Raw genomic sequence first — 288358 nt, forward strand, 5'->3', positions numbered from 1 at the left:
GTTTATGCATTTGTAAATTTTATTTTTTTTTTATTTTGAAGATGAAAATTTCTCCAATTGCTTTCTTTATCTTTTCTAACAGAGTTCAAAAGTCAAGGAAGATTTGACTAAAACCTAACCCTCAGTTTTTCAGTCTGTAGCAAGCACTCTTCTGCCTATGTTGCTATATTATTGAAATCCAGAACTTTTTATATGTCATGTGATTAGAGTCTATTGGATCAAAGCAGCAGAAGCAACAACAATTTTGATTTGAACATCACTCTCCAAGTACTTGTGACAAGCACTTCAAAATATTTTCTTTTTTAATTCCCATAAGTACCTTTTGAAGAAGCTGTTGCTGTTTGTGTTTTATAAGTGAGTAAGCTGATGCTCAGAGAGGCTAAGGGACTTGCTTGTAGAAACATAGCAAAAAGATGATCGATCTTCGAATCAAACCCAAATATGTATGACTCCAAATTCTAAGCTCTAAAAACCTATTTTCTATTACTTTTCTACTCTGGCAGTGAGAGGGATACCCAGATCTGCCACATCATCCCAATCTCTATATCTCTTTGTCCTCAATATTTCCTGAAACTGACTTCATATATAAAAAAAGATGTTTTATTGTTTTCTAAATATTTGAGGTATTGTCTATGTAGTTGCTGACAAAGTGTTTTTTCTTAGAAATGTTATTTCTTAATACTTATGTCATAAAAACTCATTGTCAGTAATAAATGTATTTATAAGTTCATTTACAAAAAGGCATTCCTAGAATATTAGTTTAACATTCCTATACCTTTCTAATGTGTCTGGTTATCTCATTTGAACATTCACTATAACTTTGAAGCAGCAAACAAGAAGATGGCAGAGCATATTGATAGAGGCTAGAAGTGGTAGATGACCACCCCTTTATCCTACTTGAAATATAATTTTTTTTTTTTTTTTGGTTTCGAGATTGTCTTGACAAGTGAGGGGGGTGAAAGAAAAATAACAAAAGCTGATCTGAAAACTTAAATTCAAGATATGGGTAAATAGTTCCACTGACCTCAAGAAACCTTATAGTGTAATTATATTATAGGACATTATAATGGCTGATGTATATGTTGATGATTTTGAGCCATTACATCCCACACAAATACTCTCTTACAATGGTAAGAACACTTTAAATATATTTTAGAAAGCTTAATTATTATTTAGACTGAACCCTGCGTATACCATTTTTTTTTTCCTATACATACATACCTTTTCACTGAAAAGAAGCACCTTATGGCTTCTCTTTGGCATTTCTGAATTGTCAGCATCACTACGCTTGTGCTTTGGGGCCATTATTAAGTAAAATAAGGTGACTTGAACAGGAGCATTGCATTTGGTGACAATTGATCTGATAACTGAGAGAGCTACTCGTGACTAAGGGTTGGGGAGTGTATACAACTGGACGAAGGAATGAGTCACGTCTGGGTGGGCCAGAGCAGGACAGCTTGCAATTTCATCAAGCTTCTCAGAACGGCGCACAATTTAAAACTTACGAATTGTTTATTTTTGGAATTTTCCATTTGATATTTTCAGACCGTGGTTGACCACAGGTGACTGAAACCATGGAAACTGAAACCACGGATAAGGGGTGACTGCTGTATGTTCCTCTCTTCTTAAAGGTGCGAGTGTCTGGGGCTTGGAGTCAGTTCAGGTGAAAAAGAGTCCCAGCACTATGGCCTCAAGCAATATTTTCACCTTCCTTTATCAGAATGTGGTAGCTGCAGATTTATTTTATTTTAATTTAATTTTATTATTTATTTTTTTTCCAAACATGTTTTTCTTTTCCCACTTATTATGGTCAGTGAACACTTATTTTCTTTGGGAACCTTCTTCATGTGGTTAAGTTGAGTCTGACCACACTTTCTCACCACGAAGATGGGCACTTGACCCAGGTCTGCCCAGAGCACCCTGTTCCAGTAATTGATTCAGGTATGGGGCTAGAAACCAAGCCAAAAACCAGAGTCTTCCTCGGGACTTTTTTTCTAGAGTTGTCAGGAAAAAGGCAGTCTTTCTCCCTGTTGGGATTGCTAGATACAAGGATGATGTCAGCCTGGAACATTCATACGCATGAAGAGAGCCTATCGGAGAATAAAGCCAACACAGAGGGAAGCAGAGCTGAGAAACAAAGATGAAGTGTCAGAAATATGAAGATAAACTTTAAACCTCTGGACTCGGCCAGGTCTGAAGGCAACGCTGTAGACTTTCCAATTGTTTGAGCCAACTAAATTCTCTTTTACTTAAAACAGTTTGAGTTAGATTTCTGGCAGTATCACTCCCCAAATTCTTATTCATATATTCCCTAAACCTTGGTTTTCTAATCTGTATAATGGTGATGAGATTCACTACAATATAGAGTAAGATTTAAATTAAAATGATGTATGTCGACTACACAGCACACATTACATCCTCAATAAATGAACTCAGAATTCAACAGCAGACAAGCTCTCAGATTTCTTCCTCACCAGGACCTCTCACTGAGCTTCCTTTCGCCCTGGCTCCCAGCTGATAGCTGTTGTTCTCACCATCTCCTGTCTTCACTTGACTGTGGGGCTGCCCGTTCCCTAGCCGAGTTGGTCAAGAGCAGCCTCGTCTTGCTCTCGGCGAGCAGATGTTCTTGAGAAGAAAAGGTCTCGTCTTGCTGTGCACTGCAATTGTGAAAGAGCTCACCTAGAGAAGACAGCAACTCCCACAAGGATTCTCAAGAAGACCACATTGAAGGCACAGATGAGCCGATTTTGGTCCTGGTTCAGGAACATCTGGAGGAACAGCTGTGGATGACAAGAATGTGTTTATCTCTTTTGTAAAGAAAAGTAGTGAACAGGCAGGGAGTGCAGCACGACGAGAGATTGGTTCCCATCGCCCAAACCTGGGATGGAAAATAATAGAATAAAAACACAGCTTGTTTTTAAATCAAATAGCTTAAAGGGTAACGAGTTGAGCGGGTAGAAAAGAGAACTAAAGTCTTTAAGCCATTAGCCCTTGTGCCTCCCACCTGCTGCTAATATTAGTAGTAAGTATATCTGTATCTGATCTAGAAATTTCCTCCACGGGCAAAACCTCAACTTCTTCCGTATTATTGAAAGGTTAACTCCCTTGGGGTTTTATTTGGGAGATGGTATTATTGATGTCCTGAAAAATTCCCTAAAATTTACTATACTTTCACAAGTCAGTATTTTTTCTTTCTTTCTTTTGGCAAGATTGAAAAGACTGTACTATGATTTTTTTTTTTTTTTCACGAATGGCTTCAACCTTACAAATTTATGATTATGGCTTTGAAAAGAATTTTGTTTTTTGTTTTTTTTTTTAAAGTACCTGCCTCATACTTCCCAAAACTGGGAAAAAATAAAACTTAAGCATTTATGATACTTGGAAAAAAAGGAGACTCGTTGAACTTTTATGGTCTAAACTCTAACTATAATAACCACGTATTTTTTTTTTCTTGTAGCCAGGTTACTGAAGGTTTTTTTTTTTCTTTTTTTCCTCAGATGAAGCTTCAAGGAAATGAAGAATTAGAACCTGATAATAAACTATCTGTAGAGGCATGTTAGACTGGTTTTTATGACACTTTCTAATCCTTTGTTGGGAGATTTTATGAAAAATCAATTTTAGAATACTCATCAATGGTAGTAGGAAGGAAAAATTCAGATTTATTTTTCAGAGAGAGAAAAAGCCTTGCAAAACATATGGGTTTAACTTTATAGGAAACAATTTCTAGACAAACATAGATGAATGATTCAATAGCAGCAGGGCACCCATTTATGTAAATACTGAACTGTGGGACTCAAAAAAACAAATTCAAAGAAAAACATTATTTATCAGCTTGAGTTATTTTCCCCCTCTTAACATTCTAGAAGAACAAACAAATCAACATTAAGGAATGCTTTCAACAAGAAAAACAAGCAGAACCTGGTTTAGTGTTGCTCTTGATAAAAACTTTTTAGTTATTTAGAGATTTTCTCTTAGCTATTCTTCATTTTGATGCGTCCTGTATGTGAAAATAGTCAAACATCAAAATACTATAATGTCCTAATTGCTTTTCCTTTGCAGTATTGCTTGTTGAACTTCTGGTTGACCCAGCATATATGTTGCACCCCCTTATTAGGTGAAAGTAGGTACTAAGTATATACCTGATTTAGAGAATACCTTACCTATCAACATTTAAAGTACCTTAACTGAAAAGTGTCTTTTGTAGAAAGCCACAGTAAAGAAACTTAGCTTGGGATCTTATATTAACTGAATAAGCAAACTTAAGTGGAAATTCAAAATGCTTTTCTGAGTAATCTTGATCTGAAACATTTTCACCTAAAATAGTCAGGAAATGGACAGAGAATAATTTTTGTCTTTTGTTTTGTCACTGTAACTTTCTTCACTTAATACTTAGTGTAGCCAAAATCCATGCAAATGTAGCTGTTCTGAGAGAGTCACAGGACAGACTCCAGGCAACTGTTAGATAAATGTTCAGCCACCCACATCTTACCAAGCAGAGGACGGGGCCATTGGCTTCGTCCCTTTGTGGCCAATCCTTTTCAGACTCTTCCTCTTAAGGTACTTTTGCTTACATATGAAGAAGTTCATTGCAAGGTTGTGATGGGGGCAACTTTTACATATAGAAACAAAACTATCTACATATTCCTAAATAGCATCATTGACTGTCAGGCTAATGCATTTAGATTATTGGGTGGCTGAAGTTAATTTGAATTTATATTTGAATGCCCCTCTATACATGTCCATTAGGGCTAAAGATTTTATTTAAATGGAATTGTTATTTTTATTCTTGTAAGTAGTTATAAGTACATCTAAAAATTTCAGTGAATTGTAATAGTGAATTGTAATTATAATAATTTCTCAAAAACATTTAATGTGCATTGATAAGTAACCCATGTTGAAAACTATTTCTCAATAAAATTTACATTAAAATAATTTCTCAATAAAACTATCACTTTCAGTGTCTAGATAAGAGATCTAATAGATCAAATTTTTAGGTTAAAGGCTTATATAACTTAAAATTTCTCAAAAACAGATAATTGTGTATGTGTGTGTATGTGTACACCCAACTTTAGAAAAAATAAGTATTCGAATTGACTTAGTTTTATACTACTTTTATGATTATTTTTATAATAAACCTTTACAACATTTAATACGCAATCATTTATCTGCTATTAGGAATCCTAATAATAGACGTTGTAAGCTATTTGAAAATTCATTACAAATGGGGTTTTGTAAACCGTTAGAGTAACCTTTGGCAAGTGAGATTAGCTATCTATTTTTTACTTGTATGACAAAAATAATTAGCAACTTTCCACAAATAGCTAGTTTTAAAAAAGTATTTTAGTAGATATGATTATGTATACAGTTTAAAATATTGTGTAAACATTACAACAGTGAAAAAAAATTTTAAATCACTTTATTTACCTGAAATCCTTTTCCTCAATAAATCAAGCTATTTTCATATTATCTGAACTTTCTTCTAATCCTTATCTATGTGTTTGCAACATTTTCAATAATATAACATAACATTTGTAAGGTATATGATACACTGTTAGTCATACTTAAAATACTCTTATTGTTGCCTATACCACTGGCTGTTGTGTTTCAGCTTTGGTTGCTTTAATCTGTGCTTTTTGGATATCTGCATTTCTAACCATGGAAAAAATAAAGGTGGGTCTTGGAGTATTATAAAATTGAAAGATATTGAAACCACCTATTCTTTTTTGTAACTTAAACAGTGTGTTTTCTGTTTATAAAGATAAAATGTAGTATGGTAAACCGAAAGTTAGATGACAGCAAGAAATGTAATTTCTGTTCTTACGAGTGTCTGATAGTAATGAGTCTAACCCAGACGTGAAATTATGCTGATGTATTGTCGTCCTGGCTGCTCTGATACACGCTGAGGGATTTTATCATGTCAGTCGTCTGCCTTTTGACTTTTTGTTCCATAGGGAATTAAACAAAGAAGAGAACACTCAACAGATACATGCTCCGCTCCTAACTTTAGTATCCATGGAACTCAAACATATGCAATTATTAGCTCTTTCTTCATCTCACCTAATAACTCTTTTTTGAATGTAGTAAGCACTGTATCAAATACTTCCTATGTTTTTACCTTAAATTCTTACGAGCCTATAGTGTAAGCCTCATTTTGCGGGTGAAGAAACTGAGACTCCCAGAGGTTGAGAACTCATGCAAAGTCACCTCTTTGATGGAGCAATGCCATAGAGCCAGGATTTGAATCCAGGAAGATTCTACAGCAGGTACATGTAGCCACTAAAATGTCCTCAACCTAAGAATGAAAAATTTGAGAACCTCACAATTATTGCTCTCATTGTCCAGGGATTTAAATGTCAATATCAAGACCAATAGTCTGGTGAGAGCATTTCTGAGCCTGTCTTAGAGATATCTCATTTCTCTTAATGTTACAGTTTTGTGGATTTTAGAAACAATATACTGTGGAACCACCATGCATATAATGAATCATGACATGGTCCTTCAGCATCTGCTCGAAGGATTGGGTTCCTCTTTCTTGGGGTGCTTTGGATATGTTTTTGGGAAAATAGGTCCAAATATGGTTCCTTGTCCTCTATGTAGATGATTTAAAGATTTATGAGACAGAAAAGAAGACAGTTCAAATGCTACTTTCTTCATGTTACTGTCCAGCCACTATTTCAGCATATTTAGACTTTGCTACAAATGATGGAGCTGGCTCAATACAGCGAAGTTCCCAGAACCTGTGTTCTATGACATGTCTAGTACCAGGAGTCTGGAGTGGCAGGGAAGGACATGTAGATCATACCCCCCAGGGAGAATTGATAATGGTTAAATCATTATATGCAGCTTCTCTAGAGTCTAGAACCATTTAAGGAAACATTTTGGCTCAGCCTCTTGTAAAGTCAGTGAAGAAGAAAACAATTCATCTCTAACACTGAGAATGCTGGAGTATGACTATAACTATTCCTATGGAGAGACATACCACAAAAGAATTTACTCTCCATGGATAAAGTCCTCTTTAACTAAGGACTAGAATTGGCATGATGTATTAGCATTGCCTGGGCAATTTGTACTTCAAATTTTGTTATCTATATTGTATTCCTTCTTTGCAATATTAATCTGGTAAGTTCATCTTTTATGGCTGTAAAAGAGGTGTCATCCAATTCTGTTAAGGCTCTTGAACTCTCTGTAGACAACATAATCAACTGGAAAAGCTATCAAAATTATGAGTCAGCTGTCCTTCTCAAGTGGAAGTATTTCAAGAAATAACTAGTGAAAGCATGTTCAAGATGTGTTTGCTAGATAGAAATGGAATACAGTTAGCTAGAAATAAGAACACCAGTTTTTAAAAAATATCTTCATGATAGTCTGCATTTGTGTATTTTTCATTTCTACTTTGGTTAATCAGTCTACTTGGTTCTGTTAATGTAATTTTAAAATGCATCTAACTAAAGGGGTCATAATAGTTACACCAGAACTGTCTGCCCCTTCGTGTCTCTAGCAACAGAGAATGGCATGCTTTAACATTTTAAGTTATTTAATTGCTAACTAATGAGAAAGGTTTAGAAGTAATATAGATTTTATAGTACAATTTATAGTCCAAATTACACTGTACATAATTATGGTACATATTTTTCAATAACTTATAAAGAATGTGAACACCCTGTGTAAAAGAAAATAAGATAAAGGTACTAAATTAACCTCTTGTGGAGAAACTTCATTAGGAAAAAATCTGAAAATTTATTATATGATTCGTTAAAGATTTATTCAATATTTACTATGAATTGTCAATTTGATTTACTCTCTAGAGGGACATGACACTAGATTATGCAATAGAGGAGTAGGGGCTAGTAAAAATTAAGATTATAATAAATATTGTATTTCTCTTAAATAGCTTATCATTTTAGATCGGTGATTGAAATATCAGCTGTTTTATAAAAGCTGATATCACCAACTATAAGTGTGACACATGTTTCATAATAATCTTGCATTTAACTTGTCAACAATCTCTTCTCTAGTGTTTTTAATGACTGGTAGCAGAGGTGTGTGAAACTACATAGAAGGTAAGATAATATGTTCCTTCACTAATATGTTCAGCTTTAGACGGTTCTTGAACTGGGTTAGGTTGAGTAGGAAGCAAGCAAATATGAAAATAAATTGTTTAATTTCTTAGATACTCTGAAGCAAAGACTATATTTCTCTCTCTCTCTCTCTCTCTTTCTCTTTCTCTCTCTTCCCTGCTTCCCTCCCTCCCTCCCTCTCTCTCTCTCCTCTTCTCTTCCTCTCTTTCCTACTCTCTCTGGTTCTTACTTTTCCCTCTATCACTGTAATTGAGTAATCCATATTTTGTTATATGAAAAGGTATATAGTTATGTCTATATGGCTTCGAGGCAGACATGTTCACTGTTAACATTTCATTTCTCTTTATGTTCCTTCTAATTTAGACCTAAAGCTTTGACTTAGCTATAGGAAACTTTCATCTGTAAAAAAAGAAATAATTTTTTCTTCCCTCCATGTCCATGTTTGAAGATTAAAATAAATATATTGTGTACTGTAGGCAAAAATTAACAGAATGACTATGGGCAAATTGTTTAACCACTCTTGGTCTGAGTTTTGTTTGTTTGTTTGTTTAGTTGAAGCAGTTGTGTCAGGTGACTGACGCCCTTTCCCCTGCACTCACATTTCCACTCGTTTTCTTTTAGTTCTGTGGATAAATCAAGTTCTTTTCTGCTTCGGAGCCTTTGCACTTTTTCTTCTTTCTGCCTGGGTAATTTTCCTTCCATCATGTCTAAGACTGACTCCTTCTCATCCTCCCCGTCACACTTTGTCACCTCTTTAAGAGGCCTTCCTGGAGCATCCTATCTAATATAATTCCATTCCCTATTAGTATTTATAGCAGCCTTCATTATCCTTTTTTATTGCACTAATTATGACATAATTATTTTAATGATTTTATATTTTATTTTATTTTTTGTAGACCGTCTTTTATTTTATTTTTTGCGGACCGTCTTCCTGAGGCTGATACTATTAGATGCCACCTAATATCCATTACTACTTCTTTCTTATTAAGAAACTTGATATCCTTCAGAGCACCGTCAGTCCAGGTAAATAAAAATGCTCACTTCCCTAGGCTGTGATGTGATACATATCTGCTCAATGAGTCATAAGCTGATGGTTTCTGGGGAGGCTCTTGCTTACCTGATGCAGACATCCTCCTACTTCTAGAACTCCTCTATATTTCCTACATAAAATGTAGATATTATGTCTGGAGACTCAGCAGCAATTTTGTAATCATGAGTATGAGAGCCACTGACTAAAGCTGAGGGAAGAGCACGAGGAAAGAGTCTGGGTGCTTGACAACAGCTGCTCTAAAGGTTTCAGCGGTACCAAGCCTGGGCGAACTCACTCTAAATCATCTGCTAATCTTAAACCCCATATGCTTAAGCCATTAATTTCTAGTTTTCTATTATTTGACTGTTTAGCGCATTCCTCACGGTTTGATTTCCTTCTTGAATGCAACTGGACAAGGACAGCAAACATGTCCATCTTATAGCCCCAGCATCTTGTAAAGTGCCGGACATAGAATAAGCTCTTATTTTGCTATTTGTTAATTTAAATCTAGATGTGGAAGCACAAAAACATCTATACATCTATAAAAAAACCAAGCACACTGCAGGGAAGAATATTTTCAACATACCTGACAGAAATAATGTTAATGCCTTTAAAATATGAAGGTGTGTATAAATTGATAAGAAAACCATCATGACACCAACAGATAAATGGGACAAATATACAAAACGGCATTCACTTGAGGTAAGAAGATTAATAAACCATCTGTTGTCTCTATCATAATAGTTGTGTGATCAATTAGGAGGTAGCTATTCTCTAATTACATTCAAGCAAGTATTCTGGCATTTGCTTAGGTAGACACTACAAGCAGGAAATCTGGACAATTCAGAATTCAGTCCTGATTTCAAACCATTCTAACTCAAAAATCACTTACATTGCATCAGAAAATGTTTCCTACGGTGTTGATTGGCTTTGATGTAAACATACCTATGAAGTTGGAAAATATAGAAAGAGATGGGAGAAAGGAAAGTAGCTAAGTGGAATGACTGAATTGCTAATTCTGTGATGTATGATTGAAACAAATAATTATCCAAATGACTCTCTGTAGGATTCAATTTCGAAAGTAATCAGCTCAACTATTTCCTTCCTCTAAATAGTCTTTTCCTGTTTTGTGTGAGATCTGGTTGAGCTGAGACTGAGGTTTTATATTTTGTTTTGTTGTATTGTGTTGTGCTGAATTGTGTTCTCTGTATTGTATTGTATAGTACTGTATTTCATCACTTGAACTCCTGTTCTGTCTACACAGTCAAATTAAATGGCCTTGATAGAACTGATAAATCCTGTCTGTGGAACAATTGAATACAAATAGCTGTCATTTATTAAATGTCTATCAGGTACCCAACTTCTATTGTGGATCATCTCAGTTAATTCTCACAATAGTTTTGGAAGCTAAATATTATTTCACGTTATTATTTCACATATCATAGGTAAAGAGTCAAAGGTTTAAAGCGTTAAGCTCTGACCTGTGAAGAGGGACGCTGGCCTATTTGGTTCAAAAGACCATGCTGTTTGCATCACAAAAGCAGCTTTTTTTAAAAAAAATTTTTTTCTTCTTTTGAGACTTAGCTTGCCTGTACAGATGTGATTTTAGCTTCTTATTAAAGACAAGGGTAAAGGAGAGTTATTAACACATGTATGGCATTCGCAGATCTTAGAATCTCTGATTTAGGAAAGAATTGTAATGATGCCACTCAGTATTCCACCTACCTCTGGTAAAAGGAAGATTAGAAGATTGGAAAATTTGACATGACTTTGATGTGTTAAATGCTAAATAGTGCTGCACAGGATAAAAATTCTTTGGAAGAAGACCGTGAGTATAACTACTTTTGCAGGTGTTTTAGAGCAAAAATCTGTTCACTTAGTGGTTCCACATTTTTGAGAAGGACGTAACTAGGAAAAATTTTAGTGTTTTTTTTCCAAGGAAGGAACATGAAAATGCCAGAAATTTAGAGGTTATTATTTTGATCAAGCGTTTATGTTACTCATTGTGATGGCAAAATCAATTTATACTTTATAGAATCATTTGTCAAAAGCTTAGAAATATGGCACGTTGATAATTACAGCAAAAGCAATTACATTTGGTTTCTTGATTAAGAAGAGAGAAAATGAGTATTACCCATTAATTAACAAAGTTATGAAGAATCTCAATTCAAATATGCACTTATTTTCTTGATGAATACAAGGTGATTTGATATTTGTAAAATCTCATTAAAGTTTCGGTAAGGAAGTTCAAACTTTCTCAGTGTCAAAGGAAGAAAAAGTGAAGCATCATTGGTAACTCGTGCAGTGAAACGCATAGGTAAAAAATTCAGGTTTCCAAGAAGGAAAGTGTTGACCTATCAGGAAACGTGAAACTACTGGGAAACTACTGAGTTAGAATGGTTTGAAATCAGGTTAGAAATGGTTAGAAATGGTTAGAAATCTTTAACATAATTTTGGCATACAGCTTTGTACTTGGCTATAATCCAAATTAAAAATCTGTGTTTAACTAGTTGACCACTAAGGTCAAGGTATGAGTCATACGACAGCTTGATCCAGACCTTTTGTGAGGTCCTGCTAGCCTTTGAGAGTTCCCTTAGCATCTGAGTTGACACAGAGAAGAATTAAACATCCTGGGACTGAGTGGGGGAGAGAGTCCCCTCCAAAATAAGGCTCATTTCTTTTAAAATCAGATTACTTTCCATTAAGCATGAGCGTTCTTTTAGAAACTTTTTGTGTGGGCTGTAGTTCATTTTCATTACTGTGTTTCCCGCCCCTCTCACCGCCCCCACCCCCACCACTTGGGACAATTCATTAGAAAATCCACCAAATTTATTTGAAGTAACCAATTAATCCTTTGAGATGCAACAATGGATATGCAAATTGTATCACATTAAGAGTCTCAGGAGGAATGAATTAAATTGAAAATACACAGCCTTTCGGAAATTAAAAAGTATATTGTTTTACTGTCACAGATTATCAAAATCCGTGAGATTTTTCTTCTGTGGTTCATTTTATTATCTCCTTGCCTTGAAATACCAAAACAAATGACCGTGCCTGTCTTAAATGCATTACATCAGGATACTAATAGGATATTAAACATGATAGTTATATTGATGAAAGACCTGGTGTGGCAAATAACAGTCTACATAAAAATATGAATTCAGAACAGAATAATTACATCAAAAAGTAAATAATTATCATTGCCATTTCCTTCTTAGCAATGCTCACAGAGAAATAAAAGACTAAGAGATCATCTTGAAAACATGACCAAATGGGCAACATCTTTCCTCACGCATGCGTGTTCTGTGGTACAAGTAGGTTTTGCATGGTTTTTCTTGATGACTGGATAATGTTAGGGAGATATGAATATTGTCAATAAAATACCCTTAAAATAGTACTCGACACCCTGCTTTTGCTTTCTATATGTAACTTACTCTTCTCACGGCTTAGCATGTCACAGCAGCTCTGTGAAATAGAAACTGTCATAACTGTCTTACAGGAGAGGCACCAGAGAATCAAGGGACTGACCTGAGGCTGCCCAGAGCTGAGTCCAAAGATTTAATGCTGGAGACCACGTTTTTCATCACTGTGCCATCTCCGAGAAAGGTGATAGAAAATATCATTGGCGTTTTTCTGAGGTTACATGCTAAGTCGTTAGAAAATTAGAGAGATAATTATTGGTGTTTAGAAATTGTCGTCGTGTTTACTTCTTGCTGTTGTTATTCAAAATATGCAATAAGAAATATGCAATAAGAATGAATGCACTGGCACCTTGTGTTCCCATTGATCACAGGAAGCTTTAAATGTACTGTCTTATTATTTTAGCTTAAATTTTCTCAATATGAGATTGGAAGAAGCCGCATTTGTCCTTATAGTGTAAATGAACAATATTGAGATGGCTATGTAGATATTGGTAGTGGATATTTGTAAGAAAATTGAATTAATTATCAAAATTATTTTGGGAAACAGTTATTTTCTACAGAACTGCCCAGTACTAGATTCATTCTTTCTCTCTGTATACCTACCATTTTTATTCATTATTATCATTATCATCGTTATCATCATCACCCCTCTCTTTTTCTCAAAAGATTTGAGACTTTTCGGACTCTATGCTTCAGGTGAAGGCAATTTTGACCTAAAGTATTAATTAATACAACTAACAAGTGATTATTGAGAATGCATTCCACAATTATAATATATACAATTATATATACATATACACAATTATAAAGCATATACACAATTATAATCATATACAATTATATATGTGTATGTGTATATACACAATTATCATATATGCAACTACAATCCAAGGACTTCTGAGATAAGTCTTCTTAAAAGTACAAAATTATATAGACGTTCATAGACTACAATCCAAGGACTTCTGAGATAAGTCTTCTTAAAAGTACAAAATTATATAGACGTTCATAGGTTATTTCCATGTGGGACCTGGGGTTCTGTAGGAGAGGAATCTGAGGGTTAGCATTAAGAAAGGGGCTTTCGAATTGAGTTTTGCGAGGAGAATAAATTGTGTGTGTTCATGTTAATCTATGTTATGTAACAGCTTTGCCAAATTTTCTTTTAAAAATGGAATAGTTTTCTGTGAAAAATAATGTGCTAGACAGTCAGTATAGCATGGCTTAGACTGCAGCTTTGCCCCTTAGTCACTATGTGATCTTGGCCAAGTGACTATGCTTCTCTTTCCTCCCCTGTAAAATGGGGATGATGGTACTATTTGCCTCATAGGATTATTCTGAAGATTAAGTGAATTAATATGGGCAAAACAATCACAACCACACTTAGCACTATGTAGAAGTTAGCTACTAGGATTGTTATTTGACTGGGAATGGTAAATGCTAATCAGTGATATGCATTAGGATGTACAGTTATTAAGACAAGAAACATTTTGTATGCTTCAGAAATAGGAGGGAGGGCAAAAACCATGACATGAGCTGAAGATATGACAAAGGTACACATACAGAAAAACACAGGGCTTGTTTTAATGCAACGTTTCCATTGCATTTTGTTTGGAGGAAAGTGTGTTTTTAGTTTGGACTTTAAATAAGCGTTGTATCTTGTTTATCATAAGACATATTTACAGCTCAGATAAAAGAGATAAAGATTCTGAGGACTCATCCATTAAATGTTGAATTCTCCACTTTGCCTTAGTCTTACATTCCTGATAAGACTGTAAGAGCAAACATATTGTTCCCAATATTGCCTACACGAAGTACTAGAGATAAAACGGAGTAGAACCCATTGAAAATTAATTGGTCCTTCAAGAGGATTAAAAGTAATCATTTCCTTCTGCCCCATGTGTTCATGTAGCAAAGTGGCATTTTATCCTTGGTCTTTCCAGAGAATAAAAACTCGTATCGACAGTATATAACTGATTTCTGTAGGAAACTTCTCTTTAGCAGTTATCTATAACTGTGATCACTTAGCCCATCCAATCCTGTTAACCCAGTGAAGAGAAAGTCCCTCATTTCCAGTCTCGCATTCCCAAAGGCGGTTGATTTATTTTTGTAGGGCTGCTCATATTTTTATAGTAAAAAGCCGCATGAAAGTCTTGTCTAAATGCATTCAGGTGCATGCTAATTGATTTTCCTCCTTCTGTTGAAATTTGCACAACAAGGGAAACAGCTGGAGACAGTTTATTAACTAGTCAGAAATCCGAGTTTGGGAGATACTTGGAAAAGAACCGAAGGGGAAACTAGCATGATCTGAAAGAAGAGTGTTCTTCCTGACAATGAGATATGATGTTTACCCATTCGCCCATTGACCACCTCCTCTACAGAGCTTCAGAAGTAGACCGGAAATTAAATTAAATGTCTTTTGCACGATGCTCATGCTCCGGAATGGTAGATGTATGTTTCTTTTGGTATTTGATACTTGATGGCTGATATTGCTATAGTATATATTTCAGAACTCTCTGTTTCAAACAACAGTCACTCAACTCAAAATAGTTTAAGCAAAAAAGAGAATTTATTGACTCATTTAACTGAGAATTTCACAGATGGTTCTGACTTCAGGCAGGGCAGGAACTCAAGTCATGTTCTGGGTCTGTCTTGCTGCATCTCGTAATCCGCCCCCCTTGTGAGGTCTGGGTACACTTTCTCTCTGGCTTTTCCTATGTAACATGAAAGATGGCCCTCACATTTCCAAGCTCAAATCCTTAAGGCTTAAGATCTAAAAAAAGGCAGCCCCTCTCCCTAAAATACATATATCGATTCTGACGGAAGACCCTGATTGGGCTTGCTTATGTCAAGGATCCTCTCTTATATGATAAAAATCTTCTCAAACGTTAACATATTTACATATCATACATAGTACTTGATGAATTTGTTAAAATGCACTTTCTAATGAATTCACTTTTACATTTGTTATATGGATAACTTAACTCCCAGGGCCAGGAATTAATAAAATGTGATTTATACCAAGAAAGGAGAGAAGTAATAATGAGATAAGTGGAAATCAAGAATTGAAGGAAGCTGTTACTTAAAGAAAAGGTGCACAAAAATTAGGTAACCAATTTACCTGGGTAATAAATTTAAACTCAGATAAAACAGCAATGATGTTCATTCTATTTAGAATGAACCAAGAGGAAAACTGGGCATCTCAGATTCATTACTTAGTTTTATCCAAATGATAATTATAATAATTTACATTATGAAAGTGCACATGATAACATTACATTTTCATAACAATTCTGGCAGGGAACTTATTTGTAATTCTCTACTATCAAATGCATCTAGGTCTCTTCATTCTGAGCTAAGATTGTCAACTTGCTGGGCTTATCTCTGAGGACCAGTACTGTGGCAGGCTCAGGTCCTCAGCTTACTCCTGTCTAGTGAGAGAAGCCAGGTAACCGTGGCTGGTTTAAAACTGTGCTAAAATGGCTCTTTGATTCCCCAGGTCTGGCTTAGCTTTATCTTTTGATCTTTTTTACTGGCTATCGATTGCAGAGACTAGATATCTTGGTTCTGGTAATGGCCGTAAACCTGGGCCAGTGTCTTTTGCTATTGGTTTTACTGGATAAAGTTTCTATCCTATGAGTCTGTATCTGACAGTATCTGGAAAATAACTCCTTGAGTCAGCTTTGTCTCAGTTGCTTTTTCTGATTCCTTTTATTATTTTTTTAATTAAAAATTTTTTAATCTGTTAGTCCTGAGATTGGTCACACTTGTTTTGATTCCAGATTCAACACATCCTTGATTCATAATAATATTAATGATAATAATTATGATGAAAAGTAAGGTTTATTGAGTATTCTAGGCAGTATTATATGTACTGTATATACATAATCATAGTTAATTTTCCTAATAAATTTAAATATGCACTACGATTCTCCTCATTTTATAGATGGGAGCATCAAATCGCAAAGAAAAGAATTAATTTGTCCAAGTTCGCAGTGGTTGAAAGTAATAGAACCAGGACTTGGAGCCAGGTAGCTGGTTCTAGAGCTCTCTAATATTGAGAAAAATATGCTAGCTAGTATTTTAATATTAATGACAATAATGCTAATTGTTTATTATGTATCATACTACCTTTCCATAATAATAATGAAGATGATAAGCATAATATAGAACTTCCCGGTTTACAAAATAACTGCTTTATTTCCAGAATAGCAGCTCTCACTTGGAGTCTGGTTAAAATTTGGGGGTTGGCATGGTGGGCAGCAGAATCAAAGACATGTGTAGACTTGAGACCAGCTGATTAACAGGGTAATTATTTAGAGGAGACATTGAGTGCCCCGTGGGGGAAGATTAGAGAAGGAGGTAGAAGCTTTGTCTCTAAACTGTCAGACTATGCTCAGCAAAAGAAAACCGTTGAGTAAATACATCCTTTTTTTAGTGAACATTTGTTGTCATTCGAGTAACTCGTCAACATTTTTTTCAGTCGACAGGAATATTGCCACTGAGAGAAGTTCTGAGATGTGCAATTTTCTAATTTTTTGCATGTCCAGGGTGTTTCTGTACTCTGCATTGATTGGCATCCAGGGCCACTGTCCTGTTGAATCGCCTCTTCATCTAGTTCCATCCAGGCCATTCCCCAGGACTATTTGATTAGAATTCCCTATGGTTCCAGGCATAGGTATATTTCAAGGGCTGCCCAAATGATTCTGGTGGGAAGCTTTGGTTGAGAACCACCACAATAGAATCTTAGAACTGAAGGACTTTGGCAAAAACTCAGAGAGATGAAGTGACCTGTCATACACAGTCACTGGCAGAGTGGATGATAGAGCTCACTTCTTTTTTCACTGTTTTTGTCTCCTGTTTGATGCTATTGGTATTTCTAAGAACAAATCAGAGTAGCTCTCATTACTCCTCTGTTTGCCCTTTGCCTTGTTAAGTGGCTTGAAAATAGGAGAGCTGGCAACTGAACCCAACGTCCATGTGACCGTGAATGTCACTCCTTCCACTTCACTTCAGAAAAGATTCTGGTTCTTGGATATTGATCATCCTTCTGTGATCGTCCTGTTGCCCTCTCTGTGAGTTCTTCCTCTATTCTAGTTAACCTTCTCCGAATGTGATTCTTTTCCCCCATCATCTTTGTTAAATAACTCACTTTTTCAACATAAATTTAGAACCCAAGGTAGGAGGAAGTCTATTTAGAATATTTTTTCTCTGATTCTGATAACCACATGGCCTACTCAGAATCTGTATTGTCTGCACCATATTACGCGCAGTATTTTTCATTAGATGGATTTTTACAGTAAGTTTTTCTTTTACTTTCCATCTGAACACAAATTAAAAGGAAAGTGGAGACATGCCTTGTGAGATATTTTTTACTTCCACACACTAGGTATTGATAGAACATATTTGATCAGGAAGATCTGCCATGGGCCAAGAAAGAGAGAACACATGTCTTTGGGACATAGGATCCTTTTCAACTCTAAGACTTAGTTACTCTGGTCTCTGCCTTAATCCAAGGGAATGAAAAGCCAAAACCTTCCAAGACTCAGTTGGCTGCAGATCTAAAGGGGCAGGAAACCCCTAGAATTTATTAATATCAGGTGTACAGAGATGTCCATTAGTTGTGTTTACTCTGGTACACAATTGTCCATAAACTCTTGGAAGTGGATTATTACAACCCCGAAATCTGACATTTAAGTAACAAAGAAGAGATATCCTCCTTCCACGATTCAATATAGCATTGGAAATGAGTAAGAATAAAACGGGAATAAATAAAAATCTGATCATATACCTAAGATTTCATATTAAGGCATATAAATTAGCATATAGAATACTGAAGATATCTTTAAAGTCACATTTTAAAAAACATTAAAAGAAATGGACAAAATCATGGTTAAATTAGAACCCACCGAAACTATCTTTCAAGAATGAAAGCAAAATAAAGATAGTTCTAGTTAAACAAAATCCGGCAGAGTTTGCCTCAAGTAGATTCTCTTTAAAGGAAGTACTTTGAGCAAAAGAAAAATGTTCCTAAAGATTTAAAATGCAGGAAAGAATGGAGAGCAAAAAATTGGTAAACCGATTGGTCACTCTAAAAGAATATCGAAAGTATAATCCAGTAACAATAATGTTTAATTTCTTGGATTCAAAAAAGGATAATATTGAAGTTGAACAATGTGAAAATAATTCAAGGATTCTTAAAGCCAATATTTTGTTAAAATAAGTATGCAGATTAGGTTGTGGGGGTAATGCTAAAAGAATAGAAATATAGAGCATAACTTCTAAGCTACAGAGGGAAGAAAAGGAATATAAAAATCTCATTCAATTGAAAAAATGTCAAGAAGGAGGAGAGAAAATAGTTAAAAGGTAAGCACAAAATGATATTGTAGAAACAAATCTATACATGTCAGTCATTTTTAATATAAATGGACTAACTCTCCACTTAAGAAGTAAAAATTGTCAGCTCTACATAAAAAAATAAAATTCATTTCTTTGAAAGAGTTGCACCTAACTGTATGGATACAGGAAAGTTGAAACAGTAGAAAAAGATCCGCAGGTGAATATTAAGACTCTCTACAAAGCTATAGCAATCAATATAATCTGGTCACGGTGCAGCGCATGTCCAATAAGCATGTCACCCAAGCTCTTCCAGCGAGTGGCATTCATTCCAGTCTCGAATTCTGAAGCTAGTGACAAAAGGCAAAAGGGCCGTGGTGTCGGCGATGAAAGTGTTTGCAGTAACATCACGTTCAAGAGAAACAAGTATACTGCGTGGTAGTGACAGTGGTCATTTCCTCTTCAGACCAGTTCTTCAGTGTCATTTTAGATGTTTTTCCTGGAAGATTACCTGGAGCTAGGAATTCTGTGAGCAATCCTATATCCTTAAGCAAACAAATACCCACCCGCTATGATTTTTCACTAAGAGTTAGATTCTATTTCTTGCGACTGAGAATCCTGACTGATCCAAAATGTGCTTTTCTAAAAAGAGGAAGAAGAGAAAATATCAAGAGGCACTTGACCTAGGATTGCTAATTGGGACCCTGTTCTTCTGATCTTTCCTGAGAGACGGGGCCCAGTTTCTGAATTCTCCCACTTTGCAATGATTCCAACTCCATTTTCCCGGAAAATGAGAAAAAGCAGGATCTATGTTCAGATAGGTATCAAATTTAGAAATAAATAGAGGCAAGAAATAATTGTTTAATCTAAGGCGAACTTCCCTTTTCAGAAGTTCATGAAGATGATTCCAAAAGCAACCGCATCTAAGGAGGATTGGTAAATGAGATGGATTACTTTAGTATTTTAAAAGTGATATTCGGTTTGTTTAGAGAGTTTTTAAATTTCACCTTATTATTTTTTTCCCTGAAATTGAGTCCTGTTTTTGCACCTCCACCCAGTATTAGAATTTTAAAAATAGATATTTATGTAACTCTTTGTTCCTGCCTTCTGGGTGGACGGTAAGGATCAGGAAAGCATCGGGAAGTACTTGTCTCATTCACTCCCATATTCCCGGTGCTAGCACATTATAAGTCATTAATAAAAAATATTCTAAGTCAAATGAAAAAAAAAAGAATGAATGGGATATGGTAAATGCAATATATATATGTGTGATACACACACACACACACACACACACACAATTACTATACTGCTGACAACTTTCTTTCAATTTGTTTCCTTTTTCTCCTGAAATGGCAAAATTGGAGACCTGCTAGATCCTTTGACGGGGAGACATTTGTAGTATTAGTTCTGCTCAATACAAAAAATATCTGAAAAATCAGTTAGTAAAATGATAATTTTAGTCTGAGTGATTTTAAATGTAATGCCGCAAAAAGCACTCTAAAATTCAATGTGTTTGACATGATCGATTAGGAATGAAGAAGTACATATTCTATTTTTACATCTCCAAACCAACTAAATAACTTGATTTACAGACAAGATTAAAGGTTGCATTCAAATTAAATTGTTTCCACAATTAAATAAAATTGAATGGCCTTAAAACGTCTAGAGATTTTACATCTCAAATAGGCCCTCTCCTAGGATTTTCTTTCAGAAAGTCCATTAAATCTTCCATATTTGAACAGCAGATTAATCTCCAGAGGTTTTTTCTAGACATCTCACTGGCAGTATCTGCTCTAATGAACTTGCTTTTCCTTAGAAATCATTCTTTTTCAGTCTTTAAATAAAATGTCCACTTCCTTCCAGGACCTTCTTAATTAAACAGTTTATCTGCCCAGACAGTGCTTATTTCTTCCTCTTCTAGATTAATAGTTATTTGGAATTTTTACTCGAAAGCACTTCTTGGTATTTATGAGAAAATTGAAAATTAAATAAAATCTGCAGTGGACCTCCATGATTGACACCGTACTTTGCTGGCATTGAAAAAAAAATGTGTGTGGCGGTGGGGGGTGATGGTGACAGTGAGCGAGGTGGGTTAACCTCTGTTGAATATCCGTGTAGACGGGCTGTCTTTCACGTGGCCCCTCTAGGTTTGATCTCCTTATTCTGGGTTCCTTCTTCAAGGTTACAACCCACTTTTTTTCATACTTCCAGCCCCTACCTGAATGAATGGCTCTCAGCCCTCCCTGCAAGCCAGAGGCATCAGGGGGCTTCTCCGTTCTTCTCAACTCGTTATGATGACATAATAACGAAGTACTAGGTGGCATAACCAACAGAAATTAATTTTCTCACAATTCGGAGGCTAGAAATCTGAGTCTAGGTGTCAGCAGGGTTGATTTCTTTGGAGGTCTTTCTCCTTGGCTCGTACATAGCCGTCTTCTCCCTTTTTCTTCATGTCGTCTTTCCTCTGGCTTGTCTGTGTCCTAATCTCCTCTTCTTATAAGGACACCAGTCGTATTAGATTAAGGCTCACCTTAATACCATATCGAACTTTAATTACCTCCATAAAGACCCTGTCTCCAGATACAATCCCATTCTGAGGTACTGGGGGTTAGGACTTCAACTTATGAATTTGGGGGTGATACAACACAGTGCACAACTCTCTATATCTTGCGTCTTTAGATTTCAAGAGCCTATTTGTGAGTTGTAAACAATCAGAATCTTTGTTTCTCCTTCTCTCTTTTTATCCTAGAAAAATACTAATTTTCCTCAAGGAGATGATTGAATAATAAGATTATGTATAAAGAAAAGCACACAGATTACTATTTTAAGACAATATTTCACAGCATCTACACTTTGCCAGGAACTGTGCTGAGCACTTGCTAAAATCATTGTCATAGGCACCAGTGGTGTCAGTTTATGCCAGAGGAAGCAGACCCGCAGAGAGTTCAGGTCAGGTGCATGCGGATTAGTAGTGGCAACAGGACTGGAAGGCAAGAATGTCTTTGTCTCTAAAATCCAAGCTCTAATGGTAAAGGTGACTGTTTTCAATTTAAACTGAGCAAAACTATGCCAGTGGGTTTATATACTATCATTCATTCATACTTCTTATAGTTAACTGAAGAAGAATGTTGAAAGAGCGAAATAGTGGCCTGCTCTGGAATTGGCAGAGCCATACTGGAGTCAGTGGCGGGGTCCTCTTATTGCATAGGGTATGCAGTGAAGAGTTGGTGAACCTCATGTTTCTGCCCTGTGTTTCCAAGGCCTTCGGCAGGGCAGGGTAGGAGACAAAGTCTCTCTCCTATGCTGATTGGACCGGAGCCCAGGCTATCAGAGATCTAGGTGTTAGACTACTCTTGTGAGATGAGGGCCAGTCACTTCGCAACCCAAAGTCACTCTGTGCCACTTGTTTATAGTACTCCGTACAACACAATACCAATAAATGACAGAGCCAGTAGATGTATTAAGCTATTGGGATAGGAAAGAATTTCAATGGATGTAGAATTTTTTTCCACATTTAAGGGATATTTTCCTCTGCAGAAAGGAAAATAACCAGTCTAATAATTTTGATGATTATAATGATAATGACAATGAAATGGTGGAAATCATTACCGTGTGCGATGGTTTGGGCAGTGCATATAATTCTATTAGTGAGCAAAAAAAATGATCTTGACAAACCAATCGAAATGGAATAAATCACAAAATTAATTAAATCTATTTGTCATCATTTCTGGTGTATTTTATTTTTAGGTTTTATTTCTAATGAAATAAAAAAATAAGTTGATTTATAGCACAGTAAGCTAGTTAAGTGAACTCCAAGTCATATAAATTACTTTGACTTTTGGAATAATGCAGAAAATAACTGTTGCCACTTTATTATTATCTTATTAATAATTTTAACCAAGAGGTTGGGAAGAACATATTAATGCAATGATTATTTGCTAGACCAAAGGCTTCAGAGAGACGACTATAAAATGAGAGTAAAAAGAATCACGTAGGGTGAAATGGGGAGAATGTGGGAACAATCTGAGCCTGAGGGTTCTGACAGGAGCTTAAGGTTCAGGAACTATTAAGGAGATTGAAGATTTAGGCTTATGTAACAACAGGAAAGGAGAGGGGTGTATATGGAGGAATAAGACGTGTTCATCTCCAATATAGATGAATTAGATTGGCTTTAAATTGCAGGTTTTAAAGAATTTTTCCAACTTTAAAGTTGCAAAATCCAGATGAAGATTAATAAAAGAGGATCATTCATTAATTCATTTAACCAATGTTCGCTGAGTATCTCTTAGGTACATGGCAACTGTTTAGGCATTGGACATGCATCAGTAAATAAGACAGTCATTGGCCTCATTTATCTTATAATATTGTAGAAACTATATAATCTTCTTGCATATCCTAATGAATAGAAGAGAAGCCTTCAATTAGATGGTTACTTTTGAAATATGAGAGCTTAAATCTAGAAGGCAATTTGTCCTGTTTTCCAAGGTTTGCTGCTATTTTTGAAGTGTGGAAGAGGAGAACCGTCTTCTCTAATCCTCCCATCGACTGTGGGTAGCATTCCACTCCGCCAGGCTCAAAATTTCAGAAAGTATCTTTTTGTTTGTATTTATTTATTTATTGTATTTATTGTATTTATTTATCGTGTTTATTTTTTTTATTGTATTTACTTTTAATTAATTAATTAACTTTTTATGGTGACATTGGTTAACGAAATCCAATGTTTAAGTTGTACACTTTAACAGTAAGGCATATATATATTGACACTGTATGTTCACCTCTCATAGTTAGATTTCTTTCTGTCACCACATATTTGACCCCCTTTACCCTATGTACCTCCCTCTTCCTCACTACCTTCTGGTAACCACTAGTCTATAGTCCATGTCCATGAGTCTCTATTTGTTTGTCCTATTCATTTGCTGCTTTTAGGTTTATATCCCACATATAAGTGATATCATGTGATATCATGTGATTCTCAACTTTTTCTGTCTGGCTTATTTTGCTTAGCATGATTATCTCGAGGTCCATCCATGTTGTCGCAAATGGCAGAAAGTTTTTAAAAAGAGCTCACTTGGGTTACAGAACATCAGAGTTAGGACTAGTACCTTGCCTTGTGCGCTGGTTAGGTAGAATGTCCAGTTCTTATGCACCTGAGGCCCAGTGGGCTGGAGGGAAGGAGCAGAGGGCTGAGAAAGGAAAGAACAGAGAGGAACAGGTGTCCAAGTCCAGAGAGAGGGAAATGACCAAAGAAGAGAGGGCTGTGCTTAGGCACGTGGGCGGAGGGGGTGTGCTTTGCGAACAGATGAGTATTCGTTGTTAATTTGCCTGTGACGTTTGACGCTTGGCAAAATGATGATGCTCATTTTTAAGTGACTGTCCAAATTCCCAATTTTAAGGAGGTGTCTTTTGGCAAGATGTCCACCTAGAGTTTATCCAGCCATAGTTCTTGGGAGGCTGTGGTGCCTGTCTCTGCCTGAGCACTGATGTCCACGGCTGGGCCTTCTTAATGCTCACTTGTAGAGTGAATCTAACTCAGGTCCTACAACCAAGTCATTCTGCTCAGGGAGAATGAATCTGCCCTCACCTTGCTTTTTTACAATTAAACAAGTACCTTCTTTGTCTCTTGTGACCAAACCTCTACTTTTAACAGGGGTCTTGGTCCTAATACTTATCGAGTACCTCAATTCCTTTGATCTTAGCTTGCTCCTGAGACTCTGTTGTCCTCTCTTCTTAGAACCAGAGTTCCCATGACTGGCCATTAACACATCCCACTGGGTCCCCCTGATGCTCACTGCATCTCGGCCGTGGTTTGTTATCTGCTGGAAGCCCCTGACTTCCTCTGCTGTCTCACCGATAGACAGTGCTTTCCATATTTCTGCCCTTGTTTGGTAAAGAGGGATTTGGGGAATAATCCTGAACTCATCAGAGCCCTTCCCCCTTTTATATTCAATTTGTAAAGATGCTAATTGTGGTTCAGTGGGCTTATGGAGATATTTAACTATGATTAATGATTACTGTGTGTATAAACCATAAAGTTGGAAGCTATTTGTGTTGGTTGAATAATAGGTTTGCTAAGTTTATCTTATAGAACTGTATAAGATCATAGAAGAGAAAAATGCTAGTTGAAGATGTTGAGCATAAATTGGAAGATGATCAAGTATCTTTAATGGTTAGAACCACCTGTTCAAGGCAGATAGACTGAAAAGATGGGGGCAAGTGCGTACCTGATGCTCACCGTGGACACAGGGTCTGATTACGGTACCCACAGGCTGACCTATGGCTCTTAGAATAATGAGTAAATATTTTGAGAAAACCTCTTTCAGATGGAACAGCTCCAGTGTCTGTTCCCACTTGGATTTGTGTGAGGAGAAAGTCATTCCTTCCCTGTCTGCGTGGCTTGACACTCTGCTCTCCTGGGAAGTTCTGCCACCCTCAGAGGCCTCTAACCTTCCACAGTTTGAAAGAAAATAAACTTTATTTTGTGCTCCAGGTAATTTGAGGTGGAAGGAAGAAGACAAAGTTTTCAGCACTTCTTCCTTCTGCTCCCCTAAATAACCTTGAGACCAAACTCTCCTTTTGAAAGAAAAAAGAACTTTAATTAGAGTTTTGAACTGTAAATCGAACTCACTTTGCTTGCTGCAATACTGCCTTAATACCTGAGTTTCCTACCCCAACGCTATCCCAAGGCCTCTTGATGACAAATCTCATACTTGTGTTTTGGACTCTAATGTATCAGACTCACTATTGTATTTTATTCATTGATTAATTCAATTTAAAACAAAAACAATTATTAAACAACTACATTGATCACTGGGAATGAATTGTTAACTAAATAGAGTTCGGGATTTTAAAAAAGAAAATGAACGGATGAACCAGTAAGTGGCGTAAAGTGATATAAAGCTCATGAAAAAGAACGTTTAGGATAAAAAGGAGATAAATGGGAGAAGGATCAGATGCTATCGTTAAAATGAAAGTTCCCTAAATGAACTCAAATGCCCAGGTCTAGCAAGTCCAGGTCAGGCTTTCTCCCCATAAAAAAGTCCCTTGGCCTCTTGGATTAAGTGTTCTTGTCCACAAAATAGCAAAGAGACAGCACTCCCAAGTGTTTGGTTATTTTTAGCTCGAGGCTTTATTTAATCAGGTTTTTTTGCCGAGGCTTTAATTAATCAGGTTTTTTTGCCGATCTGTCATAATCTCAAGCAAGTGCCAGAAAAATGTCATGGTAGAATGGAAAGGCATTGTTGTTTTACTTTTTGCTCAGAATTCACAGAAGATTGAAAGCTGTAAAAAGGTAGCTTGGAACTTGCTTTGCTCTGTACTTAAGCTTCAGTTTGGAAATGGGGCTGCCTCACCGCTATTTAAAAGCAGAAACAAAAACCTCACCTGCTACCTGCATTTGAAAAAACTGGTGTTCGACATGTTTTGGGAATTGATCTATGGTTTCATTTTCAGCGTTTCAGCAGCTGTGCCGCTAAAGGTTGTCTGGAGATACAGTCAGTCATTGTGGTTTTATGGCTATAGTTTTTCAAGTATTGACTAAGCGTTATAAGACATATGATGTTATTGGTTATGGGGAAAAAAAATCATCAGACCCTGAGTTTGGGAAGGGGGCCATATTTTCAAACATCTAATGCATCTGGCCTCATCATTTCCCCTGAGTTTGGCAAAGCTTTTAGAAAGAGAAAACTAGGACATAGAGAAATAAACCCATGGCTGTCAGTGACCCAACAACAACAACAAAAAGGACCCAGGTTAAGAGTAAACTCATCTCGAATTTTTTTTCTCAGTGTTCCTCAATAGCTGAGTTTCCCAAAGGGAGACTCTCTTGGCTGATTTAGAGTAGTTTGATAGCAAAATTTATTACTCTTATTCAAATGCCATTGTCTCCTTTCACCCTCATGTGAACTATATGGTATAAGTTGTATTATCTCTGTTTAGTGAACGATGAATTCAAATGCAAATGAAATCAAGTGGCTTGTACAGTGTCAGGTGACATGGGGCAGAACTGAGACTTAAATACACCAAATCCACATGGTTTCCATTATACCACTTTACATTTGTTCAACAAGTATTGTAGGCACCTTGAAAACAAATGGTTATTTTTAGCATTTTTATTCCTAGTGGTACCAAATATCGCTCTAGGAGTGAGTGAAAGGTTTGATTTCTTCCATATACAGCACTATGCTTCATAGATGTGTAGGTAATGATATCAAACAAAAGGCAAAATATGAACCTATAAAAGCCCACATCTTATGGTTTAGAATAAAGTACTCTCAAGAACTGTGAAGGGTTGGATTTTACCCTGCTTATAAGTTATGAAGTTAGGCTGCCACAGCTTCATAGAGGCTGGCAGAAGACAGAGATTTCTCCAAGCGGGAGCAGCAGCCAGACAGCATCAGCTTTTTTGTGTCACTTCTCGAAGCCTCAGTTCCTACAGGACGATGCCGGGAGGACCAGATAACATTGCTGTATGTGGTAGGTAGCGTTATAGCGAGGAACCTTGAGCTTAGAAAACCCAAATCTTCTGTGATGAGTAGTAAGCATGGCTGCCTTTTATTCCAGAGGGGGGCGCTATTTCTGTCTTCCCAAACCCTTCACTATATAAACATCCTTAGAAATGTAGTCCGGAACAAAGGACAGGTAAGCAGCTTGCAAGATGGTGGATAAACAGGAGGTCCATGGAGAATTGTATCCCAATGCATATTCGACTTCTTTAAGAGGGTTCTGCACCCAATTCCAAAGTGTGGGGCAGGGAGTTCCCCAAACCATGCAACAGACAAGTCTCCAACACCAGCTGGGTGTCTTATAATTCAACTCAGTGCTTCACAGAACAGTTTGAGGAAGAAATACCCGAGATCGTGTTTACAAGAGCCCCTCCCTGGAGGCTGACACAAGAGTTTCTCCAAGAAGGTGAATTGATTTTGATTCTAAAATTATTCAGAAATAATTGAAGTTGAACTATAGGTCAAAGATTTTATCTGGCGAAAGGGGAAAATGTTAGCTTCTTCTACGTTGCAGTTAATGTACTTTCAGGAAATTGCTATTTTTTGTTATTGGCATTTTCTCATAATCTTAATGAACCCAAAACTATTGTTCCCAATCCTTACTAGGTAGAGGAATCTTTTTTTCTCCCATAGGAGTGGCGGGAATGGTGCTAAATGGAGAGAAGGTTCAGATTGTGATGAATGGGGGCTATCCAGGCCTGTTTGTGTCTTAGGGGTGGGGTGGGGGAGAGGCTGTCTTGGGAAGTGTGGAGCAGCCTGGAAGAAGGAGCAGTCCTTGACTTATGTCTTTGTTCCTCGATCCTGAGTGGCAGCCCTGCAGATCAGCACACTGTTCCATCTGCTCTCCCACACACACACAGAAACAGTTTGCTGCTGTCCCGGGGCCTGCCAAGACTGGGAGTCTCAACCTGCACATACACAAAGGAGTCCAGTTACAAGTTGACAGATGACAGCATCTTTAAAAACCCACTGCCTTCGAGTTTGATGGTGTAAGAGATCGGAGCGTTACACAGAGCGTCTTGAAGAGTGGAATTTGTTTGTGCTTTGATGTGTGGCCAGAGCCATTTGTGGGGCTTGGTGTGTGATAGTGGCCTGAAGCCTTTGCTGGACAAGTTCGGTTCCCAGTGACTCCTGCCATGCTGCTCAAGGTGGTTAGTGCCGTGCCCTGGTGTTCCGAAGCAGCTTGTCACAGCAGGGCCTCAGTGCACCTTTAAAGTCATGCTTCTTGCCTGCCACTGTTTGCTCATGCTGTTCAATTTTCCTGACAATCTCTTGTCAGGACTGTTCTGCTGGGAGGTGAGGTTCTTCATCTCCTGCCTGGAATTCTATTAAAGGCAAAAGTGGTTAAAAAACATCAAAGGAAATCTTAATCTACAGAATCTGGCACCAGCTATCAGGTGTGTAGTTAGTACCTTGGGCGGAAGTATCGCAAAAGGGTGTTTACCATTCACTGTGCCCCAATTTGACTAGCTTGTGGACTTGCTTGTGGAGGAGGTGGCTTCTCCAGAAGTCTGTCATCAATGTCAGGCACCCCTCAGAAGGGGTTTTGGGTTTCGGTCCCTACTGGTTTGGTTCAGATACTTTTAACGATCTGGATGTTCAGTCAAGACCAAGGCAGCTCTTTGAAAAGCTTATTCGAGGAGGAGAGAGGCTCTGCTTTGATGGCTATAACATTGGCCTTTTACGCCCCTCTCTCTGCCCCTCCTGGACAATTTATATTTCCCCTCTGTCAACCAGCTTTCCCTGCCCGATCAGCAGGTCTGTTTCCATACAGGATTATAAATTTTAACTGAGCATTTGAAACTTTTTTACAAGCTGATGTTGAGTCTAATTTAGCTACAAGTAAATCCTTCTCTGTTTCTCCTTCATGTTGTATCGATATTCCCCTCAAAGAGACAACTTGGAGTAAGGGGAAGACTGCAGGCTTTGGCATCTCACAGATCTGGTTTTGAGTCCAAGCAATGTGGACTTAGGCTTCATTAATTTTGCCAAATCTCAGTTTACTCATCTCAAAAATGGGGATAATATTTTTTATCTTATGGATTGTTTTGAGGATTAAAAATATGATTGGAAATCACTTGACATACCAAACACATTAAGTTTCCTTCTCTTCATTTTTATAATGATTGCCACAATTTTTCATCCTTAGGAAGGATTCTACCCCTGTTTTCTGCATGTGTCATGCCAAAGAAAATGGTGTTGAGTTATATGTAGAATGACTACAACTCAGGAGTCCTGTCTAGTTAAAAAGTGAACGGGACCTGTGAATTAACCAGAATTTCCTCATCCCTGTGCTTTTGCAGAATAAGATACGGGACAGAAATTAGGACACGATTGTCACATGAGCTGACATGAAAAGGGAATTTCATGGCATGCACTGAGGGCTTACGTGGAGAGTCATCCCAATTGCATATACACTATTGCTCTGGGGTCAACAACGAATGTTTTACATATTAACTCTCAGTGTACCTAGACCCTTAATTACTAAATATCTGTTATATTTATGATTAACTGTCATGTTTGAGTGGCCTAAAAGATTCTGATGATCAGAAGATTCCAAATTCATGAACGTCCAGTTGATCAAAATTTTGTTAAATAAATATCCAGACAGTGACAGTCACCACTGCTTCACTTAGCACACAGAGATTGGTTGTCAGAGTTATATCCTGACTCTTTTATAGTTAATTTCAAGATCACAATGGAAAACATTCAGAAGCTTCTAATCAGAAATTAATAGCTAATTACACCCAAGAACCCATAAGAAATTTTAGCCTCATTATACCTCAAACTGTATATCTTTCTGATTTAAATAAGAATGTTAAAGATTTGCTTATAACTTGCAGTAATTTATAGTTAAAATATAAGGGACAGAAAGGTGATTGATGACAAGATGTCTTGGTACATTATCATTTATGATTCAGAAGAGAGTCAACTTATAAGTTATAATCACAAGTCTCATATTTTCTTAGATGGCAGGATTTCATTGGGGTATGTCTTTGATGCCTTCCAATGGATTGGCAAATTCATTAATAAGCGATCAAGGTTCTGCCTCAAGATTTAGCATATTTGGTAGTAATTAGACTTTTATATGGAGTCTCACTGGAAAATATCCATTCCTAATACACTGTGATTCTTTTTCTAGGCTGGTTCTAAGAGATGATGCTTAATTATCTGTTCTGCCAGTTTTAGCTGGCTGATCTTGGTAAGGGTGATTCACTTAGAGTTCATTCTTGATCGTCCATAGCCAAGCATTGTAATACTAATTTTAGTAAATAAAATCTACAGGTGACATCATACCATATTTTGTTTGGTTGGCTGTCACTTATGGACTTTTTCTTTTTTTTTTTTTCTTTTTTCTCTTTTGGTGCTTTTTGAAGTGTCTTGTGCTACATCTAAGAAGAAGAAAAGCTGGCTCCAAGGTTTAAAGACCAGAGCTGGTAAAAAGGAATACTAATCTGTTGGCATAGAACTCAGAAATGTAGTAGAAATTCTATGAAGAGTGATTTCGTTTCCTGTTTTTCTACTTTTTATGTCTCACCTCCATCCTCTGGTAGAGACAATAATACCTATGTATCAGGCCAAGGGAATAAAGAGAGGAAGGAGAAAATGACAAGGTCTGTATGTTCATTGAAAAATCAATGTCAAAAGCGAAGGATTAACCAGCAATTATATACATCTTGGTTCCCCAAGTCAAATTTTGCCAGGAGATTCTACCAGCTTTTTACATAAAAATACTTCTGCCACCAACTCTCAAATACTATAAAAGCCATTTGGGTCTAGGGTTGATTTGGAAATGATTGGAGACAGAGAGCATGCCTTAATTAAGGAAACTGAAAACAATCTTGTGACTTGCCTATAGATTTATATAAAGGCAGGAATCTGAAAGTTGCAAGCTCACTGCTCTTGGTATTGAAATGAGCTCTAGTGAATTAGTTTAATCAAAAGTTTCAGAAGTCTAGTCCTTTCTGGCTCTTAAACACCAGCCAGAGTCTTATTTTTGTTAGGATGGCATCACAAATTCAGACAGGCAATGAGTAACCAGAAAAAAAATTCTTAATGAAAAAGCCGAATCTGAAGAGCTGCCATCTTGAATGGTAGCAAATTAAATCTGAGTCGAACAGCAGAAAGCAAAACATGTTCATGTTGAGTTAACTTTAATTAGAGAATCATAATGTCATGATTTTGGAAGCGAAGTATCCTTTCTGTGGGATTTTTAACAATGGGAAATTTTGAGCATCTTAGATAAATTGGAAAGAACTTGGACATGAGTAATGACAATGATGAAGGAACGGGAAGAACTGACTTATGGGGGAAGATGAAAAGAATTTACCATGGATCGCTTGGCTAAGTGAAGAACAGATCCTCTGATTAATAACTATGCATTCTTGAAGTGCATAAGCACTAAGAAAAAAATCAGTACGTTTTGGGTGTGGAAAACATGAATAATGGAATCAATTAAGCACAGGAAAATAGGCTGAATGTAAAATGTAGAATATCTATTTCTGGATTTTTCAGATGTGCCTCTCGAGGTACTTTCAATGTTAAATATTTTCTAGTAAAATGAATAAGTTCTTAATATTTTTGATCTTTTTAAAAAACAAACGAAGCAAAATCTCTCAAGGGTTTTGGAAGGATACGTTTTGTTCATAGGGGCATAGAGGTTAGATTTTTAACCATGGTTGGGAACCAAGCCAACCATGATCTTCAGGAACAAAGTCTCTTAAATCTAATGTCATTGGTCCTAAAGCCAAGAGGAGATTCTCATTTTTCTCTGGGAGGTTTGTCTCAGGCCTCTCAGGGAGGTAGAGGAAAATGGAGCTTTGACACCCATTGCTTCAGGACAGCCTCGATGTCTCCCTCTTACAAGGTATCTGATTCCAGTCAGAAGTTGGAAAAATCTGGAGTTAAAAATATTGATGGAATATATTGCCATGGTTATGCTAGGGGTTTGATTCTGGGAGAGTTGATGTAAGAGATTGACTACTGAGATGAATATGGTAGAGCCAAAGGCAATAAGAACTCAAGGCACAGCTGGCTTCTGCATGTGTTGCTTGTGTCTTGGTTCTCTGTGCTTCGGCTTGTACCTTCTGATAGTGCTAATGTTCCTCACTGGTATGAATACTTTCTGTCCTTATTATTTCATTTTCTTAGAACTCCTTGTACGTACGAGGGTTCTATTAACAGCTTTGATATTTTAAGTTTTTAACACCAAATGCTTTACAAGCACCCTCTAATCCAATCGCTAGTTCAATTTCTTTATTCTCTCTTCCTAAAATCTTTGTGATTCTACAGTCAGAATCAGAACAGGATCGACTACGTTAAAAGTCTATCCCCGCCCCAGGAAGGTGACTCTAACGATGGTGTCAGAAGCTGGGTTTCCGGGTATAGAACTTGGCTGAAATTTCCTGCTGGGTTAATTGTTGTAGGGCATGGCTCTGGGTTAGGAAGGCCTAGAAGAGGGGCAATTGGACACTAGAGCCTGAAATTGGAAATAAGGATCTTGGGTGAACCAGATATAGAACAAGAAAAGAGATCAGGAGCATGAGATGGGATCTGCTAGCCAGGCTCAATAGGATGCGTGGGCAAGGAATTCAGCGTGGTCAACAATTAAACACCAGAAACCTGAGTTGGATAAGAATATGTAATGAGGAAACTGAGGCCTAGAGAGCATAAGCTACATGTTCATGGCCACGTAACCGGCAGAGCTGGCTTCCAGTCTAGGTCTGTCTTACAGCTGCAGTCCTTGGCCTCTGTGTTATAAATTTCAGAGTTACTTTTACGTACAAATTTCAGAGTTACTTGTACTCGGGTGAACAAATTTCTTCATTTGTCTATAAAAATTTAATCTCCAGTCTCCGTTATTTCTGATGCAAACATTTTAATTTTAGTCCTTACGAGGGAAACTCAGTCATGTTGAAGTTTGTTGTCTGTCCTTTCAGGTTTGAGGTTATCTATATCTTTCTTTTCCCTGGAGTTAATGGTTTGCTCAGAAGGCTATGCAAATGGTGGAGACATGTTTATTTCATGACTTGGATTTGTCTTGGTGGCCTGCTGTTGTCCATGCATTTGACTCTCTGGCTTGTCTCCACCATAATGGTATCTGTTGCATGTTAATCACGTTCTCAGCTGAACCCCTACTGGACAGGCTACTTTGCACTCTGCATTAGCACCTCTGCTGTAATTTCTCTGTAACCCACAAGCACTTTGTCTTTTGGCCAACTGCTACACCCAGGCTGGGGGACCACAGCAGCCTCTGGGCTGAAGGACCCCTGTCTCTTTGTACTCTGGGGCATCCACACCACACTGGCACCACTGTTTTCCAAGGGCTTCACCTGAAAATTGAGGCCCATGTTCTCACACCTTTCAATCCAAAACTAAATTGGAGGGCCGAGTATTTTTGGCTCCCCATGGAGGCTGAGCTTGAAGAAGCCAGGGGTTAGGGCAGCCTCCCTCTGTGTCTCATTAATGGTTAACTTGCATGGTTTGTATTGACTCCGTCTCTAACATCTTTTCTTCCCCAGCCCACAGCATTCTCTATCTAGACAGGTGGGGGTGGTAAGAACTGAATCGGGAAGACAACATCTACTTCCCGATCCTTCCGTCTTGCTCGTGGATCTGAAATGTCTGAGCTTGCTTGTCCAGTTGTTCCTTTCGAAACTCATCCTTAGAGTAACCTGGCCTCTGGGCTCCCAGCCTGAGTCGGGGAGGGTCACTTCTGTGGGGGCTGAGATAGGATGACACTCCGGTTCCTGCTTGAATATCATTTTCCAACTTCAGCAAAAATAATGTTACCTTGTTAGAGGCATCCTTTTGGGGGGCGATTGCAAGGATTCGTAATTTTATTTTGTAGGAGTCACCGATGTTGAAAGGTTGGCGAACTACTTGGGACTTCATAAGTTTAGTACAAGTTACCTAATTTGCTACATAGCTATTACTTCAGGAACTTTGACATTTAAGACACATTAAAAGGAATTATTATGTAAGTTATAAAATTAACAAGTAGTGTGGCAGTTCATGAAATACCTGAGCCAAATCTATGTTAGTGAAGGTGTTGGGAATTCAAGGGTAAAAAAAAAATTGGCATTGACATGGGATGCTGGTTGCGTGGGCTTGCGCAACTTAACACTATCAATCATCCCTGTATGCACGAAAAAAAGCCCGCTACAACAGTCTTTGAGGAATTGCCCAGAATCTTTTGTTTGCATCAAAATGGTTTTATCCTGGACTCTTCTTTCGCCTCCACGTCCAAGCAGAAACCAAATTCTATCTCACAAATATTTGTCCTGGCTTCTCCATCCCCATTATTACTTCCTGACTTCAGACACTTACCATCTCTTGCCTAGAATATGATGACGGCCTCTAGACTTTTTCTGCTTCACTCAGTTCATACTCTGATTATAAAATACAGACCTGATTTTTTACTCCCTCCTTTGGAAGCTGTGACGCCTGCCTGCCTGCCGCTTACAGAACAAAATACCCATCCTTGAGCAAAATGTACAAGGCATTTGCCTGTCTGCCTCCAACCCACGTCAGTATGCATGCATTCATTCATTCATTCACTCATTCAGTAGATTTTCATTAATGCTTTATGGCATTACAGACAAATATAAATGGGTACAGTATCTGCCCAGGTAAGAGTGGCGGTGTGAGTGAGGAGTAGGTTGAAAGAAGAGAAACATGGAGAGAAGCCATTACCCAGACTGTAATGGGAATATACAAATGATACAGAGGAGGTGTTGGCCCAACTCATCTGGTAAAGTTCGAGAAGGCTCCTCTTCCACTACTACCTATTTTCTTTCTCCAACACACCTTTAATTCAGCTGTTCCACAAGCATGATCTTTCACCTCTGCTGGGTTATGAGTTTCTTGATAAACGTTTTCTTCTTTCTCATCGTTGACTTCCCAGAGTCATGCCTAACAAAGAAGTTAGTACATTGTGATATCCAGTAACCCACAGTTGAAATAAGTCATTGTACTTACTGTGTTTTGCCTGAAATAAGCTGAGGTTTGGAACTATATTTGCTGTTGAGGGATATTTATTTTAATGAAGATTATTTATAAAAAAAAAATTATTATTTCTCTGTAGTTCACCTTTAGATTTTTGCCTTAGTATCTTTTTTCTTTTTGAACCATAGGCGAAAGCCATGTATAATTTACTTATTCACACTTAACATCTAGACTCTGTACTTGGCATTTTCAAGAGTGGGATTCTGTTTTTCATAGAAGAGAAAGCTTCTTGCTTCTAAGAACAAACTTAAGATAATAGAGCAAACGCTGTGATTAAAGCACTGAGTGAAGAAGTCATACTGGTCATAGAAAGCTTCATGGAGAAGGTGAGCTTCTTGCCTAATTTTGAAAGAAAGGACAGGTGAAGGTGGATAAAAGCAAAGAGAAAGAATATTCCAGAGAAAAGCAGACTGTATGCGGGCAAGAACTATGTACAGGGCATAAGATAGGGTTTGGTTAGACTAGAGCGAAGAGAACAACATCAAGCATTAAAAAAGGTGCTTGGTGTGCTTGCTTATTTATTTATATTTTAATGATTTTATTTTGTGCTTACGAAGCACTTAGTCAAGTAATATCTTTGTTGCCCACATGAATAGCAGAAGGGTAAAAAAAAAAAAATACAAGAAGGAAAGTAGAAATCCAGAGAGAATCTGTTGGGCAGTATATTTATTTTAAATGCATAATATATATATATTTTTTTGAATCAGAGTTTTAGAATATGATGGTACAGTAGACCATTATTAATATCCACCCACCTGCCCTCCCTCCTTCTGGAATAGCATTCTCTTTCCTTTTGGAAATGTCTTCGATCTCTATGCAGAAGTTTTGCATCGTTGTAACCCACCTGTCTGGGGAGGGGACCCAAGCTGAACCAGTTCATTCCAGGGTATTTTCACATCTGACTAAGGGAAGAGGGGTAATCCCTTTGGGTGATAAGCGAAGCTGTGAGGTATGAAGTGAGGAGCAATAAGCGGTCGTGCTCTGACCCCCTAAACAAAGCCAGTTTGAAAGAAGGAAGTTGGAACTCAGGAGAGACTCTGACTTGAGAGATTGGAGAGCATCCTGGTAATATTCTAGGCCTCACCCCAGTTTTCTCGAAGTCCAACTCTAGCCTAGAGCTGTTGGCAGCCTGATTCCTTGGGCCCCAAATCCCCCCTTTTGCCATCCATGCATAGTTAAGTTGTTTTTATCATTTGCAGCAGAAGCTGATCTGGTGAGTTTAATGACTTGAGATTCACAGAATCCTAAAAGGGACTTTATGTTATTGTGAGGAAACTCTTACAAGGGCTTGCCCATTTTCACGTTTCACTATCATCAGTACTCTGAATCAAAAGACTACCCAACTACTTTTAAGGTAGTCTAGATTAGAACACTACTACATCAACTTCTAGGAAAGGAGGGTCGTTAAGATTCGTCTTCTCCCATCTGGGTCTGTGTATCATGGCTCCAGCTCTCTCAGTGTGGTTAAAAAGCCTTAGAGTATAGAAAAGAGATTCTGTGTCCTGGCAACTCAGAGTCCAGTGGGCTCTTGTTGCTTTAGGTGCATCTGACATTCTACTGGGGGACAAATGGGCCCCCGCAGTGGCCAGATTGTTTTCATGTCTTATTTGTTTTCTTTTGGAGAAGGTCGAGCTCTCTACTTCGTGTTGTGATGTCTAGGGGGACTGCGTTTATGTGGATTTTGGCAAGTTTGCTTGACCCCGGATTCTTCAAAGTGTCGTCCTCTGAGGCAGCAGAATGTGCACTGAAGATTCTTTTAAAACTACAAAAGGCTTTTTTGGGGGGTGGGGATCTTTGATTGATTAAAGTATAATTATTTGTCATAATAAATATACTATTACTGGAATATTTGGGGACAGAAACAAAACATTTTAAAAATTCAATAATAATTGCATGTAAGAAAACTAAGGTGTCTCTCCTGCTTTTGGTTCTTCAGGGCTGTCTCTTGACAGCACTGATCTTTCGTGTTGTCCTATCATCTTTCCATGTATAGGTCAGTCCAGCTCTGTGGTCTTCTCCCTTCTCACATCTCATAGATCTCTGCCTCCTGGGTGACTGCCCTGTTCAAGAGAGGAAAATACCTTCCACGCTCACTTGTCGCTTTGGTCTTTTGCCCGGGCTAAAAAGAAGCAGCACTCTGTGTGCTCTGTGTCTTACAGATCTCAATGAAGCTGCACTTTTGTTTATTTACTCTATAAACTCTAAGATACAGCTATTTTGGACAACATCTGCTGGAGTTATTGCGTAGGATGGTGTTGATGGGGCAGAGGACAATGGGAACAGCATACTTCAGGTGGTACTTAAAACTACCCCACCTCTCCCACACTGACCCACTGGGCTTGGATTAATCTTTGTCAACGATAAAGTACTTTCACAAGGTGCTTCTTTGCTTTTTAGGCATATAGCTCTTGTGCTTTCTCAACCTCAGTGTCCCATATGTATTTATTTGAAAAAATGTGTTGAGTACCTACTATGTGTCAGTTATTCTGCTAGGCTTGGGGATATAGTAGTTGATGAAACATTCCTGTTTCTGTCATCGTGCATCTTGGCAAGAAGGATTACAGCTTAAAACCGTCTGAATATTCAGTGGATAAACAGCTTATGTTGGCTTCTAACCCCTGCTGCAGAGCAGATGAACAACAGAAGGTTGCATTTGTTAAATGCCAAGGAAAGAAGCACCATAAGATTTCAGAGAAGCGATTGATTACGATGAGGGCTGAACTCAGCTCTGTGAACGAGAATGGCAATCGAGTTGAGATACCGAGGGAATGGGAGGACTAGGTGAATGGAAATGAACAGAAATAGCATTCTAGAAGGAATGCATCTAGTGGGTGCACGAAGAGAGAGGCAGTACAGATTTGCACATGTGCATGCTGGGAGGAAGGCTTGGGACAGTATGGAGTCCCGTTGACCTTGATGCAAATCATGGTTTGATCACTTAGTTAATGAACTTAGTTAGTTAATGAAATTCTCAATTTTCTAATCTGTGAAATGAGGATATCGAGACCCGCTTCATGAGTTTTTGTATGGATTATAAGAGCACAAAGTATGTAAATGTAGGTAAAGCACTAAGAATCCTGTCTGCAGGTAGTAAGTAACCAAAAACGGATAGGTCTTACCAGTTTGGTTGGAGCAGATGTGTATAGGGGGAAGGAAGTACTCACTTTGATATTTCTCTTTTGAAGTTTACCTATTATCACTGAGTGCGTGAAAATGACTGGGGAACATTCTCTGCTTTGTTACACGAGAGGAGAGAAAAAATCCGATGGAAAAGTTATCGAGGGAAATGAACTCTTTTCTGGTACTTCTCCCAGGCTCTTATCAGCCCCTGAATTGCTCAGCCGAGTCTTGTCTGTGCACAGGACACGTGCTGGACCTGCTGCGGGCTTGAGGAAGGACACTCCTGTTGTCCCATTGCTCTTTCCTCGCTGGGCAAAGCTGGGGGAAGACTCATAGGAGATGATCTGACCACATTACTGTCAGAACATCAAGTTGGGTTATTTGAATTTAAAAAGCTATTAATAAACAGGGCTCATATGTTTCTCCTTCCTTTCATAAAACACCAGCTCCTCAACACTTGGCTTTATTTGATCCAATTTTGTCTTGCCCTTTATTTGTGGCAAAATAAACTTCACTGACTGATTAAACTTGCTCAGTTCTACTGTTGGCTTCTAATCTGTTTCCTTTATAATCAGTTTAAACTCAGAATCAATTGTGGTGCCATATAAACTGCGGCATAAAAGTGAAGTTGCCATTTCACATTGAAAGGGCAAAATAGATCAACGCTCAGAGTTCTCTTTAATTTAGATCCCACATACACACAGCTTTAAACGAGTCCTTGTTGAAATCTCACCTGAGTTGCTGTTGCAGCCACAGTAAGGTAAAATTAGCAGAATCAGAAATAATATGTCTGGCTGTTTAGTTCTCAGTGTCTCTTTGCTAAAAGAATGCAAACTCATCTCAGAAAATCTAAGAAGGAAGAGCAGAGAATTAGTAGGAGTGGGACATTTGATAGTTTCAATAAAAACAACTTAAACCAAGAAGAAAGAGAGAGCATTTGCTAAACACAAAGGGATAAAATCAAGAAGTAAGAAAAAGAATTATTTGGCATAGGTCGACGGTTTGCAAATAAGACAAATTGCACAGAATTGTTGAACAAAGAATGGTACACAAATATCAGGTGGTGATTCAAACAGTTGTCTGGATTAAATGACATGGAAGCAATGGGGCCTAAAGGATTGATTACAGGGGACAGAATCAAATGGGATTATAGTTTTATTCCAGCGGATTTCTTTTATTTTGAATCATCAGCAGATTGAACAGCTCACATCATGATTTAATTCAGCAAGGCTTCCCTGAATTTGTATGCCCTGTCCTTTCTGTTCCTAATGGGGCTTCTCAGCCTGTCTTCTGGTATCGAACACCTGAACATTATTGTATTACAGTTAACTGACGAAGCCTCTCACTGCAACAGGCCAGTGAGAACCGCGAGAGCATGGAGCACATTATGTCTGTCACCGACAGACCGACAGACACCGTGCCTGGCCCGAGACTAGCACACACTAGGGTTTCCGTGAAAGTTGTGATATGAATAAACACATGCCCCTTTTGCTTATCCAATCAGGCTTTCAGCCCCTTTCTTTGATTATTTTTTAGACAGATTTTTTTCTTTTGCTTCCTCTGAAGCAATGTGTTACCTCTGACATCAAAGAAACATTCGGAAAAAAAAAAAAAGAAAAAGAAAAAGAAGAAAAAAAGAAAATACCAAGCCACAGGACTCTGATTCCCAAAAGGATTTCCCTGCTAACACTAAGTATTTCATGTGTGTGATGAAAGGACCCAATCAGTCTGGCACCGTCATGACAGTAACTGACAGGCTGACAAGCTGTGCTTGGCCTGAGAAGTCGCAGAGGGCCGGGTGTGTTTTTCATACCCTGCCAGCTTTAGGCTTCTGACAGATGTCTGTCAGGCCACAGCAAGAAGAACGAGGCTCCGGGAGGCCCAGCGCTGCTGCTGGCCGGTGCGGCTGGATGTGAGAACGGGCCTCACCTCCACTGATCTCTTCTCCGGGCCTAGAACATGAGACATTTTCATTATCTCAATTCCGGGAATTTGAGTCATTCAGTCACAGACACTCGATTGTCCTTATATCCCCAGCCCTTGGAGACAGCCTACTAAAAAGGGTATAGACTTGAGAATCAAAGAGACACTTTAAAGTGTTTGAAAGTGAGCAAATGTCAGTGAGTCTGTGATTCTTAATCAATAAGAAGTGGGTAGGATACTTGTTTTATAGAATTGTGAGAATGGAGATAATGTGCCTGGAGTTTATGACATGGGACCTTCTATAGATTGAATGTTTTTGTCCTCCCCAAATTCATATTGAAACTCAGTCCCCAGGGTGATGGCATTCGGTGGTGGAGCCTTTGGGGACTGATTAGGTCATGAGGGTGGAGCCCTCAGAATGGGATTAGCACTGTTTTAGACTTCAGAGAGCTTTCTCTGTCTTTTTTTTTCATTCTGTGAGCACACAGCAAAAAGATTGGCTAGCTGTGAACCAGGAAGTGGGCCCTCGCCAGACACCGAATCTGCTGGCACCTTGATCTTGGACTTCCCAGCCTCTGAAACTGTGAGAAATAAATGTTTGTTGTTTAGGCGGCCCAATCTATGGTATTTTTGCAACAGCAGCCCGAACAAAGCAATCATTCTTACCTGGAACAATTTCGTATTCATTTGTATTCCCCTCTCTCGTGGGGCATTTAGCTATGTCTAGAGACATTTTTGGTTGTCACAACTGGGGTGCTACTGGCATTTAGTGCTTTGAGGCCAGGGATGCTGCCCAACATCTCACAATGCACAGGACAGCCCCCACCCCCCGCTCCTGGAACACAACCAAGAATTATTCTGCTCAAAATATCAATAGCGCTGAGGCTGAGAAAACTCTGCTTGGAGAGCACGGATGCTCTAGCCCTGTGCAGAAGCTGATGGGTTTAATTTTCAGAAGTTTTGCCAACTCATTCTGCTTAAATAACTCTCCACTCAGAAACCCCCAGCTGACCCTTGCTCCCCATTTAAAAAGTATTTGGGCTTTATTAAAATTAGGTTAAACTAATATGTCCTGCAAACAACTATATTTTAGTGACTCAAAGAACCATCATATCCTTCAGACCTGAAACCTGTGTCATCCTCCCACAGTCTCACGAGGTCCAGAATATTCCCCTGTGCCACCTCTCATCTTTGGACACACTCCACGTGATGTCGTATAGAGTGTCTACTAATGTGTGGGATCTGCTTTCTGGCTCCCAGCTTGCTGTGATTTTAGTGTCACAGTGTTGGCAGAATTTGCTCATTACTCTCAATTGACTGGCTGTTATGGGCTGAATTCTGCCCCTTCCAAACCCCTGGGAATTTATTAGAAATGCAAATTTTCAGGCCCTACCCCAGACCCGCTGAATCAGAAACTCTAGGGCTGGGGCACAACTATCCATGTTTTTAACAAGCCCTCCAGGGGAGTCAACCTCAGGTTTGAGCCTCCAGTCACAGTGTCTTCTGTTCTCTGAGAAACCCCTTGTCCTCAGCACAGTCACTTTCGCCTACAAGGACTCTGGTCTCTAGTCTTGAAATCCCTCCTCAGATGACATACTATCCTTTCGTGTAAACACCCTCAACTGCTTTACTCTGAGGATGTTAGCAGCAGGTTCACATATTTTGTGATGGAAAATTCAATTCTCTAATTATTCTTTAGTTGGAATGAGAGCATTGGCTATTTCTTTCCCTGGAAATTATTTTTTCCTGACCAGGATTGTGACATTTTATCCCCAGTTGTGATGTTAAATGTCCTTTTGTGCCGTCATCAGCCTGTAAGTTTCTTATTCATGGAGTTGGAGAGGATGAGAGGAGGGGAGAGATCTCAGTATTTGTATAATAATGTATAATAATGTATAATAATGATGTTAATAACTTCAATTTGCAAAGTATTTTTCAAGCAACAAAGTTCTTTTTTTTTTTTTACATCCTGAAACATTAGTTTCCTCATCTGTAGGGTGGGGATAATTATACTTATAGGACTTTTAAAACAAGCCTATGAGTTTAGTTCCCCGCTTCCCAGGTGGGAAACTGAGATGCAGAGAAGTCACATGACAGAAATAGTCAGTCCGGCAAAGTGATAACTTGGGCCTGGTTCTAACTGATACTGTCATTGAAAACTAAGACAAAACCCATTTGTTCCCACAACATGGTTTTTAGTACGGAACAGGAATAGTCCAGCCATCCAGGTCCCAGCCCAGCTACACTGATATGTGCCTGGGAAACAAATTATGCTTCTTCTCTCTTCTGGCCCCTGACTCATGGCCTCGTGATAAATAACTAAAATGTACAGCCCGCAGGGCCCTTTTCAATCCTCTTCTGTAAATGCACAGAGGGGAGAAGACAGAATTCTTACTCCGATTAGTTAGGGCTAGATGATAAAACAAAACAAATGAGTTGTGACAAAGCAAACCATCAGTGGCACGGTGTCGTCTGCAGTGGGAGGACTTTGGAAGGCTGATGATACTTGGCTGCAGAATGCCCTGGAGGCGAAGGTGGCTCTTGCGTGGTTGCTGGATGCCTACACCAAGGGGCCTGAGGACCTTGGAGGAAAGACAGGCTCTGTCCATGAGTTGGACAACTTCTATATTTGAATGTTGAACATTACCTGGTGCCAAAACTCTGAGTGATGCTACAGGTCATTGACAAATAGTTAACAAAAAAGCACCAAAACGGATTCATGTAAAAGACTTTGTGGAATCTGGAAAACTCAGCTGAAACTTCGATGAAGCAGCAGAATGAGAAGCTGTGCTTGTGTGCGTGTTTATGCACGTGTGTGCGTGCTTATGTGTGTGCATGAGTCTATGTGTGTTTGTGGCTGTGTGTACATGTATGTGTGTGTGTTTAATATTTTTTTGTGTGTGTCCTTTAAATGTTTGGGGGGGGAGGATTTTGGATGATGTAGAAGCAAGTCTAGTTGTTTTTGAGAAAACAAATTTCTGGGAGCCATGGAAATTAAGATGGAATTTTCCTAGGTTCTTTTAAAAAAAATGAGTGCCAAGATTTAGGATACGATTAGGATTTGTTAAAGTATATTCTTGGCAGTCACCTACTTGAAAGGTATTTTATGTCTTTTTCCCCCTCCTTGTCAAGATGAGAGTTAAATGTGTGCCATCCCTTAGTGTGTCGGCATCATTGAGACACACGGTCTTGTTGTGACCTCTCAAAACTGCCACCTGGCCCTGTCGTTTTTGATTCTAAATGCCTTTTGTAGTATGATGATATAACTAAAACTCCAAATAAATCACAGTAATAATAAGAGTTAACTTTTATTGCTTACTGTGCACTGGACATTGTTCCAAGATTTGATAGGTAATATCGCATTTAACTCTTAGATTTTGAAGCAGATTGAACATCTGTACTTGTTTCCCTCCTTTTTTTGTGTGAGTTCATTATGAAAGTAGAGAAATAATTTTTCTTTAAAAAGGTATAAATCAGAGATTGAAAACTGTCAAACCAAGGGCTGAATCTTTCCAGTGATATATTTTTGATTAGTCTGCAGAGTGTTTAGAAAAATAGTTGTCAACATTTAAAAACTGGTTACTTTTTCATAAAAGTTTATGTGCCAGGCCACTTTTGAAAAATCAAAGATTTGCCAACACTTATATTTCCTTCTCAAAGGTCAACAATTGGCTGGGGGTAGATATGGTTGCCATTTTAAATGAATAATAAATATTGTACACTCTGCTTAGCAAAGTTATTTTATCTTCCCTGCCCTGGTTGTCATTTGATTTTGCAGTTCCTTATGAAAAACCTATAACAGCAAAGGGAGCAGGAGAAGGCATCGACGGATGTGAAATTTCAACACATTTCTAGAAGATTAGAAGTGAATAGAAGGTTTTGACTTGGAAGTCATAGCCTAAAATAGTCACAGCCTAAAATACTAATACCGAACTAGCAAACCCAGTGAGGCTACAGAATCTGGGCTGGTAGATAAATGGAGGGTGGAAGAGACAGACCTAAGGCTGAGAATGAAGAATGTGTTTGACAATCTGCTGTGGGGCTGTCGACCCCTCCCCCAGGCCATCACAGCATGTAGATGTCTTCAGTCTGGTTAAAAAAAAAAAAAAAGAGCTTTTTTCCTTTTTTTAGTTTATTTTCCTGTTTTTTTTTTCCAGCTTTATCGATGTATGATTGACAAATAAAATGGTAAGTGCACATGATGGTGATTCGATATATGTACACATGGTGAAAGGATTTTGATACAGGTATCCATTGTAAAACGATTCCCACCATCTAGTTAACAATTCCATCACCTCACATATTTATTTTTTGGTGAGAATATTTAAATTCTACTCTCAGCAAATTTCAGTTATATAATATAGTGTTATTAGCTATTGTCAATATGTTTTACATTAGATACTCAGGCTTTATTAATCTCATAGCTGAAAGTTTGTACCTTTTACCAACCTTTGCTTATTACCCCTACCCCCCAGCCCTGGCAACCAACCACTTCTCTACTCTTTGTGTCTATAAGTTTGACTAAAAAAAAAAAAAAAAGATTCTGCATATTAGTGACACCATGCAGTATTTGTGTTTTTTTAATTTGGTTTATCTCACTCAGTATAATCCCCTCCAGTTTCATCCATGTTGTCAGAAATGGCAGAATTTTCTTCTTTCTCATGACCAATTAATATTCGATTATATATATATATATAATCGAATTATATATATATATATATAATCTCACATGTTTTTTATCCTTTCATCCATTGATGGACATAGTCTGTTTCCATATCTTGGCTATTGTGAATAATGCTGCAATGAACATGGGAGTGTGGATATGTTTTTATTTTCTTTGGATATATACCCACAAGCAGGGTTGCTAGGTTATATGGTAGTTCTAGTTGTAATTTCTTGAGGAACCTTAGTATCTTATCTTTTCTTAGTGGCTGTACCAATTTATATTCCTACCAGAAGTATGCAAGGTTCTTTTTTTCTCTACATCCACATCGACGCTTATTATCTCTTTTCTTTTTAATCGTAGCAATTCTGACATGTGTGGCGATATCTCATTGTGGTTTTGATTTGCATTTTCCTAATGATTAGTGGCGTTGGACACCTCTTCATGTACCTTTTGGTCATTTCTATGTCTTCTTTGAAAAAATATCTAGTTGGTTTCTCTGTTTTTTAATCAAATTGTTTGTTTTGCTATTGAGTTGTAGTTCATTATGTATTTTGGATATTAATCCCTTGTTGGAAATATTATTTGTAAATATTTTCTCTCATTTAATAGTCTTTTCATTTTGTTGATGGTTTCCTTTGTTGTACAGAAGCTTTTTAGTTTAATGTTGTTCCACTTGTTTATTTTTGCTTTTTTGCCTTTGATGTTAAATCCAAAAAATCATTGCAAAGACCGATGTGAAGGAACTTACCTGCTATATTTCCTTATAGGAGTTTTGTGGTTACAGGTTTTTTTTTTCCCCTTAGGCAAAAGTAAAGCAACTGTTTTAGGGATAATTGGAGTATTTGCTGTGTGTGTTTGTGCTTTGAGCAAAGCTCTCCTCATTTTGGCACATGGAGCCTGAGTGTCCCAGCCTAAGAAACCAGCTCTGCCATCCTCCTGCCCCCCGTCACAGAACTTCAAGTCAGTGATGTTGTCTCATTCTTAAATATCAATCAACAACCAAAACTCATGACTCACTTTTGAAAAGCTTGCAAAAGGAAAAAGAGATACCGAGATACACATGTGTAAAACCTAGTCTTAGAGTAAACAGATAATTCATGGCACAAGAAAGAAAGTAAAAGAAAAGAAAATTGATATGTATCATTAAAGAAATCCAAGAATAGTACATTCATAAAATAAAAACAGGATGCTGTGGAAAAGGAAAATCCAAGAGCAAGAAAGACAACTTAAAAATCAAACATGTGACTTATGCAAAATACAAAATCACTGTTAGTAGACAGATTTTAAGAAATTCACCCAGAAAGTAAAAAGTATAGAGAATAGAAAATAGAGTTAAAATGAAGAAAGATATGAGGCATGGAGTTTCGGTATTGAGCGTTAATATCCAGTTCACAGGAATTCCAGAAAAACGGGAGAGAGAAAGATTAAGGGACAAAATTATCAAAGAAATATTAGAAGACAATTTCTCAAGGCTCGAGAGTTACATGAGTTTTTAAATTGAAAGGGGAACAATGAAGGCTGCGTGGAACTATAGGCGACACCGAGACACGTCAGCAAAAATAAAGAGAAAAACAAAAAAAAACAAAAAAAAAACAAAAAAAAAACAAAAAAAAAAACTCTCAGAAGTGAAAACAAAACATACATAAGACAACAACAAAAAAAATTGTCATATTTTCACCAGCAGCCACAGGGCACTAGATTCTGAAGAAAAAATTAAAATTTAGGATTTGATTACTTATAAAAAGGAGAAATAAGGCGTGACGCATTAATCATCAGGTGTCCTTTTCAGACATGTGAGAAAGTACTCAGAAAGTTTACCTTCTAGACGGACACACAGATAAATTAACTAAAGAAACTAAAAGTAGGAACGTGATTTAATGGAACTAACCCAGGGATCCAATGAAAATAAAGTATAACGCTATAATAACGAAACTGGAGATTAGCTCTAAGACCCTCCTAAGTACAGTCTGCTTATATATTTTCTCTTTAATGTGGGAAAGAGGAGAAGTTAAAAAGTCAATGCCTCTTGATCTTTAGGGATTTTCTCAATTCTGTGTTTACTCAATTTTATACCATGTAAATTGTACCATCTTAACTCCTGTTCATTTTGTGAAAGTATATACTAATGGATACTGTTTATTTTACATTTACCATGAAGTAACGTGGTCCTACGTTTTATGTGATTAAATTTTTTGACCTTAGTCATTGTGTTATGGTATGTTTTACTGCTCTCTCAGAAAAAAAATATGCAATATACCCAGGAAACAATTCAAATTAGTACAGAGCCTATTACTCCCTCCCCTGTGAAGATTTTTTACTTTGATTCAAGAGACCTATGCTCTTCTGGTTCTCCTCTGGGTTCATGGCCAGTCCTTCTCAGTCTCCTTTGCTGATTCCTTCTTTTCATTCCATGCTCTAAAATATTGGCCCACACAGGCTCAATCTCTAGATCACTTCTTTTCTCTATCTATACTGATCACTTCATACTCACTCTCTGGGCAATTTCATCTAATCTCATGGTTTTTAATACTATCTCACTATAGATTAATCCAAAATTAATATTTTCATTCCAGAAAACTCCACTTTTCAGTAAATGGCAGCTCCATTTAGCAAGGCTTTAACTTTTTAAAATTAAATTTATTGGGATGACATTGGTTAATAAAAGTATATAGGTTTCAAGTGCATGACTCAATAATATGTCATTTGTATTAAAAAATGGACAGAAGACATGAATAGACGCTTCTCCTAAGAAGACATACAAACGGCCAACATACATATGAAAAGGCTTTAGAATTTACAGTCATCCTTGACTCTCTTTCACGCCTCACATCTAATCCTTCAGCAAATCTTGTTGGCTCCACCTTCAAAAGAGCTCCAGGATCTGACTCTCTTAACATCTCAACTCTGCTATTATCCTCCAAGCCACTCTCATCTCCTGCCTGAACTATCACAATGGCCTCCTTAGGGTCCTCCTATTTCTGTCCTTGCGTCTTGTAGACTATACATAAGACAATAGGCAGAAGGATCCTTCTAAAATGCAAGCCAGATCATATCTTGCCTTTGCATAAAATCCACCACTGGCTTCCCAGTTCACACAGAAGAAAGGCTAAACTATCTCAATGGCCTAAAGACTTTACATACATGATTCTTTGCCCCAACCTTCCACATTGCCTCTCTGAACTCACCTACTCCTTACCTCTTCCCTTGCCCATGCCACTCCAGTGGACTTCTTTAAACACACTAGCTATACTCCAGTCTTGGAGTTTTTTTTTTCCTGTCTCAAAAACTCTACTCCCAGCTACCTCACTCCCTTACGTCCTCATGTTCTTGCTGAAATAATCACCTTCTTGATGAGGCCTTCCTTGACCACCCATAATAGTTTTCATTGCATCTCTGACCCCCCTTCCCTGCTTTATTTTTGACCTTTGTAAAAATGATCATCACCTGAATTCCTATAGGTGTTTATTCATTTTTTCATGAGTTCTTTCTCTTTGACTTGAAATGTATCTTTCCAAAGGCCAGAGTGTCTTGTTCATTGCTGTATTCCAAGTGCTACAGTGTGTCTGATACTTAGCCTGTAGTCAATAAATATGTAGAATAAACGAATGAATAAATAAATAGGCTCTAAGTAAAAGGTTTTCAAGATCAATAGAATAGAGTCAAAGGAATAGATAAAACAAGTAAAGAGAATAGATTTCTTCTCTCAAAATATAAATAACAATTATATCTACAGTATTTGTAATGAACATTCTTATAAATAGTGTTAATTGTGTGTGGAAAAACAGAATTGTGTTTAATGATGAATTTTTAAACATTGTTTTAAAAGTTAGTGAAAATTGGAGTTAATTTTACATGGATCAGGCTTTAGTTGATTTCAAAATTTGAAAACCAGGGGCTTAAAGAATCCCTTTGGCGAACAGGACATTCACTTTCTTGCACTAACTTAGGGGATTGGGTCTCCCAGGAAGAGCAGAGTCAGCATCACCTGGAACCTATAAGAGATGCAAATTCTCAGACCCCACCCCACCCCAATCCATTGAATCAGAAAGTCCTGGGGTGGAGCTCAGACATTTGTATTTTAACAAGTCCTCCAGTTAATTCTGATGCCTGCTAAGGTTTGAGAGCCATGGCTCTAATGAAAGCTGGCTCTCTCGAGGACCCTGCTGTCCTGCAGCCCCCCAAAGGGGAGGCTGTTTTCCACTTTCATTCCTTGGCCCACTGGCTCGGGGTGAGTGTGGGTGCTGTTCTCCTTATTCCTTCTTGTCTCTCATAGGTGAGTTTTTTCTCCCTCCTCTCACAACACACACACACACACACACACACACACACACACACCTCATCACCACCAAACTTGCTACTCATTATACTTTCCCGTTTGCCATTCTCCTTTGTGTTCTGTCTTGTAGAAACAAGATAATATTTTCCCCATTTAAAAACACAAAATAAAATTTCAACACTTTCTTGAATTCCCTTTTCCTTTTAGTCATTGCCCCCTTTCTCACCTTCCTTTTACAGTAGAACTCAAAATAATCGTCCACATTCTTTTTTTGTTTTGCTTTTGAACCCACTAAATTAAGCTTTTACTGATACGGCTCTACTAAAACTGCTCTCAAGGTCATTCTTAAATTCAACGAGCAATGTTTAGTCCTCCAGCAGCATCTGACAGTTTATCGCACCTGCCGTCTCAAAACACTTTGTTCACTTGACTTTGAGTCACCACCCTCTCTTGATTTTCTCTGGTCTCCTTTGCTAGTACCTTCTCATATGAGTACTAACCTCTATTCTACCTCTGCCCATTCCTACATGATTTTATCTAGTACCATGACTTTAAAAATCATTTATAAGTTGATGACTCCCAAATTTCTGTCTCTAGACCTAACTGGAATCCTGAATTCTAGAGTTCAAATCTGTATCCCAATGTCTACTCACCATATCCATTTTGTTGATTATTGGCATTTTAAAATTAACATATCCAGAACTGAGATCTATATGTATTCCCTCCCAGACCTTTCGTGTTTACCACTTCGGTTGTCTGTTGCTTTGCCCCAGCACCTAGAGCAGTGCCTGGCACGTGGCAAGCACATCGTTTATATTTATTGAACAATGAATGAATGAAAATTAGAGCTCTTAATTTCAAAAATGTATTTATACTTATCCACAGACCTGAGGGATAAAACTTATATTTTTAATGGGAGAAGAATCTACCTATTTTTGTCTTAATTTTGTTAAAGTCTGTCCCTCCCATTTGATAGTTATCAAATGGGTCTGTTTTGCTCACAGTTGTCCAAGGCCAGAATGAGGTGAGGTAAGTGAAGCACTTGCTTTGGGCAAAAAAATTTAATTGAGGTAGGGATGCACATCAGGTAATCAAGGTAAATCATCCTTTATCAGTAATTGAGGTAAATAATAGTTTAATGCAATATTTTTAAAAAGTCAACATTAATGCAAAAATCTGTGATGAGTAACATGTCAAGATTTTAAATAGAGATAGGATTAATGTTCCTGACTTCCTTTAGCCTCAGTTTCCAATATGGCTGCACTTGGTGTTGATTTTATCCTTTGGCACCTGAAAACCATTTGCTGAGTGAGTGAATAAATGACGGCCAGCACAGGTGTGCTAGAGTAAGAGAAACCTAGCTCTTGGGGACCTTTCTTTGTGCTTTGACTTTAATAACTAAAGCAACCAACACTTAACTGTGTGCCAGACACTGATCACAGTGCTTTATATGTACTACCTCATAACTTATTTAAGCCTTCCCCACACCTTCTAAATACTTATTATTGTTATCATTCCCATTTTACAGATGTGGAAATTAAGTTCCAGAGAGATGAATGGACTTGTGTGAGTTTGCACACTCGTAAGAGTTAGGCTTGCTAGTGGCTGTGTCAGATCTTCTGTGGATAGAAAATCTGATAGGTCTGCAAAGCACAAGAAGACATTCCAGGAAAAGGGAATCTAAGCAAATTCCTTTTACTATTATAGAGCAAGTTCACATGGACACCAAAATAAATCATGAAGACATAGGAAAAAACAGATGTCACGATCCAAACACTAGGCTAGGGAAACTAATGTGGAATTATTTTACGAAGCATGTCAAACATATGGAACAAGTTACAAAGCAGGGCCATTATAGATTTTTTAAAATACTGGCTTCAGGACCCATGGTGTATGATAAAAGAGAGGAAAATGAAGGAAAGAGAGACATATTCTTATTCTCTGTAGCAGCAGAGGAGTTGCTCTGATAGTTTTCTTATCATTATAAGCCTTTTTAAAATAATCTTTACCGGTGAGAAATTACTTATGGTATCCTTATAAGTATGCAAGCAACGCACTAAGCTCTAAATGCTGTTGTATAGAAATGGTGGGATCACAGGTGGAGATCACTTGCTAGAGAGATTTTCAAGTCTATTCATAGAAAATGCCATTGACCTCAGCCACATTAATTTGGAATTTATGCTGTAAGAGCTCTGTTGAGATTTATCCTTGGACAGAAGACTTGCCATTTAAAATGTGTAAACAAGTTTTCAGGGAATAACATCAACACATTTAATTGAATGTCATCCCTATACCCTTTATAGAAGCACGATCTCCCCTTGCTTTGTGTGGAAGAGTGAAGTTTTATTGCATTTTCGTGAATGTTCACCATAACATATGTAAAAGTCTTGGGAAATACAGTAAGGGTGAACAAATGTGAGAGAGACTTCCCATTGACAGTCTCTATCAAAAAAAAAAAAACGTGTAATACTTCGTAGTTACATAGCTTTGAACTCAAGGCCCTCAGACACCAGTTGAGGGTTTCCTTCTTCCCTTACCGAACTTTGTTTACAGAAGCAGATTCCACGTGGACCCTGAAGCTCCTCCCGCCCTCCCGACTCCCCAGCCAGGCTTTCCCTCCTCAGCCCCTAAGTTAGCCACCCTGGCTATTCTACCTATATATTTAAACTAGAAAAAATAAAATAAATGTACCCATTCTTAAGCTCTAAGTGGAAATGTATATTCTAATCTGACTTCTTTTAAGATGTGTCAAAATAAAATCAGATTTTCTTTCTCTACCTTTGAAGTCTCAGAGGGGACTGACAACCTGCTTAGTTGTTTTTACAAGACCTTGTGGGCGTTTGTCTATCTGTGCCAAGTTTTTTGTATGTTCCTGAGAAGTAAAAACAAAATACAAAACAACAAAAAAATACCAGCTCTAGTTGGTTTTTGGTTTATGCGAGGAATGACCCTTGTCCTAAATCACTAAAAGCACCAATGGAAATAACAGGTGTTTTAAAGTAGTTATTTCAAAAAGGGGCATAGGATCCAAGTGCCATTTTTAAATGTAAAGTGTAAACTAATTTGCTCTCTCGACAAGAAAATAAGAGTCAGGGAATGCTGAGACCAGACTTCGATACCTCTTCAGTCAAGCACGTGAGTCTGAGAGAAAACACTGGATTTACAATAGTGCTTCTGTTAGGCAATATCACAACCAGTTACAGTCAGAAGTTACATGAGGGCTGAGAGAATGTGCACAGCAAACTTGCTGAAATCACTCTGCTATCAATTAGCTGTGTGACCTTGGATGAGACACTTCACTTTTCTGGGCTTTGGGCTTTGTTTCTGTTTTTCTCTGTAATTCATTTCTTCCATATATACAAGATGAAATTAACTAGTTTGCACATACAATTTCATTCATTCATTCTTTTACTGAACAAATGAATGGATCATTTGCTTTTGTGTCGGGCCCCACCCCCTTCCCAGATGTTGATGATTCATCGCTAAACAAGACTAGACTTAATTGCTACTCTTGGAGTTTACAGTCTAATGGGAATATGTATACACACACACACACACACACACACACACACATATAATAAAAAATCATAAGAATAAGAGGAAAAGTATAAATGTAATAACTTTAAAGACGAGAAATGCTTTGAACAATGGCAAGCATTTGAAAGGGCGAACTGAACTAGTCCACTGTGGGTGTGATGTTTTGTGCAAGTGATAGTTTAGGAAAAATAAAAAGTTTGTGACCACATTTTTTTTCACTCAAAGATAGTTTTATTGAGTCTCACAGCAAAATTTTTATATCCTTATTTCATGATCTGCAGAAAAAAAATTTTAGTAGCTTATATGAGAACTTATAGGTTGAAACCCAGTTTTGTTAGGGGAAGCCAAGCTTCTAAGACCTAAGTATGAATGGATCTCTTGTGTGTGAGAGAGAAAATAAGACGCATTAGTGAACAGGCTTGAAGGCATAGGATAAAGAGAGAGAGGGTGTGGAGGGGAGTGGGCAAGATGACACTGCAAGGCAGTGTGAGATGTGCCCTTCTCATGATCCCTTAAGCCTTAAAGCTACTCAACTGATACAGGGCTTCAGTGGAAATTGGACTTTGCAACTCTAGGCTCAGGGCCAACAAACAAAGATGCTTAAAGACTGTAAACTATTAAGAATCTGCAGAAAGCAAGGCTGGGGGACCTGGCGCCCTTGCAAAGGTATGACGTTGGCTTTAAGGTTAAGCTTGGTAAGATAACTGTGAGACAGCTGGTCTAGCAAACATTGACATTAGACTACCATTTAAATTTTATGCTATATTAAATAGAGTAGTACCAAAGAGAAATTTGGCCCTGCTTTTTAGCTAATGAGATGGAGTCTGATGTCTCTGATGCTCATGTTCGAATCCTCTCAGCCTCCCCCGGATGTGGGGTTTAACTCGTCTCATGACGATAGCTTTGTCTCTTATGTGCACACTTCTTTTTATGGCCACTGGTCGATGTCTGCTTTCTTATTGAGCATTTGTTTGTACCTGGAAATGAGGTGCTTAATACCTCTGGGGGTATCCTTTATGAATGTGGAAACAGGTGAATAAATTCATCCCTACTTGGTCCTCACGTAGACAGTTCTAAGAAGCATGAATATACTTTTTTATAAATTCTCCTGCAAGACCAAACTCCAGTTGCCCGTAAAAGTAACTACAATATTAGTTTTCCCTCTTCCCTAACTCTTTCCATTCCACCTCTCCTGTTCCTTAGCATTATTCCTCAAATGGACTACCTATATACAAGTCCTTATCTTGGGATCTGCATTTGGGAGGAATCTCCAAAATAACAATTGGTAAAATCCGTGCTGATTTGAAAAGAAGCAATACAGATGCAGCCGTCTGTCTTTCTACTCCTGAATTTATTTAGTACTTTAGAATTCACAAAGTCATATCATTGTTACACTTCATCCTTGAAATTATCCTGAGAGTAAAAATTAATATATTCCCCACTCTACAGATGAAGAAACTGAGGCTCAAAGGGAAGACATGAAAAAGTAACTTGCACAAAGTCAGATGGAAGTTGCCCACATGGAACTGAAGTTGTTCTTCATTCGACCTTCATGAAGTTGCCTGTTGTGCGTCAGGCCCTGGGCCGGCCATGGGAGCAGGCCGTTCTTCCTTCCCCTAGGTCCTCTCTCCATGACGTGGGACCTCTAATCCAGGAGATGTGGGCACATTAGGCTGCAATGGCGCCAGCCACTGGGAAGACCGGTAGTGAGGATACTCCGGTCGCTTTCTTCTTGGAGTTGCTCTTGACCTGGGAGGGAAGAGACTGGAAATCTTTACCACCCCAGCTCAGTCTTCATTACGCTCTTCACCCTTGTGGCTCTCAGCTGTGTGGCCCGGGACCAATAATTCTAAAAAGACTCCACCCGAAAAGATGATCTTGCTGGCTTTTCTTCCCTAATCTCTCTGCTTGGTAAGTGCTGAAAGGTCTTGATTGAAATGAGATCGTGGGATTTATCTTAAGGCTGTATAGGCCGTAGGTCACCCCTTGCTATTTTGAAGTGTGTTGACACTTCTATAGGCTACAAGTGGATTTTAAATTATCCTTCACCCACAGGAAGTGATCAACCAAGTACAAATGGTCCGATTTCTGAAAACAATCCATAAATCTGACATAAAATTTCAGTAAATGATACTGATCTGGATCAATAATACTGGACTGTCAGCCCACAAATTAACATGCGTGCCTTTATTTAGATTTGAGCAATAAGAAAGATAAAAACAAAATCATCGAAAAGTCTACATTGTTTTGCTAACTATGCTATAAAGTATATTACAAATGGCACTAGAAGTTTACCTTATCATCTGCCCAGTATGACAAATTAGCACACGTGTAAAGAACTGACGAGCGGACATTTGTTTTAAAATATGCATCTGCTATTAGCAGAGCCACCACGGCGGAGCTTTTGGTTTCAGGCCCCACAATATTTAATAGAAAAAAGTTAACCTAAAAATATTATGAGAAAAATCTTCAAGGTACTCATCTCATTTATACGTAATTTTAAGAATCTGAAACCCTGCTTTCCTAAAGGATCAGTGTTCTTACTGATCAGTTTTCAAAGTTTATGGCTGTTATTTTACAGGGTTCATAGTTATTACTTTCTGTAAAGCATTTTTTTTTTCACTAGCAAAGAACAAACAAAACCATAAAAAAGAAAACAAAAACCCTAGGATTTATAAATTCTTTTTTTCTTTTCATTTATTTTTTAAATATTATTTTTATTTTTCCATTACAGTTGTCATATGATATTATACTAGTTTTAGGTGTACGACATAGTGGTTAGATATTTACATAATTTACAAAGTGATCCCCTCCAATAAGTAGTATTCATCTGACACCGTACATAGTTATTACAATATTATTTAACCCTATATTCCTTACGCTCTACTTTACATCCCCATAACTATTTTGTAACTACCAATTTGTAACTACCCACCCCTACACCCAAAACAGTTTGTTTCTGGTTTTTTTTTTTGTTCTTTAGATTCCACATGTAAGTAAAATCATACAGCATTTGTCTTTCTCTATCTGACTTTATAAATTTTATATATTAATATCTTATGTCATATTGTCACTATGCTTAAGTGCTAATGTTCTGGAGTAACTAGAATGAGGGAAAAGGGACGTGTGGCAGAGAACAATGGGAAGCAAATGCAAGATAATGTGTTACCATGCTAACCACGGCGTCACCAAGAGCTACAAAGAGACATCAGCTGCGCACCTGCTTCGCCACGTGTGGCATTGTTAGGACAGCCGGCATGGCAAAATCCTGCATCCAAACAGCACGTTTGAGTAAAGAAGCGAGATGACACTTATCTGACAGCTGCCTTCCATCTTCTGCTTCCTGCTGGTTAAAGTTCGCCTCATGGAAGTTGACTGTCCCCACACTTAAGAAGTTCTATCACCTGGTCCCTTTGGCAGCTTTGGGGAAGCCAGATCTCACTTCCATATGATGTGGGCTTCTGGAATCTATGTCTGCAAATGGTGGGAGGAAACAGGTCTCAGGCATGTTTCTGGTTTGGCTTCTATGTAATATCATGCACCAGACCCACAAGTAGGTCTCAGGGTCAGCGGCTGAGATGGAAGAAGTCGCTGAGGGTTTGGGAAACTGGTGAGGTCAAGAGAATACATATAGGAACATAAAATGTGTATAATGTAACCCAAATATATGTATCCAGATGCAACAGTAGTATCAGCATAATATAGAACATATTCTTAAATCTCTATTAAAGGAGGAAAAATGGATATATATAAGCTGTGTAGAATAGAATATAAAAATATGCTGAGCTTAGAAAGATGACAGATAGATTATAGATGACAGATAGATAGACAGACAGATGATAGAATACACTTGGCTTTGGAATGTTGTCTATATTTAGTGAGATCCAAGTAAAAGTCTGAAAACAGGGTAATGGAGATGTATTTAAGAGACCTGGTTTAGAAAGGAAATCATCGTTAGCCACCCCACCCTGCTTTATCGTTAGATTAACCACCTGCAGTAAAACAATGCTTTTCTGGAAATAGACAAAACAGACTCAAATTTTCCAAGAACCAGATACCTTGGAAAAAATATCTTCCCAGAGCACAAGAAATAGTTAGGTCTCTGGATTTCAAAGAACTTCCCACCATGCTGCCTATAGAGGACATAAGAAGGAATAAGAGGCCAACAATGCAAGATTGAAATCCAGCAAACTGCAGTGTGGATAATGGCCTTTCAGGGAAACGAGGCTGAGAATTTTAAGTGCTTAATTGTAAATATATGTTCTACATGTTATAGGAAGAAATCTGTGTAGTAAAAAGTACATTCTAGAAACCAACAATGCGAGGGATCAACATAAAAATTTCAGGTCACAGTGTAATATATATATATATACACACACACATATGCCTTACTGAAGCTTACTGGATTTTGTTAACCAATGTCACCATAATAAAAATTAAAAAATTAAAAAAAATCAGGCCAATATACAAATAAATAATAAGGTATTATGTCATAGAATGTGAAGAGTAAGTTGATTTTAAGAATCGAGGACAGTTAACTTTGGGGTGGAATTCTGGAAGTACCCATTAGACTTCCACAGAGAGAATGGGAGAATGCCAATTGTTAAAACTCAAAAACTTTTGGGAGATAAAAATGTCTCTAAGAGCCCTTTAACTGTGTGTTTGGTACTCTAGAATGATCTAATCATTTATGTGTTAATTATTTATATTTTAATGGCCAATTGTTTGTTCTAATTTGTTAATGTAGGCCTTACCTACATGAATTTGGAAAGCTTGTTTAAAATAGAAAGAGCCCATGGAAATGAAACTTCTATATCTGGAGTTGAAGACTAGTGGCCTGTGGGGTGAATTATGCCTGGAGATGTTGTTGTTCAAGGTATTTTAAAAACCAGGACATATCACATCGCATTTTAACATCTGGCCATAGTAGGTGCTCGTTCTATTGGCGAAGGCATGTAGCAAGTGCATCCTTGATACTGGTGCTCTCTTGTTATCTCACTCTCCCCACTTAATTACACCGGATCAGATCTGCTTTAATCATTCTCGTCTCTCAGGCAAGTGCATTTGTGACTGTGCTTCTATTCAAACAACCACCTTCAAAAAGATTACTTTGGAGAGATGTCACTCACGTGTTCATCTTTAACTTATTAGTCTTTGCTATCTTTGGTTTCACCATGCCTGGGGGTTTTATTTGGCTCTTATTATATGTTCCTCATTGCTGCCTATGGCCATACCTCCAACTCTGTTTCTGACACAGGTACCATTTGGTGACTTGTTTGTGCTTTCTTGGGACATTTTCCACCTACTCTAAACTCGGGGTTTGGCTTTCTTCTTCTGCTTTGGTACTGAAAGCTGACTCTAGTATCACAGATTGAGGTACCCGGATACTATTATAGGTCCATCCAAGTGACTGAATATGACTGGCTTCTCACCTTCAATATGCCTGTGGTAGACGGAGTGTGCGAATGGCTCCAATTTTCCATGCTTATCTGTATCTGCATCCTTCGGGTTGATGCCCACACTGACCCTGGGCTTGCCTTGGATCTTGCTTTGGCCAAAATGACCTTAATGGTTTGACCTCAACAGAGGCTTTCAAATGCACTCATACATTTCAATTTCCTCTTTTGCCTCTGATTGCCTTGAAAATATACTCGAGATGGCCTGAGCCAATGTCTGGGCTAACCTGTTAGAGGGATATGAAAGACAGGTACAAGTAAGGTTACAAGAAGAGCTCAGTTGTCACAGCTAGGTAATCTTATACTTGCCTGCAGGCGGATGACCCCAAAACATGTCAAAGAGTACAACCAAGATCAACAATCACCTGCCCAACATGCAGCTGATGCATGAATGAGCCCAGATGAGATCAGAATTGTCATGTTGACCATAAAATAGTCACCAATAATAAATGCCTATTGCTTTAAGCCACTGAGTTTTGGAGTAGGCATACTATATAGCAATGGCTAACTGATATAATGTCCCAGTTAGTGAGATTTTGGTCGAACTTACGATCTAGTCTTCTCATAGAAAGCCTATAGGAGGTATGAGTCTATAGGAAGAGCTTGAGCAGTTACGCCCTGAGCAAATATGCCAAGAAAATATATTTTGAAGTTGCTCAGAAGCAAAACAATAGAAAATAATTGAAGGGTTGCTTTGGGGTAGATTGTTTTTATTTGGGAGAATGTAAACATGCCTCATCTAAAAATTGAACATATTCTGGGGACATTCAAGCCCAATGTTTGTTTTATAATGGCATTCCAAACCCATTTCCACATAGGTAGGGGGATACTGGGCTGGCATAAAGAAAATATTTCCCAACAAACCATTGCATTCGCTGTTACTTTGAGGTCTCTATGCAGAAATGTGAGTGGAAATAAGTGCATTGGGGACCTCAGAAAGTTTGGCAGTGCATTTTAGATGCTTATCTGAGCCACACAAGTTAGGAATCTGGGATGGAAATCTCCTAAGAATAACCATTCTCACGAAATTTCCGATCCCTCTTGTTTTTGGCAGAATTCAAAATTCCGTGGAAATGGCTCATGTTGCAAGACTTCTGTGTGGTGCTGGCCAGCACCAGGAAGAAGAGAGGCCCAGGAAAGGAAAACCAAACCAATGCGGCTGCATGTTTTCACGCCTTTCAAAAGGTTTGGGTTTGGCTCAAACTAAGGAAGAGCACTTGGGGTTTTAAATTTGTGCTAGCTCCTTCAAATACCATTCACCTGACTCATGAAGCTTGGAATATCAGGAGGAAACAAAGGAGTGAATAAAATTTCAATATTCCTGATATTCAAGCATACATTGAATGAGACTCTTTCTTGCTGGGAAAAAGAGCAGAATACAGAATACCATTGGAGCAAGATGTACTCATTCAGTGTTTGCTTGAGGGTGGAGTGGCAGTGCAATTTAATAATCAGTCAAATTCACTGTGTACCAGGAATACAGGTGATAGTAAGGCGTACAAGACTTAGTTTCTCCCTGCGGATAGTTCACGTGGTTGAGTAAGGTGTACAAATCTGGACCAAATAATCTTGCCCTTTCCAAAATTTCACTAGAATTAAAAAAATCCAGTAATGCGTATTATTTGTTTTTGGGGGAAAAATTTCTCCATTTTGCTCATCTCACTATTGCATATACTGATTCCACAGCTTAGAATGTCCTACCACGTGTTGTTCGCTTGGCGAATTCCAATTTCTATCCCCAGTCCAGCTCAGATATCCACTTTAATCTTATCAAACACAATTAACCATTCTCTCATCTTTGCTACTTTTCTACCCTATACATACATTATATTATTTGCATTCGACATACACAACTGTGTTCTTAACACAGATGTTTGATAAATGGAAACGGATCGCCCAATGCACCACTATAAAAACTTGCCTTTCTGCAACATGTGAGCACTCAATCATCCTTAGCCTCATCTTTATCTCTCAAACCCATACTAATTAACCATTTGTCATTCTGAACATGACTTTTGTCTCAGCGGCTTCCACACACCTCTGTCTTCAGGTCACCCTATCAGCCTTCTCATATGCAAATATGAAAGGTCAATAAATGTTCATGGGTTCTTCTTTATCAACTGGTCTGATTCTATGGTGTTAATTTTTAAAAATGTTTTTATTAAAATATAGCTAACATATAATACTGTATTAGTTTCAACAATACACTATAGCTATTCAACATTTATATACCAAAAGAAGTGATCACCATGATAAGTCCAGCAACCATCCAACTGCGTAAAACGTTATTGCAATATTATTGAATATACCCCCTGTGCTGTACATCACATCCCCATGACCCATTTGTTTTATACCTGGAAATTTGAACCTCTTATTCCCCCACTTTTTTTTGATTTTTCAATTACAGTTGACATTCACAATTTTATATTAGTTTCATGTGTACAGCATAGTGATTAGACACTTATGTAATTTATGAAATGATCTTCCTGACTAGTACCCACTGGGCAGTACACATAGTTATTACCATATTATTGACTATATTCCCTATGCTGTACTTCACATCCCCGTGACTGTTTCGTAACTACCAGTTTGTACTTCCTAATCCCTTCACCTTGTTCATCTCGCCCTTAACTCTCCTCCCATCCAGCAACCATCATATTGTTTCCCTGCATCTATGAGTCTGTTTCTGCTTTGTTTGTTTGTTTTGTTCTTTAGATTCCACATATAAGTGAGATCATATGGTATTTGTCTTTCTCTGTCTGGCTTATTTCACTTAGCATAATACCTTCCAGGTCCATCCATGTTGGCGCAAGATTTCATTCTTTTTTTTTTTTTTATGGCCAAGTAATAGTCCACTGTGTATATGTATCACAATTCCTTTATCTAATCATCTGTTGATGGGCACTGAGGATGACTTCTATGGTACTAATTTAAAGATACCTTATCTTCTGGACTGTAGTGCCATTTACAGCCCTGAATTACATCGAATTATATGGTCGTATTTGGATTTGAAATACAGAAACTTTCCTACAAAGTTAAAACAGGATAGGGATAATCTGATTTAGTTTATTATTGAAGTTGCCAGTGACTGGGTACTTCATCAGATCATAGCATGAGATGGTATTAATGATGCAAAGGTCAGGAGCTCACATCTCTGTCTGGTCCAATTAGTATTATTCCTCTTCTCATTTTCCTTCCATTTTCATCAACCTCAGCCAAGTCTTCTACATAGCAGTGCGATTGTGCAAAGGGATGTCCAGAAGAGAGAGCACAGGAGGGGTTCAGTGAAAACCCACTTCTATTTTTGGAAAGACAACAGACAGTATATATGCTATTGCTGTGTGTGTACATGTGTGTTTGTGCCTAGGAGAGTCATTTTGGTATATGCACAAATATGAGTGTCTGTCTGTCTAATCTCTCTCTTTCTCTCTCTCATATGATTTGAAAAGCATGCATTGTTTTAGTCAGATGGAAGGATTATGTTACTCGAATACTGGTATTTAATGTACATTATCACATTTACTATCATATCAAAACCAGATGTTTAAAATTTGGGCTAGAAATTCTATAACACGGATTGTATTACCTCAGGGTCACCCTACCACCTAATGCTCACTGCTCAGCTGTATTTTGTTATGGCTTTAATAGAGCAATAATGTGTTTCCATAAGTCTTAGTCTGGTATTAGATGACATGTGAGCTAATTTTGGTGGGTCGAGCAGACTGGTAGGGAGTTATACAAACCAGAGCAATTTGCTTTCCCAACCATAAGAAAATATGCAAAGAATTATTGCTAATAGTCAAAGCATCTCTCGCTCTTCCTCTTTCTTCTTACTTCCTCTCTTCTCTCTCTCACTCTCTTTCATCCTTTATCTTTGTCTTCTTTATTTAAAATTTGTTGCCCTTTTTCTTGTCTCCAAATGTCCCTCAGACTTCGTCCAGAAACTGAATCAACCTCTCATTACTAACTTCCTTATCTCAGCAAAAGCTATTCGAAACCTGCCTCTTATTTGCCTTTCTTACATTGCTTCTTTACTTATACAATTAAAACAAGCAAACTCAGAAAACCGATAGCATTCTTGATTTAAAGAATTATAATCAATGCAATTTAGATAAGGTTAAAGAAAAGAAAGAAATAAAAGCCTATGTGGAACCAAGCCAGCGATTCATCTGTTTGCATTAATAGGTTCCAGCAATGGTACTACAGGCACGGAAAGCCTGTTCGCCACTGCACTTAGCAAGCACATGAGCTTAAAAATAAACTTTGACAATGTAGATCTCTTTGTCCTTTCAGGAATGGAAAGCATTATGTACTTCAAAGCATACTAAGCCCGATTTTAAAATATAGTTGGGATATTGTTACCGTGGCAATTGGGAGAGTCTTCAGGCTGCACACAGTACATGGATGCTTCGTGTGTAATAGTGCTTGACCCACAAGCTCGTGAGAATAAATGACGCTGGCAATTTTGATCTGGTCACTCATAGGGAAGAAACTTCTGTCTTTTAAGTTCTCTCGAACAACTGGGATATAATTCTTCATTTCAGTCAGGGAATTTCTTCCCGAACCAAACTGCAAAAACAGAGTACTTGAGTAGCATATTTCACTAGCATACAGCAACGTTTGTTCATTTTTGAGTGTTTTTGGACAGGAAATTGATCTACAGGGTAACGTTCACACAAAAAAGGAAACAGTATGGGACGATGGCTTGTTAGTACAAGTGACTCTGTTTTGGAGATTACGGACAAGAAACCTTGGAGGAAGAACGGCATTAAAGATCAAAAGCATGACGACTCCTGATGAAAACATCTCCAAATGATGAACCCACGAGCAAAAAGGAACTTCTACTGTAAGTATCTTAGCAATAGTAAAGTATCTAATTTGTTTTCAAAATTTCTAGAGTACGCGGAGTAGATTTCAAAGCAAGTACTTGATATAGGGAGTCTTCATTATAGACAAGTCTATAATTAAACTCATTGGGTGGTTCCAACAGAGGGTTAGTTACTGGAATTTTTTCCATGACCTTGCAACCCTAAAATAAATTGCATGTACATGTGGGCATGTTTTATACAATAGGCATATTATATCAGACTTTAATTGTGTGATGTATTACATCTGGCAATGCAAAATTGATCAACATAAGTAGCTATAAATTTTATTACATTTGGATTCTGGTTATTTAAACTATATTTAGTCTGGTGTCATGTTATAGTTAATCCTGTGATTTTTTTTTTTTTTCATATATAGATTGACATGCATTATTTGAATTTACTTAGAGGGAATATTAGCTATTTCCTCAGTGATTATTTTGTATAGTAGGGAAGAGATGGCTTAGAATCTTGGAAATAGGGAAGAAAAGGTGTGATGGTTTAAACTGAAACTTGGGAACTGAGACTTTTTTTATTTTTATATTTCCATATTTATTTGGTAAGTAGTTTTGTGTGAAAATTGTTCAAATGTCTCTATATAAGACTTCTCAGTCCACAGAAATATTGTTGTGGATTTGAAATGTGAATCAAGTTTATCAACAGCATAACCCCATGTAAATATTAAATACAGCTAAGTCCACCTTTATTTCCAGGCATAGAGTATGCACTTAACAGATAGTTTTTGTGTGTTGAGTATATGCTGGTGTTGGGTAATAGGACAAATATCCTGATTGTACAGTAATCTTTCATATCAGGATTTTACTTTATGAACTTATCCATGAGTATGATTGCATTCTGTTTAAAAAAGAACTGTGTAATAATGAGATTACATTGTATTGCTGTTTTTGATAAGAAATTTCTTTAAAAATCAAATTCTAATTGATTACTATTCTTAGTTGTTTTTCTTTGGAAATGCAAAAGAGTTTGTTCAACTTACTGTTTTGTTTGATGAGGTCATAAAGTTTTTGGAGCAATTCGGTATATAAAATATCAGCTTTTTTCCAAATAACATGTAATTTTCAGGGGCTATTTTGTGGCATCGGGACTTTGAATTAGCAATTTTGGAGCCCTCTCTGCTGAGGAGTGATGGGATGGGTAAGCCAAGACACTGGCCAAGCCCTCAAATGGGGGAGCTCATTTTTTTAGGTGTAAGGGGCATAAAAATAAACTAAGAGGTGAGTGTATGAAGAGACTCTTGGAGTCAAACTGAGTGTTTCTGGAGACAGGAGAGAAGCAGAAAAAATGGAGAAAGGCATTGAGTGGGAAAGAGCTGGAGAGGTAAGGTAAATTCATTAGAGATGCCATCTTTAGCTCCTATGGTGTCAGATACACTGTTCTAATACTCTAATTTTTTTTTAAGACTACTCGTTATAGAAACTTATTACACTGAATACATCTTTCTGCTACTACCAGCAGGAAATAAGAATGTTCTATATGTGGTTTTATTGAATCTTATTAGAAGGGTGGTGGGATCTTTTGAGTAGGAACTGACAGAAGCTGTGACTAAGCAACAATTATCATCAAGGTAAAATACTTTTGGATAATCAATTATATCTTGGATAAGCTTCAGTTATTAACAGTTCAGTTCAGTCTTTTACTTAGAGGTGTCATTTATAGGTAGTTGATCTAGATAGATCTAATTACCTAGTGTAAGATATTCTACAGGAATCGCTCAGAAGTTCTTTTCAGAATTAGAAGGTTGGTTGATATCATCTGCATGAACACTTTTTCAGGCTAAAATCATCTGGAGTTATTATGCAGAATTCTGGGACCTCAATCAAGAAATGATGCAACATTAGAGAAGTCCTAAGCCTTTCTTTTTAGGGACAGGAAAGGCATTTGATTACAACGTGAAAGCCAAAAAAGTGTTGTATGATAGAATGATTAAAATTTTGAGGATTATCTTCAAAGGGAAAATGTAGGCTTAGACCCCCTCCAGCAGGATCAGGATGTGGTTACTGATGACAAATGATAACATAAATTTTTATGGCACATTATAAATTTTTTCCTAGTTAGTTGTTTGACATCAGAAAGATCTGTCAGGACTGTCCAAAGATTTGCTGTGTCAAGAGGAATGAGCTTCCTACCACTGGTAGGTGAGGTGGTTCATGGAGGGAAAAGTAAGTATTTTGAGTCAGACAAATGTGAATTGGAATTCTATATCTCCAATTCACATATAAACTATGAGATCTTGAGCAAATTATGTAAGCTTTAATTGTCTGGTCCCCCATATATAAAACATGGTTAATAATGCTTCCCTTTTAGAATTACTGTAAAAATTAAATGAGATAATTTATATCAATGGCTTGACCTATAGTAAGTGTGCAATAAGATGGCTGAACTACGTGACCTTCCTGACTTTGTGCTTCTAGTAATTTAGCTGTTTAAAATAACCTAAATTCCTTCATTACGCCAAACACTTTCTAAAGATACAACTCGATAGAAATATCTATTCTTTACCTAATGGGCTCCAACATAAGTAAATGGTAAAGCAAAGCTAACATAAGTACAGTTAGAGAATGAGTAAGGTAATCAGAATGTGTGAATTGGAAATAATGAAGTTTTTTTTTTTTTTAAAGATGTTTTAGATGTGTCAGGTGATATCAGTTTGACTAACCCATGGTCCTTAATGATTAAAACAGTAGAGATACAGGGTTGGCTATTGATTAATTTCCCCTTGCATCCTGTGTCTAATCATTTTAGGAAACCAGCTGTAATCAGCAGAGTCATTCTCAGCACAAGTGACTTTTGGGGGTTTAAGGACTGAAAATATTCATCTTCAAAATATTTCCTATGACTTCTCTGGTGCCCACAAAAGCCAAAGTTTTATGTGGATGGTGTATCTTGATGGTTTAATTTATTGTGCCCATTTGTTAGAAGTGCAAAGCACTTGGCAGAATCATTATTCTTATACTGTTGCTTAAACTGGCTTAAGCAATGTTACGCATCACAGACAGGAAATAACAATGTAGCTGTTAGATTTACTCTATGGAAAGTTACTACGGACTTGGGAGCGTCAGGACTTGGGAGAGCATACTTGGGAGAGCGTCAGCAGTGACTATTAAAGAAAATATTATCTTGCATGTATACAGTGCCATTTCTTTTCAAAACGTTTCCACATACATTATATAATTTTTTTCTCACCTTTGAAGTATAGAGGGATGCTACCTTTACTTCTTTGCTGTGTTATGTGAATAATTAACCCAGCAATTAAGCAGAAATGTCTAAGGAGAAAGTCAAATATGAAGTAAGGAAGCTTTGTATCTAGTTAAATTTGTCTGATGGTTTTATGACCATCTCTGATTTTTATCCAGTAACATGATTCATCTGCTTTTCTCATGCTTTAATAAGAGGCTTAAACTCTTTGTATTGTGCCAACCACAAAGGCCTGACTGATTAAGCACAAAAAATCAATATAGTGCAGCTAGCTTCAGCTTCAGTCAGGTATGCAGAAAAACCTGAGTGTCAATATATCCCAGATACTTCGAGTAAAGGTGTTCATATTCATCTAGTTAAATTTTTTGTGTTTCAAAGGAGTCAAGGCCACAGTTGTGCTCTTGGCAACCTTCCTTGGCTGAAATGACATGGATCTGAACAATTGTATTTTATATATTTTATATTATTTATATATTTTATATATACACATCATATATAGACATTTATATTGTTATATCATATCATGTAATATTTTATATCAGTATGACAAATTAAGAAAGTGACAACATCAAGTAAAACTCTGCCCCATAGCTCCTCAAACGCTGATAAATTAGTTCTTATAGGCATAGACTCAGGGCATGGTTATATCTGTTGATTTCTGTTTAGTAATCAGAAGTCTTTCTTGGTATAAAGATTTAGCCAGCAGAAACCCCAATTTACAGGTGTCAGAGAAATACAGAAAACTATATAGCAAGTACCTCACACAAGTTACCCACTAGGTGATTCTGCAATGAAATATGTTGATTTCTTTTTCATATCAGTAGCTGTATCTGTGTAATATATTTTTAGCTCAGTTCCTAATTCTCTTGTCATTTGAAAGCTTAACACTGCCACATGTTCTGTACAATGCTCTTGGTTTATGGCATTTCATGAAAACGTAGGTTTAAAGAGGATATCATGCAATGGAGGGCTTAGATGCATTTCGATTTGAATAGAAGCTTAGAGGAGACCTTGAGCAAGAGGTTGCTCAGCTAGTCTTAGCTTATTCCTTCCTCCTGTCGGGGAAATAGCCTCTAAGGTTAGACTAAGCCAGCAGAGCTGATGGAGGTGTGATTGCAGGTTGTTAAGGAGTCTAATGCCAAAGTGATTTGTTTCCATTATGCTGTTTTTGTTCTTTTGAAAGCCGAAGTAAGAGTCGTGAATTGAACAGTGGAGAAGTAACTAGAAACTTTTCGCACTTTGAGATTTTAGAGTTTTGAGTAATGTGAGCCTGAAAACTGTTCTTCTTTCTTTTCCTTCATGTTTTTAAGATTCGTTTTAGTTTTGAAAAAGGCATAGGATTCTCACTACTTCAGGGTGAAGTGGTCTGCTCACAGAATGCAGATTTTTGTTTTGTATGTATATATTTTAAATTATTTTATTTATAATAATTTAATTTAAATTATTTAAAAATATATCAATAAATTCACTACTTTTTGTGTGCTTAGTTCTGTGAGTTTTGACAATGTTGACAGTCTTGTTACCACCACCACAATCAACGTACAGAACACCTCCTTCAGCCCCAAGATATTCTCTCATCCTGCCCCTTTGTAGTGAAAATCTCTCTCATTCCTAACCCCTGGGACCATTTATCTGTTTTCTGTCTTTATAGTTTTGCCTTTTCCAAAATGTCATATCGGTGAAATCATACAGTTTGCATCTTTTTGAGTCTGGTTTCTTTCACTTAGCAGAATGCATTTGTGATCCATCCATGCCTATCGGAGATTCGTTTCTTTTTATTGCCAGGCAGTATTTTATTGTACCAGAGTTTGTTGATTTACTCGTCAATGAAGAACATTCAGGCTGTTTCCAGTTTGGGATGATTATGAACAATGCTGGTGTAAACATAATATGCTCTATGTGGATCTAAGTTTTCATCTTTCCAGGGTTTATATGGATACCTACGAGTAGGGTGGCAGATCGTATGTTAAATATGCATTTAACTTTATAAGAAACTACCACACTCTTTTCCAGAATGACTTTACCATTTTGCATTCCTGCCAGCAGTGTATGAAAGTTCTAGTTACTCTGCCTCCTTGTCAGCACTTAGTATTGTCAGGTTTTTTCTTCTTAGCCATTCTAATAAGTGTGCAATGACATCTCATTGTGATTTTAAATGAATGCCCAATTGTTTCAGCACCATTTGTGGGAAAAATTATCTTTTATCCATAGAATTGCCTTTGCACTTATACTGAAAATTAGTTAACTATATTTTTGAGGTCTACTTCTGAATTCTCTATTTTGCCTCACTAATATCATAGTGTCTTGATTAGTTAGCTTTACCATAAGTCATGAAATCATGTAGTGTGAGTTCTTGAAATTCGTTTTTTTTTTTTTTAGTTGCTCTTTATGTTATTTGCCTTTCCACATAAATTTTTCAATTAGCTTGATCATTTCTACAAAAATCCTGCTGGGATTTTTATTGGGGTAAATAAAGAGTTAAATCTATAGAGCAATTTGGGGAGAGTTGACATCTTAATGATTTTCGAGCCTTCCAACCCACTTATTTAACTCTTCTTTGATTTCTTTCAGTAGTGTTTTGTAGTTTTTATCATACAGACTGCCCATTTTTTGTTAGATTCATATCTAGGTATTTCATTTTTGGAGCCATTATCAATGTTACTTTTAAAAGATTTCCATTTCCAATTTTCATTGCTAATATACAGATATATGTGAGATTGTTTTTGTATATTGCCATGTATCTTGAAAATTTGCTAAGCTCATGCCTTAGTTCTAGAAGCTTTTCCTGGAAATTATTTAGATTTTCTATGTAGATCATGTATTCTATGAATAGAGACAGTTTTACATCTTTCTTTCAAACACGTGTGCCTTTTATTTTTACGTTTACTTGCCTTATTGTGCTCACTAGGACTTTTAGTATTATGTTGGATAAGAGTGTGAAGAGCAATTATCTTTGACTCATTCCTGATTTTAGGAGAAAAGATTTAAGTTTTAGTATTAAATATGGTGTTAGCTATAGAGATTTTTGTAGATATACTTTATCAGGTTAAGGAAGTTTCCTTCTATTATAATTATTATAGTTACATAATTCAGTTTGCTGTGAGTTTTTATTATAGGTGAATTTTAATTTTTCAAATCCTTTTTCTGCATCTATTGATATAATCACGTGTTTTTTTTCTCATATGGTATGTAAATAACGTGGATCATATTGACTGAATTTTGAATGTTGAACTAGCTTTGCAGTTCCAGGATTAATCCTGCTTTGTTGCAAGGTATTCTTTTTGTTTATTTGTTTTGTATTTTGTTGGATTAAATTTGCCAATATTTAGTTGAGAATTTTTACATATATGTACATAAGCGGTATTGGTCTTTAGTTTCTTTTTCTAGTACTTGCTTTCGAATGTTTTGGTGTCAGGGTAGTGCTAGCCTCATGAAGTGTCAAAAATTCTCCTTTCTGACTCTCAGGATGTACAGATGTTATCACAGTGTTATTTTAACACAGAAATTAGTGATCATCTTTGCCATAATGCTGTTCCATCGAGAGGGTGGTTATCTAGAGCATGTATAGTAAAGAAAACAAGTGGAACACATAATTTATAAAATTCAGTGATTCTGTCTCAGAAAATTGTTTAACATGCTAATCTATATATGACGTAAGTTATGAAATCACATCCAGCCAGCACCACCTCTCATTCCTATCTTCCTGTCACAAGGTTATGTTTATACAAAGAGTCCATCTGGTAATTTTTCCATAAACTGATGGGAGTATGTTTAGTTTTTCCATGTCCATCCTGAACAGTATAATAGGTATGTTCCACAGAGAGATGAATTTTCCAGAGTTAGTGGAAACACATATTTATCTTCCTGTCCTCTTGATGGTACAATTGTAGGTTGCTTTGAGGGTATCGTGATGCTGGATATAAGAGTATTGGTTTAAGAAAGAGAGTGAACTCTGAAATTAAGAGCAAGTTAGACTAGTGTGGTAGATGTCAATCTTTTTAGTTCAGGCACAGTGTGAGAAGTCAGTATAATACAGTATAGTGATTATGAAAGCCAATTCTGCAGTTAGAATGCTTGGTTTGAACTTGCAAGCTAGGTGACCTTAGGTAAGTTACTAAACCTTATCGTCATTTTAAACATAACTAGTTTAAAGTTCCTTTCCAATTTCCCTCTTATCTCTGGTTTCCCAGGTGTGAATTCTCTGTTTTTTTGGAGTCTAAGTCTCTGAATATCTTCTGTATGTTAGACTCAGTAATGTTACATTCTCAAATTATTCACTTCACCAAGATTGTTTTCCTGCCGTAGTCCTTCGTGTGAACTCGGCTGAGGTTGCCCCTCTATGGAGTGATTTTTGGTGGCTTCAGATCACATCCTACAGAATTCACTGATCCCGAACCACTTTCCATATCAGCTTTTCAGCTTGAGATATCTGAGCCATATAGAATTCAGGCTTATACACGAACCATACAGATTCTGGACTCTGGTGGGCAACTCTGCATCCATTCATGACCAGGTATGGATAGTTCATTTCTGAATGAGTCCATTGTTAATAGGTGGAAATTTTCTCCTTTCTGTTAAAAATTCCAGTGATGGAGGTTTGTGCTCGCAACATAATTTTGCCCTGAGAAGCCACAAGACTGAGAGTCAGTAGAAACAATACACAGCAAATTAGACACTAAAGAACTCGAGGCAATGGATATAAAATTCTGTATGAAATGCTTAAAAATATAAAACAAAATAAAGTCAGAGAGCATTAAAAGTCTGTAAAAAAGGAACAGGCATATTTGTAAAAGAATCAAAACATATTTTAGGAATGAAAATTATAATAATTGGAACACAAAAGTCAATTAGTAAGTTAAACACTGAAAGATTAATGAATTGAACAGTAAGTCTAAAGACATTATTCAGAGCATGGGACGTAGGGGACAAAGATGTGAAAAAAAACCAAACTATGTAAGAGATATGGGTGATAAAAATATGTAAGAAGAGTTCAGTTGGAGTTTCACTTTGAGAGTATGAAGGAAAGTCACTATCCAAATAAATAATAGCTGAGAAATTTTCAAAATAATGAATGTCATGTAATGATAAATGTATAACACATCAAGCAGATTAATAAAAGGAAACCACACCTACATATATTATAATAAAACTATAAAACATCAAAGGCAAACAAAATATCTTAAAAACAGCCAGAGGAAGAAGATAGATTACCTACAAAGGAATGATAATTAGATTGATGGCTAAGTTCTATGTAAATAAATTTGTGAATTTCTATAAAAATGAGTGTTACATCTTTAAAACTATACAAAGGAAATAAAATCTAGATATTATAATTACCATCAAATAATATAAACTATTAAACTTTGGTTCTATAAGCAAATGCAACCAAAACCTTAAGGAAGATAAGCTATTCCAGTAAAATTTAAAATGTTCCAAACTTTTTTTATGAACTGAGATTACACTGATACCATAGTCAGCTGCACAAATTGAAAACAAAGAAACAAAAACATACAGGAAAATCTTACTTTCAAATACAGACTTAAAAATCATAAATAAACCAACAAAGAGAATATAGCAGTAAAGAAGAATAAGTGGATTATTTCAAGAATGCAAGGATTGTTCAATATTAGGCAAGGTATTTAATATAATTTTGCTGGCATTTTGACATGTCAAAAGAAAAAATAATATGGTTATATCAATAAATTGAAAAGGCATTTAATAACAATTATATCCATTCTTAGTTTATAAAATATAAACCTTTAATTAAGAGGGGATTGATATTTTCTGAGTATTTAAACATGTATCTTGAACCAGATGCCAATATCATACTTAATGAGAAACACTAGAAGCATTATCATTAATGTTAGAAATAAAACAAAGATGTCACAGACATCACTATAATTTGACATTGATCTGCATGTATCAGTGCATTCAATATTAGTCCGGCGTAGTAGATAATATAACTAGACAAAAGAAAAAAGTAAAGATGTAAAAATGGTAAGTAGGAAGTAAAATTATTCTTGAGTGTGATAGTGTTATATACATAGAAACTCTCAGAGAATAAACTAAATAACTGTACGAAAAACCCCACCAAAGCCACTGGATACAAAATTAATATATAATTGGTGGCCTTCAAATTATATTATATAACCCTAATTATATGCTATAGTGGAAGAAAAATCCCCTTTTATAATAGACATAAAAGGCATAAAATCTTTAGAAAAAAAGCATAACAATATCTGTATAAAATCCATATAAAGAAAAATGTACAGAATAACCAAGGGACATAAAAGAACAACTGAACAAATGAAAAAGCAAATCATTTTCTTGGGTAAATAACAGATCTAAGTCCATTTATGAATTTACCGCTCTCTCAATAAAAATGGTAACAAGATTTTTTAAATTAGAAATGTTGATTCCGAAGTTCTTAAAGAAAAACAAATAAGCACAAAAACTCACCAGGGAAATTATTTGTTTAAATACAAAAAGCAGACATATTAAAGCATATTATAAAGCTATAATTCAAACAAAAAGGGATAAATGTCTGAGTAGATAAGAAGTACAAACTGAAGGTTCAGAAATAGATATAAAAATATGTGAGAATCTATTAGATGACAAAAATGTCATTTCATTTCATCAATGAGAAAAAAAAGAGAATTAAATGTATTGTGTTGACTGAACAGCCACTTCAAAAAAAGAAAGAAAGTAGATTTCTTAACCCTATCCCATGTACCACATAAATGGAGATAACTACTAAACATTTAAATTAAAAAGATAAAACTCATGTTGGCAAGTTTTTCTAAGTATGAATTAAAAGCTACATACCAAAACAAAAGGACTGATAAATTTGATTACCTGAAAAAAAATCAGAAGATAATGAACACCATAAAAAGCCGAAAGTTATTTTCAAATTATATCATGAACAAAGAGATTTTACATATAATAATAATATATATATATGTATATATATATATATATATATATATATACACATCTTGAAATCCTACAAACCGACATAAACATGCCTAACAATCAAGTAGAAAAAAGGCAAATAAACACACACATACACAGGAAAGTAAGTATAAATATGAATGACTTAAACATAGATGAAGTTCAATTTCAGACCCAACAATTCTAGTTTATTATGCAGATATGTAGATAATGTCATATGTTTAAGGATATTTACTATAGTGTTTTTTAATAGCAAAATATTGGAAATAGTGTAAATGTCCATTATCATGTGAGCGGTGAAAGAAATTATTGTGCTTGCATTGCTGTGTAGCTGTGGCCAGAAGAATGAAGCAATTCAGTATGTATTCATTTGGAACATCTAGATGAACCATAGTTTAAGCTTTTCGTTGGAATGTGACCTTCATAGCTAAACTGAACTTTTTTTGCCTATTTAATTCACTGTTGTACCTAGAACAATCTTGGTACATGATAGAGCTCACTAAATGATAGAGAGACAGTGACAGAGAGAGAGAGAGTGAGTGACAGAGAGAGAGAGAGAGAGAGCGAGAGAGAGCGAGAGAGAAATTACTGCAAGTAAGAGAGGAATCTGGGTAGGTCTGAGAAGCGCTTGGGGAATGACATTCAATTTTGACATGAAAATAAGCATTCTAAGAAAGAGACCTTTTGCTCTCTAGAGTAACTTTATAATCTTCTATGTCTTAAGTATCTGATAAAATGAACTCATTTATTCTTATTCCACTGTTAGCAATAACTGGATAGAACCTAGATGCCACATGACTTTTATATTTATAATAAAAAATAAGGAGGCCCCTTTCTGTCTTGTAGAGTGATATCATATTGCTTTGAAAGTTTTCTGAACAGATCAAATTCCTTATATTTACAGTTTGTTTTTCTGAAGCAAAGTATAGACCTTCCAAAAAATGGGTTGCAATGAGAGACTTTGTGTTTCTTATTTTATATATGTATGTATGTATGCATATATATATGTGTGTGTATATATATATATATGTATGTGTATATGTGTATATATATTATATATAATGTGTATATACATATATATACACATACATACATACATATATGTGTGTGTGTATATATGTATATATATACATATATATACGTATATATATGTATATATATACGTATATATATATACATATATATACGTATATGTTGAAGTTGGCATATGAGTCCCACAAAAAAATAAGTGTTGTCACTAAGTTTTAACCAATTTACAAGCCATATATATACGTATATATATACATATATATACGTATATATATGTATATATATAAACTATTTCTGTAAAAAAGAGACATTTCTCCCCCTGAGAAACATCCACGAGCAGGGCTAATCCTCAGCTGAGATGCCCAGTATTGACAGTGTCAGATGTTAATGGCTAGTGCCCATTAGCTGCTGCCTCTGTTTTGATTGGTCAGTGCTGATGCACTAATGTTGGTTAAATATTAAAAACTTGCTCCCCTCATGAATATTAAAATGATATTTCTAGTTGTCATTTGAAGCACATTTTAATTAATTCACCTTCTATATGGTTTGGATTAGAGGTTGAGGATAGACAACTTTCACACATACCACAAACAATTCAAAAGAGGATCTATAGAGATGTTATAGATCATCTTTTCTTGTAGTCTTTATTTTTTAGGATGCTCAGTTATTCTCCATGAAGAACACTCCAACTGATTTGCCTCTCATGCTTTTCTTCCTTTCTTTGACACAATATTATTGTTCTGTTTTGTTTTTTAAAGGAGACCACAATTTCTTACCATGTTCTAATTAGAAAAGAAAGCCAGAAAGATTTTGTTCAATATGTGTTATTGAAAATTTATTGGTCAAAATTTATAGTATTAACTGCCCTTTTCTTCCTTGTCGGATGAGTGTATTTTCTATTCTTTCTGCTCTTCCTTTGGTAGTGCGTTGGGTGTCCCTTAGAAGTGTGATATTTTGGGTATTTTTGATGAGGACATTCTTTAAGGATGATTTTATGCTGTGAATACCATCCATAATGTGTGGGGCCAAATTTATTGAATAAGTGTACCAAGCTTTGAAATATTATTAATAATCAAAGATGAAGTCTCACTACAAAGACATTTAGACTTCTTTCCTGAATGGCTTGTAAATTGGTTAAAACTTAGTGACAACACTTATTTTTTTGTGGGACTCATATGCCAACTTCAAAAGAGGGATTCCAAAAATATTTACAACATCAACACCTTTAGATCTCAAGGGTTTTCCAGTGTGACTATTGCAGAATGATACTCATTTGGATGTGTGAATTCCAGAAAGTTTGCTTTATACTTTATTCTTTGTTCCTACCACATACACTCAACCAAATAATTGAGATTAAAGAATCTCCAATTAAAATGTCATACATAAGAGAATATTACCTCTTAATTTCATGTCTCCTAGTCTGCCTAACTCTAATCTTCTAGAATAATCAAACATGTTTCAATAGTGATGAGAAGATTTGAGTTAATCATTTCAGTAATTTTAAATGATCCAAAGTTAAAAAAAAATCACAGAATGTATATTTTCATTAATAGATGATAATTGGATATTGGCTATTAAGAACATGTTTTCTAAATTTAGATTAATCGTCATCTGTCTTTGGACAGCGAAAAAATTGTGCTTGAGGTGGTCGTATGAAGTGCTTATGATTCTCAGCCTATAAACCCGAATGTCTAAGAAATATAATTTGATTTTCCTATCAAGCGAATTTTTACTTCAAGTTCTCTGTTTTACCTGATAGAAGTTTATTCTTGATCAATTTAAGGTTTCTTTCATTGTTTCAGGGTCTTTTCAGACAACTTAAGGTCTTCCCAAATACCAGATTTGCTTCTAGGTTCTGGGCCTTTGCGAGGCCCTTGTCTTTGGAATGGATATTTTGATATTTGCCTTGGTAGCATTTGCTGTGTCATCTCTGCTCACCGAGTCCTCAAAGGTTATAGCTTCCTTGTCCTAAACTTCCTTGTGTTCTAGTCTGCTTGGCAATTTCTGAGCCCCTCCCAGGAGATACAAGAGATGTGTGGCTATTCCCTTGTGCCATTCTGGGTCCACTGGGGATTCTCGGATGCCGTCTCAGTCCCCTTTTGGCTGGAAACCTTATGCAGTCATTGCTACTCAAATGGTACCATGCCGAGCAGAGCATACTGCATTTTTTAAAATTGCTGCCTTACTGAGGTTTTCTGAAACAAGTTTCAAGTGACAGGCTCCTCTGGAATCCCCGAAGCTGCCTGGGGCCCTGCTAGACCTGGTCTCGGGTCAAGAGAGGGTACAGGACCCCTTTCACAGGGATTCGGGAGCATCTAATCTCCCTTCCTTTCTCTGATTTTTTTCTTCTTTTCCAGCCTAGATCATCTTTGTGTTCTGTCAAATAGAAAAAAAAAACCCTTAGATTTCACACATTACTACTTTTCCAGCTTTAATGCTTATATAAAATGCCAAAGACTTTGAAACTCAAAAATCAGTGATTTACTTCTTTGTTCTTCTTCTTTCCTTCCTGAGCCTGTACGTCTGGAAGTGAGTTTATCAATGGGGGTAGAGTCACATGAGTAAAATGAATTACTGGGAATGAAGAGCAAGAACTCAGTTATGCAAGATGCAAGTATGAATAGTATGGTTGTTTACACATGGCTTTCCACAACCTACAGATTTTAAACTGAAGGAAGTGACCCTAAAATGTGAGACTTCTATTTTTAATAGAGCTATCATGAAACAGCTGTGCAAACCCCTTTCAAATTACCAATCTGGCATTATGTGAACTTTCTCTAAGGCTCAGTTTGTTTTTTGATGTATTTTTTTTTCTGTAAAGTTAGATTAGAGAAAAAAGATATCTTTGCAACTACCTGGGCTCTTTGGGCTCCAGCCAGCCCTTTGTTACAAAGGCATCTTTCTGTGTACCCCTATTTGACAAAGAGAATCCTTGCTGTATTATCCAGCCGTGCGTAACTGAACATGTCAGTTCAGTGACTCCGTAATGAATACCTTTTAATATCTGCCCCCTGGCCATAAGTAGGTCACTTTAGTATTATTTTACAGTTTGAATTCAGTTACAATGAAGCATATTGAGAATGGAAAGACATGACAGTGTTTTATTTTAAATAACTCCACAACAATTATAGTCAATAGCTGAGTTCCCTAGTAAGTAAGCCTGGCCATGTTATAAATAGAATTAGCATCTAAGAATATATATTACAGCTAAAGTCCATCAACCAGCAAATATCTTTTAATAAGCACAAAATTCCTAGATTTGTTTTAACATTGTTTTCACTAAAGTAAGCAGTAAAAAAAAAATGATAATAAGTTTTAAAAAATAATTTTCAGTTTGTAAGGCACTCTGTTTTCCAGGTGAGAAAACTTGGATGAGAGAGATTGCTCCAAGTTAGGTTGATCTGTTGTGGTGGTTACACTTGGTCCCACACAGCTGACCCTCAATTTTTTATCGTGCTCTGTTTCGTTTATTTTGTCTCCCATCCACGACCTCCACTCCTGCTGCCTTTGTTGTTCTTGTCGTTGGGACACAGAAGAGGAGAGCCAGCTGTGTGCCAGCTCTGGGAGTTTCCTAGTCTGTGCCAGGAAAATCCACCTGGGGGCAGAAGTGAAGCTGCTGCTTAGAAGCCGCCAGAGAAAGGATGGGGGCATTTATTTGGCTTCTGGCAAAGTCACAATGGATGAGTTTCTGAGGCAGGTACAGGGACTTGATGGGAAGAATGCTTCTGCCAGGCACAGCCCTGCCCTGACACCCCGTGGACTCATTCTTTAGATCAGAAGGGACAAGCCACATGGACTAAAGCAATCCCTGGGTGGGGCCGGTCTTTGGTCCAGCACTTCCAAGCTGGAGCCAGGCTAGGACCATGTCAGGTATCTACACGTCATTCACGCCAGCTTCTCACAGTGTTAATTCAGTTAATAATTATAAGAAGCCCCGTGTTGCAGGTGCCCCGTCCACTTGCACAGAGAACAATGTGCTCTTAATCTTCACATTCAAGGCAGGATTCTCTGCCTTCCTCAAGTTTATTAACACTGCTTTCATACAAAAAATGCTTGTGCTAGGCCCGGATCCTGAAGCAATATATATTTTGAAGATGACTTACAGTTTTCTGCTTTAAGGTTTTTCTTATGGTATTCCTCTGACTTCTCAAAATCTCAACTATGCACCAAATACTACCTGCTCTATAAAGTTTTTCATGCCTGAAATTCCCACTGAAGAAATGTTACTTAGATATCAAAGAGTCCTAAATGAGAAAAAAACTCTCAGTGATTCATTTTTTTTAAGAGACTATCTTGATGCTTATGAGACATGTTTCACTGATATATGAAAGAGAAGCTAATTGTCTTACTGTCTTTATATCTGTCCTCACCTATGAGAACTAATAAATTAACAGTTTATAAACTAGGTTTCTACATCTTTTTGCTCAAACAAATATACATATCTATAGGAGTTTCTTTTGGGGGGAGGAATAAAATCATATTATACACATTATGTTGCAAGTACGTATTTAGCTTAACGGTATGTCCTGGACATGTATTGATTAGGAGCCAATATGTCTAGTGGTTAAGAGTCAAGGCTTCGGGGCCACACTGACTTGGGTTCAAACCCAAGCCCTGGAGCTAGACAGTCCTGTAGCTTCGAGAAGCTATTTAACCTATTAATTTTCTTATTTTTTAAATGAGGATAATAATAGATTGAACATCGTGGAGTTGTTGTTAAATAAGGTTAAATAGCTTAGTACATATAAGGTGCTTAGAAGAGCACACTCAATACAAATAGCTATACATTGCCTTTCTGGGTCAAAATGTGCATATACATACAAACTCATCTATTAATGTAAACGAAATGATCATAATGCTTTCACTTCCATATAACATGTCCTTTTTGTTTCTTCTTTCGGTCCCTACTCTCTTTCTCCTTCCTCCATATTTGCCTCTCTTGCTCCAAACAGTAATGTAAGCATTAGCAAATGTAAACCCCTTAACTCATGTAGTCGTATGTGTATTCTTCTGTAACATCCCTGATGATTGCTAAACCAGATCTCACGTATATACGTATATGTATAATATACACGTGTGCACATATATACACTTATGTGTGTGTGTTTGCCATTGTTTGCTCTACAAAACTAAAACCATATTATACATAATTTTTTTTGGAGGGGGGCATCTTAATTTTATAATTGCTTTTGGGAATCTCTCCAGGTTAGCAAATGTGAACAGCAATATTGTGTTCTGTAGATTACCTAAATTTTCTGCATTATCTGAAGAATATTGTGTTCCATGGATTACTGTAAAGTATCCCTTTGTGTCCATATTTTTGCCACTACAAAGACTGATGTAATAAACAACTGGGGCTCACATACCTTTACTTACTGAGGATTACATTCCTGTGGGATATATACCCATGAGAGAGATTGCTGGGTCAAAAGGTTTATGTATTTTTAATTTTAATAAATGTTGCCAGATTGCTTTATAAAGAAGCTGTATCCATTTACATTTCCGCCAGCAATGCAGAACATACTTCTTCCACATATCCCCACTGACAGTAGTATCACTATTTAAAATTATTGCCAGTCTGATAGGTTTAAGATGGTTTATCGTTAACAATTTCCATTTCCCTATTAGTAAATTAAAAAATATATTTGCTGGCTGTTTGGATCTGCTTGTCTATGAATCGCCTATTTATATCTGTTGCTCATTTTTCTCTTAAACTGTTGCCTGTTTCTTGTCAATCTTTAAAGCTTTCTTCATATAATTATAGCTTTTAAACCTTTATCTGTCATTTATATTACCAACATATTTTCTCAATCTATCATTTGTTTACTGTCTTTATTTATAGTATCTTCTGCCACACAGCACTTTTTTATTAACTTCTGTCTGGTTCTTCCCTAGAAGTCCTAATAAAATATTAAAATTATATATAAACATAAATATATATATTGCAGTTTATTTTTTAAATTACAATTAACATACATTATATTAGTTCCAGGTGTAAAACAGTGATTAGACATTTATATACTTTACAAAGTGATCACCCCAGTAAGTCTAGTACCCATCTGACACCGTATTCAGTTATTACAATATTATTGACAGTGTTCCCTATGCTGTAATTTACATCGCTATTACTGTTTTTATAACTGGCAATTTATACTTCTTAATCCTTTTCACCTTTAAAATTATATTTAAAACTTTAATCTACCTGTTTTTTGTATATGCATGGAATAGGATTATTACTTTAATTTTTTTCAAGATCAGTTTGGGGAGAAACTGTTTTAAACAGATTTTTTTTTCTTTCTCAAATTAAATTATACCCTGGTCAAATATTAATAGGATTAATAAGATTCATAGCCCTCATAGGTTCTATGACTTTCTTATTCATTTCAGTTTATATTGTTATTTTTAAAAGAATGTTTTCTCCTCTTTCTTTTTCTAAGGATATGTTACTAGAGAAGAGAAATCTAATGATTTTAATCTGCTTACCTGGTATCCAGCTGTTCCATAAATTCTCTTACCAATGCTCACAGTTTTTCTCTTTTTAAGTCTTTAGGATTTTCAAGTATACAGTCGTGTCATTGGCAAAATAGTTTTAGCTCTTCATTTGCAATAGTTATACCAAATTTTTAATTTTTTTATCGCATTGTTTTCACTAGACTTTTCAAACTAATATTGAACAAATATAGTGATACCAAGATCTCTGCTTAATTCATGAGTTTTATCGGATTCTTTCTCTTATATTGACATTAAGAATACTTTCGACTTTTGGTTTTATTAACTACTTTAATAGTTACCTTTTCTTATTGTACCCAAAGATTTTTATTGAGATTGGCTGTTGATATTAATAAATATCATTTCAATATCTATTAATGTGGTCCTTTGAGTTGTTTTCCTTCAATTTGCTGAAACACTAAATTATAATAATAGAGTTTTCTAATTTAAACCTCTCTTGCACACCTAGAATAAACCCTACTTAGTCAGTTTGGGGGTTTTGTTGATTTGTAGCTTGATTCCATTTGTTAATATTTTATTTAGAATATTTGCAGTTACTTTCCTGAGATTAATCTATTTCAATCAAGGTTTGATATTTAATTTATGCCAGCTTTATGTAAAATTGGGAAGCTTTCCATATTTTCTGTGGTCTGGAATAGTATATATTATATTCTTTAAAGATCTGATAGACCTCAGCTATGAAAATATCTGATGGATCTTGCCTTCCATTCACTTCCGTAGAAATTGGTCAATAAAAGCTTCTCTCCTTTTCTTTGGTTAATGTTAACAATTTTTGTATTTCATTGAAAATGATCCCTCCCCACTGGCTTTTTCAAATTGTCATAGATTTCTGTGTAATATGTTCTTATAACTCTTTCAATTCCTTCTGCTTTTGTGGTTTTTCATTTACTTAAGTTGTCTTTAATTTCTGTCAATAATATTTTCTAATATTTAGCGTTCAGACCTTGAGAGTATTTCATTAAATTTATCCCTTAATATTTCAGGTTGTTGTTGTTGTTGTTGTTGTTGTTGTTGTTATTGAATGGTTTTCTTAATTTCATTTTCCAGTTTTTTTGCAAATATATAAAAATTCAGCTGATTTTGTGTATTGACCTTATATCCTTCAACCTTAATAGACTCACCTATTTGTTCTAATGTTTACTTTGTAGATGCTTTAAGATTTACCAAGTGAATAACATGTCATCTGTGAATAGACATTTACTTCTTTCTTTTTCATTCCTTATGTGGTTTATTCTTTTCTTGACTTGCTGTATTTGAGAGAACTCCAGTTCAATATTAAATAGAAATGGTTAGAATGAATATCATTACCTTGTTCCTGATCTTAGGAACACAGTATTTGATGTTTCATCGTTAAATATGCTAGTGACTCTAGGGTTTTGGGTTTTTGTATCCAACTTATATCAGGTTGAAAAAGTTACCTTTAATTCTCAAGTTGCTGAGAGCTTTTTTTTTATTATTATGAATGGGTATAGAATTTTGTTAAATGATTTTTCCATACTTACTGCAATGATCATATTTTATTTTTTCTTTTAATATTTTTAATGTGATTTAATGCTGATTGAATTCCAGTATTAAACTAACCTCATGCTCCTAAGATAAACTTCAACTTCTTGTGTTGGATTGAGATTTTACATACTGACGGATTCGACATATTAGCTTTGTTAAAAATTTCCAGGTCTAAATTCATGAGGAATATTGGTTTGTAGGGTTTGGGGTTTTTTTTTGTGGTGTCCATGTTAAGTTTTGTTATGAGTTATATTGACATTGTGAAATGTCTTATAAAATCTTCTCTTCTCCACTATATTTGGAAAAAGTTGTGTAAGGTCATATTATTTCTTCTTTAAATGTTTGATAGACTTCACCAATGAAGTTACCCATGCCTAGAGTTTTTTGTGGGAAGTTTTAAAATTATGAATTCAGTTACTTAACAATTAATATTTAATATTTAGATAGTTATATTAATCTATTTTTTCTAAGTCAGTTTTGATCATTTGTATCATTCAGAATATTTGTTAATTTCATCTAAGTTATCAAGTTTATTGGCATTACATTTTAAAAAATATGTTCTTATTATTTTTTTAAGGTTTGTAGAATCTACTGATCTCGTTCATTTCTGACATTGATCATTTGTGTTCGCTCTCGCCCTTTTTTGAGAGAGACCCAGGTGGTAGAAGGTAGCTGTGTGTGTTCAGTGGTATAGCAACTGATAGGTTATTTATCCTCTTCCAAGATATGAGAGAGAAGCTTCTAGCTGCCCATTCTCTTGTATTCTCCTAACCTCAGAGATGGAGAAAATTCAATCCACTTGTTTATATCCTTTTCAAATCTTAGAGATCAGAGAGACTTTGCAGCTCACTAAGGATATCATAGATCCACCCACCCCCTCCAGTCACTGGTCCCTCAGGAGACAATGGTTGCTTAAGAGCTGAAAATAAATGGAGTTGGTATGTGTTAAGGTGATAACCCCTTCCATTTCAAGGTGTAAACTTTATTCTTTAAATTTAAATTTAAATTTGTCAACATTTTATAGAAGTCTCAATCTATATAGATTCACAAGTGTAAGTACTATAGACAAACTTCAGAATCACTTCCTATTTTTTTATCTTCATATATCTCATTTTAACTCCAAAGAATTTGCAAAGGGACACAGAAACTCAATTGATCAGTTGTACTCCTGGCATTCGTTGCTCAGTAAATTTCAGAGAAATGTTTGTTATTTACAATATGTAATCAAGAGACATCCTTGTCTGACATGCTTTCTCAATTTGACCTTTATTTAACATCACAAAAAACACTGAAAAATGTTTAATTTCAAGTACTTCTGCTTTCTGAATGCCACTTTGTTTGCTCCTGTTTCTCTTCTCTTCTGTTGTAATGTCATTTACATGAAAATAGTATCTTAAGATGACTTATCAATATGTTATGATTATTTTCACCTGCAGCAGAGAATACTGTCACATCTTTTACTGTTGCCATGGAAACAATTATGCTATCAAAGAAGGGAATTAAGATTTCAGCTAGGTTAGAAATTAGGTTGAACAGATAATGTATAAAAAATGAAAAGGTCCCTGCTATTTGTTCCTGAAGGAAAACAAAATATAAATTAGGTTATAAATTAGGTAGTAATTAGGCATTTTGTTTTAAGACATTCTGTAAGAATATAAAATCAAATCTGGAGTCATTTTTGTGAGTTTTGCCCAAGTAATAAAGCTAAAAAGAGTGTCATGCTGTGCCTTTAATCTTTGTCAACAACATCGGGCTACACACAAAAAATTACTCTAACCTTCTGTTTTTACAAGTTAACCCATAACTTAGATGGTGATTCTTCCAAAAAGGTGGGGACTATTTCATCTATTCATAAAACTTGTCACTTAAAAACAAGATTAACCTTGAAAGCTGAAGGGTAGATTGATCAGCTATTTATCAAAAAAGCCACTGAGTTATACAGTCATTTTTTTTGGAGTCTCTACATGGGAGACTTTTTTCTAGTTTTCCATTAAAACCCATTCATGGTTGTTATGTTTCCATTATCTTACAAACTAGAAATAAATAATTATCAAATAAGTGTTGGATATTAAAGAGAAGTAACTTGAAGGTAAGCTACTTTACAAATTGATAGAGGAGCTCGATTTAAATGCAGAGGTAAATTAGAAAATTTAACCTGGATTAGAGGCACGATAGGGAAAATTTATGACGTTAAGATATTTTAAAAATTATTGTGACAGACCAGACACAATCCTATTGAATGGACTATTCTGGAACTTTTCTCTTTAAGTTTTCTTTCTACAAGTGTTTTTCTTCTTTTAGGCTCTGGATACTTTAGTACTTGGATCATTGTCATCACATACGACTTGCTTTCTAATAATTTTTTATTTATCCTCTGGAGAGCTCATCTACTCTGAGCTTTCTGAGATTGGGGTGTTTTGGACAGAGGAGGGATGAACAAAGGCTTTTTCTATCATTGTTCATTGCCTCCCAGGAAAATTGATTTTCTGCAGCATGATGCAATTAACTAGGGGCTGAGTAATCTGGCTGTGCCACTTTGCAGAACATTATGGAATGTCATTCTTTGGATAAGCATCATATAATGGAAGGATCTCTGAGTTGAGTGGTGAATATATTCCAGTTCCTGTGCTAAGTACTTTACATCGTTTTACAGTATGTAGTGGTCACAGCCTTTTGAACCAAATACTCTAGGATTGAATGTGAACTCCTCATTTACTGTTATGGGATGTTAGGCAAGTTAATTAACCTATCTTTGCCATTTGCTCTCATCTGTCTGGAAAATAGCACTCTATCCACCTTAAAGGCTTGTTGTGGGGCACATAATCAATGCTACATAATATTTGTAATTATTTTTACTTCTTGAAATAAACCTATAAAGAAAGTACTATTATTACTTCCATCTTACACTTGACAAAACCGGTGGTTAGGTTACCTAGCTTGTCCAAGGTCACACTCCTAGTTCAATGGGAAGACTAGAATCTGAGCCTAGGTCCAGTAGACTTTAAAGACATTATTCTTTATTAGTATATCAGATGCAGCTCTGCTTCTAAGCAGAATGTGATACTGGGAAATATAGTTAACCCTTAAGAGCCTCCATTTTCATAACTGTATGACTAATTGGATCCTGGGCTTAATATAAGCAAAAGACTGATCCACTTAGTGGAAATTTCTACTTACGAAGTGAGAGTCACTGGAAGTGAACTGACATAATGTAGTAGGAAGCCTTTTGGGGTTTTAGGTACAGCGTGAATGTGGCTACTTCTAGACCTGAAGTCTTGGGCAAACCACTTTTCTCATGTCCAATTGGGATTCAGCCAGCTATCAACTTTCAGCACCCTCCAGCACTATGCCAGGTGATAATAATATCCATCAGATATGCCAACCCCTAAAGGCTGTTGGAGGATCAAATAAAACATTTGACATCAAATTGCTGATTGCATAGCATCTGTGCTCTGAAGACAAGGAGCGAATGTCTTCTGTGTGGACGACCCAGCAATCCCTCCTGACTCAGAGCCGGCCATGCAAAGCAGGTCTGAACGAGGCTGAGACCTCTGACCCCTGGCTTGTCTTCCTTTTAAACTTTTGCATTCTCGTATTTTACTTCTCCTCTCTTCGTCTATTGTCTCATTTCTGGCTGGACCAAGAAAAACTATTAGGCGTTCGGCATCAGTAGTCAATGTTTCAGAAACCTAATATTCAGAGGATTATCCCTCATTCCATTTTTCTATTTTGTCATATTTTTGGAGCTTACGTAAGCGGCTCTGCCACTTCTTAGGGATTTACTTTGAGTAAGTCATTTTCTTCACTAAGCCTCGGTTTTCTTATCTGTAAAGTATGAATAAGAAAAACTACTTCCAAAAGTTAAATATAATAGTAGAATTAAACATGGTAGAACATGTGTTTAACAGAATGCCTGGCTCATAGTACGTGCTAACTGATAGTTAGCTATGAGAATAGCTCAGAGATATGAAATGAGATGAAACTTGAACGTATAAATTTTGTTTCTTGTGAGTAACTCTGATCCAAGGTTATAGGAAAGGTCAACTATTTTTTCTTGCCAAAAATGGAATTTAGAAATTTTCTGTGGTTTTTGTTGTCTCTGTCTACCATTAATACGGACACTCAAGAAAATTATAGATAGTCACATTTTGATGTTGTTTTTTTTGCTGAAAATGTTGAGTTTTAAACTTAGATATTTTTCCTAAAACTGTGTGCTGAATTTTTTAGTTTCCGTGTGCTTGGGGAAATGCAGAGAATTACGACATCATTCCCACCTTTGATGATTTTCAGATGAATCAAGGCATTTAAAAGTCTATTCCACGGTATGTAACTTAATCAGGAAGAGGCACAGCCTGCTAACCATGGTTTTCTCTAGAGTATCACATTTGGGGTTTTTCAGAAGCATACTAAGAAAAAAATTTTTTTTTTTCTGTAGGAGTTAACAGTTTCACAAACAATATTTATGAAGAAAGTCATAGAGAAGACATAAAGACAAAGGAACAAGTACTAAAGAATTCATTTAACTGCATTCGTGGGCATGACTTGTTTATTGGAGGCACCGATTTAGGAAACAATGGCTAGAAAAAAGAAAGTTGAGAAGATTCCTGTACAAGCTAGACTCTTATAAGATGGCTCAGCGATGGGGTCAAAGGGGCCTCATAGTTTGTGGACACAAAGGAGAGCACATTCTTGTCCAAAATAGAACCTTGGTAAGGGACATGAGCAGAAGTAGAATGATGGACCAAGGGAATATTGAGCCTAATCTGCCTAAGAATAATAGCAGGGGAGTGGAAAGTACAATTACATTGGCTTTACATTAAATTTTAAAGTTTCTGTCGGTGGCGCTCTTGCTTGACAATTACCCAAGATGCTAAACTTAGAGTCACCTTTTACTTCTCTCTTGGGTTGAGTTTATTCTGTCATGAACACATGACTAGTCTTGCCATTTCCTAAATGGACTGACTTCCAGAAAGATTTTCCCGAAATAGATAGCTATTTTTCACCTCATTTACTTTCTCTAAATTCACAATGGCTTCCACTTAACCAATAGATAAAATACAAACTCATCTTTCCATTCTAGGCTTTCTCCTTGAAACTAACCCTGTTTCTTACTATACATGTTTCCTAAACATCCAGTATGTATCACATACTCTCTTAAATACCCATAATCATGTGGTAAACCAGCATGAGTATTCATGGGGGTAACACAATTAGTATTTGAATCACTCCTTAAAACATATGTCATTTCACACCCATTAAGGTGGCTATTATAAATAAACAAGAAAATAAGTGTTGGAGAGTATGTGATGAAATTAAAATCCTTGGGCTCTGTTGGTGAGAATGTAAAATGCAGCAGCTGCTGTGAAAAACAGCATGACAATTCCTCACAAAATTAAACAGAATTATCACATGATCCAGCAATTCCACTTCTAGATATATACCCCAAAGAATTGAAAGTGGGGATTCAAACAGGTATTTAAACATCCATGTTCATAGCAGCATTATTCATAATAGCCAAAAGGAAAGCAACCCAAGTGTCCATTGATAATGATAAACAAAATATAGTATATATACAATGGAATATTATTTACCCTTAAAAAAGGAAAGGAATTCTAACACATGCTACAACATGGATGAACCTTGAAAACATTGTACTAAGAGAAATATCCAGTCACTAAAGGACAAGTACTCTCCGATTCTACTTATATGAGGTATATAGAGTAGTCAGATTCACAGAGACATAAAGTGAAATGGTGGTTTCCAGGGGCTGTGGGGAGAAGGGAACGAGGAGTTAATGTTTAACTGATAGTTTCATTTTGGGAAGAAGAAAAAATTCTACAGATGAATGGTGGTGATGGTTGCACAACAATGTGAATATACTTAATGCCACAGAACTGTACACTTAAAAAGGATTAAAATGACAAATGTTATGTTATATATATTTCACCACATTAAAAATAAAATAAATATTGGATAATAAACAGCAAGTTAGAAACTCCCCCAAAATTGAGTTAGCAAGTTAGGTGACGAGCTCAAGAAATCTATAGATGAAGCCCAAACATATTAACATAATGAAAGAGATGAAAGAAAATATAGATGTATAATAAGAATTCCCAAAATATGTAGAGAATAAGAGGGTTAGACAAAGGTAATAATAGAAGAAAATTTTGCTGCGTTGAGAAACAGCACATTCACAAAATGTATATAGGCTCTTTAAGTATAATAAATTAATGACTGGAGAAAAACACATATGTTTTAGTGCAGCTTTTCCCAAAGTATATTCAAGAAAATACTAGTCCTACATGACAATCTGAATGGGGAGAAAGGTTGACTATATATTAATAAACTTTGGAGTGTTTTATAAACCTCATTAGCTCTGGGAAGTCCTATAGTGAAAGAAATGTTCATTTTTATTTAACCCAGCATTTCTCTGATTTATTTGAACAAAACACTTATTAATATCCTGAAACACACTTTGAAAAGAATGGTGTAATTGAATGTACATGAGGTTTTATAGTGGAGAGACCTACATTTGAATGAAAGTTTCTGAGTCTCAATTTTCTCAATTATAAAGTGAGCATGATATCTACTTCATAAGATTAAATACTAGAAGTTATGGTTGCTTGGCAAAGTAACCAACTAGTCAATTTAGTTAATTAATTAACCAATTGTCACCTACCGTCACACCCATACAGTAAAAAGTGGTATCCTGGAAGAGCAGGACTACAAAAGGATATAATTTGATGGGAAGGTATGAATACTGAGCCATAACTGGGGATCCTGATTGTCTATAATATGTTCTGTAACTTGATATCTGAGAATTAGCTAGTGCGTGTATGTGTGCTCATGATGAGTTGGCAAGAATTTATTAACAGATGAACAGATTTAAAGATAAATTTAGGATTAGCTAAACTATGATGCAATAAAATAACTACTACCAATAAAATAAACTTTGTGGCCTCATATAAAACCCAATACTGGCCTGAAGGTCTAATTTGTCTGGGTCTTTGTACCGTTAATTATGTCCCTGTGTAAACTGCTGGAGGGATCTAATCTCTTTTCTGAATTATGACAGTTTTCTTTTGCAAACTAAAATTCAGAGAGAATTGTAATCTCGCTGATTGTTGTTCATCAAAAGATGACCTTATGAGTAATATTTGAGATAAGAATTTTAAGATTATACATATCTTGGGTTTTTCCTAAATACATATAAAATAACTCAAAATGTGCATATAACCTTTGCTTAATTTGATAGACATCACCTGAAATTCTGTCCTTGAATTATCTGAAAGTGTTGTTCTTCAATCTATATGTAGTTTGGCCTTGAATAATTCTTAAACATTTAAAAAAAATTTATTGGGGTGCCATTGGTTAATAAAATTATATAGATTTCAAGTGTCCAATTCGGTAATACATCATCTTATATTGCATTGCGTGTTTGGCATAGTCAAATCTCCTACTATTGCCATATATTTGACCCCCTTCACCCTTATCTACCTCCCCCGTTTCCCTCTGGTAGCCACTAAACTGTTGTCTGTGTCTATGAGTTTTTGTTTGTCTGTCTTATTTGTTTGAATAAAAAAATGCCCTTGAATAGTTATCTACAGTGGTCTTTGTGTTCCCAGTAGGTTCTCCTGGGCTCTCACCTATAAATAAAATTTTCCATTCTGTTTTCCCGGTTTTGCTACACTAACAAATGCATGACTTCTATGAGTGTTGATGTGTGTTCTGTGAATATGTCCCTTGATGCTAATCATGGTACAGTCAATTTATAGTAATTACTTGTTGAAGGACTCAGCGTTCGCAAGACACATGCTTTTATTATATTATAAAAACAGCTCCAGAATATAACAAGTAGAATTCTACATAACTTTCTGCGTGATGAATTACACATATTAATAGTTCAAGTAATCATGGAAAATTCTCATATAGCAAGAATTGGTTAAAATACAGCAGTGATTCACAAATACTTAGATCTTAAACTATATATACTCAGACTTGTAAATTCTAGGTCATAGCCAGGAAAATAGAGCCTAATGGAATTGTTCCCTGGGGTGAAAAGAATTCTCTGTTAACTAATGGATTTGATTTGGAAAATACAGTTTGAGAAATAAAACAACAATACATTTTATAGAGATGGCCCTTGGCGTAAAATAAAGGATATATCTTAAAAAAATATTATCAGTTTAATATTTTCCAGGTGTCGTGGGTATGGCTGGGAACTATATTTGACAAAGGTCAAATTTTATCTTAATATATAAAAATATGTAATTTAGGGAAACTGCATTTTCTAACATAGAATATTTCGATGTTTGTGCTTTTAACTTTGAAAGATCACAGGCAAATAATTAATTACACATAGCATTGTTAGAAGAAAGCTGTCCTTAGAATAAATAGATACAGGTTTTGTTGAATTGATGCCATATTTGTAGGCTCAGATCAATTTTCTCAGCCTTTTTATTTTATTTTATTTTTAAAATTTTTTAAATTTTTATTATGGTGACATTGGTTAATGAAATCCAGTAAATTTCAGGTGTACAATTCAACAGTAAGGTTCTCAGCCTTTTTAAACCTGTACCCTTTAATAGAAATAAAATATTGTGTCCATTTATAGTATATAAAAATTTTAAATATATAAATAGCATGACTTAAAAATTAAGGTAATGGTAAAGTAAATTTTACATCAAAAGATATATTTCTTGACTTTACCACGTGATATAAATTTGAGCCTTGACTTCACTTGCTTGTCACAAGCTCTTCTATCCAAGGAAGCATTAAAGTTTGAGCGATAGTGTAGGTCGATTTCAGCATTATACTTGTAGCAAAAAAGAAACGAATAGCTATCTCTATAGGGATTTTCTAGCAGTTATGTAAGATGATCAAGTCAAACTTGATTTTAAAACGTCATACATAGAGCCTAGAAAAGATTGAAAATGATTAAGATTCAAAATGGGAAATTTCAGCATCATGACAGGAAAATATTCTTTGGGCTCAATTTATAGAAAAATTAAGTATAATTTAATGTTCGCCTTGAAAATATTTTTTTTACAGAATATAGACAGCTATATTCACATCAATTCCTATAATAATAATTGGTTTAGACAATATTAATAAAAATACCTTATTTAACACTGTGTGGCCATTGTGCCGAGCATTCTGCTTTAATTTTGAAAGATGCAGAACTGCGGTTTCCTTGGATTTTCTAATTTAATTCTCAAAAAACTCAATGAGGTAGTTGCAATTATTATGTTCATTTTAGAGATGAGGTTTAATGAGGTATAGGAACTGAGACAGAGAGATTAAGTAACTTGACCAAGATCACACATCCAGCAAATGACAGAATCTAGACTCCATCTTAGAGCTCTTTGATTCCTAGGACCCTGATCTTGACCATACATAGCTTCAAGATAGACATGATCAATACTATTAAGCAATAATATGGTGTTGGCTCCCTCTATTAATGCATTAAAACTTCAAATATCTCTGGAAAATTTGCCTAACTCTTCTGAAAATTATGTTTTACATTTTGGAGTAAACTTTTCTCTTTGCTTTAAAAATGCTGAAACTTTAACTTTTATGTCACATAAAAGCATGTTTTCCTTTAACAATCTCTACTCAGAGGTAAATATCTCAATGTAGATATATTCTTTATATCAACAGAAGAATTTTGCAAACAGGGGTCAGATCTGTTTTAAAAAAGGCAAATAAACCGATGTTTCACATACTGTGCAGGAGACCAATGTTTGCAGATGAAAATACAGAGAATTCTCCACATTAAGTTTTCTTCATTGAATTTTATCAAGAATATTGATCACGAATCCAGAATTTCAGCGAACATTCTAATAATATTTTTTCCAATTCAGTTTATTCACTTTGAATAATTTCAAGAAGCCTCTTAAGACACTGCTGGGCTTTTATAGCCCTCTCCCTGGCTTGAGAAAACAGTACTTCTTCCATACCAGGAACGAACAAATAGCTGAGCAAAATTATTCCTCAATAGCTACAGCGCTACTGGTTGCAAAAAGGAGAGATGCTTTTTTTCTTTTGTAAATTGTGAATATGGTATCAACTCTAAGTCATTGATTTAGCACTTAACCTAAAGTTGAAGAAGAAATATTCTGAAAAGTCTTTTGTTTCCTCTCCAAAGTGTGGATAGCGTGCACACCACAGCTTTCATGGGAATGTCCAGTGGCATGAGGTTGTTGTAGTTGTTGTTGTTGTTTATATGCTTAGTAATTAAAAGGGAAGTTTCATATAACATTTCCATAGCCTTTGTGGTTTCCTGAATATTTTTCTAACACTGGTTGATCTTATGTGCTGCAGAAAACCATGCTTTGCAACGAAACAAATAAGAAGAAATAATAAACCAAAAAGTCTCTCTCATTCTTGGCTTTGAGAGACTTGCACGATTTTAGATTCAAATTTTATTCAAGTCAAATGGGTCATGAGTGTTTTAGACAGATAATACCCAGAATAAATTGTATCCCCTTTTTTTTTTGCTAGTGCCGTGACTTACTACTGAGCACTCAGCCAAGGGGATGTGGGAGACTGAAATCCACCTTACTGGTTCACCAGCTCCCACGCCTTGGCCAAGCTGTCTCCACCCAGCTTGACCAAGACATAGAAGTGAATCCAAGTTTTGTGCATGTTGGTGATTTGTGCCTTTTTCCATCACATGAGGTTCCTCAGTTTAACCCATCAAGAGCACCTGGGTCATGTCCACTGTTTGGCTATTCTGAATAAAGCAACTATGAACATTAGGTATAGATTTTTTTATATGCATCTAAGCTTTCATTTCTCTGTTGCCAAAGAGCACAGATTGCTGGGTCATATGATAATTACATGTTTTTTTTTTTTTTTCATAAGAAACTGCCAAACTGTTTTCTAGAGTGGCTGCACCATTTTACATCCCCATCAGCAACATATGAGTGATCCAGTTTCTCTGCATCTTTGCCAGCATTTGATACTGTCTCTAAGTTTTCTTGTAGCTGTTCTGATAGGTGTATACTGACATCCCATTGGGTTACTGTGTTTTTAATTTGCATTTTCCTAATGGCTAACAAGATGATCAGATTTGCATGAGCTTATTTGCCACCTGTATATCCTCTTCTATGAAACATCTCTTCATGTCTTTTGCCTATTTTAGAATTGGGGTTTTCTTAAACTGTTGTTTTTAGAGATGCAAGTGTTAGGAAATCATGTTAGTGGTGGTCTAGATCATGTGAGGTCTTGCAGTTCATTGAAAGAGTTTTTGCTTTAACTCTGGGTGAAATTAAAAAAACTTTGGATTGCTTTGAGTAGGTTTAATAACGTAAAAATCACACATGTTTTAAAATAAAGAATATGCTCACCTTCAAACAGAAAACATTATTATTTATGATGTTTAGTTATTTACTCACTTAACAAATATTTATTAAGTACTTATTACATTCGAGGTGAGTGCTCTAGGCCATGACCTGTAAATAAGATGGGCAAAAGTACCTATTGTTATGGAGCTTAACTTGTAGTAGGTAAGACGAGTGAAAAATGAAAATAATATAATTTCGAATTGAAATGATTGATGTTACTACAGCAAAAATTAATGCAGGGTAATGGAATACAGTATTTGGAGGAGAGGGGAGTTATTTATATAGGATAGTCCAGGAAAAGCTTGCTGAGAAATGATATTTGAGTACATCTTGACTACCGCAAAAGAGTTAGCATTCCAAGGAGAGTATTTCTAAATGTCTTGAAGTGGGAAAAATGTTCGAAAAGCCAGTGAAACTAAAGAACCATGAGCAGGAGTGAGTGCCGGGGGTGAATGGTGAGCAGTTCTCAGTGTAGTGAGAAGCCAACGGAAGGTTTTAAGAAGAGAAATGACATAATCTGATTGAGTTTTTTTTTTTAAAGATCATGCTGATGATAGAGCAGAAAAAGGGCCGGAAGGGACACCGTGAAGGGCGACTGCAGTTGTGCAACTCAGCGGTGAGGGCTCAGATCTGGGTCAGAAGGTGGCTTTTGTGGGAGACATGTAGATTCAGGATAAAGTGCGGAATTTCAGGACTTGCTGGAAGATTCAGTGGTTCTCAACTGGGAGTGATTTTCGCCCCGCAGGGGATATTTGAAAATGTCTGTGGAGGTTTTAGGTTATCATGACTGGGAAGTGCTACCAGCATGCAGAGGCCAGGAATGCTGCTAAACTACTACAGGACGGCCCCTTTCCCTCCCCCAATAAGAATTATCTGGCCCAAAATGTCAGTGGTGACAAGGCTGAGAACCCGTGGATTAGATGTTCTGGGAGAGGAATCAGTGGTAATCTCTAGGTCTGGGGCATCAGCGATGAATGGGGTCATTAGCTATTAATTTTGTGATGAGTAGGAAGGGAAGAGGAATGGTTTTACATCACAACTATCACGTAGAATTAACTAGCATACTGTAGATGAAGATAATTATAGGTAATTCTCTGAGTTTCTGCCATGGTGCTAGATTCCTCTCTTTTCTGTAAATGGTAGTTATATTAAAGTCATCTGGGCTGATTCAGGAGATGAGCAATAGGTTATCTGTTTCCCTCGAACCCAGAGGGATGCAAGTTCCTCATGGTTTTGCTTGCAAGGTTTTCTGGTGTTTAGATATCTGGATTCAGCCATTTAATGATGACTCCTGTCTATGAAATGGAGGCAAGACAAACAAACTCATGGAGAGACATGAAAAACTAAGCTCCTCTCAGGCAGGAGGATGCTACCTGTTGTCTGAAAATTCTTGGATAATGGCGACAATGACATTTCTTTCCTAGTTATGCTTGGTGATAAGTAGGGAGGTATCAGAAGTCAAAGAATCAACTGACAAATGTTTGAGGCCTCAGTGTGTATGAGGACATGAGGCTAGATGCTGGAAATGTGTTGAGTGAGCAGTGAATAAATGAATAAGCAGACAATGAAGAAATGAATGGAAAATGAACAAACATAGGTGGGGAGAGGTAAAATGAGCAAAGCAAATTATAACAGCTTGTAGATGTTAAACATGTGATTTTTTAAAATAGAAAACTCAGCTGAAAAAGTAATGTCTCCATGCTTGAACTTGAATCGTAATTGTAACTAAGAAATTCTGGAAAATGGAAAATGGAAAAATAGACGAATACTTTCTCTCTTCTGTGTTGCGTTTCTAGCTTATTTGTGAGCTACGTACAGCCCTGGCTGTTAGGCTTTGATTTAATGTATCATGACTTTTCAAAGTTGTCTTTTCTGAGTAAATCAAAATGGCCCTCCACTTTAAATAAACGATAGCATAGACACCAGAAAGTCTGTCATTTTTGAGCTGCAACTATATTTCTGAGCTTCGCTGTTTCTGTTAGCATTAATTCCACGATTAAGGAACTCCATGGTCGCTGAGATGTCCCTTAATTCGGAGTTGTCAGTGTCACGTTCTTGGTGGAAAGGAATTGGATCGTTAGGAGACTGTTAAAGTGAGTTTCGAGGCCGTTTCCTCCAACTCGGAAAGGCTTACACAAACAGCTCCTTTTAAATATTAGCTCTGACTGCTGCAGCCCCTGGGCCAATTCGAAAATCTCTAGAGAGGTCTCAAAGGCTGCCTTGTTTTCTGCACCATCCCTCCACTAGGAACTCATACTTCATTACACGAGTGTAAAAGCTGCTATATTCTATTCGGTGTAACTTAGCTTCCCCAGGCATGTACCAAATGCACGTTCGAAATGGTTGATTCTCCTGTAGGCGGCCTTGCACACCCACCAGTATTCAGAGGTTAGCCAGGGACAAGAAGGCATTGTGAGTTACTGTGCAGGAGAAAAAATCTGCAAACTCTGTGTCAAGCTTGCTAGTGTATCTTTCTATAAATAGAAAGCGATATGCAAAGTGATAATGCAAAACACAAAAATATGTGGAGACAAGGAGATGTTTACCTCGCTTGGGACATTTTTTTGAGTTATAAGAGAGGGCTTTTTCACCTTTTCCCACACAAACTAATCAAGAATTGTCCAGAAAGTCTATGCTCAGTGCACATGTATGTTAAACCATTTTCCATTTTTTCTACTATGTTCTTCCTGCTAAGTTTGTTTTTGCTTGTATTTACCAAATACTATGAATGTTCATGAAACCATACCTTTAAATCTCTAATTTCAATGCCCCACACACAGATTTTTAGAGCTCTCATTTGAATAATAAACACAGAATTAAAATTCCGTAATTGAATTAGATTCAACTTTATTTAAGCATGTCACATAAATATCACGATTTATCATTAAATCTAAAATACATCAGAATTCTGAAAGTTTGGCCTTGAATAATTAGTTCGTACTATGTTAAGAAATGTCTATGTCACTTTGTGTCTTAAAGCGTATTATTATTCTTGAGTAAACAGCAGAGCAAGACTTAGGATTTATCGGTATCTGGGTACCTTTATGCCACCTTCAGACAAGTGTTCTATACTTCCAAATCACTGTGATTAGAAACCCTCACTGCATACTCGGAATGTCCTCCCATTTCAGAGAGAATAAGACACATATCAGTTCTTCAGGCTATGAAAGAGGAATAACGGATAAATATTGCACTGCTCGTCGGTTTTAAACAAGATACAATAAGGCATTCCCAAAGAACTGCTTTCGTACTTATAGGTGTATTCTCAGGAGTGTGGCCATGCTCTTCCAGTTACTGTCCGGAGAGCTTTGATTTTATTATGAGGAAGAAAAATCCTCCTTCCCTAACCCCCCGTCCACCCCCCGCCAATGCCCTTTGAAGTCTTTCCTGTCTTCTTGTGGATCTTCGTTTCCTCAACTCGAATACAAAGGAACAAGATTTCTAGCCTTTCTTCTCTCCATACTCTCCTCCCATACTCCATTCGTGCTCTTTGAACCCCTTCCCTTCTGGCTGGATTTCTGTATCTGACATGAATGTCTGAAGGGCTGATAGTACGAACTCTTGTCACCTGCTATCGATCTCCTGATCTACCTGAGAAATGGCTGCAACCAAGTCGCTGGAAGTCTAAATTCACCGATCACACTCTCCTTGAAGGATTCTTGTTTGGTGGCATAGCCAATTACCAGAAATTTCTCTTTTATATACTGTGGTTTATGGGTTGCCAATCCTAAAGCATACATTTAAGGCCTAAGGCCACCTCAAAAATAAATTGCTCTGTGTTTAATTTCTTAAGGACTGACTTATAAAATTACCAAAAATCATGGAAAACCGAGAGCATAAGGATATCTAGACTAGCTTGTTTCCTAGCAACTGTATTTATTACTAGTGTTTTTCAAAAGTGCTGACTAAAGATGAGGTTCTGACATAATGACTTTCTGAAAGTTTGTTTAGAAAAAGAGAAACAAGTTCAGACAACAATACCATAATTATCTAAATGTTTTATTATAAAATGTTTGAAAAAAAAAAGTAGTATTCACACTGTGTTTTTAAGGCAGGACGTGCCTTAAAAACTCACTCAGGCTGTGGAGACAACAGAACCACATCCAACACTTGGAAATGTTTTTACTATCCCAAAGACTCATCAGTAGAATAGGAATGATGTTAGCAATTATCTTAAAATATTTGTTGTAATAACTAAATGTATATAGCTTCACTTGTCTCGCTTAGAGTGATTAATACGTAAGTTTATTACTTATCTAAATCACCCCTTTTTAGATATATACACTGCACATTTCCTTACCTGCTTTTAGCCATTCTCCAGCTATTTTGATTATGCAGTTGAATTACCTAATAGTCAGATTAAGCCTGTGCTTGGGGCAACAGCAAACCAGAGGTACGGACTTTTTTGAGGGGAGAGGAGGGGGAATGAACTTGAGCTTTGCGTATGAATCATAGAATAATTTCTTGAACATTCTTGTTTCTACATTTTGGCTTAGTGTTATTTTCATTTTTGAATTATATATGGTGGGTGATATTAGGAGATGAAAAATACTCTTTTAAGTGCTTATAACTCTGGTTGGGTGTTTGACAAAGCTCCCCCAAGTGCAGAGGGACTGGACTGGAGGTCAGGGCAGAGAGAGTAGTCTCTACAAGCAGCACAGCTCTGGGCATGAGAGCTGAGGCAGGACCCACACAGGCGACAATGAAAAAAGATGGTTTTTGCCTCGATCTGTATTTATACGTTAGTAGCAGTGATTTTGTGGAGTAGAAGATACGCTGATCTATTTTTAAGTCTTGGCTCAGCCGCTGAAGTTCTTTCAGCTCTAATAGTCTATGATTTCTATTTTCCATTTGTAATAAGACTGAATTTCAGATTTCAATGAGAAGGTAGGAGAGAGAGACCAGACAAGGCAGCCTGACTAAAGTATAAGAAAGGAGACAGAAGAAAGGGAGACAGACAGTCCAGGGCATGGATAGGGGATGACAAGAGGAAGGGGAGAGAGAGGAGGGGAGGGCAGTGAGTGCCAAGGATGGAGAGGGGTCCCAGAGAGTAGTAGAGAACAGGCTGAGGACACAGGCTGCAGACTCAGACAAACCTGTTTTCCCACTTGGCTCACCTACTTCCCAGCCTGGTAACCTTAGGCAAGCTGCTTCATCTAGCCAAGACCAAGGGTACCTTTCAAAGGGACTAATGGTATCCCCGCCGCCCAGGGACGTTGCAAGAAGTAATTCAGATCATAAATGTGTGCTGGTTTAATGGTGGCAGTGATGATAATGATGGTGATGATTAGGGTATGATCATGATGATAAAAGACAAACTTAAGAAATTTAAACAGTAAAAAAATAAAGAGATAGAGAAGAAGCCTGGGGAATGAGAAAGAAGAATATGAGGAATAAAAAGGGAAAAAAAAGTGAACATGAAAGAGATTGACTTTTTTCAAATGCCAAGCAGACTTAATGGAAACTTTGCCCCCAACCCTCTTCAAGGACCACCACCTCTTTCTCTTCCCCTTGGCCATGCACTCCACCAGATACCTACTTTTCATCACCCATCCCCTGGCTGGCAGAGGTACTCACGCCTCACGTTTGTGACATTGGCCCCCTTCTTTTTTCTCTTTTAGGAGGGGCAGAATCACATCTAACATTTGTACCTTTTAGTACCAGGAGCTAAAACTTAATTGAAGACAGAGTCCAGTACCATTAGTTATACAGATTTGGAATGCATATATGCTTACTCTAACTCAATATATCTTTTCAGAAAAAGCCGAAAGCAAAGGAGTTATTCTTGATTCCTCTCTCCCTCACCCATCAATAATGTCTTTTAAATTTTACTTCCAAAAGATGCACTAAAATCCACTTTCTTTATACTATGACCTCACTAGCTCAAGCCACCACTGGCAATCACCAAGATTTCTGTAATAACTTTTGCTTCCACATTGCCTCCTTCGATCTTTCTCCAAAGATAAAATCATCCCCCCCAGCCGCCCCATTAACACTGTCCACTATAAAAATCCCAACCCGTTCTCTTTGTTCACAAAGCTGTGCATAATCCTCCTGCTGACCTTTCCAATTTCATTCTACTTTTCTCCTTGCCTTTTACCCTTAAGCCACACTAAAGATGTTTTTCTCCCTATTTCTTGAAGTTGCCAAGTTTTCTTTTTCCCCCTTAGGGGCTTTTGCATGGCTATTTCTTTTCTTTCTTATCTTCATATGCCAGACTCCTTGTCATTCTGACTGCAGCTTATAAGTCATTCTCTGAGCAGCTTTAGATTGCCACTCCATGTAAAAGTCATCCATCTCGGATCACATTGCACTATTTTATTTCTTCATGCAGGCACGTTTTCAGTTTTGTATTTCTGGTGTGTGTATGTGGCTGTATGTATGTATGTATGTATGTGTGGACATATACGAATGTCTTCTTGTCTCCAGAATGTCAGCCACAAGAGAGCAGAGGCCTTGCTTGTCTTGTTCACAAAATCTTTTCCTGGTGCCAAAAGCATGCCTAGTATATAATAGGAACTCAATAGGTAATCTGTTAAATTAATGATTCAGCCATGATATGTAAAATTCTTTATAAGTAATCAACATTTCATTCAAACCATTAATTCAGAATGTTAGTAATGAGTAAAATATGCTGATAAGTCAATAACGAGTAAAATATGCTGTCAGTAGTGATAAAAATAACAAAATATGAAAGAATAAATTTAAGAAGGCATTTAGCTATTTAAGCTAAATATTCAGTTTAAGAATATATGATTATGCAACTGGAAGACTGTGTTTACATATATATTTCTAAGTAGGTTTTCTGATTACAGAAGACATGAGCATTAGAAACATTTAGATGATACAACCATTTATTAATAGAAATAAATCTAATACAAAATTGCTAGCATGTTGTATATTCTTTTTTAATATTTTTTAAAGTTGATATTATAGTAGCTAATTTGTATATCATGCTATTTACTATGCTCAGTTTCTAAGCACTTTAAATATTCATTTAATCATATTGAGAACATTTCCCATGTCATTAGAATATCTTTAAAAACAGTTTTTAAAGTGTATGTAACATTCAATAATACATATGTATTATGATTTATTTGACCACAGAGCTATGATGAACAATAAGCTTATTAGAACATCTTTTCTTTTATACATATATTCTGTATATATATAAAATTTTGTGTATATTACCCATCAGTCAAGACATCAGTAACTTGTTAACTAGCTTATATGAGACTGAAAGTTTAGTATTAATGTATTCATGTGTTACCACCTATTATCAGCTTCAAATGAGATGGCATTTGCTTATTCCTAAATGTTTTTGAATCATCTACTTTAAGCTTCCATGTAAAAGAAATGAGATTTGGCAGACTTTAATATTTTGAAATTAGTTGGATATGTGAGACCTTCCAATATTTGTATTGTTTATTTTTCATGTTACATTTCAGCATTCTTGTTAAAAGTTCTTTTACATTTTTGTTTTCTTGATTCAGAAATATGACATTGCATGCTTCTATGTTTAAAAGTTGAAAAAAAAAAAACCCTCCAGAGAATGAGTTTTTTCAGTGTTTTGTTGGTACGAGATTTTTGTGATTCAAAAATTATTCATGCAGCTTTAAAAAAATTATGATTGTCAAATATGCAAATAGTCTTGAGGATTAAAATTAATTCACTAGCGCTAACGCTTGGGGGCTTTTTGTAAAAATATTTTAAGAGTTAACTTGGTTAATTAAGTGTATTTAAAAGAGAAGCGAATTTCTTTAAAAATATCCCAGAAGTACTATTTTTCTCTAATAAAAAATGTTGAATTTGTGATTAGTTTTAACTATTGAGATTAAATCTGATACACTGACTGGCTCAGGTTCTTTCCTTGGAAGAAATTTTTTAGGAAGTAGTCGAGGGTAGGTTGGATAAAGAAGGAATTATTAGTATTTGTTTTATTGTTAAAAAGAAATCATCTTGAAATTTTAGATTTAATTAAACACTGACTTTTAACTCTAAAAATTATTAATAAATTAACTTTTAACTCTAAAAATTATTAATAAATTAAAAGACAGTTTGAAGTAATTTTACAGTATAATAATAGATGCTAAAATTTTCAACAAAATATTATGATTTTGATGGTAACATTCTCTTTTTCTGTTCTAGCCAATACATGGCTTTCATTAAATACAGGTCTCTGACAGAGTTAATTATCTAAGCAAAGTACCACTTAAGACCAGTTTAAATCTCTTGGGATAAAAACATGACACGCGATCAGCTCATGAGGCAAACTTGTTGAATCATGTGGATAATACCTTAGCCATTCTACATCACTGGGTATTTACATGTAGGTGGAACACACTGGGAAAATGATTATAGTATTAAAATTCAAAATGGCAATTCTAAGGAGGAAGGTAGGACAAATGGAGAATCTACAAGCGCCCTGAGCCAGAAGGATATAATAAAATTGTTAAGCCAGTATTCGTGGTAATTAGATGTGGAATGGGCTGAAGTTTAATTTAGCACTATTAAGTAATAGTTGGTTAAGCAATTGTGCAGATAAGGTCACAGAAGCTTCTTTAAACCAAAGAACTTCTTTTAAAATCTTTTGGTATTTTTAAAACAAATTTTACTGATCCCAAATTCATTTATTCACTCTTCAAATACTTATTACATTTACATTTAAATATTTATTACATAAACATTTACTATGTGTTGGGCATTGGTCAGAAATTTTGGGATGCAGGAAGTGAAATATATAGACCCAGATTTCAAAAAAAGATGAGCGCACCTGAAAATCAATGAATACAATACAGTCAGATAGGAGTTTCAAAAGGTATGTCAACAAATTGGACAACGTAAAAGAAATGGATAAATTCTAGAAACATACAACCTACCAAGATGGCATCATGAAGAAATAAAAAAAAAAAAAAAACTGAACAGACTAATTACTGGTAGGAAGATTGTAGCAGTAATCACAAACCTCCTAACAAACAAAAGGATGAACTGGGTGCTAGAAGAAGTCCAGCACGGTTCCTGCGAGAGAAGAAAAGCAAGGGAAGATAATGCTAAACTTTGGAAGGAGTTCTGAGAGATGAGTGGAAGTTAACTGGATGAAAATGGGTGAAAGAGCAAATGGATCGAAGCCTCAGAGACCTCGGCCCGTTTGGAGGGACACAGCAGTAGTAAGGCTGGGGACCAGGGTCATGACATGTGGCAGCAAGGCAGAACATGAAACTGGAGAAACGTACAACTGAAGAGACTTCTCTTTCTTGCCAATGGCTTGAATATTATCCCGAAGGCTGTGGGAAGCCACTGGAAGCTTTTTCAGCAGGATTCCATTCTGACCACAACAGGGAGAAGAGATTAGAAAGAGATACAGTGAGGGCAAGGGCACCAACGGAGAGACTGCTGTAGTAATTCAGGTGAAAAATGATGAGGTAACATGTTCATCTTGCTTAACCAGTCTCCATCCACATGTCCATGCATGCCGGCATTTTGGATTTTCCATTTAACGTGTCCTGAGCATTTGAAAGCGACTTTTCCTATCTCCTCAGAGAGTAACTGTGCAAATATTAATAACTACTATCTCCTGAGCTCTTACCATATGCCAGACACAACTGTAAACCCTTCACCTGTTACAAATTATATAGTTCTCATGACAGCCCTGTGAGGAAAGTAGTAGTATTGTCTTCATTTCAGGAAAAAAAAAAAAAAAAAAAGGAAAGAACAAAGTGGTCATAAAGCAAATAAGTGACAGGAACTCGATTTAGTTTTTTTTGACCAATTTGCCACACTGTCTCTTTGCTCTCATTATTGTCCTCAATAACATGATTCTTTGGGTAATTTTTCTCCATTGTCCTAATTACTCTTCTCAGTTTCATTTTGTTTTTGTTTTGGCTTAATGAGCTTTCAGTCTCCCACACCCAGCAATGTTCCAGTTTCCGCCCCTGGGCTCAACCTGACAGGACCCTGGGGTGGTCCCTCAGGTGGAGTCACCTGCCTTCAGTTAAGTAGTGGAATGGAAAAGGAAGGGCGACTTTTAAAACTATGAGGTAGAATTTGTGGAATTTGTTGTCTAAATGCACATATTGAGTTAGGGAGAGAACAGGTACAGGGAGGTTATACCACAATTATTGGTTAAGTCAACAGACAATGTTTACATTATTATGATTAAAAAATATGGTTCAACGCGACCCATGTAGGAAATGTAACTATATTTCTTTTCTAGTGCTACTTGTCTTTTCTCTGGAATTAATAATTGCTTATTTTCTTTAATTGCTTAGTTTCCCATGTATCTATAACTGTTTTTTTCTCACGTCCCTGACAGAAGAATAAACCTTTTGTAAGTGCATCACCCATGAGGAAATCCGTCAAGTTCATTTTTTATTTGCTGATATTTCTCTGGCCTTTGGAACATTGGCTCTGCATCAGACCATTTGCTCTCCAACCCTGTCTGATGCCTGATGTCCTGGGGCTTTCCTTTACCATCTTTCTATGAATTGTTTTTGCCTCACTTCTATATCCTGTACACCACTTTTTTATTCTATTTCTTAGCTTTGTTGGAGCATATGCTGAGAAAGAGTTCATGGAATCTGGGTAGAGTCCACATTATGCCTACATATTAATAATGGACGTGCATTCTGATGTCGGTCTTCTGATTTGTTGGGAAGTACCATATCACGCCATGCTGGTTTCTAAATGTTTTGAATGTCACCTCAGCGTAGGAGATAGATATTTTGAGAACTTGCATGGCTGAAAGTAACTATTCTATAGTGGCATATGGTTAGTTTAGCTAGAAATGGAATTCTCATTTGAACATCATTTTCAGTCAGAAATTTGAAATTATTACTAAATTGTCTTTAAATTCTAAAGTTAATACTTAACAGTTCAATATCATTCTGCATCCTGATTTGTTGTATATGACCTATTTTTTCTCTTTTAAAGTTTCATGGGTCTTCTTTTTATTTCCATTGTTCTTAAAGTTTCTAGCTTTTTTCTTTTGTTGAGCTATATACTCTGACCTTTTTTCAGTTTGGTGAATTTTGGTCTTCATTTCTGGAAAATTTTCTTATATTATTTCTTTGAAAAATTTCTCTCTTAAAATTTTGTATATTCTCTTCCTAATAATACCTAGAACTAGTATTACTTTAACACTAGAACTCCTGAATTAATTCTCTATGTTATGTTTTCTGTCCTATTTTCTATTTTTCATGTATTTTGTTATACTTTATGGGGAATATCCTCCAATGTATCTGCTTAAACTTTTCTGTAATTTTTTATTTCTATTACCAAAATTTTGATTTTCAGGAGTTTCTTTTTGTTCTCTGAATGTTTCTTTTTTATAACCTCCTGTTCTTATTTTGTGAAAATCTACTTTTTTGTGTGTGTTAATTTATTTTATTGAGTTTTTACTTAAGATTTATTTCTCCCCCCCCCCAGCTTTATTAAAGTACAAATGACAAATAAAAATTACATGTATTCGAGGTATACAGAGTGATGATTTTATATGTGTATGTATTGTGAAATCACCACCATCAAACTAACCATCAACCACCTCACCTAGTTACTTCCCTTAGCACAGTTGCTCTGAAAATTTTATTTGGTCTCTGGATTGTCTATGTCTGAGATTTTCGGTTTTCTATTGTTTCAATCTTTTTTGTGTTAAAGGATTTCCTCTTATGTTTGACGGTCCCAGGTGGTCCATTTATATTTATGAGAATTAAAAGTAATGTGTGTGAATAGTGGGGAGACCTTGTGGAGTGGTTTCTGAATGGCAGCCTCACTGTAGGGATCAGATAGATAGCGAGCTACATACTTTTCTTCTTGTGCATCAGCTTCTCTACAGAAAAAAATCCCTAATCCTCACTCTAGGGAGGTGACTTAAGCCTGCTGTCGGCACTCTGGGAGCCAAGTAAAGGAATGGAGTGTTTCTTGAAACTATCTTAAAAGTAGATGGACTCTTTAATTTGAGCTGTATTTCTTTTAGTTTGTTAGTATTAGTGAGGCTTTTCTTCATGAACAATTACTAAACGTTTGAACCAGTTCTGTAAACTATAACTTGTCGCTATATGTTTCAAAATTTGAAAGGCTTTAAAAATCGTCCTTGCAGATGATTGTTACTTTATCAACTTGGAATAATGACTGAAATTTTTACCCTTAAATTCTGTTGAAAGCTTCCTTTTTAAAATAATATTTTATTTTTCAATTACAATTTACAGACAATATTATATTAGTTGCAGGTGTACAGCATAGTGACTAGACAATAATATAATTTACGAAGTGATCACCCTGATAAATTTAGCATCCATCTGACACTATACATAGTTATTACAATATCATTGACAATATTCCTTATGCTATACTTTACATCCCAATGACTATTTTGTTACTACCCATATGTACTTCTTAATCCTTCAACTTTTTTCACCCACCCTCTCCAATCCTCCTCCCATCTGGCAGCCATCAAAATGTTCTCTATATCTATGAGTTTGCTTCTGTTTTGTTTGGTTGTTTGTTTAGTTCTTTAGATTCCACATGTAAGTGAAATCATATGGCGTTCATCTTTCTCTGACTGACTTAGCACAGTACCCTCTAGGTCCATCCTCGTTGTTGCAGATGGTAAGATTTCATTCTTTTTTAAATTTTCTTTTTTTATGGCCGAGTGATATTCCATTGTATATATGTACCACCTCTTCTTTATCCATTCATCCACTGATAGACACCTCGGCCATCGTAAATAACGCTGCAATGAACATACGGATGCACTTGTCCCTTCGAAGTGATGTTTTAGGTTTCTTTGGATAAATACCCAAAAGTGAAATTACTGAGTCTTTCTCTGTTTCTTGCTATAGCCTTTCTTTTAAAGTTTATTTTGTCTGATGTAATTTTTGCTTCCCTGGCTTTCTTTTCATTTCCATTTTCCTGAAATATTTTTTTCTATCCCTTTACTTTCAGTCTGTGTGTGTCTTTCAATCTGAGATGAGTCTCTTACATGCAGCATATATTAAGGGTCTTGTTTTCTAATCCATTCAGCCACCCCATATCTTTTGATTGGCATATTTAATATATTTACAGTTAAAGTAATTGTTGATAGATATGTCATTATTGCCATTTTATTTACATTTTTGATCTTTTTTCCCCCTTCTTCTTAAAGAAGTGCCTTTAATATTTCCCATAATACTGGTTTAGTGATGAACTCCTTTAGCTTTTTCTTGTCTGGGAAGCTCTTTATCTGTCCTTTGATTCTAAATGATAGCTTTGCTGGGTAGAGTAATCCTGGTTGTAGGTGGTTGCTTCAAACCACTTTGAATATTTCATGCCAGTTCCCGCTGGCCTGCAAAATGAAAGCTTCCTTTTAATGCACCCATGTTACCTGAAAGAAGTACCCCTCATAAGTTAATATACCATGTTAACTAGTCATCTCTTACTCGAGATCCACTGAAAGAATGACATGCAGGCCAGGTCACTTGATTGGGAAGATATAATGCACGATACATCAGCCTTCACTTCCCTACTGGACTTATCATACCTGAGAGTCCTCAGATGCATTAGAAACCTGAGGGATAGAATGCCAAATGGAAATGGAGAAAGAACACAAAATAACAGAGCCCCTAGAAAAATTCTCCCTTTATAATATTTTCAAAGAAAAACCAAATTAGCAGCTGGCGAGATCTGTAAAGGTGAGAGCCTAAAAGTGACCAGAGTGGCAAGAGGCCCATAGAATGTATGTGGGAAGGACTGATGGAGGCATCTGCTTGAGTAGCATTCTAAAGTATGAAAAGTAACATGCTGTGGGGGTGACATGACTGGGAAAAAAATTGTTATCTATCTATCAGGTCATTAGCATTTTTTGTTATAATCTAAGTAAGCTATGTAGATTCACATGTGCTCATGCAAAGAAAATTAGAGAAATGAGTTTCTGTGTGAATCATTCAAATTGAAATACCACCTCTACCTGAAATATCTGAAATATTGGGATAAGTGAGACAAAAGTGAGTCAATTTTGCATTTTTAAAAAGCTTTTTGTGCTATGGATAATTGCCTTAGGGGTGTGTGTGTGTGTGTGTGTGTGTGTGTGTGTGTGTGTGTGTGTCTATTTAATATGAATGCAACCAAAGGAAATAAATAACTATTTCACATACTTTAGACTTCAGAAACTGCCCAAGTCCTAGACTCGAGATGTTTGGCTACATCACCTTGGGGATGAGGCGCAGAATCCAATGTCTAGAGCAGCATGTGCTTCCCTGGGTGATTCCAACAGGCTTGGACTTGCTCAGTATTTTCTTGGGAGCTCAAAGTGCACTGCTTGGACACCAAGCTGCTCTACAAAGGGACAAAGATTGCTGGGAAAGCCGGGGTTTGCTACAGGTACAGCTGGAAACTGGGTCAGGGAAGTAGAGGACAAAACTACCACTGAGAATAAGAAATTTATTCTCTTAAATATCAAGGCTAAGCTTCAGCTTCATTGAGGACTGGGTTGTTTAACATTCAAGTGTCCGAGCTGAAGTCCATCTCTGGTAATTGTATTACTCGTACTTAAATTCCTTCGCAGTTGCAAATAGTAAAGGTCTAACTTCCTCTTCCTGCTATGGCTTTCCCCCCATATGTCCTACTTATTTCTTATGCTTGTGCGTTGTGCAGTGCTGTGGTAGAGCGTTTAAATATTAGCTGTGTTTTATCATACAGATTGGGTTATTATTTGACTTGAAGGAACTTTGGAAATGAAAAGTGATAAGGGATTATAAATTTGCAGGTATTGCAATATGCCACTTATTTAAAGTAGTTTTAAATTGGGAAATTAGACATTATCTTATCAAGGCTTTGTTTTCTGACCTATAGAGACATCGAAATAGTTTAAGCAATTATTTAAAAAATTTTGTATAAACAGCCTTTGAAAATGGAAAAAGAGTTTTTGAGGTGCTCCTAATTTGAAGAAGCCCCAAGATAAACCTTCTAATGAAGCCAGGGCCTGCCGATATACACGCTGTATTTATTGAAACACTTAGGACCTCAAAACCAAAATTCTTTCCTTAGCAGTAGTTATCTGGCTACTGACTAGAGGTAACTGATAACTTAATGTTTCAGTTTAACATTAAATGAGAATTTAGGTACCCAGGAGCCAAATGATGAAAGGGACTTTCTTTAGGCAAATGCTTTTGGGAAACTTTACGTGTAATTAACTAGCAAGTGTCTTCTTCTAAGTCATTGCTTTGTTTTCACAAATACTTTACATTCTTATTTGATGAAAAAATTTGGATGACTTACATTAGAAACCCATGTACTGAGTTGGTCTGGCTATTAATAGGTTATATGTCTTTGGAAGAAAAGTTGAGAGGAAAGATGTCTCTTCTGAAATTTCAAAGGAGAAATTCCCACCTTCTTTCTTTGCCAATGCTCTAAACGGAGAGTGAACTTGACTGCTGGATTGTTCGGGGTGGGAATCTTTGGGTTAGTGCACACAGTTCAAGCCTTGCCTGTCATTTCTAAACCCTGGCTCTTTACTCAGGATTTATTGCCTTGATACGGTAGTTAGTAGAGAGGGCTGATTAAGGTAGTCTGACATGGTGAAAGGCATGAAAGAGACTCTTTGCTCTTCTCTCTTTGCCTCATTCATAGGACCTTCTTTCATTTTTATAATTTACGGTTTTAGATAATAAAGATTGTTTTATGCTAAATTTGATCGGGGAATATGAATTATTCTTAAAAAGCTTTGTGTATCTCAACATGGATAGATCTTGACAATATAATTTATGAATTAAAAAAAAGCCAGTTGTAAAGAATTCATGTGATAGCATTTGTATAAATTTTAAAATGTATTTTTATGTATTTACATTGGAAAGGTAACATTTACATTCACAAGAAAGGTGAACATGACCTCAAGAGAGTGGTTATTTTGAGGGCGGGAGAAAGAAGAAAGAAACGGGGTGGGCTGGGTGAATTGGGACTGCAGTTATAATGTTTTTCCTCAGAAATGGAGAAAAATATATCTGAAGTATATATGGCAAAATGTTAGTACTTTTAAAACCCAGGTTTGCTCGCTTCAGCAGCACATATATTAAAATCCAGGTTTATGCTACTTTCTGTTCTTTTGGAACATTTAATAATTAATAATTTATAAAATTTATATAAATTTTAAAAAGCCTCTGAGGTTGCTGAAAATACTTGAGTTCATTTCAACAAACCTTTATTAAGATTCTACTAGATTAGGCATTGGAGACACAAATATGAGGGTGACATGCTCCCTACCCTAAAGGACTCCAGCAAGAAGGAAAGAGAGATGTAACAAATATCCACAATAAAATGTGGCAATCAAAATCATGTTACGCATAATAGTTTCTAAGTAGAATGGTTGACTCTGTGATGACATCTTTACTAGACAAATGTTGAGGAAATCTAGACCAGATTAATGAGAAAAAAATCATCACGAACTGAACTAAAAAAAATTACTTTCATATTTAATATTTCATACAAACTGTTAACAATATGTTCTCAAAGAGAAGTCTTCAAAATATAAGTGGCAAATGCTCTCATGTAATTTATTTAAATAAATATTTATTATTTCCCTTCCACATCTGTCTTTATGATTCTTTTTTTTTTTTTTTTTCATGAAAATGTTGTCTTCCCAGGTAGGTAATCAAATCTGTATAGAGAGAGCTGTCTGGTTTTCATATTTTTATCACCCAATCTCTGGAGTTTTCAGTATAGTCTTAGATAAACAATAACAATGGTTCGATTTTTATTGAACATCTACTGTATGTTATGGGATCAAAGTAAAGTAGTACTTAATCCCAGACTCAGTATTTGGGGCCAAGGGCAGCAGAGAAGACACTTGGAGTTAAAATCTATACTGCTCAAAATATGCAGGTACAGTTTATGAACAGTATAATGCTATGGATGAAAATGATGTAAATGATGTCCATCATTTCAGGCAAGAGAAACACTATAGTTAATTACCAAGAAGGTTGGCAAGGCATTTTGGAATCTGAACAATACACTCGTTGGTTCCTCTTCTTGAGAAAATATTAATGGGAAACACTTAAGTCTTTTCCTACCCAATTTTCATCCAAAGAGAAACCACCACAAGACTTAGTCTTCCCCTGTTGGGGTAGTTATAAAAATGGAGGAAAAAAAAGGCAGTTTATGCTATTCATAACTGAACTTGGTCAGCAATAATTCTAACAGATTTCCATCAATAATTGTTAAAAATAGAACAGTAAATATTTGCCATCTCAGTTTTAATTAAAATGAGCATAGTGTGATACTGAGGTGATAGTAATAAGAGAGATCTTTGATAAATCTGCAAAGAGGGAACAATATCTGAGTTACAGTAGTAAATATGCATTAGACCTGTTGGCTCAATAGAAAACTCCATTCCTGGGCTCCCTTATTGTGTTTATATGTTATTTGCATACATTGGTCCCCTTAGCAACCAACTACTTGGGGTTACAAAAGTTTTACTTTGACTAAAACTCTTTTTGTGAAAAAGAAGAGTTTTATGGGTGTCCAGGGAATGATATTGATAACAATAGAAGGGGGAAAATCAAGCAAACTCAGAAGCATTTAAAGCAATCAGGGTTACTAAGGAGATAGAAAGTAAAGTCAACACAATTTAAGGGGCAGTTTTAGATAGCAACAGTCCAAAATGTTGGGGCCACAGCCAAGGGAGGTCTAAGTATGTGCAAGGTAGAGAAAGTGGCAACATCCCATATATAATGGTGAGAGCTGACCATTAGGTCTGTTTCTGGGCTCCCACTGTAGCCTTGCAAACCCAGCTGTCTCCTTTTCTGACCTAATTGGATCTCACTTATCCATCCTTTGTTGGCTGCATCCTGGGAAAGACTTCTACATCGCTGACTCTGGGAAAGGCTCCCTGCTCTAGAAAGAAGCTGCCTAACTTGCAGTTTGTTTGTTTTTTTCTTTTCTTTTCTTTTCTAAACTAGAAAGGCTGGAATTTGACTCCTTGTTTTGTAGCTTTGATGACCTAATTTCTTCCTGAATCCCAATTACTGATCTGGCTCCTGAAAACCAGTTTCCTTATTTGCTGGGCCAAGACCTAGAAGATAATAGGCTTCTTCCTTTTTGTTCTACTTCTCATGTTAGACTCATCTTCCTTCCCTCCATGATTCAGTGCTATCAATGGGAAAAAATAGCATTAATAGTGACTAATATTTATTGAGTTCTTACTAGATTTCAAACACTGTTATAAACAGTTTTCAAGTTATTAACTCGTTGAGGTCTCATTAACAAGGTGAGGTTGAGATGCTTTTCATCTGCATCTCACAGGCAAGGAAATGAGGCACAGCTAATAAGTGGCTAGGTTTAGATTTGAATCAATGCAGCTTGCAATCTTCACCAGTGGTCTATGCTGCATTTCATAGTCTGCATAGTCTGAGAATCTGTGTGATAATAGAATGACTTGGGTTAATAAAGGGGCTGGAAGAAATATGGTGACTTTCAATGTACCAAAAATATCTTGATGTGAATTAAATGTTTTTTGATGATAAATGTCACCGTTACCATGAAATCTTTCTTTGAAGGTCAGAAGAGCTGGTGATTTTGTGTGTGTTGTAATAGTGGTGATCTTTTATTCATATTAATTCAAAAAACACATTTGAATACCTACTAAGAAATCAAAAAGAATTTGGACAAAGTACCTGCCCTTAGAGAGCTGTTAGTCTGGTAGAGGAAGCCAGATGTATAGACAAATATTCCCAGGTGGAGAAGGTGCTATGAGTGGATATCAGGACACATGGTGATTGTGATCAAATTGATCAGAGGTAAAGGACAGGGAAAGTTTCGCAGAGGAGTATTGTCAGCATATATGATCCAGCTACTGTCTGATCAAATTACATTCATTATCTAATTATATTTTTTATCCTCTAAAGTATGAAGAAGCAGATTTCACAGGAACTGAGGGCCAAGCTGAACTTTCCTCATCTTATCTTGTTCTTATTCAAATTACAGTTTCGAGGATTATGTAGTGTTGAAGTTTCTATGCTGGTTCCATTTGTTTTCCCATTGGGTGCTCTGGCAGTTCATAGATATATTTGCATAATTGGCCGTTAGTCCTGGTGTGATATTGACATGTCTTGTGACTCTCAAGGTCCAAAAGAAGCTTATAGAGATTGTGACAATCCTGAGTTAACGATTTGCTCTCCGTCATTACCTAAACATGAACATTAATTATCTCATGGAGGGGTTTGTGGTGATGATGGATGAGAAAGTCTGTATTTTCAGAGGCTGCTTAGGCAAGGTTGAAAGTGCCTTCTGTAATATCTAGCTTTAAAATACCATAGATATGATTTCCAAGCTGAAAGCTGAACCAATATGAGAGCATTCCGTGGTAACTAACCTGCATCTGTTGGGCTCTAATAGCAAGTTATTGCAGGGTGGGAGCCAGATTCCCATCTGAAGCATCTAGCAGTGTGGTAGTGTGACAGAAGTAAACAGATATTAAGCTGAAGCCTGGGAAAAAGTATAATCAAGGTCATCAGAAGAGAATAGCACCGTCTTAGGGGACAAGAAGTGACTGTATCATAGATTCATTCTTTCAAAGGCGGGAGATGAACTGGAGAATCCACAGGAAGTGTAAGTTAATTCATCAAATTTGCTGTGCAATGCAAGTTTGGGCGTAGAATTTTGGATGGGTGAGGGGTTGCTTCTTCTGTACCTGGACCTCCAGGAAAGGGGAGCTGATGCAATAGAAGAGAGTCCCCATGCGTGACCTAGCAGGGAAGGTAGCTCGGTATTCATGAAATAAGGCAGCAGGGCTAGGAATAGGGTGAAGCGGATGAGGCTACGTCGTGCAAGTGCGGGGTTGGATTCTGTCTTGATCTCAAATTTTGAACTTTTTTTTTCATTGTGAATTTTTTGCATTAATATCGATTGTTTTAAATATTGCATTAAAATATTTACCTTGATTATCGTGTTTTTGACCTCCCTTTAAATTTTGTGCTTGAGAGAATTGCTTCACCCTCCTGGCGCTAGTGCTGGGGATGCATGACTGCATTGAAGTGAAATGTTTCCATACTTACTATAACCCAGAAAACAGAACCACTGCATTTAATTGTAGATGTGATATCACAGGGCTTCTGATGTTACCTTAACCCATAGTCTGTAATTATGGGGCTTTGGGACCGTGTTCAGCCTGCAGACATGTATTATTGCCATCAACATTGAGTTGCTCCCATTTTGAAATGGAAAGGTGTCTTCTAAAACAATTCGGATATCTGACATCTTGTGAAAAATCAGATTTATGTTCTTTCATGGCAGTAATAGACTAACGCTGATTAGAATATCTCCTCAAGTTCACTGGCCCCATTTCATGTGTGTATGTTACTGCCAGATGCTGTAGGCATTGAGATTCCAAGCCCTGATCAACTGCGGGATTCTTTCAATAATACCTCTTAAGATGGGCTTTCATTCATTTAATAAATATGGATTTTGTGCCTGCTATGTGTAAGATGTGGCTGAGGAACAAAATGACATGGTATCCTCCCTCTTGGAACTTGTTTTAATCTCTTAGGCCAGGGGTCTCCAACCCCTGGGGACGTGAACCCTTATGAGTCTATGGCCTCTTAGGAAATAGGCCGCACAGCATGAGGTGAGTGGCAGGTGAGCGAAGCTTCGCCTGTATTTGCAGCTGCTCCCCAGTGCTAGAATCATCGCCTCAGCTCCACCTCAGATCGTCAGGCATTAGATTCTCATAGGAGCACTGGTCCCTGGTATCAAAGAGGTTGGGGACCGCTGTCTTAGGTGATATTATGAGTTGTATTGTGTCCCTTCCAAAAGGTATACTGACGTACTAACCCCAGTACCTTAGAATGTTACCTTATGGAGTGTCTACAGAGATAATCAAGTTAAAATGAGGTCATTAGGATGGGCCTTTAGACAGTGTGACTGGCGTCTTTAAAAAGGGGGGGAAATTGGGACTCAGAGGTAGACACAAGTAGAGGGAAAGCAATGTGAAGACACAGGCAGAAGATTGCCATGCAACTGGGCTGATGTACCAGCAAAGGGATGCCAATGACTGCTGGCAAACACCAGAAGCTGGAAGCCACAAGGAAGCATCCTCCCCTCGAGATGTCAGAGAGAATGTGGCCCTGCTGACACCTTGATTTCTGGCTTCTAGCCTCCAGAACGGAGACCATACGTTTCTGGTGTTTTTAGCTGCCCAAGTGCTTGGTATTTTGTTACAGCAGCCCCAGGACAGTAATACAGGCTGTTATTAAGTAATGATTTGAACAAGTCATTCAATAACAATCGTGACCAGGAAGGGAGAGTGTGGAGAGTGGTGGAGTGTATGTCGGGATGGTGGCCTGATCTTGTTAGGAAGTCAGGAGATTATGGGGTCTTTTCTGAGGAAGCTGTGTTTTAGCCGAGGTCTGAAAGATGAGTAGAAGTTATTTCTAGTGATGAGGATTGTGAACAAACACAGGCTAGACCAGAAACACCGAAGTCTCCTGGGAAAGGAGTAGGGTGTACTCAAGAAACTGGAAACCACAGACAGGGAATTGTGGAACCTGGTGAAGCAGACCCTTTATGGTAGGAAGTATTGACTTACTAGCTATGTTACCTTGGGGAAAGTTATTTAACTTATCTGAGGATAATAACAGTACTTATCTCATATGGTTATTACAAGGATTACATGAGATAGTAAATGAAATAGTCTTAAAAGAATGGCTGGCACTTGTCTCGACAGATGTTACTTATCATTATGATTCCTGTTGTCCTCGTTGTTCTCGTTTGTATTGACAGGACAAGGATATTCAGGGCCCTCAGCATATTGGTCTCTATCCCGAAAGCAATGCAAAGGTTATGTGTGCTTTTAATCAGGCATACAGCTTAACCAGATTTTATTTTAAAAAGATCCATCTGACTGCGGCGTGGAGAATAGATTGATCAGTGAAGATGAGGCCACTGGTGAAAGTTCTGGGTTCAGGTGTTGGTAGTGGTAGCCCCGCCTTGATCACTTTGTAGAATTTGGAGAGATCGCACAACCATCTTAACAAAATTTGAAATTCCAAAAAATTCTGCTTTCTCCTGTATTGTAGGGTTTTCTTCCCTGGGTGATGCATGGATTTTCGTCTCAGTTCTTCCATAAACTTAGCAGATGGCTTGGGCCAGGCTTGCAAGTGCTCATTTAATCATAGACACAAAAAGTTGTAAGGGAAAGCTAGATTCTATATATATGGTGAAATTAAGCTCTTTGGTTATTGAACACATCAAAAAATGTCTTTAGGAGAGTCCAAATAAGCACATTTTCTATTTGCTTTTTTATTGCCTTTATGTTTTGTGACTTCATTTTAGAAGAGAAATTCATTTTTTTTTTTTTTCTTTACAAAGCCACATTCATTGCTATCAGAATTTGTGGTCTCGAGTGAAGGCAAAATGCTGAACTGGCAAATGTTCACAACAAATACGAGTTTTAAATAAAGTACTAGATGTGCCGAAAATTCATTAGGCAATGAAAGCCATCAAGAAAAATTGAAAATGCTCTAATTATCTCTGGATTCATGGTTGATTTTAATACAAAGCATCACATTTGATATAATTAGTTTGCCTAATATTGGCAGACTTAAAAATTATCACATGAATTCATTGTCAGTGGAGGATTTACCTGTGATGCTAGAGATGGAAAATATTAAAGTCTAGATGCATATCAACAAATGTTCATTTCCTAGTGACAGTTTGTGATACTCGGCTTACTCTGTAAACTAAATTCTAATGTTTTCTGAGCTTCTTCTATTATAATAAAGTATCATTTTATAAGGATTTATTTATTTTACAATGTCCTATTCACTATCTTATTCCCTAGTGAGCAAAATTATATGTGAATATTAGTTTTATTTAAAAAAAAAACCTTGTGTGTGCACTGAGTAAAGCACCCATGTTTATATGCAAAAAGTGGGTGTTTTGACTTTAATTTCAAAATTAAAAAGAAATCACATAGGACTAAGAAATACCATTAAAAGAGATTCTTGTTTACATTTAACAAATCGTATCTTCATATTTTTCTGTATGTGTTTATTTTAAAGTTAGCAATATACGAAATCATTAAAAAAGGTATTGCTAAGTGTTATATATTTTGGAGTGACGTTACTTTTATTTTTTTTTACAAAATGAACTGCTTGATTTTGATGAATTTTGTAAAATTTTATGGCGAAATGAAATTTTTTCATTTCTCAAAGTGAGGTACTTTAATCAAAAACCTTCTCAGCAGCTCAGTGATGTTTTACTAAACAGACATAGACAGAGTTTTACTCATGTCATTCTTTCTTTATTTTAACTCCATGATTACAAAAATTTGATGTATCTTCTTTGCTATATATATCCCCAAGTGTTAGAAATGTGCCTTTCTGGTACACAAAAGGTGCCTAATAAATATTACTTGAATGAGTGAAGAAATCTATTTCTTGTACCATAAATGACTTAACTCATGTAGGTGGTGATGTAAATAGAACGTTTGAACTGTTCACCTTTGAGATTGAGGGTGAATAGTGATATGTGCCAGTGTCTGCCATGATTTGCCAACTTAGTTGGCAGGGGTACCTGAGTTTCCCACTAGCCCAATTGCTCACCAGTGCAGAACCAGCCTTTGTAACTGTGAGCTATCAGAGCAGAGTGGACCCAAATCCTTTTTTTTTTCATCCAGGATCCTCAAAGTGTGCTCTCTATACTACAGCATCAGCATCACCTGGAAACTTGTCATTTGTGCCAGTTCTCAGCCCCACCTCAGACATGATACATCAAAAACTCTGGGGGGGAGGGTCAGTGATCTGTGTCCTACAAACCCTCTAGGTCATTCTGATGCACACTCAAGTTGGAGACCCATTACTCTAGACTATGCATGGATGGGCACTGCTAACATCTACCCCTTCTCTTCCTCTTCTCTTCTTACAATCATGTCCAACTTCCCTTCTGATTGACCCATTTTAATTTTAAAGATATGAATATTTCAAAATGAATGAATTTTGTCCTTTGGAGAATTACCTTCTTAAAGTAATTTGCGTAACTTGAGTCTGACTGACACTTCATCAACTTGCCTGAAATTTAACTCTTGGAAGTTGTATTTATTACCTATCGCTACATGGCAAATTGCCCCAAAACTTAGCAGCTGAAAATGGGAACCATGTATGATCTCAGTTTCTGAGGCTCAAGAATCCCAGAGGAGTTTACTTGGCTGGTTCTGCCCAGGGTCTTTCAAGAGACTACGCTCAAGGTGTCGTCTGAGACTACGGTCATCTCATGGCTCAACTGGGGAAGGATCTGCTTCTACGCCCTCTGACACGGCTGTTGGAAGACCCCAGGAGATTCACTCCCAGGCTTACTCAAGTGAGCCTCTTTTCAGCGCTGCCTTAGGATACAGCAGCCGGTTTCCGGCAGAGGGGGAGATCCAAGAGGCAATGAGAGAGAGCACACGAGAAGGAAGCCAAGGTCTTCTTATAATCTAGTCATGGGACAGCCCATCACTTGTGCTGTATTCTATTCATTAGCAGCCCACATTCGAAGGAAGGGAGTAACACAAAGACGTCATTACCAGGAGGCAGGAATCATTGTGGGTCAACTTAAAGACTCCCAAATAGGTAAATTATTTCTCACTTTTTTAAATTCTTTGTATCGCAGTGTTTGATTAGGACTCTTGATTTCTAGTATCAGAAATCTCAACACAAATTAGCTTATCCAGAAAGAAAATGTGTGCAGCTTACAGTGTAGCTTCATACAGGTTGTCACCTGGACCTGATAGCTTGGTTTTGTTTGCTCTATATTGGCTTCATTCCCCAGTAGCTTGTCCTCTGTTATTGGCATAAAAGCCTCCAGGGCTTTCAGATTCAAGATCAGTGGCATAGCATGCAAATCTCTTCACCCAGAAGCTCTGGCATAGATTTCATTGGCTGAATGGTTCACAAGCCCATGCTCGAACCAACTGAGAGACGGAGGAATCATGACTGTGTTGGCTGAGACGCAGGACATACACTGTACCCACAATCAGGGATGAGGCCCACAAGCTGTGAGAGGGGAAAGTAAGTGCCCTCAGAGGGGCCACACCAGGCAAGCATTTCAATGAGGTACTCACTGTCATCCCCACACCCTGAGTTTGCAGTCAACCAGAACCTCTTGGGAAATGCCCACCCTCTCCCTCACTATCCACTCCCCACACCCAATGGATCACAAAGCCCTGCTGACCTACTGCCACCTCTCAACTCTGCAAAGTCACCGTAAATCTCTCACCTGGACTAAAGCAATACCATCTAAATTCACTGTCTATATGCGTACATTTTTGTTCAATTTTTGTCTGTTCTCCACATAGAAACCAGAGTGATTCCTTTAAAATGCTATCTGATGAGGTTAGTCCTTTGCTGAAAATTCATCAAAGTCCCATTAATTAAAATCCAGGTGCCACATGATCTGATCTTTGCCTGCCTCTCCTGCTTGATCGCTGTCTACTATCTGAGCTCCCCAAATTCTCAAAGCTTCTCCCTGCCACAGGCTTTCTATATGCTCTCCCTTCCCCTGAGGAAGCTCTTTCCTTACATTCTACCTCTCCGTCTCCACCCTTGCTCATCTCCAGGACCCAATTTTAGTGTCACTTCTTTAGCCAGGACTTCCCTGACCCTCCAACACGAGGTACCATCATAGTACCCTATACCTTCTCTTTATCGCACTTATCTGAGTTTTAATTTTGTGTTTGTTCAAGACCTTCTCTAGACCATAACTTAATGAAGGCATGGACCTTGCTATATCCACAGAGTCCTGTTGGCACCTAGTAGGCATTCAATAAATGATTAATTTTTCTTCATCTTACACCTGTGAAATTGTGTTATCCAGAAGATAAAACGAGCGGCAAGATCCATTATAGAGTTGGAATTTGTTGGTGGTCTTGCTTGGCCAGGAGTCCCCTGGTTCATGAGGTTGGGTCAAGCACAGGAAAGGATAAAACTCTTTTGAGGACCTACAATGTTAAACATGTATGTCGTTTCACTTTAATTCTTACAACAATCTCTTGTGAGTTCAGTGTATTATCTGTTTTGTAGATGAGGAAACTGATGGTTGAGAGACAAAGGGACTCCCTCGAACTCACATGGTTCAGAAATGGTAGAGTTAGGATACCACAGAAGTCACTTGGATTCCAAAATTCCAGGTCCAACTGGATTATGGAAAGGACAGTGGCATGTTCTTTATTTTTTTACTATGGCATTTTAAGTATGCCAAAATCAGAAAGCAAAATAAACATGAAAGCGAAGTCCTGTATATTTCATGTTGCTAGTTAGAGCGGAACAGCCGCTATGCAAGCACTGGAGTGAGGGCAGTATAGAATTTTGGGAACCTAAAGCTTTTTATTATATATTTCAGGTTTCCCTATCCATTAAAATAAAGTTCAGGGGTGCGGAGTAGTCCTGCATCGTGAAAGAAATCGAGTCTACCTATTCTTTCTGTTACACTTTTGGTGGGATTTATATGTATTGAGTAATGCGGACATACAATTAAACAGGATAAACCATCCCATTTCCTTGTTCCCCAGTTGCAATGATATACAAACTAGTCTACTTCCCTTTTTGACTCTTACTTCAAAGACGTAAGTATTTGTTTGCCACAAGAAGACTCTTAAAGGGGTAGGAGTACTTATTTGAGGGAACTGCGAAGGGGCTGCAGCGGAAAGCAGAGCTAGATGAGTGTGGGGACTGGTTTCTTGGTTCTTTCAAATGATTTGTGAGACTGAGGCTGGCTTGGTGGAGTGATTCCTGCTAATGTTACAATTGGAAATTTATTTTTGTTTTTAAAATCTTGTTTTAATGTCTCTGTAAAGTAAGTCCACCCACCTTCCCTCCCGACACTCTACGCACATGTGTGCTTAGTGTGTGAATAATGCAAAAGGGAACATGGAGGGCAACTGCTACTTATGAACTGATAACGAAGGGAAAGTGGCATTTCAGCATTTGGGATTGGTGGTGAGTCCTATATCCCATGAGTCTGGGAAAAAGGAAGCATTATACAAGCATAGTCTTTGAACAGAAGGGGAAAAGTAAAACAAAACAAAACAAAACAGAACAAAAAACCCAGAATATTCAGTGTTTAGGATCATTTCATCTGGAGAACAAAAGCCTATGCTAGGGAAATTATTCTGAGGGTAGTGAATTCATTTCATTTCTTACATATGTCGGATATCCTGGAAGGAGACCAGGTGGATGATGTCAGATATCACGCTTTCATTCAGATGTTTATCAAACACCTGCTTAGTACCAGTCACTAGTGGTTGCCGATACTATGAAGGCTACAGAGACGATGTGGTTCATGCCCTCCCTGAGCTTACAGTCTAGTTTAAGGAGCACATCACAATGTGACAAGTGCAGAGTCGATGTGACAAGTACAAAGATCGAAGCACACGTCTCTGGGAAGCAAATAGCCAGGACTCAGGAGAGATGGTTAGTTTTTCTGTGTCAATTTGGCTAGGCATTAGTCCCCAGTTATTTAAGCAAACACTTATCTAGGTGTTGCTGTAAAGGTATTTTGTAGATGTGGTTAACATCTGCTATCAGGTGACTTTAAGGAACGCTTACCCTAGATGATGCGGGTAGGCCTCATATAATCAGTTGAAGGTCTTACGAGCAAAAACTGAGGTTTCCCGGAAAAGAAGAAATTCAAGACTGAAGTATCAACTCTCCGCTGAGTTTCCAGTCTGCCAGAGCTGCCATGGTCATTTCAGATGGCTTCCTCCGCCCCACGGTCCTGATCCTATGTGTCAATTTCTTAAAATAAATCTTACACACACACACACACACACACACACACACATTCTGTTGGTCTGTTTTTCTGGAAAACTCTACTGATACAGCCTTAGCCATGTAAAGTTGGAGAGAGGACTGGGGAAGATGTGTGAGGAAAAGTGACAGGAAGGCCTGGGGTTGAAGAGAAGCCACCAGGAAGCACATTATGTGTGACCTAGAGAGTCTGAAAGGATTTTAAGTTTGGGAGAAAGAGGATCAGATTCATATTTTAGAAAGGACATCCGATTTTATTATTATCGAGAGCAGAAGTCAAGAAAAACAGGTTTCAATTCCAACAGGAAGGAATTCCTAATAAGGAAGAGATTTTTAATAGTAGAAAGAGGTGCTGCTCAATCTATTCCAGAATTTTGAAAATAATTAGGCATTTCTGATGGCCAGAGTCTTGTAAAAGGCTTACGACGTTTTTTTTTTTTTATTTTGTTTTTGTTTGTTTTATTTTACAACCAAGAGGCTTTCTGCTCTACCTTACGGCCTTTACGTCTACAGCTTTCACTAGAAAGTTCTTGAAACTGGGAAAAGATTCCTATCTGGCCAAGCAGGCTTTCTGGAAGATAAACCACTCTTCCCTCCCTCCCTCCCTCTTCCCTCCCTCCTTCCCTCTCTCTCTTTCTCTCTCAAATGGCAGTGGAGGTGGGAGGGTGGAGGTCAGCTGGGGATTCCGGCTGAGAAAGTGGAAAGGAAGAGAGAGTTTACAAACGGACCGAAGTTCCGCTAATTCGTGTGTGCGAGAGGACTCGCCTATTACCCTGGCAGCCCAGACTCGGCGTGCTTCCTACCGGTCCGCTGCGGGTTCGGTTCCCCCAGCCCAGTCCCCACGAGTCCAGCTGCCCCCGCGCGGCGGGCTACGAGTCTGGGCAGGATCTGGTACTTGCCAAGCTGGGAGTGTGCGGGGCGGGGGGACTCGGAGTCACACTGAGGTCCGAGGTCTCCCACAACCCCTGCTCTACCGAGAACATTCGCAGCCCCTCTCCCCAAGCAAAGTAGTCTTGCCCTAAGAGCCTAACCGATTTTTCTTCCATTCTCTCTGCGTCCCTCGCTGTCTTCTCCCTGGCTCCCGGTGCGTCCCCATCCCTTTGGTCCAGAACATTCTGATCAGAGCTCCCTGCCCAGGTCAAGCACACTTGGAGATGGGGTGGGGGGTTCCCCCAGGCGTAGACCAGAGGAAGCCAGCACCCTCGTTACCGCCCCCACTCCAGGGGCCTCGGGACGCCGAAGGGGCACTTCTCTGTATTACCCTGGGGAGTCAAAGGGAGAGGAGGTGCCCGAGTGCCGGGGTCGGAGGACCCGCGCCCCCAGAGCTCGGTCTCACACCCGCACCCCGCGCGGGAAGGAGATGGGTTGGAGCCCAGTGTGCCCGAGAGTGAGGATCTGGGGAGGAGGCAGGGTTAGTGGAAGAGGCTGAGGGGAGGAGAGGCAGCAGGTGAACCCAAGGGCTGTGTCCCCGGGCGGGGAGGCGCCGAGGGGGACTTGGGAAGGGAGCATCGGGCAGGAGTGACGCGGGCGAGGGCTAGGCTAGCAGGGGATGCGGAGAGGCGAGCCCGGGCGGTGAGAGACGGGGTTAAGGGGGCGGGACGAGGGCGAGGGGGAGGGAGTTCCGAAAGGAGGGAAAGGAGCCGGCAAGGGGAGAGAGGAGCGAGCCCGGAAGGGAGAGACGCGGAGGGTGGCCGAGCCCGTGCCATCCCCCGCGCGGGGGCACGGAGGGCTTGGCCGGGGTAGACACACAAAGACATGCGAAGAGGGGCTGAGCGAGGCTCGCGCACAAAGACGCCGGGGCGCACGGCCGCTCGGGCTGCACCTACCGCCCCCGCGCCGCGCGGCGGCCGGGCCAGCACCGAGCCCGGGGCGGAGCGCGCGGCGGCGGCGGCGGCGGCGGCGGCTGCGGGCCGGCGCGGGACCCGGGCTCTCCCGGTGACCCGGGCCCCGCCGCGGGCGCGCGCGGGGGCGGCGGCGCCGGAGCCCAACTTGGCCTCGGCCTCGCCCTCTGCCCAGCCCGCCGGTGTCCCCTCCTTCCCGCGATTTCGTTTCTTCTCGCTCCCCCCACCCTCCCCGCGTCCAGCCACGCTCTCCCCACCTTGTAAAACAAAGCCGGGGAAAATGCCTGCCCGTGCAGCTCGGAGCGCGCAGCCTGTCTCTGAATAAGAAGTGAGTACAATGGCGTGTTTATAAAAGGTTCAAGTCCGTCTTTTCCAAAAAAACAGTTTGAATGCTGCATGCCTCATGCTTCCCAGCGCCTCGCGGGAGAGACCCAGCTATAGAGCAGGAGGTGAGACCCCGGGTACCCCTTCCACCTCCTGCCCTACGTTTTCCCGCCCCTGCCTGTCCCGGGGGGTGCTGCAGATGACCCGCTGGCGGCGAGAGAAGGTTTTCCACCTTCGTTTCCCGTCCGAGGTGTTGGGTCATAATCTGGGGTTGGAGGCAAACGTGTCCCCGGATCCTCCCTTGGCTGCTTCTCCCCCCCATCTCCCGCTGCTATCTGGGGGTTTTGCATATGCTCTGGGTATGGATTTGAGACACCTTGAGGGAGTTTCCGAAGGAGGAGGAGGGTCAACCTTTGGGAGTAGCCGACCGGCAGGACGCATGGTGACCCTGGTCACACTTGTTGCCAGTCGCGTGGTGGGACAGGCAGTGGTGCTGAAAAAAGCTTGTTTCTCCTGGTATTGAGTCGTCCGTGGAACCCGGGAGCGAAGAAGACATACCTGGGTGAGGATGGGAGACCAGGATTAAGAGGAGACTGATACGCTGGGGCAGAGAGGGAGGTATGATGCCGCAGAGTACGTGTGGAAGGGGCGAATCTTTGATTCCTTGTGCTCAGGAGCTTCTCCTCTGATCATACATCAAACGGCTGGGGATGGAAGCCCAGAGGGTTCCCCATGTTAGACTGAGGAAAGGCTGTTGTTTTTTATTTTGGTATTTTACCAGTTTCTGCCCATTCTGTCTGCCAAGTGGGCATTATATATATTTCTGCTAATTAAAAAATAAGGCACTAGCTTAAAATAAACTCCATCAGGACCTGTATTTGCTTAATACACAGATACACTATCTTTTTTTTTTTTTTAACTGTTCCCTTTCTCCAAAAGCATATAATGATAATACCTTAGTTTGGCATTGGGGTTTAAGATTGGGATTCAGGATCATCAAGGTAAACAGTCTTGGTGTTTTCCAGTTCTATCGACTAGAAACCACTCATGTGAAAAATCAGAAATACGACAACAGATAACTGGAGAGGAGAGGCTTGGGAAACTTCCTTTAGAGAGATAATTGGAGCTTCTATGCGATTTTCCTTTATTTCTATTCCCCAAATGGCTTAATTTTAGATTCTGACCTTTATTTTTGCTCAGATTACTAAACAGCTTGGAGGTGGGGTGGGGTGGCTAGACAGCTGAGACAGTAATTTTAACTATGATCAGCATTTCTATTAAAAAAAAAAAGTTGTTGTTTTAAAAAATAAAACACTAAACACATATCCAGTGCTAATTTTGAGCGAAGTTGCCTTTATAAGTATTAGATGTTAAAGATGTCTACTAGTTTGGGGCTTTATTCGGAGCAGGTGAGTGTATCAGGAGGGAAACATGTACAGACCTGTAGAGAGCAGGTTGAACCCTAGGGAACTGCTGTAATGTGTGTTTGTGGAATGTCCACTTGGAGCCGTGGGTACAGTTACCTCATCAGAGCTCTGTCTTCGTCTCTTCAAAGTCAGAATCATTCAGCGCTTTGCTGGTGGAGGATCCCTCTGTTATCTGTCATTTCCCAACACGACTTAGGTCTGGCGTTTCGAATAGCTTTGTTTGCAAAGCTGCTTTTTGATAGGCAACTGAAGATTTATTTTATGAACTCAAACTGTAGTAGTCCAACGTTTTAACTCGCAGTAGTAGTCAAGAAAAAGGGCAGAGTATATAGTCAAGTGAAAACTGACACTCTTTATTCCTGTCTTATCCTCAAGTAATTTGGGGTTCTCATAGGGTATTTGGGTACGATTCCATAGAGATTTCTTGTATACTTACCTAAAGTGTCGTTTAGATTAGATTAATTTATTAAACCTGTACTATATACACTAATTTTACTTATATCTATAACAGTTATGTATGTTAAATTGATTATTGTGGTTGAGTTGGTGGCCTTTTTAAGTTCCCTATATTTTGGCCATTCTATTACCTCTTTTGGTTTGGTGTTGCCTTTCCAATCAAATATATTGTAGTAGATGTCTGATTTTTCCCTTAGCAAGTAGAAGTCTACTATCTTTTGTATTTTCTAAAAAGGAATCCATTAATGATATTTTCGAACAGCTGAGATGAATAATAAATGGGTTTAGAGTCATCTCAGAGTATATGGGAATTTGTAAGAGAACACATAAATCCTCTCTAATGGAGCAATTAGCCTTGTCCAGACCATGTAGTGTCCAAGGTGTAGACAAGGGTTTAATTTTTTTTTTCCTTGATGACTTTCGCTGTTGAAATGGCAGGAATTTGTCATATCTTGGCTGCACCTAGGATTGTGCCATAGTGGGTAGTAATTCTTTTGTTTTTATAAACATGTCAGAGATCCAATAACAAAATACAGAGAATGCTTAATCATTCTCTTACTACTTTAGAGGACAGACAGAAAGAAATGTTGAGCTATTGAGTCATTTATTTACCACCATGTTTTACCAGAAAATTACGAATGTTTTACTTTGAGAAACAATGTTTGGATCACAAATTCACTTATAATACAGTTGCTTTATTATAATGAATTTGAAAATAAAAATAGAGAATGTTATTTACATTGATTTCTTGTGTTGTAGAGTGTTAAGTACTTGAGATGAGGAATAATCCATGAGCCTTCTTCATGAGTATTCAAATATCCAGTTTAGTATCATCACCTCTAAGGAGATCTGCAAATCTTTGTTGACTAGCATGGTGGACAGATATCCATTTAGAAATTAAATTAGGAAGAACTCAAGCACTTATTGTTTTAAGTTTCTTTGTCCACCTCCTTTTTTTTTTTTTTTTTTTAAATCTCCCATCTGGATCTCCAATAGCAGCGGAGAGCTAAGACCCAGCCCCTTTTCCTTGAACCCATATATGTGGTCCTGGATACAACCGAGTGGGAGCTCTTCTGGTTCAAGTTCCAGAGCTTCTACCACGAGAGCAAGCAGAGTTCAGTCGACCTTTGCTGACCCCATAAGAAGTCCAACCATCACCCCGCTAATCTCCTCCAACCTAACCCTCATTCTCTGTTATTGTCAGTGGCGGCACCTGACTTGCTGGATCCAAAATCTGCCGCTCAGAACTCCAAACCAAGGCTCTCATTTTCCACGAAACCCACAGTGCTTGCTTCTCGGGTGGAGAGTGATACGACCATTAATGTTATGAAATGGAAGACGGTCTCCACGATTTTCCTGGTGGTTGTCCTCTATCTCATCATCGGAGCCACCGTCTTCAAAGCACTGGAGCAGCCTCACGAGATTTCACAGAGGACCACCATCGTGATCCAGAAGCAAACATTTATTTCCCAACACTCCTGTGTCAATTCGACTGAGCTCGACGAACTCATCCAGGTAACAGCACAGAGGAGTTATTACTCTGTTTGCGGGGAAAGAAAGAGTAAGAGTCGAAGGGGACAACTCATAGCACAGTGTCGTCCTGAAGTTCCCCTGGGAGTCCCTAGTCCTTTCTCCTTAGCATAGACTTCTCCTTTCTGTACTTCTTCCTTCTTTTCTTACTTCTGCCATCTTTTCTTCTTCTTTTCCTCCCTCCCACTGTTCCTTCTCAGCCTCTCCTGTTCCTGCTCTTCTCTGTTTATGTCTTAGTGTCTCCCTGCTCTCTCTCCCTTTGTCTCATCTTAGAGCTGCCAGTGGTCACCCATGGACATGGGCTTACCTTGCCGGAGGCCCTCCTGATTAGATGATCATTGCCTACTTAGGAGGCTTTGCTGTGATAAATGAGAGGAAAACATAAGGCGGAAAAAGGGTGTTAATCATGGCAGTGACCATCATAACATAGAAAAGATGAGTTTGTGAGGTGACCACCCCTGGAGATGGGCACCCCTTATCATTAACAGGTTGTACCTCACATCTTTGATCTAGCCAAAGTATAACTCTGATAACTGCCTTTTTTTTAGGTGTCTAGAGAGATGTGATTAATCACTGCTTCTCTAAACCTCAACTAAAAGCAATTTACTGCCGCACAGAAAAATGGGGGTTTTGAGTAAAAACTAATTTAGTTTTAATTTATTCTATAATAGCAGAATAATATTTTTATGGAAAAACATTTTGTTCTAAAATTTAATCCCAAAATGATTTTAAAATTTCAATTAGGCTCCTTGGAGATGGCTATATTTTTGTTGTAGGCTTCTTTTTTATAAAACATAAGTCAAACTTAAGAATCTTTGTCAGAGAAAAAGCCCCAGAATTTTCATTCAGAGAGAGAGAGATCTGACTGGTTGTTGAAAACGTTTTAATTGAGCACATATTCATCTTTCTGTAGAATCTGCTTTTCTTACCTGATGTAACTCAAATTGGACTGAAAATTATCTGTGAGTCATCATCTGAGCATGCTGTTCCTCATCTTATATTTGATTTTACATCATTTTAATGAGTTGGAGTAGTCGATTGAGGGAAGAAATTATTATTGGTTTTAATCCAGTTTCTTGTGCTAAGACTTTTCCTCTCTTAACTTCCTGTTTCCATGGATTCCCAAATGCTACCTCTGCCCTTCATAGCCCTCTGTTATAGAATACACATACAAGTTATTATTCGAGTTTTATTGAAAACTATCAAAACTAATATTATTTGACCCTCATTCAGCTCCTACTATATTCAGACTCTTCTGCATCTCACCCGTTTGACTTAAATTTTGAAAAGGCTCATCACATACTTCCACACCGAATTCCCCGATGTTTTTAGATAGTGGCATTTTCTGTATTAAAAATAAACCTGACGATTTATATCATTGTCCCACCCACCACATTGCTTCTTCCTACAATCACCTCCGCTTCACTTCTTTGTGCCTCCAATTCTAAGAGACACTACAAATCTTTGAAGAATCCCTTTAGGTTTTAGACGAAAACCTCTACGTTGTCTTGGAGGTGGCATGGAGTAGTGGTAAAAGCCTAAAGTTTGGGATCAGAGAGATGTATTTTAAATTCCAGTTGTGTGCTTTACTAAAGTTGTCATCTTGAATAAGTAATTTCTCTCTCTAAGCTATGGATGATCTATCTGGAATGAGGGAAAAATACCTATAAAATAGGGTTTCTGTGAAGACTGAAGAGATAATCCAAGAACAGCATTTAGGTGCTTAAAAAATGTTAGATTTCTTTGCTGTTGTTTTCCCCAACCCTTACCCCGTCTCTTTATTGGGTTAAAGCATCTGATTCCTATCATCTGAAGCGAAGCAGTTGGTCTTGAGTGGGTGGGGGTGGGGAGGCGGTGCGGGGAAAAAGCCCCGGAATTTCAGGACAATGCTGGAGGAAAGCCTGTGTGAGTTTGAAAACAGTCCCCCTGTTCAGTACTACCCAGATTTATTCAGAATTGTGAAAATAGCTTGAAGGTGATGGCAGGTGGGAACAATCTAGCGGTGGAGACTGATTATTTTTGCTACACTGTTTTTGGAGTGTAGCATATGGCAGCAAATAGAGGTCAGTATATGACCTATTTTTTTTTTCTTTCTGCCCTACACAGGCAATCCACTTTAGCTTTATTAATAATCACTGCTGATTGAGTATTTTTGCTTCTTAAAAATTTTATTTTTTTGCTTATTCAGTATTTTTCAATGCAGAAATTGCCTATTATTTATTGCCAAACTACTCGTCTTTATAATCTGATGGCTTTAAGAAATTATTTTTTTCTCTTTGAATGTAAATTTTTCTGATAAAAGAAATCTTTATAATGGCATGGCTTCGAGGACCAAGATCAGTGCTTAAAAAAGGAGAAAGGCAAATAGCCAGTAATCATTTATTAGAATTACATTTCATTTATATGATTCTCATAAATTTCAGTGTTTTTCTCACATTTATTTTCCTATTTAATCATCCCTTAAAACCTCATGAGTAGGTATATTATTATATTTTTGTTTCTAGAGGTTTATTTTGTTCCTTTGATTGAGCCATGCTTCCCTGTTCCTTCGTGTGCCTTGTAACTTTGTGTTGTGATCCATTCATTTGAAAAACAGCCAACACTCTCGGTCTTTACATACTGACTCTATACAGCAAAAGACTTTCACCAGTCAGTCCAGCTTGAGAAGCCTCTCAAATCTTTTCTGTGGATTTGATTCCTCTGGAATCGTAAATTCTCAATTAGATAGATGGATTTGCCAGTTTCTTTTTTTCAGGAGCCGTTTTCAGGAGCTCTCTTGCTACCCCTGGTGTATGTCTGCAGTACTGCAGGTTTTCTGGAGCTGCTGGAAGCCACTTAGGTCTCTTATTCTCAGTGGGCCCCAGGTTTCTAGAGTATGCTGCATCCCATCAGTACTCTGAGTTGGGCAAGACAAAAACTATTCCTTTGGGTAGTGCCTCTCTCTCCCCTGTCCCCAAGCTATATCGACCTCTATACTATGAGTTTTCTGGAGCAGATACAAGCTGCTCAGCTCACTGTTGTTCTCAGTATTTCCCAGGCATCCTAGTAGGCTGGGTCCTCTCAGTGCTCTGGGATGTGCAAGATGGAAATCAGTCTCTTGGGCAGCACCCCCAAAACTCATAACATTTGATTCACGTTCCAACTCTTTCCCTCCCCAGGGCGAAGCCAGGGGCTGGGAGTTTTTTCTGATCATGTTGTGCTGAGCTAGGGGAAGATCTATGGTGATCTGAAAGATAATACAGTCATACCTCTGAGATATTGAGGGTTGGGTTCTAGACCACTGCCACAAAGTATTACAATAAAGCAAGTCACACATATTTTTTGGTTTTCCAGTGCATATAAAAGTTATTTTACACCATACTGTAGTCAATTAAGTGTGCAATAGCATTGTGTCTCAAAAAACAAAGCACATACCTTACACCTTACTTAAAACATGCTTTAGTGCTAAAAAAAAAAAAAAAGCACTATCAGCATTGGCTTATGGTTGCTGAAGGTTGGGGTGGCTGGGAAAGGTTCTTAAAATAAGACAGCAGTGAATTTTGCCACATCGATTGACTCTTCCTTTCGTGAACAATTTCTCTGTAGCATGTGATACTGTTTAAGCATGTTACCCAGGGTAGAATTTTTTTAAAAAATTGAAGTCAGGCCTCCTGCATAATCAACTAAGTTTATGTAACATTCTAAATCCTTTATTGTCATTTTAACAATCTTCACAGCATCTTCACCAGAAGTAGGTTCTATCTCAAGAAACCACTTTATTTGCTCATCCATAAGAAGCAACTCTTCATCCATGCAAGTTTTACCATGAGATGGCAGCAATTCAGTCACATCTTCAGGCTCCACTTCTAATTCTAGTTCCCTTGCTATTTCCACCACATTTGCAGTTGCTTCCTCCACTGGTCTTGAACCCCTCAAAGACACCCATGAGGGTTGGAATCAACTTCTTCCGAATTCCTGCTCATGTTGACATTTCGACCTTCTCCTATGAACCACGAATGTTCTTAATAGCATCTAGAAAGGTGAATCCTTTCCAGAAGGTTTTCAGTTTACTTTGCCCAGATCCATCAGAGGAATCACTATCTATGGCTGCTATCGCCTTCTAAAATGTATTTCTTAAATAATAAGACTCGAATGTTGAAATTAATCTTTGATCCATGGGCTACAGAGTGGATGTTGGGTTAGCAGGCATGAAAACAACGTTAATCGTTGTGTATCTCCGTCAGAGCTCTTGGTTGACCAGGTGCATTGTCAATGACCAATAGTTTTTTGAAAATGATCTTTTTTTCTGAGCAGTAGATCTCAACAATGGGCTTAAAATATTCAGTAAACCATGTTGTAAACAGATATACTGTCATCCATGATTTGTTGTTCCATTTATAGAGCACAGAGTAGGTACAGCATAATTCGCAAGGGCTCTGGGGTCTTTTGAATGGTAAATGAGCACTGGCTTGAACTTAAAGTCACCAGCTGCATTGACTCCTAACGAGAGGGTCACTCTGCCTTTTGAAGCTTTGAAGCTGGTCATCGACTTCTCCTCTGTAGCTATGGAAGTCCTAAATGGCACCTTCTTCCAGCAGAAGGGTGTCTTGTCTACATTGAAAATCTGTTGTTTAGTGTAGCCACCTTCATTAATTACCTTAGCCAGATCTTCTGTAAAACGTGCTTTGGGTTCTAAGTCATAACTTGCTGCTTTACATCTCACTTTTATGCTATAGGGACAGCTTCTTTCCTTAAACCTCAGGAACAACCTCTGCCAGCTTCAGACTTTTTTCCCGGCAGCGTCCTCACCTCTCCCAGCCTTCACAGACTTGAACAGTTAGGGCCTTGCTTAAGGAAATGTTGTGGCCGGTGAGATCTTCCATCCAGACCACTAAAACTCTCCACATTAGCCATGAGGCTGTTTTGCTTTCTTATCATTTGTGTGTAAACTGGTGGAGCCCTTTTAATTTCCTTCAGGAACTTTTCCTTTGCATTTACAACTTGGCTAAATGGCACAGGAGGCCTCGCTTTCGGCCTGCTTTAGTATTTGACCTGCCTTCCTCACACAGCTTAATCATTTCTAACTTTTGATTTAAAGTGAGAGACCTGCGATTCTTTTACATGAGCACTGAGAGACCATTGTAGGGTTACTAACCGGCCTAATTTTAATATTGTTGTCTCTCTGGGAATAGGGAGGCCCAAGGACAGGGAGAGAGAGGGGAGCTGCTGGCCGCTGGAGCCATCAGAACACACACAACATTTATTCACTGTTTTCTGTCTTATATGGGCATGGTTCTTGGTGCCTCAAAAGAATGACAATAGTACCACCCAACGTCACTGACTGCAGATCATCATAACAAATCTAATAATGAAAAAGTCTGAAACATTGTGAGCATTACCAATATGGGACACAGGGACACTAAGTGAGCCAACGCTGTCGGAAAAATGGCAATGATAGACTTACTGGATGTGCAGCGTCACCACAGACCTTCAATTTGTAAAAATTGCAGCATCCGCGAAGTGCACTAAAGTGAAGTATAGTAAAACGAGGCGTGTCCGTGAGTGGCCAGCTATGGACGGACCCGTGAATAACTGGGGAAGGCATTCCAGGCAGAGAGGAGAGCAAGAGCAAGGGCCCGGAAGCAGGCGTGCTCTTGGCAGAGAGGCTGCGTGGTTAGAAGGAATGAATGAAAGGAGAATTTGTATGAGAAAAGGCTAGAAAAGTAACAGGGCCTTAGATCCTGTAGGGCCCCTATAAATCTGTGTTAGGGATCTTGGATTTTGCTCCGCGTGGGCTGTAGGACCCTGGAAGGACTTTGGGCAGAGCAGGGCCATGATCTAACTGACAACTTAAAGAGACCACTGTCTTTGCCCCGTGAGGAATAGAATGGAGGTGGACGGAGTGAGATCAACTGTAAGGACCGGGGTGAGACGCTCATGGTCTGGATAAGGACAGAAGCAGGGGATGTGGTGAGATGCGATCAAATTGGGATATTTCAAAAGTAAGGCTATCGATTTGATGTGAGGCGTGAGAGAAAAAAGTCAGGAATGATTCATAGGTTTTGGAACTGAAGAACTGGGAAAAAATTGCCAATTAATGACACAGAAAAAAATCAGATGGAGCAGGTTTCGGGGAGGCTCAGGAGTTCGATGTGGCATAGGATTGGTTTGAGTTGCCTTTCAGACATCCACGGCAAAGAATACATTTGAGAGTTATGAGCATATTGGGGATATCTAAAGCCTTGAGTCCAAGAGAAATCACCTAGGAGTGTGGACGGATGGAGAGGAGCAGAACCAGGGGCTCGAAGGTGAGGGGGGATGAGACAGCCATTGGGGAGACTGGAGGGAAGCTAGAGGGCACGGTGTTCTGTGAGCCAAGCGAAGGCATGTTACGAGGTGAGAGAGACTAGGATGTCAAATGCTGCGGCAAAGTCTTACTCTGTCATGATCTGTAATATGCCATTGGTAATCTATTCTATAAATCCATTATAGTGATTTTATGTATGCTTAGAAATCAGTAAGCACAAAATGTGACGCAAAGAATTCTTGAGCAGTTAGCATTACACGAAACACATAGGCTACATGTGACAAAGTCATAAAAGAAGCCTGACGACCAGGATACATTGTCCACATGAGGATAAAATCAGCAGGATAGTCACCCAGTTTCAAACTTATGAATGAATTCTTTTAAAAAAATTCATTTATAAATTTATTTACTGCTTGGAACCTTTAGAGTGTTTTCACACAGAAATAATACTATAAGCGATAACTATGTTCAAAACTAAACAACAAACGCTGTTAAGACAGCTAAACGGTAACACCAAGACCAGAGACTGAAACAATAAAAATGTTTGAATTCTTTTCTTTTTACTTATTTTTATTTTTATTATTTTTACTATCTTGAACTAGTGATCCATTTAGCCTCTCTGTGTCTCAGCTTTTGTGAGAGTTAAATCTATATATCTGATTTCTATTGAGAGAGAGCATATTGATAATGGTCACAGGATTATTATTATTTCTTCCCCTCTTTAATCCCCCTCCCACTTCCACCCCTAACCTATGGATGTTGCAGTTTCCCCTTAGGAACTGGATCTCTGAAAGCGGGGTATCTCCTCGCACACGCTCATAGAATGCACCCGGGACCTGGCGCACTCGGGGTACGATCCATAGCCCCACTGGGGCGCGAACCCAGGGCCTTCTGCATGTAAGGCAGATGTGCTAACCACTACACTATGGAGCCGCCCCCCACAGGATTATTTTTATGAGCTGGTGAAACACCTCTGGTCTCACATATCTGGTTGCAAATAGTTATTTAAAGAGAGGTCACTGTCTAGAGGGCACCCAACAGATGCGCAGTAGGTGATTAAAAATAAAAAGTGAGAGGTCCAAGTGTATCCAGTCGTTTCCAGATGCCAGCACTCTTCCTGCTCCATGTCCCCTCTGGGCCCTCAAGAGACTCCATGTGGCTTTGCTGTGATTTTTCATTCCACTCTCTCCCTGCCCAGTTTAACCATATCCTGCATGTCCCACCAGCAGAACCACATTCTTAGTTTGAGGGGGTCTGAGGGAAGGAAATGTGATCACTGAGGATGTCTGGCCCGACCTGACGCTTCTCCAGGCATTAGACCCGTCCTCCACTGAGAAGACCCTCTGGTCTCACATGTCTCATGCGGATTTGGGGACATCTTCCCTTTCACAGTTGCGGTGCTCTGAAATGCTTTCAGGACTGGTTCTCTTGTGTGAATGAAGATGAACAATGCAGCATATGTGAATGACTAATGTAGAAAACATGGGGAAAGATGCCAGGCTCGTTTTCAGAGCTGATGGTTGTGGTGTGACACTCTCAAGTCAGCCCAAGAGGTGCCCAAGGGCAGAGTTTAATTGCATTTTTGTGCAATAACTACTGGACAGTTTTCAAAGGGTAGCTCTATCATTCCAGTTGGCTAGAAAAAGTATAAGAAATTCTATCGGGTTCCTGTTTCTCAACAAAATGGATTTCAACCAATTCAGTATTTACTATAACTGGTGAGTGTTTGGGTGTGTAATTGAGAAAGACGGGGGAAACTTGGAGAAAAGCTACGAAGCTAAGACAGGAGGAGTATGAATCACTACACTAGGGGAAGTTATTCATATACTATTTTTGCTATCTTGATTTGATGACATTGAACCAAGAAATATAAACATATTAAACAGTTTCAAGACTTCCTTTTCCCTGCATAATGTTAGCAAATCATTAGTAAATTCACTCTGCCACGTATTAAGAAATTTTACCCAGAACCCAAAAGCGCAGGCTTACTTAATGGCAATGAGTCAACTCAGTTGAAGTGAGAAATACATACATTTTACAGGGCCTGAAGCAGAGGAACTATCTATCAGAATATTATTGGAATAGTTTGATATTGTGATATTTGGCCCTTATAGATGACTAATTTGATTGTGGGACGTTTGATTTATTCAAATACAAATTGGGTTAAGTAGTCCCTTTGTTGGTTGTGTGTGTCTACAGAGCCTGAGATTTTTCAATGCTTGTAATCTTTTAGGGCAGGAAAAAAATGATTTGTTTTTAAAACCTATAAAATCTGTTTAAACTTGTATCTGTTATGGAAATATAGGCGTAAGTGTACTGGAAAATCAAATGAGTAGAGATCAGTGACATTCTATTGAAAAAGTCAACAGAATCTCTGAATTTGGGCATTTTTATGGATGCATGTAATTGACAGAGTAAAACTCCCTTTGTTCCGGTTTGGGCTATTTTTTTCTCACCATTTTATAACTTCAGACCTTATAAACAGTGCATGCATAAATGCTGGCTAGTGCGGTAGGCCTTGGGCAAAATGGTATAAAAATTCTGTCTTCAATACTTGATCTCAGTGTTCTGCCTACACAAATTCTATTTTAAGGACACCCTCTTTTAAAAGAACTTCCTAGATAGAGTAACTGTAAGTTGTATTAAGTTCCTCGCTAATTCTTCTAGAACTGTCTTTTCTTTGTTAACTCAGCAACCTTTATCTTTTTCCCTATTTGCCCTTTTGTTTCTTTCTGACTTTACCTTCTCGCTCCATATTTTTCTTTTCTTTTATTAATCCTTCCCCCTGGCTTATGCTGAGGTGGAAGGGGGCCAGAAAGAGAGACAGAGATTAATATTCTAACAGAATATTAATATATCATACCATAATATGGAATCTAGGAAAGTTCAAAACAGTTACAGCTGGGGAGATGCAGGTTTCAGTATGGCGGCTCCACATGTATTTTTCTGGCTCCTTCAGTGTTGTAAGGACTAGGGTCTTGACCACGTTTTATTCTTTCTGCATAGCAGTGTCATTTCACGCAGGGCTCAAAGAATGAGAGAATTTCATTGTTTCAAGTTCGGTCCTTGTCTGATTATATAAATCATCTCTATAACAAGTTTGCAAGTGGTCACTGAATTAAGACGCAGTTATATAAATTTATTCAATGATAGAGAATGGTTATGTAAACGATGTTACATGTAGCTGCTCAATGAGATATTGATAACAATGAAGTGAGATACCGATGACTTCGAAATGTCTTGTTATATGAAACATGCTTATGTTATATGAAAATAATTGAAAGCAGATTCAATGATTATAACTATTAACAAAAGCAAAAACCGAATATATGAATGTTGCCAAAAGCTATTTATAGACCATGAGTGATTCTTTTTTTTTAATTCTTCTTTTTCCAAATGCCCAATAATTTGTGTATTCCTTTTATGATTAGAAAGATCTTCCAAAGTGGATATAACCAGGGGAGACAACCCCAATAACCCAGCAGTACACCTCTCGTTTCTGGCCCTATTTGATGCTAACCCCCTCCAACGAACTCTGTTGGATTTTAAGCTTTTGTTTCTACTAATAGGAAATAAATTTACACTTTCAGAAGAGCAAGGAAAGAGCTGTATGCTTCATCAGCTTGTATAAAAATAGCTTTGACATGCAATGGCGTAATCCCCCCAAAGAAGGCAAGGCATGGGAAAGTAAGCAAGATGTTTACTTTTAGAGGTGCTTTCTAAAGTCTGGTATGCAGAAATTACTTCCTATAGTAAATGTTATTTTTTTTTAAGTTATAGGAATTAAGTCTTTTTTTTTTTTAAGAATACGTCTTTGTAAGAATTTCTAATTAATGTGTGGTTAAATTTAGGTCATACATTACTTGGAAAAACATTCAAGGACTTTGAAAGCCTTTTTACGAAACCATGAAATAGATTTTGATTCAAATCGTTTCCAACAAAAACAATAGATTAAAAACGTTATTGCATATCACCTTGCTCCCTTGAAAGATATACTCTGGGGAAACCTTGAAAAACTTATTTCTTTACCAGACTCTAAATATAGAATGATTTAATCACCTGTGTTCTGTATAAAATATGCAAATGTACTACTCCATCTCTTTTCTCCACATGAAATCAGAAATGTATTTTTTTTTAAACCGATTATTGTTAGATATAGAATATCTGACCTTTGTCAATATTTATAACAGTCCATTTAACTGTGGAATGTAATTGTGACATTTTTCTTTTACGGACTTTATGTAGATTCCTCTATTTTTCCTAGACCAAAAACAAAACAAAACAAAACCCTAGAAACAAAAAACAAGTGCCATCTCCATATAACTATAGAATTTTTGAAAAACTAAGTTACATGTAATGTATCTCAAGTTCATTTATCAAATTAGAGGCTCGAATGTATCTGAGTGTGCAATATTAGATATCAAATATACAAATTTGCTTCTGCAAAATGTAATCATCTTAAATATTAGATAATATCCCCTGATTTCTCAGGTATATATCAAGTTGGACACAATTTGAGTATTCAATAAAGATTCAACAGTTAGCCCATGTTTTCTCAGAATAGCATTCGCAGACATATAGGCTTTTACTTAAAACAACAAGTATATATGCTTCACAGTAGAACCAGAAGATCCTAATAGATTAATTTGTTATTTACAGTTTCCTGCTTGTGAAAATTAACTTTAATGCTGCAGTAATAAATATCACGCTGCAATGAATTTTAGTATGTTTAACATACTATTTATGAAAACAAGAATATCATTCTTTTGCATGGTAATATGAAGCTGTCATTTTGTAGGCCAAAATGTGCTTAGATAATGGCAATTTTATATGGTTCCACCTAGTATTATCATAGAGAGCAGCTACTGCAATATTCTGGTGGAATCACATGCCAATGGTGTGGCTTTCAAGAACTCGTTTCCTCCCTTGTTGGATTTTTAGTGGTCCCAAGTGGTACTCTCACAGAAATATTATCTCATGCAAAGAAACGAAAGGCATTGCTTTAGTTTCCAGAATATCATGAAAGGACAAAACGGTGAAGAATATGAGTTTGGTTTCCAGAGATTTTCCCCAGTGGTACCATGGGATGCCTTTGTATGCAAGTTTACAATGAAGCCTATAATGCTGCTTCTTGGCTGAACCTAATTTGCTATGTATAATGGTCCATGAAGCGGCCCCAGTGATGAAGACTACTGCATGTCACTGACGTTAGAAGAGAAGGTTCTTGTGCAAATGATGTCTGTAAATAACACTGCAGACTGATATGGCCAATATAGTGAATAAGTCCACACACTTATAAATGGATAAGAAAAGGTGACTTCCAATTGATTAAAATATGCCAATCAAGATTGCCTAGGCTCCACCGGTGCTGTATGTGAAGTCAGCTCCAGTGAAAGTAAAGGCCATTTTGAGATACTCTCTGGTTTTATTGCCAGAACCTTTCAAAGCAGTTTACATGATCTGGCATTAGGTAATTGTGGTGTTGACATATAGCCAGAGGTTAAGAATGAGATGCCAAAGGGTCCTGCAGCCTTAGGCATATTATTGATAGATGAAGATCATTTTTGTAGTATAAAAATGAAGAGTAATGATACCTACCATTATTTCTTCTCACAAAGTTCTTTGGTAATGAGAGCATCTTTTATTATCTTGCTTTTCCCATTATGGATTCTTTAAGTTTTTCAAAATAATCTTGCTACATGGTTGAAGAGGTCAGACGCAGTGTTGTGAATGTGTGATTTGATTCCTTCCCTAAAGAATAGCCTCCTTTCAGGATGAAACTAGTTCCCCCACAAGGAAATAATGACCAAAAAAAAAAAAGAAGTTATAAAAGTGTGCCTTACAGAAATTTATCAAGAGAATAGTTATATTAATTTTTGAGGAACTATGTAATTATACATATTTTGGTATATTTATAATTATAAATGTGGATTTGGCCATTATACCAATTTATTGGAAATAATGTCCTTTTTCAAAGCAGAAATGAATGAGATCAATCGAATACCCCATTAAAAGGAGTTGTCATTGAACCAGATATACATACATTATTGATGTTATCCAATTGGGTATTGATACTTTGTACCAGCAATTTAGAATTTTTATATTGCTTAAAATGTTCAAATTATTGTGACTCTACTTTTAGGATTATAGCTATAATAACATGATTTAATGAAATTCTGATTATGATATTAACAGAGGAGGAAGGCATTCAGAACATTCTGTATTGTTTTGATGAACATGAACATTTGAGCATCTGAGTAAAGGAAAAAATAAGTGAAATCAGAATTTCTGGTGTCACTTATATTTTAAGATCTACAGTCTAACCTACTCTGAAAACAGAGTATTGTTCAGGCCTTCCCTGGCGTTGCTTACTTTCCAATATCTTTTCCTTCAGTAAAAAAAAAAAAATAGCCAGTTAGGTACTTTATGACACACACGCAAAAAGTTGTTGTTCCTAAACATTGAACTCTCAGGAACATTTTTATGATTGTCAGTGATTGCCTTGAGTTCCAAGGCTGTGCTAGTTTCATATGATTACAAATAAATGTCTTATCAATGTTTGGTGTTGAGGCTGATTATAGTTCCAAAATGCCAGATGACATTGAGACATCAACTTCTTACAATTCAAGAATGCACAAATACACAGTAGAACGCTGTGAACTTTGATTTAAAGCCATCAATGTCATGGAAACTAAGATTTTGCATAGTTTTATGAGTAATTACTTTTATCTTCTTGATGAGTGTAAGCCTTTTAGATTTCTATTTCTTAAATTTAAGCTCAAACTTGACTAGAACCATGTATTCAACTTCATTTCCTTAATGCTCATTCTATGATTACCTGTAAACTAAAGAGCAAAATTGAATGTGAACCCGATCAAGATTATCTTATGCTATTTCTGTAGTAGATTTTAAGTTTGGAAGCCTTTCCTTAATCAATATTTCAGGAAATCATATGTTAGGATTAAATGCATGGGACCCATATTCCCTTTACCCTAACATAAGCAGTTCAACTTATTTGTAACTTGTCAGCATGACTTGATTGTCCACAAAGGTTGCCTTTAATGGAAAAGTGAATTTTTGTTATCGATGAAGTGATTGTTACTTTAGTTGCATAATATGGCACATTTCTGTATGTGCCATTTGTTAAGGGCTCTGATGGCCTGAATTGATGTTGAAATTGCAGAGATACTTAGATGTCAGTTCACTTGCCAAGGGCACTCAGTTTCCTGTGGACATCGACCAAGCAACCTTGTACAAAAATATAAAATAAATTTACAAGAATATTCCAGAGAAAGGACCTCATGGTAGACTCATTCTCATAGCAATTTGACATATTCCCTGTTCCATCTCAAGCCTCTGTTGCAATACTCACAGCTCTGCGATAGCTATTTACAACCCACACATTGCCAGACATTGCTGTTTCTAACTCTACATTTGCTTCTTTTGCATTTAAATGATTTGTGGACCTTATCCAAGTGTCTGGGTAATGTTGTACCTCATCATTGACAAGCAAAAGAACAAGCTAAAGTGACAGTGCTGGCCATGAAAGATATATTAAGTCAATTGTTGGAGGAATTAGCTTCCTTCTAGTCAATAAAATAATTAATTTTACTTAATGGAGTGGAGTCTAAGAGGTGCCTTGTCTTTTCTCATCTATATACCACCTGTGTTTTTACTTCTCTTGCTTCCCCGTTTGCCTAACACCGTAAACAATTGATAGGTATTTTTAAATAAATGAATGTGTTGAAAAAATATCTGTAAAATGCAAAAATATACTTTGGAAGCAATTATAATCTGTCTAAATCCTACCCTCACCCCTCTTCCTTGATTTTTACTGGAAGCATTAGTTTTTCCTGGGAGTCGCAAAGCTAGAGATCACCAAGCTTGTGCTTACAATGTTAGCATGCACATCCCTTGAGTGTTTATTCCTATCGTATTTCCAAAGACATTTTTAGATTTTTAAGTTTTAGTTATCTGTCCTTTTTGTTTTCTTGCTCTCATAATTCTTTAATTAAATACCATTTTCTTGCCAACAGCCAGTATTGTCAGTGATAAAACACTAAAGCCATTGAGAATTTCATGTAACAACAACAATTTAATGTTGCTTTGGAAATACTGGCCAATGTAATGAGAGACGAAAAGTAATAAAACATAGTTGTTGAAAGATGCAGAGATAAAATGACATTATTTGTAAACTATAAGCTTGTTTACTTTGGTTTTCCATGTAGAGAAAAACAAAACAAAACAAAACAAAACAAAACAAATAATAAGAGCTCAGTATAGAGCAGTGGTTCTCAAGACGTGGTTGGTCCCAAGACCCTCTCAGAGGTTTGATGAGGTCAGAGCTATTTTCTTAATAAAACTAAGGTGTTTTTGCCTTTTTTACTTTCATTGTCTCATGAGTGTAGAGTTTTCCAGAAACTATGTGATATGCTCTCCCAACATATTGACTGCAGAAGCAACGTTTGTGTGCACATTCCTTGGATGTTAGACTCTGTTTTCTATTAAGCAAGACATTTAAGAGATTTATAAAATTATAAAACGACACCTCTCCTCACTAAATATATGTCTGTTTTGGAAAACGTAATTATTTTTCACAAAATTAAGTTACTTATGTTAATGTATAATGGGCTTATTTTTATTTTTACATGAATGAATCAAAACATTTTGAAAATTAGAAATTCAAACAAATATGTAAATATCAATAGTTATAACTCACGTATACAAAAGCTCCTTGATATCTTCAATAATTTTTGACAATGTAAGTAGTTTTGAAATAAAACATTTGAGAATAGCTGGTGCAGAGAATGGGCAGTATATATTTGTGTATACAATAACAATAACAGTTATAATTTAATATGGAAAACAAATACATAAGAATAATCTCATAGACCTCTCTGAATTGTATAAAAATACGCTATTTCAAGATATTAAAGGTGACTCAAAAAACGACATGTTCTTTGATGGGAAGTTCACTATTATGATAGTGTTCCTTCTCAATTAATTTATAGATTTCGTATGTATTCAAACAGTGGAAATATGTTAAACCTGTGGAAATGAAAATTTCTGTAAAAATTAACTAAAAGATTCTAAAGTTTATGCGAGAATAATAGGTTAGTAATTGCAAAAAACTGTTTTTAAAAGAAGCCTAATCAGGACAAAACTGTCTTATCTGATATAGAGTAAGAGAAAGAGAATCAGTTTTCTCAAAACTAGTTTCACCGTGTGCTGTGCATATATGTGCATGTATGTATGTCTGTGTGCATTTACTATGTGATAAAACATTAGTGTTCAATTTCACACACAATAATGGATATGTAAATGTAAACAATTCTTATCAGTTCAGTAAAGATAAAATATTAATATTATAAGTAATAATAGTATCTCTATGCATTTGTAAATTGTTGGGGGCAGTTGTAAATTGTAGCAGCGTTCTTGGATAGCCTTTTGCTCCTATAAATAAGGGTTTTCTAATATTCATAATCTTGAATGTGGCAAATTTATTTCTAGCCATCTCTCTTGAAGAAATATTCAGAAATGAAAAAAATATTTATACACAACTATGTTCACAGCACCATTTTTTTAATAATAAGACACATTTTAGAACAGCTATATGTCTATATATTGGGCAGTGATTGCATAAATATAGTAATGACAAGGAAAACTGCATACAGAATAATATTAAGAGTAGAGAATACATTTCATATATTTCATAAATCTGTATAAAGAGTATAGCAAAATGCCAAGACTAGATACCTTAATACATTTATAGTGGTTATCTCTGGATTCTGGAATTACGAATAATTTTTATTGTCCTCTTTATGTTTTTCTGTATTTTCTAATTTTTTTCCCCTGGGGTTCTTCGATGTTTTTTTTATAGTTTTATTAGAATATAATAGACAATTAGTTGCCCATATTTACATTATACAATCCAATGAGGGTTTTTTTTTCCAATTAGAGTTGGTCCAATTCTTTTTACAATGAACACATATCATTGTATAGTTTTAATGTATAGATTACAACGAAGCAGATGAATGAGATTTTATACTGCATTTCAGCTCCGATTACCTGCTCTTTTCCATCTGACAGTAACTTCGTCAGGTGGTGCCTCCATTTTCACAGTGTAATTTTTTGTCCATTTGCCAGTAAACTATATAACCTTTAAAACTATATTTCCAACAGAAACATCTTTTCCTACAATCTGTATGTCTCTCATTTAGTACACATTTGCTCCTAACATATTCTCTTCTACATTTCATGCTTCTGGATCTCCCCTTCACCCCTTCCAGTATCCGACAATTAAAGAAGGGATTTTAATGTCATCTTTCTGTCTCTCAATTCTACTCAAGGCAGCATCCAGATCCTAGTGTCCCTATATGAATATTGTTGACTGATTGTCATCTATGGGTCTTTGGGGATATTCATATTCATAGAAATTATAAAAACCTGTAAAGATTCTAAGAATTTAGATATAAATGGACTGACTTAAGTCTGATAGTGAATTGCTATGGCCTTTTCCCTCTCATGGTAGCTTGCTTTGTTGCATCTTATTGATATGTACTCTCTACAGTTACACACAACCCAGGCTTGGCTACATATGTTTAACATTTGAAATGATTAGCACTTTGGAAATGTTTGTGTTTTTTGGTGAAGCTTATATATTATTTAAGTTGTAGTTTGTCATCTGATATTTTAACTCTGTTGCTTACTAAAAAATTACTATAGTCGATTCAAATAAGTCACTAAATATATTAATGGATGATATAAATGAATATTGGTACAATATGATAAACTCCATGCAGATCCATTCACTCGATATCAAATATAATTTAACTTATTACATTTTTTAGTGTAAAGTTTTACTCTATATTGTATACTTTAAATGAAAAAGCCGTTGGTTCTCTTTGAATTGATTCTCTGTCTAATTAGTCATCTGGGGTGGAATATATGCTGTTTGATGCCTCCATGTGATTCATGTGTACTGATAAAATTCTTTTTAAACTTGCAGCAAATAGTGGCAGCAATAAATGCAGGGATTATACCGTTAGGAAACACCTCCAATCAAATCAGTCACTGGGACTTGGGAAGTTCCTTCTTCTTTGCTGGCACTGTTATTACAACCATAGGTAGGAGACAACTTATTTTGTTTTTTAATTTTGGTACAGCCTGTGAGCTAAAATTCGTTTGTTTGAATTTTTTTTTTTTTTACAGTTGGTCAAAGTGGTCTACTTAAGTTAGAAAACTAGATTTTAGAAATTGATTTTGAAAAGAGGGTTTAAAGGTTGAAACGAAGGAATGATGGAAATGAATTACTTATTGTTTCAAAATACTGAGTTAAGTTTAAAATACATATGAAACTCAAGAGCAATGAAGTCGAGTCATTTGACTAATAGATAGGAATGCCAAAATATGACTTGAAATGGTTTGGGGGTTGGGGGCGAGAAGTTTTAAATTTTCCTGCATCTTTGATTCTTTGGAGTAGAAAGAACGGATTTGAGATTTTGATTCTTTTTCATGACTTGAGATCATCTTTTTCAAGTTGTAAATGATAAGTTTACATTTCAACAGATTGTTCCCGTTTTATACATGTGTCTATCATAATTACTTCAGCACTTTTCTTTTTATACATTATATTTTTCCGGTAGCACAAATGTATAAAAAATTAACACTGAAATATGAGGACTACAAAATAATTAAAGTCTAAACCTTTGCTGTTTTGCCTTTTAATTGCATTTGTTATAATGTGAGAAAGAGTCACGTAGTGGAACGTGGTCTCTTTTTCGGCTGGACCATCCACGCACTCAGTACCTTCTAAGGCAGCAGAATAGGCAGGTGATTTCTTTTCTACTAGTCATTCAGTGTCCAAGAAATGTCCAGAGGATATAAATGCAGACCCATAGTGAAAGCCAAGCTTGCCATGCTGTGGGGACCGGGAGGGGTTACAGCTGTCTTGCTTCATGGAAAGAGGTGGGTTTAAAGCATCATTTTCAAGATAGAGGAGGAAATTGACTCATCATCGTTATGAAGGCATTTAAGTGGAAGAAAATATAGATGCAAAAGGGAGTTCTTCTCCTTCACATATGCTTGTGATGAGATTTCATTTCATGGGCTTAATCGCTCATTTTGGGGTGTGAATTAGGATTCTAAAAGTTTTCATTTTATTCTCTGATATCATTGACAAATTATGAAGTGTATAAGGTTTTCAAATCAGAACTTTATATCAAAGTCCTAAATAAGAGAACATGGACAATTTATGGATGAACTCTTGCTTAAAATTTTCCATTGAGAAGAATTTGTAGTGTCCTGTCATTATGTGAATTCACTGTAATGCCTCTTTCTGCCAGATCAGTTGCCAGTGAAATAAATACCTTAGCATGTTGATTTTTGCCTTTGTTGAGAGGTCAAGTAATTATGTTTACTCTTACATTTCCATTAGCTAGGTCAAAAGTTGTGTGGCTGTGAAAATCTGGAAGAATGGCAACCTTGATTTTTAACCATAATAACACGTTAACTGTGGAGCTTAGACATCCTGGTCATTTCTACTATGGAAATAACTGTTTATTGTGTAAACTACTTAGAGTCTGGAAGGAAAAAACGCTAACAGACCGAGTGAGAATGGTTTGTTTCTGCCCAATGAAAACTCGAAAGTCCAAGTTATAACTCATCATGACTACCACTAAATTATTCCGCAAGAGACTTAGTCATTATGCAGACTTGCTGTTGCATCGTATGTTTATAAACAGTCTCATTTTTCGAATCCCAAATTCAGTAAGTTTTGCAGACATATACTTCAACACACAAAAAAAATAAATAAACCATTATTACCAGCCTTACCTCAAATTACAGGCATTAAGCACAGTAGCTGATTATTTAGGTTGATTAGGTAGCTGCCTGACAGCCTGGATCTCCTACTGTTCTATCTCAAGCTTTAGTCTTAGGTGGGTTAAGTCATTCTAGGTCATCCAAATTTATTCCGTGGTCTTTTACTCCTAGGTCAAGGCCACCTCCTTGGACCTTGGACTAAATTATGGTCTAGGGCAGGATAAACGTTCTTTCACAAGTGTCTGTTTGACATTCAAACATTATTTGATAAAATTCAAAGTATAATTATTAATACCTGCTAATGATAATAATTGTGTGAACTTTGAAGTGATTTTTAGCAGTTCCAGAAATTGTAAACTCTAGCACTAGCTGCATTGTATTAGTCATTTAAAAATAGAACTTGAGACAGTTTGGAGAATAAATCACAGTGGCTTTTATAAGGTGCCTGGTACAGGCAGTGCTTCAGGGAGCTGCATTGGCTACAATTGTGCATGATTTTTCTATTCAATGTTATCAATTTGCCTAAGAAGCCCAAGTGACCTTTACTATTCATTGGGAAAATGCCTAAGGGGAGTTCAGTTATACAAAATGGAATATTAAAATTTAAGGCCTAATTTTAGAGAACCTCTTCATATATCTATATGCTCTTTCCAAAATCATACCCTTCCAGACCCATCACAAATTCCATTCTACAGTTTTACAGACTAAAATCCCTTCTTGACTGTTCTCTTTCTTGCATACCTCACTTTCAGTCCCTCAGCCAGATCTGTTCATTGGCTCTGCCTTTAAAGGAGATCCGTAATTTGACCACTGCTCACCATTCAAACTGACACCATTTTGGTCCAAGCCAGCATCATCTCGGTGTCGGCATCCTTGCAGAAAGAAACCTTCTGCTCAGAATTCTTCTGTGGGCTCCAACTCAATCAGAGCCAAAAACATGCTCCATTGCCTCTCTCACCTAGCAAGAGCAAGTTCTATGAGGTCAAGAGATTTTTATGTGTTTGAGATTTTTCTGTGTGCCCAATGCCTGGCATGTAGTGGGTGCTTAATAATTACTTTTGGAGTTAAAGACAAATAGGCATTCTAAATGGTTTGAGCTGTGTGGCTTATTTGAAAGCACATAACACTAGACTGATACCTATCATACTGAATTCGTATCTCTTTCAATAGATTTTATGACTAACTTTTTCGTTTTTATTTCGTTTATCGATTCGACAATAATAAAACATGATCACTCTGCTATTGTAAAGATAAAAGATAAACTACTTGAGCCTAAGTGCACACAGACCAGTCAGGGAGGCCAGTGGGCAGATAGTCATTTACAATATAGTGTGTCAGGTGCATCGAAGGGCTTTTAATGGGAATGGATAGGAGTGACATTTTACATAAATATTGGGACAGATGAGTGAGTAAGGAAGGGGCAAGGGATACTTCCTTTTCCTTAGTAAATGTTGTTCTAGTTGAGATTGGAAAGAGAATTAGGAATTTTCCAGGTAAATAAAGGTGGAACGGAGGCATTGGGAGTTTACGTGGGAAAGATCCAGGGCCAGAGATCGTACGCTCTGTTTGGGAACTGAAAGTTATCTACAACTGTTGTTTGTAGCTGAGGGGATTCATCCTCAGGACCCTATAAATTAGTGAGTCAGTTTAAGCAGCTCCTGTTGGGTCAGTGCATCTTCTGCCACTGCCAGGGGTGTAAAGGACACAGTCTTTGCTTGCAATCCAATTTGCAAGATAAAATGTATCCATATGAAGTAACTGAAGAATAACAGAAATAAGTCTTATATAATCAAATGTTACATGGAACAATGGTTTAAGTGCTATAAGAATTGAGAACAAGGGAAGGAACATGCGGGCTGGAACTAGGAGACAGGGCTTAGTTAGAGAAGTTGCGTGTGAACTATGCTTGAAGAAGAAGTTTTGGTTTCGATTGATGGAGGGGAAGAAGCCTCCAAGACATGGCTAAGCATAAACACAAAGAGAGAAATGAACTTGATTTATTTTGAGGATAGAAAAGTAAGTCTTTGAGTAGACCAGAGGACTTGTTTGAAAGAATAGTGGAAAATACTATTGACTGATTCAGGTGGGAAAAATACATTTGAATATAATTTGATTTTTGTGAATTTTGGATCTACTAAAAGACAGAACATGGATTTTTTTGGGTGTGGGGGAGAGGGAAATGAAGTGACAGATTAAAAGTGACATTAGAAGATGCACCTGTCAGAAAGAGGATACATGGAAGTGACCCAAGGGAGGGGACAAGCATATTGATTAGGATGCTTGGAATTGCTGTTGAAAGATGAGAATAAGACAAAATGTTGGAATTTAGATGCAGCAATCAACAGGCCTTGGTGACTAATACAATGAAGAGAAAGGAGTCAAAATATTGAATATCGAAATGTATATTTAGGCAGCAAGCTTACAGTTCATAAAGAGTGCTAGACAATCCCTTGAAGAGAAAGGAGTAAAAAAATGACCAAGATTTTATGTGTTGTGTTATAGTAGGAAGCATCAGTTTAGTAGTCCCCTGCCTTCAGTTTTTGTGTGTTTATTTTTTACTTTAGACACACTAGGATTGAATACAGGTGGGCAGACTCCCTCCTGGAGCTCGGTGGGGTTGAAGAGACTAACAATCTGTCAGCACATTAAAGACACAAAATCAGTATCGATGGCAGTACATGCTACGCGGGAAGTTCATGTGAAGTGACAGAGAGCGGAGGGCGGAGCCGGAGTAGGGAGTGGGAAGGGTTCTGAGGGAGACTGCTTTAGGACCTCTGAGCAGGTGACATTTCAACGGAAACCTGAAGGATGGAAAGAAAGCAGCTAGGGAAAGACGAGTGCAATGGTGAGTTCCTGCAGAGAGCACAGCAATGGCAAAGACCTTGAGAGAGGCAGATTTGAGCATATTCAAGGAATAAGATGGATCCATGTGGCAGAGCCTGGGGAAGAAGAGAGCTTAGCGAGATTAACAAGAGCCGGAGCACGTGGGACCCAGTAGGTCAGGGCAACACTCTGAATTCATTTGGAAGCCACTAAAAGGGAGGCATGATGTGACTCTGGCTGCCATTTGAGGGGCAAAGGGGGAGCTGGAAGACCAGTGAGGCCACTGCCTTCATCCACGTGAGAGATGTTGACTTGAACTAAGGAGGTGGCTGTAAGGAGGGTGAAAAGTCAGACGGATAAATGATTTAAAAAAAGAAAGTTTACTGATGGAGATACACTTATCTCTGAGAATAGTGCCATAGGGCTATCAGTGTTTTAAATTTATATTATTTTAAAGCTAATAAGAAATCACATTCTATGAAAGGCTGTTGACAAAACGATGTCACGGAAACTGTATTCTATTTTGATGCAATTTAAAGATTAGAATAAAATGTAAGACAATTTTATTATCTGAAGGCATCAAATATAGTAAAATTTTCCCCAACAGAAAGTATATTGGAATGCCAGGGCTGAGATTTGCCCAGGCTTATTGCTCAGTCATTTAGAACTCTGAGAGTCACAATGCAAATAACAGGGCCACCACCATGGCCTACAGCAGCTTTAAGATCCCAAAGCATCATGTTAAGCATTATAGAAAAGCATTTCCTTGGAATAGCAGTTCCCATAGTTACAAAGGACTCTTGTTTTGTACCACTTGAATATAGAGATTGAATTCCAGTTATGTAGTTTCTATGTTTAGTTTTTCTATATTTTGAACCAGCCACCAGGACTTTTAATTTGCTTTTACCTAGATTGAATTGCTAAAGCTGTTATGTCAAATTGTCACAGATTTACTGCAAACTCACATTTCGTCTGTTTAGCACAATGATTAATTGATTAGAAAAACAAACAAACAAAAACACTAGGAAAAAAAATAGTTAAAGATTTGGAGTGATTTTAACAAACTGTTCCAGATTTTAACCTTCTTTTTAGAAGAGGTCAATTTGGGAAATGCAGAAGGTATATTGAAAACTGTAACATCTTATGCACGTCCTTAGCAAGGAGTCTAGAACCTTTCTGTAACTTAAAAGATGAGGGAAAAACTATAAGACTTGTTTCTGTTCAATTTTGCGATCTCATGAAGCCACTCTCTGAACTTGGAAATGAATGGACTTGAAGTAGAGGTGTAGAATTTGACAGCAAGTGTTTTCCCAGGGGATGGTGTCTTTGCAGCTTAGATGGTTGGGTGTTATCTTATTAATTTAGTATACTCGTCATTCTGTGGCATTTCACTAGTCTCTTGGCTATTCTCAGAGAATCGCATATTGGATTTTGGAAGCCCATTTTAAGGAAAGTTAAGGTTCTTTCAGGCAGCTTAAAAGGCCAAGAATTTTGCAAGGTGACTTCCATCTTTGACTCTACAATCTCACTAAATTTTCCTTTATGCCAATATGTGAAAGTGTATGCTTATTTTTCAAAAATACATGATTCTGATGTTGTGCAGCCGAAATAGCAGAAGCTAAAATTAAAAAAAAAAATTGTTTTGAGTCTTTGATTCTCTGTTTCTTTTTGCATTTACTTAAATTAATGAAAATAAAACCTACGTCAGGATATTAACATATGTTCCTGCCATTCAAAATCTTCACATAGGTTTATTTATTTTCCGAGTGAAAACGCATTTCTCAGAGAAAATGTCTTATGAATGGTAGTTAAGTTTGCAGAGTGTAAAATCATATTTGATAGGCAATAAAGCAGAAGTTTTGCATAAATAGTGTTGTAGATGCCAAAGCAATAATGAAATAAATTAGTCACCTTCTCTTCTCATTACATATGTTTATTACATTAGTCACAAAGAGGTTCAGTTCAGAACACCTAGTAATCAGAATCCTATGCTGGTTGAAAGGGGATTTGAGAGCGTTAGAGGTATAATCTTCCCAGGAGTGAAGAAGCAGTTTTTACTTGTTGTTGTTGTTTATTTGTTTGGTTGTTTATAATAGAAGAACACAGAGCAAGACAGTATAGATCTAACAGAGACTGGGCATCCTAGTGAGAGGAGGAGGGCCGGACACTGGGTGTCAGTATAGTAGTTATGCACATCTTGGGTGTGTTCAAGTCAGGAATTGCTTGTATTCTGAAACTATATATATATATATAATATACCTATATTATATATATATATATAATATACCTATATTTTATATATATATATATATATATATACACACACACACACACACATATATGTATATATTATATATATATATTTATTTTAATATATATCTGCATACTTTTGAAAAGTTTGCAGTAACGTATTTTTAATTGTTTGGAAAGCGGTCACTGTCAAATGTCATGATCAAGAAATCACCCCAAAATTGGAAGTAAAGAATTGTTATGAAGTTTATGTCCTGAATACATAAATACAGAATCTGTTTTTTTCTTGTCTTTTCACCCTTCACAATCCCTAAAATCCTGCATTGTTTGTCATAGATTATAGATTGTATAAAGCATCTGACTTACCACTAGATATGCAGGTATGGCTCTGAATGTGATTCAAACTAGGTAAGATGATTATCAGAAAAATACTTTTTGTAACTGTCTCAAGCATTTCATTTGATAAGGAAGGAATGTAGTTACATTTGTGTGGGCCTGTCTACTTTCCAGCCAGTAATTATGCTATATATTTGTTTTCTTCCCAATCTATTTTCTTTTGATTATTTTTTTAGACTTGTGCAATCTTAGTCTTGGAAAACTGGCATTGTTATTTATGTGGTACTGTAAATATAACATGGTGTTTACAAAAGAAGTACCTGTGCCAAACGAGGGTCATGTGTGAGTATTGTGGTTTGTGTGCACATAAAGTACAATGCAGATATGACTAATTTTAAATGGAGAGGAATTCCATGTGGCCAGCTCTTGGTTCTGATGTACTTTTGGGGGGAAATATTGATAATATGAACAATTGAAAGCCACAGGTCACCAAAAAATGCATTAATTACTAATCTTAAAGTTTTTCCCCTTTCAACTTGTTTTTAAAAATAAAAACAAACATGAGGGCAAGTTTAGTTGATATGTTAAAACTCTCTTTTCCAAGCGTGTTTCCTTTATTGAAGATACTCACAGAGTGAAATTCCTGAAGGCAAGAGGCAAGAGGAGAAAAAAAAAACTGGGTGTGAAATGAGTTATCATCTGCCTAAATAGCTTCTGTTCAAAGAATATATGTTTTTATAGGAGCTTCAGTGGTATCTGTAGGCAACTTAACAGAAACTATGTGGTAACTTAATTTGATGCATTAAAAAAAGAGGTAGACATGACCTCCTAATAAATATTATTCTACAACTAAATAATGTGCTGTACATATTCATGAGGACACTTAGCCTAATTTTATTTACATAGTACAGTTTAGAATGAAAATAGAGCTCTCTATTTTTTTTAAAGGAGTGATACAGTTGAAGGAACACCAGATTTTCTTTCACAAAATTTAAGTTTAGGTTTTTGTCTTTGCTGTAAGCTAAGATTGTATTCTTGAGCAAATCTCAGTTTTTCTGTTATTCTTAACATTCTTATTTGTTAAATGGGCCTAATGTTTCTCAAAATCAAAATTACTGTGCAGGTTAAATAAGATTATGTGAAAATAGTTTGTATACTGAATAAGAGTATACTAATTTAGAGTAAGCTGCTTTTGTTTTATTTTATTATTATAGAGTAATTTTTACTATTTTATTATTAAATATAAGCCAATATTATCTTTTGCACATTTATTTAAATAACTAATGTTAATGAGAAAGAAAATGCATTCTTTCTTAAAATTCTTATAATGCATATAATGTTTGCCTTCACATAATTTATTAATATTTGCTCAAATCAGTTAATCTCATAATGCTAAGTGTCAGCTTTCAATAGATACATCTTGTTAATTTGTATTTATTTTAATGAAATGAGACGATTGGTTATTTTAATGCACTATAGATAGTCCAAAATGTGACCATCAAAATAATATATAACATAAACTTGCAGTGTTACTATTAGCTTACTGAGTATGATAAAAATTGATATTTATACAAATTTGTTTTCTATGTGAATAAAAAATTATGCCTCTATATTTGTTATGCCTATATATATATATATATATATATATATATATATATATATACTATATATATATATATATATATATATATATATATATATATATAGTTATTTTTTTTAACAAACAATCCCCACATCTTGGTGGCTTTATGAAATAGAAGTTTGTTTCTTATTCACACTATATGTCCAGTGTAGATTGACGGGAGGGCTCTGCCCGTTTTTCTTGCTCAGAGACTTCTGATACTGCTCCCTCTCTCTGTGTCCTTCCATAGTCACTTTGGCATAGGGAAGAGAGCATGGGAAATTTCGCACTGGCTGATCGAGCTTCGTATAAGTGCACACATTGTTTCCACTCACAGGACATTGGCCAGACCAACTTCAAGGGAATGGGTTGGGAAATGTAATCCTACCATGAAGAACCAAGGATATTTGGTGACAGCCCTAATAACTGCCATAAGCAAATATACTAATCGGATACTCTCCTTTATGTTTAGTTGATATTCAAACTAATTAAACATTATAGGAACACATTTTTTAATTCGTTTTCCCAAACTTTGTCTCCTTACCTCTATCGCTGCAATAGGACTTTTTACTTTTCACGTGTAATATTGGCTCCGGTTGTGTTATTGAAGGAGAGTGTGTTCTACAGCTACCTCCTTGTGGAATAGTTTTGGTGAAACGATCTCAAAATAGAAATGAATGTGTAAAATTATAATCTTAGCTTTTTTGCAGAGATTTTGCTGTTATTGATGATATTATTTAGGGATTCCATTAGCATTTGGAGTATTTTAGTAATGATCACTTCATAAGGTCAGAATTATGATGATATAAATGTTCAAACCACTTAGGAAAATAAATGAAAAGAATGGATTTATTTTAGATGTAGAGGCAGAATAATGTAGGGGTCAGCAAACTATGGCCCATGGACAAAATCCAGCCTGCCACCTGTTATACTGTAATTAGCATACCGCCACGCCCATTTGTTTCAATATTATCTTTGGCTGCCTTCCTACTATAATGGCAGAGTTGAATAGTTACAGCAGAAACCATATGTCCTGCAAAGCTGAAATATTTATTATCTGGCCCTTTATAGGAAAAGTTCGCCAACCAGCGACTAAAGGAAAGAGTAAAAAGCAAGGGAAAATAATAAAATGTGTAAATAGAAGACCTGAATTGGAGTCTCGATTCTAACATTTATTCACTGTCGATTTTGACTACGTCATTAAACTACTTTTCTGAGTTGTTTCCTTAATGGGAAGAGTTTAAATAACTTCCTAATAGGTGAATAGTAATAAATATGCTTTCTGCCTCATAGGATTTTATGAAAACTTGAAGGATAATATATTTAATAATGTTAAATTAACTACTATATACATAATATTGATTATTTTTTAAAGAATATGCTGTGATTCTTCATTTCTCTTCCTTTGTTCAGTAAAGGTTGAAATAAGCCTTGTGACTTAATATCTGTAAACCCCTGGAAGCTATGTGGATGAGCTTCAAGGAATTATAATCATGTTTTCTGAAAATAGGGTCCATAGTGTGTATCAGTTTTTCGAAGGGGTCCATAATCTTCAAAAGGGTTTAAAGCCACTGGCCTGAATAATTCAACTTTTCGGAGTGATAAAAAATATAATTTTTGTAGCACTTCAAAAATTGAGAGAAAATACCATATTAGAAACATAGTAGCAATATGCTCATGTAGCTGCTAGCAGACTAAATAATTGCTTAGAGACCCAAACATAGAGCTTAAAAGGAAACCATGTGAAACTACGTGGCTAAAAATAAAAAAATCTTATTCTGTTGCTGAGTTCTGAGTGGTATTATAGTGTCAAGTATTGACAGTCCTCTCAAACTCCTGTAGATTCAGAGTTGTTTTCTGTAAACATGACAAGAAATGTTATATTTTAGAACACTAAAATGCTACCAATCTCCATCCATGACATTCTGGGTTTAAAAAATTCAGACAAGAGGAGGGGGAAGGTAGACGGAGTAAAGGGAGTCAAATATAGGGTGGTAGGGGGAGGGTGAAGTGGGTAAAAGGGGTCAAATATATGGTAGCTGAAGGAAACTGGACTTTGGGTGGTAAACACACAATAGAACATACAGATGTCATTATAATGTACACCTGAAAATTATATAATCGTATTAACCAATGTTACTCCAATAAACTTAATTTTGAAAAAATTCAGACTTTAGGAAAAAATTTTCAAGAATATTAAATTTAAGTGCAGAAAAAAGAGTTGATATATTCTTTTGGGAATAAATTAGAGGGTAGAAATTGTAGATTTATGAAAATAGAAAGGAGGTTGTTATAATAAAAACACTCTTAATGTGTAAAATAATAGGAAGAAGAAAATTAGCATTGATCTGATTGTAAAACACATTTAATAAATTTGTTTTTCTCCCGTGGTTCCTGGTTGGATTTTATAAATATTTGCTGAAAGTCTGAAGATATGCAGTGCTAATCACCTTTCAAAATGAATGGGATCTCATGAATCTAAAAATCAAGGCAAACTCTAGTTAGGTATGTTGCCTATGTCACTATAGAAAATAAATCATGTACTTTTAAATGGCACCACTGGGCATGCAAATAGTGAGGAATTAATGATATGCTTACTTATAATCAAATGCCGTATCCTTTTACTTAAAAATGTAATAAGAACTGCATGTACATAATTAAACGTAGAAATGAGAAACAAAGAAGCAGTATAAAAAATATACAGTGACATGTAAGCCTCCTGCAGCTGACCTCCATTTCTTATTATTCTAGAAATCATTTGTATATATACGTACACGTGCAAGTGTGCGTGCGTGTAATTAATATATACATGGTCCTTCATTATACAAGTGAAAGCTATGCTGTACCTTGTTATTGCCACATAATAATGTGTCTTGAAAACTTTTTTCTTATCACTTCCTGAAGATTTACTTCATTGTTTTAGCAGCTGTGTAGTCTTCCAATTTAAGAACATGTCATATCTTTCTTCTCTTTGATGATCATTAGTTGTTCGTCATTCAGAAAAAAATGCTGAAATGTGTAAAAAAGGAAAAATAGGTATGACCATGTTTTCTTACAGTAATTTTCTTATGTGTGCTTAATATAGTTGATATCATATCATGATTACAGATTTTTAGAGATTTTTAACATTGCTCATATCTGTGATCCTTGTGGATTTTATAAATTTGAGCTGGTTGGCATAATATATCTGACATTGAATTCTTATTAGTCTTTCAAATTAAAAAAATAAAAATAAAACAGTGACTCAGACTTTAATATGAACTTCAAAGATATAGAAAGTCATTATTTAATATACTAATCATTTATAATGGCTACTAGTTATACTGTACTGTTTTATTTTTGCAAAGGAAAAAAAAGTTTGTCTAGGCAACATGATCCAGTCATCTAAATTTTTATATTATCCAACATAAGATCCAAAATGTGTCACTTAAACATCGAGGAAAAGAATGTAGCATGCCATATAAAAACCTTGTTATGATGAGGATTTCTCTCACAATTAGCTTATATCATCCTTAGAGAGTTTTTTCAATGAAGGCATGTAAGTGGAATAAATAATTGCATATTTGCAAATGGCTTTCTTTTGCTTACACACATGAAAGATAATTTAATTTGGTCAGATATAAAATTCTTGGATCACAACTCTTCCCCATCACAATTGTAGCTATTTCTTTTTCTTTTTTTGGTCATTTGCTATTACATAGGAGGTGTTTGCTACTGGCCTGATTTTTTTTCTGTTATTGGTAACCTGTTTTCCTTAACTGTTTTGTTTTGTTTTTTTTTAAATTAGAAATTTCTTGTAATTTTGTACTGGTTTCACTTAGTTGTTTTTGTTGTTGTTGTTGTTGTTTTTTGAGAAGCCTTTGTTTAATTATAGTTCTAATTATTCTATTTCAGTGATTTTGTTTTTCCACCTTCAGGGACACTGACAATTTTTATGTTGTTTCTCTGTTTTCGGTTTTCTTTATATATTATTTGCTTCTTAAAAGTCTTTCTACCTATATTTTTTCTGTAATTCTGGAAAATCTTTTGTATTCTGTAAGCTGTGGCATGGGTTAAACTTTCTACTCTTTCAATTCTGCTCCTTAATCATCTTGAATACAGATTTTAATTTTGTAATTGCACATTTCGCTTCTTTTCAGTATTGTATTATCATACCCATCTCTTTTTCTTTAATTTTGCCTTGAGATCCCAGTGAATTCATTTTTTTGTTGTTGTTGGTTTTAGGCTCCAAATTATAGGTATGATGTTTCATTCCTTCCTAGGTGGTTTCCAAACACATTCTGGGTCCTGCAGTGTGCCGTTTTCAGAGACATGCTTTTCCTGATCATTCATTCATTCATTTACTTGACCAATATTTACTGAGTGACTGTTGCATAGTTTCTAGATGGTTGGAGTCCATCAAATAAATAGACAAAAAACTAGTAAGAGACTTAATAGAGAAAGTAAATTATATAGTATGTTATATGTTAATTATATAGCTTCAGAGAAAAATAAACCAGGAAAATAGACTGGGAGTGGGAGTTTGGAGTCTAGAAGATGATATTTCTTTTCCAGTGTTCTACATTATTACTGTTTTCACTTTGATTTGTATTTCTAATCTGGGCTCATAGGCTGGGGGTGGGGGCCACAAAGGTTCTTTCTACTTAATTCAATGTGGGCAGGCTCAGTGGCAGGTAACGAAAGTTTAGTTAGCTCCCAATTAGTGCATTTCAGCCCACTTCCTCCTGCCAAGTAGAAAATCCTCTCATATTCTCGATCTATAGGCTCTGAATTGTTATGGAATCAAGGAAATAGCATTATTTTAGCTATCGTTCTGAGTTGTCTTTAGAAGTATTCTGTTGACTTCTTGCTAAAATCCATTGTTCTAGGGTTAGGTTTTCTAATAGACTGAATTTAGGGTAAAGGAGGTAATCTTCATAGCTGTGAAGAAATTACAAAGGAAAAATGTATTAAGTCTACCTTGAAGGCAATATCAGGCCTTCTCATGATTATCCTTTTCTGTGCTTCGCTTCAAGGTCAAATGAGTGTGTAAGAAATTAAGAAGTAAGAATGCAATGGTATCAAACAGTGGTTTTCATACTCCCTCCCTGTCCCTTTCTTTAACCCTTATGAATTTCACACATATATAAGACAGACATGTGGATCTGTTTGTTCCTGTGGATCTGTTTGTGGTAGGGCAGGGGTGGTGGGTTGCATCAAGGGCAGGCAGCCTGTTTGCCTAGTAGGGCAGGACTGTGAGGTCAGAGAGACTGACATTTAAACACTGGCTGTACTGCTTTCAATTTGCCCTTGTGTGTTTTACTTAACATATCTGAGCCTTGGTATAAAGGAATTTTAAAACTCCTCTTCTGGAATGTGCCTTTGGGAATTAATTAACGGAGAAAAATATACCCAAAGTGCATAGGATGCCACAGGCCCTTGCTCATAGTAAATTCTTGGTCAATAAGTTCCTTCTACACATCTTTCCAGTTCAGAGGTCCTCAGTCAGAGATCCGGGCATGGGCCTTTTCCTACCATCTTCTCCCAGCCCCAAGGCTTGAAGCACACCTTGTACTATCTCTGCATAATTGTGGTAAATCAGTTCTAGACAGTAAAGGAAATTCCCCGCCTAAAGCAAAAATCTCCATTAGGTAGGACAGAACCAATAAAAACTTTAATAGCATGCAATCGATAAGTCGCCAGCAGTTATTGGGTGGATTATTCGTGCTTTTTGATGGTTCTTTGCTTGATAGACTATATGAGGTGTCGATTGCGAAGACCCATAAAATTCAAGAGACATTGAAAAGTCAGGAAAATCATGGCACAAGATTGAAAGATTTGTCTTTTGTATGGTCTTTTGGGTAATAGTATAATAATAGCAAATAAATATAACACTTAGGATATGCCAGGTACTGTTTTAAGTACTCCATGTATATCAAAAATTTTCATCCATACAACAACCCTGTAAGGTAGTTGCTGTCATTACTTCCATTTTTGGATAAGTAAATGGAAGTATCGAGAGATTAAATAATGCCTCTAAGTCATTCGGCAAGTATATGGCATTAGTGGGATTTGAAACCCACAGATCCTGGCACTCATCATCTCTAACCTGTATTGCATCATCTGTTGAGAAAATTACAGTGTATATTTTTTTACTGTAAAATTTGAGTGAGCTGATAATATTTATTCCTCTCTCCCTCATAACGGTTAGGGATTTATTGATTTCTAATCTAAGGCTCCACCTTTCTGAGTGAAGGGTCTCTGCCATTGTAACCTTTGGAAAATTTACAAGTAATTTGCAGAAAATTGGCTTGAAAAGCACTGGGCTCTGACGTGTCCTCCAATACTCTTTTTACTTGCAAATACTGAATTAAGCAACATGTACCTGCCTTTATCCTGTGTGGGGAAACTGTGATACCGAGGCTACATGGCCTTATTCTTTTGATATTGAGGACATAGCTTTTGAACATGGAAATGTACATTCTTAATTTTCTTCTATGACATATCTTTTAAAAAATAAGATACACAAATAATTAATTTGAAGATATTTAATTTGTCAAAATCAAAGAATGCATGGGAATCTAATCTCATACGAGAGATGAATCTTAAAGATGCGAAGGGATGGATGTGGAATTTAAACTGAATTTAACCAATGACCTTGAATGGCTTTGGTGACCTAACTTCGGCTGTCGTCACACGAGCAAGTTCAGTATATGGATAATTATGCATCTTTCAGGTAGGCTGGCTGTCACAATCTCTCTTCTGTCTGACACTGACAGTAGTGGATGGGTGTTAAATTACTGCCCCAAGGTAACAGCCAAGGCAAGTATAGTTCCTTATACTCTAATTTCAAGTCAAGTTGTATTAAATATGGGCACTCAACAATTGAAAACTTTGCACTTTATCTCCTCAACCTATGCTACCTAATTAGCACCAATACTTCAGGTTTTTATATATGTGTAATGATAGGGTTGGAATTCTACTGGCCATTTCAGCTCTTATGTTTTACAGTTTTCTTTAAAAAATTCAGATGCCCTTTCCCTTTCAATTCATGGTACTTTGTATTGTGAATATAGAAAAATAATAGGTCATCGCAGACGAGATACTGTCTAGCAATCCTATGAGGCATGTCAAAGTAATTCCTCCAAAATAATAGGCTTTGCTGTGATACTGTTATCTTTACCACCTGCTAATGAAGGGTGAAATATTCTGATAGCAACCAATACCCGTTTGGCCGTGATGATGAAAGGTGAATTGCAGTAACTTAGAGTACTTCGATCATGAATTATTTGATTAGAACTAAGTAATAGCTGTTTTTGTTCCATTGCTTGATTTAAAAAGTGAAGAACATGAAAAAAGAACCTTTGCTCAATTCATCCTTACTTTAAAAATGTTTCGGGGGAGGCGGGGGTGGGAGATATCATCAGCAGCATCACCGTCATTTCTAGCATTATTTTGATCAACAGTGGATACTTATTCTGAGCGTCAGTGACAGTACCTGAGGTGTGCTTTATGGCCAGGAAAGTGACGCTAGCTGGCTGATACTCATTGACTACTTAGCATATGCCAAGCACCATGCTGATTTCTCTATCTTGTATTATTCCATATAATCCTCATTACTATTTTACAAATAGGGAAATTGAGGCACAGAATTTTTCTTTTTTAGTCACTTTCTCAATGACAGAGTGGCAAAGCTAGGATTCCAACCCAGATGTTTGGGCTCTAGAGCCTACGGGCTTAACCACTATGCTGTATTGCCCTCGGTGTACTTGAAAATAAATTTGAATGAATCTCTGCAACTGAGGAAAATTATTGTAAATTAAAGACACTGTGGCTGTCTTGGCAATTCAGATTAATGCCCACCAAGATCCAATGTTCTAAATGAAAAAAATATATATCATTTTTGTATTTATTCTATCTGTTATATTACTTTTAGGACAGTTTGATGATAGATGAATTGTATAGTTTTTATCATTTTACTGTGTATTATGTTAAAGAAAGATTATTCAAATTGTTAAAGAACTGTAAGGCAGATTTTACTCAAGACTGTCATGATAGGTGTCAGGGCCACCTCAATGGAATTTTATAACTGTGGAGAAAGATTGGGCTTAACTCTGACTACAACAAGGCAAAGTGGGAATTTATAGCTGAAGAGCAGAGAGGTGGGGCAATTGCTAGAAAATTACTAAGAGAGAACATTCAGGATAAGGGGGATTGAGGCTAAAATGATTCAGGATTCTTGCTGAAGGCTTGTCAGGGTGATCAGATGTCATCTGGGCAATGGTGGAGGATGAGAAACCTGATCGTGTATCGAGGGTGACCGGATATTGAGGATGGGGGATTCTGGCTAAACTGACTTATCAGATTCTTGCTAGAACTAGCCTATAGGGAAGGCCACAGGAGCACAAGGCTTAGTCAAAAAGAGGACTCAAAGAAGAGCCTGACCAAAGTTTGGTCAAGGAGAGAGTCTTCGCCGATAGATTGTATGGTTTTATTTGTTGCCTTTATGGTTTATTGTTTGATGCCAAGTATGGTCAGGGATATAACATCAAATTATACTGAAGTTTAGGAAAATTCTTTTAACTGTAACCTTTAAAATATGATTTCCAGGAGATGCATTATCAACAGAAGTTCAGATTCATGGTTTATAATCTAAACATGTGGGAAAAGCTGAAGTTATGCAGATTCCTTTCTAAGAAGTAGTATTCTGTTTTCTTGACGCTGTTGGATCATTTTCCTCCCTTCTTGGGATAAGAGGAAACTCATATAATAAGGGAGAGTTAAATAGCACATGAATTTACAGCCATTTATAGAAGTATCATTTCCTTGCACCTTGAACAGATCTGTTTATTGTCTTGCGCTTCAGATCAAATAGTTGGCCAACATTTGGTGGTCATGTTTTATTAAAAATGCACATCTTTAAACACTTAGAATCAAATTCAGAACAGTTATTGGCAGTTGGGGACTGAGAAAGACTGCGATGAGCTGTTTCGCTTCTCCCATGTCATACACATGGCTGTTCTCACCACTGGGACAGTGGGTGACGCTCTAGTACTATTTAAATGTACTTTCTTACTCTCCTTCCCTGATCTCTCTTTCTCCTCCCACTCCTTTACCAAGCACATATTTGCATAAGTGAAAGGAGATAGGATGTAGATCCAATGTCTTAGAGAAAAATCTGGGGAAGTTAGGAAGATAGATTGTAATTGCTGTTCTTTGGCAAAATTTCTTTGCAAAAGAATTTCCCCTCCACCTTTAAAAAAAAATGCTTGGTAGAAGCTCATTCAATGAACAACTTAAGAATATGTAATTTCTTAAAGAATTGCAAATTTACAACTGTGATGTAGGACTTTATTATGTAAGTTGCAACTAAAGATAGCAAGGGAGGCTTCTTGTGAAATACTGTTTCAACTGCAGACACATGGCTTCTGGACCAAGAGGAAGTTTGGTGATGTTAAAGTTAAAACAAAATGTCAAAACAATCTCTTGATTTAGTTACTTTAAGGGACACATTTGTTTCTCTGCGGCTATATATGCTTTCCCAGTATGACTAGATAAAACAGCAGATACAGGTGGAATGGCATAGCTAGCTATGGATCCATACTCTCCGATTATATAATTAAGAAAAACTCCAAGTTTATGAGGAACAATATCTATAACCTTGAGCACCAATGCTTGCCCTAAGCAATTGACTTAATTTAAATCTCAGCCTTAACATTTAGTATGTTTAACCTTGAACGCAATACTTCAAAACACCTCAGTTTCCACATTTAGAGTGGAAATAATTAGTTGTATTTAAATTTCACAGGGTCATGAAGGTAAAATTAAATATTCATATGAAAGGATTAGCACTGTGTCCAGCTTATAGTGAGAGAAAGAAAATGTTCAATAAATAATAGTGTTTTTTATTTTTGGTAATTAAAATTGTTTTATTAGTAGTAATGAAAATATAGTAATATGGTAGAAGAGGTATTCCAGTCAAAGTCGTCCTATATACGGAATTGGTAGAAGCAGATTTACCTTGAGGTTCTTGAGGGTTAAGCTTTAGGACTCACCATTTGCTTGGTGAGGTTTGTTTCCTAATTTTGTATTCTAGAAGGAACCAACGGCATACAAAGTGGAAGGAATTAGAAAAGTCCAGCTTGTTTTTTTTTTTTTTTCCCACTGAGTAGTATTGATTCTGGTATTACTAGAACATAGAGCAACTGCATAATAGGGAGTATTGGAAAATAAAGAGATGGGATTTGTACATAAACGACTTAGAACACTTAAGGGTTTAAAAGCTACTGAATATTAAGACTAAGGCTGCGCTTCAGGGAAGATCAACTATTACGGGATGGATGTGGGTGAGAAAAGACCACGATCAGGCTATTTTGATGTCCTGAAGAGGTGGCAGTGGAACCATTCCGGAGCCAGAAGGGAGTCAAAGGGTCGTAGTGGTGAGGGAGTCACCTCATTGCCTAAAAGGACATGTGGCTTTTGGATCTGACCATGAGGGAAACCAAAACTCTGGCTCTGTGGTGATCGATTTAAACCCAGCAAGATGGTGGTAGTGAGGGCAGGAGTGTTGGGCCTCCACAGGGGCCTCCACAGCACTCCTGGTGTGGGGATGTGTGGGCGGGGGGAGGGGCAGGCTTCTGGGAATAAAGGTACCACATAGAGTCTCAGTTAGGCAATCCATGAGGCATTAAAGAGAAAGATGACTAAAAGACAAAATGAGTTGTCACTCGAGTTATCTGCTAATCATTCACTAAGAACAAAACTCTGAATTACAAAACTCCCCAGAGAGGGAGATGAAACAAGCTACTCTGATTATTTTTTAAAGGAAAAATCCTATTCAGAAGTTAAAACGATGAATAAAAACTGCAAATACAGCCTATGTGCAGAAGAGATTTTGAGGGATAGTGAGTCAGTTAGGGGACAATTTCATGTAGCATCTTTTCATAACCCCATCATTTCAGTGAGAGCCATGATGAACGTTTGAGAACGTTTTGGGTCCAAGCTCTGAAGCTTTATCTGATACTCTTGAAAACCTCTACGCTTAGGATGAGGAACTGCGGAGCTACTTTTTCCCTACTTTTTCCTACACTTTTGTTGGCTTGATAGTGGTTACCATTATTGAACACATTTTTGGCTAATATTTTATATTTCTAGCATTTTAGCCAAACAACGCTTAACTTACTTGTTGAACCTCCTCATTCTCCTCTGTCCATTGTTTACTTGTGTGTGTGTGTGTGTGTGTGTGTGTGTACATGTTTTGCAGTTAATAGTTAATTACATTTTCTGACCTTTTTTTTCTCCATTTCTGTGTGCATGTCTATTTCTCCAGTACTATGTTTTCCTTCTGGGTTCTCCTTTCTTCTTTCTGAAGTATATAATTTTTCAAGAACACCTAGGTAGTTATTTTTGTGAGGGTTTCCTGCATGGTAAAGTTTCTTGTATTTTGTATATCTGACTATTGCTAAAATGAGACTCTCATTCTTTTCTGATAGTTTAGCTAAATATAAAATCTTGTTCCTTTGTAAGTAATCTTTTCCCTCCTTCAATAGCTTTTTAGATATTATCTTTATTCCTTTGTTCTCTGGTTTCTCCATGATGTGTCTAGGTGTGGATTTATATTTTTCATATTCAACTCTAAGAGTTCACAGGTCTTGAATTTTTGAATTTTCTCAGCTAATAATAACATATTAAATGTTGTTTTCCTGCTAGTCATTCCGTTTTCTTCTTCTGGAAATCGTATTACATGATTGTTGAGGTCTCTCAGTCCTCCCTGTCTCTGTCTCTTAAACACTCCTTTATGTTTTTATTTTATTTCCCTTTTCCTATCTGCATTAGGTTCTGTGCGAATTATGTAGCATCACCTTCAAATTCACCAATTCTTTCTTCGCCTATATTGGTTTATTCATCTATTTTATTTCTTTAAAAAAATAGTTAAGTTTCGTTTCCAAGATATATTTTATTTTTAATTAAATTTATTGAGGTGATATTGGTTAATAAAATTATATAGATTTTTATTCATTCATTTTCTTACCTATCAGTTCACATGTCTATATTTTTTATTACATAATTAAAATAAAAATTTTATGTTTTATTAAATTAATCTCTGGATATTCTAATATACCTCTTTCAAATTTAGTTCAGACTGTCCCATGAAATTATTTTCACTTGGAGTAAATTCCTACTTTCGGTGCTCATTATGTTTATGTTTCTTAGCATTTGATTTATTTATGGACTTTTGTTTAGAGGCTCATGCTGAGTAGGATGATTTTATATCTTATTCTCTTTTTCATTCTCCTTTTACTCCTTACTCTTTATTTATCCTTGGGTCCTTGCTCAATTTCCCGATATAGTACATTAACATTTTCTTGTTCCAGTTTAGAATTATTTCAAAGCTCTTCTTGGATCTGTCCTTCTGTCAGTGCTTAAAGGCTGCATATTGAGAACAGTTCTGTCCTCTAAGTAGATTCAGCGTTTGAATAGACCTGATTTAGCCACTTCCCAGGCGGCTGGCTATTTCAGAGATCAAAGTAAACATAGGGCCAAAATTACCCTAACCCAGTATTTTAATGGGAATGTTTTTCATGTGCACGTTGCCATCCTTGGTTTTTGGTGTAGGAAGTCTTTGTCCATTTGTGTACCTTTCATTAATGTTTAAAGAAACTTTGGTAGATAGCATGTTGAATTGATTTTATTAATAATTTGGAATTTTTTGATGCAGTAGTTGCTTCATCTTAGTGTTCTCAGTATCTAGCACAGTGATTGGCATATAGTATTTATCGAGTAATTTTCACTGAACAGACTTGAATCATAGTGACTGCTGTGGTGATGTTTGATTCCTTCTTTTCTATGTATAGCTTAATACTTTATGATATAGAATTGATCGGAATAAAATAATAGTATGCCTTTTTTTTTTTAATCTAAATTTCCTCTTCATGGGATTGGGGTGATAGAGTCCTACCTACTAAATTTTTGTTCAGAATTGCTTAGATGTTTTTTGAAATGTGTTTAACCCTAGAAGGGTCTATATAAATGCAATTTCAATTTATTGTTGCTTTTGCCATTGCTGTTGTTAATCAATGTAATCATAAACTCCTACCTCCACATTGAAAGGTGGCCAAGAAAGTCAAGATTTTCATAAACTACCTATTAGTCAAACAGAACTCGAAGTATGTATGCTGTAACCAACAAGTCTAAAAAGTTTACGTTACTTTACATAAGTCTCACAGAGAGGGTAAAAAGGATGCTGTTATCCAAAGGAATTGCTTATTACAAGTTTAGCCCACGATTTTTCAATGGACGTGAACTTGTTTGTGAAAGTGACTGTAAATATCTCAAGTAAATATCCCAAGTAAATATCCCAAGTTTTCAGTAAATATCCCAAGACCACATGACCAATCATATATTTTGGGTTTATCAACTTATCACTATGGATATTTGAAGTTTTCCAGTAAAAGGTATATTCTTAAGTAACAAGCTAAGGTTTAAATAACTGTAGTGGAAGACTAAATTAGAACATCTCAAATCACAAGTGCAGACATGATGGATTCAGGCCAACTTCAGCCCTGAAAATGAAATAAAGCTTAGCATTTTGATCAAGAGGAACCTGGTAGGACCAGTAGTGGAGACTTTTGGGTCTTTGCTCACTGCCTCTCAGCAGAAATGTTTGGCCTTTACATAGTGTTTTTGCTCCTCTTTTAAAATAGAGCAACATTATATTTTTGTGCAGTCATATTGATCCTTCATTTTCTTTATGGTTCTGCCCTAGGAGTTACACTTAGAGAATCGTTCTCCTGTCTTTTCTTTGTAATATTTTATAGTCATATTTAAAAATAAAATATTTGATAATTTATTCCATTTGATAATATTTAATGTATGATGTGAGGTAAAGACGTGATTTATTTCTAAGTAGCTTGCCACTTACCTCATTACTACTTATTGAATAATCAACTCTTTCTAAATTGATTTGAAATATCATATTTATCAAATACTACATTTGATAAATATGATATTTATCATATCATAAATGTTTTCATTTATTAATTTGCCACCTAATTTTAATTAAATTGCAAATAACATCATTTTAATTTGGAAGTAAACTTTTCCTTACATTAGTTTTCCTTTTAAATATTTATTGATTATTATTCGTTTTATTTCAGATGAGTGTTAGAATCATTTTATTAGATTGTAAAATTTAAAAACTAGGTTATTTTTATTGCAAAAATAGTAAATTTATTAATGGAGGAAAAATTTTAATTTTTATGAGTTCCCACACAGAAACATTGTATTTCTCTGTATATTTTTCTTTATCTTTACTCTCTTTCTGAAGTATTGTGAGGTTTTTAGGTTTATGTGCCAGTCATTCAGTCAAGAAATACTTGTAATTGTCAATTATGCCCTAGTTTTTGTTGTTACATGTAAGCTTTTGATGTTACAGTTGTAAAATACATATGTAAATAATAAATTAGTGTCTATGCTCACAGAACTCATAGTCAGGTGCAGAAGATAGACATTAAATGGATGTTGCAAATGTTAAAAGATAAACTGGGGCATATTTAAAATGTTCAGAGTTTATTTGAACAAAAATAGATTTGAACCAGGCAACGCCAACCTAAAAGCATTCAGAAGGACTCCACTGGCAGAAGCCAGGGAAAGACTTTTATAGAGAAGAGGTAGAAGCAACGTGAGGAAACTATTTGGTTGGCTATAGCAGAAGGGGTTGCTTTATTTGGGAAAGCCTACTTGGCTGTTTGTGATGTGATGTTCTTCACCTTGCAAGCATTTACATGGTTAGATTTGGGTTGCTTAGGCAGGCTGCTAAGGTATTAGAACCACCTCAAGTCTAATGGCCTCCTTGTTTAATTAAGTTAACACAAATAATTACAAAGCGTACATTGCTTGAAGGAGGGTATCATTTATCTGTAGTACTAATAGATTCTGTCAGAAAAATGACCTACATGACCCACTTAACAGTGGCCTTACAGCAGCTGTCCATGGAAGGCCCTACCCCGAAAGTGATGTGCAGAAAGGATGATAGATAGCTCTTCTCTGTGCTGTACTCATATAAACGTCGAGGGTTGGCTTACAGGTATGGGGCTCAGCTTCCATCCAAATCCTTGGCACAGACTACGTATAGTCTCTTAAATCTGACTCTATTTTATTCTGTAGCGTATTGATAAATATTAGATGGCCAAGGGGGAAAAAGCCCTAAATTGTAGTGCTTGCCAATTTCTGTGGTGTAAAATAGTCCTACCATTGCTGATTTCAAACTACCAATGTGTGGTCAGCTGACTTGCAAAATCCCTGAAAATTTAACAATAGCCCTCCTGAGACAGCTCCGGTATACCATTGAACCCTCCCCCTCAGCCCCTCAGGTCTCATCCTCTGGTCTTTGCCTCATTCCCCGGCCTCCCCCCCCCCGCCCCACAAGGCCATGCTCCATCATTCCTCAATCTTCTCTGTTCCCTCTAGCTCTTTGGAAGCTGGATTGATTCTTACTTCTGTTCACTCTCTTGTTACGCATATGTTGTGCCATCAATTTACAGCTGCTTTCCCTGGGGGAAATATTTTGAGTGTGAACACCATTAATTTGGAAGTTAAAAGAAAGTAAAACTTGATACTGTTTCTTTTCCTTTTTCTTCTTGCAATAACAGTCTATTATACTTCGAGGCAATGAAGAGGCTGTTGACTTGACGCTGGGTAAAGGGTCAGGAAGTCCAGACTGTCATAAAGATTAATATTTTAAAAGCTTAGCACACTGCATTGCTTAGAGTTAATAGATACCTTCATCTGAGGCTCATAAATCCATTAATAGTATCAAATTATTTAACGAGTGTTTATGAATTGGTTAGAACATGTGGCGGATCTGCAGAAAGAGGTCTACTCTTATTTTACACGGAAGAGAGGGGAAGAAAACATGGGGAACCATACCCTGAATAGCTACTTGATTCACCCAGGGAAAAGTTTGGAGAACTGTGGGCATGTCCTGTATGTCAAGAAACATCAAGGCCACTTTTCCTGTGTGTGCACTGGGGAGTGAGTGGTGACTGTATGAAGGATGCCATCTCAGGCACAGTTTCAGCCTTAGAACTCAGCATAATGGTGGCAAGAGAAATATTTGGAAGGTGAAGCAAAGGATGCTCAGAGAAGAACCGTATCAAGATGCCTCACCCTTACTCCCTCCACCTCCTTTCTGCTAACTTTGTCATGGAGATAATAAAAATGCAGTAAGAAGACGCCATAGCTGGTCTCTGTTTTTTGATCAATGAAAGGTAAATTTCCTTACATCTAGAATTGTTTTTGAATTTTGGGCCCATTTCATTGGCGATGTAAGCAGGCTTCCTGAGGAAACCCTCTGTCAGCTTTTCTGAAGACGTTCCAGTGGCCTCTGGACCAAATCTTAGTCAGCAATGGATGAAAACTTGAAGCTCTTATTCCCTACCCTTTTAACTTGCGCAGGGCAGATCAAATTAAGCCCTCTGCTAGCTAGACTTTTATTTTTTAAACAATAGAACCTATTTATGGAGATGCCACAGTGAGAATTTTTTTTAAATCTTGGATCTTTTATTTTTGATCACTGATTCTTCCTGGAGATGGGTTACTTTTTATGGATGTAACTAAAGACATTTGCCTCCTACACAAAAAGAGATAGTGGGATGGAATAGGATAACTCAGATGCCTGCCCTACCTCGGGCCACGTAGTTTTTCAGCTGGTGAGGCAATAACGAGTAGTGTTGGATCTTAGCCGGACTCTCCGGAATAATCAGAGAAACCATGTCAAACCAGTCTACCCTCCTGGGTTGACAAGGCCTTCTTGTTCTTGGTGCTCGGCTTATTGACGTTAGAATAGAGGGCGGGGTTGAAGTTGTTGAGTTCCATTCTTGGATTCTGTGCAGAAATGCTGCACTGTCCCAAATAAGTAAGAGTAAACATCCCCTGACTTTTTAACCTTTGGCCTGGACTTTTCGTTCTTCAGATTACCTTGATACGAGGTATTAGGACCCGTTTCATACTTGCCCTGGATGGATCCTTTGCACATACTGCTCTGGTATAGCGTATTCCAAGGCTTTAGTAGAATAGAGCAGATGGAAGGTGAATGAGTTAAATGCGTGGACTTCTTACATTGGAGCCCGTGATCACGTTCGTTTTCCCTAGGTCTTGAGTGCCAGCAACGGTAGGCCTTTCATCCTGACTCCAGGGCTCTTGGCCCATCCTCATTCTCATATGGGAACTTTTGGGTCCTTTATAACCCTTGGAGGTTTGTGAAAATACGTCAGAACGTGACAGTGGGTGGACAAGAACCTTACTCAGTTCCTCCCTAATTCCTTCTTCCCCACATTGGGGTCTGCTAGTAATTAATTCTGGGCTTTTTTCTTCTATATAAAATAGCAAAGCACATTAATATTTTTTTTAAGAAAGGATATCCTCATTTATGTATAATACACTTTTAAATTATTATAATCTCATTTACTATCCTATTACTTCATCTGCCTACATGTTTTTTTTTTTGTTTTTTGTTTTTCCTAGCTCTGTTGATGTGTTCATTTCCAGATACCTGGGGAAAGTCTGGGGAATGGAATATTTACAAACTCTCAAAGTTTCCTCCTAAATGATTTAGTATTTGCAAAGGACAAAATAGTAACTTTTCAGTGGAGAAATCTAATGAACACACTTTTAATCAAGCACTCAAAATCAACACCACCACAGAGGACAAGCCATCACGTGCCTCTGGATGTGATGCACTGAGGACCACATACCACTTACACGATATTCCTGCCAAAATTGTATCGCTTGAATCTGTTTGTGAGGAAGTGCCAGACACATTTAAGTAACAATAACTGGCTTATATTGTTTAGGTAATGTCAAAGTCATGAAAGACAGAAAGGTGATGAAAGGAGATTAAAGAGATATTTCAATTGAATGTAATGCAGAATCTAGGATCAGATCCTGGAATAGGAACAAAAGTTATAAAGGACATTAATGGGACAACGGCCACATTTGAATATAGACTGTAGATTAGATGATGGCACTGCGCAGTCCAAAACGTCAAACACTGTAGCTGATGACCTGGCCTCTGCCGGCTTCTTAGGGCCACTCACTCCGTTTTGGCTGCAGTCACCCTAGCGTGAGCGCATGTCCTGGAGCGTGGACCCTTTTCTTTCGCTCTTTCCCTTGAGCATCAGAGTAGGTCTGTTTTCTTTTCCATGTTTTAATCATTCTGATAGTTGAAAGCAGTTAGTCTGCCTCCTTCCAACTAGACTTCTTTTCTTAGCATAAACACCCTCAGTCATTTCATTCATTACAGTGAGAAGCTGCCTTCTTCTCTGCATGGTGCCTTGACAGTGCTCTTTCTAAAGAAGGGCACCCACGCTTGACACAACATTTCAGAACATTATGTAATTGTGACCCCATTAATCTGGCTCTTAAATAGTTTGAATACCGATAGGGCTACATACATTCATCGGCTGATTTTTGCTTCTACCAATACTATTATGATAGTAATTAAAATAATTATTAAGCACCTAACATATGTTAAGCACATACATATAGTGTAATGGAATTTCCTGAGCACCTTTCATGTAATACCTTACTTAATTCTTACGACCCGGTGAAGTAGATAATAACAGTATATACCCTTTTACCAGATGAGGAAATAATTTGCCCAAGGTCACATAGCTAGTGAGTGATGGACCAGGAATACCTATAATATATTGCTATATTTTTACAGGGTGTTTATCTTGATTTCTCTCTCAATTAGTTAATTTTAGACTGCAAAGTAAACTGCTTTTAAAAACTATGATGTTTGCATATCTTACTATAAATCTGTGGACATGTGGTTAGATGATCAGTATTTAACATCTTAAAAGACATTGTTTAATTCACACATCTAATTCCCTGATACAGACATGAATTTACCTTACAAGTTGTTTGATGATATAAATGTGCATTTACCTCACATCACTAAAAATTTGCATTGAGATGAGAGAAAATATATAAAAATAATGGGGAAAAATTCCGTTGTGTGCTTGAAGGCAGGGAAGGTGTTGTGAGGGTACCACAACAGGAATGGATTTTGATTTTTTGGGGGGGAGGCTGATATGGATCCCTGTGAGGATATATCCTCTTTTGTAACCAACAAACAGAATACCTATGTTATTTGCAAACAGCAGTGAAACAAATACAAAAAAAGGGGCTATTATAAAGCCATAGAGAAATCTCAGAAGATTCCAAAAAGAGAAAATCATACAGGCCACATACTCTTTGACTACAAAATTAGAAAGAAACAACAAAAAGACAACCCTAAAATATCTATCCACATTCTTGTGTAAAAGAGGAAAGGAAAACTAAAATTCCAGATAAACTTAATATGAAGGATAGTGAGAGAATTACAGATCAAAAGAGGATACTCTGTACTTCTTTCTAGAAGATATGCATTCTTCACCTCAAACCTGTAAGTAGATGTTGCTTAAAAAGGGAGGAAATAGAGTTGGACTAATTTAATCCTACAAGTCGACACCCTTACACAAAATTGGAAAGCCTTCAGAAGCCTCATAACTTTTTTAAAAAGTTCAATAATTTTAAGTTTTTACTTACTGCTTTTTGGTGCGTACTTGAATGAAATCAAGATTTAAAAGTTGCCATTAAATATCGATCTTTAAATGATTTAAGCATATTTGAACTGTCTTAAATTAAAGCAACACACTCTACTCAGTAAATGGCAGTGAAAGCCTTATAGTCAAGAAGTAAATTTAGTGAAAGTATTTGCTTTACTGCATGTGTTACTCCCTCAGTTTTCATCATCTACTTTAACTGGAACGTTAGCTATACTGTGTAAATTATTGAAATATTTGTCCATAGTATATTTTATATTAAAACATATGAAGAATTTATATAATATGAAGGGATTCTTTACTAGCTGAAATCTATGATTGATAACTTATAAGTATTTGGGAATTTCTGAATTTCTTGAGGCCATATGTTTGAAACAATTATAAACGACTGAATTAATGAACTGATTAATTAATTAATTTATTTATTTATTGTATTTAGGATTTGGAAATATCTCACCACGCACAGAAGGGGGGAAAATATTCTGTATCATCTATGCCTTACTGGGAATTCCCCTCTTTGGTTTTCTGTTGGCTGGAGTCGGAGATCAACTAGGGACCATATTTGGAAAAGGAATTGCGAAAGTGGAAGATACCTTTCTTGTAAGTATGATGGCCTTTTAACTACATATGTTTATTGTTTAATTTTAAAACATATTACAATTTTTATATTACCTCAGTACAGTTATTGTATCTTCCACAACAATTTATAGGTAGCTCTATCAGCATGTAAATCACTGTATAGTTATTTTTATACTTATCTGAATGAATAAATGAATGCATGCGAAAAACCCCCAAAATATGCAGGAAAAAAGAGAAATCTGATAGTCCTAAATTCGAATCCCAGATGTGTCTCCTATCTATATTCTTTTAAGTTATTTTACCCTTAAATCTTCATTTTGTCATATAGGTAACATGAATAATGGTACTGATGACGAGACATTTCTCTGAGAGTTAGAGGTAATGTAGGTTAAAGGTTAACATAGCTAGTAAATGACTGACAATATTTTGTTATTTAAAAATTGCTTTGGGATCTTTGTTTATTGCTGGTGGCATTGTAAATTTATAAATCCCTTTCGTGAAGGAAATAGTAATATATAGCAAACACGATAAAGGTGATCATACAACTTAATTCAGTAATGTCATTGATAGAAATTTATCTAAAAGATGTATTTTAGTAGAACCAAAGTAAAATACATGGAGATGCTCAAGGCTCTGTTATATCAATAGGAAAAAAAAAACCTGTAAATGCTTCTATTAGAATTTTAAGTGAAAAAAATAGTAATAATATCAACATGAGTACAAATTTCTATTCTTGAAGAAAATGATGGAAAAAGAAAATGTGTTAGAGGGTGGGATTATAAATGATTTGTTCCTACTGTCACCACTTACAAATACATTTTATTTATTATTCAATAATGTTTTATATTTTCACAAAAATTTCAACAAAGTATTTTACATTTAATACTACTGATTAAATTAGTCTAAATTATAATTCCAGTTTTTAGCATTAGTTATGTTACATATTTAAGTTCAAAGTTCACTCTCAAATATCTTTACTATTAGAGTATAGTAGGTATGGTTCTTCGAAAATAGAAGTTTTATCCTTTTTTTAGTATTATACTTTTCTTATATCGATATTAAAAGTATCTTGTATTTATATTAATTGAGAGGACAGATTAGTGGTGTGAACTTGATAATGCCGATGGTTCATTCATTTATTCAATAAATTTATGAGCGCCTACTGGATGCTGGGTAGTGTTTTTTGTGCTGCACCTACATCAACACATAAAACAAATTCCATATCCTGGTCATGGATACATTCCAGTGTCATGATGTTATATTAGCATTTAACACTGTTTTGAGAACTTGACAAACATGAATTCATTTCACTCTCGCATATGTGATAAGGATGGTGGACTAGAGGAACTTTTATTATTACTTTTCCATTCAATGGTTACATAGATCTTTATCTCTAGAAAATTTTCATGCTCTAAATTCAGTGCTTCTTCTATGGTGGGAAGATGACCTATAATTTTCACAGTAGATAAGACAGATTCTGTTAGCGATGAAAAATATATGGTGATTAATCTCAAATGGAGATCTGGAGATAAACTGCTGTAGGTACAACTTGCATTTAATATGTCATACTGTGGAGGTTCCTGATAAGAGGAGGTGAAAAATATGGGTACTCTGATGGCAGCTGTAACTTAGGGGTGTTGAAGACTTGTCCTTGCCTACATCTCATCTTGGATATTTTTAGTTTTACTGTTTAAGGACATAGAACAGGAGGGAGACAATTCATCTGGTGCACATGGGAATCAACTGTGGACTTTAAATCTGCTCGTATTACACTTTAATCAATTGAATAATGATTGGAAAATGTGATAGGAGAGGAAAATGTCTTCACGAAACTAATAATTTTATAAATATCAGTAGTAAATATTTAATTCATGGTTCATTTTCTCCATTTTTATATATTCCTTGATTGTTTAGCCTATAATCAATTATATGCTTATAGAATAAAAATATTTCAAAAGTAGTTCAGCTAAACAAAGGATGATTGAACCCGTATTCTCAGAGCAAGTATAATTTACTTTTGAAAGTTTTTTATCTGCTGTAAAGCTATGTAAGAGTAAAGTGGCATCATTATTAGCATTGATTACTTTGAGTTGTTATACCTGATTTGTGTAAGTCAATTGAAATTAATTATAAAAGAGAATAAAATAGCATTTTCACTTGCTAATTTGCTGATAATAGTGTGTGTAGGTAGCTTTGTGTGTATGTTAAAAATCAATGAATCTCTATCGACTTCTCTTTCTCCCTCTTACTATTTTTAGAAGTGGAATGTTAGTCAGACCAAGATCCGCATCATCTCAACAATCATATTTATACTGTTTGGGTGTGTGCTCTTTGTTGCTCTGCCTGCGATCATATTCAAGCACATAGAAGGCTGGAGTGCCCTGGATGCCATTTATTTTGTGGTTATCACTTTAACAACCATTGGATTTGGTGACTACGTTGCAGGTAAGTTTCTCCTGGGACCAACGCTGCCCTCCTAACCCTTGTCTCTTAGATTTTTCACTTGGGTTTGCAGCACAATGACTATGGTAGTTTCCTAAGGTTGCCATAACTAAGTACCACCAACTGGATGGCTTTAAACAAAACAAATTCATTTTCTCACGGAAGTTCAAAATCAAGGTAGATTCTGGTGGAATCCTCCCTTGCCTCACTCTGGCTTCTGGTGGATGCCATCAGTCCTTGCTTGCAGCTGCATCACTCCCATCTCTGCTTCTGTCATCGTGTGGCCTTCTCCCTGTGTCTCTATCACTGTGTCTAAATTCCATTGTTCTTATAAGGGCACCAGTCATTTTGGATTCAAAGCCCACTCTATTCCAATATGACATCGTAATTAATTACATCTGTAAGAACCTTATTTCTAAATAAGGCCACGTTTGGCAGTCCTGGGGGTTAGGACTTCAACATACATTTTGGAAGACACAATTAATCTGTAACAGTGACAAAGTCAGCAAAAAAGTTATTCTATGACAATGGAGGTAAGCAGAAGGGTACAGTTAAACATTTATTTTTTATTCTATGAAAGAAATTTAAATCGCTGATTGTTCAGAATTTCATTCCCACCCTCATTTTGGAAATAAATATCTGCCTTTTAATTTTTTTTAAAGGTGCAAGAATTTGAGTTAAACTTATCTTTGCTCTTTTTATTTAGACCTTTTCATGTCTTAGTTTTAAAAACATCTGCAAACTTCAAAAGATATTCTTAGCCTCTTTAAATCTTCTTTTCTCTTGATATTTACTTTCTTTAATTTTCAAGTCTCAGGATGATATTTTGACCTTAGCTATAGAGTCCACATTTTTTAATTAATGTTTTTTAAATTTTTCCTATGTATGTTTCTATATATGTTATTTTGATTGTTGTTTGCTTTATTATTGTAGCTTGTAGGTCTTACATTCCTATCATTTCAACACTCTTTCCCAGTTATATTATTCAATTATTACTGTTCTAACTCCAATTTTAAATGGATTATAATAGTAATGGTAAAAATAATATAATAATGCTCTATCATGGACCATTTCATCAACTCCTGAAAATTTAAACTATTTTTTTAAAAAAATTCAGTTTGAAGTATTAGAAAAACATGCTGAACATTATAGTGCCATTAAATTTTCCAGAATAAATTCACCAGCCTAATTGAGTTTTAGGAGACTCGTTTTCTTTTTCTTTTTCTTTTTTTTTTTCACTTTCTGATTATTTACTATCCCCTTTCTTGACCCAAACTTCTTAATTATTTTTAGGAAAGAAGATATGTTGTATAATTCTATAAAATCTTAGAGAAGGCTGATAGTTCATATGTTTTTACTGATTGGTTAGTTACTGTTTAACCTGGCAAAGCCTTCTTTTCCAGGGAATATATACTCTCCTTGAAGATGGGGATATTTTCATGAGTGAAGCTTTACTTTTAGTCAAAAAATACTATTTACACATCTCTGTACTGGATGGAGGCCCTGGGAAAGGAGAGCTTGTCATTCTGCAGAAGATCTTTTTAGTTTTCTAATTAGCAAAGTATGGAGAGAAGACTCTCAGACATATGTAGGAAGAGCTTCTGTCCTAAAACACCCATTTTTCTACCTCTTATAAAGTTGTATAATTGGCTTAAGTAGAAGTGGAAAGTGCAGTTATACAGAAGAAAGTGAGACACAGTGATGATAACAAAATATGTACTTGTGGTATGTTAATCTTAGGCTTTTGTACCACTTTATAAATTAATTATGAAGTCTCATAATAAGTGTGGAATATATAGGTATTAAGTGATACAGCTTCTATTTTCAGGCCAACAGCCTGTATTGCAAGTATTATTTTATTTAATTTTAAATTTTTTATGGTAACACATAGTTTTATTTATTTATTAGCTTTATTGAGATATAATTGACAAGTAAAACTGTGAGATATAAATGTACATCTTGGTGATTTGATACATGTGTACATTATCAAAAGATTCCCACCATCTAGTTAATTAACACGTCTATCAACTCACATATTTATTCTTGTTTTTCTTATGAGAATATTTAAGTTTTAATTTCTTAGCAAATTCCAATGATACAGTACAGTGCATGTGTTATTTTCAACAATTGACAGGCTGTGTCAGTCCAGTATGTGGCCCTCGTGGTTTGTGACTCTAAGAAAAACAAAAATTATAAATAAAAAAAAATGTGGGTGGAATCCTAAAATAATGTTGTATATTTGTGACCACAGTATGAACTGGCGTAGGAAGAAGAGAACAAATATTTTTACTTCATGGTTTTGTAGAAGATGAAAAAATTTTTTTAACTTACCTTAAGAGATCAACACTCGGAAACTGGCTAGATCACGTGGGTCTGTTAGTAGCCAGTCTCAAAGGCCTGAGGAGAGAAATTCAGTGCAAACATCTTGTGTTTATCAGTGGGGACCCTGAAGTTGGGGTCATGGCACAGTATTGTGGGGGAACGGGGTAATGAAATGACATTTGCGTGGCAATTTTTAGTTTAATAAACATCTTTATTATTACTAGGATTTTATTTCATTGCAATACTCTTTAATTTTACAGAGGAAATAATGAAAAATCATAGAAACATACTTTGTTAATAATTAACAAAGCAGTATGATATGATTAAAAGTGACAAGCACTGAAAGATAAATTAGAGAAGAGGCAGATTGACACTAGTTTTGTTGCCACATTTGTCTCCTTAATTTATGTATTTTATGGCTATTTTGATCTTTGTGAAACTGTAGGACACTGTTCCTCGTATCACAGTCTTTTCTTAATAATTAAAAAAAAATTTTTTTTAATTCTTTAATGCCACCACATATTTGACCCCTTTGACTCCATCTACCTCCCTCCTCCCCCTGTCTTTATATGTGAGGTCCTTGTGCTCAGGGGCATTTTTGGAATGAGAATGTGGACAAGGGGGCAGGTATGGCAAAGGTGGCTTAAGAAATATGTGTCCTTTACAAACTTCTTTGGAAAAACAGAAATTATGAGTTTTTTTTTTTCTAAAGGATCTTCAAAAAGAATTGCCTCATGTAGTTCAACATAAAAATAGTCTTTGTGACAATAAAGTAAAATTGTAAACTACTTTGTGAGTATAAAGTAAAATTACTCACTGAGTTAAGATAAGGACTCCATCTGGGAAATATCAGATGTTTGCTTTTTAGAACCTTCTCTCGTGCTCTTAGACGTCACTACAGATAGTATTCTCACTCAATTTTAATATACTTGCTGAGGAAAAGCAGGAGGCATTGCTCTAACTTGAACTTTTTCAACTTTCTATTGGTCCACAAATCTCAAAAGAAAATGAAAATGGACCTCCTATAGTGCATACTCACTGTCTGATGCTTTTTCTCAGGCTCGTCAACCCTACTCTAATTAGGATGAGGGTTCAATTACACTGTTGTATTGAACATGGAAGACAAATTAAAGAACGTATTCTTCAAACTGTGGTGTTATTAAAGGCGAAGGAGTAAGTTTTAGAAAGTGATGTATAAATATTTAGGATATAGGTTGTAACCTGAGTGTAATTATCAGGAACATCTCAAGAACAACATGTGACGATGTGGTATTTTAGAGCAGAACTCTGTAACAGAGTACTCGTCCATATGGCAGGTAGACTTTCTACCATGGGAAGGAAATCGGACAATTATTTCTGTATATTCTTAATCCTCACTTTTTACTTTTTATTTTTCATATGACATAATGTTCATGATATCATATATTAGAGCCTAATAGATTTCTAATTCACAAATAGCTATATATTTAAATTTGTACATGCAGACACTTTTCGTTGGTGACATTGAGTCAAAAGATTTAGAGACCACTAGTCAAGACAAAAAGTCATAGTGTTCAGGTTTCTCTGTGTATATGACTGAACAGAGGAATTCAACTTTTGGTAATTTTTCTGCAGGAAGAGCTCTCCCAGCAAATTTTAATTTTATACTTATATTTATGCAAGGAATGGGTTTTAGTGGCTGATTGGCTATCTTAGTGATTGGTATCTGCTTCTTTCTGATTCTTCTTTTTGTTCTTTGACTAGTTTTCAATGTTGTAGAGCTAAAAACAACATGGAGGGGACATAGTGGCATGCCAACACTTTTATTTTACACGTGAATAAACACACCCCTATTGCTAAGAACAGTGCGTACCAAGCAACCCTTCCTAATACATGAGAGGAGATAAAGTAAATTATTTAGCAAAGTATCATGTACTTGATTTTACTAGTGCCTATAATAATTTACAGTCAAATTTGTAGAGCGGTAAGTTAAATAAATGGCACATTATATTTGAGAATTAACTATTGATTTCCTGTGTTCTGTTTATTAACTTTTGTCATTTTATTTTTTATTTGATGAGAAGTCTGGAGCTAAGTTGCTAAATCATGCTTGCCTTATAGACTGCGTGCTAAATCAGCCTTTCTTCATTAAAATCGAAAAAGTAATATTAATTATTTGGACATGTGTGAAAGATTGAATTCTACTTATTCGGTCTTGCTTTTACAATTTATCTTCTAAGTTTATGATTTAAAAGAAATTAGTTGGTGATTCTTTAAAATTGGAGAAAAGCCAAATTAATTATCTCATTTAACACAATTTGCTCTTATTTTTCAAAGCTGGTGTATTCTCTAAGAGATACTGTTAGGGTTAGAGTGGGTTATGCAACGAAGAACGCATTTCCACAGATTGTTTAGAAGCTGCCCAAAGAAGTCCTTAGAAATACTCCTTTTTGGAAACCAGGTTAGTTCATAAGAGATAATATGAATTAGTGAAAGCCAGATGCAAATTTATAGTTTCACAAGTTAGTGAGCTCACTCATATTACCAACTTTTCTAATAAAAATGAAAAATTTAGCAAAAAATTTAGGTGTTCTAAGAACTCTCCATGGTTGTTATTGTGAAAACACATTTTCCATCTGAGCATAAATTTACTGAGTCATCTAAATATATCTTCTTGGAATTTTGATCAGTGAAATTTGGTACACTTAGTCGAATAATAAAATTGTCTTCATCTCACAGGTAGTTATTGAATGCTTACTGGGTGAATCAGGTTTTATGCTTAGTGCCTTGTGTTTCTCTATATAGAAAATATAATTTGGGAATATCCTAGGTCAGATTCTTCTGGTGCACTTAACATTTACTAAATTTTTACAAACTTTTACAATTGTATAGTCATTTGTCATCACATTTTTTGACCTGGAAAAAATATATTTGTATATCTCATATTAAGCATTAAATTTTCTTGGAATTATATTTTCAAAGTCATTATTGGAAATGTAGTTTTTAGTAAACACACTGTTTTCCCTTATAACATGACTCATTGAGTAGCATGCTCAGAGCTAGCTTAATTAATGGAAGGGAATTGTATCATGAAAACATATAAATCTCTGTGAAAAAGCCATGGCAAGTTTCTTTTTCTGTTAGCTTGTCTAAAAGAGTTTGTTCCAGTAGATACCTTGTAGAAAACAGTTCCTGATATTGCCTGACTGCAACTGTATCAGAGGCTATTTATTAACATTGCTATTGTTCAGCTGATCACTGAGTAAAAGTTTGCCAGGAATTCAACAAATAACAAAGAAATGCCTGATGAAGAGAGAGGGCCACTGAAGAACAGTCAGTACCACCACCACTACCACAATGGATCAGAGTAATTGCTTTGATTGGAAAGAGAGGGCTTATATGACTGCTGGGGAGAAGTAGTATATTAATAATTTATTCATTCATTTATTCATTCATTCAGATAGCAGTGAGCACATATTGGATATTTGATACTGTGTTTTACACTTGAGGATAATGATTGCCTATACCTATGGAACAGGATGTTTTAAATCTGGGAACAATTAAGTTTAACAGTGAACATTTCTTTCTTCCTGGCAGTTTTTCTGTTTGATAATTCTACCAGGGGTCCGGTAAACCCCTGATTCAGCCAATGGCTCACAGAGAACTCACAAAAGAATTGATTGCTGTCTTCTTGATTAATTAAATGGAGTTGATCCAAACCATTCAGAAGTCCTAGAGACTGTGGACAAAACAAGAAGTATTTAACTTCTACGATTCAGAATGGATGTACAGAAGCATCGGAGAAATATATGGGGAAGAAAAAAGAGAAGGAAAACGTTCAGTGATTAATAGTTATGGCTTAGGGAGGCAGGCAGTAAACTGTACTAAGTTTAATGAAAAAGACTCCAGTAGATTGCTCCGTAGTGAGACGTAAAGGTAATTTCTAGAGATAACAATTGTGTACATCTTTTATACTGTAGAGTTCCATCCTCGTAAAGGATGAGCGAGTGAGAAAGTGGGTTGATCCTTCTTTTTTATGATCACGAGACATTTTAATGGTAGTTTTCCTAATTTTAGATCAAGTACCTAGCAGGAAATGGCCAACTTCTTGAATATTGAAATTGAAAATCCCAAAATATAGATTCAAATCCTAAAGAAGTTTAGTTACTTTTTTTGGTCTTGTGTTTTTCTGACTTAATAGTATGTGAGAAGTTTTGGTTTAGTAGGTGAGCTGTTGTTTAGTACTGAAGTCATATTTTCATTTTTTAAAAAGAAAACAATTTACAACATTACTGGAAGAGCCTATTAGTTCTTGAAGCACAGAGAAAATATTTCATTCAGTTAAATTGCTTTACTATAAAAAAAGAAAAATATGCTAAAACAGAAAATGTTTTTTTCTCCTTTTACATTAAGGCAGCGTGGCTTTGATTAATAAATATAAAGTTAAACAAACTCCAAAAATTGAAATCAATATTTGATATCTGAACTCTAATACTTATAGACCAGTGTAAGAAATAATCCCCATTTTCTTTAGAACAAAGTCATATGTCTCTCTCTATATTTTATAATACATATATCATTTTAAAAATCCAGAATTGATAATCTTAGTCCAGAATGGCTAGATGATTCCTAAGATATATCTCTTATTATTTTTTTTCCTTGATAAGTATTCTGTGCCTCAGGAGCATCATAGAGAAAGAATTAAATTTAAGGGGAAAGATCATTGTATACTCGAGCTCTTTAGAGCAAAATAGGGCCCACTGCTGGAAGCTGTTGGAATAAGGACAGAAGCAAGGTAAGGAGCCTTCTGATAAAATAGTACTTATCTTAAGATCCTCCTGGTATCTAGGTTAGACTCCTGAAGAGAAGAGGTACATCTTATTTGATTTAGCGTTTCCAGCCCTAGCTACGTGTCTACCATGCAGTGTAGGGGTGTGTGTGAGGGGGGCAAGGCTGGTGGATAAGTGATGGGAAGGACAGTAGCTGAGATCATAGGTGACATAAACAGACAGGTCAATGGAAAAAGCCTGAGCTATGGAGCCAGGCAGGCCTGGGTTCGATTCTAGCTCTGTTGCCTCCTTTTCTGTGAGACCTGACACATGTGTATTTTGTTGATTGTTTTTGTTTTTGTTTTTTTTTACATCTACCAAGACTATGACTTCTCTATTGCAAAGTGGGGACACTTACTGTTGGATTTTCAGGGAGCCAGTAAATCTTTCACTCTCGAGTTCTGGAACAGACTGTAAGAGTGATGGCAATTGAATTTCCATCTTAATTACTGATAAATGCAGCTGGAGGTATGGCTTAAATTAACGCACAAATGGTCTTCCTAATAAATCTGTCCTAAAATTGGTGGAAATGTGAGGAGTGAAAATGTAGCTTCCCTCAAATGCTTAGGAAACCCATCTGGGGAGAGAATGAGTTCTGAGCAATAATCCCAGCCTGACCTTTGCTGGGCTACCTTTTTAGTACCTATAATTTAATCTGCTAGATTAGATTAGGCTCTGGCTGATTTCCTTATTTAAGCACCTAGGAGAAGAAATCTGGAGAGAAAATGGCACCATTTAAAGGAGGTCATCACATATCATATGAGAGTCAGGAAGAGACCTATTTTAACTACTTGGAAAAGTTTATAAGTTTCCTGAAACCTTTGTACTTCCACCCCTCTTTGCTATTTTTATTGCCATCTGTCTGCTATCCTATAACGATTAGCCAAAAAAACTCTTAAAATGGAAAGGATTTGTGTGTGTATTTTCGGTGGCAACAAAGAAAACAGCGATGAGGTGGCTATTCCTGCCAAGTGGGTGAGGAACCCAAGAAGAGAGAGTGGGTTGTGGCATCCTGCAAGCCACATCTCGGGAGTCCGTGGAAAGAAAAAATAATAATGGCGTGGCTGAGTGGACATGGGGCCAGGGGGTGTATAAGGAATGAATCCAGGACAGAGAAATTATCCTAAGTTCTTAACTAGCAAGAGACCCATGGACAGGTTTCTCAGAGTAGCCAGACTAAAATTAATGCTCGAAACAGCCAAAAATATTTTTTTGAGTGTTTCCTAATTTGAAAACAAAACTAAGAATTCTTTTTAGCAAGTTATCTTAACATTACAGATAATTTAATTTGGATAAGATTCTTGAATCAAGAGAATTGAATGATGTGGAAATTAATTCCTAAATCTTAGATATTAGAAAGTGAATAGGAGTTGTGAGTTTTTGACAATACTCCCATATACATTAGTTTTTTTCCTAGATCTTTTGATGGCCGGTATTTCATCTTAGGAGTGGCAATTAAGAATGGGAACCCCCGCTCCCCAACTTCCCCCAACTGTGGCTTAGAATTTGCTAAAACTTGTGGGGTAAACATTTTATCCAAATATAAACCTTTTAGTGATTAAGCTAATTTACTCTTTTCAAACTGTGACATCCTGTTTATAAGAAAGGAGACTTATAAAAAAGTCATCTTGAGCATGGACTAACTTCTAAAATCAACATCTTGGTGAATTTAAGTGTTAAGTGAGTCACAACTATTTGGATGAAGATTTTTTGGTTTTGAAAGAGAAAGTACTTGGAAAAAATGTCATTTGGGTTTTATTGAAATGGAAACATTTGAAAAATAGAATTTGCTAGTGAGCCTATCATATAACAAGTTTCCACACACATTTCTTAAGTCGCTTCTGTGAATTTGTAGAGTTGCATCTCCCATGGGCCACGTCTTAACCATAATGAGATGCATTTAGCCTCTGTAATCCTTCCCAGAAATGATATTTTTAAAAACGCTGCACAAGGTAAAAAAATTCACAATATTTTGAAGGTAATATATTTACTTTGAAATCGAATTCCTAAAATGATTTGTACCAAATGAAAGTTGAAGTTATGTCTATTAACATTATTTGCCTGATAGCAAAATGTTCTCTTTTTCCTTTGATCCTTTAATACTTAAAAAATGTCATTGTGGGCAACTTAAACCCTAATTTATATACAGTAATGTTATAGTCAAAATTTTATATTTGATTCTAATGTACGCTTGCTAGTTATTAGCTGCTCTTTTGATTGTATGGATTGAATTTTTGGAAATCGAGAACATCCTTGATCCTTGTACATCCCCAGTTTCTGTGCTGTTGATTCAAAAATCCTTATCTCCTGCTCTGCCCCATTAAGTGTTAGATCTGTGTTAAAGGGTCCTACTGGGTGTCTTTACCTGTTTATACCTCAAGCATTTGAAACCTATCATGTCTCAGTTTAAATTACTTCTCTTTTCTCTTTTCTCTTCTCTTCTCTTCAAGCCACTGTTCCTTCCCCTTTGTGTCCTGTTCATTTGCTGACACCATCTCCCAAGCAAGGGTCTCTGGTCATCCTAGAGACTTCCTTTCACTTATCACACCAACTAACTGGTGATCAGTCCCTGACCATGCTGCCCCTAAAATGCCTCTTCTTTCCATTCAAGCCCTCATCAGGCATAATAATTTCTTCGCTTTTCAGAGCAAGTTTCTCACAAGACGTCCCTGTCAATCCTTCCTTCTCTGCCACGAGATCTTTCTGCACATATATTCAAACGTGAATTTAGGACTTATCTGTCTATAAACTTGTACGTACTCCCCACTGCGTGAGGAATAAGTCCTTACATCCTGACACGACTTACTTTTTCTAGATTCTTTTCTTTCTCCCATCTGCTCCCTGGCCCCCATCCCTATGTAGGTTTAGCCGCTACTTAAAAGTCCTTTGAATATGCCATATATTTTCACACTGAACTTTTCTCCGTTTTGGTCCTCATCATTTAAGATGCATTTTCTCTCTTTTTACCTTCCCTCTTCCAGAAGTGAAAATTATGTCTTCTATGTCCTCTCCTAGAACTATTTTATTCTCTTTCTCTGGATATACTCCATTATGGTTAATTATCTATGTGGGGATTTCTCAGGCTAAATTATGAATTTCTCAAGAGAGAGAGACTTTTTTCCCTTTCTCGTGAAAAAAAAAATAACTGCTTAGTTTTGGGGATTTAATAAGTAGCTCATTAATATGTGTTGAAATAGGGATGTGTTGAAATGTTTGCAGATTCTCATAGGTGAGGTTACTGTGTACTAAATGGATGGAGAAGTGATGAAGATTCAAGTAAAGCAAAATAACTCCTTTGCCGATTATTTTCTTGAGAGCTAGGGATTTAAATGTATGAAAAACATGGGAATTCATTTGAAAAGTCTGAGAATAATGAATGGCAGTCTCACCTGAAAATAACTATTTGTTCGAATTACACCCACTAAGTTATTGTCTCTGGCATTTGTTATTTATCCATCGAATCGATAATTTTAAAATAAGAACCTCTCATTGAATTGGTTGTTCAGTGCGAATTGATTGGCAATAAGGTAAATATACTAAGTTAAATACATACCAAAAACAACAAAAAATGTTTCTCTGTTTTCCGTTACAACAGGGGTGGAAGAAGAAACTAGTACACAAGGAATACTAAATGGGAGACCTAATTATAAGAGATTATAATAAGCAAAAAAGAAACATGGAGCAAGAAAAAAATCATTATGACCTGGAGAAGTAATGAAATGCTTCATTAAGAAAAACTTATTTAACTGGTTCTTGAAAACTAGATCAAAATCATTACATGAGGGAAAATGAGGAATTCCATATGAAAAAAATAACATGGAACAATTGACAAGAAGCTTTTGTTTCGCAAGTCAAAATTCAATTGATAATTTTGGCAAATATCTGTGTGGACTTTTATGAATTTGAAGTGATTTTGTTCTCCTGTGTTGTTTTTCTCACAGGTGGATCAGATATTGAATATCTAGACTTCTATAAGCCTGTCGTGTGGTTTTGGATCCTTGTGGGACTTGCTTATTTTGCGGCTGTCCTGAGCATGATTGGAGACTGGCTCCGAGTGATATCAAAAAAGACAAAGGAAGAGGTGAGAATTAAAACAGTTGTAAAAACACTTCTATTTAGCTAATTCAGTAAAGGGGTCTTTTTAACAAAGATTTTAAAATATTTAAATGTTATTTAAATTTTTAATGTTTATGTTTGGTATGAATTTACTGTATGAGGCTATCATATGAGTTATAATTCATTCACTTTAACAGATACTTGCTAAAGACTTCTATGTACCAGTTACCATCTACATACTAATTGTAATTTTGAATGAAAAAAGATGTAATTGAAAATATCTTCTTCATTATTTCTTTTTCTTCTTTCTTTTGTTTCATTTCTTTTTTTCCTCAAAGGAACAAAGTAAATTTTATTTCATTAAGAAAAATACAATAGAATATTTGTGTCAAGATATCAGTAGCATGGAAAGTGAATGTACTATATAATATTGAATTTTTCTTACAGTATTATTTCCTTTTTCTTAGGTTTATATAAATGTGTGTAAGGGCACATGTATACACACACATAGACATCCCAAAACTGTAGTGTTATGGCCAGTTTCCATATATACACATATCAGCTGCTCAAAAGAGAACTTTTACCTATTTTAACCAACTTTATGTATAGAAATGAACATTAGAATTTTGACCCATGACTTTGGAAAATTTGAAATTTAAATCTTGATTGTAAAATTTTATAGTTTTGAAATTAAATTCTGATTTAATATTTTCAGGTCCAGAAGTACTATTAGTTTGAGTGTGACAGAGTAATGTTTTATAACGAATTCTGTATTTTTTGCTTCTGGGTCTTAGCCAAATTTACTAATTTTTCGAGAGGACAACAAATCTATAAAACCTGCACTTACAGTACCCATTGTCTTCCTTTAATTATCCCCTTCATTTCATTATTCCGGTGTTTATAGGCCAAGAGACACCAAGTGTCAAAATCTTTGATTGATACAACAAGCACTATTATTTAAACTTATATCCAAAAGAAATAGAATAAGAGGAAATGATAAAATTATTTTCTCTCTACAAACAAGTATTTTATTTGAAACCTCTTAAGTCATGCAATTTCTTATTTATATCCAAGTTGCCTATAGTAATTAGAAAGAGAATAAGCTATCCAATATTTCCCATCAGAGGGAGAGAGAGATAGGGAGAGAGGGAGGGAGGTGGAGAATATTGTGGTTATTTTCACTTCAGTGTACTTTTTAAAATCTTGAGATGCTAAAAGAAAAAAGAAATTATAAATAGGAAATGTTTTAGATGGCTAAAGGGAGAACTCAAACATGTAGCCATAAACCGGCTTTCTTTCAAATGGATTTTTAAAAAGCATTCATTTTTTAAATAAAATAGAATTAAACAGAACATAGCTCTTATAGTTAGTTAAGAAAAGTATTGTTTTGCAAAATAGGTGCATATATATACGCACACACATGTCTATATTAACATTCTATATCTTATATGCATACGTGCATATGGACATACTAATAGTGTAGATCATGGTTAAAAGGTTTGAAAGCCACTAAGAAACATACAGAGCAAGGGGAAATTTTTTCTTTATGACATTGGTATATTTGATTAAATATTAAAGAATATTTGGTTAAAGGTTAAAAATCTATACTGTTAAAAACCAGTGCTTTGGGGGCTAGGACTAGCTGGTACGAAGCATTAACCCATTTTTCCAGAGCAGAGAGACAACCGTCTGTGTTAGTCTGCTCTGGCCGCCATAACAATGCACCCCAGACTGGGTGGCTGCAATAACCGAAATTTCTTTTTTTTCTTTTTAATGAAAAATTTTTTTCAATTATAGTAGACATTCAATACTATTTTATACTAAATATAGTATTTTATACTAATATATACTATTTTATACTAATGGTATAGTGGTTAGACATTTATATAATTTATGCAATGATCCCCCCGATTAGTACCCACCTGGCTCTATTTATTCTAGTTGATACAGTATTATCGATTATGTTTCCTATGCTGTATTTCACATCCTCATGACTATTTTGTAACTACCAATTTGTACTTAATCCCTTCACTTTTTTCACCCAGCCTCCCAATCCCCCTCTCATCTGGCAACCATCAAATAGATCTCTGTATCTGTGAGTCTGTTTCTGTTTGTTTGTTTATTTTGTTCTTTAGATTCCACATGTAAGTGGGATTATATGGTATTTGTCTTTCTCAGTTTGACTTACTTCACTTGGCATAATCCATGTTGTTGCAAATGGTAAGATTTCATCTTTTTTATGGCTGAGTAATATTACATTGTATATATGTACCATATCTTCTTTATCCAGTCATCTACCGATGGGCACTTAGGTTGCTTCTGTGTCTTGGCTATTGTAAATAGTACTGCAGTGAACATAGGGGTGCATAGATCTTTTCGAATTAGTGTTTTGGATTTCTTCGGATAAATACCCAGAAGTGGAATTGCTGGGTCATAAGGTAGTTCTATTTTTAGAACTAGTCTAAACAGTCTGAGGAACCTTCAGACTGTTTTCTATAGTGACTGTACCAATTTGCAATCCCACTAACAATGCATGAGGGTTCCCTTTTTCCCATAGCCTTGCCAACCCTTATTTTTTTAAATTTATTTGTTATTTGTTATTTATTGATGATAGCCGTTCTGACAGGTGTGAGCTGATATCTCATTATGGTTTTAATTTGCATTCATTAGTGATGTTGAACATCTTTTCATATGTCTATTGGCCATCTGTATGTATTTTTTGGAGAAGTGTCTATTCAGGTCCTCTGCCCATTTTTTAATTGGATTGTTTGGTTTTTTGGTTTTGAGTTTTATGAGTTTTTTTATAAATTTTGGATATTAGCCCCTTATTGGATGTATCATTGGTGAATATCTTCTCCCATTCAGTATGCTGTCTTTTTGTTTTGTTGATGGTTTCTTTTGTGGTGCAAAAACTTTTTATTTTAATGTAATCAGTCCCATTTGTTTAATTTCTCTTTTGTTTCCCTTGCCCAAGGAGCTATATCAGAAAAACTAATTACTAAGAGCAATGTCAGAATTTACTGCCTATGTTTTCTTCTGGGAGTTTCATGCCTTCGGGTCTTACATTTAAGTGTTTAATCTATTTGATCTTATTCTTGTATATAGTTTAAGAAGGTGGTCCAGTTTCATTTTTTTGCATATATCTGTCCTGTTTTCCCAACATTATTTATTGAAGAGACTGTCTTTACCCCATTGTATATCTTTCCTCTTTTGTTATAGATTAAATGACTATATGGGCATGGGTTTATTTCTGGGCTCTTTATCCTGTTCCATCGATCTATGTGTCTGTTTTTATGCCAGTACCGTGCTGTTTTGATGACCATAGCCTTGTAGTATAGTGTGATGTCAGGTAGCATGATACCTCCAACTTTGTTCTCTTTTCTCAAGATTGTTGTGGCTATTTGGGATCTTTTGTGGTTTCATAAAAATTTTAGGATTATTTGTTCTAGTTCTGTGAGAAATGCCATTGGTATTTCGATAGGGATTGCATTAAATCTATAAACTGCTTTGGGTAGTATGGACATTTTAACGATGTTAATTTTTCCTATTCATGAGCGCAGTATATGCTTCCATTTATTTGTATCTTCTTTAATTTCTGTCTTCCATGTCTTATAATTTTCTGAGTACGGGTCTCTTACTTCCTTGCTTAAATTTATTGCTAGGTTATTTTATTTTTTGATGCAATCGCGATGAGATTGTTTTCTTAATTTGTCTTCCTGTTAGTTCATTATTGGTGTATAAAAGTGCAACAGATTTCTGAATATTAATTTTTTATCCTTCTACTTTATTGAATTTATTATCAGTTCTAACAGTTTTTTTGATGGAATCTTTAGAGTTCTCTCTGGACAGTACCATGTTATCTGGAAATAATGACAGTTTTACTTCTTCCTTTCCAATTTGGGTGCCGGTTATAGAAATTTATTTTCTCACAATTCAGGAGGCTGGAGGTGCCAGCAAGGTTGGCTTCTGGTGCGGTCTCTCTCCTTGGCTTGCAGATGGTGCCTTCTTGTTCTCCTCACACGGCTTTTTCTCAGTGCACATGTGTGGAAAGAGAGAGCTCTGGTGGCTTTCCTCTTATTACGAGGACACCAGTGCTTCTGGATTAGGACTCCACCCTTATGACATCATTACCTCCTTTAAAGCCCTATCTTAATTACTTAATTACCTCCTTTAAAGTCCTGTCTCCAAATATAGTCATGTTGGGGCTTCCACATATGAATTTCTGGAGGTTACACTTCAGGCTATTCTTCCAAATCAATTTTACCTTCTACATTAACGGATTTATTTAATATGAAAAAGAAGTTCATGTGCCTACTTATGAGTGATCTTCATGATTCTCAACCAAAATTATGAGATGTATCATTGTATTTTCAGCCTATTAAACATTTATTATTATTATTTATTATTATTTTGGCTTCTATCTAGCCTTGTAAGTAACATGTCCTTTCTGATGACTGCATCTGTAGAAAGCTCATGTGAGGAAAGAATATGAGCAAGTTTATGTGAACCTTCTGGAGCTGCAGGTGCTCCAGACAGGTGAGCCATTTGAAATGGAGCTGTCAATTTTAGCAGTGGTGTGTTTTCTAATTTACAATGCAGTTTAAAGAAATGATAAAATTGGGTCACAAATTCAACAAAGAATATGAAGAAAGAAAAGAAAGACAATTTATAATTTATCTATAGATTATCAGGACCAAAATCTTTATAGATGAAATACTAAAATCTCTACAGTGATGGAAAAAATATTATTAGATAATTTTAGTTGAAATAACTCACTCAAGAGCATAATTAAGTGAAAACCAGCTAAATGTATTTTAGTTGTCATCTTTACAAAGATGAAACATGCCGGTGACTATTCACTGTGTATTCCTTACCTTCCATAACTAAACTATTCTGGATGCTCCAACTTTTAAAATCTTTCTAAATGTTTAGAAGCCATAAGGTTATTTCCAGTTTTCAATTTCGATCAACAAAAATGCTAAATATTTTTGATAACTTGAATCCTCTCTATTAAAAAATGTAACTAGTACAGAATATAATATAAAATAACATGTAGCATCAAATTTCCAAATGTTAATACTAAAACACATGCTTTCTTTGAATGCAAAGATTTTGGCTAATAATAAATCCCAGTCTTATGATTTTTTTAAAAATAAAACTTCTTAAAGCATGTTGGTTAAGACATATAGCTCTAATCATATGTGGTCTTATTTCTTTGCGTGTATGTGTGTTAAAGTATATTCTGTTTCCAATAAAGACTAATTTTAGTGAAAATATTATGTTTAGAAATAAGGAAAAATTGCTTTTGAGGAACGTGCTGAAATAAAACATGTTGGTATAGCTAATCCATCTGAAATATTTGAAGAGGAAATGTTTAGAACAACATTGCATTGTTTTAGAAGCATCACTTATAATTATAGTTGCTCTGCCGCTCCTCAAGGAAAATAATAATGACCTCAATAATTTTTCCACAGAGACATATGAGTTTCTGTAAAAGTGTTTGTTTCATTATTTTTAAGCTCTAATGGAGAGTAGGCACATGTTCAACAGTAAGAATTGGTATGACTAATTGTCTTTTCCTATGAAGCCATGTACGCTCTTCTGAGGAAATGATCTTTCCGTTTAGGAAATAAAGTTTATTTAGGTATCCTGGGTAATACGATAATACTGATATCTCAGGCAGGTGTAATAAAAATAGGATGTGATCACAAAATCAGAAGGTAAATTCCTAAGCAAGCAGGGAATTGTATCGATGTACCTGTACCACCGTGTTTGGAATGTTCCATGAGGCAGACACCACAGCCCCTACCACAGTGTGCCAGTGTTGTCAGGCCGTGTGGCCCTATAGCTGGCCACAGTGAGTGGTCAGCCAAACATCACCTCTTTACCCATACCATTTCCTTAGTCTCTGGAGGTGTTCATACAAATGGCGATGCTCGGTTTAGAAAACTGGCCTTACATCATATTGAGAAAACTCTTGTCAGTTGGAAAACTTTAGTGCCAAGAGGCCTTGAAAGACCGTCTCTGGAACTTATATTTGGCCTCAGCATTATGAAGGAAGCTTAGAATATGGAGGGACATAGTTTTCTTCTGCTGGTGAGAGCATTCGGTCTTCTTTGAACCTCACACAGGGTGGTGATGCCTCTCATCAGTGACAGCTAGGACTTGGAGGGTCTTGCTCTTGTCCAGAGATGGGCAATTAAAGAGCAGTGGCAGCCTGGTCTCAGGAAGGGTTGCAAGAGCACGCTTTATCATTATTTCTTATGGGAGAAGTGCTTTTCATATGAAAGGCTTTACATGCCATTTGAAATAAGTTAGGCTTTATTCTGAAAACCTTAGGGAGCCATTGAAGGATTTTAAGAAGGGAAACAAATGATCTTGTCAACAGTGAGGAAGATGGATTAGAAACAAAACTGGATGCAAGAAATCAATTGAGAGAGAGTATTATAGGATTATTGCACAGAATAAGGGTCTACAGTAGCAGTGGGATAGAGATGAAAATACAGATTTCAAAATTATTTAGAGGATAGAAAGAACAATCCATTATCTGTGGACAGTAAAGAGAAAGGATGACATGTGTGATTTTAGCTTTGGATGGGATTATAAAACACAGGAAAATGAGAGATTCTGATTACATGAGAGGAGTAAGAATGCCATGTTTATATGTTGTAATTAATGGATGAGTTGGACATCAGATGGCTAATTCAAGTGTAGATGATTGGATATGCAAGCCTGGAATGTAGGAAGGATGGGAGCTGGAGAGAGAGTTTGGTGGGGTCATCACAACACAAGGACAATGGAAGTTGTGAGTACAGAAAGATTCACCTAATGAAGATTCATTTGTTATTTGAAGACTTATTTGTTAGGAGATTATTTAAGGTACAGTTCATGCCTAAATCATTTATTTATTCATTGATTCAAAAGATATTCACTAAATACTGTATGATGAGCACTCTATTAGGTTCTGGGAGTAAATCTTCACCTGTGGTAGTTTGAGGCTGATCTCTGTATTAGAAGGATTACATAGGTGGTTCAGTTCCTTATTGGTCTTTATAATTTTTACTTTTCTTCTAGAGAGAGAAAAAGGAGTTTTGAATAACAAGGCACTGACTCTTTGATTAGTTCTTAAAATAGCCTGATTCTAATTTTTTCTCCTTCCTCCCTCCCTTCCTTTCTTTCTTTAATGTTCAGATAGCACATCAAACTTTGTAGTTGTTGCTTTGATTTGTAACCTGTTTGAGAGGGAGCATCACTATTTAATTCAAGTTTTTTCTTGTTTTTTTTTTGTTTTGTTTTTTTGTTTTTTTGGGGTTTTTTTTGGTGGTTATTCCCTTGTCGAGATACTAAAGTAATTATAAATGACTGAAGTAAGACTGTGGACACAACATACAATGATCATAAGATTTCTTAGATTTTTATTTTAATTCATATAACTCTTTTTTGGCTAAAAGTTAAGAATAACATATAATAGAGGCAAGCAGTATCACGATGGGCCATTAAAAATAAGGCCCATATAAAGGGCCCTTCTTTTCTATCCCATGAGGAGGCTATGCTATGAGGGAACAGATCAGAGCAATCAGACTTTGAGATTCATCTGCTGGTCTCTGTTTGGTTCTGTCTAGTCATGCCAAGGAGAAAGTTCCTTCTCTTTCCAGTCCCAGACTCGGCTCAGCCAGTTATTATTTATTTAGTAAATAGTTAAAAAGAATAAAAAGAAAAGAAAAAATAACAATATATTTAAATTATGCTTTGAGGCAACAGTAACTCTCACACACTTGTGCATGTCTAATTTCTGAACATAAGTAAATTTTCTGAACAGTCCTTTCTGTAGAACCAAGACCCCAAATTATGTCTCTGTATAGTCTCAGTATTATGTTGCCTCATAAGAGCCTTTGCAAGTCAAATGTTAAGAAGTTCTCTGCAAGTCAAAAATAAGCCAGAAATAAAATAGGATTTGAGAGTGGTGAAAGTGGATATCCTTTTCTTTAACAATATACTTTATTTCTTTTTTAAATATGAAATGAGCTCATGATACAAAGTGCTCAGCTCTCAAATAATTTTAATAAGGAAACTGAAGCACGGAGAGGTAAGGCAATTTGCTTAAGGTCACAGCTAGTAAGTGTAGAATTTGTAATCAGCCCAGATGACTTGACTCCTCAGCCCAGCCTTCTAGCCTCTTTGCTGTGAAACTTTCCAAAGTTGGTTATGTATTGTCGTTATTGCTATTCTTTTCTTCTTCTTTTTATTTTATATGTAGGTAATATCAACACATTAGAAATAAGTACCCGAATCTAACTCATCTTTTACTACGTAGCTACAGAGGAGGGCTTTATGAATTTAGTTTGGTCACTAATTGTGTTACTGTATAGATCAGTGACTCTTGAAAGCTAAAGTTTTAACATTCTTTTAAATGTGTAGAAATGATTTGTATGATTTCTAAAAAGCACATAAGCTTTGGGGCCCATAGAACTGAGATTTAATTCCGTTTTAACTATGTATTAGCTCTGTGAATGTCACCAAAATATCTAATCTTTCTGAGTATCTATTTTCTATTAAAATGAGATTTAACCTCCTTTATGAAGCTGCTGTGAAGATTCAGTGGGAAGAGTGTGGGATGCGGCTGAATGCTTACTAAACACTTGTTCTCCCCCACGAGAGTTTCAGAAGAAATTAATATCAAATATTGCCCCAAATCAAATAATCTTGTGAAGTTCTAAGACTATCATCTCTGCATCATCATATATTGTTCTAGGTAGAGCATAAAATGCTGTGAGTACTTCCATATCTGAACCACTTATCTGGTTGAAATAATAAGTAAACACAAATGAAAAGATAAATAAGAAAACATTAAAGGTATATTATTGCTAGAATTTAATCACAAATCCAAAGTTCAGAACTGCTTAGGAAAAAAGGAGGTATAGGAATTTCAAATATGTTGGATGTTCTATGGGCTTGAAAACTAGTTTCTGCATTAAGTGTTTTTTAAATCTACTCATATTACTATTATCTTAATTCTTTTCTTGCATTAGAGCCACGGATTTTTCTAGTGTCCTGATGTGTGGACTGATGTGTAGACATTTGTATTTTCCTTTTATTAAACCGGGAGAGAATATTTCAATTGTTACTTTAAAAAATTAACACATGCAAGAAGATTCCTTTCTTTTAGGTTTTAAGTTGAATCTTCACTTTTTATAAATTGTATATTCTTTTTGCTTCAAGTATTTCACAGAATGTCATCTGGTAAAAGAAATTCAGAGTAATTTTTTCTATTCATTTGTTCGTAATAGGAAAGTCAGCTAATAGTTTTTGCCTCAAAGCACTTTATAAGTAATTTCATTTTCTTTAGCTAGAGAGAGCATTATAGGGATTTAATGCATCAAGATAATAATGTTATCTATCTCTTTTGACTGTTTTGAGACTCATCTGTTCTGAGAATTTGTGTTAGGAAAAGTGGCCACCGTGAACTTTGCTTTCAAAATTGTTTTTTATGCTTTCTTCTTCAAATCAAAGTATTGTACTTGCCTATATTCAAAGCTAAAATCAATCACATTTTACAAAAAATAAAACCTGTGTTTGCTGAGAACACAAGCAAATGTGTTTTCAAAGATGGATCAAAAACATGAATTTGTTTTCTGTTCCTCTTTATAGATGGCTCTTACTAAAAGAATATTATTTTGTTTGTGGTTGGTTGGAGCTGGAAGTAAGGGGGAACCATTGAAGTTTAATCAGGGTTTATTTGACTGTCTTTTTCAACAAAGTATAATGATTCGTTTAGTGTTCAGTGGATGGCACCGTAATTGTAGGAAGCAAATTTAGTTCTTCCTGCCTCGAACTTGATTTAAACCAAAAGAATGGCGTCCAATTAATGATATGTGTGTATGTGCACGCATGTATACACACACACAGACACAGACACACATAGATATATCAAACCTCCTGTTTTTTTGAACAAAGAAGAACTCCTGTTAGTCATCAATGCTACTCATGAAACATTTCCATTTGTCTCCCCTTCCAGACACATGTTAGCGTTGCTCTTCCTCTTCCCTGTGGTTGGTGAGCCATATGAATAGTTCTAGCCAATGAGTTGTGGGCAGAACTGATATGAGAGAATGGGAACAAGATTGAATTGTGCCTGTGAGCCCCTCAGAGATTACTCGCTTCTGGAACAATGACCATAGGAGATGATGGTGCTGTGTCAGCCTGGGCCCCTGACATATCATGGGCATTTAGCACAAGTGAGAAATTAACCTTTGCTAAATTTAAATCATTAAGATTGAGGGGCTGTTTGCTTTAAATTTTAACCTCTCCTATCCCCCGAATCCAGTAAAACACCATAAATGCCGTTGCTCTAACTCAAGGAAAAAGTTAAAAAAATAATACTATGGAAGATTTAAACTTTATATGCTATGCTCATATTTGATGAGTTTAGTGTCAGTTTCTAAATCTCTGATGGATTTAGATGTATTATCCGCATATATATTATTTAAGATATTATATTATCTGTATTTATTTTAAGATCTGCTAGTAGTTTTATTTAAATAGAAGCATCAGGATAAGAGGTTAAGTAAAATAGAGCAACCTGCTTTTAAAGAAAACTATAGATGGACTTTAAATTGTATGAAGACCAGATATATCCATTCCTATAAAAAAGTAGTCTCTGCTCTCATTCAGGGTTATATACCCATTCAAGATTGGGTTTAAAGATATTGAATCTGTCTTATATGTAAATGTCCCAGAATAAAGAATCATCTGATATTAAGTTTCATAAAACTAATACATAATACCAAAGTAATCACAGATATAAAAGAGCAGGATATCCTTATATAATATTATTTTGAAATTTATGAGGTCGAACCATATGATATTATTGATATTTAACTATTTTTGACCTTAAGAATCATAATTTTAATGGTGTTTACGAAGCAATTTCTACAAATATTGTAATTTTCATCATAATCTATTCGTTAGATTTTGACCTATACATGAGGCAAAATCATACTTGGCTAGAGATTTCTGGTATATTTTTTTAGTCATTACTTGGCTAAAAACTTTTCAAAATTCTATTCCGATTACGTATAGATCGATTATCTCATCTTAACTCGAAGACAGACCAATTTGTTGTACTTGCCTGTTCTGGAACTCCATCCCAGTTACACTTATCACTCTGGACCGTAGCTTGAATTTCCTCCCCTTTTTTCTCACTTGGCGGTGACATAACTGCTTCTCCTGATGCCGAAGCTCTCCCTGGGGCCACCTTCCTCTCATCATGAATGTAGAGTCCCTGCTTTACTCCCTATCACACAGCTAACGTAAGGCTAATGTAACTTTATGGAAGGCTTGAGAATAACTTGAGGGAATTACAGAGCAGAAAAGGAAAACTTTATGCTGGGTAATCAGATAATATTGCTCCTAGAGTCCATTGGTCATCTTCTCAAAGGGTCTCCTCTTGGCCATCTTGCTCTTCAACCCTTGGCTTGGTGGCATATTGCAGGGGTCTGCTTATCGTTCTATACGAGTTCTTTCTACTGGGTATTCCCTCTCTTGCATGCAGAAAACAAACCAGCGGAAGACCAGGTTGATACAATAATAATACAATATATATTATACATACGTAAAAAAAATACACACACAATATATGCAAATATACTCTCCCACAAATGGAGATAGCCATTTAAATAATTAAAAATTATACCGGATGTTATAGTCTGAAGCAAGTCAATATGGGTTGCTTCCTTAGATGAGGTTCCTAAGAACAATGGATACGTACTCGACTTTTGTGTCTGTGATTAAACAGACAGACAGAGAAACACACGAACAAATGTGCTCACCAAAGTGCTCACCTCCATAATGAAAGGGGCCCGACTATAAGGATACGCTCTGGCTCCGGAACACGAGGCTGCTCATGGTTGCTGAAATGTATGTTTTTTTTTTCACCTTCGGAAGTTAAAAAAAAAAAAGAGCTTTTATCCTTGCTACACATAGTTATTCATAACCACTCTGGTTTTACTATTTTTATAATCTCTCTATGTCAGCAAGCACATAGTTATCTTTCGAGCCAAACATTTGTATGAAATATTGCCCTGTGGCTAGATAGAAAATCAATCATATACCAAAGAATTTATTTCCAAAATTGGAAACTATATGTATCAATATGATATGTTTCATTGAATTTTTTACAGATGCCAAGGTTTGTAATGTGTTGATGACCCCTTTCGTTCCTTGGTGCCTATTTGTGAGAAACTAAAATAGTTCTTCTACTGAGGGTATTTTTATGCTGTTTACATTCAAACGTGCATGTATGCATATTTGTCTTTTTACATAAGTGTATGAATATGTATACATTCATATATATTCATTTTTACTCCTATTTTTGTCATTTCTACTACACTTTGAGAGCTTGTTGGACAGATTTAGCCTAAATATAAGTTTGGTTTTAGAACTGCTGTTTTGTATTCAACATACATTTCTGAATGAGCAATAAAGTCTGCAAAGACATATATAAGCAGAGAAGAATAAAAATTGATTTGCTATTTTGAAGCCACATGGACTACAACATACACACTTTGTCATAAATGTGAATTGACCAAAAGGCAGTAAGAATAGGCTGAGTATAGGAGAAATAAGGATTTCGCTGAATAATGTTTCCGATATGCAAGTTGGAGACTATTACGCCACCTGCAAAGGATCATACACAGCACAAATGGCTTCATTCCATCCTTGATTTGTTTGTTCATCAAACAAGTTTTGATTATCATGGTGTGTCAGGGATTTTACTAGGTATTAGGAATAGAAGTATAAAAAAATGTCACTGCATTTGCCCTTGAGAAGAAATTTATAGGCAAGTGGGGGTATATAAGCATGTACTAATAATTATTAGAGGGTAGGTACCATGGTAGAGATATAAGAAGATATTTGGGGTGCCATGGTACACAGAAATGGAATTACTAAATCTAATTGTGCGAACTGGGGAAAATTATATAAGGAAGGTGACATTCCTGACTTCTCTCTTTAGTTCCCATTTTACGTTTAATCCTATAGCATTGATTTGAAAAAAATATCCAGCCCTATAGCATTGACCTGAAAGTGTATCCAGAATCCAACCACTTCTCACCTTCTCATCTTCCCTTTCTGTGCCACCATTTGCTCTCAGCTAGATTCTTCAAACGGCTCCTGACTGGTCTCCTGCTTTTCCCTTCGCTCTATGCAAAGTCTGTTCTCCACCAAGATGCCAGAATAAACCTTTGAAACAAGTCCTATCACTTCATTTCTCCGCTTAGAAGCTTCCTGAAGTCTCCCCATTGTTCTCAGAGTAAAAGTTAGTCTTTAAAATAGCACGAAACGTTCTGTATGTTCTAGCCCTTAACTCATCTCTAATTTTATTCCCTTGCTCACTGCACCCCAGCCTCACTGTCCCTTCCCGCACCAGGCACAGCCCTGTCCCAGTGCCTCTGCACTGACTGTTCCTTCCATCAGGGACGGGGATGGTCATTTTCTGGATATCTGCCTAGCTCACTTCCTAATATCTTAAAGTCTTTCATCTTTATAGGTTTTAATATTTTAAAATACATACAATATCATATTAGTTTCGGGTGTACAACATAATGATTTGATATTTGCATATATTATGGAATGATCACCATAAAAGTCTAGTTAATATATGTCACCATACATAGTTTCAAGTTTTGTCGTTGTGATGAGACCTTTTAAGATCTACTCTCTTAGGAACTTTCAAATACACATTATGGCATTATTAACTACAGTCGCCATGCTGTACATCACATCTCATGACTTGTTTATTTCTTAACTGCAAGTTTGTACCTTTTGACTCCCTTTATCCACTGATTTCACCCACCCCTGCCTCTGGCAACCATCAATCAGTTCTCTGTATCTACGAATTTTTTTTTAAGATTCCATCTACAAGTGAGATCGTACAGTATTTGTCTTTCTCTGTCTGACTTATTTCACTCAGGTCCATCCGTGTTGTGCGATGCTTATGCCTGACTGGAACAAAAGTTCCTAGCTTTGAGACGTTATGTTTTTTAAAGCTTATCAAAAATGAAAATGTATAGTTTTATATCCAAGAGAGAGAGAAAGGTTTTCTTACCCTACATTTGACCAGTGGGAAAGCTCATATGCTTCAAGAAGTTCTTTTCATGCGGTGGGTAGGTGATGCCATCGTTAATGGCTTTTTGAAGGAGGACTAATGAAAAATGGCCAAGTTAGAGCACCTTTCTTATTTTAAATAAGCAGATTCCAACCTTACAAAAAAGTTCCCCCAATTTTATAAGCATCGTAAGCTACGGAATTATTACAGATGATGGCTATTGTTCTACAGTAATACGCTAAAGCTGGATTTCATAAAACAGTACTTCTTTAAAATAAACAGGAGTGTTAGAAATATAATTTAACTTTGCCTCTAGAACCCCTACCTTGCCAAATAAACCAAAGATTCTCCTGATTAAAAGTGTAGGTTCTGTAAGTGGAAAGCATATAACTCAAAAGTGTGTTTTCAAAAGTTCTTGGGAATATCAAAGTTCTAGAATATTTAGTAAATATTCTATGTTTAACCCATTTCTCCTGTTGTCTCTTTGTGGGTCTTTGCATGTAGCCCTAATTTAATACTGTCGGTTGAGGCAAAACAACTTTAGATGTATATGTCTGCATCGTTGCCTTCTTAGCACTACAATATGTTCAGTTCAGTTCGTCCACATTTGGCATCAATGAATAGCATGATATTCTTGTATTTACTAAAGCTCTCAAGTAGCTGGGTGTTTTGTCCCACAAAGCAATCATAGGTATGGCTTGTCCTCTTTTGGTAGTCTAGCAGTGTGAAGAGATTTTTAAATCAGAGAAAAATGAATTTGTTAATCGTTTTTTTTTTTTTCTTTCTTCTTCTTTCCCTGGAATTTTCTGCCTTCTGTTATTTGAAATGTACAAGCAACCAACTTTTACATCTGAAGGGAAAGAAAATAAGGAGGCTAGTGTGAAGGGAACTTGGAAATAGTTCAAGCCTTTGAGAGCTTCATTATGAGCCCTGATGGTTTTAAACTCAGGCCCAGCCAAAAGTTCCATGTCACTCTTCCTTCTCTGAGCATTGGTTTAATGTGAGTGAGACTGAAGCTGGGTTTGCAGTCGATATCACATCAAAAATAATAAGTAAGACTGGCAAGGTACCTGGAGAGGTGTTTAGATTTGTTGTTGCGTCTCCCCTGCCGTTTCTCATCTTCCTGAACATCCCTTGCCCCTTTAGTACTCAGTATAATAAAGGCTTTATAAAATAACCAGACCAAGGTATAATAGAAACCCGTGATAACACAGCTGTCTGTTAAATGGATACAGAAAAAAAATAGGCCAAATCATTCTCTCCAAAGCATAAAGTGATATTATAAGTGCTATATATGAAAGTCAGCCTGTCTGTGGAGATTAGCAGTGGAAGGGGAAGGGTTCCCTTCCATTTTCTCTCTTGGTGGAGTTCTTTACTATTTAGGTAGCATGCATAGATGCTCTGGACAGCTCCAGCTGCCGCAGGCAAGGGGTGGAAGAGTGTGTGCCCGTCATGCTGCCGTTTCAGATTCTGTTCAGAAGCATTTGTTGAAGGGTCATTAAAATATAGCTCTTTGACTTTTCTCTCACAATGGACGCTTCCTATGTTTTATTCAGAGGCATTGTTTTTCTCTAAATTCTAACCCCATACATAAGCCATCGGTGGACACAGCTGGGGAGACAGGCTCACAGCATTTCTGATCCCGTATGTACGTACGACACCCAGGTTAAGCCCCTGTGCACTTAGAGGGTGAGAGGCCAGCCTGCTTTGCTGTCGTAGTCTCAATTTCCATTTTCCCTTCTTTTATTTTCGGTCTTTTCTTCCTGTTTCTGATGCAGCCTCCTTACAGTTTGGCCAAGTTAATTGAAATACAGTGGCATGCTTGTAAGATGGAGCAAGTCCTGTCCAGTGAATAGCATTTATGTAGAACTAATTTGGCAATGCTTTACTGGGTTTGGGAAAGGCAGCTGTGAACACTTGCTTTATGTGCAGTGACCTGTCTGCTACTTCTTGAATTCGAGTAGAAGAACATTTTCTGGGTTTGCCTTATTTTCCAAAAATACATGACTGCTTTTACAATTTTTTTGAAAATTTTTGCATATTCACAAAAGACTAAAAGTGTGATTCTAATTTAATAATATTCTAATAATTCTATTCTAATTTAATAATAACAATGAAGGGCATTCTGTGGACCAGGCTGTCCAATAGAAATATAATGCAGAACACAAATGCAAGCCACATACGTAACTTTATTTTTTCTAATGGTCTCGGTAAAAAAGTAAAAGAAACAGATGAAATTAATTTTAATAATAAATTTAGTTAACCCAATATATCCAAACTACTATCATTTTGAGTAATATAAAATTCATGAGTGAGATATTTTACGATCTTTTTTTTTTGTAATAAAATTTCAATAACTGGTATGTATTTTATACTTATAGCACATCTCACATCAGACTGGCCACATTTGAAGTCTCCAAAAGCCAGCATGGCGGTGACCACAGAAGTGAATAGCACAGCTATAGACTAAAATCAGAATACAGATTATAGCCTGTATTATAGAATATAGACTAAGAATCTCTGGCAGTGATCTGTTTTTAAACAAAGCCGCTGTTTCTCTGCTAATGCCAGCGATTGTGTTTTTCCTCCCAGAAATCTTATTGTCCTTAATTGATATCATTTTAAAGAGTTAGAAAGGAGAAGAGTAAATGGCCAATTGCAAAGGCAGTGAAATAAATGTGTAAATTCACATTACTTATTCTTTCCCCTATCTGAAGCAGTTCTTAGATAATATCTTCGCTTTATATTTCTATTGCTTCTCTCTGCATTTCATCTAATGTGTCAAAGTGAACAGCTACACATGGATCATCAATTATTTCAGAGGATTCCTGTAAATGTGGACCACCCACACCCATGCAATTCTACATGGGAAAGTTTACTCTGTAAGAGAAACTTCTGGAAGCAATTTCCCCTTTGAAAAAGTTGGAAATATCATTTTGCGGGATCTGCTTAAACCATATTGAATATTTTCTCCCACGTTCCATTTGCAAAGTTTAAATATGATAAAGATACTTTTAGACTGATAGAGCATATAGTCAGAGCTAAATGCATTAATCTCTGAAAATAACAGCAACAAAGAACAACAAAACGAAGACTTGTTCTTTTCTCACTTGTTTATTACTCACATTTCATCTTTCTCTTAACCTGCTAAAACTCGCCAGCTGCTCATCTATAACTTGCACTGACACCAATTCTGGTAATGGACCTGATCAGAGATGGCTTAGCCCTAGAAGCCTAAATAACTTTTTCCTTTGACTTTAAGAGAGAGAGAGAAAAAAAAAAAGAATACATATGTGGCACTGTTTGGAATAGAAATGTGCTCATATTTCATGAATACAAACTGGATTTAATGGCTTTAAATTTGAAAACAGTCACCTTTATTTTACCTATTCAACCTGATTGTTGGGCATTAATATGTGTGATCTAAATATTTTGATAGATTTTAGGGTAAATAGTTTAACAGATAAACAGTTAACTTTATCCACTCGTAAAGTTTTTCTTTTCCCTGTGAAATTAATACATATTTTGTGGGGAGGTACATTGAGACTTTATGGTTGTCCCTTTTGTCATTAAACTCTCGATTTATTATTTACTCTGTTTTTTATATCAATACAGACTCTTGGATTTCTGCTGTAATCAATGGGTTATAACCTGTTAAACTCATTTATTTTGATGTTCAAGTTATCCCAGTCTCGGCCAGTGAGAGACCCTTCAAGCTGTCCTTTGTGTCTTTTGGCATCCCCCCATAATTTGGGGGGCATTTTTTTACTTTCTGGCAAATAAGATGTTCTAGGCTCAACTTACAATTTCTGTGCCCAAGCCCCGGAATCATTCATTTCTCCAAGGAGCCATGGTTTCTTTTAGTGGATAGTGATATTTAGAAGCAAAGATTTGGGTGCTCATTGCTAATGGGTTGTCAATGCTCCCGGGTACTCCAAGTAGACAGAGCTAAGGAATATATTTTATTTTCACGTATATACATATTTCCAGCTATATTTTTTTTATATTTATCCATATACCTTGAAAACCATCAGTCCATAATGATATGTTTAATTCCAATCCAACGCAAGCATTACTTCTGGTTTTCTGCATTTTAAATTCTTTTCTCTTACAGTGAAATACCTGATTATATTATTTGATCAATCTCCTTGTATACAGCCAGGCTTAAATTGCCACTGCTGCCACCACCTCCACCCAGCAGGGATGCGCTCCCCACCATCGTGCTTGGTCTTGAACGCTATATGCTGGGTCTCCCTTGCGTGAGTTGCCTTCCATACCCCTCTCAGGCCCGACACCCCACACTGTGCTGTCACCCCTTGCACGGTACTCCTCTCATGCTGGTCTAGCTCTGACATTCCACTCTGACACCATGGTCCCTCCCCAGCCCCACCGCGCTGATACCTTCCTAAATGTATTCTACCTAACTGCTCTGGGGCTGACTTGTTTAGGAAGGAAAGAGGAAGAGGAAAGGAAACGAAACCATTTTTTAGTGATAGGTCTTGTATTCGCATAGTGAACATAAAATGCCCTTTAGTTATAGGTAAACTATTATTAAATCCAGATTTCCTGAATGTTTTGAAACATCATTAACTGTTTAGATTTTATTAAGTATATAGTGAACATATTTTGTGGAGAATGTTTTTAAGGTGTCACTGCACCCCTTCATTCAGTTATTACTTTTGACTTGGTATTTTTCTTTCAGGTATACATCTTTAGGAATTTAAATAACAAACAGACAATGACCCTCCACCACCACCCCGATCACAGTTTCCACACTGTGCTGACAAACAAATATCCAGTTACTATAACTCAATCATATAAGAGTGTGTGGAATTTCATAAAAAGTACATAAATTATTTTATTTTGTTTTATGAACTTTAATATCTCATCATTATTACACAGTAAGCTATTGTATAAGTTGGGTGAGCTCCATAAAATGAACTGTTGAAGTGACCCCAATAACGGACCAGTAGAGAGAATTTCAAGGATGTTCAGTAACACAATAATGATGTGTCACAATGATGACAAAAATTAAGCAGTTGAGTTTCCTCTACAACAAATGAATTTTTGATTTTGCAGTTCCGCTTCATTATTAAGGCAGTTAACATGACATATAATACTTTCAAATATTTAGAAGATATTATTTTAAATCATGTTATTAATATTAGTATTATTATTTTTCTTGACATTGTTCTTATTAAAAATGATTGTATTACACAATTATGTTAATATTGGTGGTATTAAGAAGTGGAGACATCACTAACTAAAAAAAGCAGTTTAGATTAAGGAGACCTTATGAATATTACATATACTTTCTTGAAAACCAAAGAAAAACATCATGTACTGTTCTGTCAAGATAATGTGGCACTTAGTAATTCTTTTAGTTTTTTTTTTTTTTTTTTTTTAACCTGGTCGGCAAAGAGAATAATTTGAATTGTTCTTTTTAAAAGTACAGTTCAACAGTACAATGAAATGTCAATACTTCAGAAAGTGAATTAATAATAATTATCAGAAATTATAGTCTAGGCAACTTCTGAAATTGGAATGCAAAGTAGGCTTCAAATTATTTTTACAGATTTAACCAGAGAAATGTTTTCAACTCATCTACCTGCTTTGAATATTTAACTTTCCTCAAGTCCTTAAGGTATATAGCAACGCAGCACTGAGAAAAGTAGATTAAAATCCCGCTGTCAAAAGGGACAGGAACAAGCATTGGTCCAAGATGAGAAAAACCCTTCTCGTTTTATTCCTGGTTAAAAAAATAAAAATTACTTAGTGGCTACTGAATCCTAAATGCTCAGTTTTACTTCAGATTCTTATGAAGATGTCCCTTAGAGAAAAAGCTCTTTACCCACGTTATTCTGTCGCCATCAAAAGCAATGATTAAATAGAATATAAAATATAATAATTCTAAAGGAAAAGTAGAAGCTCTTCCAACTATTATCCAATATAGTAGCCCCCTGTATTTAAGGGGGATGTATTCCAAGACCCCCAGTGGATGCCTGAAACCATGACAGTACTGAACCTTATATATACTCTGCTTTTTTCTTGTACATACACACCTATGATAAAGTTTAAACTACTCTTGTGCTTTGGGGCCATTTTTAGGTTAAAAAAGGTTACTTGAACACGGGCACTGCAGTACTGTGATGGTCGATCTGATAACCAAGCCTGCTACTAAGTGATTGATGGGTGGCGAGCATATACAGGTGGGGAGCATATACAGCAAGGATATTCTGGGCAAAGGAATGATTGACGTCCCAGGAAATATGATGAGAGATTTCATAACGCTACTGAGAACAGCACCCAATTTAAAACTTATGAATTATTTCTTTATGGAATTTTCCATTTAATATTTTTGGGCCATGGTCGATTGTGTGTAACTGAAACTATGGAAATCAAAATGGCAGATAAAGGGAGACTACTGTATTTGAGTCGATTGTCAGTAGTTGGAAAAACCTTACAGAGTTTTAGATAGAATTCCTTTTCCAGTTATGACTCCATGAAAGGGACTGGTTAACCTATAGCAAGTGATTATTATTCACTGTTAATTGAGAATTACATGAGAAGAAAAGTTAAAGCCAATTAGAGTAGAAAATATAGATAAGGCAGGGTAAGTTCTACAGGGAAAAAACGACTAGCAAAGATTGTAGGACTGCAAATGGCCTTGTACATGAAGTAAGAATGGGAAGGGGGTGATTCAGGAGAAATGACTGGTGAAAGGTGCTTTGAGAGAAAGAAAATTTGAATTGCTGTCTTACCACAGAGGACTGGCAGAGTTGCCGTTGCCAGATTTCCAAATCATACTTCAAATTTCTACTGTAAAGTAGCTGCCTGCAAATAATTGGAAAAAAATGTCATTAAGATATTCATTTTTGGAAATGAACAATTTAGAATATTAGCAAATTTTGATTATTACTCATCTATTAATGATCAAAAACCAAAATTTAAGTTAGATTTATTCTAAATTTGATGAATTTCACAGGTTCATCTAGATAAATTAGACGCAGACTTAAAATGAAATAACGATCAACATCTTGGTTAGCATTTGTTAAATTTTATAGAAAACAGGACTCATGCAGCAGCATGGTTTAAAATTGTAGAGCCTCTTGCATGTTAGCTAATATTCAACACCATTATTCCAGGTAACTTGATCTTGTAGGGAGACTGACTTTTGCCATTTGGAGCAGACACTTTTAGATAACACACACTTTGGAATTTACTGTCTTATTAAAATTCAGGACAGGATTATGTTTTCCTGTCACAGAAGCATGGCTCAGAAACAGATCGGAGGGAAAAAGAAGGTATAAGGAAGTACTGCTCCTCACAAATCAGCTTTTCTATCTTGGCGAAACAAGTAGCTGGCATTTTGCAGAGTTGTTTGGAGGAAATGCAGTTGATAAACACCAAGTGCATTTAAAATGCTACAATTAAAAAATTTTTAACTTGAGCATGCTGGAAATTCTCTTTAGGTCACATTACACTTTCTGTTACTAAGAAATGGCTACTGCAGTGAGAATTGACCTCGAGTAGAGACCAGGAGACTTTCAGAAGTGAAATCATTAACAAATATGAAAATCAAAACAGGGAATTATCTTTAATCACACCTAGGTGTAAAGTATAATGAATTATACTTTAGTAAATTAGAGTTATGATTCAGAAATATCAACTCAGACATTCTCAATCATTTTATAGAGTTTTTGGCTTTTTAATTTTTTAATTGAGGTATAATTGACATGTACCATTACATTAGTTTCAGGTATACAATGTAATGATTTGATATTTATATATATATTGCAAACTGATCATCACAATCAGTCTCGTTAACATCTGTCACCATGCAGAATTTGTGTATGTGTGATAAGAACTTTTAAGGTCTATTCTCTTAGCAACTTTCTAATTTGCAATACAGTATAATGGACGAGAGTTGACATGGTATACATTACATCCTCATACCTTATTTATTTTATAACTGGAATTTTGTGCCTTTTAACTCCCTTCACCCATTTCGCCCATCCCACTCTTTACCCCCCACCTCAGGCAGCCATCAGTTTGTTTCTTTACTTTTCTTTTTTTTTAAGATTCCACATATAAGTGGGATCATACGGTATTTGTCCTTCTCTTTCTAATTTATGTAACTTAACATAATGCCCTCAAGGTTTTTGCAATGGCAAGATTTCATTCTTTTTTTTTATGGCTGGATGATATTGCACTGTGTGGAGATTATATATATATATATATATATATATATATATATATATATATATATATATATCCACTGTATGCTATATATATAGAGAGAGAGCACATTTACATTTTCTTTATCCATCCATCAGTGAACACTTAGGTTGTTTCTACATCTTGACTATTATAAATAATGCTGCCTGAACATAGGGCTGCATATATCTTTTTGAGTTATGTGGTACGTGTGTTTTTTTTCTTCAGATAAATACCAAGAAGTAGAATTGCTGTATCATGTGGTAGTTCTATTTTTATTTTTTTGAGGGACCTCTATACTGTTTTCCATAGCGGGTACACCAATTTACATTCCCATCAACAGTTTACAAGGGTTTCCCTTTCTCCATATCCTCAATAACATTTGTCATTTTGATGACCATTATAACAGGTATAAGATGATATCTCTTTGTGGTTTTGATTTGCATTTCCCTGATGATTAGTCATGTTTAGCACCTTTTCCTGTACCTGTTGGCTATCTGTATGTCTTCTTTGGAAAATGTCTATTCAGATTCGCTGCCCATTTTTAAATCAGATTGAGTTTTTTGTTTTTTTTTGGGGGGGGGAGCAGTTGAGTTGTAGTTCTTTATATATTTTGGATATTAACCCATTATCAGATATATTATTTGCGAATATTTTCTCCCATTCCTTTGGTTGTCTTTTCATTTTGTTGATTCTCAAACCTTTTTAAAAATTGTCTATATAACATTAAAAATTAAAGATTCCTTCAAGGTATTTTTTTTCTTTTACTTTGGTGTCTGGATAAGAAAAACTCTCACTGGCAATTGCAGTCTACAAGTGGTACGTGCATTCACTAAATAAATAGCATTTCATAGGGAACTCTGCCCTCAGAAGGTTGATTTAGGGCTGTGTCTGCTACATACAGAATCTGCACAGGTGGCATAATAGCATCAGTAAGGGGAGATTTAAAAGAAAAAATCTACTCAAAAATGATTGTAACTCATGAAAGTCTGCACTAAGCCAGGTCTTGTACATAATAGCTATTCAGCAGGTGACTTAAAATCCACAATTTCCATTTTTATACTTTTGCTTTTTAATATCCTAGGAAGGATATTTAATATCCAGGAAGAGGGCTGTGTCTGTCAATGTCACAAATTTCTTACTAGTCAGTTGGAAAGTCTGCAGGAATCTAGTTTATTCACATTCCATGTTGAGTACTTTTATGAGGAGAAAAAATAAACAGGATGCATAGTCTCTGTCAAGCTTACCATCTAGTGGGGACGAACTAAACTCATTTCGTTAAATTACTCTACTCAGATCACTATCCAAGATGCTGAAATATGGAGTGAGTGGGAAGGAAGTGTGAGCTTGGAGAAATAGGAAAGTGATCTTTACCTTCAAAAAATCTGCTATGTAGTTAGTTGATAAATCCTTTTGGAGGTACAAATGAGCTTCTTATAAAGTTCATAAATTGCAAGTTTCTGAAATAGTGAACTTTCATTTTTCTCAGGCCATCTTATTAACCTTATGTGATTTAGGAAAATTGCCCTAAAAGAGTTAGAATATGGAAAGTACTTTTTAAAAAATTCCATTGCTGCCATTTCAAGGGCCTTCATGGTTTTATTTGAGATACCTAGAGAACCTGAGGACTGCAGAGTTTGGAACCACTGTTGAGCAGGCAACTACTGGGCCTCTGTAATCATGAGACTTTGCTACCTTGAAAAACTATTATACACTTAATAAGTGTTCATCATTGCTGACAAAGATGTTAGTGATTCTTCTAAAGTGAAAATGTTGATCCTTCTTTAACTTTAAGGGTTGCATCGCCTAAGGATGGTGAAGTCCAGGATCAGGATAGCCTAGTCATCTATAGTCATGCAAAGTGGTGAGAATGATGAACAAAGGTTAGAGGGCTGGGGAGGAGAAGGGAAAGAAAAGGGAAATTGGTTTGAAAGCTCTATACAACAGGCATGACGCCCTTCACTTTGAGAATAAGACGTTAGTAGCATCATAGACTTCTTAGAATGGTGAGGAGGCTCTACCAAGGCTAAAATGTTTAAGGGAACGTACTTCACACATTTACTGTGAATCAGCCTGTCTGCATAATCATCCTGAGAGGAATAGAATTATCGCATCAAAGTCAGTTAGGAAGCAAACTCTTTATTGGAACATGTAACCAAAACATGATTGGTCTGCCATTCATTTATTCGTTCCTTCATTTTTTCCAACAAATACTTATTGAATAACCATTATATACACTCTTCTAGGTTCTGAGAATACTGACTAAGATATAGCAGACATATCCTCACCACTGCCATGAAGCTAGGAAAGCAAACGAGTAGTTGTAGTAAATTGTGCTAGGGATGTACATAATACTGTAGATACAAAAAAAAATCCCCCAAAACCCAAATGATCCTGATGTGGTCTGAGGAGTCAGAGAATGGCTCTAGGAGTATGTCTAGTTTAGGATGAGTAGGAAATGTACTAGAGAGGACTGAGAAACAGTAGTCTGAGAATAAGTAGTGAATGAATGAAGATAAAAGGAAAATTGGCATGTTTGAGGAAATAAATGTTTAGAATGGCCCCCTTAGAGGAGACTCTGAGAGGGATAGTGGTTAGAATTGAGGCTGATAGATCTTAGGTGATAGGTGGTAGATTTGAGAACATATGATCCACTTTAAAGAGTTTGGACTTTATCTGAAGTGAACTGGGAATCAGTTGAATGATTTTATGCAAGGGCAAGTGTGTGATCGATTTGTGTTTATCGAGGCATATGCTGGGTGCTGTGTGGACAATGCATTTAAGCAAGATGGACGTCAGTTGGCAAGACTAGCTAGGATTCTGCTGAAGTACTCCAGATGAGACAAAATGATGGACAGGACTGCAGTTTTAACAGTGGGAATGCATAGAAGTGAAAGGAATTGAGAGAAGAAGAAGTGACTCAGCAAGACTCATGGCTATTTGATGTAAGATTGAGTGAGGGGAAGAATAAAGGATTATATTACCATTCAAATTGGGATTAATGGTACTATTGTTGATTAATGGTACTATTCATTGTGATAAGAAATGAAATAAGAACAGGTTTGAGACGTTAACTAATTTTATGTGGAGATATGCTGAGTTTGCCATGCCTAGAAATCATCAAAGTGATGATATTTAATAAGCAGTCAGGTATACATATAAAGAATTCAGTAGAGAGAGTAAACCTAGAAATATGGACTGGGAGTCATCAGCAAATAAATTATAATTGAAGCAATTAGAAGGATATGATCATCCAGAGAAAATGAGAGGAATAGAACCCTGAGGAACAAAGGAAGTTAAGGAGAGGATAAAAGAAAACGAGCCTGCAAAACTGATTGAGAAGAATTAACCTGATAGGTAAGAGAACACCAAGAGAGTGTGCCGATCTGAAAACTAAGAGCGAAGACAAATTGAGAGGGAAGGCAGAGTCAGCAATGCTACTTGCTGCTGTGAAGGTCAAGCAGGGTAAGGACAAAGAATGGTCCACTGAATTCAATGGCATGAATGAGAGCAGTTCTACTAGAGTTTGGAAGACGAGTGACTGTTTGTAGCACTCCATTTTCATCTTTTTCCTGTCAGTCAATCACCTGGGTTGTAGGAATTATGTAAAAGTCAAGAAACTTGCACACTGTTGGTTCAACTGCAAATTGGTGCAGCCACTATAGAAAACAGCACGGAGGTTCCTCAAAAAATTAAACGTAGAACTACCTTATGACCAAGTAATTCCACTTCTGAAGAAATCAAAACACTAATTCGAAAAGACATGCACCCCTGTGTTCATTGAAGTGCTATTTACAATAGCCAAGGTATGGAAGCAATCTAAGTGCCCGTCAATAGACGACTGAATAAAGAAGGTGTGATACATATATACAATGGAATATTACTCAGCCATAAAAATTGAAATATAACCATTTGCAACAACATGGATGGACTTAAAGGGTATTATGCTAAGTGAAATAACTCAGACAGAGAAAGACAAATACCATATGATCTCACTTACATGTGGAATCTAAAGAACAAAATAAACAAACAAACAAACAGAAACGGACTTATAGATACAGAGAATAAACTGATGGTTGCCAGATAGGAGTGGAGTTGGGAGGCTGGGTGAAAAAGGGGAAGGGATTAAGAAGTGCAAATTGGTAGTTACACAATAGTCACAGAGATGTAAAGTACAGCATAGGGAAATAGTCAATAATATTGTAATTACTATGTATAGTGCCAGGTGGGTACTAGACTAATCGAAGGGATCACTTCATAAGTTACATAAATGTCTGATCACTATGGTGGACATCTGAAACTAACATAAAATAATATTGAATGTCAACTCTAATTGAAAAAGAAAAAAGAAAAAAAAGAATACACAGAATCCAGGGGAAGACCTCTTCTTCGAGTCAAGTGCATAAGCTGCAGTAACATTCATTATAATCCTTTAGGAGCCATTTTTGCTCATTTTGGGTCCTCAGCTAAGTGGTGTAGATTGCTTAGTTTTAGGGAGATGAGATGTGATTTCAGTTATTGAAAACTATTTTTAAATAAAAATCCAATGAAACAAAAATGTTTTAATGCATAAGGATTAATTTTAATTATCCAGAACACCACAGCATTAAAGTTTCAATCAAGAAAACTTTTACTTCTATAAATGTAATATTTCAGAACCTTATTTTGAAATTTCTTTGAAAACAAAAAAGGAACCTTCAGAGTTCAAATATACAATTTTATCACTATTACAAAATGTGAGTCTGTACTTCAATCCATAATGAATACACCACTATAGACAATACAGTAAGGTCACAATTCTTTTTAAGGAATGAGAATAAGTAATTATTCCTTATTTTGATGGCCTTGGTTTGGTTTTTGAGGGACTCTCCTTTATTTTTGTCGTCTTTTTCTCCTTATTTTTAAGCTTTGAGTTTGAGTAGCTATATTCCCTAAATCCAGTATCCTGAAAAATAATAGAAAGATAAGGGCATAGTAGAGAGAGAACAGGTACCATTATTGGTTTAGATAAGTAGCCTTAGTGCATACTTTTTGAGTCGATTTTTTATTTTTTTCTTAGTATTTTTAGGAAATTATGACAGGCTATCCTCACCCTAATACAATGTGCTGTGGGGTAGAGTGCCATATAATGTGAATTTGCTTTGTACTCCTCCAAAAGATGTTTAATCCCTAGAATTGATAATATTTTACTGGCAAAGGAGAATATTATGCTGGGGCTAGACCTCCAAGTTTGAATCCTGGTTCCACCATGTATACTTTGTGGGTCAAGTTTTTTAACCTCTCTAGCCTCAGTTTCTTTTTCTGTGAAACAGGGAACATGACAGAATTTTCCCCACAGATTTATTATAACAATCAAATAAGTAACATTTTTATGTATATCAATATCTACATGTATGTATATAAGTATATACATGTACACATACACAATTTTATACAATTCCGTGATGTGGACCTGTGTTAAAAATGAGAGTCCTTTTTATTATGAGTAAATCTTTATTAAGTTATACTTTGAATTCTTTATTGTATTCACACTATTATTCCAGTTGTAATAATGAGTAAAAGGGAAACAAAACACTCTCTGGTCATGGCCTGCCTTTGACCGATGAAGTACATCACCCAGTGTATCTGGCAAGGATGGCTATTCAGCTCTATTTTTCATGTGTGCCTTCAACATGCTCAGACCACCTCATGACTTAAAGATCTGCATAACTCAGGGCTTAGGCAATCCATTGCTTCTGGTGAGACATGCAAAGAGACTCAGGCCACGCTGCCACTGAAGTCTTAGAACTTTTGAATCATAGTCCATGGGTAAGTGTCCCATTTTTTTCAATTCTATATTATTTCTATTTCAATTCTATATTATATTGCTCCTTCTCTCCTCTGGCTCTCCACCTAGCTGACTGCATTCCCTGGTACTCTCCTCTAAGCTCTTGAAGTACCCATGGCAAGCCATATCATCATCACCAGCCTTGTCATCATAATTAGTAATTGTGTAGTCCTTTACATTTTAAGGACACACACATGCACACACACCACTTGTTTCTCCTGTGAAATAGATTATTATTATCCTTATTTAATAGATAATGAAGCTCAGAAAAGGTAACATTGCTTACCTGTGGGCACCTAGAATATGAGTGATAGAGCTAGAACCGGAGGCTCCTGTCCCTCCTCCCCACTGCTGCTAAGCTCCTCCTGTTTTTTGGCTTTTTCAGCTGCAGCCCTTATGTCCTCCAGAGATTACCTTTTCCCACTTGAGAATGCTAAAGAAATTAGAAAAAGACATGTCCCCCAAAGCAGAGAAGAATCCCGGCCTCTGCCAAGATTGAGTGCAATTAAAAATAAGAAATTCAATTTATGAACTGAGATAAGCTGAGCTTTCCTTGCATTTAGGCTTTTCCTAATTTGCAGGAATCACTAATTTGTAGAAGCCCTTGGCTCTATAGAAAGCTTTCTGTGTCATTAGCGTACCCTGAGAGATCATGGTAACTTTGTGAAACTCGCTTCTTGAGAAAATGCAGATCGAGTCTAAGGAAGGTTTTTATTCTTTGTCCAATTTATTATGGCCACTTAAATTTCAAATTGCAATAATTAAGACATTTAAAGAATTTTTTATGTAGGTGCCAATAATCAGATCCTTTTTTGCTGTGAAAAGACAGAGGTTACCTAACTGTCCAGAAAGAGGAAGTGTTAAGGCTGCTGCAAACTCTGACTCTGAAAACAATGGCGATTAGTTGGAAATTTCACAATGGCCTCAAAATCTGAAAATATTCATATCTTTCGACCCTGCATTTCCACTTCTAGTAATACTTGGACACATTAGCAAGGATATGGGTACAAGAATATCCACCGAAGAGTTATCATTATTATTTAAAAAAAAAAACAAAAACGAAAAACAAAATACCATCCAGAATTCATCAGTAGTAGCATGCCATATCCATCATCCTGTGGAATGCTAGGCAGCTGACAAAAACTATGAGGTAGAAGAATAATGGGTACTAGCAAGGGAAAATGATGAAAATTGGTTACAGAGAAAAAAGCCATTTGCGAAAATATTAATGATAATCAAAATGGAGGAGGAAGAAATTAAGTATATAGGAAAGAAAAACAATTGGCAGTCTGTGTTATGCCATTGCTAATTGTTATCGAGGTGTGAGATTACAGAGAGCATGCATTTTCAGCGATATGTTCATGCATTTAAAAGTATTTTATTATAAGCCTGCTGCATACCAGGTATATTATAGGTGCTGAGGATGTACATAGAACTTACATTTTAGAAGAGATAAAAAATTAGCAAGTAAGTGGATTAACATTTGAATTTTAGATAAGCAGAGTCTATTACTATTAATAATAAGACATTTTTAAGATAAAAAAATAGGAGACTATTACTAAAGAAAGAGGGAGACAGATCCTGTGATCAGTAGCCTTTCTGCTCATGGAGGTAAAAGGCTGGTAATCAAAATAAAACCAATGAAATAGGCCTAATTTTAGGTCCATCATTTCTAACAGTGTCCCAAGACTTGAGCCATGATTTACAGGTTTACTCTAAATCACTTATTGTAGGCAAGTGATTATTTTTGGTTAACTACCTGTACGTGGGAGGAAATTGAATATAGTAGCTGATTCTTACATTTCACAGACATTTAAACAAAAATGTTGATTCTTTCCTGTTTCTTTTATTTTATTAACCTTACTACTAGGAAAGGCTCATCAAAGATAAAATTATATAAGTATTTGTTCTTTTTACATTAGAAAATTCTGCATTCTCAAATAGAACAGGTTAATTTCTTTTTTTATAAAATCATTGGCAAGGTGGCAATAAAGGTCAGTTAAAAAATTTTATTTTTCATTAATAATTACTGTTTTATTATAAACTGCAAATTTCACACTGGGATTATCTGCTTGTAGTGTAAACTAGGAGAATTTAATAACATTTCAACAAGAACTATTTTAAGACCATATTACTCAAATTTTCTTTTTGTATTTGAGCATAATCTTTAAGATTGCTGTAATTTTAAGTCTTGAAAACTAAATTGAAACTGGTAGAGAAACAACTGAATCTCTTAACTTTTTATATTAAAAGTACTATTTTAAAACTTTATAGACAGTCTTCATTTATTAATTTAATGAAATTCAACAAGTTTCTACTGATGGCCTTTTCTATACCAGACCCTAGATGTTATAGATACAGCAATGAATATAGTATAGACTCCGAACTCAAGAACTCTTAGTCTAAACAGAAAGACAACGAAGTAAACAGAAAAATAACACAAACTGTTGGGGGCGTGGAGGGCACGTTATTTATAGATATGTATGGAACGATTCAGCATTTCTCACCACTGTTTGATACTGCCTCTGCTTTTCTAACCAGAGAGTCTCCCAAAAGCAGAATTAAACATTCAATAATCTCTTCCATATCTGAGTATAGTGTAAGGGACAGGGTCCCTTACGGGAACAGTGAGAATCTTCAGGCTACATTGCTATAAATTTAGCACCTCTTTCTGTGTAAGTTTCTCTAAAACTTGCCTCAGTGATTAAGGAATGCTCAAGCTCGCCAATTATGTATGCCACGAGTTCTCATTTTTCCAGCTTTGCTTTTTATTTCAGAACCAGGCACAGATAACAAGCAATTATTTCTTGTTAGGACAATACAAGTAGGAAATAAAAGACCTTTTTAAAATAAATAGTAGATCATCAAATGTGTGTATATATGTGATTACGAACAGACGAAGAAGAGAGATCGGCCATGTGCCTCCTTCCAAGGATATTAGAACAGTTTTCATTTTGTTTTTGTGGACACACACACATCTATGACTACTCAAGTATATGTACATATCATGTTGAAATATATGTACATATATATTCCCTCTATAGTTCAGATCTTCAGTATAAATATCTAGAAACCGGTTTAGTTTGATCAGGTTGCTGTAACAAAATACCGCAGACTAGGTAGCTTATAAACAGCAAATATTTATTTCTCACAGTTAGTTCTGGAGATTGGGAGTCCAGGATCGTAGTCTCAGCATAATCCTTTCCAAGCGACATCCAGAGCCTTCTTGCTGCGTCCTCACATGGTGGAAGGGGCCGGGGAGCTCTCTTTCATGAAGCACTAATCCCGTTCGTGAAGGTTCAACCCTCATAAAGTAATCATCCTCCAGAGGTCCCTTGGGGTTAGGATTTCAACATGTGAATTTGGGGATTGGGGTGGGGTGGGGGACAAACATTCAGACCACAGCAGAAACCATCAGTTATATTTCTCATATCAAAGTCTAAAACAAAAATCAACAGAGGTTAAACAACAAACAAAAAACAGATCTATAGTTATTCGATTTCCAGATAAATAAGAGCCCATGTCACCTAAGCTAAAAGCAGAAGGGTGAGCCATAGAGGGAAATGGGGAACTTGTTCCACAATAGGAGATGTCCCGGATTATTAAGTTCTAGTTGGTTAAGGAAAGGATTTTAAAGATTTCTGTGGGGTTAGTCGTGGTTCCGTTTAGGTGTCAAGAGTGCAGATATAATTTTAAAGAGGTCAGAGGAAACATTATGCACATGCTTAGGCCTTGGCAATATTTTCTTCTTTAACTTTGGAGAGAGAAGTACGCAGACATAAACCCTTACAGCTGGCGAAGCGCATGAGCCCAGCCATCCTGTCAGGTGTGTTCTGTGAAGACGCCTGTCCTACTGCTGAGGAAGTGGCAGCTCAGGCAGGTTGGGTGCTTCGTTAAATCCACGAGCATCCACTGAGAAACTGTTCCGTGGACTTACTTATTCTCCAAAATGGGCCTCAGGATGGTCTGACTTACCAGTTATCTGCTTTCCCTGAAGGCAAAAACGAGATATATTGTTGCTTACTTAGTAAATAGAGATTTCCTAAATGAGCAATAGGGGGTTGGATATAGAGTCCTGGCACACATCATTGCTGGTCCCTAAAACCTGAGTTTATGTCCATGTAAACAGCTTTGGTGCTGTCAGAACAAACCAGGTCACCTGGGTTCACGTTCCAGGTTTTTACTCTGTCCTGCTGCTTCTGCCTTTTCTATACCCAGATACTTCTTCAAATTACAGATGAAAAAAAAAAAACCCCTCACAAAGTTTTAAAAAGTTAGAGATTTTTTTTTAATAGAATCAGAAGTTTCAATGACAGGATTCATGTGCAAAAATCAAGCACACCTAGTACCTCTAATACAATTTGATTTATAGAGTTTACATTCATAGATTGCTTTTTTAGAGCCAGATCTGTGTAAAATGGAGTTTTGCTCTGCATCTTACCTTATTAGGTCAGTTCTCAGACCTCCAGTGTTACAAAAGGCTCAGAAAATAAAGCACACAAAATGTTGACTGTCACATTGGTGTGTCTTTGTCTTTTCTCCAGGTGGGAGAGTTCAGAGCCCACGCTGCTGAGTGGACAGCCAACGTCACAGCCGAGTTCAAGGAAACCAGGAGGCGGCTGAGTGTGGAGATTTATGACAAGTTCCAGCGCGCCACCTCCATTAAGCGGAAGCTCTCTGCAGAACTGGCTGGGAACCACAACCAGGAGCTGACTCCTTGTAGGCGGACCCTGTCCGTGAACCACCTGGCCAGTGAGAGGGATGTCTTGCCTCCCTTACTGAAAACTGAAAGTATCTATTTGAATGGATTGACGCCACACTGTGCAGGCGAGGAAATTGCTGTTATAGAGAACATTAAATAGCCCTCTCTTTGAAGAGCCTTAGGCATAGCCATAGGTGAGGACTTCTATATGATCTTTATGACTGTTGCTGGTAGCATTTTTTAAACTGTGCATGAGCTCCAAAAGTGGGGGGAAAATAGATACACCCATCATGGTCATCTGCCATCAAAAGAATCTGGAATTCTGAGCCAGCACTATCTTTTTGATGATGCTTGTTGAAAGATCCACTTTCTTAGATGAGTGGAGTAAAACAAGCAGTGTCTGATGCCTTTCTGTGCCCAGACTGTTTTTCTCCCTTTTTTTCTAATGTGCCATAAGGCTTCAGAATGAATTATAATTGTTTCTGGTAATAATGTAGCTTCGAGGGATCAGTCCTTAATTTTTCAGGGTCTACCTAACTGAGCCTAGATACGGACCACTTATGGATGACGTTTCTTTTTGTAAATGGCAAGAAATTCTTACGCAGCCTTTTACCTAAGAAATTTTCTGTCAGTGCCTTATCTTATGAAGAAACAGAACCTCTCTCTAGCTAATGTGTGGTTTCTCCTTCCCCGCCCCACACCTAGGCTCACCTACAGTCCTTTACCCCATGACCCCCATTTGAATACCATACCTTGCTGGAAACTGTGTAAAATGACTGACGTGATGATACCAGAAGAAGGAATAGATGCCAAATTAGATGGACATTGAAGCAACACTCAGAAACCCTAGCAGTAAAGGCACTGCAGAGAAATGAGGGGCAAAGATGTTCCCTCTGAGTATTTATTTGACTCAGGTACCAGTGGTACACACATACAGTGTCATTATTACCAGGCTGGTAAAATTGGCTGCTCCCAGTCCCTTTTTTTCCTGGCAGTATTTGGAATTGGTCATTTATTAATAACTATACATTTTTTAAAGCGGAAGATGATCCATATATATATATATAAGTAATCTGGCAGAAGAAAACTGTTAAAAGGATATTTTTAGGAGGTGATTAGAGATTTAAGATTTAAATTGGAAGCGATTTAAGATAATGGGTGTGAATTACCATTCTGATAAAAACAAGATAGCGAAACAATATGTTATGAGCATTTGAATAAACATTATACTGCCAGCATCAATTTGCTTTTTGGTGTATGAAAGAAAGGCTTATATGATCTTCTTTCCTTGAGTGACTTTTGCCAGATGAGGGGAGGTGACACAGCAGGCAGGACTGGGCTCAGGCCTCACCTGTGGGTGTACCTCTGGAGTTGTGACTGAGTGTGAGAGCAGAAGTTGGAAGTGAGATCACTGTGATTTTGCACATGGAAAAATGCAGATTGCAGGCATAATTCATCTCTGACAATAGAGAAAAAGCTGTTATAGCACAATTTAAATCTTGAGAGCTTTTTTTTTTTTGAATAGAAAAGGCTGATAATCCTTTTTAGTTTAATTTTATATCCTGTAACTCTGGATGTTTCCAAAATTCAGAAGAAATTCAGTAAAGGCACTTAATAGATTGCTACTCTTTCTTTTATTTTCATACTTAGATCTGCTGTACATTGTATATATAATTTTTAAAAATGCAGAAAGAAAATAATTTCCCTAAATATAATTGCAAAACATTTCTTTTACTATTTGAGGGTGGGGCAGGGGTGCTCTGAAAAAGTGGCGTTCAGATTAGGGTCTTAAAAATTAACCCAGGATCTTAAAAAAAAAAAAAAAAAAACTTAATAGATGCTTATTTTCCAAAATTTAAATTTAAGCTAAAAATGTAAATATTCAGCTAACTTGTTAAAGGTACTTTTCTAAACTTAAAAAATTCTAACCGAAATTTTAGAAAGTCAGGCTCTTTTAGAAAGAAAGCTACATCCATTTCCTCAGTAACTGTTCTGAAAGTTCATATGGTGGGTTGCACCATGTATAAACTGTGAATTGTATTGACAAATAAAGTTTGTAATTAAAGTCAGCATTTTCTGAGTCTCCTGTTTGCTGCTGAGAATTTAGATCTGATTCTAAGGAAAACTCTGGGAGGTCGCTTTCCACTCTGTTTTTGTGTGTGTGTGTGGCTCCTTAATTCACAATATTCGGGAAAAATTTTGGATGCAGTATTGCTACCCTTGTTAACTACATGCAGAAATGTTCTTCTCGAAGGCTGTGGATCAAACAGAAATAACCTGAAATTTCATTTTTGAAATAGATTTAAAATAGCATATGAGTTCAAGATTGTTTCTATTAAATGACGATATATTAGTATCTTATTTTATCATTGTTAGACCTTGTCCTGACACTGAAGTAATATGAATGCTGAACACAGGCACCTGATTTTTTTAAGAAAAAAAGGAAACATCTGGTAGTGTTGAAGCCCATAGAAGGTAGTTGTCAACTCACCTTCTGGACTTCATACCCCAAGTATTTGGACTACATGCCTTGTTGGTTCATATGTAAATTTATTTATTCATTCCCAAGCACCTTGATGCTCAGTAAATACCTGAACACTGGTTCCCAGCGTTATCCTTAAGACTGGTGAAAATCTACAAAAGCATGCATATCAGATCAATTTTGTTTTCTCCAGCTTTATTTTGTTTACTTCTTGTAGAAAACTGATAACGATTTTGACACAGTCTAGAGTTTTCTGGTGAGTTTATTTTTTCACTGAACCAGTTTAAGAGTGAGTAGTTTTTCCCTGAAGGATATTTGAAAAAATAAATTAAGTACTAGAACCAGCAAAGGTCAAGAACTCTCTCATCTGAAATCGTAGACATGGATTCTAGACAAGGCTCTCTATCCACCCTACAACTATTAAACATAGAAGTGATTGTTTTGAAGTTTTTTACATTTCTCATATAAATCTATATACTTTGCTAGACAGTTCATGTCACGTACCCTATTTTTCAATAACATTTCACTCTTGCAATACAGGAAAAAGTGAAACTTCTAAAGCCAAGAAAGAATTGAACAATTTGTGTCTCAGGAACATGTGACATATAACAAAGACCAATTTCCACCTCATTTTGTGTAAAAAATCTGTAGAATTCTTTGATTCTTAAGGCTAGAAGTTCAGAGTAAGAGAAATTTTAAATGGATATCAAAGAAACAAAAACAAATTTAAACATTCTGAAGACTCAAGATAGCTATTTATACCTACAAACTGGAGGCCCAGATCAACTTTTATTCTTGTTTTCTTTTTTTAAAATATGTTTGCTGTTCTAGTAAAATCATAATTTATTTGTGGTTTGCCTTCCCTAGTAAAATGTGAAGATAAATTTGCTTTTGTATAAAGTAAAAGACGTTTCTATTTGAATACTCATAACTCCATTAAAATTAAGACGTGATTTTTGGCTTCAGCATGCGTTTACTTAAATGTCCTTTCCTAGTGAAACTTATTGGCCCTCGCACATGCCCATGTGTTGCTTCCGAGATGGCGTGGAGCGACATGGTTACTTTTGATAGGAACTTTTAAGAGTAACTTATTGTGGTCATATTGATAAGGGGAAAGTTTCATAAGCTCCATGTTTGTTTCATACCTGGATATTTCCCCACCCAAATCTCAGTGACCCCCTTCTTAAATGACAGGGATTAGTTTCAATGACTAGTAGTTTTGATTCTGCTCTTTTGTTTGACTCAACACCATTCATTCACTAAGCCCCAGTTTTTACTATTTCTACTATTCATTGAACCATTTGTTATTTTCCTAGTAGTAGCATCATAAAATATGTTCACTGTGTTATGCTAGTCTCAATTACAACTTTTTTTTTTAATCTTTATGTTATTCTTTTCCAAAGAATTTCTGTTCATTCGCCAAAATCTCAATGTCCTAGTCTTTACACTTTTTCTTTTGCACTTGAACGTCTGAGCTCCATCTCCATCTAGCTAACTCCTGTTGGATTTCTCCATTGCTCAAAGGCGTCTCAACATATCCAAGATCTTCATAATATGTCCCCAAACCTGGCCCTCCTTTGATGTTACCTATTTTAGCAAGTGACACCACCTTCTATCTGATTGGGCAAGTCATCTTCATTTTCCTCTCTCCTTCCACTCCATACCCACAATCACCAAGCCCTACTGACTTGTATCTTGAATGTGTCTTGAATTTGTACATAGCCATTACCTTAATCCAAGCCACCACCATATCTCCCCTTCTACTAACTGCTTTTGTATTGTTCTCTGCTCCTGTCATTGATGGAATAGTCTTTTAAATATGCAAATCTGATTGTGTTACCTTCCAGTTTACATCCACTAATTGTCTTTCATTTGGGGGGGAGTAAGACCACAATCCTTCAAATGGCTTTTTTTTTTTGGTCTACCTTATGACATCTTTTCCAGACTCATCTTGTACTGCTCTCTAATTGTCTTTATTCCAGCGCCACTGGATCCCTCTCTTTTATCTTGCTGATGTTGTTCCTTGTGCCTAGAATACTTGGTCTTTTTTTGCACCTCAACCTTTTTCATCTAACAAACTCCTACTCATTCTTCACAACCCAGGTCAGGTATCACTTTCTTTGATAAGCCTTCCCTGATACCAATTCAGGTACCTTTATACTCTATAAAACTCTGGTTTTTTTCCCCCTTAGCTCATTAAATACTCATCACTATTCTTATTTGATTACTATCCATCTTCCCCATTAGAATGTAATTCACTTGTTTTAACTTACTATGTTATTTCTAGATACTAGCAAAGTACACATAGTAAATGCTCAAAAAATACATGACGAACAATTGAATGAAGATCAAAACGTATTTAACTGTTGTAACCATCTGAAGGATCCTGTGTATAAGTATCCCAAATTTTCTCAGTTCCACAAACATTTATCTGTCCTCTTCTACTGGCTTAGTAGCAAATGGAATACAAATAGCAATGATTTCTCCTATTAGCTGACAAGCTGGTATTAGTTACTACTCATTGTGTATAAAAAAGTCAAAGCCAATTCTTTAACTAGACAGACTTGCAGTTTGTCATTATTATACACTCTTACTCCTTATAAGCAAGGGTTTCATTATTTTTATTTCCAAATTTTGGCTTACAATAGATACTATCAAAGCTTTTCGATTATTATCTAATCTTGAAAATTTGTTTAGAAATTAATTGCAAAACATTTGCTAATACTAGTAAATGGATACCTTTTATCAGTAGAAAGCTAACTGTACATCTATTATCCTTGCCAAATAAAATTCAGCTTTTTCATGCTTAAATTTATAAGCAGTCTTGGAAGAAATCCATTATTAGGCACATTTTGTACTATAACCAACAGAAAATGTTAGTCACTTACATGGTATAATTTCAATATTAATTCATAAACATTGGTTTTCATTCAGTTCATGCCTGACTTGTAGATGATATCCCATTTCACACTGTCCAATTAATAGAAGTGTGTAGATGATTTTTATCACACTATCTACTTTGCTTTAAAAACATTTTAGGCTTTTAAACATTATTAGAATGTTTCTGTGTTTCTGGATTTTTATTACAAATTTTAAACTGGCATCAGTAAGTGGCAATGTCTGGCCCAGATTCAAATTTTATCCTGTCCAAGTATTTCGCATTTGAAAAAATAATAGCATCAAGATACCGTCAAGACATCTAATTAACCCATCTTGTTCCTCAGTCATGTGCAGCAATTCAAAGTTTACACATGCATTGAGAAAGTTTAATATTGACAAGGTCTAGATATATACAAGGAGCACGAACCTCATCCATGATTACATTGTACGTGCAAACAAAGTATTACCCTGATCATGGTTTACCAAGTCAATAGTTTTCGAGAGCCTTTAATGTGCCAATCACTAGAAATACTAAGCCAAATAAATGTCTGCCCTCTAGGAGATGGGAAGACAATGACATGCAGCATAGAAGGAGGGAATCATCTCAGTGCGGAGGAGCCCTGAACCAAAGGCCCTTACCTTTTTATAAACCTGGGAGGCTGAGGCAGAAGGAAAGGCAGACGGGCTAGCAGTGGAAAGTTAGTGAATCAAGGTGGAGAAAGTGCCTCAGCTGAAGCCCTAATAATAAGGCCTCGTATGGGGACACCTATGTTCAAGACCTTGACGGCACTGCCTCCAGAAAATTACAGCGCGGTGACTGGGAAGGGCAACTTCCCCCATGATGGCCATTTCCCCCCCATGAAATAGCCTATGGTCGGGCCTGAAAGATCACACATAGAATTTTGGCCTGGAGGCATTTCAAACTTTAGAGAGTAATGTGAATAGATCTCTACTTGTAAAATACCGCTCCGGCAAAAGTATGGAATAGCTACTGAGGGAAAGAGACGAGATGCACGGCGAGAAGTCAGAGGAAGCCTGCAGGGGATTCAGGTCTAAATCATACCAGGGGCGCTGGGTGGGTGCTGGTGCCTTTTGCTAAGATGAGGCACATGGGCTGTGGGAAAAAGGGAGACGCTTTTGAGGGGCAAACTGATGTATTGAATTTAAGGCACGTGTGGAGGCACCAGAGTGAAAACTTCATTGGCTAGTTAGAATACTCAAATGAGCTCAGGTCAGGAATCCCATGTAGAGAAATGACGTTAGAAATTTGCACTTTAATAACAAGAAGTCCATATGTTAATATTCTAAACGTTAACCCAGTTTTAAATGATATATATAGGTTAGGTGTGTTTCATTGCAAGTCAAAAAACCCTCTCCCGTGAATTAAATCAGAAGGTCTTAGAACATTTTCAACCTAAACGTTGCATTACTTTTGGGCTGGTACTATGGTAACTACTTGTGTTGCTGCAGATTTGAGGCTCCGAGGTAAGGGGTACGCGGCTGGGCAGTCGGAAGAAGATGCGGGGAGCCGTAGGCAACTGCGACATAGCTTTTTGTTCCAGCAAGGGCATAGCCTGCTTCGCAGGGCGGCCTCACTCTTTACACACAGGTTAAACGATATTGATGCACTGCCAGATGATGGGAGCCTGCGCATGCGTGCGGGGCACACAGTTACATAAGGGGAGAAGTGCTGAGTCACTTCTGCTAGGAAGCCAGCTATGGGTGTCGGTTGTCTGTAGGGAGCCTGACCACAGCCATCTTTCTTTTTCCTCACACTACAGTGTATGTTTTCTTTGTGGTAAACACTTTTCATCAGCAGGACGTACTCATTTTTACTTTTTTTTAGTCCTGCTTACACTACTTCATGTGGATGTATTAATTTTACCAGATATTCCCAGGGCATCTCTTTTTGAAAAAGATAAATAAAACTAATTCATACATTAAAATAGAAAAACAAATGAAAATGCACATGACAATTCTGGTGGACTCTGTTGGTGCCTGAGCTGGATCTCCAGTTTACTGGGCCAGTAACCCCACCCCAGCTGCTCTGAGCGTTGGATACTAACAGTTCACAGTCACCCCCTTTTCTGGTGAGCAAACTTTTTTTTTTTTTTAGGCAAAGCAACCCTCGGTTGACTTCACAGATTGCAAGGACCTTGTCAGCATACAATCCCTTATTTTTTATTTTTTGTGCCTATAGCACCTGGTCTTCCTAGGTGGTCTCCCATCCAACTACTAACCAGGCCCGACCCTTCTTAGCTTCTGAGATCAGATGGGATTGGGTTTGTTCAGGGTGGCATGGCCGTAGAGTGGTGAGCAAACTTCTGCACGGCAGAAGCCACCTCCCTGGGAAGTCGCCCAGCCCCAGCTCTACCCCAAGGTGAGCAACCCAGAGCCAATAATTGACATGGGGATAATAAAAGGCAGACATTTTTCCTTAAGGCTGCACTAACTCTGTGCTGTGATCTATACTCCAGAGCTTTCTGTGTGATAAGGCTGAGACCACGTCCTTGCTTAGTCCCTCCTCTGCCTTCTCCTGCGTCCCTCGCTCCCTTTCTCCTCAGTGCCCACCTCCAGATATCCCATGCACCTGAATCCCTGACTCAGCCTCTATCTTGAAGACTACTGTAAAAGTTATATATTGGAATAGAAAGTCAGGTCCATGGAGGGGAGAAATAAAACATATTTTTTTAATATTCAGAGGTGCTGACTGACCCAATTATATGGCTCCTAGTTTCTAGGCAGTCAAAGTGAAAAGTGAAACATCAGTTCAGACCCAAAATTTGTTCAAACCAAGAGAATGAAACTGATGAATGAGAGGAGCTAGGTAAGTTGCCTGCGATTCCTCTGAATGGACTTGACTCAATTCAAGCGCTAAACAGAGAGCTCCTACGATTAGATTAACTGAAATTAAAGCCATTTTTTGACATTGTGGGCTGAAATTCTTACATTGCCCATCCGTAGCCAGCCATTATAACCAAGAGAAGTGGTTAGATAGAAAGCAGTTCCGTCTGCTATGCTTGCCACAAGCCTGTGTTAGCTAGGTCTGCTTTTCAGAGGTTAGTAGCCTAAGAATAAGCTTTTCTCAAAACCTTTGACCCTGAGAGTCATGTAAATCCTCTTTGAGCGTTCCCCCACGAGTTCTCTGAAGAAGCCTGCTGTAATAGTGTAGTCTCCCTTGAAAAGGTCTTATTCTCATCTGAATCCAAGTAGCAATTTCCTGCAGTGAAATGAGGCTCTTTGAGTTTCCATGGAGGAATTTAAAAAATACATTTCCTATTAATTTATGACTACCTTCCCCATGGCAAGGCTGAATTATAAAGGCTTAACATTTGCAGTTTGAAAATTTCTCACAGTCGGCTATGGAACACGACCAACATTACAATGAGGGACTCTAATAATTTTCGTGGATTATTTGGGCAACAGCTCTTAGCAAAAAAAAATAAAATAAAATAACCGTTTAATCAGATTTTGATAAATTCTGCCAATTAAGTGTAGCAATACCCTTTGCACACTGCACAAAATGCACCAAGGATCAAAAATCTGGAATGCTTTGGATTTCAGTGCTCGACTTAGCCTAGTGCATCTGGGCTTTTCCAAATTCCTCTAAATTGATTGCTCTGAAATTGTTACTCAGTTAGGTGGATCTGATCTCTTGTGAATGTGATTGTCAAAAATTAAAGCTCTGTATCAGTCTTCCTCCAAAATATTTAATGCAACTCTACCCTTCAGGTATCTTTGGGAAACAAAGAATGTTTTGTGGTTTAAAAAAAGGTGGGGAGGAAGGACATACTGTAAAGTACGGGGGGGTGGGGTGGAGTGGCGATTATACTGTAAAGTACGTCCACTTCCCTTAAAAATCCACAACTAACACCAGAAAGGTAACAGCTTTGAGAAGTAAAGAATCTGTATTAGTTAATTATCCCCAAACTTGGCAACCTAAAACAGATATTTGTTATCTCACAAATTTCTAAAGATCAGGAATCTGGGAATGTCTTAGCAGGGTGGGCTTGTTCAGGGTCTTTCTTGAGGTTGCAGTGAAGCTATTGGCCAGGGCTGCAATCTGAAAGCTTGACTGGGGCCGGGAGTCTATTTTAAAGATGGCTCTCTCACATGGCTGTTGGCAGGAGGCCTCAGTTCTTCACCACACACACCTCTTGGCAGCACTTCTGAGTGGCCTCATAACCTGGCACGGCTGGCTTCCCACAGAATGGGTGATCTGAGAGACAGCAAGCAGGAAGTCACAGTGCTTTTTATGATCTTGTTTCTGAAGTCACATACAATCATTTCCACTTGTATTCTATTTGTGACAAGTGAATCACTAAGTGAAACTAACACTCAAAGGGAGGGGAATTAGGCTCTGCACTTTGAAGGGAGCATCAAAGAATTTGTGGACATCTTTTGAACCACCACGAGTGGTTTCATCCATCATTTTCATTACTTTATCACAGAAGCTTCGACCATCATATCAGAGTTAATAATCCTGTAGAGTGGAACATAATGGGGGAAATGCTGTGTCATACTCTTTTTATTTTCACTCAAGGAAATATAGAAAATTAAAAAATACATAATGTATATAAATTGGTAATTTGAACAAAGTATCATCTTTCATTTCTTCTTTTCTAATTTTACAAATATATCTTGCACATTTTTAGAGAGAATTTAGTTAACTAATAATAGTTCTAAAAAAAGTTATACAAATATTTTAAAAATCTTACTCGTTCCTCATATAACACATATATTGCTCATTCTATGTACATTGTATTATGGTTGGGGCACTTTTATGTTTAAACAACATTCTAGACCAAAGTATTTCCCCAGCTTTGATATAGAACGGTAACAGTTGCAGGAAAGATAAGGTGATGTTCATGGCATGGTCTCTGGGAACATTCACTTGGACAGTTGAGAATTTCTAAGTATGTGCATCTTCAAAAGGGAAGCACATTTTGAATGGAAGGTAATATAGGCACAGATCTATTAGACGCCAATACTCTTGTTTAAACCAACTGAACCTTATTCCATATTTAAGAAATTCATTGTTAGTTTCAGAGAGAAGTTCAAGCGTTTTGACAATCTGAGCTAATAAAATAATTTTTGGACAGATCATTACTTTTCAGATGATTCATAACCCATCATATACTTTAAAAATGTAAATCTCAAAAAAGAAAAGGAAAGGTTATGTTGGTTCTCCATAAGTGAAATGCATTCCACTTTGCTCAAAATTTAAGAGCACCTTTATTACATGTCATATACCTATACTTTATCATCAGAAAATATTTTTTTCATATGAGTAATATTTCTAATAAGATCTACAATTCTCGTCCGTCCTGTGAAAAACAAGTGGTATGTCAATCATCCCAAAAGAGTTGGAAGAGATCAGTATGCACCTTAAGCGTAAACTCTGACAAATCTATTGTAGATCTCGATATTATATCACACACTTCTCCAGCTTTCAAATGAATATGTGACAACGGCTCTTAGCAGAGAAAAAAAGATCAAGCATGATAAGCTTTAAATTTTAGGGGTGGGATTGCTTTCCTGGGCAAAGCATAGTGGTGATGACGGTGTTGCTATTTCATGGGCACAGTCTAGAGTTCTTGGCCAGTTATTTTAAAGATGTTTGCTTGAAATAATTAAGAAATGATGTGAGAAAGTGAGGCTAGCTCAATAAAAACCGCAAGTCAAAACAAGTCATAACTGGATTGGCTAAGACAAAATAATTAATTTTATATATTACTTACACTTTATTTCAAAGAGTTTATAAATGCACCATCCTATATTCTACTAGATCTAATGTATCACATCATACCACAGATTTAAACAGATTGCTCCAAGCTCTCATGATTTACAATCCCAGAGTCCCAGAGCCTCGTATTAATGCCATTCTCACTTATTTGAAAACAGATAAAACTGGCATTTTCTGGATGTCACACATTAAACTCTATGGCAAATATCTGAAAGAATCACATCTAATCAAATATCACTTTTGACATATTCATAACAGTTTTTAATTGGAATTTTATTAAAATTGATACAAAAAGAATACAAGATATAAAATGGTATATGCCATCAGAATTATAAAGAAACTGCTAGATTTAGAGGCGGTAAGATTTCATACATCTTGATGCTACATAAAATTCCCAGGGCCAAGAGACCAAAGAAAGAGGTTGACAACTCCAGCATCACATCAAGAGTTTATCCAGGGAACTTAACTGACGTGGAAACATGTCCTTGGCAGCAGCGATATGATGTGCATGTCCTCTGTACTAGTTGGCAGGCCTAAAAAGTTATATAGAACATGGCTGGATAGATAGGGGTGCTAGGGTGTGACCCGCTCCAGAGAAAGTGAAAAGCCTTACATGCCTGCCCCCGGGAAGGAACCTGCCTATCTGGGGCATAAGGGAGAGGACAGTCTCTGAGGGGATTCACGGTAAGCAATTTTTGTTCTGGCTGGGATCTAGCTGGTCATGTCATGAGACAGTCTTTCCTTCACACTCAAGGTTCACAGAAGACCTCATGGCAGAGCTAATACGTGAGATGTAACTGGTGAAGGTGATGAGATATTGATATTGAGGAGGAGCTGAAAGTCTTTGGTGTCCTTTTGCTCCTCTCCCTTTTTCTTCTTCCACTTCCATGGGTCATTATGTCATTTTGTGTCTCTCTCCTAACAAGTAGATAAGTGTCACAGTTAGGGATTTCCAAAACTTAGATATGAAAATGGGGTTAGATATGCAAAAGATTTATCTGAGGAAATACTTACATAAGCTTCCTAGGGCTCCCATAACAAAGTATCACAAACTAGGTGGCTTAAAACAACAGAAATGTATTGCCTTACAGTTCTGGAGGCTAGAAGTCCGAAATTGTGGTGGCAGGGCCATGCTCCCTGCAAGACCTTTGGGGAAAAATCCTTCTTCATCTCTTCCAGCTTCTGAAAGCCCAGGCACTCCTTGCCTTGCGGTATCATAACTCCAATCTCTGCCTCTGTCATCACGTGACTCTCTTCCTTCTGTGCCTTCCATAATTTCTGTTCTTATAAGGACAGTAGTCTCCAATTGGATTAAGGACTCATCCTAATGACCTCATCTTAACTTGATTACATCTGCAAAGACCCAATTTCTAAATAAGATCACATTTACAGATACTAAAGGTTAGAACTTCAGCATATCTTTGGGTAGGGGAGGGGAACAATTAAAACTCTAATAATGCTTATGTCAACTGATGTTCTTTGGTGTCAGTTCAATGCCAACAGGAACCCCTGATTTGGGGTGTAGTGAAGAAGGAAACTTTATTCAGTGCAAACAGCTGAATTTTGATACAACACACAGTTGTGAGAATAGCACAACTGTGGAACAGTTCAATATTACAGTTCAATCATGAAACAGCACAGCTATGAGGTGGCCCTGGAGCAAGGTGGCCCCTGGGGCGAGGCCCCTTCTCACCTAGACAGCTCTGCTCCGCTCCACACTGCCCTGCTCCAGGACATCTTTGGGGTTTTAGGTCCAACCAGGGAAATGCATTCTGCAGTCTTCAGTAGAAAGGAACTGTGCTCCCTGAGCCAGAGGAGAAGTCCCTGCCCTGGTCTCTGATTGGGCCATCTTCATGCAAATGAGGACTCCAAATCCTTGTAGTTTGATTGGTCCAAAAAGCACTGTCCTGACTGGTCGAAATTCTCTGATTGGTTGGTGAAGATACTAATGAGAATCTAGCTATGCAGCTCCAACTGGATGGGGAAAGTCTCAGTCTTACTAGTTGAAATATAATTCCAGAAACTCCTTTATAAGGGTTGGTTCAGATGGCAGGAATGCAATGCCAGTCAGTGTGGGAGGCAGGCAGCTTAGTGCGGGTTTCTCCCTGACATCAGTTTGTGTGAGAAGCCCCTGGTTCAGAAATTGGTTGCTAGGTTCTGTTTTTTAATTTTAGCTCAGTTAGCCACCAGGAGCCCTCCTTTGTAGGTATCTTCTTTCTTGGGGTCAGTGTTTATGAGGTAATAAATAGGGAGTGAGCAGAATTATTCAAGGAGTGTCTACTAACTGCAGTGTAAGTCTGAAATCCGTGAAAAGAAGGAAAAACAGATTGGGTAGGAAGAACCTCAAATCACAGTACAGTGTTTTCAAAATTCTATCCCTGTGAGGCGCTTCCAGGACAAAAGGGGCTCAACGGAGTCAACTTGCCACCAGGTTGGTATTCTTAATGAATAATGCCTTATTGGGGGTTCAGTGTTGGTGGTCTCTGTTGCTGGCAGGTCAGACATTCAATAGCAGTAGCCAGATTGGCTATTAAATGTGGGAGTCCTGGACTAATGCTGCCATTGGAGGAATCCACATCGGTCAGGAATGAGCTGGTCCTAATATCCACTCCCGTCTTCAGCTGTGCTAGAGGCAGCCCTACAGAAGCACTGCCTGGAGTGAACTATGTGGTAGATGCAAAATGTGTATTAACCGGAAGCTGGCAACCAGTGATCCACTGTGCAGCAGGATTTCCTGAAGGGAGATCTGAATGGGGAAACTCAGGGACTGCCATGGGTAATTTACTCCACATATTCTGTGGGGAAGTAAGAGAGTAGACAAGAGAACAAGAATCAAAAAAGGTATCAAACGGTTCCTTTCTTCTTGGTTTGTCCAGGTCTCCACTGACTGACTGAGTTGAATGCAGTTAAAATGGCCACGTGTGGTCTCTCTTAGAGAAACCCAGAACTCTCCCACTTTTGTTTTGAACCGGCCTTAGACCTGATCCCATATAGACTCATGCCTTGCCATCTATGACCAAAACACATTTGTTAAAAAAAGAAATAATTTGGTATGGCTGAAGGAAAAAAGTGAAGGAGGAAATTTTAAAGATAAGTTGTGGCTAAATCATGGACACCCTGAGGCTGTGGTTCTTTGACTTTCATTCTATTTACAAATTGTTATGGAATATTAATTATGGTGTCGGTGAAAAAAAAAGCATTGTGGCACAGGCAAGAAATAACTGCACCCCAATGTGGAAATAAAAGTAGAAATGATGTCTCTTATTTTCAAAAGAATATTAAATATAAAAAAGTACATCTTTTCATTACTTACTGTTTTTTTAAGTGCATCTGGGTGAAAACTTGTAATTATTAGTGGAGTTTTGCTTCTGCCAAGAATCATTTCTGTGGGTAAACACATTCTACTCAATCTCATTGTCCAGTTGCAAGAAAGTAATTGTTTACCTTACAGATCCCAAGAGAGTAAATTATTAAATAAGAATAAAACTAAACAAGTCAGGACTGACCCAGGGGCAGGGAAGGTTCTAGACTAGTCCAGGGGTGATGCTGACTGTAAGTCAAATATACCAATACTCTTCCTTTACTTTTTATTTATTTTTTATTTTTTAGGCGAAGCAACCCTTGGTTGACCTCACAGATTGCAAGGAACTTGTCAGCTTACAATCCTTTGTTTTTTATTTTTTACATCTACAGCACCTGATCTTCCTAGGTGGTCTCCCATCCAAGTACTAACGAGGTCTGACCCTGCTTAGCTTCCAAAATCAGATGGGATCGGGCTTCTTCAGGGTAGCATGGCCGTAGACTGTTCCTTTACTTTTTAAACAAATCTATGAAACCAAATTAGATGCATAATGACTATGAAACCAAATTAGATGCAATCTTCTCAAATAAGTTGACATAATTATAGCATATCCAGTAACATCTATTCGGAAGCCATATTTCTTTGTTTGATCAATTAAAGTTAGTAAGAGGAGACTTTAGTTAGTACCACCCCTCTGAGAATAAAGAATATGAAGACTGATATAGCCTGGAATATTAGTGGTTTCAGGAATCTCATTTGCCCCAAAATATATTTCCCACTGGTCTCCTAAAGGCACGGTCTCTTGAAAACCCCATTGGAAGTAAACGTATTTTCAAAAGAAAGATACATATTCCCACAGTGTTTACAGATTCTTCTCACTTTTGGGATATTATCCTAAGGAAATAATTTCCGGGAGAAAAAAAATCTGTAAATACAAAGATGTTTCAGAAGTGCTGATTGTGTAACCAGATTTGCCAGTCATCATTAGATCACAGGAGCTAATGGGGTCACATCGTTAGTAAGAACTTGAAATTCTTGGGGTCTCTTTCCCACCTTCTGGCAAATACTCTCCCCAAGGTATTTCTAGGAGTCCCCAGTGGTGACTCCCATGTGCCCACAGACGAGTCTCCTGGTGAGTATCATCCTGGCTTTGTGTCTCTCACTAGGCACTGCCATCTAGTTCTTATGAAACACTCCCTCTGTGATATCTGTGACTTCCATTGCTGAAGCTGTGCCACTGTTGGTGGCAAAATAAAGAATATCCTAAAGCAATTTTGCTTCATGACCTCAATAGTTTACTGAGAAATCGAATTTTAAAAAATTGTATTAGTTTTTATTTACAGCCCTTTGCTTTTCATATGTAGAAATGAGTCTATGTGGCTGGATTGGGTATGGATTTTGAGTGGCAGCCACCATGCTAAACTGAAAATCAGCATTCTTTTCTGATCCTGGTATTTTGTTGCTATGCTAATATCGCCAAGCTTCACCTCTCTTCCAGGCCCCCATCCAGACAGGCTTCTGTCAGCTACAGAACATTGGTTAGCAAGACAGGACCAGACCTATCTAAATTTCAGGTGTAGCTCAAGCTTCACCTCTCTTCCAGGGCCCCATCCAGACAGGCTTCTGTCAGCTACAGAACATTGGTTAGCAAGACAGGACCAGACCTATCTAAATTTCAGGTGTAGCTCGAAGTGTGTTCTTAGATTATAAGTAGAAAAATTCTGTCAAATATGCTGTGAATATTGTAAATATCGAAACATTGCAAATATATGCGGAAATATAGAGGTATGTAGATGCTAATGTTAAATACAAAAAAATCATTATTTAGCAATCGCATATCATACTCAGAATTTATAGTAATAAGCGTGTATGAAAAAACAAGTCATATAAAAACAGTGCATTGTACTTACATATATTTATATGAAATACTATATTATATTAAGAAAAATTATACACAAAATTATTGTGTGGAGCAGAGAGAAACATATAGTAACCCACTGCCACTTGAAAGTTCATTAAAGAATCCAGTAAGATTGTAAGGGAAAGGGAGAGGAGTCAGAAATTCTGTCAGAGCCTGGAAAGTAATTCTAATCCAGAGAATGGGGCTTGGCCAAAGTGGGAGCCGACAGGGAGTCTGGCCCTGGGGCAGCGAGAATCTTGACCTACAGGGGAGAATGACAGGGAAGACGATTTCATCATGGAAGGAAGGTACCAAAGGTACATTATTTCCTTTTTGATTTTGGTTGGGCTGACCCAGACTTCAATATTTGTTTCCTCCTAGTGTGTCATAACAAAATGGCCAGGGGCCTTATTGAGAAGCTAAAGCAAACTTTTAAAATTACATCGATTTTTATGCTTGCGCTAATTCATCTAAAGTCTCAGAGCTTCTCAGTGCTTTAACTCTTCTCTGTCTAAATACCTGTATGTTCATTACAGCTGTGCAGCACGTGGCAAGTATGCAATTTTACTTAATAATGACATTAGAGCAACCATAGAGGTCTGGCTTAAGTCACACTCTCCAATAAATGTTCAGAGAAGAGTAAGAGGCAAATTCCTTCAAGTATATCTGATTAACTGGGACAACTCATCTTTGCTCATGGAGTTCCAGAGATACACAGCTTTCTTAAATCTTAAAATTTGGGGGGAAAACCTAAGGCTGGCCCAAGACTGTAAATGGAAAAGTTGGTAAGCTAAAAATAAATACAATGATTAAGTATTTGTGATTCCATCTTAAAGTGAAGGGAGATGTGCCTATCAGTATGCTCTAGAGTCAACCTTATGAACTGAGTATACTTAGCAATCACTCCTCAAATCTTGTCCAAAAAACAGAGTCAAGATTGATTGCATTTCCTTTGTATAAGCCACTGATTACTGGGATTAAGAGATGTTTATATTTGAGGTGTACAAAGAAGAAAGGGAAAAGATCTTAGACAATAGTGGTCTACTGACATATGTACTGTGATGGCCTGAGATAGGAATTCTCACAGAGAGAGAACATAATTTTCCTTACTTGGAAGTTCATATATAATTTATCATCTCCTGAACCAGAATAGATATATAACTGAAATACTGATCTTTAAACAATATTCATTGAATTGAATTGAATTAAGGACTCTTTGGAAAATCACTATTTCTTTTCATCTAGGAAATTTGATAATCTTGGTTGAAAATTGTCTCATTGGATATTGATAATTAAAAAAAAAGAGTACTTGCATTGAATCCATGAAGAATTATTCATGGTGCATGGAAAGCGTCCTAGTCTTGGTTCTAGTCCTGATCCTGCTGCTCCCTAATCTTCACACTACCAGCTTTTCTGGGTCAGGGACCCTAACCAAGTTCCCTCTGCCAGTGCTATTCACACAAATAGAACAAAACTGAATTCAGTAAAGCAGAGCAGAAACTATATTCTTTGGTCAAGGAATGGAGAAGGATAAGCTCATGCTTGCACAGCACCTTCTCTCCAGCTGGGTGAAGGCTTCCGTATTTATAGGCTGTGGTGTGGAGTGATTAAATTCTTCTAGGCACATGTAGTTATCCTTCTGTTGCACTTGGCCCTTCTGCACGCAGCCACTTTTGCACACAATGTTCCATCGCCATCTTGGTTATAACGCTCAGCACTTTGGTCTTTGAAGTTGGAAATCCTGAAAGTTCCTGTAAGCAAGCATAACTTGTGACATAGTTGAGGTGTTGAGAAATGATAGGGTCTTTTGGATGATAGCCTGGTGACAATGACGAGCAAGGTAAGTCTCAGTTTCTCCATATTGCAAATACAGAGCTATAACTGAATAATCCCTTTAAGATAAAAATTTCTGATACTATCATGCCTTCAAGGTCAAGGTGCCTTCTTTTGTAATCTTCTGAGCCTTTAAAATCTATCTATTGCCATGAGAAATAGAAATTAAACTGAAAAAGGACTAACGGCAGACCAATTCAGCCATTCAGAGATGAAAAGTAGCAGAGATTCATGTCACCAGAGGAAGGAAGGAATGAGTGCTCAGTTTATCCCGATACAAGAGAAGAACTCAGTTATTTTCATTTTCAACCTCATTTTAGCCGAGATCCATTCAAGGCTGTGAGAAAAAAATTCAGGGCACTCTGGTCATTAATATTTGGAACAAAAGGTGTCATGACATCTGTTCTATTGTGAGTGGCATTTCATTCAATGGATATTGTAAACATATTTGGCACGTCTTTGTTGTCACTTCCCTACAGAAGATCTTTAGAAAGCGTGCTGGCATACTACCAAGCGGAATATTTTCCTTCTAGTTTCCCATACAGTAGCTGTTTCTCTGTCTCCAAGGCAATTCTAACTGTGACATCTCAGAAGCAGATTACAAATTTAGAATCAAGAGAGACTGAAGTCCCTTCTGGACCCAAGTGATCGGCTGGCTGTCGGGGCATAAATATGAGCAAGAACAAACAGATGAGAAATTTTAACAGAAGTGGAATGACTAATTAGCTATTAATTATTAAAATTATTAATACTCCCAGCTACATGTTTAATCTCTACAGTGAGGCATTTGCTTGGCTTACAGTAATTATTATGCGAAAGATGCTTGGATTCTGAGACCTTGCCTGTCTAGCAGAGACCAGAGTCAGCAACTGCCCTCAAGTAGGTTAACAACTTCGCAGAAAATGCATTTTGATTGTCATTTTCTCAGAGTTTTAATTTATATTCCAAATTTAAATTAAATTCTAAAAATATTGAGGAAGCTCACAGTAAAAGACATATGTCATAGAAAAAGAAGATTATAAGCAAGACTCAAATTCACATCGAAAAAGTTTTCATACTAAGTTGTAGACATTACAATGTTACTCCTTAGACCAATTGTAAAAATAAAAATTGAATCAGCTGCCTGGAAAAAGTGGGATGTCTCTGTTTGCTTCTCTCTGTACCCAGAGGGAGGCAGTAAGTTTGGTTGAGCACTTATTATGTGTTAGGCACCATCAGGAGCTTTATAAATATTGACATTTAATCATTCCAAGAATCTCAGAAAATGGATTTTATTATTCTCCTCTTATATGTAAGGAAAATATGTCTCTTAGTTACACCAAATAATTTACTTAAGATAATACACGTAATAAAAGAAAAAAACAGATTCTATCCCAAATGTATTTCGACTAGAAAATGTGTGTTCCTTTCACCATTGCTTGTGTTCGGAATAAAACACAGAGTTTGAACATCAGTTGAAATAAGAAACAACTTTACGCAGGCTAACTACTCATAGGCTAATAAGAGTTGTACCTCACGGTTTTTATTCCTCGTTAATTGGATACACCTCGTTTATAGATTTATCTGAACTTTAGACTTTTAAGTATCACAGTCTGGAAGAAGAGATGGTGAATAAAGCATTAAAGAGATTTTTTTTTTTAAGGTCCCGTCCTTCCCTGGCTTTATTAAGATGCCAATTTTCCAGTTTTCAGTAATTGATCCTGCCATAGGTGGTCCTCGATTTCTCCTCAATATTACACTGATATAATATTACTTCAAACTCACCTGTCTGATCACTCTTGAGCCAATCTATTTTTGCATATCCGAACACTTTGAATAACCCAGCAGTGAAGCATTAAATGTAACTTTTTGGGAGACGGAGCTGCAGATACTCCCAACTGCTCCATGCTGGGGTTGCTGTGTGCTGCCGCTGGCAACTGTGTGGACTTCACTGTGGGGAAGCTCGTCAGCTTCCACCAGTGAAATGGGAGGGCACCATCATTTTGTTCCCTGGGACTGCATTTTGTGACCACTGTTTGTGGCAAAAGTAGCAGCCCTAAGTGAAGTGCAAGTTTTCAGACAAGTTATGGGTAGTGCGTTTGGAGTAGGGTATGTCTGCAGAAGATAGGAGCTCCCTTTCTCATGAATCCTTTTGCTCTTTACAAATGAGACATTTAGTCTACAGCCAAATCACCCTGAACAAGCCCAATCTCGTCTGATCTCGAAAGCTAAGCAGGGTCGGACCTGGTTAGTACTTGGATGGGAGACTACCTAGGAAGACCAGGTGCTGTAGGTGTGAAAAATAAAGGATCGTAAGCTGACAAGGTCCTTGCAATCTGTGAGGTCAACCAAGAGTTGCCTCGCCTAAAAATAAAATAAAATAAAAAATAAAAAATAAGACATTCAGTTAAGGAAGAACATGCTGCAAACTTTTTATTAGAGAAAGAATGAGAGTAGTTTCTGAGGAGCTGAAAAACTCTATCAAGGAGGGCCTCCTCATGGGGAGGAGACCGCAGACTGGGTTCAGTAGACGATGTTAGAAATTTAGTGTTATTTTGGCCATTGCTATTTTCTTAATATATCACTTCAAAGAGAAACTCATTTGATTATCAATGCATCACTCATTTGAATTATATGAGTATAACTTAACCTAAGACCATTTAAAGTTACACATTAGAGACTCAGAGTGAATTATTAAACTCTGATACTAGTATTACACTATTTTCTCAATTTAACGTATTTATACAAATAATCACTCATTTTCAGCATTTTGGGGGACATCGGCAGTCTTATGGGTAGTTAGCATGTGCTCAGACACCCAGATTTCCAGACAAGTTCTCTTTTCAGATTATGTTTAGCTTGAGGTCTGAGTCTGGAAAGTGAGTAAGCTACTGTCTCAGTGTTTTCTCTCCGACTTGTTTTACATTTATTGTCTCCAAAGGTGTCTGGGTCTTTAAGGGTTATCACTGACTAGTGGGTATGTTCTGTCCTGCCAGGTGTCCTGCAATCAGGTTAGAGTGTCTCCTCACAGAAATTACCTGTTAGGGGATTTTTAACAACCCTGTTTATGAATGAGTTCTTTCCTAATAAGGTCTGGAAGAGTGTACATTTAAAAAAAAATATTACTTTAAGTCAGTGTATAAACAAAATTCTAATAATTAGATTTCTTCTAGTCTGTTCCAAAGGTGACATCTGAAACTCTGAATAAGTAGGTACAGTTAACTCTAGGCTGGGTTCTGTTTGGTCTCAGAAGGTTGTTTTGGTAATATACAATTTATTCAGAAAATGTCAGGACAACTGAGAATATAATACAATAAGTACATTTTCTCAATATACCATACTAATTGAATTAAGAAATATTGTGGAAATTACTCTTCTTTAATATAATGAATTATTAAACAAACAAAAAAGCTTACAAAACCTAATAAGACTTTTCTTCGCTGCTTGAAAAAGTCAGCTGTAAGACAGCCGAGACTCTTATAAATGTTTCAATGCAATTTTGCAGTAGCTAACCATTACTTTTTCTCTCTTCTACACCTTTTCCACCCTTCAACTCAAGACAACACTCTGACTTTCTTTAGAGAAATACTCCTCTCCCATTCCATGTGATTGTGTTTGTGCCTCCAACCAGTATATCCCATCCTGCTGGCTATAGATAGAGCCATATTACACGGTGCTGGCCATGTAACTGGCTTCCTGTTACATGCCCTCTGCAAAATTTCTTTATGTCAGAAGAAACTCGTAGGCCATTTCTGTCTCTTTCAATGTGCAATTATGAACCCTCTACTCGGTCATAGGCTCTTCGCAAGATGGTCATGCCAGCCACCACAAAAGTAGAGATTCCTCTGGCTTTACAGACTCAAATAATCCTTAACGCTGGACACTGAAACACTCTACTGATGTTCCAGTGTTTTTCTAACCTCATGCTTTAATTACCATTATATCAATTTTCAACCCTTTACTTACATCCTGTGTTGTACTCCTCCCACATTTGTCAGTTTTTGATAATGAGCATACTCCACCAGGGAATCCAAAGTCTGAGCCACAGCATGTGCTAGGCTAGCAGCACAGATCAAGGAGGTCTGTTTTCAGTTGGTAGATCAGGGGAAAGTCTTGAAATTAATTGAAACATATTTGCCACAAACCTTCTCTTCCCCTCCAGAGAAGATTAATTTCTTAAATGATAAATCTGTTGAACCTGGGTGAAAAACTAACTAGAAAATTTACAGTAGACTTTTGAAAATTAATTTCCTGAACTCACACTTAACACTAAGCAGGTCAAATTCTCTGTACACCATTCCCAGGTCACGTAAGCCCTGACTTGCAATAATTCAGTCTTTGCGATGTGCCTCTAGCATTCAGAGGGCCACCCCATCTCATGCCAAGTCGATTCCTGCTTCTTTGCCCCAAAAGTGGAGGAGTCAGATTGAGAATAAAAGTAGAAGTTCTCTCTTGTCACAATCCTGGGGTCATTATGGTATCTGGAATGCTACAGATTTTAGAATCAAGGTCCAATTTCTAAATAGTAGCTCCAAAAGATAACTATTAATAACCTGTGCCATCTGTTCAGTCTCAGCTGAGTGTTACATTCAGAAGACATATATATTCAAATGTCCAAAATGAATTATAAAGCAATTTAAATATTTAATACAGCATTGGATGAAAGGTCAAAGAGAGGGTTTCCTGTCAGGCCATGCAGTAAAACTACATACAATTACCTATTTCCTCAAGTGCTTTTCTTTTTTTTTTTAAATTTTTTTAAAAAATTTATTTTTTAAAATTAATTAATTTATTTTTATGGTGACATTGGTTAACGAAATCCAGTGTTTCAGCTGTACGCTTTAACAGTAAGGCATATATACATTTACACTGTGTGTTCACCTCCCATAGATTTCTTTCTGTCACCACATAATCAAAGCCCTTTTCATCTCATGACATTTACCATCACCCTCCACCCCTAGCCCCACAAATCCTTTATCTCTTCCAACTATCTTAACTTTTCTCAATATGGTTCTTCCTCTTTCTCTGCTTCTCCTATTTTCTTATTCTTTTTGTTTGTTTGTTTGTTTTTGGTTCTTTTTCAATGGTTCCCTACCCTTCCTAATACAATTTAATGCAGACTTTCTAAGGTTTCATATTAGTAGAGGCCCAGTCAAGAGACAAAAACAAGAGCAAAGAAAATTTAATATAAATTGTTATCTAGGAACAAAGTTGATAACTAAGAAAATAAAAGAGTAAAAAGAGAACTTTACCACAGAGCTAACGACCCCAAGAAGTCACTACCACCCCGAGCTCCAACACAGAAAAGGGATAATGGTAGAATTATTACAGCTTAGACACGTGAAGAAGGAGCTCCATGGAGCTGAAACTGACCTCTTCGGGGGAGTGCTGTTTGGCAGTGCTGACACTTCTGAGGTAAGGCACAAGTAAGCTGGTCCTGCAGGTCTTCAAGGGCTGCAAACTGAGTTCAGCCACTGCTCTAATCAGCAAACACGTATTGGCGAGGATGTGGAGAAAAGAGAACTCTTGTGCACTGTTGGTGGGATTGCAAATTGGTGTAGCCACTATGGAAAACCGTATGGAGGTTCTTCAAAGAGTGAAAAATAGAACTACCTTATGACCCAGCAATTCCACTTCTGGGTATTTATCTGAAGAAATCCAAAACACTAATTTGGAAAGATATATGATCCCTTATGTTCACAGCAGCACTATTTACAATAGCCAAGATATGGAAGCAACTTAAGTGTTCATCAATAGAAGGCTGAATTAAAAAGATATGGTCATATATACAATGGAATATTACTTGGCCATAAAAAGGATGAAATCTTACCATTTGCAACAACATGGAAGGACCTAGGGAGGGTATTATGCTAAGTGAAGTAAGTCACACAGAGAAAGACAAATACCGCATGATTTTGTTTATACGTGGAATCTGTGAGGCAGGGATGATGCCATATACACCATCACAATACAAAAACAAATATTTTTTGACTGCACTTTTTGCTACGAGATTATCCACAAGTTTTGGTTTCTTTTATACTCTTTTTAACCTCACTTATTAGAATATTTGTACCCTGGTCAATTGGATTATCCTTGCCATCATTATCATCACATAAGCATATATGTTTATATGATTAGAGAAGTTTTAAAAAATAGTTGAAAAAGTGAATTTCTTTCTTTTATCTTAATGGGAAGAAACACAAACACAAAATTGCTGTCTTTAAAAGTTCTGCAGTGAAGGTAGAGAAGTGCCATAAAAAACACAACATATTTCTGAAACCTCAATTTCCTGTGAGTCATCCTTAGGGAAATACAATATGAAAAGAACCAGCACAGACTCCAGATGGGAAGGTTCCTTGAAATACCCTCAGTTGCATGAGGATGTCCTCTGAATTGTTTGTGATTTATTAATTTATACTAAGTCTGGACAAAAAATGTGTGATTCAGCTTGGTCCTCCTCTCTCTCCAAGTCCTCTTATCTCAAGTGGTCACTATAAATTTGTCTAAGGAAGAAGGAGTTTTTGAGTTTATAGGATTCAGTAATGACACTGAGAATCTTCTTAGAGTCACTTCTTTAAGTTATTTGCTTTAATAGCAATAAACAGCCAGTCTTAATTTTCTTTTTATTCTGTGAATTAATTATAGACTACTAAAAAGAAGCAATCCCTTGTAGAGATTAAGAGCACAGAATCTGGAGTTAAGTGTCTTGGGTTTGAACGCTAACTCCACTGGGGTGAGTGGTGTGACCACGAAAAGGTTACCTAACTTCTTCGTGTCTCATTTCCCAGTCTTATCTAGCTCTTAATAGATATTTGTGCCATTAGATTAATTAACATATATCAAGTTTAAAAGACAAAGTAGTATTCAGTAAGTCTTAGATATCATTATTACCAAAATTATTAAAAATTTTGCCTTGCCAACCTTACCCCAAGCATATTCCTCGCTTCCTCCCTCCCTTCTTCCCACCCTCTTTCCCTCTTTCTTTTCTTCCTTCTTCTTTCACTAATATTATTGAGGAACTGTTGTGTTCCAAGCACTCCTCTGTGTGCTGGGGGAAAAAAGGTAAATAATACAGCAACCCTCCTTTCATGAGGAGGAGCCTTCATTCATGAGGACAGGAAAATATAACAAACAAACAGATCCACAACGTAACACTAGAGAGCAGTGACTGATAGGTACTAGGACAGTCAATAAGGCAAGGAAAGCAAACGCGTGCTCATTCCAAGTACAAAGAGAGGACAACGATATATGGAAATCTGACCTGAATGTAAGTGGGTAATTGTTTCAGATTTCACAGTAATAAAACGTGTGTTTCCTGTGCTCATATAAACTTGCATACTTCACTCTGTCCATTTGTGTTTGTCTCTGGGGTATTTGGAAGTTCATATTGTCATAAAATAGAGCTGACCAGGAAGAAAGGGGACCTGGATCCTTGACACATGCTGCAGGACCTATAGGAAATCCACAAAGCCTGGAAAGCAATGATGGAGGGCAGCTCAATTTCTGGTGAACATTAGAGTAGCCTTGATTAAGCAATAATAGTAATGGTAGCATTTATGAATTATGAAATAGAGACTTCAGGAGGTTAAGTGAGTTGCCTTGGTTTCAACATTTTAAAAATGGGAGTTGAATACTTACCTCGTGGAGTTGTTGTAGAGATTAAAGATAATGGCAAAAAGTGAAGAGTTAAGTGGTTCAAAGCCATCATGGCCAGCCTCCAAAGTCCATCATTTCTCCTGATCCCAGCAGATGGACTAACATTGGCATCAAGGAAGTCTTGCTGCAGGAGTGAAGGGCATGGGGTGAGAAGTGCTGTTGGAAGACATAGTGCCTATCGGGATAAGAAAAGTCTCTCAAACTAGAGGGACAAAAGTGTCTGGCATTGAAGTAAGACAAAAACTGGGACAAAAGGGAACAGGTCTGGGACATGGCTTTAGGATCATAGCTTATTAAGAAGCCCGAGTATTAGAAATGAGTCCCAGATCGATATGAGATTAACATCAAATTTTGCCTCCTCAATCACCAGAAAGTCTATAGGTCTTCATATTTTCCATATGGGGATGGAGACAGTGCTTGTGCGTAAGGAACGATTAAGATATGTTGAGGTCGAGAAACAGACAGTTAGGATGACACTGTATGTATGTCAGAGATGCACCATTACTATCGATTATGAGTTAGTATTCATAATCCTTAATACTTACGATTCCCGATCCTTAATCTTTAAATAACAATGGATACCATGTGTCATTAGTTGTACAGATTCAGAGGAAGACACTGTATAGTAGAAAGCACACTGGTCTTGAAATTGAAATCTGAGTTTTGATTTTAATTTCCAATCAATGAGACTTTATACTAGTCATTTAATTTCTCTCATGTTCTACAACTACAAAATTGGCACCATTCTTCTTCTATATTGTTTATAAAATTGTTAACATAATATGATTTGATATACTTGAAGAGTATAAGATATTGCCATTAAAGATGATATTTTCGTGTTCCTGCACAGTTGCAGGATAAAGTTTTTAAAACAGGTTCTATACACTAACACATTTAAAATTGAAAGCTGTTATTATTTAGAAAAACTGTGGTGATTCTTTTGCCAAATTTTCAAATCTTATAAAAATGAATAGTTACTCAAATGCATCTATTTATAACTTTGAATTTTGTATGTTGGCTTTACTCAAATTTAAAAAGCCAACATCTTGAGCCACGTTGTTGAAACAGTTTGTCTAGCCACACGTACGTGGAAGGCCGGTGATGAAAGCTGCTAAGATAGGTGTCCAGGGCTGACACTTAATAGCTGAGTATTGAAGCCTCCTCCAACTCTTCCTTGGATGGTAATCTGAGCTGACTAGACTTCAGAGGTGGTCCTAACTGCAGATGGAAACTATCAAGAGTCCATTGCAACAACAGAACAGAAGGCAGCTGTATTATGCACTTGACCAAAGCCTACTCAGGGGAGAAGCAGGAAAGTTTAAGAGCATGGTAGAAAGAATCTGACTTTTATATGGGTTCACTTACACAACAACATAAGAACAATTCACTTTCTTCTTTCTCCCCCCTTACAAATGTCTCCAGTGAATCCTGTCATTATTTTTCATTTAAAAAGGATTGGGATGGAAAGAGATACTTAGTTCTCTTATATTATTCCCTGGAGACACTAGATTTAAATGAACCTGAATATTATCGGGACTATTGTCAGAGAAGGATTAAGTAGACAAGTTTAATGCTTTAAGTTAGTAAAGGTACTAGAGGATCTTGACTTCTTTGGTAATGGTGGTTTCTCTTTCTAACTGTAAGGATCTTACCACTGTCCTGTAAGGCAGGAAAAATCTCAGTGGTTTTCATGGACTAGGTAGCATCATCCCCTTGGTAGCAACCTATCTAAATTTTAGGAGCACACACAAGAAGAAGAAAGTGATTTCTGTAATGTGAATCTTAAAATTCCAAGTCTATAACATGACAATGAATGTCCAGGTTTCTGGTCCATGAAGCTAAATGGTCCAGGAGATAAAGCCTTCAGACTCTTTGACTTCATTCGAAGTGTTAATTTTATTTATTAGAATCTTCTATGTTTGGCAGCTCATGGCATTGTTGCACATGTTCGTAGAAACATTAGAAATGCCCATAATAGAATTCTTTCCCTGATCAGAATTCTACCCAAATTAAAACCAGGGATATAGTTTTCTTCCAACCAAAATTAACTTTGCAACTGTGTTGTCCAGATGTACAATGTCTTTGACAGTTTGTTTATGGATTGTACACAAGTACTGCTTTGAAAAACAGAGAAGCTGTTGTTCTGGCAGTTGACTGTCAGTGAACTTGGGGTAGTTGTTTGTGGGACCTTTACTGGAAATCTGAACATCTGACTGACTTAGAGGATGGCTTTGTTTGGTTCTCTGCCAATCAGTTCTCCTAAGCCCTCAGAATCTTTTATACAACTAAGCTTGCTATCGTGTTCTATTAAGATACAGCTGTAGTTCAGGGGAGTATGTATGACATTTCAAATTATATATTCCAAGAATGCCATGTCCAAGTTCATTAGTTATGATTCTGGGCATTGTTCTGGATGTCAGTGATTTTCTTGCAGAAGAAAGGAGAAGAAATGTATGTTTTCCCATTATTTTCTTACTGCTGATGAGCTTGTACACTGCATCAAAAAATCATTTAGCATCATCTTGTTATTTTCTAACAGATTATATCTTCAAAAATTAACAATCAGATCATGTCTTCGTAATCCCCAAAGTTCAAGTACAACTAGTCTTTTAAAAAAGTCAAATTGAGTCTGTTTCATTTGCAGAAAAATTCTAAGAGTGTTATTAGTGCAGATGGCTTAATTCACTAAAAACTTCATTTAAAACATTTTATCTATGTCTTAGTCAGCTCGGGTTGCCATAATAAAATGTCACAGACTGGGTGGCTTAAATAACAAAAATTTATTTTCTCACAGTTCTGGAGTCTAGAAGCCCAAGATCAAGATGCTAGCATAGTTTCTGGTGAGAGCTCTCTTTCTGGCTTGCAGACAGTTGCCTTCTGCTGTGTCCTCACATGGCAGGAAGAGAGAGCAAGCTCTCTGGCATCTTCATTAAAAGAGGACAGGGGACAAAACTGATCATGAGGGTTCCCCCTCTCATGACCTCGTTGAAACCTAATTATTTCCAAAAGACCCCATTTTCAAATACCGCCACGTTGGAGCATAAGTGCTTTGACGTATAAATTTCGGGGGGACATAATTCAGTCCATAGCAGCCTGCTTTGTCGCTATGCATGTAAACCACTACTTCCCTCTCTGGATGCATAAAACCATCCAGGCTCTTTCAATCATTTCAGTTAGTGGTGGGAGATTCTCAACATAAAATTGATTTTACTTTACTTTAATTTAAATAACATAAAGTATGTAGCCTGCATCCTTCTGGAACTTAAAGACTACCAAAGTAGATAAGTACCTATAAAATGATAGAGTAAGAGCTATTAGTAGAGTCAAAAGCTAAACCAAACAAAAATATAATATTTCGACTTCAAAAAACTTTAAGTCATTGATATAAAGAAAGCCAATTTAGTTTGAGAGCTAATCTATTCATCGGACGAGCTAATAAATGTTAGAAATTTTTGACAGAGTGTAGGCAGGTTTTAGCTCAGTATTAAGCTGATTTACAAATTATTAGGCTTATCCCCAGAACAGCACAAAGGATGGTTCGAACAAATCACGTGGTAGGTCTGTGGTACAGTTATCACTTTGGAAACAGGACTCCGGGATACAAACTATAGGAAGAACCCTGCGTTGTAACCTTTAAAAAATCACCACCCTCCTCTTCGGTGACCTCTTCTAGCTGGGCAGTCTACACAGAGAGCACAATTATGCTGGGCAAAATAGATTCCATTTGGGTGGGCCAGCCCTTGACTTTTCCTTAAAGCCAGTCTTCCAGATCATGGCTGTTCACAGTACAGTTTGTACAATTGGCTTTCTTCCAAGAAATTAAGGGAAATTCCCAAGGGATTCGGATGCATCACTCTCCATATCCCACAAGGTGCCTAAGCCTAATTGCACTTGTGAAAATAAGTACTCAAACTTTAGGCAACTCACATATACTTATCTGGGAGACTGATAATGACTTAAAAATTCACTGTCAGTTCTCTAAATATACTGTTGACTCTGTTCTCCATTTGGAGATCTGAGCTCAAGTCTAGATTCTGTCACTTATCTGTGAATCACTTATCTGAAAATCACTTATTATTCTGATCTTCATTTATTCATTAATTCATAGTTATATTAATAGAATGTTAGAAATTTACTAGTTTCTGGACAAAACACTTGAGAGAATATTAATCTAATGCAATAATCATAATTTTTAAAGAAAACACTCTAGCTACACTAGTATGAAATTAAATACTTTATTTCAATCGAATTAACTGATTTAATTATCCAAGAGCAGTTTGATCTATAAGCAAACCCTCAACTCCTCCCCAATATAGTGGCTAATCTTTTTTTTTTTTTTACCATGATCAATTGCCAACCTATTGTTTTTGTTACATTTACACATAACATATAGAATGATTGATATAAACTTTGGAATATTCCATAGGCAAGGATCTGTCTTAAGTCCTGTGAACTCATATTTACTTATAATTAAATTCTTAACATTTAAGAGTATCTCTCTCCTTAGAACAGTGGTTCTCAAAGTGTGGACCCTAGACCTACAGCATCAATATCATCTAGGAACTTGTTAGAAATGTAAAATCTCGCTCCCCATACACACCAGAACTACTAAATCAGAAACTCTGGGGGTGGACACCATTCCAATAATCTATATTTTAACAAGCCTTCCAGGTTATTCTGAAGCATGCTAACATTGGAAAAGCACTTTCCTAGGAAACGAGATTCATGAGGGCCGAATTCATGTCTCTTTTGCTCACCAGTGAATCCTCAGCCCCTTAAAATAAGTACTTGCATTTACTAAATACTCAATTAATAGTCATTGAATAAATGAATGAGTAAATTGATATTTTTATCAATATATTAGAGAAAAGTTTGAAGACTTGTTTATAATTAGCAAAGAAAAAAATAGGAGGGTTAACAAATATGATGGATGACAGCATCAGAATCTGAGAGGATCTCAAAGAATGGTTTGACAGATTCGGCAAGAATAAATTTAACATGGATAAGCATCAATTCTTATATTCAGATAAGAAAAAAAAATGCTCCTGCACCTATACATACTAAGAAGATGTAATCTGACTGTAATATGTAAAAAAAGAAAAAAAAGAACTTAAATTTAAAATGCGTTTGATATGTCAATAGTAGTTACGGTTGAAGGAAAATGCTAATGTAATCTCAAGCTGCATTATAGGGAGTAAGATATTCCATCTTGAACAAGTACATCTCCAATCTTCTCTATACTAGTCAGACCTCATTTGAACTATTGAGTTCCAGAGGAAGACGTACACTCAAAGCATTAAAAGAGGAGTAACTGAAGTCATCTATTTATCTACTTGTTTAAAAATAAATGAAAACGCTAATAACTGGGCAAGGCACTGAGAATACAAGGATTGATGACACAGCTACTGATTCTTAGGAGCTCTCATATGACAGAAGAGCCAGGCAGAGAGTTCTCATAAGGTAGTAAGAGCTGGAAGGAAAACTTGGTCAACAGGCTCTGTGAGTCTTATCAATGTGTTCTTTCAGACACGGTTTTTTAAATTACACATTTCTAGCTTAGGGAAGAGTAGACAAAGTAATAGCTATCAAAAATGTTTAAAATATTATCATAAAGAGGAAAATTGAGCTTATATCTTTAAAGATTCAGAGTAGTAGATAAGGTCAACTCTCTGGGGACACAGAGTTTGATATAAGAAAGAAATTTCTAAAAGTGAAAGCTGTTGAAGGCTGGAAGGAAATTCTTGGAAAAGGGGAAACATAAGCTAGGGACCACTCTAAAGAATGCTTTGGCTTTGAAAGAGGGTTAGATTATATAAATTTTATGATCTTATTTCATTCTGAGATTCTATATAATTTACTGCGATTCTGGTTAAGATGAAGAAAAAAATTTTGTTTGAGATTTTTCACCTTTATCTTAAAGACAGATTTCTTTTAAACTCCCTTAGGTTTTATTTAACCCATAAATCCCTTGACAGTGCTCTTATCTGCCAAACACAACAGTAAGAGGACAGGGGATCGTGTAAAGTAGCCTTTGAGAACAAAGTGGAAATGGTTGAAGAATAGAGCTTGAATGTAACACAAAACTGCATTGTAGGGAAAAGGAAGCAATAGCTATAGATTTGGGGATAAATTTAGGAGACTGTGTACTGCTAGGCAAAGAAATAAAGCTTTCCACCAAACAATAGGGTGCTATCGAAGGTTCTTGAGTATAGGATGATGTGATGAAATTAGCATCGTTTCAATACAGTAGTCTTCCCCTTATACATGGTTTTAATTTCCATGGTTTCAGTTACCTGCAGTCAACTGTGGTCTGAAAATATTAACTGGAAAATTCCAGGAATAAATAATTCATTAGTTTTAAATTGTGCACCATCCTGAGTAGTGTGATGAAATCTCACAAAGTCCTGTTTCGACCCACTGGGATGTAAACCATTCTTTTATCCATCATATCCATGATGTGTACTCTACCTGCCAGTTAGTCACTTAATAGCCATCTCAGTTATCAGATGAACTGTCAAGGTAGTGCAGAATTGTAATCAAGTAACCCTCACTTTACTTATTAATATCCCCAAAGCACAAGAGTAGTCTAAACTTTATCATAGGAATGTACAGGAGAAAAACATAGTACTCTATACACAGGGTTTGTACTACGCACGGTTTCATGCATCCGCTGTGGATAAGAGAAGACAACTGTATATGTCAGTAGTATGCGGATTCAGCAGTTAAGCAGAACTCAGATGTGAGGTTTGGAAAGTAAAGTTGGGGGAGGGCAGTATGTGACACATTGACAAAAAAGATTCATCAGGAATTGCTAACCGATTGCAACTGAAACTGAAAAAAAAAGGATCGAAAATGACAGTGCAATTTCAAGTCTGTGGGACTAAGAGAATTGTGATGCTATCGATAGAATTGGAAAGGAGTTTTAAAGAGTAATGATTCCAACTCTAATTCCAATGATGGGAGGTTTCCCCACACCATCAAGAAATTCTCCAACACCAGCTGGGTGACCTACAATTCAACTCAATTCTGATGCTCTCTGGAGACCGAGTCAGATTCCATAGGTTAAAGGCTCAGTCCCACAAGGTTGCCCTCTACTTTGGATAACAATTCCAAGTCCAGGTGGTCACCAATGCTTCTGATTGACCAGCTATAAATCAGAGGTTCCCATGACCTCCTACATGGGTTCAATTAATTTGCTAGAGCAGCTCACAGGACTCAGGAAACCAGTTTATTCACTAGGATACTGGTTTGTTATAAAAGGATATAATTCAAGAACAGCCAGATGGAAGTGATGCATAGAGAGAGGCATGGGGAAAGAGTGTAAGCTTCCATACCCTCTCCTCAAATCTCTACCTAAATCTCTATGTGTTCAGCAGCTCAGAAGCTCTCTGAACCCCATCCGTTTGGGTTCTTGTGAAGGCTTCATTAGAAAGGCAAGATTGATTAAATCATCCGCCATTGGTGGTTAAACTCAATCCCTAGCTCCTCCCCTCTCCCCAGAGGTCTGGGGGATGGGACTGAAAGTTCCAACCCTCTAATCTCATGGTTGGACCTCCTGGCAAGAAGTCTCCACCCTTAGGTGTTATTCAAAGGTGATCGCATTAACACAACAAAATACACCTTTATTGCTCTAGCCACTTAAGAAATTCCAAGGGTTTTATAAGCTCAGTTCCAGAAATAGGGACAAAGACCACATATATATTTCTTATTCTAAGTCACAGTACCACCAAGATGGAAACATCCTGGAGACATTTGAAAAGTTTCCAGTTTATTTCCTTAGCTCCTGATTTCCTCTCACATCAGGAAAGAAAGAACCTTACCTGAAGAGAACAAGTCAGTGATGTGCAGTTATATCCCTAATTAAGTGGATTTTCCTCCATTTAAGATTTATTGTCTGAAGAGAAGATAATTAAATTACCATTGCCTCCATATTACTCTCTATTGTTAAATTTCTGTTGATTTTTTTACATCAATAACAATAAAACAATTTTGTTCTACATTTTTAGAATTTGTCATTATTTCAGTGTAAAATGGAGTCTGATTTCCAGTACACAAGTTGAATGGATAGCAGCCGTTACCATGGTTACCTAATTTATGAACTATTCCATGTTAGAGATCATGGCAGATAATCTGTGGAAAACCTTCACATCCAGAAAGACAGCCCTAAGATAGCACATGGTTATGACATGGAGGGTTTTAGGGAGATAAAGCTGTGTATTTGTTTTTTGGAAGTCAAAAGTTCTCATTTTGTGATGGATCTCACACAAAACACAAAGGAGACTGGAGACAACATGGGATCTCTGATCGTTAAGGGAAAAAAAATTAAATGGACATCTTTGATGCTGCAAACCAACTTGTCATGATGTTACTTTTTAATTAGAATGATTACCGCTTCTGTCTAATTCACCTCTCTTGGCGATGGTAAATTGCAAGTCACAGCTTTCATGTTTACGGCATTCAGCTTACTTGTTGAACCATGTTGTGCACGTGGGAGACAAGTCACACACTGGTTTGTAAGGAAGGGAGCAAATTCTCTTCCTATAAGGTCTTTAAAATTACACTGCAATATTGTTTTGATAACCGCTTTTAAATTATTACATTATTAAAAATAATACCCTATTTTGAAGAACATATGGTATAACAGTATTTCTCTTATATGACTAATCATTTCTTTTTTTATAAAAATTTTATTATAAAGAATTTCTTTCACATATAAAAGTCAAGAGAATAGAACTATATACTGAACCCATTTTCTGCCTTTGTCAATTTTTGGCCAATCTTGTTTTCTCTCTTCTCTACTCACTTAGCCCCCATTTCAAATTAATTTTAAAAAAGATCCAGACACCATATTATTTTATCTTTAAATATTTTAGTATGCATCTCTAAAATATATGGACTCTTTTTTAAAAAATACAAATCACAATGGCATTATTACATCTAAAAATCAAAATTCATTATACTATCATATATGCAATTATTTTATAATTTTATTATACTTTTCTTTTTGCTTCTAAATCTAAATAAGGGCCATATTTTGCACTTGATTGGGATATTTCCTAAGTTTCTTTTCATCTGTGGGTACCTTTACCATCTATTTTTTTTTCTTTCAACTTTTCGTTGAAGAGACTATATTTTCTCCTATAGAGTTTCCCCACAGTCTAGATATTGCTGATTGCATCCTCATGGGTGTCATTTTACATGTGTCTCTTTCCTCTGTATTGTCTGCAAATTGTTAGATGAAGTGTCAGGTATAATTTTCTTTTATACAAAGCTACTTCATAGGTGGTATGCTACATTAAGAGGTACACGATGTCTGGTTGTCTTTATTTTTGTGATGTTAGTAGCCATTGATGATCATTGTTATACATGTTATTTACAAGAGAGTACTGGAATCTCCCACCACCTAAATTACTCTTTGGGAGCTTTGGGAGATCTATCAGTAGTTAAATACTCCCTATTTATCTCTTATGATATAATCTTTGTCCTCTAAGATATTTATTTAACAAGTATTTAAGAATAGTTGTATTTTAAATAATCTAGAGGTAACAAAGTTTATTTGAATGAATGTACAGTAAGTGCAATGTTTATTTACCTTCAAGCATGTTCTGTTTCCTCTATTTCTTCTACATCATGAACTTCTAAAACAATTTATCCTTTTAAATAAACTTTTGCCATTTTTTTCTAATTTGAAACTCACCTTTTCACTGACATTATAAAGGATAAATGTTTTTATTTTTATTTCCCTTTTTTTATTTTTTACAATGAACAAGCTGTCTTGCTGGGTTTTCTAGGTCACTGATAAACGGTCCTTGCTTTGGAAATAAGTTCTTATTTCACGTTCAACATTTTTCTTGCTAGTATAATTTTGCTAAAAACTTTACATATGACTTTAATATCAAAGTTTAATAATGTATATATTCCTAATAAGAGAATTATAAGGATGTGATTTACAATATTTTCCCCACATTTTTCTTTGACTACATACTTGCTCTACACTAGATTTACATTAAGGTAAAATGCTACTTCCTTATACCTTCCAGCATTTTTAAAATTTACAAATAGAATCTGAATAAAAAATGGGTACATACTTAGGGATGGTGCTTTTAAATCAATCACATTCATTCTTTCTTTTTCCCTATCATTATACCATCCTGACTAGAAAGTGCTGGTAAGAAAAGCAAGAGATAGCATGATAAGTCCTGAAAAAAGTAAAGCTGTTGTTTCTTAATCATTTGAGAAGCGGCCAAGGTTTCTAAAATTAAAGAAACAATAAATCAAACAAATAAATCCCAGAAAATCTTTAAATTTGGAAACAATTTCTTTTAAAAATATTAACATAGCATTGCTTTGTTTTTAAACTGACCTTTCTCTATAATGGGGCTACATTTTTATAGTAGAAAAAAAACAAGAATAACCTGACTACTCAGTGACCTTTAGAAAGGTCTATTAATCTCCTGTAGCCTTTGTAAATTTTAGTTTACCCCTCCTCCTTGGGCGGGGGGCGGCGGGGTTCTATGAGGTGTGAGAGAAGTTCTCTCTGAAGAAATAAAGTAGATTAAAGATAATAAATTATTATGTCAGAGAGAGAGCCCAAATAAGAAACACCATCAGGAGAATGGCCAGATGGCTTGGATAATGACACTGTATACACCCAAAGAAAACCACAGCTGTTTATAAATGCATCTGCTGACAAATGTTCAGTTTGAATGAAACCTACTCCAATGAACCAATGAGACTATTTAATTGAAGTTTAATATGAAAGCAGAAGAAATTTAATAATAGAACAGAACTTTAAAGAACTATCAGCCTTCTGCTCAACACGCACCCTAGTTCTTTGAATGTATTTTTATTGTATACTAGTTGGAGCTAATCAAAACCAAATGTTGGAGTGTGTATTCCATATACTTGGTCTCAACGTCATGTTTTCCACACAAAACTTTAATTATTCCTATGCATGCTTGTGAGTGGACAGGATGTATATACCTATAGGAATTAACGGGTCTCCCAGTTACATCTGATTCCCAAGGAATAACATACCCACAGGAAGCCAACTTTTGCCTCCCTTCTAAAATCATAAAATACCTTCATCTGCCTCATAGAAGCAAAGCCACATGTTGGTTCTTAGAACTTACAAAATTCTTCAAGACCTAGGGCTGTAATTTAAAAAACAAGAGTTCTGCTCCCATGAAGCCTAGCTCTTTCCTATACACAGATCAGACAGACCTGCCAATTCTCCACCATAATCAGGCAATTCTAGAGCTGAAGGAATATCTGAAGATCCTTTGATTCAGTCCCCATGTTCTAGCAAGGTGAAGGTCAAAAGATACATGACTGATGTTACTACAAAGGCAGTGGGTACAATGAACACACAAGCTCCTTTTGCTCAAGCAATTTTCCTATGAAAGAAAGAAATACTATTCTTTTAACCAGCACGATAACATGATTTGCTGTACAACCTACATAGTAGAAAACAATTTAATAAGTTACGCTTCTCTGCTTAGATTATATTCTACCTTGAGTTAGTTTTTTTTATTGCTGTTATCATTGCTGCTCAACCATAATACAGGTTTCTCTGCTTGTGTTTGCTGACGCTTCACATTATGTGCATCGCTAATCTCCTACCTCAAAAATTTCCCCATCCATTTGCTGCTTGATGAAAATATTCTCTCCATGAACTTAAACCAACTGGTGATAAACTTTGCAATAGAAATTTTTTATATTTAAACATTGAGTAATTGCACACACACATTGCCTGGAGACCACGCATCTCAGACAGCAGTCATTTTTTTAACCAAGAGTTTTTTAAGTCACAAATGGTTATAACTGGTTCCGTTAACAGTGGATATTTGCCTGGATAATATTAAATCACTAACATATCTGTAGACTGTTAAAGGGCTTCAGTAATAAACTTTATACACTTAAATTTTAAATAAACATCAGTTTTAATAGATTCAGACACAAATTCTATACTACCTCCATTGGTTCTTCTTGGGTTTGTTTACATTTAACTTCTCAGTGTTTCTTGGGCTAGATACATTCTCTTGATACAATTCTTAAGCCTCTTCCCTATAGCACTCAGAGTAATTGAAACATACCTTCTTGCTTTGCTATTAATTTGTTAGTTAAACTAAATTGTTGCTTATTTTTATTCATCAGGTGACTCAAAATCAATATCACTAATTTCGCCATTGGATCAGCCTTTCTTTAGCTCTTCAGATCGTCTTAACTATGAGATACAGGTTCAAAAATGTCAGCTTCAGTTACAATAACCCTTCATGTAATGCTAATTCTTCCAAGTAACTAAACTGGTTTGTACACAAAAGGCACTCAAGTCACTTTAGAACAATGTGTGTGGACTCGTGCCTAACGCATGTCAGGAAATCTGTGGAACTTCTTGATGTGGAAGCCATTGACACAGTTAAAGCTGGGAGCATCAACCGATAACAAGGCAGATTACTGTTGACAACGACTTACAACAATTTGGATAATTTTATTGTTCTTAGGGTCTTACAAATACAATAACCACAGCCCTTCCTCCTTAGCCTTTCGGTGTGTTTAATTCCACCTGGAACTCATTTTCTCAAGAAAGTCACTTGGGCATGATTGCCCCTTTGATAACTACTGGAGACCAAAACATATTCTAACTAGAAAAGTAAAAATTTATTTTCGAATCATCTGGCTGTTTTGTCTATATGATGCCAAACATCTGTATATTTGGGATGCCTCCAGATGATTGACTGAATTTTTTTCATTTTCAACCAACATGGTTTCTGGCATCATGGAAAAAGAGCATTAGGCTTTGTTTACATGGTGGCCTCAAGCCAATTTCTAAAGAGTAAACGGGTGCCTACCCACATGAACTGCCCTGTCTGATAAGAGGAAACATCTGCTATTAGTTACTTCTTTGTTCTGTATCCTAAGAGGGTTGTAGGAGGTGGAAGCATGGATGACTGATAGAGGTAAAATCAGAGATAAAAATAAGGGCTACATCTTGAAAGGCCTTCAAAACTATGTTAGACCACTAGAAAACCACTGAAGTACTATAAGCAGGGAACTAATGAATTCACACCTGATTTTAGAAACAATCACTCTGGTCACAGGTTACTAATTTGATTAGAGTCAGGATAACTGGAGGTGGTAAGTTGTCTATAAAAAGTCTACTGATGTAATCTAGGTGAGAAATTGATGATAGCCTGGACTACAGAATGGACTACAGTGGTGATGAAGGGACAGTGACGATTTTTGAACAGTAGCGGGAATGATCAAAAATATACTTTAGGAAAATGACTATGATAGTGCTAGATAGGACAGAGTAGAAAGGAAAGCATTTGGAAGCTGGAATAATAGACTACATGAAAACTAAGGGCCTGAACGAGGGTAATGGCTTTGGGAATGGAGGAGGAAATAGATATGAGAGAGGTGGAAAAGTTAGTATGCCTAGGATTCAGCAGGATCTTTGCATAAAGAGTAAGGATAAAGGTATATTCCAAGACTAGTGAGGTTTCAAGGCATGCACCAAGAAGAGAATACCAACAAAGGAAATGAGGAAATCAGGACTTCAGCTTTGATGAGAAAGGAGAGTTCACCATGACATGTTGGTGATATCCAGATATGGCTCAGTGGAGATATTGAACAAGTGGTTTTAGAGGGCAGAACTGGAGCTTAGGTATGAGGCTGGAACCAGATATATAGATCTGAAATCAGAAAAATGAATGAAATTACCAAGGAGAGAAGAGGGTAGATGACCTGCTGTTATATCATACAAGAGAGAAGAAGAGACTAATCTGGGGATCGAAAAGGAACAATCAATCCTCAAGAAAGATAGGAAGAGTAAATCGGAGATGCCAGGATCACATGAGCTATGTGGCACCACCCTTGTGCCCGTCACCCTCTACCATTTATGCTTCCCAGGCATAGGACTCTTCAAAACTTTCCTACTCACCTGAGCTGCCAATTTTGTAAAGAGAAAGGCCACTCTAGGACTGTGATAAAAGAATTCCTTTCTCTTAAACGACGGACTACCTCTGGCTCTCGAAAAGTAATTATTTTGACAATTAATTGGACTATGATCATAATTCCCTCATGTCTCATTCTTGCTATGATTTGTGTGACTTGGAAGAGTTCTCTGCTTTACCGATGACCCTCGTTTCTCTGGTCCATCTACCTTTTTCATTCTTCTTGCGTCTTTGCTCTGGGGACTTGATCCACACATTGATTCAATTGTTTCTCTCTGGATTGAGCCCAACAAATCTCCAGTCTACCTGCCTGGATCTCTGAGCTAAGGGAGTCTGTCTCTAGAACCATGAACATAATAATAGACCACATTGTTTATGCCTATATGTAAGTCAGCAATTACCCCTTTTTTCTGACCCGCTTCTAGCTTCCAGTGGCCACTGGCTCCATCGCTCTGTTTATAATGTAGAATTGACATTTTTTAGTTTGAATATATTTAGGCTACATCTCAAAACAGGGGGAGTTCAAGAAGGGAATGAGTAAACCAAATATTGCAGAAAGCCTGAGACGATAAGAGAGAAAGGATTATTGCATTTTATAGGGAATAATAAATATTTAAAGACACTAGAGTGTTGATAGCAAAAGAAAGACTACAGTAGATAAGGAAGAATGAGTTTCTCTATTTATAGAAATGAAGTCCATGTAAGCAAATATTAAGTATTAATATCCACTACTTAAGTATTAAGTATTAAATCCCACTTATTTAAGGTAGGTTTTATTCAGCATCTTACTTAACATCTTTTGTAAGATTCTATAATGGAAATTTCAGTTGGAGGTATTTTCTCTCTCTCTCTCTCTCTCTCTCTCTCTCTCTCTCTCTCTCTCTCTCTCTCTGTGTGTGTGTGTGTGTGTGTTCTTGTAGACGGTGCATGGTCGGTACAATTTGTACTCTCAGCAAGAAGAGTTCCCTGCTGCTTAGTTTTTAACCATATCATTGCTTCCCACAATTAACCACTTTTTTCAGAAAGTGATCCCTGTTGATGTCAAATCCTCTCCAGCTAGTCCCTGCCAGACATTTATTGGAGACACCAACACAGAAGAAAATCAATACAGCTATGAGGAAAATAAAATGAGTTTATAGAAAGCTGTATTCAATAAACAAGGAGCAAGGCTAGCATTTTCCTGCCTTCTTAAAGCACTAACAATATTATTACAAACGCAAAAAGGACAAGCTTGAGAACAAATTCTCTCTTCTACACTGGGCGTCCCACATTCCACTGGCATCCTGGAATGTGGAAACTTGGTTTGAGGGCAGAATCCAACTCAACTGGCAATAAGAAAATCTCTGACCCAGAACTCTTGAACTATTCACAGGAGATTCTCTGTAGCTTCTAGTTGTCTTTGGGTATCTAAAAAGACAAGGTTGCTTTGAAAATATCCAAAGCTTGGAAACCATCTCTTATGTAATAGTCTGGGATGAGAAACATAAGTATAGCTACTGTCCAATCAGTCGATTAGTGCTTAGAACTTATAAAAACTGAAGATCTTGCCATGAGTGCATTTTAGAGGATAGTACAAGCAGTTTTGCATGGTTTCTTGGTCATTTATAGCTGACATTGTTGTCAACACAGCATCCTGTTAGCCTTTCCTCTTTGAGGGCAGACCCCTGGTTTTCTTCTGGTGTCCACCACTTCCCCATGGGACTCAGTAGAGAATGACCCTACCCTGAAGCCACATGTCAATCCTGGTGAGTGTAAACCAGTATGAGTGAACCCTTTCTTCTTGCTAATGACGAATTTGTAGGAGGGCATATGATCCAATTCCAACCAATGAGATGTAAAGGGGAGTCTGCTGGGGACTTCTGAGATATATTTCCCAGCTCCCTTTTTTTGCCTGTCATTGCTGGGCCTACATGTGACACCTCCTCCAACCACGGGGATACTCGATCTGAGGACAGAAGTGGCAAACACCCAAGTGGAGGGCAGAAGGACCCTGCACCCCTGACCTTCTCCATGAGTGAGAGAATCTGGTAATGCAGAATCCCACCTGCCCTGTGGACAGCCAATTCTGGGAGGTAACCTTTTGTTTTTTATTTACAGAATCTGATATTTTAAAATTACAAACAAATGCATTTTAACTGTTTCAGGATCTACCATTTCAACACATGTTACTGAAGGGCCCAAGTGACCATGGCATAGGTTGTAGAATCAAGTATTTAATAATATTCAAAAGCAGGAAGCATAAATCAGAAAAGCTTTACTGTTGCACATGAAGAAGCCACAAGAACCATGTCTTGAAAATCAGTCTCTGAAAAATCACCTCGAATAATAATTGCAGTATTACCATGACCATTATGTGTCAGGTACAATGCTACCTGTTTTACATATCATCTCATTTATTTCTCTTATGAATATTGTAAGGTAGGTATCAATATTCCCTAATTTTCAGATGAGGATCACAGACTCTAAGCAATTTCTGTAGGCATATCATGAGTATAATAATAGTAATACTAATACTTATTTTGTGCTTACTGTATTTTAGGTATTTCCTAAGCACTTTCTATGTCTAGCATTAACTCATTGATCATTATATCAACTCCATGGAAAATACTTTTATTGTATTTTATTGGGGAAGCAGATGCACAGAAGATGTAAGCAAATTTCCCAAAGCCACATAAATATTAAGTGGCAATGTATAACTGCAGAGCCTGTCCACTTACTGCCTCTCTATGTACTAGAGCCATGATTCACAATTATGGCCTTTGTCTGTCTAAATTCTATGCCTATGCTTTTCCCTCTAGGTTGGGTAAGGATGTAAAAATATATTTTGGTGCCTGTTCTGTTATAGATACCCAGAATAAAATTAAAACTAAAAACGAAAAACAAAACCAAACAATTCTGATTACATGAATGATGCTGGCAAACACTTTAGTTTGGGCAAGGGGAAATCAGACAGCTTGGTTCCTTTTTGACTCCAGAGAGCTTCTGTGTGTCCTGGAGAATGACAAGGAACAAGGAGCTTATAAACAAGCCAGTGTCAAGGCACACATGGAGACAGAGTTCATGTCCTTCTGTAACAAGTCAACCAGAGTGAGGCAGATAAAATCTTGTCCCACTGTTGTAGCTGATGGAAGAACTTAACATGGTTATTCAGACAGTGAAACTTACTAGAAGTATGGAAGGATCAAAAACATATTCAAAAGGAGATGTAGACAATATAGAGGAAAGAATGAGATACTCTAATACTATTCACTTTGTCTTGCTAAAGTCCTTATTGATTGCTTAATTGAATACAATGTGTAATTGAGTATTCATCTCTTTTTTTCATTCAATAAATATTTACTATCAGGCTGGCTCTGCTAGGCTCTGCTAGGCTCTAGCAATGCCCCCCCCCGCCCCGATATCTTCCCATCACATAGAATAATAATCTGAGGAATAATCTGAGTCCTTACTTCAGTCCCTAAGAATCTCACCACCGCTGTCCCACTGACTACCGCCTTTGGCCCTGCTCATTCCGCTGCAAACACACTGCTCTCCCGTCCTCTGATAGAAGAGGTTGGATATGATTCTAGCTCAGAATGTTTGCTCTGTATTCTCCCCCTTTCTCTACCCAGACAACACTTCTTCCCGATACTTGCACGATGGCTCATTCCCTGACTTGATTCAGGCGTGTGCTCACATGTCGCACCCGTCACTATCCTCTCGCTCCATTTTGATTCACAATACTTATTACATATTTATCTGTTCATTTATTTTTTACGGTCTCGCTGCTCCTGCTTAACTTTTGTAGGGGCTTTGTTCAGTTTGTGGCTATATCCTTAGCACTTAACTGTTTAGAGACTGACACATAGTTGGTCCTCAATAAATATTTGTTGAAAAAAGAAAAGGTGACATTAATGAATACAGTAGGAGCTCTAAGATACAGCCGAAGCTCTCCTCCAGCGACTTACAGCTCAGCACTACCATAGAGAAAAAGCTAAAGTGTTCAATAATGTTATAATTTAAGAAAACAGTTGTCTATTATATAGTAGAGTTAAGCACAAATCCCCAAATGGTTACCTTTTCCATTTTTACCTCTGAACATAGGCTAATAATAATGAATTTTAAGGCCAGTTACTGCTGCAATGTTTTAAATTTGCAAGTGTTCTTTCTATTGCTATTGTTGATATGGAAATTATGAGTTAGCTCTTATTTAATAGTGCTGGTAAATTGGGTCTTCCCTTGTAACACAGAAACTTGTAATGCAATGATTAATACGGGGTGGGAACACTAGCAAAAATTAGAGCAAGCCAGAAGGATATTGTCCTTGATTCCATGTCACACCTAAAATCGACTTAAATGAATTTTGCAACAGCCTTCACATTTGGAAATGTGGGTCGCGTGAGCAACTTCTACCCAAGCAAATCTAGTACATTCCATTTTTGTGCTGAGCATGGGGTTGGCCTGAAAATTGGTGCCAAAACCAGATGTTTGACTCTGTAAAAAGGGCATTCCACACATTCATCAAGAACACTTCTTGGCAAATTCAAGCCAATGGTATAGGACACATATGTGTCTCCATGGTCGATAGTGCAGAAACCACACTGGTTATTTACAGGAAGCATTGTAAAATTGGATGTATTTATAGAAATGCCTATGAAACATGCAGTTATTTTTAACAAGAAAGAATTGAAGTTGTTTAGTGCAGATGCATAAATTGTCTTACAAATGAAATGATTGATGGTAAAACAATCCACACTTTCAGATATCATCTGATAACTTCTCCATCAGTGCTTATTGTATATGGCAATAGACTGGGGAATTGTTCAACAAGCTATAATAAGCATGGATCTTGATCTCTGGGAAAAGTGCATGCTCTCAAAGAAGAAAGAAAGACTCATGCTTGCGGAGAAATCAAATGTGCTTGAGAAACTCACCACACTTCTCATGACCATCAGCACACAGCATAGAGCCTGCTAGATCAAGTCTCTGCTCTTCTCGTTGGTCTTTATGGGTTGTAGTGATAGATATGACTAAATTCTTCAGTGGGAGCTCATTGTGTCCTCTGTACTAATGAAAACTCTCAACTGATAAATAAACAAGGAACAAAGCAACCGTGTTTCTGATTACTTACAGATTATGTGAAGATTGAGATACAGATGATGTCTAGAAAAAAGGCAACTCCCAATTCAAGGTGTTATATTATAAAGCCCTCGACAGACATCCCTCTACCTTACCCCCACAGATATGCGTAAACACAAAGTGATAAGAATCCAATGGAGGAAATGTCATTATAGAGAGGGAAAGTCTGTCTTCTTAGGCAATATAGGTTTTGAATGGAAACACAAAGTCTGAGTACGATGTGACAATTATAGGAAAGGAAATCTCATGGTGGATGGAGATGAGAGGAACGAGTACACATTTTTGTGACAGTGTAATGAGGTCTAATCTGAAAGAGCTGGTAAGAACAAGACTATATAGGAATTCTGGCCAAACGGAAAAATAGATGATCTCGCCTATTTCTTCACACTGTGTCTCCATAATTTAAAACAGTGTCTGGCGTGTAGTAGAGATTCAACAAATATTTCCTGGAGGAAAAAAAATCAAGCAAACTTGAATTGAACTGCCTATGATATTATCATTGAATAGGGATCACCAAGCACCAGAACAATAAACCGAGATCAAGGGGAGGGAGAGAGCTTTCAAAGCTTTATTGACAAGGTATTCTCATTTATCAAGCTCTGACACATAAATAGATTGGAAGTTGTCACTCCTATCCTTACAAGTAGAAAAAAAGCTAACAAACTGAAATCAATGCCTTTTCTTAGGCTCTTCAGCAAATTGAGGTCATAGGGCAAACTACCACCCTGAAATATGGAGAGAAAGGAAAATACTGAGAATCACTGTTGATATCTGCTTACCTGGAGCAAAAGCTGCAGGAGCCATAAACTGATAGAAACACCTAAATGGTAATTTTGCTGAATTGTTAGAGGCCGAGAATGAGAAGCTAGTGTGAAGGTGAAAATAATTACCGGAGCTGAGTCTTCAGGGTGCACCCACATTTTCATGGGTTTCACATGCAGGAATCCTGCTAGAGTCTCATGATAAAGAGTCCCCCGCCCCCCAAAATCTCCTGTGTTTCTGGCAAGGGGAGAAGTGACCCATATTTGAAATATGCCCAGCGCATTCTCCTTAACCAAGGCCTACTATACAAGGGAAAAGATGTTGCAAGAGCCATCTGGGGGAAGGACAGACTAACCCAACTCCAGCCTCCTCTAGCCTTGCTATCTCTGCGAAGGCAGATGGGGAGATAAGAAAGCTTCTGCAAGTCAGAGCCCAGGGCCACAGACCCACTGAAGACTGAGGCTGAATCGCAAGATCGCTTCCCCTTCTCCACACCTTACACCACATTGCTGGAGCTCCTGTACACTAACAACGAATTAGGGCTGACAGAGCAGCGTGGCATCACCTCTTTTTAAGGAAAAACTTCCTATAGAAACCCGAAGACAACAGGGGAAATTAAAACCAAGGACACAAGGGCAATTTAAAGTCTCAGAAACCTACAGCTACAGCAAAAATTAAACAGCCCACCTTCTAGCCAGATTAACACAAAACCTCACATAAAAGGACTGCCTTTTTCAGTTTCTATTTCCTGATAAATTATGTCCAGCTTTTTAGTAAAAAATTATGATGCATGCTAAAAGGCACGTTAAAGCACAGTTTGAAGAGACAAAGGAAACAGCAGATCCAGACTCAGATATGACAGAAATTTTATCATTCGAAATTTTGAACTGAATTTTGTCACTTAAAAGTGAATTATCACACAGAGAACTTAAGATGACTATAATTAATATGACAGGGCTCTAATGGAAAAAGTAGACAACATGCAAGATCAGATGGGTAATGTAAGCAGAGAGATGGAGACTCTTAGAAAAAATCAAAAGAAAATGCTGGAAATTTGTAAACATAGTAACTGAAATAAAGAATGCTTATCGTAGACTAGACATGGCTGAGGAAAGAATCGGTGAGTTTGAAGATAGGTTAGTAGAATCTCTTTGAACTGAAATATGAAGGGGAAAAAAAGAATGAAAAAATACACTATCCAAAGGGAGAAGGCTAAATAAGAGACACATGATAGATGATAGATGACAGATATACATACGCATATATATGTACATGTATATATGTGTATGGTGTGTGTGTGTGTGTGTGTGTATATATATATATATATGGTATATATATGGTATATATACATGTACATATATGTGCATATATTAATTTATATTTTTTAAATGTAGTAAATATTTATATAGCACTCCATAGCAAGCAACTTTCTAAAATTTTTCTATATATTGACTTATTGATCCTTCAAACAACTTCATGAGATAGGTGGTATTAGTGTCCTTATTTTAGTGATGAGGCTGTAGAGGTTGCGCTGCTCAGTGGTAGTCTAAGTGCCAGGATAAAGAAAGTAGATAGAGGGACAGTGAGGAGTCACAGATTTGAATCTAACCAAAGTCAGCGAATGACCAGGGGATTTGACGAGCACATTGCTAAATTCAAATAAAATAGTTAATTAAAAGCTACAGCAGGTTATAAAGTCCAAGACTGTGAACTGACTCCACTGTGGCCTATCTTGTGGGTAAAGGACTTTTAATGAGAAGTAGAGGATCAAACTAAAAATGCTGGATGGGCGAGAAAGTGGAAAGGCTTGACTACCAGGATTGAGCAACAGGCAACGGGAACTGTGGAAGTATATGAATTAAATAGGTTTTGATAAGCAGGAAGTAGATAGAGATGGGTGAGCTAATTAGGCTTTCACTGTATTACAAACATAATTATGAACTAAGTAGGTGATGAGTACTTAAAGGTGACTAAATTCCTCTGCAGTGTGGAGACAAATGATCCTCATGATAACCTGAGCACCAAGAGAGGAGAGCATATAATAGAGAAGAGACAAGGAGTGAGCACCTCTTAGACTATCTAGGAGTTCTCAAGTTCAAATTCAAGAACCGTCTCTCTGCTCAGCCTGCCATCCTTATCAACTCTCATTATTTATTGAAAACCCATTATATTCCTTGTGAAATTCTAGGCACCTTGAGAATTCCCATAGCACAAAAAAGATGGCCTAATCTTTGCCTTCTATGAGGTCACATACTGATGAAAACATTTCCTTTTGATTTGGGGCCAACTGCTAAAGTTGTATGTTTGAACACATAGATGCCTTTTTTTTTTTTTTTTTTATGAGCAAAGCACAAAAGCAGAGGCTTAGCAACACTTTTGGAAGCACAAAATCTGTTATCATTATCTAGCTTTCCAGAAACATCTGGAATTTGAGTTTCTGTTTTCATTATTCTGGAAAGTAATAAGCCTCCTCCTGATGTTCACCTCCAGTTGACCTTATTGTATCAATGTTTAAAAGCAGACCAAGATTTGTCTATGGAGGTAACATTTAAGACGTTACCTGTATCATCTCATGATCCGTATTGTCCAGAATCATTCTGCGTTGAAAGTGAGATAGAAATGACTATTAAGATATAATTATGGAGGAAATTTAACTTTGGGTGGTGAACACACAATACATATGTATTATTGAATTGCACACTTGACGCCTATATGATTTTATTAACCAATGTCACCTCAATAAATTTAATTTTAAAAAGATATAATTATGTTAATTAGTGGATATTTGGTTCATGCCAAAAGGTCTTTGATATTCAGTTCTGTCCAAAATGTCCAGAGAGATATTTGGTCAATAGTTAATATAAATCCTGCTGTTCTACAGGATTCAGACTCTGACTCATCTACCTAACCCCATGTTCCATTACCAGCTAGGCTAGTGAAGGCAAGAAGGGTTATTATTGGCAATACAGCCACAGCACAATTTTCGAACCAAAAAAAAAAAAAGAAAGATAATATTTTTTATGTATTAATTCTATAAACCAAAATTATAAATATATGTTATGGGTTATATGAATTCAGGGATGTTTTCTAAGCATGAATGTTTTTGATAGCAAAATTCCAGTTGTTTCCTGATGTACGGTATCTTAAAAACCACTGTTTCATAATTTTTCCAGTTTTTAGATGGAGGGTATAAATCTAATCCTTGTTACCTGACCCTGAAAAGAATTCGAGACCGAGAGATCTGAACTTCAAAATTCCTCTGAACATCCTTTCCTAATAGAGAAATCCTCTCCCAGCTGTCCAGCTCTGGAAAAAATAATATTTAAATGATTGACTCTCGAGTTGACACCCATTCTTGTCTGGATACATCCTGCCACTTTGCATTGCCTCTAACCTATAAGACATTGCCTGGACTGAGTGACAGGAAGACAATCTTTACATCAGTACAACTACAAGACATTACCAAGAGGAGCATGCGTAAAAGTGGATTCCAATGGTGTTAAGCAAATGGAGATATGACGTGAGACTTGATGGGGGCCAATTCATAGTCACATGTCCCTTCACCTGAGATTCAGAATTTGTTATTTTGAGATCCAGGGAGTTGGTTAATAGTTTATTGGGTTAAATAATCAAAATATGGACTCGGTCAGGACTTATATTTATTGAGATCAAACTGTCAGAATTTCCCTGTCATACTACAGAGAGGAAAAAGTCCAAAGGCCTCAGAAAGTAGAAATACATAAGAATGAATCTATTATGTGCAACTTGCTCAGCCACTCCCAGCCATAACACCCAGGTAGGTCTGGAGAACAGATAATACTGTAAGAAATGCATTTGTATATAGTTAATAATATCATAATAATTATGTATAGTACCAGGTTGGTATTAGACTTATTGAGATACATTACTATAGACTAATTCTGCCTGTTGATGAACTTTATATTAATAAAATACTATGGCATTCGATTACTTGTGCACTGTGGCAGAAACAGGAGGGAGACAGAAGAATAAAATGAGAGCTCCCCTCCCAAAAGGTTCAACAAGCTGGCCGTGTCCTTTGACACAGGTCATTGCTACACAGGTCATCACTCTTTTTTTATCCTTTTTTGTGAATGTTTATTTCTTTTTGGAATTTTCTAAAATTTTTTAACATTAAATTTACTGTGACAATATCGGTTAGTAACATTATTTAAGTTTCAGGTGTACAATTCTATAATACATCTTCTGTATGTTGCATTGGGGGTCAAATTCCTAAACCCACCTTTGTAAATACCTCTTATGACTAAACTCTTTTAATTATCCTATTTTGAGTATGGTATCCGTTTCCTGCTGACTGAAATAACATTTTTTCCTCTTAATTCCTCTTCTTCTTGAGAAGCGAAATGCCAAAGGAAAGAAAGAAATAAGTCTTAATGTGGATATGAGACTGAAATGTTCGGCAGGACTAAAATTGGTCCAGACTTTTGAATAACTGAAAGTGAGTAGCAATCTACGGAATCAGCCTAAAAGATCATTCATATGGCAAAATGAAAGTCAGCAGAAATGGGTCAAAATAGTCATTGTGGTAAAAAGAATTAAAACCATTTCTTATTTGTTGCCTCTCAACAATTACCCCATTTATACCAGGCATCTCAGTCACTGTGTGAAGTCATTTTCAAAAAGGCATGACCTAATGTAAATAAAAAGGAATTCCAAATATCCTGGCGTCCCGCAAAGAAAATGAAAAATACCCAACTTATAAATCATAATGACACTTCTCGAAAAGTTTTTTGCTCCCTTAATTCCTGGTCCCCCTGCTAAACAAGTCACATAGTTACAGATGCTCTGCATCCTTTGAAGATGATGACATTCTCCCAAATTCTTCCCGATTCTTTAGACTATCCATAAGTTTTCTATCTATTGTCCTTCTCAACTTTTTGATACATACACACAAACTAAATGTTTCCGAATTTTTAAAGTTTTGTTTGATCTGTTTCATTAATTTCTCACATTCTCTACAAAAAAGAGACTGCTCCCACAAGAGAGGGAGGGACGGAGGGAGTCAGAGAGAGAGGGAAGAAGCGACACTGTGGATCTGACCGGGCAAGCAGACAAGAATAAGTACTGCTTGCTGCATTCCTTCACCTCTTTGTCCATTCTCTCTATTCTGCATTACCAAAACAAAAATTGAAAAATTGTTTGGAAAAACAAAACTCACCTAAAGAATAAGGGAACTAAAAATGAAATGCTCAGTGGTTAAAGGACAGCGTGGGAGGCATCACTCTTTAATCGTTCCCTTCACCTGAGGCTTAGGACAGCACCTAAGTAATGGTATGGACCCAGTGTTTGCAAGTGAAGTTTTTTTATGCCCTGTGAGAAGGATAGAAGTGACTTGGATCATTTTGGTGTCTCTGACACTGATGATTTTGAACATAAAAATTTGGAATTGAAGAAGCCTTTCACAGAAAGGTTTCTAAGGTTTCTAAGATAGCTGTGCTATCCTAACACATTTTACTTTTATCCAGGCGGTGCATACAGATGTGGATGAAAGGGCTCACGAGGACACATACATTCAGTCCTGTGTTTTGCACGGCAAATGCTATGGCAGCGCCTTCTGCTAGTTTGACCTTCTTCTAGACTGCATTTTTGGGGTTATGGGGAATACCTGTCAATTCTGGGTTAACCTCTGTGCACCGTGTAAAATGTGCTATGTACAGTATCTCATGTCTACAACAGCTCTCTTTGGTGTGACTCCATTAGATGAATTTTAAAACTCGTTTAAAGCTTTTTATTGTATTTTATTATACTTAAAAACAATAACTTCTTGTGGTTCACTCAAAGTGGTTCCTCGGGACTATTACTTTCCTTTTGCGGGGTTCCTTTTTATTGGGTGTCAGGTTGGTCTGTCAGTCACTGTTCTCTCCCAGCAGCCCTTGCTCTGCTGTGTTGTTAGAAGACATGCCTCAAGGTACTTGCATTTTCTAGAGGCAGTAAGTTTTTTTGAATTTGAAAAAGTTGTAATGGTCCTTGGTAAATATTGTAGCAACTTGTAGGCTATCATTCGACATGTCTCCTAGTAGAGTCCATTTCTGTAATCTGCAGTGAGGTCTGCTAGGGAGGCTTTCCAATACCGTTATGAAAAATACTAAGCACACCAAAAATAAAACATTTAGTCAAATAAATATTTTGATGTCTACATTTGCCAGCAAAACAAAAAATAAAAACACACCACATTGATAGTACTTTGATCTTTCCCTTTTCCTTCCTCTTCAGCTAAACTTCTTATCATTCACTGAAGTTACCTGCTATTTTGATCAAATCAAACCCAGAGGAATTTGGCCAAGTGAATGAATATGGGAAATCAACTGCCCCCCACACTCTCTAACTGTGGAATTGCCAAGAAAAAAAATGGGCTTTTCAAACATATTGATTCAGAGTTTGGAGCTGCTTTCAAAGGTAGTAATACAACACCCACCCCCACCACCCTGTCGGATCCCAAATCTCAAAAGAGACAGCAGAAAAAGCTATTCTACCAGTTACCTCACATAACCCCAAATTGCTACTCACACACATTAAAAAGGTCATTTAAAAATATTGCTTCAATATCTTGAATTTAACCTAATGGATTAACTTTGTATAATTTTATATCTTCTGAGAGCCAGAACCTTCCTACACTGAAAATGAATTATTCCTTCATAGGAAATGTTCACGAGGATTGTAAGCTCAAGAGAGTGCTGATTAATGCTTTTAAAAAAAAACCTCTCTGGCTGCACTGTTGAGAATTACAGGAAATGTAAGAATGGAAACTGGGAGAATAGTGAGGAGACAATTCTAAGAGTCAAGGCAAGAGATTATAGGGCTTAACCCAGGACGTAGCAGTGGTGGTGGAGAAAGGTGGACACGTTTCATAGATAGATTCAAATCACTTATGGGCAAATTAATGTAGTGGTGGTGGTGAAATCAGGAAAGGAATCCAGGAGGATGTCCACACTTTGAGCTCAAAAACTTGTAAGTGGTGATGACATGCTGAGACAGGGAGGAGCAAGAACGGAGGGAAAAACAGGAAGTGGAGGAAGACTCAAGTGTTCAGTTTTGAACATGTCAAGTTTGAGATGTCTCTGGGATACTGAAATGTACTTCACAAGTTAACAGTCAGATATAACATCTACTGTTTGGAGGAGAAGCTGGAAATATGAGAATTGTTTTATATATAAACATGTATATAAATGTACATGAAAATTAATGTGTGTATAAATAAGGGATTCATCATTATGTAGCTGGTAATAAAAATATATGAATGGATAACATAACGTAGAGAGGGAGATTTGATTTGGAGCCCAGGAAAATATCAAAATCTGGCCACCCCTTCCTTTAACATTCTCTTTCATTCTCTCTTACTTTAGTTGTTTTTTTTTTTTAACAAATTATTATTTTTCTTTCCTCCCTACTTTTTGGGTCAATTTTTGCTCTTCTTTAAGGGATCCACTTCATCACTATCATTCACACACACAGGCACGCATACATACACGCAGACACACATACTGAACTAGGGACAGTCTTGCGTATTTCACTCTCTGCTTTTAAAAATTATTATTAGTTTAGAAATCCCCTCTAAAATCCACTTCACTGTCCTGTAAGTGGATCTGAGAGTCTGCTTGGGACACAGCTCCAAACTAGACATATTCTGGGTATCCATGCATGGGGTTCTAACTCCTTGCTGGCAGTGCATTTCTGAGTCCTACACCTGCATCTATTGCTCAGGCCTGATTTCCAGTTACGCATGGATGATACTCTCCCTGCAGTAGAATGGAGCCTCACATCTTGCTGCAAACTTGAGCATCTGGATATGGTTGTTTCTGGGTGACTAATGCTGGCTCCTTTTTGTATGGTGTTACAGGATCATACTTCGACTGATGCTCCTCCTGGGGAAAGTGGCTCCATCTACACAAACGTTGAGACCCTAGTCCTAATGCTACATGGCATCCATCCAGTACAGGCTCCCTTTGACTTTGAACCATTATCCTTGTCCCTGGAGTACCATTATGGGTTCCCATCTGTTTCTCTTGTAGTTGTATTTGTTCCCTGTTAAGACATCTTCATTTCTAATATGCAAAGGCTCCCTTTTCTTTTTTTGAATATTGAAGGTTTCAGTATGTGTTCAGCCAGCCACCTTATCACTTTAAGTTCAATTTTATTGAAGTATAATTTCCATACAATAAACTGCATCTATTTAAATTGTGCAGTAAGTTCTGATAGATGTATCTACTCATGAAATCACTGCCACAGTCAAAATATATATCCATCATACATAGGAGATTCCTCATGGTCCTTTGTAGCCATCTTTTCCCGTATCATTCTCTTCCCAGACAATCACCGATCTGCTTTTTGTCACAGTAAATTAGCTTGAATTTTTTAGAATTTTATATAATTAGAATCATGTACTATGTACTCTTTTGTGTTTTGCTACTTTCACTTCTTTCTCTTTTTCCTGCTGTGTAGTTTTCACATTGTGTTGATCTATTCAGCCTGATGGACATTTTAGTCATTTCCGCTTTGAGTCTATATGCACTGTTACTGCTCTTGAGTAAGTACTTAAGAAATGGCTGATTTGTATGGTAGGTGTATGTTTAATTCTTATGTACATTTAATGCCAAACTGTTTTCTAAAGTACTTATACCATTTTATATCCCACCAGAAGTATATGAAGGTTCTAGTTGATCAACATCCTTACCTTAGTATTATCTGTTTTGATTATTTGACCTGTTCTAATAGGTGCATAAGTGGTATCTCATTATGGTTTTAATTTGCATTTTATGACTGAGTTGAGAAACTTAGTTCTTTTTTTCTAATTGATTTATCTACTCTAGATCTTTTGTGTTTCCATGTAAACTTAGTAACTACTTATCAATTTAAAAAACATTGCTGGGGTTTTGTCTTGGATTTTCCTGAATTAGTAGATAAATTTGAGGAAAATTGTCACCTTAATATTAAGTACCTAAATATTATGTCTCTCTTTAATCATGTAGGTCTAACTACAGTTTGTTTCAGAAGTAGTCTATAGTTTTTAGTGTGTAAGTACTGCAAGTTTTTGTTAATTTATTTCTAAATATTTTAAGGGGTTCTTTTTTGGCATGGTTTGAACTGGAATTGTTCTTTTTTTTTAATTTCATTTTCTAATTGTTTGCTGCTACTTTATAAAAATACTATTGATTTTTGTATTACAACTTTTTATCTTATGACTTTGTCAAATTGTCTATGACTGAAAGTAGTTTTATAAATCTTTATAAGGATTTTCTATTAAATTATCATGATCATGTTATCTACCAAGCAAGGCAGTTTGGTTGTTCCTTTCAAATCTGGATGTATTTGACTTCTTTTTCTTATCTAGGGTAACAAATTCAACTTCTAGTGTAATATTGAATAGAATTGGTGAGAGAGTCCTGCTTTGTTCTCTATCTTAGGGGAAACATTTAACATTTAATCATTATATAAGATTAAAGCTATAGGTTTTTTTGTAAATGCCCATGATCAGATTGAAAAAGTTCTCCTTTAGTCATTAGTTGCTGAGAGTTTATCACTAATGGGTTTATGGTGAAGTTTCTTTTGTTTTGGGCATTTATTAAAATGATCATATGGTTTTTCTACTTTATTCTGTTAAATGATGAACAATATAGATTGATTTTTTAATGTCAAACCTACTTTGCCTTCAAGAGATAAACTCTGCTTGATTATGGTAATTTACTCTTTTAATATGTTGTTAGATCCTATTTGTTAATATTTTAAGCATTTGTTTTTGTTAATAAGAGATACTGCTCTTTATATTTTTATGTGTATAATGTGATTCTCAAGTTTAAGTCCTAAGGTTTTACAAGACTCATGAAATGAGTTGAGAAGATCCTTCCTATATTTTCTGTAAAATTTTAGATAAGATTTGTGTTCTTTTTTGAATGCTTAATAGCATATATGCTATTAAGCATTCAAATATGCTATTATCATCCAGTCTGGAATTTGCTTGGTCGAAATTTTTATTAACGGGTACAATGCCTTTAATAGATTTTAGGAAATTCAGATTTTCTGTTTTGTCTTGTGTCAATTTTGGTAAGTTGTACATTTAAAGAAATTTCACCATTTAATCTAAGTTGTCAAATTTGCTGTTATAAATTTTGTAATTTTGTTCTCTTCTACTTCTAATGTCTACAAGATTTATAATGATAATCCCCTTTCCACTCATGATTATGGTGATTTTGTTCTCTCTATATGTTCATTTTCATCATTGGTCTCTAGGGGTTTAGAAATTGCACTGCTGTTTTCAAAGAATGAGCTTTGACTATTGTTTTTGTAGTTTACATTTGATCGATTTCTTTCTAATTCTGTTCTTTCTGATTTTATTCTTTCTCCTTCATTTCAAATACATGTTTATCTTTTTTCTATCATTTCGAAGTTGAAATCTGGGTCATTAATTTGAGACCTTTTTTTTTTCTAATATAAGCATTTAATGTTATGAATTTTCTCTAAACATAATTTTACCTTAGTACACAAATTTTGTTATATTGTATTTTTATTATCATTCTGTTTATAACATTTGGCGATACATATAAGCTGATTTCTACTTTAATTCCACTTTTGATAGAGAATTTACCCTGTTTGATTTCAATCTCAGCATATGGTCTATCTTAGTAAATGTCCCACATGTATTTAAAAAAATGTGTATTCTATAGTTACAGAGCTCTATAAATATCAATTAGATCAAGTTGGTTAAAATGGTTGTTCAATCTTCTACGTATGGATTAAATCTTTAGTTGTTTCATCCATTGCAGATCATTAAACTCTCTAACTATAATTGTAGAATTGTCTATTTTGTTTAATTATGTCCATTTTTGCTTCATGTATTTTGAAAATTCTCTTACTTGGTACATATATGTTTATGACTGTTATGTCTTTCTGATAAATTGACATTTTTATCATGAAATATCCTTATTTATTTCTGGTAAAACTCTGCTTTAAAACATATTTTTTTCAGCTATTAATATAGCCATTCTAGCCTTCTTATGATTCATATTATAATCATAATATTAATCATTATATTGTTTTTCTAATTATTTACTTTCAATGTATGGGATTCTTTCAGTTTTAACTACTATTCTGATTATCTCTGCCGTTTGAGCATTTAAACCATTAATATTTAATGTAATAAACTGATATGTTTAAAACTATGTTCATCATTTTATTATTCGTTTCGTGTTAGTCCCTCTGTTTTTTTCTTTCTCTGTTTCCCATTTCTTGCCTTCTTCTGGTATATTTGAATATATTATTCCATTTTTCATTTATTCACTGGCTTTTAGTAGCACAGTTTTTTAATGAGAGAAATTAGGTTTTAAAAAGGGACAAATATGTGGTGACAAAAAGAAATCTAACTATGGGTGGTGAACGCACAATGCTATCTATCTATCTATCTATCTATCTATCTATCTATCTATCTATCTGCCTTACTATTGAATCGTACACCTGAAACTTACTGGATTTTGTTAACCAATGTCACCATCATAAAAATAAATTAAAAAATAAATAAAAAATAAAACAGAATAAAATAGACTTAGTAATGTGGAACAAAATTAAATAAAAGAACTTCTTTTATGTTCTACAATATGGAACAAAATTTGCAGTAGCCTTGGCTTCTAAGCTTAAGCATGAAAAATAAACACTTGAGCTTGTCTATTTTTTTCTCATTGTAATAACTTATTTTGCATTTTTGTTTTAATAGTTTTGTGCAACTTGACCAACGAGTTCATTCTGTATGAGGTCCAGGCATGTACCTGCACTGCAGGTTAAGCCATTGGCAACAAAAAATGTTATAGCATAAAAAAAAAAAAAGAGTGCAGTGTAGGTGAGCACAGGTATCTCTACTAATTAACAAGAACAGCAGGATGAACAGTGAAAAGGGTGAATGAATTTGTTATTATTCCCAGGAAGAGCATTTTCATTCAGTTCAAGGGAAGAACTTCCTAAAAGTTGTTTAACTACTTTAGAAGTAAAATATACACATACTGGTAGCACTAGAGACTTTTTCAAATGAATTCAGGGCCAAAAAACCAAACAGGTCTATGCTGAAGGAATAGTAGATGTTAAGATGAATTTCTTTAAGCCAAATTAATCTTTCTGGTTATTTCCTTGATAAAAATGAGCTCGTTTCTCTGTCGATGATTTAGCTGCGAGTAGGACTATGAATTACATCTTTTGGATGCCTCAGTATAATTGTTCCAAAATGTTTACTGTCATTAGAAAGAACAGTAATTTTACATTTCCTATTGACTTATTTTTCACATTTTCATGCAGTTAAGGAAGTAAACTACTGATGTACACACTACAGCATGGATGAATATCAAAATCATGAAGCTCAGTGAAAGAATCCAACCAAAAAAGACATCATTCCACATAATTCGATTTATATAAAATTCTAGAAAAGGCAAAACTATAATAATAGAAAGTAAATTAGTGATTACTGGGAGATTGAGGGGCTGCAGAAGATTGACTGAATGAAAAAGGCAATGAGGAAAATTTTCAGGATAATAGATGTGTTTTTTATCATGATTGTGGTGGTGGTTACACAACTGTATACATTTGTTAAAAATCATCAACTTACATGCTTGTAATGGTAATTAAACTCCTAAGAAACAAACACACAAATCCAATTTCAAATTGTTTCAGAAACAAATATCCTATGAAGCTGGCAACAAAATTCTCATTAAAATAAAGACAAAATAATTTAAAAGTTTGTTTGGACTATCAAAGGCTAAACCGAAGGCACTATATATTTTACAGACTTATCTGAGATTGCCGCAGTGCTAGAATCTCAAAGGTATGCTGAGCGTTTTATTTATTGTATAAAAAAATGAGAACTGTGACCCTTGAGAAATTATGATGATGTCTATATATTAAACTGACCTCTTTCAACATTTTGACTAAATTGCTTAACACATTTTGCATACATATTAATCAAATTTTGCATTGATTTAAAGAGAACTTAAATTAATCACCCTATTCTTTATTATAGAGAAAGTGTACATACCACTTAATTGTAGCTCCTCAGTCTTCACATGAATGTAGGCAGATGGCTCAAGTTGTTAAACTTTTGAAAATCCCCAGCAGGTAGCTCCATCATAGAGAATAACCCTAATCCTCTGGTTTATGAATTGAACTTGAGGATGTATTTTTTATCTAAAGAGAAGAAAATCTACAATTGGCATGGATTCTCCAGAATCATGCAAGAAGCACATCCAGAGAGACAGTTTGGACTATTTCTCCCATCAAATTGGTAGACTACCGTTTTGCCTTCTTCAAAATAAATGGACTAGAAACAATTTTTATATAACTTTAAACCATCCACATTTCAAATGCATGACAGCATACCATACCCCTAAATCCCCCCGACTCTTTTAGACTTCTGGTTCTTAAAAAACAAAGACACAGCCCTATTTTTTTTTAATCAAGACTAAAATAATTTCCAGTGTGCACTTTTAAAACCATAGAATAGAAATGGTTATAGTTGTTCTTATTTGGAGTCTCATACTATACAGTTTTTCCAATAGCTAATGTTGACTTCATTATATGCTTCTAATTAGAATTATTACTAAACATTGTAACACCATAACAAAATAGACATACGCTAAAATCAATTCTAGTGATTGACTTTGATCCAATATTTAGTAATTTTCTGTTATCATGTTAAGCCAATTATTTCCAACTATGTGTTTGCATTGAGAAGACTTTTTTTTTTAAGAGATCTGTTCTTTTCTTTATTTATAAAAATAAAAATATCTTCTTTTCCTTATTTCTAACAGGACAAGATATTTCTACTTCTGCAGTATACTTTTCTCTTCTACACTCGTTAGAAAGCAACATCTCGATGAAAAATTTTTTAAAAAGACAAAGTGAGTGTCTAAGCATACAAGCAGGTTTGTCCAAATTCAGTTAAAAATTAGTTAAGCTTCAGGAAATACTTGGGGGTGAAGTGGAGCTAGGAATTGGGCAGATGGGGAGGGGGTTTCATTCTATACTGTTTATATGTTTGGTCTTAGAATGAAATCAATATATATCAACTATTTATTCATTTAATTAAATAATTAAATATTCCAAAGATTTACATTTAGTCAACTAGCCTATTTAAAAATATCTGAGATTTTCTTTGAGTTTTCTGAACTGCAGAAGCAACAAGAGAGTCAGAGTAACAATAGCTAGGACACATCAGCCATCACTTAAGAGATCTAGGGCTTAGAGTTCCATTGAAAAGCCATCCAACTGGGTTTACTTTATTGTGAATGGTTGGTGTTAATAATCAGCAATTGGCTTAACTCAAAAACTAAGGAATTTATTATTGGATAGATATCAAACCGTTTGGGAATTTCTGTTTGTTCTTGTTTGCAAATGATTCCATTTGTCAGCATTTCTTTCCATTAATTGTTACTAGCACATTTTGTAACTGTCTTCTTGTATCAACCAAACGAAGTACATCCGTTTCATGATCCTATTTTATAGAGAAAGATGATACTGAAACCCAAGAATATTCAGCTATACTTAGGATAAATTGAGGCTAATTTTAGGAATGTAATGAAGATGGTAAATGTTTTTGTTCCTGATATTTCATTAGAGCTAGCTCGAAGCCCATTAAAAACAAATATCTTAACAAAAAACTTTTATTAGCAGATTTTTTAATCCCATTTATAACACAGGGAGCCCCCCGCCTCGCCGCCCCTATAAATGTAAAGCTACATCATTTTTTCCCTTTGGTTTGTTTTGGTTCCCTGTGTCACATATTCCATATTAGTTTATCTGCAATTACCACCGAGCTAAAAATAAAGAATGATTTCTAAATTGCCATAATTAGTAATGCTGTTTTATAATAAATTTAGCAGTTGCTTGGGTAAACAAGTATTTTACTTGAATATCTGCCACAAAATTAAAAAGCTGCCATTTTTCTTAATGATAACAGTAAGTCAATTTCCAGGTAAGGCATATAATTCCAAAAGAGCAGGTTTTTAAAAAATTGCACTATATTGTTTGAGCCTCCTCTTTATAACTTTGCCTCCGTGGAGAACGAGAGCATGTTAAACAGGACCCATGAAGAGCAAATTGTAGGACCTTTGTTTGGGATCCTGGGTCCCTTTTTTACAGATTTTCTGCTCCTTCATGTACCTGTAGAATATGAACAAAAAATTTCAAATCATATCAGAAAAAAATATGTGTTTTCAATGAGTCTGTTTTCCGAAGGCTTTCTTGTTATCTAGACAGAAAGAAAGACCTAACATTTTAAAGCTTGAATCTCCTTTTAAAATGATGCGTCCAAATCTCTCATTTTACAGAGTTCAGGATGAGATCCGGAAATGTGAAGGTACTTGCCTGGAGGCAGGTTAGCACTGAAAGGAATGGACGCAAGTGACCTGCCTGCTGCACCTCAGTGCTCTTTCCACTGTCCTCCGACTCTGGCTCTATACGTTTTCTGTCCATGGCTCCCCTTCCTCCCTCAACAAGATATTCTGTCATGAGGTAGGATGCTGCAACTCAGAAAAGCCTCTGGAGAAGAGGATGACTCTGATTCCAGACAACAGTAGTGAGTACAAACTCAGGTGCACCAAGCAAGCAACCTAAGACAGTGGGTGACACTTCCCTGCAGAGGCCTCACATTACAGCAAGAGTGACCCTCACTCATATGGAAAGCAGACAGGGCTAGATGAGTAACTTTTTCAATTGTAAGAGGTGAATTTTGGGTAGGGCAGCAAATGAGATCACTGCGGAGGAAGGAGAGGAAAGGAAAGGCTAGTTCTGATGACAGACAGCCCCAAACGACATTCAGAATAATTTCCTCCTAAATACGAGGAACACACTCCGCAGAAGCAGGTGAAATGTGATTTTGGAGCAGTCGCTAATGATTCTGTCTCCGACACGCGTTCATTGCAAAAGAACTGGGGCATCTGTTCGCTTATTTTGCAGACAGTGTGTGATGACGGTTAGAGGACGTGAAGCTGGCAGAGCCCTGATAATGATAGGTGCAGTTTCTCTTCAAGTCGGCTGTAACAGAAAACCATTACAGTGCTTTGAGAAGGGCAAGAACATCAAAACTGATTGGGAGGGAAGGCTGTGAGATGACGTCACCGTAACTGCTGCCTAAAAGCCAGGAGCAATGTTGAGTGCTGGAGCCATGGACCAGGAATGAAGGAGCTCTGTCTGGCTTAGAAAGTTTCCTACATTTTTCTGAATGACTAAGCAATGCCTGAAATTTACCTCAAAGTTGTATCCATCGTGGCCTAATTTAGGGGAAATGTTTTTGTAGTTAGTGTCCATTCAACCTGATCCTTTACTATTCCCAAACCTGTTCTACACTCCTCTGCCAATCATCTTTACTGGCAATGTGCCTCTGTGCTTTTGCACACGAAATGCCTCTACCTAGCAAAATACTGTCCCTCTTCTTCCCTAAATCATGCCCCTGACCTCTTCAAAGGAAGATTCACAGGTATCTATCTACCAGGGATTCTTTTCCTCCCTAAATCATTCCTATTCCAATAGAGTTTTTACCACGAAGCCTCTTGATATGCATGTACTTGCATTATACTGCATTGCTTCTGATCTGTAAATATTTCTTTTATAAAATGCTTAAACTGTAGCTTTGGGTTTTAAATGTAGTACCCCAGGAAATTCAAAACTTCCTTGAAGTTTTTCCTTATCTGCTTTCCACTTTTACTGAAGAACTTAGCATATTGCCTTGCATGCAGTGGGTACCCAATACTAACTTTTATTGACTGCTTTCAAAGGAAATCAGTTAAATTCTCCAACTTTACTCCTTTTTTCACCATCTCACCACTACGCATGTTGATAAATCTGTTAAGAAAGAAGGTAAACAAAAGACAAAAACGGCCAATATAGTTTATCTGATTAATACTTCAAAAGTAAAATCATAACTCTGCATAAACCTATTGACCATGTGAGAAGATTAAATATCACTTTCCTACACTTAATTTAGAGAGAAAACTTATACAATACTCTTCTAAACTACACTACACGATACTGTATTATACTATAGCATACTATGATATAGTTTACTACACTATTCTATACTATTCTATTCTATTGTATACTATGCTATTCTATACTTTACTGTTCTATGCTTTATTATACTGTATTTTCTATACTGTTCTGTACTATACTATTCTATACTATACTACATTATGCTATTCTATACCATTGTACATTATTTTATACTATACTATCCTATTTTATGTTATCCTATACTATACTATGCTATGGTGTGCTGATATACTTACTACACTACACTATACTATACATGAGAAAAAGTTACCCCAGAGGGCATCAGAGCATTCATCAAGTGTCCTCTGAGCGGGCCTGTATTTTCCCAGGCTGGAGACATGGAAGACAGAAATGGAGATTGATCTCATTTTGTGTCCTAGGCCTTTGGCAAGGGGTACTCTGACTTTTCTGTTGAAACTCTAGTTTTTATAAAGCATCCCCAACTTTCTAACCTGTAGATAATAAGCAGGTAAAGCCAATTTAGGCGCTTTTAAAATAACCTGCTGCTCTTCTGCTGCCCTTAATATGACAGAGTCCTTATTGTTAAAACTTTTGTGTAGCTCTTCCACTAGTGTTTGTTTTTTTAAGCCTACTCACTGCAAACCGGCATTTTGACTAAATGCTAACATGGGCCTTTCTGGATTCAGATCATTCATTCTACTATAATAATATACTATAGGACTACTTACTTGAAATTTTAGTAACAAGGATTTGTTTAGGGAAAATCAGTTATACCATGTGTGAACATGAAAATTTACTAAAAAATAAAATAAGCTCACTATAGTCATCCTCCTGGTTTTAGTCAATCGTTTGTTATTTACTAATTTATTTAACAAATATATCTTAAGTACTTGTCATGTACTCAACACTGCTCTAAACATTTGGAAGAGGATAAGAATACATAAAGTATGGCCCCCAATTCAAGAGCCTAGAACATTTTTTAAAAATAGAAACAAATAAAGAGACGATGCATTCTGGGTTCTCTGAGAACTCACAGAAGATAAGCTTTGGTAGGAGAACTCCACCATGGAGATTAAGTCAGTGTCTTATTTCTTTGCTATCGGTGAGCTACATCATAAATGGAGGGTTTAGGTTGGGGAGTGAGACGGAAAGTACATCCATTCAAAATTACCCTTAAGGGTCATTAGGATGTAGCCATGATGGAGACCGTCCTACCATTCTCTTGACAGGTCCAACGTACTTGTTTTCTTTAAGCTCTGAGCACCAGATGAAGTAGGAACCATGATGTATGAAAAAAGAAAAATTGTATCTTTAAACTGTACAATCACTCCTAGCTTAGAAAATGCTCCCACTATGAGTCAGTTACTGAGACTGAAAAATAGCTCTGAAGAAAGATCACGCTTTGTCTCTGGCTCACGTCATGGCTTTTTGAGCTGAACAGAGGACTGAAATTCTGCACTTTTTTTTTTTAATGAACCCATGTAGTTGAATTCTCAATTAAATACAGCATGGTGTAGCTCCATGATCTTTTTGTCACCTTTTTAACTCATTTCTGTCCTCTGACTGTACCCACATTGGTCTCTCTCTCTCTCTCTCTGTCTGTCTCTCTCCCCACCCTATATTTTGCATGGGCTTACCATTCATTCTAGTGTCTAAATATAGAGCTGAGCAAATACGATGCTGGATCTTCACAGTCCAGCTTGCTTTAGCTCTTCTTACTTTTGCTATAGCTGTAGCTGTTGCTCTTCACCTTGGCTTTAATTCTGCAAATATTAACTGAGCATCTTTGCTTTGTGCACTGTGCAAGAATAAAAAGATAAATAAAGCAAGACCCTTGAGTTCAAGGCATTTACTGTCTAGAGGCACTGTTCTTGCCGTAATTATTTTTCTTGCTTTCTTTTACCTCTTAAACTTTTCACAATTTGTATCTCATTATACTATCCTGAGCTCAGCTCCCCCTCATGCCACAAAGCTGCCATATTCACAGAACTGAATTTATACTTTCTAATACAGGTCGGGGTCACCTAGACTTCTAACAGACATTTTCCTCCTTCCCCATCATAAGGAGCCCGCCATGTGGCAGTAGGATCTTCCTTTCTAGTTATATCATTATCCTTGCTAACTTGACTGCTGATGTCAAGTTGCTCAATTCAACTTGCCTTTACAGTAAGGTTACCCTGTTCTTTGCCTTGCCTGCTCCATAATGGAAGTGACTATGTATCTATTTCCATGGATTTGAATGGAGCGGGACTAGCTTCTTAGCTGAGAACTACTATCCTCATGGCATATTTAAAAACCTTGAAACTCAGAGGCATAATTTCTCTTCCTGTAGCTAAAATACATTTTCTTCTAAAGATGCCTGTTCACATTTAATTGCAATGGTTCCAGAAATTTTTTTTGATTTAACATTTTCTTGCCCATCGCATGTAAGTAATATAAGCATAATTTAAAGTGATGCCATTACTAGAAAATTTCCTTTCTGAAAATTCATTTTTTCAGAAATAGCTGAGTATTTGAAATTGCAGAAGTCGACCTGAGCAGACCTAGTCTGACCCTATCTGCTATAGACTCAGTCACTCTGGATGGATGGGAGGCAACCTGAAAGTGACTCTCACCCAAGCTTCACCAAAAGGATCTGTCTTTCTTCATTAAAGAACAAATGAAGAGTCTTCTGATATAAAAACAAAAAACAAAAAACAAAAAACAAAAAACCAAGATATTCAGGAGCAACTACTGAGAGACTTTTCTCGAGAAGTCTACAATATGTGTAAACATACTTAAAAGCATTGCATATGTCAATCAAGTAATTAAAAGAATAAATAGGATGTTAAGTGTTACAAGATCATTTCTGTCTATATTCTTCACTGTTCTACTCCAGTATCTAGAACAGTGCCTGGCATGTAGCAAGCACTCATTAAATATCTGATGAATGAATGAAAACATTTTCTCCAACAAAGCTAAAGGCAATACATGCTCAAATAAAGCACAATTGATCTATGAATTATGTTCTAGACTGAATATCAGAAGAATGCGATAATCGCTCCTTGTGTGAAAATTCTATATCTGTGCTGAGGGTGTCACAGTGGAAAAACACCTGAAAGGTAGAGAAGAACCATGCTATTGTGTGTAAGAGAGGAAGTGGCTTTGGGGAGGATTTCTCCCCAAAGTGGTAAAGAATAACTGTCCCCTGGTAAGCCCCACGGAACTTGTTCAGATACTCAAAAATAATACAAGAAAGTTAATAGATCCTATAAAATCAGGAGAAGAAATCATTCCTTCTCTCGAGATGAACACAGGCCCATTTTTATCCTTTCATTTGAGGAAAGAGTTGCTATTCTTTCATTCCAAACCCTCGCATTTTTGTGTTTCTTTTACTATCCTACTCTGGTGGCTCTCAGCCCTGCCCAGTCATCAGAATCATCTGCAGAACTTCTAAAAAATACATGTCCAGATGCCACAATCCCATCCCCACCCCCATTTTGATTTATTTGGGTGGGGTGGGGTCCAGGCATCGGTATTTTTTCAAAGCTCCCAGGACAATTCTAATGTGTATCTAGGGCTGAGAAAGTGTGCCCTTTCCCATGTTTTGACCAAGATACATTTTTCTACTTTATCACAGAGAATACATAAAAATTTTTCTTCTATCAACAATTGTATGTATCTATCTATCCCCTTCCCTTTTCCCCATGAACGGATCATCTGATTCCTGATTTTCCTTCATGACCATTCTGACTTCTTGCAAAACATTTAAAAACAGCCCTTGCAAAAGAACTCTAAAATGTTACTTGCACACATAAATACTTACAATGTAGATATCCAATTTTATTCTATTTTGGTTCAGAAAATGACTATCTCGACAAAGAAAAAATGTCAACAACAAGAGGTCCTTTAAACAATAAACACTGCTGAGATCACTCAGTTGGAATGTTAGCAAATCTGGAAGAGGAGAGAAATCATAGCTTTATTTTCAAACATCTTGTTTTTCCCCTCATCCCCCTCCCCCACTTTTTTTTCTTTTAGAAATTAGTTCTGTAGACTCAAAAAAGGTTCTAAAGCCAAAGCAGGGTAAGCACTTAATTCATTTGCTGGTAGGCAGAGATGTAGTTCTATTTCTTTCTTCTTCTTCTTCTTCTTCTTCTTCTTCTTCTTCTTCTTTTTTTTTTTTCCAGGGGAGGCAACCCATGGTTGACCTCACAGATTGCAAGGAACTTGTCAGCTTACAATTCCTTATTTTTTAATTTTTTACACCTAGGTGGTCTCCATCCAAGCACTAACCAGGCCCAACCCTGCTTAGCTTCCGAGATCAGACGGGCTTGTTCAGGGTAGCATGGCCGTAGATGAGATGTAATTCTATTTAAAATATATATATATATATATATTTTATACAAATAAAAATTTATACACAGCTTGCCTTTCGCATCTATGATAGGAAGAGTATGGAATATTTCATCCTTAATAGTCCATAAAATGTGATGGATAATTGGTACCCTGATAGAATTCTTTGTTTCACAAAGTGGATGAAGAATTAAATACAGGTTTTCAAAGTCAAAAGTTGCTTCCAAACCAGCTACTCTGAGTAAATCCACCTCATGTACTGTCCTTGTTAACTCTGCAGCTGACTCCAGGATGACACTGATCGTTGGAAGAAACTTTTTAATCTTAGGTTCCTTAGTCTTCAATTGCCACTTAAAATATCTACTTAATAGGTGCACATTGATGAGACGTGAACTACTTCTTTCTTTATATTTTAGAGTAGTGTGTGTACTCTGAAATAGTTATGGCCAATTTTGGGATATATCAGCATCCAGATTTTTTTCAAGAAAATAATTTTCTGTCAATAATTTATTAAAGCACAAGTAAAATTAAAAAGGAAGTTGGTGAAATTTCTGAGACTTGATTTGAGATAGAATTATTAATAGGTATTATTAAGAGAGAGAACCATCCAAAAGCACATTGGAAGTTCGACAACATAAAAACCCAAAGTCTGGCAGTAGGATTCTTACCATTTTCAAGATATAATAAATGCTTTTATGACATGAGTTAGTTCCACAGTCTGGGACTAAGAATGAAACTGCTCTTTATCTGTTTTTTTTGTTTTTGTTTTTTGTTTTTTGTTTTTAATGTAAGCATTATCCACATGGGTAAGAGAAAAATGTTAATAAGAAAAATCTGAAGAATTGAGTCCTTTGGCAAGAAGTGGGGTGGGAGTGTGGAGTTGATAAATTCCACGTGGGGACTAATTTGGTAAACTGAGTGCAGTGCAGTGAACATTGAATGCTTTGCACTAAGATGCTTGGCTAGTATACGGTAACCATAGGCGTGGACCACAATGAGCAAACACACTTCCAATTGTAAATTCGGTCGTACACAAAAAGCCTTCTGCTAATAGTAAAATGTGTTTTTAATGTGCTTTCCTATAAGTGACTGAAGAAGAAAAGAGGTAAGATAAAAAGTTGGCAAGCTTAAATGACTATGCATCATTTAAAAAATGTCATTTATTACCGATCGCTCATAAACTCCAATCTGAAGTTTAACTTTTTATTCAACCTCTTCACTTGAATATCTAACGCCATCTCAAAATTGACATGTCCTAAAACTCCATTTCTGATCTTCCCTCACTACTTTTTATTCCAGTCTTCTCAATTTCAGTTAATGGCGATTACATCTTTCCAATTGCTCAGTCCAATCAGATAGTAAACCCTTTGAAACTACCACCTCTCACCATCTCCACCTACATCAGAATCCAAGCTATTCTGGTTTCTCACCAAATTATTGCAATCATCCTGAAATCGTTCTTTCTGCTTCTGCCCTGCCCTTCCTCTCATTAGAACATATTACCAACACAGCACCAAGG

General features: G+C 36.6%; 1 protein-coding gene, 1 long non-coding RNA gene and 3 pseudogenes across 7 annotated transcripts; 3 read left to right on the top strand and 2 right to left on the bottom strand.

Moving 5' to 3' along the window:
* The first annotated feature begins 9623 nt into the window (after nucleotides 1-9623).
* On the top strand, nucleotides 9624-15107 carry LOC120617545 (uncharacterized). Its single transcript, XR_005656950.1, has 3 exons — nucleotides 9624-9810; nucleotides 12608-12714; nucleotides 14744-15107. It is a non-coding gene; the product is annotated as an uncharacterized LOC120617545 (long non-coding RNA).
* A 47992-nt stretch (nucleotides 15108-63099) lies between these two features.
* Nucleotides 63100-221946, top strand: KCNK2 (potassium two pore domain channel subfamily K member 2). Of its 6 annotated transcripts, XM_039881218.1 has the most exons (8): nucleotides 123724-123807; nucleotides 124151-124244; nucleotides 126770-127080; nucleotides 144390-144507; nucleotides 173259-173419; nucleotides 175657-175843; nucleotides 186912-187051; nucleotides 219719-221946. In XM_039881218.1, exons 1-8 carry the CDS (start codon nucleotides 123748-123750, stop codon nucleotides 220034-220036), a joined length of 1389 nt encoding a protein of 462 aa, XP_039737152.1. In that variant the 5' UTR covers nucleotides 123724-123747; the 3' UTR covers nucleotides 220037-221946. The 6 variants fall into 6 exon arrangements, with proteins under 6 accessions (XP_039737156.1, XP_039737157.1, XP_039737154.1 ...); XM_039881222.1 differs by lacking the exons at nucleotides 123724-123807; nucleotides 124151-124244 and adding an exon at nucleotides 63100-63195; XM_039881223.1 differs by lacking the exons at nucleotides 123724-123807; nucleotides 124151-124244 and adding an exon at nucleotides 123504-123686.
* Nucleotides 221947-227429: 5483 nt separating this feature from the next.
* LOC120617772 (uncharacterized) lies at nucleotides 227430-227548 on the bottom strand (annotated as a pseudogene).
* A 7120-nt stretch (nucleotides 227549-234668) lies between these two features.
* LOC120617764 (uncharacterized) lies at nucleotides 234669-234787 on the bottom strand (annotated as a pseudogene).
* A 5387-nt stretch (nucleotides 234788-240174) lies between these two features.
* Nucleotides 240175-240293, top strand: LOC120617771 (uncharacterized; annotated as a pseudogene).
* Nucleotides 240294-288358: the final 48065 nt, after the last annotated feature.

The sequence above is a fragment of the Pteropus medius genome, unplaced genomic scaffold, assembly GCF_902729225.1.
Source record: "Pteropus medius unplaced genomic scaffold, Ma_sr-lr_union100, whole genome shotgun sequence".
NCBI lineage: Eukaryota > Metazoa > Chordata > Mammalia > Chiroptera > Pteropodidae > Pteropus > Pteropus medius.

Bases quoted from the DNA above. Each gene is read 5' to 3' on its own strand.
- KCNK2 (XM_039881218.1), top strand. From the start codon at position 123,748: ATGCTGCATGCCTCATGCTTCCCAGCGCCTCGCGGGAGAGACCCAGCT. The intron at 175,844-186,911 runs GTAAGTTTCTCC...TTTTTCTCACAG, and splicing joins ATTTGGTGACTACGTTGCAG to GTGGATCAGATATTGAATAT. The intron at 187,052-219,718 runs GTGAGAATTAAA...TCTTTTCTCCAG, and splicing joins CAAAAAAGACAAAGGAAGAG to GTGGGAGAGTTCAGAGCCCA.